Source organism: Cervus elaphus, chromosome 5, assembly GCF_910594005.1.
Source record: "Cervus elaphus chromosome 5, mCerEla1.1, whole genome shotgun sequence".
NCBI lineage: Eukaryota > Metazoa > Chordata > Mammalia > Artiodactyla > Cervidae > Cervus > Cervus elaphus.
This window is the reverse complement of record NC_057819.1, coordinates 68489051-68732843: the sequence shown is the minus strand read 5'-3', so window position 1 is coordinate 68732843 and position 243793 is coordinate 68489051. Positions and strand designations below refer to the sequence as shown.

The window sequence follows — 243793 nt, the reverse complement described above, 5'->3', positions numbered from 1 at the left end:
TGCAAATCGATAAAACGCATTTTCGGTTTCTTAAACCTCTAAATCGAAGTGCCCAGTGTTCTGTTTTTCAGACAGACCGTGCAATCAATGAACATCCAACCAGTGGGTTTGTGTTTGAACTATCAGTACAATTATTAAAGACACATCACGGGCAGAAGGCAAGTGGCTGCCTTTGTGTTTCTTTCTTTCTTTTTTTTTTCTGGAATATTCTCTAGTCTTGGGAGCATCAAGATGGAAACCTGGTCGGCTTGGAACTGATGACACGTTAAAAGACTCACTAACAGTCTCAGAGTGGCTCCCCCCACACACCGCCCACAGGCACTGTCACGGTCTCTCAATGCTGACAGCAACGTGCCCACCTCCGACCTTAGCTGTCATCTCACCTGGGTCCTAGCGGCGCCATTTGACTCTGACGTGGCTCCAAACCCGCAAATCGCATAGCGGCCCCCGGTTAGCCGCGAATCCGGCCGGCGGCGCCGCCCTCCCCGCCCCGCCCCGCCCCGCCCGTGCGCCTCCCCGGGCTCCGCGCCGCCTCCCTTGCGTCCCGCACTCGGCGGCGGTGCGTCCTGCGCTCCTCTCCTGCTTCGCGGTCCCTGCTCAGGTCTTCGCTGCCCTCCCCGCTCCAGGCCGCCGGGAGGCGAGTCGAGGGGACCCGCAGGCAGTGCGCCCCGAGGTTCCGGGCCCAGAGGAGGCCGCACAGGAGACGCGGGACGGGATGGTCCGGCGAGGGGGCTGCGCGCTGCTGGCGCTGTGCGGCTCACTGGCCGCCTGTGCCTGGCTGCTGGGCGCCGAGGCCCGGGGGGCTGCGGGCCCTGCCGCGGGCTCGAGGCGGCGCCGGCGGCCGCAGGAGGACGGCATCTCCTTTGAGTACCACCGCTACCCAGAGCTTCGTGAGGCGCTCGTGTCCGTGTGGCTGCAGTGCGCCGCGGTCAGCAGGATCTACACGGTGGGGCGCAGCTTCGAGGGCCGCGAGCTGCTGGTTCTCGAGCTGTCCGACAGCCCCGGCGTCCACGAGCCGGGTAAGGGAGCCGCGCGGGGTGGCCCGGCGGTGGGAGAGGAGGGCGCGAGGCACCCGGGGTGGAAAGTGGACGCGTGGGGAGGGCTGGGGCTGGGGCTGGGGCTTGCCAAGCCCTGTCGGCTGGCTGTCCTCCCCAGCCTTGCACACCACTCCCCCTGGGTAAGCCCAGGCCGGAGGGGCTGCCCCTGATGCAGGTAGGAGCGCAGCAAGCAAATCTGCGCCCCCGCAAACCCGCTGTCAACCCCCCCCCCCCCCCCCCCCCACTTCGCTGTGCCTAAAACCGTAGGGAATAACTGTGAGGCCTCAGGAAGGAGGTCGTCCTTCCTTGCAAGCTGGAGTAGAACGGTAAGGTGCAGAAGGCAGGGATTGAGGAGATGAGGAAAAGTCATTTATCATTTGTTTCCTAATTACCAGAGGACCAGTTTATTGGCCTTGGAGGCTCTAGGTACCCATCTCTACCTGTATGTGCGTATTAGGTAACACACACTGCTGGGATGTTAAGTATCTTGGTAACACTGGTGGGTAGAGGGTGATAAAGCCGCCTCTGGCAGGCATTTCGATCTCAAAACTGCACACAGTCTTACTAAGGAAAAAGGAATATTCCCTTTTTTCCCCTATTCTAGCCCTTGGAGATGAGTAGTTTGCGATCAGGATTTTATTACAACGGATGTTTTCATATGACCATCTTATTCATCATCCTCTTGAGTGTGTTAGGGCACGTTTTAATTTATGTTAAATGTTACGCATCTGGTATTAATAAAGAAATATTTTGAAAAATGTTCTTGGTCCTTCTTTTTCTTTGCTCTTTGAAAATAATATAACTTTTAAGACCTGGTCTTATGACCATAAAGGTTAAAGTAATCTGGGCTAATTACATCAGCATGGTATCCTTTTTTTTTTTCTTTTTTAATGACAAAGCAAGAAAACAGGTAAAAACTCTCAAATGTAGGGCCAGAATAGTTTTATAATGATATTTAAGAACCAAACTGAGATGAGATTAAAATATGTGATCCATGGAGACACTTTGATCTTCAAATGGAAGGAGTATGGTCTGATCAATAGTAAATTTTTAGTAAAATGGGAAACATTTCTTACCTTCAAATAATGTAAATGGAAAGGTTTGCATAATTTTGCTATCAAAACCCTAAAACTAGATCCTGGAAAACATTTTCAGTAATGCTGTCTGATGCTGGGAAAGTTTGAAGGCAGGAGAAGAAGGGGAGGACAGAGGATGAGATGGTTGGATGACATCACAGATGTGATGGACATGAGTTTGAGTAGGTTTTAGGAGTTGGTGACCGACAGGGAAGCCTGGCGTGCTGGACCCCCTGGCGTCCATGGGGTCGCAAAGAGTCGGACAGGACTGAGCAACTGAACTGAACTGAATGCTCTCTGGCAGGATCCAGCATGTAGAATCGGAAATTTGGAAAGTTAGTTTCATATTTGTATCTGAAGATAAAGAAAAATTTTATATGTGAAAACTCATTTTCAGTTATTTTAGATAAGTGAAGTCAAGACATCTTAGATATAAAGAGAATCTAAAGATATCTAAAGAGATCTAAAGAGAATCTAAAGACATCTAAAGATAAAGAGAATCTAAATATTTGTGATTCTCCTGCCTACTTAATTGGAACCTTTGGTTATTTTATCATAGATTGCTCCTCAGATTTTGTTGTTTCTTCCAAGAGATCATATGAAAGCAAATGTTAACTTTTTGTTGTCTTCAAGTTTAGAAACAAAATTGTAAAGTGATATTACTGTTAAAATGTGATATGCTTTTGAAAATGAAAACCATAATTCTTTTGCTTAAATATCTGACATGTATAGTCTGTCAAGATCTGCAGGTCCCTTTCTCCAGCTCTAGGCTCCTTGGGGTAGAGCTGTGTCTCCAGCACCCAGGCCAGGTTTGGCACACAGCAGGCACTCAGGTCACATTAGGGAAAAGGATGAGTCAGTCACTTGCTGAATAACACAATGCCTTCCATGTTTTGTTCCTTTTAAACACAAAATACAGCAACTTAACTCATTTTAAGAAGGTGAAGAAAGAAATATTTATATTACCTGCTTTACTGCTTGTTAAATGAAGGAAACTAAGTTGATGGTATTACTTAATGAATAGAATACAAAATGACTACCAATTGTATTTTTAAAGGTTGCAATAAACTGTTATGAGCCAGCATGAGAAACACAGGGTGATTTCCCCCTCCACCATCTTTTAAGAAGAGATGAACAGGTTGGAAATCTTCAGGGAACTAATTAAAAAAAAAAAAAATCAACTGAGTAAATTTTAAAAATCTTATTGACTATTTGGTGATTCATGAGTTGAACATCATTCAATCTAGCAGATAGAAAGATGTTCCTAAGATGTGTACAAAATGAAAGACTTATAGGTAGATGGGAGCTGGAACAAGGAAGTTACACTAGGCAAAAAAATGGGTTGCTTATTACAAAGTTACTCCCTTTTACAGGATGTTGTACTGACCAGAGGATTCCTAATTGATTGGGTTAAGATTTCATTTCTGAAAGAGCCAAAACTGTAATTTAGTCTTGGTTTGGTCTTGTGAGGCTTTAGCATGAGCAACTCCTATTGTCTTTTCTTAAAAAATTATTTATATATTTGGCTGCATGTGGTCTTAGTCGGTCAGGTGTGAGTTTTTGCTTTGGCGCATGGACTCCCCAGTTGTCGTGTGTGGGCTCTGGGAGTTGCAGCATGCAAGTTCTTTAGTTGAGGCAGTGAGCTCAGTTGCCCCATGGCATGGGGGATTTTAGTTTCCCAACAAGGGTTTCACCCAGTCCCCTGCATAGAAAGGCAAATTCTTAACCACTGGGCCACCAGGAAAGCCCCTGTCTTTGTTAGTTTTCAATTATTTAACTGGAGGATAATTACTTTACAATATTGTGATGAATTGGCCACAGGTATACATGTGTCCCCCCATCCTGAATCCCCCACTCATTTCCGTCTCCACCCTCCCCTCTACAATACTCTGGGTTGTCCGAGAGCACTGGCTTTGGTTGCAGAGATCTGATCAGTATATGAACTTAATAGCACTTGTGGGAATTAACTTTTAGGAAGTTTTGAATGAAGGGATGTAGTCACCATTCTTAAATGGCCTTCATATTCCTTTTTAGATTAAAATATTTTAAGGAATGAAAAGGAATTTTCATACTTATTTTGAGATAGAAATGGATTAATTCAGTGTGTTTTGAACGCCCACACACTAGGTGAGCAAACTTACGTAGGTTGTATAGTGATACACAGGATGGTTCTCGCCCTGTGGGAGATTGAGAGTTGGGAGCTTAGAGGACAGTATGAAGTTCGTCAGGGCTGCACGAAGGGAGTGGGAGGCCCAGAGAAAGGAGACTATGGACATTAGGTCAGGGGCATTTGGTTATTGAAGAATGGATGATGAGAAGGCAGGGATATACTGATTACTGAAATTTACCAATTCCAATGTACCGCAACTGTTTTCATATTATAAGTGTTTTGGGGAGGGTTGAAATAATGTTTCTGATGAAGTTACTCAGAAATAATGTTTAGCTTAACAAATTTGTTTACTTGACTTAAACATTGATGAAGTTGCCCATATTCATTTTATCTCCCAACATGAGTGAGGTGTCACATGTCTTCATCTAAATTGTTTTTCTGAACTTTAAAAAATTGTAGATCATGCCCAAATATTTAGTATCATCATAGAAAAACTCTCCCCAACACAAGACAATATCAAGGCTTTCTCTGTGGTAGAAGTTGACTTGGTTAGATTTGTAGTTATGGACAGAGGGTGTTCCTTGATCCCACCAACTGCCTGCCTAAGTGGAAAAAAAAAAAAATGATCATCAGACTTGTTTAGCACCAGACCATGGGCTGAATCTGAACTCATCTCCTGAAAATGATTTATTCTCTCAGGTATTCTGCATTTGAATTCATCAAAAGAGAAAGAAAATTCTCTTTGGAATTGGTGAGGGAGGAATATCAACATCTATTCTGACCAGTTGGATCTCAGTTATTGTTTTCGTTACTTTGGAGGACCGGACAAATCTGCTGGACGGGGGTGACGCGTCTAGCCATTCTCAGAAGACCTGTGCGTGGTCTTGGCCCCAGTCTCATCTCCGCACATGTCGTGAATCTGGACTCCAGACCTGAGGCTGGGATAGAGGCGCAGCTAAGATTTAGGCTCTGCACTCAGACGTGTTCCCATGAGACATACCTGCCGAGCCTGTTCTTGTTTCCCAGTTTTCTTTCTCTTTGCTTATATTTTATACATTTAAAATATTTCTACACATAGGGACTCATATGCTTGAACCCAAACATATGCTTTCCTAGGCATGCATATTTATCATTGCAATACTCATAAAAGAAACCTTTATCAATTTATGTCTAAGCAATGGAATCTGTTTTCCCAGACTACCCCTCTCAGGGCTAAACATGAGTTAAGATTAGTTTGTTTAAAGCTCTTAATTCTTTTACATGCAGTTTAAAATTGCTGTTGGGGAGTAAATCTGATTTATAGCTAAAATGTTATCTTAGAAATGTTCTTTAGGGCATAGACTTTCCTCTCTCAAAGTCTGGAATGATTATTTTGGACTTGTTCCTCCCCAAATCTGTTCAGATTTAAAGTGTATGGATGCCAGTGTGCATTTGCCAAATATTGTGATGGAACATTAAATGCTGGCAAAATTTATGTACAACTCAAAAAAGAAAAAAGAAGTGGGGATTTTGGTTATTTTGTATGGCCTCTTTTATTACTAGATTAGTGTGATTTAGTGGGAAATGCTTATAGTTGAGTAACACCTTACAACTGGTGAATATTGATGTTAGATTCTGGAGAAGGATCTAGATGTACTACATGTGGTCAAGAGTTATTTTTAGACCCAAGTGAGTCAGTGTAGCTCTTGCCAGAAATAATGTATTTGATTGACTTGTGATTGGCTAAAGGAAGAGAGGAAATTGAGCTGGCCCCTAACCTTGTATCCTGTGCTTAGATAAAGTAAGTGTCTTTCTGTGAAAACTGATTTGAGAGGCAGCAAAGGAATCCTCTGCCAGCATCTGCCTCATTGTGTAGCACAGAGGGTATTCCAATACTCACCTTTATGGTTCTTTGGGAAAGCTATTTTTGACAAATACAAAAACAGCTCCAAAAGTGACACATGACCGGCTTTTCCCAAAGTGTATTCTATGGAATATTAGTTAAGCTTGGTTTGAAAAGGATTAGGTAAACAAAAGATAAAAAGGTTTGGGTGTGGCAAGACTTGAAATATGATAATGTGTGTTTCAAACCTCCAACTGTATATCCTACAGTATTTTCACCATGGAACTTCTTTTTGTCCCCAAGGAGCTTATCTTGTACCTGGTATTACATTAGTTTGAAAAGCATAGGACTCAATCAGTCAGGCAGTTCAGTTGCTCAGTCGTGTCCGACTCTTTGCCACCCCATGAACCGCAGCATGCCAGGCCTCCCTGTCCATCACCAACTCCCGGAGTTCACCCAAACTCATGTCTATTGAGTTGGTGATGCCATCCAACCATCTCATCCTCTGTCGTTCCCGTCTTCAATCTTTCCCAGCATCAGGGTCTTTTCAGTTGAGTCAGCTCTTCGCATCAGGTGGCCAAAGTATTGGAGTTTCATCTTCAACATCAGTCCTTCCAATGAACACTCAGGACTCATTTCCTTTAGGATGGACTGGTTGGATCTCCTTGCAGTCCTTATTATTATTCATTTTCATATTTTGAGGGATTTATTTGGTAATTCTTTAGCAGAGACACTCAAATAAGGAGTTCCTCAGGGATGTGGAGCATATGTTTTCCATTTTTTTTTTTTTTTTGCCCAGAAATAGCTAATGACTTGTATAATCTCTTAAGATATGCTTATTGAATTAAGAATGTGATTTTGAGGACAGATACTTTTGATTGGAAAGATTAAAATGACAAATGCATTCCGATTCTTTTATTGTTAAGTAGCTTCATGCTTTTAACTTCTGTTTGCCTCCTTTTCTTGTCAGTAAAATCGTTGTTGTTTATCTGCTAAGTCGTGTCTGACTCTTTTGCGACTCTGTGGACTGTAACCTGCCAGGTTCCCTCTGTCCGTGGGATTTCCCAGGCAAGGATACTGAAGTGGGCTGACATAGGAATACTTTAAGAACTCAAACCTCGTAGGGCTTCTGTGAGACCAAAGTAATATAGAACATAATTTAATAAAGTTGCTTTTATGTAGTTATTAAGAACATGGGCTAATTTGTTAAAATGTTTCTTCATGATTGCAAATTGGTCTAGCCTGTGCTCATCGGCTTTCCCCGTTGGAAGGGGGCCTCCTTGGCTGGTCATCACAGGAGCCTTTGGAGGCTTACCTGTTACAGTGGAAGCCCATCTGCATAAGCCAAGTGGGAGGCTCTGAGGGACTCCTTCCCATTACCTGGGTATCCTTGTTAACAAGTGTTTGTCTTCTCTCAGTTTTTAAAATGTAGGCCATTCCTTCTTTGCTTCAGTTTGACATCTTATTTTGCTTCATTAAGTGGAAACAGTGAAAGTGTTCATCATTATTTGAGAATGTCTTTATGACTGTATCTTCAGGTAGCTAAATAAACCTAGGGCAACTCCAGGATTTACTTTGGCAAACTAACTTACTTTTCTGAAGAATTTATAATGAAAGTGCTCAGGTCCTGATTGCTTTATTCTTTTACTGACTCAGTATAGGGGAAGGATCTTCGAATCCTTTCTTACCCCTGCCTAATTTTCTTACCCGCACCGGGATCTTTTCTTTGTGTTTCCATAGTTCTTTGAAGAGCGGTAGCATAAGGAAATGGCAGCCCACTCCAGTGTTCTTGCCTGGAGAATCCCAGGGATGGGGGAGCCCGTGGGCTGCTGTTTGTGGGGTCACACGGAGTCGGACACGACTGAAGTGACTTAGCAGCAGCAGCATAAAGATTTGGGGCTTCCCTGGTGGCTCAGTGGTAAAGAATCTGCCTACAATGCAGGAGAACTGGGTTCGATCCGTGGCTCAGGAAGATCCCCTGAAGGAGGGCCTGGCAACCCACTCCAGTATTCCTGCCTGGAGAATCCCATGGACAGAGGAGCCTGGCGGGCTGCAGTCCATATGGCTATAGGTCGCACAGTTAGACGCAACTGAAGCGACTAAGCATGTTAATTACAAGAATTGCTGCCAGTCCTTTGCTCTGTGAATGTTTTGTTTCTTTTGAAATTCAGGATGAAGTTTTCCTAGGCCTTCTAGCAGCCAGCTCTTTCTAATACAATATGGCCTCGAAGAAGGGACTGTTTGGTTGTCAGTGTCTCTGAATATGTTTGAATGATTTATCTTCGACTTTGTTCACAATTAGTAACTTTGAGGGTAGCTTTTGTACAGAGTTACAGAGTTGATTCTTAAACAAAACAAAAATAAGTAAGTTAATTATGATAGTAAACCCTGAAACAACTTTCTACTACCAGTAAATATTTTGTTATTTAAATAGAGATCTGTTTACTGTGAAATCACTCTGACACCATAGTTCAATAATAATAATGCTGCTGATATTAAAGGTACTTGATTTCAAATAGAAATTTTAATATTTAAAAAATGGACACAGATTACTTATTTTTTAAATGGGACTTCTACGGATTCTAAAAATATTCCCTTGCTGTGGTGATTCATGTCAAGGTAATTAGGAAAGGCAACAATTATCTCATGTATTTGCACATGCAGGCAGCTACTCAAATGTGTAGGTCTACGTGATGCTGCCAGAGTGGACCTGCCTGACTTCCCTTCCTCTATAGCCTAAAGTATTCAAAACCAGAAAATTTCCCTTCATTGCCGTACTGTAATGTTTTTCCCCCAAGAAATCTCTTGTTTCTAGTGCTCAGTTCAGCAAATTGGGCAAATCACAAGCTTTGACCAGGAGTTCAGGGTAGGATAACTTGAATATACAGGTTGGACCATCACCTCCCTGATCAACGTCCTAAATACTTCGTATGTTTCTCTTCCTGGCCAAGGGGTAATTTTTAAAACAACCTTTTCTCATAACCATTATAAAAATTGCTATGTAGCATTCTAAGCTGGAATAAACTTTGCAAGATGAAAAGAAACTATAGGCTTTTGTTAATATAGCTTGTACTGTCAATTTAATTTAGGGACTAGTTAATGAATATTCATGATGTACATGCTATTTTCCTTTATCTGCCAGTCACTCTTTCAGGCAGTTCCTTAGTGTACTGAAATGTGTATTTGGGTATTGGTCTTGGATTCACTCTTTCATGAATGTTGAACTTAACTGACATGTTGTATAGCCAGTGGATGGACTTCCGAAGTGACACTAGTGGTAAAGAACCCTTTCTTTCTCCTGCCAGTGCAGGAGACATAAGAGACATGGGTTCAATCCCTGGGTAGGGAAAATCTCCCCTGGAGGAAGGCACGGCAACTCACTCCAGCATTCTTGCCTGGATAATCCCATGGATCGAGGAGCCTGGTGGGCTATAGTCCATAGGGTCGCAAATAGTTGGACATGATTGAAGCGACTTAGCATGCACACATGCACATAACTAGTGGACACATCCCTTGATTCTGCAAAATGTATGCTGCACATAAGATGCAAGGGTCAAATAGTTCCTTATACTATTCTTGATGTAGTGGATATAAAGACAGTATCTGCAAGTGAAACTACTAGAAATCTTAGATATTTGCAAAATAAAATGGTTTTTGCCCTTTTGTGTTTTAGGTATGGCACTGGACATCTGCTTTTAAAGTATGATAGTTCTGTTGAAATAGCTCCATTTGTCTCAAGTTGTGATGTTGTTCAGCACAATTTAAAAAATTTTATTAGAGAAAACCAGTCTTATTCACTGTGGAACTCAGTATTTATGTTAGGCCAGATTCTACACATAATCAGCATCATGAAAATTAAGTTAACATACTTTGGGAAACAGCACTAACTCTACAAAATCAGCAGGACCTATATAATGAAACATATAGAGACAAATCTGTTTGTTAAATATATTCTCTCAAGAGTCAAATTCAGTTTTTGGAAGATGCTGCTGCTGCTGCTGCTAAGTCGCTTCAGTCGTGTCCCACTCTGTGCGACCCCATAGACGGCAGCCCATTAGGCTTCTCTGTCCTTGGGATTCTCCAGGCAAGAACACTGGAGTGGGTTGCCATTTCCTTATCCAATGCATCAAAGTGAAAAGTGAAAGCAAAGTCGATCAGTCGTGCCCGCCTCTTAGTGACCCCATGGACTGCAGCCTACCAGGCTCCTCCATCCATGGGATTTTCCAGGCAAGAGTACTGGAGTGGGGTGTCATTGCCTTCTCCGTTGGAAGATGCTAATGCAATGCAAAATATGGATATTTCTCATGTAAGTATTTTATAGATGTATAGTGACTAATGCTATATTAACACTTAGACTAAAATATCATATAGACATGTAGGTTTTATCTAAGTCTTGATGACGGTGGGAGCAGTCATTTTACATTATTTTAAATTTCACTTGCACCTATAGAATCCCTTCATTTTAATTGTTTTTACTTTTATCTGTAGCTTTTATCAGAAATTAAAGGATTTTCTCTTTTATCTAAGTGGCTTATATGAAAAATCATTTTGCAAATTTTTTTTTTTCAGAAAATTTTCCTGGGCTATTATTTTCCTCTTTAAATATAGTCATATATTCCACCAGGATTTTAAATATTTGGCCACATTTGCCTTTCTTTTCATGAAGATTCTGCCTAGGTACCCTCTGAGATGAGTTTGGAGACCACAGTAGATGGATGTAGCCTTTCCTATTCTTCTACTCCTCCCCTTCTGCTTCCTCCTCTTCTGTGGGTATTAGAATAAGACAGGGTCGTCATCTGGATATCAGCTGAGAGGCTTCCTCTGATAAATGTGGGGCTTCCTTGGTGGCACAGATGGTAAAGAACCTGCCTGCAAACAAGGGAGGCCTGGGTTTGATCCCTGGCCCAGGAGGATCCCCTGGAGGAGGACCTGAAAACCCACTCCAGTATCTTGCCTGGAGGATTCCGTAGACAGAGGAGCCTTATGGGCTACAGTCCAAATGGTTGCACAGAGTTGGACATGACTGAAGTGACTTAGCATACACAAACCCACGTTGTCCTGGCTCATTTACTTCATGGCTCCCCATAAATAATCTCCAGTTTAGTCCTAAATAAACAGCTTTTTCATACCTATCACAGGTGAGGAATTAGATAACACTTATCTTTATGGGGACTTAAAGATCCAAGGAGAGTTTGCCTGTTGTTGAAAAGAGGTATTTAAAAGAAAAATTAGAAATGTGGATTGTCTTCTTTTTTAGAGACCTTGTCACAATGATCTTAATTCCCTATTAAAAAGCACATAATTGCTGTTACTTATGTTTTGAAAAATTTTAGTGAATATATTAAGAACAGTTAGATTGTAAAAAAGACAGGTAACAGGTGTTATTGTAAAATAAACAGGTGTTTATTTTTAAAGGAAGTTATTTTTAATAGCTGTAGAAGGAGCAATTTGAGTCTTAAAATAATGCACATTTTGGTTAAGACTGTGCAGTCATCTTTCAGTATTCATGGAGAATTGGTTCATATGTGTGTTTTACACAATCTCATGTACTTTTCAAACCCACCTGAGTGCCCAGTTTGTCATTCTTCACTGTTACCTGTGGACGACCTGGAGGAATCTCATTGACAGAATTAATTTCACTCTGGTGTCTACATGAGGTGCTGTATGTTGAGGACAACTCTAGGTCTTGCATTAATGGTAAAAGCTATGAAATATGTGATACATGTCTTTAATATATTTCTGAGACATCTTTTACATTATTTCTAGACCTTTTGATGTGCTTTTTCATAGTTGATTCAAATCGCTGGATGGCACCTTGTATTATTCTGACAAACATTTCCCCTTCTCTTTGGACTCTATTTGAGTTTGCACAAAGTATATTTTTAAAAATGACGCATAACTTTCAGGAGCATCAAGCATTTTTCCTGGATAGTTTTAAAGCTTGTATTGTTGCTGTTTTTTTAACATTGAGGCTGAATCGTTGGCTGCAGTAATTCTATTCCATCTGTGCACAAGGAGAGGGAGTGAATGAAAACATGTTTCTGAAATGAATCTACAGAGGGTGAGGCTGGCTGGTAATTTCCCCAAAATTTATAGAATAAAGGTAATGCCTTTATAGCCTCTGTAAAGACAGTAGCATAAGCAAAACATTCATACCCTTACCAGCATTTTCAAGAGGCCAAGAAGGCTCTCCTTTGTAGCTGGTTCATACCAGACTTTCCATGATGTCCTGTTTCCTGACCAAGGTAGTAACACTTTAGTATTTTTATATCATATTAACCTTGCAGGTATAAATCACCCTAATTGTACAAATTACCAAGAAAACTGAAAGCATTCATTCACTGCTGCTGCTGCTGCCAAGTCGCGTCTTGCGTGACTCTGTGCGACCCCACAGATGGCAGCCCACCAGGCTCCCATCCCAGGAGCAAGATTCTCCAGGCAAGAACACTTGGAAATACCAGATAGAATTGCTTTTAACCAGTTCACACTTAAAACTCAAACTCTTGAATAGTGCAGGGCAGAATGAAGTGCATCTTTCATTACTGTATATGCTACTATATTTGTATCTGTAATGTACTTCACTTTGGGTGGACTCTGGGAGTTGGTGATGGACAGGGAGGCCTGGCGTGCTGTGGTTCATGGGGTCACAAAGAGTCAGACATGACTGAGCAACAGAACTGAACTGAATGTACTTCACAAGAATAGCCAAGTGCCTGCTGTTTTAGTGACATTCTGAGCATTGAAGAGATACTTACAAAAGGAGCAGCACACAGCAGTTTTTAACAGGGTACTTAATATGGAGGTATAATTCAGTTTCTACAGTAAATTGACAGAGATCATCAAAGGAAGGCATTCAGAAGGATGTGGGGATTTGAGCAGGTCTTAAAGGATGAACCACATCTGGAAAGTAGATGAGAGGACTTCATTCTGTGCCAGTATTAGATCATTGATGCATCTTATGTCTTTTTCTCCACTATCCCAATGGTGGTGGTATAGCTATATTCAGTTAGCATTGTGACATATAATTATATTCCATTAATGTGAAATAATGACACATTCCATTAACTTGAAATTTCCACCTTGTTAGAGATAATATAGTTTTTAGGGTGTTGTCCTTTAGGGTTGATTTCCCTCATCATGAGGGTAAAACTATTTGAGATGGAGGTTATGATATGCTTTTGAACTATGGTGCTGGAGAAGACTCTTGAGAGTCTCTTGGACAGATATATATATATATCTTTTTGCCTTTTTATATAGTTCATGGGGTTCTCATGGCAAGTATACTGGAGTGGTTTGCCATTCTCTTCTCCAGTGGATCACATTTTGTCTGAACTATGTCTTATCTGTCTTGGGTGGCCCTGCATGGCATGGCTCATAGCTTCATTGAGTTATGCAACCCTTCACCATGACAAGGCAGTGATTCATGAAAGGGATGAGGGTGAAAGAGGAGAGTGAAACAGCTGGCTTGAAACTCAGTATTAAAAAAAACTAAAATCATGGCATCTGGCCCCATTACTTCATGGCAAATAGAAGGGGATAGGTGGAAACAGTGACAGATTTCCTCTTCTTGAACTCTAAAATCACTACAGATGTTGACTGCAGCCATGAAATTAGAAGACGATTGCTTCTTGGCAGGAAAGCTATGACAAACCTAGACAGTGTATTAAAAAGCAACGACATCACTTTGCCAACAAAGGTCATATAGTCACGTATGCATGTGAGAGCTGGACCATAAAGAAGGCAGAGCACTGAAGAACTGATGCTTTTGAACTGTGGTGCTGGAGAAGATTCTTGAGAGTCCCTTGGACAGCAAGGAGATCAAGCCAGTCAATTTTAGAGGAAATCAACCCTGAATACTCATTGGAACGACTAATGACTGAAGCTTTGGCCACCTGATGTGAAGAGCTGACTCTTTGAAAAAGACTCTGATGCTGGGAGAGATTGAAGGCAGAAGGAGAAGAGGGCAACAGAGGATGAGATGGTTGGATGACATCACTGATTCAATAGACATGATCTTGGGCAAACTCCAGGAGATGGTGAGGGACAGGGATCCCTTGTAGTCCAAGGGGTCACAAAGAGTCAGATATGACTTGGTGACTGAACAACAACAACAACAACAACAACAACCATAATGATATGGTTATCATATAAATGTAATGGTATTAAGCATATAATATGTGTTACTTGTAATAGGTAATAATTCCTTTTCGCCTCAAGGTAGAGGGACAGTTCCTTTCCCCTCAGGGTTAGTTGCTCAGTTATGTCTGCCCCTTTGTAACCCCACAGACTGTAGCCCACTAGGCCCCCCTGTTCATGGGATTCTCCAGGCAAGAATACTAGAGTGGGTTGCCATTTCCAGGGGATCTTCCCAACCCAGGGATCAAACCTGGGTCTCACACATTGCAGGCAGATTCCTTACCATCTGAGACAACAGGGAAGCCCCTCAAGGTAGCTATTATTTTCCCTCAAGTTAGCTATTACTGAACACTCTCTTAAAGGCACAGAGTAAAAAAATGTCAAGTAATTTTGATTTTATTAGGCCAGTTTCCAGCAGTTATATATAACCCATTTAAGCATTTCAAAGATTGTATTTAACAACAAAATAAGAACCACAACAAGAAGAGTGCTATAGTCTGGGTTTTTGAAGGAAGATGCAACCCATAGTTTTTCTTCATGTACTGCAGCCCCTCTAGAACATTCATCTAGCTACTCTTATCTAACACTTAAATATGATTGTGTAGTTTGTTGAATGCTTTTGGGAGAAAATTTCACTATGAAGATTTATTATTTACAATTTACAATTATGCATTTTTGATTAGGTTAAATTGATTTTAAATTACTCCTTATGTTAAACCCAATCTTCATTAATGTTATGTAGCATTGTGAAACACTGAATTATAGGTTTTTCCCCTAGCTGAAAGGAGTACTCTTATTTTAAATATGAATAAATAGCTTCAGAGAGATTTTTGAACAGTGTGCTCAAGTTTATTTAGCCTTGAAGTCTAGAACCCATTTCCTGATATAGGAGGTTGGGCATTATTCTCAAAATATTCCCCACAGCAATGTATACAGATGGGGGATAAATATAACTATTTATTCTGTGATCAATAAGGGTCATGAATTATTTATGTGGACTGAAGTCTGTGCTGGTGTGTACAGGAATGTAACTTAGTGTATTTTCAATTCTTTTTTTTTTTTTTTTTGTATTTTCAATTCTTTAGCACAGTTTACTGATCTATAATTTGTAAATGGGTCTATGTTTCCAGGTAGGATAATAGGACTTGGGTGGTGGGAAAGTATGTTGAGAGGCAAGAAATCCAGAAAGGATTGAGGTTAAATCACTTTGGCATACTGTAAGTATATACAGAAAATCTTATTTTTCTTGGCAGTAGAACCCTTTCTCAAGGAAGAAACAAGCTTTTGTTGAAAGGCTGTTCTGATGAACTCTTTTGAGATCTGGGTCTTTGGGGCTCAGGAACGGGCTAAGTTGAATAAAAAGAAGAGACATATTTTCAGAGGCTTGGTGGAGAGTCAGAGAGGACAGAAAGACAATGTCTCAGGAGAACTTTGGGGATAACAGACCTTGTTAATGGAGACATCACACAATCTTCTATGCTCTGTGATGCTTTGTGTGGTAGGTTGCTTTGGGAGATTGGATGAAGTACTTAATCTTGTTTCAATATCGCCAAAACCAGAGGTTGTCCAAGCAAAGACAGTAACACAGGAGTTATGAAACAAGAAATTATTAACCTTATTTACAAAGATCAGATATACCCTATACCCCAGTGCTTCCTAGAAGCCATAAAGGCATGTTTTTGGAATGTCAGCCAGATGTCCCCCATTTTACTGATCATTTACAGTATACTTCCAGATTCCTGAGTTGTGTATTCTAAATTGGAATCCTGATCCCAAGAGAATGTTAACACTGGATGAGAGCCTTTGGGTTATGGTTTGTAAGCCAATTTGAGATTTGTGCAGCAAGCAGAATGAATCATATGTTGTATTGGTGGAGATTAAGGGCATGGAATATAAATAACTGAAATTGGGTGAGGTTTCCTTTCAGAAAAACAGCACTTGTGTTGACCTGTTCAAGTGTCTACATTATATTTTGATGTGAAAAAAGTTGTTTGCACAAAATAGGATCACATATTTATCAAGAATTTTTCTAAACCATCAGCATACAATTTCTTAAAGAACTTTATTTCCAGTATTTCAATTTGCCCTGCCTTCTCCTTCCCCCACTGTGCCTGTAAGTCTGTTCTCTATGTCTGCATCTCCAGTACCATTTTTCTAGATTTCATATATATGCATTAATATATGATATTTATTTTTCTCTTTCGGACTTACTTCACCCTGTATGACAGACTCTAGGTTCATCCATATCACTACAAATAACCCAATTTTGTTCCTTTTATGGCTGAGTAATAGTCTATTGTATATTTGTACCACGTCTTCTTTATTCATTCGTCTGTTGGTGGACGATTAGGTTGCTTCCATGTCCTTGCTTTTGTAAGTAGTGCTGCAGTGAACATTCAGGTACATGTGTCTTTTTGCGTTATACTTTTCTCAGAGTATATGCCCAGTAGTGGGATTTCTGGGTAACATGGTAGTTTTATTTATAGTTTTTTAAGGAACACCCATTCTGTCCTTCATACTGGTTGCATCAATTTACATTCCCACCAACAGTGCAAGAGGGTTTTCTTTTCTTTTTGGCATTAGATGGCTATTGGGAAGCTGCCATATAGCACAGGGTAAGCTCGGTTCTCTCTGATGACCTAGATGGGTTGGGTGGGGAAGGGTGGAAGGGAGGCCTAACAGGAAGGGGATTTATGTATACGCATGGCTGATTCACACTGTTGTATGGTAGAAACTAACACAACACTGTAAAACAATTATATTCCAATTAAAAATGAAAAAAGAACTTTATTTGTGAATCTTTTATAACACATTACAATGGTCTGAGAATTATTGATATTATGTTGCATACCTAACAAATAGCCTATAGTAAAAGAATAAATATGTATAAGAACTGTGCTTGGAGTAAAGTGTGTCCTTAAATTATTGTTTAGGGAATAGTGGAATTCATTATTGCAGGAATTTAAGAATATTTATAAAATATAGTTGAAAGTTTTTGTTTTGTTTCTTGCCATTTGAGAAAGTCCACCAAGATGAGTAGATGATAAATTCTGTTGGCAATTTGTAATCAGGATATGCACAAACGAAAAACATGCCCATGTCTTCATGCTGAAGTTTGTATGAGAGGTTGTATTCTCATGATCAGGAAGGGGGCTAATAACACAGTGAAATGACAAGATAGTTTCAGTTAATATGGGGTAAATTACTTACCTTTTGATGACCATTATTTCAGGTGAAAGTGTTTGGTCTGAATGATTCACATAATAACTTTAATCTCCTTTTGGTCTGTGTACAGTCATAACTGTTGGGCATTAGGAGAGTGGGAGCCCAGAGCCTAATCAGGTGCAAGGGCAGGAAGAAGGTTGGGGAACGAGATTTCTGTGTGTAGTAGGGGTCAGCAAGTAATGCTGGGATCCTTTGGGCAGTTTTATTAGCAGCCATTTCTTTTTGCCAGACTAATAAACAGTGACTTATTACCATCATTTCCAAGTCCTTTTGTATAAATGGATTATAATAAAGAGAAAAGACTGTGAATCAGCTTTCATTTCTTTCTTGCTTTCTATTAAGTATGTATTCAGTTTAGAAGCTAAATAGACACTTAGTATAAACCTTGAAATCATAAATGCTGTGCATTTTATGTAGTTCAAGGGTATTAGCTGTTCTTTCCCATGTAGGGAATTGTACAGGACCCTTGGGAAGTGTTAATTCTAGAAGGTGCTAATCCATTATGTGCAGGGCCCACAGGTGCCTGGAGTACTTCAGAAGCAGGATGTGACGACCCAGTCACACATGCATGGGCCAGAGGACTTGGCTAATTTTGAGATGTGGAATTCTACCCTTCTCTTAAGTATGATAAAGAAAAAATTACATTGACCTCTATCCAGTCAGTTGTTCTAAGACCATTGCAACATTTTTCTCCCCACAAAAAGGAGGCACCTCAAAGATGTTCCATTTATTTTGCTCTTTTCTCCTCCCTTTAAAGGGAAAGTGCGTGTATGTGCGCACGTGTGTGTACATACATATATGCACTCTTAATTGGAAATTTCAAATACAACCGTTTTCATGAAAAAAACTTTTCAGAACATCAGCTGCATTTTTTTGCACAGTGAGGTTTTGTTTCCTGGGATGAGTTCCTGAAGTCATCTTTAATTAGGGGGAGGTGACAGAGTGATGTAGGAGCTGTCAGTGTCACAACCGTGGTTTGTGGCCTGGTGTCAGTCTGTCTGTTGTAACTCCTACAACTTGGCTTTGAGGTATCTCCTAGGAAGTGAGCCATCAAATATAGGAAATCTCAGATATGAAGTTAAGATAATAAAAGATGGCAAAAAGGTTAAGACAGACTGAAATATAACAAAATAAAAGAAGGAAGTAAAGCAAATGTAAAAAAAAAAAAACATTAGGAAACAGTAGAAGTAAGAAAAAAAATCAAATTTAAAGATGAAATAGAAAGATTAAACAAAAAGTTTAAACGTTGCAAAATGTACAATGAATATACTTTTCCCCCCTCATAGTTAGGAAATGCTCAGTATATGTCAAGTACTATTTAAAAGCTTAACTCATCTAATCCTCAACCCCTATGGAGTTGGTACTATTATTATTTCTATTCTATAAATTAGGAAGTTAAAGCACAGATAGATGAGTGATTTATTCCCTTACCTGAGAGATCATAGGCTTATAAGTGGCAAAACCAAGATATGAAAAATATATTTATATATAGCTACATTGTTAGTTAAATATAAAAATAAGTACATTAGACACCATTTGCTTCATCCCCTTTCCTTTTTCTGAATTATCTCCCTTCTCGCCTTTCTTTTGTTTTGGAGAATTCTCCTTACCATGTGATTTGAGTGGGAGTTGCTGCCATGATCTAAGATAGCCTGTGTTCTTGCTTCCAAAATAAGGCTCCTCTCCACCTCGCCATCATATCTTGATTATACAATGTATTTCTAAACATTATTTCAGATTCTCTGCATTTTCATCAGGTAAAATAATCATTTTCCTTGGGCAAATTATCATTTCAACTTAAATATGAAGCTGTTTTAAAAATAAGATTTAATTGTTACTTTGAAAGTTCATATTGGGTATCTCAATAATAAGAATGTCATTCTGATCTTACCACATTATTTATTTCTTTGATTATTCTCTCTAATCAGATATAATAACAGACTGATAAGAATACATACCAGTGAAAATTTTCTAAGGCAGTAACATTTGTCATTATATTTATAGCTTTTAGCCTGCAAGTTTGTGCACATAAATACATACACACAAAAACACCTTTAAATGGAATGTGTTTATCTAGGAAGTCAATAAAGTTAGAAACTGAGTGTAAATAAATATTTTTAAGTGAAAGGGCAAATGACTTTTCATGGGTAAGTCTGATTTGAGATGAGTGAGAAAATCTAGGCAGTTCTTTTAGCTGAAGTATGACCATCATAAGCTTGGAGGATACTGAAATTTTAAGATAGATGGCCCTTTTAATTTGAAAAGCCAATATTTTTTCTGAACTAGATGTTGCCATGGTGACAGGATGGCTTAGCAACTGAAGACTAATTTCATTGGTTGAGTGTCTGTAGACTTGCTTGCTGAGTAGCATTAATATGTTGCCTCCTGCTGTTTTTTATTGAGGAGACCATCTGTCATTAGCTGTTTCAAAAGGTACAGACAGTTCTGTTGGACAAAGAATACGGGGTGACACCCTGAGGTGTTAGAAACAGGCTTTGCTGACATTAGTTGTTTTTAGAAATAAGTGACTGAGAAATTCTACTTCAAATCACTGCCTATTATAGCCAATTAGTAATTCATAATTCTTGTCTATGACACTAGAAATTAAAAAGCTTTATTTTTGAGCTTTACATATATTACATAAATAACATATGTTATATAAATTTAATTCCCTAAATACACACCTTTACATGGTCACATTAATTTTTATGTACCTAAAAATGTACCTATTCAATAAAACATCCTCTCACACTGTGTTTTTTAAAATAATGATTACTGAGGATGCTTAACAGGTTAGAGCATGAATAGTTGGTTTTTCTTCTGCATTTGAGAGTGATAACAATGGATTTTCAAGTAAGAAGTGAAAAGATGTCAAGTGCATCTATTACACAAATGATGACTATCCATTCTAAATAATAAATTAATGTTGTTTATTTGTTAAGAGACACCCCAATTTTAAGGAGCTTCTAATATAGTAGGGATGATACTGTATTAATACATATTATGATGGAAATCATTGGTGCCATATGGGGAAGCAGTTTCAGTAGAGTTGAGAGGAGCGAGTCAGACAGAGGAAGGGGAGGAAGTGTTCCACTACAACACTAACCTTTTTGTTACCCATCAGTCAAACTAAAGTTCTTGAAAAACTAGTCTTCATCTCACTTTTCTTCTGAATGCACAACAGTGTGGCTTGCACTACTTCTGTCTATTGAAACTGTTTGCATGAAGGGGACTGGTGACCTCTTAACAGGGTGTGCTTATGTCCTGGTTTGCACAGGACAATATTCCATGATCCTGAGGTAGTTGCTAATAGAGCTCTCTTTCACTCTAAAAACTGTCCAGGTTTGGATGACAAGTTCTGAGTCACCGTAGCTCTTAACTAACAATTTCAGTGAGCAGTTTTCATTTTTTGTCTTACTTGACCTTATTTAATTTTTTTGCTTTATGAGTTGATCATGATCTTTTACTGTGATTGGAAATGCCTTCTCTTTGACTTGTGCTGAGTAACTCTCCTGGTTCTCCTCATATTTCTCAGTCACTTCTGAGGTCCCTTTCTTCTCTTCAGCCTTCAAGTGGTAGCATTGATGAGAATTCTGTTCATTCTGTAATACCAAGAAACCTCTCAAGAATGATTTATGTGGGGAGAGAATGAGATAGCACATGTAATATGCTAATAATGGCTCATGGCATACAATAATCTTAATAAGTAATGGGAATTATTATTATTCCTCAAACCTTATTCTCCTCCCATATTTCCCATCTTGATGAGATGCAGAACACCTGCCTATCTGAGTGGAGGTGGGTTCATGTTCAGGGGAACCCAGAGCTGAGCAGAGAACCTTAGAGATGATGGTGGGTAACAGGGGAATCTGTAAGCTTTGAAGTATGAGGGTGACTCTATGAAAAGTGGTGTTTTAGTAAAATTAGTTATTTTATTATCAAGCCAGATGTACTGAAAGTGAAGGCAGGGAAAATGGCCAAGAAGCCATTGAAATAATAGTGGCATAACTTGATGAGAACTTAGAAGAGGGTGGTGACAGTGGGATAAAGAGGAAAAGATAGGTAGCACAAGGTGATAAATCTGTAGATTATTTTTCATATCTGTTCTTCAGAAGACTATAACTTCATTTTCATTGATAAGATATATTTATTAAAGATTTAGTAAAACTTTATCATGACTGTTTTGAGCCATTCTATGTGTGAGAAAGGAGAATGTGCAATAATGAAGGAAAACATCTTCAGCTTGATTCACCCACTGTTTACTTAGATATTAATTTGCCTCTTCAGATTTTGCATGATTTTTGTAAATGACTGGCCCCAGTTGTGATGCCTTTATTATTCTCATAGTTATGGAGACTTCTGGAGAAGGAAATGGCAACCCACTCCAGTATTCTTGCCTGAAGAATCCCATAAAGAGAGGAGCCTGGCGGGCTACAGTCCATGGGGTCGCCAAGAGTCGGACACGACCGAGTGACTGAGCACAGCACGTGGGAACTTCTCCTGATACATAATTCACTGTGAAGGGTGTTTGTGCCTCAGGGGATTCTAGCTTGTTATATGATACCATGTGAAGTAAGATAAGACTTTCAAAAGTATATCACAAAAAGATTTATTTCCACTAAAGAGAAAAGATTTGATATGGAAATATAATAAATTTGGCGAGTTGAAAAATGGAAAGGGGAAAACTATCTATGTTTTTAAAATACTTGTAAAATTTTTTCTTTTCCTTTGGAATAATTTTTACTTTGAACTATGGAATGTTAATTTCCAGACTTCCTTCTTTTTTTCAAGATTTGGAACAAATATTGGGAAATAGTCGGTCTTGAAGTGTAGACACACCAAATTTGACCTCAGATTTTAAATGTGAGATGTTAAAGCTCAGATATTAAACTTTTTAAAAGTCTAGCACTGGGAAAGAAAAATTCACTAAAAATGAATGGGAATTATGAAGAGCTCTTAGATGGCTACTTGATTCTTTTCTAGCTCTGTATAGCTACCTAGAAAATGTATTAAAAGAAAAAAAGCTGAAATGTTTATGCTGTATGTATATCACCAAAGGAAATCATCACCACCTACCATTATAGCAAATACTCAAGTGAGCTAAGCTTGAAAAGAAGGTAATATGAAAAATTTAAGACAAAAGAAACTTCAAACTTGAGACCACTGAAACATGTTCCAGAAGACAACTTATTAGAGCTGCATTAAGTAAAAGCTGATGTTTGCATACTGGTAAGGAGGCAGTGTGGAGTGGTATGAAAAATGTTAGAGAAGTTAATTTTTGTAAAAACCACAAGTTGAAATAGACAATCACTAGGGCCCCAGCTCTGAAGTGTTGTCATTACTATTAATGTGACAATGATTTAATTTTTGAAAATTTAAATTACATATATGCCACAGGGATGTATTTTCTGACTTGCTAATGACATAAAAAGTTAAAGTCAATGGCCCCTTGAATTTACATTTTTAATCTTAATTTTCATCTTTTTAAAAAATTTCCTTTGATACACTGTAATTAAGAAGAATATAATTGAACTGACATCACAGATTTTGTCCCTGAAATTTCAGTCATACTGTTCTCAAGCTCTATCCTAAAACTCGCTGCTTTTATTTTAATGGCTGAAGCCTTACTGTTATTATTATTTTTACTATAGTATATTTATTACAGTAAGTTTTATTTATTGAAAAAGATATCACACACCAAACAATTTACACAGTGTATTCACAGTTCTGTGCAGCCATCACCACAGGCAATTTTAGAGCATTTTTATTTCCCTAACGAGGAACCCTGTACCCATTAGCAGTCATTCTTTATTTCCTCATTTCCTGCAGCCCTTGGCAATCACTAATCTACTTTTTGTCTCTATGGATTTGCCTTTTCTAAGTATTTGATATATATAGAATCATACAATGTGTGGTCTTTTGTTAATTGGCTTCTTTTATTTAGCATAATATTTTCAAGATTCATCCATGTTGTAGCACATAACAGTACTTAATTCATTTTTATTGCCAAATAATATTTATTTATATGAATATTCCACAGTTTAGCCATTCACCAGCTGATAGACATTTGGATTGCTTTCTACTTTTTGATTATATGAACAATGCTGCTATGAACATTCATGTACAAGTTTTTGTGTAGACATATGTTGTCATTTTTTTAGATACAGTCCTAGCAATGAAATTGCTGGGTTGTATTGTAACTCTTAGTTTTACATGTTTAGAAAGTGCCTGTTTTCTAAAGTGGCTGCACCATTTTACATTCCTCCCATCAATATATGAAGGTTCTGATTTTCCTATATCAATACCTGGTTATTTTATGTCATTTTGATATAGTCATTCTACTAGGTGTGAAGTGGTATCTCATTGTTACTTGATTTGCATTTCTCTAACAAATAATGATGCTAAGCATCTTTTCATGTGCCTTTTGTATGTCTCTTTTTTTCCCTTCATGGATCACAGTCTTGTTGTGGCAAAGGGGCTTGCGCAACTCGATGAAGCTTTGAGCCATGCTAAGCAGGGGCACCCAAATAGGTCATAGTGAAGAGTTATGACAAAATGTGATCCACTGGACATAGAAATGGCAACCCACTCCAGTATTCTTGCCTAGAGAACCCCATGTACGGTATGAAAAGGCATAAAGATTCGACACCAGATGATGAGCCCTGCCCAGGTTGGAAGATGTACAATATGCTCCTGGGGAAGTGCATGTGCATGCTGTTGCTCAGTCGTGTCTGACTCTTTGTGACCCTATGGACTGTAGCCCACCAGGCTCCTCTGTCCAGGGGATTTCCCAGGCAAGAATACTGGAGTGGGCTGCTGTTTCCTGCTCCAGGGTTTATTTACTATAAGGTTGGCCCCAAAGTTCAGGTTTTTCATAATATTTTATGGAAACTCAAATGAACTTTCGGGCCAACCAGTATATTTCCAGGAAGTGACACATGCTATTCACAAAATGACCTGAACTAGCTGAGAATTTCATCCCTCACTGCCATGGCATCACTTTTCCCAGGAGCTAACTGCATCACATACCTCTTTCATACTGTACAGCAGTTTGTAAAAAGTCAGAAGGCCTTGCTCTTTTTTCCTCAGGAACCTGTCAGGATGCATTAATGACTGTCTCCCTCACTGTGATCCTTACCTGAGCACATCTGATTGGCAGGAGAGGATAGCTCTTGACTGAGTCTTCCTAGAGACTGCCACCCAAACCAGCTTCCATTCCACCATTGAAAACAACTCTTAACTCATATTTCCATCTTTGCTTCATTCAAATACTGGGAATATTAAAGATGGGAGTAGACTTACTGGAGAGTATATTTCAGGGCAAGCCTTCTGCTGAGTTAATGCTACCTGCTAAAATGATTCTTGTGCTCAAATGAGGGAGCTTCTTATTGCAAAATTCAACCTTAAAATGAAGAGAGTAGGGAAAGCAACTAGGCCTTTCAGGTATGACCTAAATCAAATCCCTTATGATTATACAGTGGAGGTGATGACTAGATTCATGAGATTAGATCTAGTAGAGAGAGTGCCTGAAGAACTATGGATGGAGGTCCATAACATTGTACAGGAGGCAGTGACCAAAACCATCCCAAAGAAAAAGAAATGCAAGAAGGCAAAGTGGTTGTCTGAGAAGGCTTTACAAAGAGCTGAGGAAAGAAAAGTGAAAGGCAAGAGAGAAAGGGAAAGATATCTCAACTGAATCAGGGTTCTGGAGAACAGCAAGGAGAGATAAGAAAGCCTTAAATGAACAATGTAAAGAAACACAGGAAAACAATAGAATGGGAAAGATAAGAGATCTCTTCAAGAAAATTGGAGATATCAAGGGAACATTCATGCAAGGATGGGCACAATAAAGGGCAGAAATGGTAAGGACCTAATAGATATAGAAGAGATTAAGAAGAAGTGGCAAGAATACACAGAAAAACTACACAGAAATGTCTTAATGACCTGGATCACTACGATGGTGTGGTCACAAACCTAGAGCTGGACATCCTGGAGTATGAAGTCAAGGGAGTCTTAGGAAGCATTACTACAAACAAAGCTAGTGAAGGTGGTGGAATTCTAGCTAAGCTATTTAAAATCCTAAAAGATGATGCTGTTAGCAAGCTGCAGTCAGTATGTCAGCAAATTTGGAAAACTCAGCAGTGGCCACAGGACTAGAAACAGTCAGTTTGCATTCCAATCCCAAAGCAAGGCAATACCAAGGAAGGTTCAAATTACCATACAATTGTGGTCATTTCACACACTAGCAAGATAAGGTTCAAAATCCTTCAAGCTAGGCTTCAACAGTATGTTAAACGAGAACTTCCAGATATACAAGCTGGATTTAGAAAAGGCTGAGGAACCAGAGGTCAAATTGTCAACATTCATTGGATTATGTAGAAATTTAGGGAGTTCCAGGAAAACATCTACTTCTGCTTCACTATCTATGCTAAAGCCTTTGACTGTGTGGATCACAACAAATTGTGGAAAATTCTTAGGAGTACCAGATGGCCTTACCTGTCTCCTGAGAAATGTATGAGGGTCAAGAAACAACAGTTAGAATGGGACAGGAACTGGTTCAAAGTTGGAAAGCAGTATGACAAGGGTATATATTGTCACCCTGCTTATTTAACATACGCAGAGTACACCATGTGAAATCCTGGGCTGGATGAGTCACAATCTGGAACCAAGATTGCCAGGAGAAATATGGACAATCTCAGATATGCAAATGATACCACTCTAATGGCAGGAAGTGAAGAGGAATTGGGTTTACCTGATGGGTCATCAGTAAAGAATCTGCTTGCAGTGCAGGAGATGCAGGAGACTTGAGTTCGATTCCTGGATCGGGAAGATCCCCTGGAGCAGTGCATGGCAATTCACTCCAGTATTCTTGCCTAGAGAATCCCATGAACAGAAGAACATGGCGAGCTACAGTCCATGGGGTTGCAGAGAGTCAGACATGACTGAATCTACTGAGCATGCACATGTGCAAAAAGGAACTAACGAGTCTCTTGATGAGAGTGAAAGAGCTGGCTTGAAATTCAACATTATGAAAACTAAGATCGTGATATCTGGTCCCATCACTTCATGGCATATAGAAGGGGAAGTAGTAGAAGCAATGACAGATTTATTTTCATGGGCTCCAGATATTATTTTGTAAACCACTATGGTGAGTGCAGCCATGAAATTAAAAGACACTTGCTCCTTGGAAGGAAAGCTATGACAAACCTAGATAATTTGTCTAGGTTTTCTAATTAATGTATTAATAATTATTAATAAAAAGCAGAGACAAAAAAAAAAAAAAAGCAGAGACATCATTTTGTTGACAAAGATCTGTATAGTCAAAGCTTTAGTTTTTCCAGTAGTCATGAACTGATGTGAGAGTTGGACCATAAAGAAGACTGAGTGCCGAAGAATTGATACTTTTGAATTGTGGTGCTGGAGAAGACTCCTGAGTGTTCCTTGGATTGCAAGGAGATCAAACCCATCAATCCTAAGGGAAACCAAGCCTGAATATTCATTGGAAAGACTGATGCTGAAGCTGAAGCTCCAGTACTTTGGCCACCTGATGGGAAGAGCTGACTCATTGGAAAAGACTCTGATGCTGGGAGAGATTGAGGACAGGAGGAGAAGGGGGCAACAGAGGATTAGATGTTTGGATGGCATCACTGACTCAATGGACATGAGTTTGAGCAAACTCAGGGAGATAGTGAAGGACAAGAAAGCCTGGCGTGCTGCAGACCATGGGGTCAGAAAGAGTCGGACATGATTTAGCAACTAAACAACAACAACATGGTGTTAGAAAGTGTTCTCATTTCATTCTTTCACACATAGCTGTCCAGTTTTCTCTGCCACTTATATTCAGGCAGGCATACTGCAGTGGGTGGCCGTTTCCTTCTCCAGATGATCTTCCCAACCCTGGGATTGAACTTGGGTCTCCTGCATTGCAGGCTGATTCTTTACCGTCTGAGCCGCCAGGGAAGCTCATTTATTGAAGAGCCTGTCTTTCTCCGTTGTATTTTCTTGCCTCCTTGACTCTGCAATTCCACTCTTGGGCACATAATCAGAGATAACAGTAATTAAAAAATATACATGCACCCCAGTGTTAGTTGCAGCACTGAATGGATAAAAGGATGTGGTATACAAATACAAGGAAGTATTACTCAGCCATAAAAAGAATGAAAGAATGCCATTTGCAGCAACATTGATAGACCTAGAGATTATAATAATAAGTGAAGTAAGTTAGACATATCATATGATATGGCCTATATGTGGACTGTAAAAAGTATACCAATGAAATTATTTACAAAATAGAAGTAGACTCAAGTACATAGAAAAGAAACTTATGGTTACCTAGGAGTAGGATAAATTAGTACTTTGAGATTAAAATATACATATGGCAACCCACTTCAGTACTCTTGCCTGGAAAATTCTGTGGATGGAGGAGCCTGGTGGGCTACAGTCCATGGGGTTGCAAAGAGTTGGACACTGCTGACAGACTTCACTTCACTGCTATATATAAAATAGATAACTAAGGAAGTCTACTAAATATCTTATAATAACCTACAATGGCAGAGTATTAAAAAAGAAAAAATATATATGTATGTATAACTGAATCACTTTATTGTACACCTGAAATTGATGCAACATTGTAAATCAACTATATAGCAATACATTTTTTTTTTTAAAGTAAAAAAGAAACCCACCTCAAGTCTTTGCCTCCAACTGCTGAAATCACAGAGTAGAAATGTATTTTCTTTTTTTTTTTTTTTTTTAGAAATGTATTTTCTTACATTTTTTTGGTCACAGCTTTTCCTATAGCAGCTGAGCTACTGAGTGCAGTGGCAATCTTGTTGTGGAGTGGGTGGTGTTCAGGAGCAGTTGATGGAAGAAGTGTAGAGAGAGCAGCTAGACTGTGAATCTGATGCAGGAAAGTAATATGAGCGAGGCTGGTTAGAATCTTCTATCCCACAGTCAGTTGCAGTGAATTGATGCCATTTGTATGAGAGACTAAAATTAAATAATGGACTTAATTTGATGATTCTCTTTGGCTTTAAGTCTTTCAAAGTACAAATGAAATCTTGATAAAGAAAATATAAAAAATAGAAGCTTTTCTAAGAAGTTTTTTATTGAGGGGGTTATTCTTTTTTTAAATTTATTTTTTTATTGAAGGATAATTGCTTTATAGAATTTTGTTTTCTGTCAAACCTCAACATGAATCAGCCATAGGTATACATGTATCCTCTTCCTTTTGAACCTCCTTCCCATCTCCCACCCCATCTCACCCCTCTAGATTAATACAGAGCTTCTGTTTGAGTTTCTTGAGCCACACAGCGAAGTCCCATTGGCTATCTATTTTACATATGGTGATGTAAGTTTCCATGTTACTCTTTCCATACATCTCACCCTCTCCTTCACCCTCCCCATGTCCATAAGTCTATTCTCTATGTCTGTTTCTCCATTGCTGCCCTGGAAATAAATTCTTCAGTACCATTTTTCTAGATTCTGTATATATGTGTTAGAATACGATATTTATCTTTCTCTTTCTGACTCATTTCACTCTGTATAATAGGTTCTAGGTTCATCCACCTCATCAGAACTGACTCAAATGTGTTCCTTTTCTAAGAAGCTTTGAAATACTGTGATAACCTCATCCTGCAGTAAACATGAATGGACTAGTCTTTATTGTTTTACACTATAGCTTGTTTAGATTTTATGCTCACCTAGTAATCTTTGTATTGCTGAGTTCTGTAAATTCATTGCAGAAGCAATATTAATGGAATTTATAGAATCTCAGGATTGTGTACTGGTTGCCTCTGTATCTATCAGCCATACAAGGCTTCTAAATTAATTAATTTAGAAAATCAGGGATCTTAGTGGATCAGTCTTGAACTGTATGAATGATCTACTGAGAAGGACAATTCAATTTGTAAAGAATCGAAAAAATGATCATTGAAGCCAAGAGCTTTGAACTGATTCCTTTTTGATGCAGGCTGATTATTAATGGTCTTATTCACAGTTGTGCCCAAAGAACTCACAACTTCTCTGGGTGAGTAAATTAAAGAGACCAGTAACTCTGTCAGCTGCCAAAGACCCAGCTATTAATGGAATTTATTTTTTAGTATACATTTGGATGTATTTTTTCATCCCCAAAAGTGCTGAAATAAAATCTCAGTACCGTTTGATTTAAGAGGCAGAAGTTTTATAAGTCTATAGCTATTGAAAAAAAAAGAAAAAATAACGAAAGGAAGTGGATCAAATTTGTTTTCACATTTATTCCTTCCCCAGATGAAGGGTGGAATAATTTATTAGCAGATATTTGAAAGGCTTGACTAAAACCCTGGGCTTCCCTAGTAGCTCAGATGATAAACCATCCACTTGTAATGCAGGAGACCTGGGTTTGATACCTGGGTTGGGAAGATCCCCTGGAGAAGGAAATGGCAGCCAGCTCCAGTATTCTTGCCTGGAGAATTCCATGGACAGAGGAGCCTGGTGGGCTACAGTCCATGGGATTGCAAAGAGTTGGACAAGACTGAGTGACTAACACACAAAACTAAAAACCTGGGATTAATTTAGAGAATGAGAAAATCTTGCTCTAAATATTTTTTCATTCATGGTGTTATCTTGCCTCTTAGGTACATTGTGTGTGTGTGTGTGCGTGTGTGTGTGTGTGTGTGTGTGTGTGTGTGTTGGCATTCTCTTTCTGTGCGTGCTACAGGATTTGAAGCTAAAGAGCAACAGTTCAGCAGGAAGTCTGGTTTGGGGGATGTCAAAGGTAATTTCCTGACTGCACAGGGAGATGAATCCAGGACCAGAGAGTGTGTGAATGGAAGCCATTATAGTCTTTCAGACATGAAATATATAAGGAAGTGATTATTTCAGTATTGTTGTACATGATCTTAACCACACTATCACTTAAGATAAAAATCTAACTCATTGTTTCTGAGAGTTGGTCTTTTTCTTCTATGGAGGAAATATTAACCACCCCCCCTTTTGTCTTCTGTGAAAAGAAATTAAAACAAGTGTTATTAGAAACAGAGAAGGCAATGGCACCCCACTCCAGTACTCTTGCCTGGAGAATCCCATGGATGGAGGAGCCTGGTGGGCTGCAGTCCATGGGGTTGCGAAGAGTTGCACAGGACAGAGCGACTTCACTTTCACTTTTCACTTTCATGCACTGGAGAAGGAAATGGCAACCCACTCCACTGTTCTTGCCTGGAGAATCCCAGGGACGGGGGAGCCTGGTGGGCTGCAGTCCATGGGGTCGCACAGAGTTGGCCATGACTGAAGCGACTTAGCAGCAGCAGCAGCTGCAGGAGTTATTAGAAAGGAAGCTTTTTCAGCCACATAGGAGAGGCACTGTCAGTGCTTGTTTATTTAAAAAATTACTCTCTCAACTCTGCTTCTTTTCCTCCATCTTTCCCATCTTCCTCTCCTTTCCCACTTTCTCTCTCCCTTCCCTCCTTTCCCTCTCTCCCTTCCTCCTAACTCCTTGCTGCTTTTTCCCCTCAACTTCCCGTGGCCCCTTGTCTCATTGTTTTTCTCATTCTGGAGTTCACAGTCAGCCATCTGGTAGAATCCACTTAACATTCCATACAGTTGGCCAGTCAGTACCACAGAAATCGCTAAATGATTGGCCAACTGTGGCCTCCTTAGTCTCTTTTGAATGAAGATGGAAACCAGTGTTCTCTTTTTTAGGTATGGCCACTTGAATTCTAATTCTTTATGGTACACAGCGGAAACCTTGTAATGTGCTTGAAGCCACTTTCTCATAGGTAGGGCCTGTCAGGGGATAGGGTGGCAAACACATTTTGTTTATATGATCAAATGATATTTTTCAATAATTGTATTCAAAGTGAAGAGTTTGCCCTTATTAGAGTCTTATGAGTTGTTCAGTGGATTCTGGCCCTGCTGGATGAAGCACTACACCTGTTGCTGATGATTGGAGGAGAAAACCTTACTTTACCGGAAGGAGTGGAGAAAGCAAGTGTGCAGAACAGTAGGGTCTGTGTGTCTAAATTCCTCCATGAGAATGAGTCTCTCTCTTCAAATATGAAAGTACCCTCTGTCTATGATGGAACCATCTTTTATGTACTCATTCATAACTTTTGGCATAGCAAGCTGCTGCCTTCATCTGAGCTGGTATGTCTCACCCAAGGGACAGCTCTTTGGTGAAACAGTATCTGTTCATGAGCACAGCAGGTGTAGGTGATGCTGGAGGGCATTTGGGTCCGAGCCAGCCTGAAACTGAGGGTTTACAAATACATTCAATACATGGGCTTTTGTTTGAAAGAACAGAGCACATAATGGAAAAGTTAAGAAAGAAACAGAAGGATGTAAACTTCCTTTTTATGTTTAACAGAATAGATGTGCTATTAACAAAGATTGTGGATTTTTTTAGTATAGTGTTGGTGGGGGAAATTGGAGACATTAAATACATTTTATAGTTACAGTGACTCCTCACAATTACATATGAGTGCTCAGTGATTCAGTTGTGTCTGACTCTTTGTGACCCTATGGACTGCAGCCCACCAGGCTCCTCTGTCCATGGGATTCTCCAGGTAAGAATACTGGACTGGGTTTCCATTTCCTCCTCCAGGGGCTATTCCTGACCCAGGGATCGAACCTGTGTCTCCTGAATTGACAGGCAGATTCTTTACCACTGAGCCATCTGGGAAGCTCTCAGATAGCCAAAACCATCTTGTAAAAGAAGAGGAACTCATTACAATTACATAGTCCTTTATAATTTTCAAATTAATTTTAACATTAATACCGCTACTGCTGCTGCTGCTAAGTCACTTCAGTCGTGTCCGACCCTGTGCGACCCCGTAGATGGCAGCCCACCAGGCTCCCCCGTCCCTGGGATTCTCCAGACAAGAACACTGGAGTGGGTTGCCATTTCCTTCTCCAGTGCATGAAAGTGAAAAGTGAAAGTGAAGTCGCTCAGTCGTGTCCGACTTTTAGCGACCCCATGCACTGCAGCCTACCAGGTTCCTCTGTCCATGGGATTTTCCAGGCAAGAGTACTGGAGTGGTGTGCCATTGCCTTCTCCGTAACATTAATAAGCACTTACTAAATACCAGACACAATTCTAGATGCTGGAAATAAGGCCATAAATAAAACAGACATTCTTTCATTAAATCCTCTCAAGAAACTCTCTGAATTAGGCACCAGTATTACCTCTATTTCACGTGTTAGGGAACCGAGGCACAGAGAGGTGACGTAACTTGCCCAAAGTTTCAGGGAGGAAGCAGAGAAGACAGTGTTGGAACCCAGACTTTCTCACCCCCAAGTCTGTGCTCCCATGTGCCGCACACCCAGTTCATGCAGTCAGCCTTGCTACTGTGTGCTGTCTTAGCGGTAACAGTAGCCCGTGAGGCAAGCAGGGCAAGTATTTTTCTTCACATTGAAAACATATGAAAAGATAAAAAAATTAGAAAGTGCTGTATTTGTATCACTACATCGAGGGGAAGTTCTGGGGCCAGCTCCTCCATATCTAACTTTGTTAATGCCCCAGGCTCCTGGTTGGCTTACCAGCCTCCAATCAGCATGTCCTCCTTCCCCATTCTCCTCACTGTTGAAGAGTGTTTTCTGCCAAACATCAATCTAGACAGTCCTCTGCTCAAAACCCTCCAGTGATCTGCCTGTACTCTGGTCAGACTCAAACTTCTTAGCAGGCTGTCTCTCTCTCAATCTCTCTCTCTTTTAATTGAAATTTAATTGGCATATAACATATAATGGAGACTCTGAGGGACTTTGTAATCAGATGTCTCTTAATTGAATCCTGGCTTTATCACTTACTACTTTTGAGACTTTAAGCCAGTTATTTAACCTTTCTGAGCTTGTTTTCTCAAATGAAAAAGCAGGGGTGACTAAAATGGCTTGGAAACTTTTCTGTGGGAAACTGACTTGTTAACATAATTATGGCACATAGTGCATATTATGGGATACTGCCGTGGGAACACAGAGGAGGGGCAACCAGTGCAGCCCAGAGTCCAGGAAGCTGCCTTTAAAGTCTTCATCTTCCTTAGAGCATCTGGCATAGACATGCCCGGAGATACTAAATATTTATTTTTCTGGAAAAGTGTAGTCCAAGGTCTTTCTGAGCATTGGGATAGGGCAAGTGATCTTCCATTCATGCATATTTATGATTCTAAGTTAAATTATTAATAGCACTTGGAGAATACTGTTTCTAATATGGATAAGAAGAATGCTCAGTTTGAAACATTTTCTGAGCTTGCTTATAGCTTACTGAGAAAAAAAAAGTCTTAGCTTTATTATTTCTTGAAAGATTTGTTTACTTTTCCTAGAATACAATAGCAAAATAAAATCAATGAAGGATTTAGAACTTTTTAAAGTGTGTAATTTGCATTTTAAGCTTTTACTTTTTCATTGGTTCTCCTAAAATAACTTGAGGAATTATTCCTTGAAGGGCTTTATGTATCAAATTGGTCAGATGAACATATTTTGAAAATAGTTCTGCCTTTTTGGGTAAGATGTATTTTATTCCAAAGAAAGTTTTTTTTATTATAAATAAAAGCAAAGTTATAAATTTTAAAGAGTCTTGTAATGAATAGGATGACCTGCCTTAAAGAAGGATGAATTTAAATAATAAGTGTAGTTGTATACAACCTAAAGCCAGATGTTCTTATTTGAAAAATAAAATTTGTTAGGCTTCTAAGAATAGCTTTTATGTAAGAAAAATAGCAACAGTAATGCAGTCAGGAAGGTAAGAAAATTTTTTCTGAATAAATTGTGTGTGTGTTAACAAGCTGAAAAGTGTTCCTTTGAAGGCTGCCTGGCTCCATCGTTACAGTAGTTTGATAAAAATCCAAATTGGTTTGTACTGTTTATCCAAAGAAATGTTGGCTAAAATAACCTCGGTGGCCATATATACATACACACACACACACACACACACACACACACATATATGTAAAGTGAATCAGAAAAATGTATCCAGAAATAAAATTGAGCTAAAAAAGTACCATGTCACATGACTGAAGCAATAGTTGGTCATTTGCTGATGATAATATTTGTATTTTGAAATGAACCTTAGTGACTTTTTGAGACTCTTTGGACTATAGCCCACTAGGCTCTTCTGTTCATGGGACTTTTCAGGCAGGAATACTGGAGTAGGTTGCCATTTCCTCCTCTAGGGGATCTTCCTGACCCAGGGATGGAACTTGCTTCTCCTGAGTCAGTCTAGTTCAGTTCAGTCGCTTAGTCGTGTCCAACCGCTTGCAACCCCATTGGACTGTAGCATGCCAGGCCTCCCTGTCCATCACTAACTACCAGAGTTTATTCAAACTCATGTCCATTGAGTTGGTGATGCCATCCAACCATCTCATCTTCTGTCGTCCCCTTCTCCTCTCGCCTTCAACCTTTCCCAGCATGAGGGTCTTTTCAAATGAGTCAGTGTTTTGAATCAGGTGGCCAAAGTATTGGTGTTTCAGCTTCAACATCAGTCCTTCCAATGAATATTCAGGACTGATTTCCTTTAGGATGGACTGATTGGATCTCTTTGCTGTCCAGGGGACTCTCAAGAGTCTTCTTCAACACCTCAGTTCAGAAGCATCAATTTTTCAACTCTCAGCTTTCTTTATAGTCCAACTCTCACATCCATACATGAATACTGGAAAAACCATAGCTTTGACTAGATGGACATTTGTTGGCAAAGTAATGTCTCTGTTTTTTAATATGCTGTCTAAGTTGGTCATAACGTTTCTTCCAAGTAGCAAGCGTCTTTTAATTTCGGGGCTGCAATCACCATCTGCAGTGATTTTGGAGCCCAAGAAAATAAAGTCTGACACTGTTTCCACTGTTTCCCTGTCTATTTCCCATGAGGTGATGGGACCAGATGTCACGATCTTAGTTTTCTGAATGTTGAGTTTTAAGCCAACTTTTTCACTCTCTTTTTTTCACTTTCATCAAGAGGCTTTTTAGTTCTTCTTCACTTTATGCCATAAGGATGGTGTCATCTGCATATCTGAGGTTATTGATATTTCTTCCAGAAATCTTGATTCCAGCTTGTGCTTCCTCCAGCCCAGCATTTCTCATGCTGTACTCTGCATATCAGTTAAATAAGCAGAGTGACAATATACAGCTTTGAGGTACTCCTTTTCCTATTTGGAACCAGTCTATTGTTCCATGTCCCGTTCTAATGTTGCTTCTTGACCTGCATACAGTTTTCTCAAGAGGCAGGTCAGGTGGTCTGGTATTCCCATCTCTTTCAGAATTTTCCACAGTTTGTGGTGATACACAGTCAAAGGCTTTGGCATAGTCAATAAAGCAGAAATAGATGTTTTTATGGAACTCTCTTGCTTTTTTGATGATCCAACAGATGTTGGCAATTTGATCTCTGGTTCCTCTTCTTTTTCTAAAAGCAGTTTGAATATCTGGAAGTTCACGGCTCATGTATTGTTGAAGCCTGGCTTGGAGTATTTTGAGCATTACTTTACTAGCGTGTGAGATGAGTGCAATTGTGTGGTAGTTTGAGCATTCTTTGGCATTGCCTTTCTTTCTTAGGGATTAGAATGAAAAATGACCTTTTCCAGTCCTGTGGCCACTGCTGAATTTTCCAAATTTGCTGGCATATTGAGTGCAGCACTTTCACAGCATCATCTTTTAGGATTTGAAATAGCTCAGCTGGAATTCCATCACCTCCACTAGCTTTGTTTGTAGTGATGCTTTCTAAGGCCCACTTGACTTCACATTCCAGGGTGTCTGGCTCTAGGTGAGTGATCACACCATCCTGATTATCTGGGTCATGAAGATCTTTTTTGTATAGTTCTGTGTATTCTCTCTGGGACCCTCACATTTAGAGGTCAGAAAAGTCAAGAAGAGACAATATAAGAGACTGTGAAGGAATGGAGCATGAATCAGGCAGGAGGAAAACCAAAAGAGCATCGTTGCCCTTGTGCAAGATCACCACGTAATACTGTGTCTTGTCAAACAGTCAAGTAACTCCTCTGTGGTCTTTTTCTCCTCTAGCTTACAAAAGCGTTCAGTACTTAGAGTTGCTAGAGCATAATCAATACAGAATACAAATCTTTCTGTTTAACTCTCCAATCTTCAGTCCATGGGGTTGCAAAGAATAAGTGCCAGATTGGAAGGACAGGAAGCCAATTTTTGTAGCAATGTTAACACTAAGATGAGTTTTCCAGTTATTACCTCCGTGTTATAAGTTAACTCCAAATTAATATGTTTGAAGGAAACATTGGTCTAGAATCTTTGTTACATCCTTAGCCTTGCTGATCACAAATCTTTAACAGCTAAAATCAGTGAAAAAGTTAATAGTGCCAAATCTGAAAGTTTCTCTGCATCATTGACTTCCTGACTGGGAAAACCTTCACAGAAAGTTTTTTTACAGGTTTCTGTGGTGTTGAGCTAATCTGCTTCTTCTGATGTGGGGGTAACAGATAGGATTGTATTTCTTCCCATGTAAAATAAGTTGTTCTCTAGGGAATGAGCTGTAAGAACTGACTTGAGTTGTCTTTTAAAACTACCCTGCTACCCGGAAGGTAATTTTAATAAATTATTTTACCACTAGAATTAAATATAGCAAAATGAAAGCGTCATTATTTAGGGTAGCTGTCACCACAGTCTTTAATATTTTCTCAGTGTTATTTTCCTTGAAGATATGTTTTGAGGTAATTAACAATAATAATGCTTAAATTTTCAGAAGTACAAACTTTTGTGTAAACATTTATATTCCGTGTCTGTCTCTGGTCCCCTGCGCTGTGCTGTGTTTAGTTGCTCAGTCATGTCCAACTCTTTGTGACCCCATGGACTGTAGCCCATCAGGCTCCTCTGTCCGTGGGGATTCTCCAGGTAAGAATACTGGAGTGGGTTGCCATGCCCTACTCCAGGGTATCTTCCCAACCCAGGGATTGAACCCAGGTCTCCTGCATTGCAGATTCTTTACCATCTGAGCCTCCAGGGAAGCCTTCTGGTCCCCAAGCATCACCTAATTATTTCACAACTTGAAAGTGCATAATTTCAATTATGTAGATAATAATTACGTATAGATCAAAATTGTCACGAATAAGTCCTTTGTCTGCCTTGTAAGTAAAATGGGAGAAATGAACTAAATTTTATTAAAAAGTGACAATGAAAGTGAAAGTTGCTCAGTGGTGTCCAACTCTTCGCAACCCCATAGACTATATAGTCCATGGAATTCTCCAGGCCAGAATACTGGAATGAGTAACCGTTCCCTTCGCCAGGGGATCTTCCCAACCCGGGGATTGAATCCAGGTCTCCTGCATTGCAGTTGGATTCTTTACCAGCTGAGCTACAAGGGAAGCCCAAGAATAGTGGAGTGGGTAGGAATGGGTATCCTATCCCTTCTCCAGCAGATCTTCCCTACCCAGGAATCGAACCGGGGTCTCCTGCATTGCAGGCAGATCCTTTACCAACTGAGCTATCAGGGAAGACTATGTAAAACTTCACCATGCTATTATATATAGCCCTCAAAGAAGACAGGCTCTTTGCTTGAGTGTGTAGTTTAGTTTTTTTTTTTTAGGATCTATATCCACTAGATTTAAACAGTAGATATAAAACAGAGAGAATATGAACTTGGCTGGAGTTCTCTAGTTGTATGCATGGTGTTCATGCTTTTTTGGAGACTTAGGTGCTGGTCCAGGGGAGCACATTCTCATCTGTATTCCCTGCCAGCTTGGCCACCAGCTATACTCCTCTGCTAGCTCAGTGATAACTTTAACTGAGACCAAGTCAGTGCTTGCTGGTTCAGTGCAGGGAGGCTCTGGGCTTTTTAGTACAACTCAGCCTGATCTTCCATGCTGGGTGATGGAGGGAGAAGGTGTATCCACAGAAGGTGTACCCAAGTCTGATCCTGACTCTGCCTGCCTCCCTCCACTTTCTTCCCCTGGGGGCTGTCAGCAGTCCAGCTGCCATCACAGGCCTGGTTCTGGGGGCCTGCTCTCCTCACGCTCGCCCCCACGTGAGGACACAAAATACTGCTTCCAGTTTTCATTAGCACAGCTCATGGCAGGGTGAAGCACTTACACGTGGGAAGTTAGAGGCTTTGGGGTAGCAGATTGGAAACCAGCAAGGGAAGGAAACACAATAGGCAGTTTAAGCCCTTCCATGTAACTTTATCTCGACAGCCCCAAACACTCCAGTTCCAGGTTTTGCACATGCTGTTTCCCTCTTCACAGTCTACTCTTCCTATCTTTGACTAGCTTCTTCTTACTCTTTAGATTTCAGAGTAGGTAAGATTCCTCCAGTTCCCAAGGCCTGGCTTAGATTGGCCATATACACTGTAGTAAACCCACAGCTGCCTGTTCATCACCCTGTTTTGCAGTCACACATCATGTTAGGCCTTCTGCTTGGAGAGGTAGGCATTTTGTCTGTCTTTTCCAGCACTGTATCCTCAGCACCCAGAACCGTGCTTGATGCACAGTGGGCACTTAATAAATGATTTACGGTAGACAAGAAAACTCAGAACTGTAAATCATTTTCTGTCCAGTATTAACAAAGTCTGACTTTTTTAAAAGTCTGAGTGAGTCAAAGTGAATGCGAGTTCAGAAAAAAAGAGTTGAAACTGCCAACCAATTCTTTTCACCGTATTGGATAATGCTTTCTTCAATGTAATGTTTCAGGATAGGGATTGGATTTTATTTGGAAAGCTGGTAGGTTTCTTATAAAAGGTGTAAATTGACCACTGAATTCAAGAGGTAGAGAGATAAGGCATTTTCTCAGACTTGAAGATAATATGGAATGGGGTAGCTGGTACAGGGTGAGTGGCAGTTGCAGTGTTGATGATTATGGAAATTGGAAAACTGTCCATTCTGTTTAATTTGAACTTTTTTTTTAAATGAGTGAATTTCCTAAAAGGCATATGTAGCCATATGAAAATGTTTGGACTCAGTGAAATATGGTTCTCTTGATATTATTGGATGACATTTGATTTATAGATGGCTATATTATTTTTCTTTTTTTTAAATTTATTTTTAATTGCAGGATAATTGCTTTGCAATATTGTGTTGGTTTCTGCCATATAGTAACATGAATCAGCCATAGGTATATGTGAAAGAAAAGAAAGTGAAGTTGCTCAATTGTGTCCGACTCTTTGCAATCCCATGGACAGTAGCCTACAAGGTTCCTCCATTCATGGGATTTTCTAGGCAAGAATACTGGAGTGGGTTGCATTTCCTTCTCCAGGAGAACTTCCTGACCCAGGGACTGAACCAGCGTCTCTCACGTTGTAGGTAGATGCTTTACGATCTGAGCTACCAGGGGTAGGTATATATAGAACTACATTATTGAGCAACATTTATGGTCTGGGACTTGATATGGATTATTTCCTTCTTTAATACAATAATCTATTGAGGTGGGAATTTTACTTTAGAGATAAGAAAACAAGCTCAGAGGGACTAATTAGCTTTAGAATTGCAAAACTAATGAACAGTAGAGCTAGGAGCTATTCACTTATTCAGTCATAAATATTTGTTGGCAATTAGAGTTTTTCATCACTGGCTTTGTCTTTTTCAATGGCAATAAGTACATTAAACTTAGAACCTCCTAGATTTTATTCCAGAAAAAGCTATGTAGAAAAGAGCACTAAAATAAGTAGATGATGTCAGGATAAGGGAGAAACCTCACCATTTAACTCTCCAAAAGTGTCTAGGGCTATAAGTTCTGTAACTTCTATAACTTCTGTTATAACATTAATATGTTATCTCTTTAATAATAACTTTAATATGTTGACTCTTCAGCTACTGGAATAATGCCTGGAACGTGGTGGACCCTTACAAAGTAATTTATGGTGGATGAGAAAAGTCAAGTCAGGCCCATAAATCATTTTCTACTCAGTATTAACAAAGTCTGATGTTTTCCCCCATGGTTCTGTGTAAGGTATTTCACTGAATGTAAGTTATGAAGGACTTTAAGGATCAAATTCATATGATATTGTTACACTTGGGCTTCCCAGGTGGTGCTAGTGGTAAAGAACCCACCTATTCTTATACAGGAGACATAGACTTGGGTTTGATCCCTGGGTTGGGATGATCCCGTAGAGGAGGGCATGGCAAAACCACTCCATTATTCTTGCTGGGAGAATCCCATGGACAAAGGAGACTGACAGGCTACAGTCCATAGGTTTGCAATGAGTCGGACACAACTGAAGTGACTTAGCATACACATGCACTGTTGCACTCACTGTTGGAGTAAAATTCTGAGGGGAACTAAGTTTCTTGTCCTCTACACCTTTAAGACAGAAGATACAGATGCAACAGTTGTTTGGAATAATAGATACAGGAAGTAATAAATGTGTTGGCTTAAAACGCAAGTATCTTTAGCTGACAGCAAGGCAAACACATTTTATGTGAATGAGAACTTAGCCCATTGATTGACATTCAAGATCCATTGGAAAAACCAGGAACACATGAGTGGGAAGAGCTGAGACTCGATCAGATTGGAGCTGCTCTCCAAAAATACAGAAGGCCAGGAGGTGGTGAGAAAAATTCCAGACAACAGATTGCAGAAAAGGAAGCAAGCCAAGAAATGTTCTATTTGGCCTTAACAGAGGCATATGGTGACAGGAAGTATTCAGTGAGGGGTAATTGTGCTAAAAATCACAGACTGTAAAATTATTCATCTATATTTTAAGGTTTGGTGAAAAAATTAAAACTTTGGCTAGTGTTTATTAAAAGAAACAGTAATAGTACCAAAACAGTGTGTATTTGTGTCAGGATAACAGAAATGTGATATGGGTTATTCCATTAGAGGTTTTGTTTATTTAGAGACTGTGACCAAAATTATTTTAAAAGTTTTGTTTTTCACATTTTTGATGTAATAAGCAATTCCCCTAAGAATGGCAATAGGATGGCAATTTTAATTTTTTAACCGAAAGAAAATACAAAACATTTTTGGATTTTTTTTTTTTTTTCATTAGAAAGGCCTTTGGTATGGGATGTAGAAAAGGAGAAATAAAAATGTTCAGGCTTAAGGTACAGAATTTTAATTAGAAAGTTGAGGGGAAAATATAGCAGGGAGAATGGATCATTTGGCATGGGATTGGGAGAATTTGAAAAAACTTCATTGTCAATGTTTTACGGTAGACACAGTCAAACACTTAGAATTGGGAATAGGGAATAAAGGACTTAATTGTCTATGCTTAAATTTTTAAAATTGAAATGTAGTTGATGTACAATATTATTTCAGGTATACTACATAATGGTTTGACATCTAAGTATATTGTGAAATGATCACTATGATAAGTTCATTAACCATCTGTCCTCATACAAATTTATTAAAATGTTATTGACTATATTACTTATACTCTATATTCCATTTTAGGATTTATTTATTATGTAACTGGAGGTTGATACTCTTAATCCCCTTTACCAATTTCCCCTTTACCAATCCCCTTTACCAATTTGCCTTCCCATTTGGCAACCACATTTGTTCTCTGGATCTATGAGTCTGTTTTCATGTTGTTTTGTTTCCTAGATTTCACGTATAAGTGAGATCATACAGTATCTATATCTTTCTCTGACTTATTTCACTCAACATAATACTCTCTAAATTCATCCATGTTGTCACAAATGGCAAATTTCATTTTTTATGACTGATTAATATTTAATTGTATGTATATGCCACATCTATTGATGGACACTTAGGTTGCTTCTGTATCTTGGCTATTATAAATAATGCTGCATTCTACATAGGGGCACATATATCTCTTTGAATTAATTAATGTTTTTGCTTTCTTCAGAAAAAATGCAATTACTAAATCATGTCATAGTTCTTAATTTTAATTTTTAATTTGAATTTTAATTAAATTTTAATTAAAATAGTTTTTAATTTTTTGAGGAAACTCCATGCTATTTTCCATAGTAAACTGCTGCACCAGTTTACATTCCCACCAAGAGTTATTAGGGTTCCCCCCCTTTTTTTTTCATTCTCACCAGCACTTGTTATTTGTTTTCCTTGAAGACAGATATCAGGTGACATTCTGACAAGTGTGAGCTGGTATTTTGTGGTTTTGATTTGTATTTCCTTGTTGGTTAATGATGTTGAGATTTTTTTTTTTTAATGTGCCTGTTGATGATCTGAATGTCTTCTTTGAAAAGTGTCTGTTCAGATCCTCTGCCCATTTTAAAATCAAATTGGTTGTTTTTTGACATTGAGTTGTAAGTTCTTTATATATTTTGGATATTAGTCCTTTATCAGGCATATAATTGGCAAATATCCCCTCCCATACACTAGGCTGAGTTTTCATTTTGTTGATAGTTTCCTTCACTGTGTAGATGTTTTTTAGTTTGTTGTGTTTCCATTTGTTTATTTTTGCTTTTGTTTCCCTTGCTTCAGTAGAAAAATCCAAAAAAATATTGGTAAGACCAGTGTCAAAGAGTGTACTACCTATGTTTTCTTCTAGGATTTTTATGGTTTTAGGTCTTACATTTAAATCTTTAATCCATATTTGAATTTATTTTTGTACTTGGTGTGAGGAAGTAATCCAGTTTGATTCTTTTACACTTAGCTGTCCAGTTTTCCCAGTACTGTTTATTGAAGAAGCTGTCTTTTCCCCTTTGTACATTCTTGCTTGCTTTTTTACAGATTAATTGACCATATACATGTGGATTTGTTTCTGGGCTATTCTATTCCATTGATCTATGTGTCTGTTTTTGTGCCAGTACCATAATGGCTTGATTACAATACTGCTGTAGTATAGTTTGAAATCAGAAGTTTAATACTTTCAGCCTGTTTGCATTTCATAAGGTTACTTGGCTATTTGGGATCTTTTGTATTTCCATACAAATTTTAGAATTATTTGTTCTAGTGATGTGAAAACTGACTTAGGTATTTAGATAGGGCTTGCATTGAATCTGTAGACTGTGTTAGTATGACCATTTTAATAGTTTTAATTCTCCCAATCCATGAACACAGTATATCTTTCAATTTGTTTGTGATGTCTTAAGTTTCTGTCATTAGTCTTTTAGTTTTCTGAGTATGAGTCGTTTACCTCATTAGCTAGATTTATTCCTAGGTATTTTATTATTTTTGATGTAATTGTAAACGACAATGTTTTCTTAATTTCTCTTTCTGATAGCTCATTCTTAATGTATAAAAATGCAATAGACTTCTATATACAGTATATATATTTTTATCTTATATATAATACAATGCTGTTATATTATTTATAATAATAATACAATATTATTATATATAACACTTAATATTATGTATAAATATACTGTAATATATATATATACAGTACCTATATACTATATAGTATATATATTATTATATTATATGTATTATTATTATATATATTATATTTATAGTGTATATATATATTACTATTAGTATTAGTATTAGAAGTATATATACTTCTAATTGTGTATCCTGCAACTTTATTGAATTCATTGATGAGTTCTAAGTTTTTTGGCAATGTCTTTAGGATTTTCTATATATAGTATCAGTCATGTGCAAACAGTGATGGTTTTATTTCTTTCCAATTTGTATTGCTTTTAATTCTCTTTCTTCTCTGATTGCTCTATGACTTCTAATACTATACTAAATAGAAATGGCAAGAGTGGGCATCCGTATCTTGCTCCTTATCTTTGAAAAGAAGTGCTTTCAGCTTTTTGCCATTGACTGTGATGTTGGCTGTAGAATCATTTTATCATGTAACAAAAATATCCTCTTTTATACTGACTGAAAATGCATCAAAGAATGAATCTGGGAAAAATGAAAATATTCTATATCTTTTGTTTCTCAGAAAATTCTAACAGTTTATTAATATTGGTAATATACTTCTCATTATAGTCATTCCTGTATAAACAATGCTTTTATTGCTACTGTGGATGAATTGTCTTTCAATAGTATTTTATTTTATTTATTTATTTATTTATTTATTTTTTTAATAGTATTTTAAAGTTGTTATTGCTGGAGCATAAGAACTATTCATTTTTTGTATATGTATCTTATTTTTGGCCATTTTGCTTACCTCTCAAATGATAGTTCAGTTGATCCTTTCAGTTTTTCTGAATATATGATATAATTTGTATATGATGTTTGCATTTTCTTTTTCAGAGTTTACATATCTTAATTTATTTACATGTGTATAGTAAAAGTTAAGAATTTCTAGTACATTGTTGCATAACAATACCATTAGATGTCTCTTTCCTCTGACCTTTAAGGGAATGACTCTGTATCACTGCATGATGGTCTGTGTGCCTACCTGAGCATGTAAATGACTGTACTTCTACACTCGCCAATTCAATATGTTAAGCCTTAATTAGCCTTTAATTAGTTTTATCAAATGTTGTTTTGACTTGAAATAATTTTTTATTTAAAAGATATTGCAAAAAACTCTGACTGGGGCGAATTGTTCTAATATATTCTGTTTTCTGATGTTTCACTTACATTTTTATGTCTATTTTCATAAAGGAGATTGGCTTTGTCAATGAAAAATGTTCCCTGACATATCAGTCACAAACAGTGTTGCAGCCTTCAAGCCATCACATTTCAGCTGCCCCAACAGCGAGCCAAGAGAACTCAGGATAGAAAGAGGATGCCCACCATCTAGCAGTCAGACACTGCAGTCACCTTCCTTCTCGCTGTGCACCTGTGGGGATTCAGGATGGAAAAAAGCAGGATACTGACCCTAGAGAGCTAAGATGCATATCAAAGGAATAATTTAATAAACCCTGACTCTTGCATCCGCCTATACATAGAAGAAGGTCTTCCCTGGTGGTTCAGTGGTAAAGAATCCACCTGCCAAGGCAGGAGACACAGGAGACATGAGTTCAGTCCTCGTGTAGGGAAGATAACCTGGACAAGGAAATGGCAAACTACTCCAGTATTTTTATCTGGAAAACCCCACGGACAGAGGAGCCAGGCGGCCCACAGTCCATGGGGTTGCAAAGAGAAGGACACGACTTAAGTGACTGAGCATAAGCATGATAACATAGAAAAGTGTTAAATTCATTAACTTTAGATGTCTGGTTGTCTTTAATTAACAGTAATCTTTTGATGTTCTGATTACCTGGTTGCAAAAACTCCTATATATCCTGGCTCCTCCCTTCCCTCTTCAGAGTTGTCTCTCAGAGCTACTGAGAGCCTGTATCCCTGGCTTAAGTCCTCATATTGCCCCCAATAATTCCCAGCTTTTAGGTTGTGCATTTTTTTCAGTTGACTACTCTATTTTATATAATTTTTGTCAGATTTGGAATTAGAGTTGTACTTTATTTTCATAAAATCATTTAAAGAAATCAACATATTTATTAATGTAATAGTAAATATATTTAGGTCTGTATCATATAAGAAAATTACATTTCTTAACACTGTGTGATCATCTGCTCTTTTCCTTTAATTGCCTAAGACTGGGCCAAATTAAGCATAATCTTAAGGCAAACACTTAAGTGTGATAGTAAAGTAAAAAGTATTTTACCATCTAACTCTGTTTTTTCCTGCTCCCCTCATAATTGGATCTGGAGACTTTTCATTGCTGTGCTCTATAGGCTGATGGTTTCTTTGGGGAAGAAAATAATAGATATTGAAGGGTTTACTTTCAGGATGTGCATGCCTGACTCCTTGTCCTCCAGTGTGCAGAGAAGGGACTGAATCTTAATGTTTATGTCCCTTGTGTGACTGATCAGCAAATAACCTCTGCCCCATTCCATTTCCTGGACTTGGCAATTTAAAGTTCCTGTCCCTGTGTCTCACTGAAGTAGGGATCATTCCCAATGGGTGCATTCCCTTTCCTTCTCCAAGTTTGCCCAAAGAACCCCTAACATTTGCCTAACAAATCCCCTATCCTTCTCACTTTTAAAAGAGAAACACTTGAAATTTCTTTGTCTCCCTTCAATCAGCCTATCTTTTCAGCAGGAGAAAGGACAATTTGAATTATAGTTACAGATCCTCACTTAAAATTTGATTTAGGCTAAATATTTTGTGCTTACATTTTCATCCATCTTATATTCCTAATTAATATCACATCCTGATTTAAAACAAAAGTTAAAATGAGAAGGTAGTGTTTTCTTATTGTGTTCTCCCATTTTAATTAATGTGTGACTGTGCATAGCATTCCATTTTAGCACATTTTTCTCTATATATTATTTCTATTTTTCTAATTTATTATTTCTGCTTTTTTCATGAGTAGTTTTGCTAGGAGTTTGTCTAGTACAGGATTTTGCAAACTGTTCTCCTTAGAATACTAAAAAAGAGAGCAAATAAGCTTGGTAAATTATAGTAAATACCCTCCTTGAGGATTCAAAGTACATATTAACATAAGAAAAGATCTGAGAAGTTTTAACTTAAAAGAGAAAACTCCTGGCCTATTTAATGTTTTAAAGAACTTAAAAATAAAGAACTTATTTGTGTAGAGGAAGAGTTTCTTGGCACAGTTACTGGCTTTTTCTTAACACCAGTTTGGAAACTGTTAGTCTATTTCATCCCTTGAGAAGGGAATGGCAACCTACTCCAGTATTCTTGCCTGGAAAATCCCATGGATGGAGGAGCCTGGTGGGCCCCAATCCATGGGGTCGCAAAGAGTCAGACATGACTGAGTGACTAACACACACAGTCTATTTCATCAACATTATCATTGCTTCAAAACAGGAGCTTTGGAATTTGTTTATTCAATTCACAGTTTTTCCATCTTATTTGTTTACTTTTACTTATTTTTAGAGGAATTTTCCATCTTTTTAAATTTTTAAATAGTTTTTTCCATTTATTTTAATATGCAAATATGAAAAAATCATGATAATATCTCTGAATACATATACCTTTGACCAATCCCAACTCACTAAATCCTGAGTGAAAGTCATTCTGTCCTGTTGGACTCTTTGCAACCTCATAGATTTTAGCCTGTCAGGCTTCTCTGTCCATTGAATTCTCCAGGCCAGTATACTGGAGTTGGGTAGCTGTTCCCTTCTCCAGGGAATCTTTGCAACCATGGAATTGAACCCAGATCTCCCACATTGCAGGAGGATTCTTTACCACCTGAGCCACCGGAGAAGCCCAAGAATACTGGAGTGGGTAGCCTATCTCTTCTCCAGGGAACTTCTTGGCCTAGGAATCAAACTGGGGTCTCTTGGATTGTGGGTGGACTCTTTACCAGCTGAGCTACCAGGGAAACCCTAAAGGGACCAATCCTAAAGGTTTTGGTAAAGCAAACTCATTATTGCTATTTTGTTTTTAATTTTTTCTCTAAAAAAATTGTGCAATTTTGTAGGAAAAAAGTTTTAAACTTTCTAATTTTATTTGTTGTTGTTCAGTTGTTCAGTCTTGTCTGACTTTGTGGACTGCATCATGCCAGGCTTCCCTGTCCTTCACTATCTCCTGGAATTTACACAAACTTATCTCCATTGAGTTTGTGATGCCATCCAACCATTTCATCCTCTGCGTCCTCTTCTCTTCCTGCCCTCAGTCTTTCCCAGCAGGGTCTTTTCCAGTGAATCCGCTCTTTGCATCAGGTGGCCAAAGTATTGGAGTTTCAGCTTCAGCCTCGGTCCTTTCAATGAATATTCAGAGTTGATTTCCTTTAGGATTTACTGGTTTGATATCCTTGCTGTCCAAAGGACTCTCAAGAGTCTTCTCCAGCACCGTAATTTGAAAGCATCAGTTCTTTAGCACTCAACCTTCTTTATGGTCCAACTCTCACATCCGTGAGTGACTACTGAAAAAAACCATAGCTTTGACTATACAGACCTTTGTCAGCAAAGTGATGTCTCTGCTTTTCTTTTTTTAAAAAATTGTTATTTATTTTAATTCAAGGCTAATGACTTTACAATATTGTGGTGGTTTTTGCCATACATCGACATGAATCAGCCACAGGTGATGTCTCTACTTCTCAATACGCTGTCTAGGTTTGTCATAGCTTTACTTCCAAGGAGCAGTGTCTTAATTTCGTGGCTGCAGTCACCATCTGCAGTGATTTTGGAGCTCAAGAAAATAAAGTCTGTCACTGTTTCCATTTTTTTCCTATTTGCCATGAAGTGGCAAGGGGACTGGATGCCATGATCTTGGATTTTTGAATGTTGAAGTTTAAACCAGCTTTTTCACTCTCCTCCTTCACTTTCATCAAGAGGCTCTTTAGTTCATCTTCACTCTCTGCCATAAGGATGATATCATCTGCATATCTGAGGTTATTGATATTTCTCCCCGCAATCTTGATTCCAGCTTGAGCTTCATCCAGCCTGTCATTTCATGTGATGTACTCTATATATAAGTTAAAGATAAGCAGAGTGACAAGCTTCTTTTCAAACTTTTTATTAATTACCAGTTTTGTTGTACGGTTATTAGAGAATGTGATCTATAGTTTTATTTATACAACTTTGCCTTTTAAAATTACTCAGAAATTTCTCTATGACCAGTTATGTAACTAGTCATTATGTTTCATTTGTATGCTTAGAAGGTAAAGTCCTCATTTCTAGATTATCAAGTTAAATATGTTTTGATTAATATTTATCTTTCTTTTTAAAAACCTCTGCTATTCTTCTTTTTGTCTGCTTGACCTACTGAAAACTTATTAAAGTTGGTTGATCTCTTATATAATTGTACTTTGACAGTTTTCTAATTATATCTCCAAAGGTGTTTTTGTATGTACTTTTCTTGATGCATTATTCAGACTTATATGTACTCAGTAATATTGTAACTTCAAAATATGACTTCCTTTTAGAAAAAGTTAAAGTCAACTCTGCAAATTAGCTTACCTTTTTATTTTTTGATTTGCTTTATATGCATTATACATATTCTTTTAAAAACTATTTCCATGTCATTTTATTTTAGGTATATTTATCAGAAGTTGTAGAGTTAGTTATTTCTCATCATATCTTAGGCTTTTTATCATTTTGATATTAAAATATAAAAGACTGACATTGATTTCCATAATTATGATGTTTAATCTTGTCATTCTTTTATTTTCTATTACTATTTGCTTCTATTCTGCATTTTGCACCAAGGGTCATCATCTTTTAGTTTCTATAATGATTTAAAAAGCAGAAATCTATTTTTAACTCCATTGTTGCTGATCATAAAGATAATATAGATTTATAATCTTTTTATTAATGTAAAAATATAAATTCTCTTTTAATATTTATTGGTTCTTTGTATTTAACTTATGAGTTTTTACTTTGATTTTTCAGCTTCTATAGTTTTATCTTATTAAGAAACTGCTACAGTTCCTTTTTTCTTACTGTATTTTCTGGTTCTTGAATTAATTTCAAGTCTAAGGTATTTATAAAACTCTGTTCAAGCAATATTTCAGATTAATATTCCCTTTATGTGCCTACAAACAGAGACAGGGTGAAAACTTTGCCTGATTCTTGTTTAGGAAAATATTTAATAGAAAATTCAACCTGCCTGTTTCTTGAATAAAGATGAGCTGCAAATGAAAGATAATCTGTCAGAGTTGTTAAGATATTGACAATGTACTTAAAATTGTGCAAAGATTTCTCAAGGTCAGATACATTTAAAAGTAAGATATTTCTCTAAAAAGTTCCTTAATACCAAGAAGTCCAAGCAGATGTTTTAAATTAGTGGTTTTCAAGGGGAGATTGCTTCCCAGGGAGTGTTTATCAATGTCGGGAGACATTTTTGGTTGTCACAATTCATGGGGAAGTTTTACTAGCATCTGTTGTGTAGAGGCCATAGATGATGCTAAACATCCTGTGGGGCACAGGACAGCCCTGCGACGATAAATAATCTGATCCCAAAGGGCAATAGTGCCATAGTTATACCTTCTTTAGTTTAGAGGTATCTTAAGTGTTTATGTACAGTAGTAAATGTTTTTTATAATGTTGATGTACATTATATAATTTTTGTAAGACAGAAGGAGAAATCTAAATACTGATAAGTGCCTGAATGAATTGCTTGAAGACTTCAGCAATAAACTTTCTATATTGCTCTCTTTTTTTTGGATTTCAGGGCTCTTACTAGCTATGATCTAGAGTCTTCAGCCAAGTCAAAATAACTGGTAATTTTCCCATACTGAAAAAACTTCTCCTGGGGAATGCCTTTCAACACTAGAAATTTAAGGCTCTATTTTAGTGGCTCAACCAAAGTCTTTGTAAATCTATAAATACTGTTTTTTCAAGAAGCGTGTGCCGCAAACTTCTGTACTTTTTAAAAATAAAATTTAAGTCCGGGTTTTGGAGAAATTCTTTTTACTAAACTACAGTTTCCAAAGTTAGCCTTTGGTATGTATGGTGATTCATTCTGTTTAAACAAGTAGGAAAAATGCTAAATCCAGTGTCCAGCTATATTGAGTATGTCATCTCAGGCACTCTATGCCACCTGCTCCCTGTTTCTCTCCTTGCTCTCTGAAGTGTGGCACCCATCCCGCCCTTCTGCCAGTAGCATTGGCGACACCTGCTTTAGAAGTGCAGTCTCTCAGGTTCCAGACAGACTCACTGGAGCAAAGTCTCTGAGTTAACACAGTCCCAGGTGATTTCTGTGCACAGTAAAGTTTGAGACACCTCTTTTGTTGGTCTTGATTCTGTTTTCACTTTCAGTTGTCTAGTTTATGTAAGAGGCTTTCCTGGTGGCTCGGTGGTAAAGAATCTTCCTGCAAATGCAGAGGATGAGGGTTCAATCCCTGGGTCAGGATGATCCCCTGGAGAAGGAAATGGCAACCACTCTACCTGGGAAATCCCATAGACACAGTAGCCAGGTGGCCTGAAGTCCATGGGGTAGCAGAAGAGTCAGGCATGACCTAGTAACTAAACAAAAACAACAGCAGTTTATGTAATGTTAAATTGTGTGAAGTGAAAATGTTAGTCACTTAGTCATGTCTGACTCTGTGACCCCATGGACTGTAGCCCACCAGGCTCCTCTGTCCATGGAATTCTTCAGACAAGAATACTGGAGTGGAGAAGATTCCCTTCTCCAGGGGATCTTCCCAACCCAGGGATTGAATCCGGTCTCCTGCATTGCAGGCAGATCCTTTACTGTCTGAGCCACCAAGGAAGCCTCATAATTTCTGTATGCTGCCTCAAATTCTTTCAGATATAGGAAGAAGTAAAAATCTGTGTCCATCTGAGGTGGACCATTTCTGGTTTATAAAAGAAAGGCATGCACACAGTTGGGAAAATGAAAAACATAAATAACCACAGCAGTGCTTCAGCATTACTTTTTTGCCCTCTTTCCATGCATATGTGTATGTAGATATTATAGTTTTGTCTTGCTTTTTTAAAGCATTTTATCAGAAACATCTCCTCAACCACTCCAAACCACAGGGATTTGGAGGACATATTAATGGTTGAATAATATTCCATTTTGTGGATGTAGAATAATTTATTTGTTTTGTGGAGAATGCTTTCTGAATTAAAAAAAAATTACATGAACATTGGGTAAGAACTTACAAAATTTTTTGATTCTTTGTTTCTGAATATTAGACCTCTGAAGTAGACCCTGTCTTCTACAATGTGGACAGAACTCCCTACTGATGACGCTTCATTTCTCTAAGCCTCTGTCAGAAGTATCCACTGTCCCTGTTGTGTGAATACATGTGAATATAACTCATCTCTGTATTTTTCATGAAATTTCCCCTAGCAGTAGGGGATAGTGATTTAGAATCTCCAACAATCTCAGGGTGCACTCTTAAGCACCCCTACCTTGTACAATTGATATTTATTTTAGGTGTAATTTTCTTCTTCAAGAAAATCATATGAATTTATATTGCATTCTATAAATAAAAATAATGTTTTTATTACTTATTAGTGAAATGAACTCTTTCCTTAAGATTTAATGCTTTATGCTGTATTTTCTTACTCCTTGGCAAGTGTGAAGTATTCCAGTGTGAAAACACTCAAAGAATGACCTGCTGCTCAAAGAAAAAAGATCTATCTGTAATGGGAGATAATATTTTCTTTGACATCACACATAAAGACAGCTTGTTTCCCATATACATGCGTTACCAATTGTATTAGTTTCCTGTGGGTTATGCAACAAATTTGGTGGTTTGAAACAACAGAAATTTATTCTCTACAGTTTTGGAGGCCAGAATTTTTTTTTTCATTTATTTATATTAGTTGGAGGCTAATTACTTTACAATAGTGTAGTGGTTTTTGCCATACATTGATATGAATCAGCCATGGATTTACATGTGTTCCCTATCCTGAACCCCGCTCCCACCTCCCTCCCCTTTTTTTTAAATTAAAAAATTTTTTTTCATTTATTTATACGGAGGCCAGAATTTTGAGATTAGCATTACTGAGCTGTAATAAAGGTGTTGGCAGGGCCAGTGCTCCCTCCAGAAGCCCTAGGGGTGAGCCCCTTCCTTTCCTCTTCCAGCATGTGGTTGCTGCCAGCATTCCTTGGCTTGTGGCCACCTCACTGTAGTGTCTGCCTTTGTAGTCACAATGCTTTCTTCTCTTTTGTATGTGGCATCTCCTCTTATAGCATATGGAATCATTCATGCTGACCCCCACATCACCAAACCAGACTTAATTATAGTTTCTGGTCCCTTGGAAATGGAATCTCTTTTCTATTCTCTTTTTTAAAAATAATTTTTAATTGAAGGATAATTGCTCTACAGTATTGTGTTGGTTTCTGCCAAACATCAACATGAATCAACCATAGGTATACATACGTGCCCACCCTCTTGAACCTCCTCACCCCTCTAGGTTGTTTCAGAGCCCTAGTTTGAGTACCTTGAGTGATACAGCAAATTTGGAAATGAAATCTTAACCAGTCAGTTAGGAAGCACTTGTCAGCACTAGTAGGTAATCTGCCCGATAGATGTCTGCCCTTCACTGAAGGAAAGTCATTTTGCAGTAAGCGACCTGCTTGTGTTTCGGCCTTGTATAGCTTCCTTTGGTGCTCCCTTCTGCCTGTAGAAGTTCTCCATTTTGCACAGCTTCATGGAGTTCCTTTCTATTTGCTAGATTGGATACTGCCTGATTTGAATCACATTTTGCTGAAATAAATTCTAAAAAATTTTAGTATACTTCAGTTTATTGTTTAACAACATCAGTCTTTACTGTTTCTCTTAACCAGTCCTGTCACTCTTCTCTCCTGTATTAGTTTGTTATCTATTGCTACATAATAAACCACCCTCAAACTTAGTGGCTTTAAAACAGTCATCTGATTTTTTTCATAAATCTGTGAGTCAGCAGTTTCGTCTAGGTTCAGCGGGACAGTTCTCAGTTTGCCTGAGTTCGCATAGAAGCTGGTGGATTCATAACTGCACTTACTTCTGCCTGTGCAGACTGTGGGTTAACAGCAGGCCAGAGGGGATGACAGAGGATGTGGACTCAGAGTTGTGATTCTTTAAGGTCACCTGTTTAAGAGTTTCTAGTAATACCCTGTACCTCCCCTATTTGAAATGTTTAGAAATCCAAACCTGTACGAAAGCATTCCCAAAGTAAGCATACTGAGAAGATTCTTAGTTCTTTTACACACACTGTCACATTACCAACACTTAAAATTTATGAGAATGGCTAAATATACATACATATAATATTAGAAAAATAAACCACCAAGACAAACTGTAAGGGATTATAAATTCTTGTTTATGCTGGACTTGTGGTTTTAGATTATTTTTCATGCTGTATATATGACTAATGACTGATAAGAAGGATAATGCTTAACTTTTAATCCCTGGGGAAGTCATAACCTCAGCTAGCATGAGTTCAGCCAGGATTCTCTCGGGAGTCATTCTTCTATTTGCAAGCTGAGTGCAAATATCAAAGAAAAATAGAAATAATGTCATTTATTGATACCATGCTTTTTAAAAGGATTGATTTTAGTCTTTTTATTTATTTTCATATCAGGTCACAAAAGAGTTGGATACGACTTAGCAACTAAACAGGGACAACAACAATTTATGTAATGTTAAATTGTGTAAGCTGCCTCAAATTCTTTTAGAAGTAAGAGGAAGTAAAAATCTCTTGTGTCTATCTGAAATGGACCATTTCTGGTTTATAAAAGAAAGACATGCACAATAGCTGGGAAAATTAAAATATAAATAATCACAGTAGTGCTTTTGGCATTAGTCTTTTTTTGCCCTCTTTCCATGTATATGTGTATGTAAATATATATAAGGGATAGTTTTGATTAAAAAAATTATCTGCTTAATAAGTTAATTTTTAACTAGTTTTTGGGAATTTTTTAACTTATTTTGGAAAATTTAACTTCAATTTTGGGAAGAAATAACCTTAGTTATATTTGCTACAAGACTTCTCTGGAGAAAATGTCGCACTGGTATGTTTGCACAAAATTTTTTAAAGCAGTGCAAAACAATGTGTGACAAAATAACATGAAAACTATTATGGGGGCCTGATTTTAAACCTAAGTGCTTGTGTGGGATTTCAGAATGATGTTTATAGATATATTCCACAGGATCCCATTTCAATGACATTTTGAAGGTAACAGACTAAAATTGTTGTCAATTAATATTAAGTATTATCATTTTTAGCACAAGTCCCAAAAGGACGGTAATAAGGGCTCTCTGAAATTCAAATTATGATTGATAATTGAAACTGCGTGCTAGTAAAATATATAGTTTTCATTTCATGTTGAAGTTTGGAAAAAAATATAGATCTATATGAAAATGATATATCTATATGCTTTATAAAAGAAATGTAAAAAGAAATTTAAGGATATACACTTTTCAGGCTTATTAATGGAGAGCGAAATTTAGGGTGAGCAAGTTGTTCTTCAGAAGTGAAAAGAGCGATCAGAAAATGATTTAAGTTGAATATTTGGATTTATGTTGAAGGATGCTGGCACAGTCTGGAGGAGACTAAGGATTGAAAGGGACACTGGGCATGTCCGAGCCATCGTCTCCTGTTACTGATGCAGCGCCTGCCCTATCAGAGGAAACTCTGGCTTTGCTGGTTGCTCATGAGCAGCCCTGTGCTCTGGCCTTTTCCAGTAAACTTACCTCCAAAGATAGCCAGCCCTTCAGCCCTTGGCCTCAGCCCCCTGCTGCAGCTGCTCACTCTGGAAAGATGGAGCTCCAGCCCCATTTCCTAGTGAGTTTTCAACATGTCCCTGCCTTTCCCCAGCCTCCTAGTTTTTTGTTTTTTTTTGCCTTAGATCTTCTTGTATTGATCTATGAGCCATATTTCCTGTGAGCTCAGGAGCGTTGGTGTTGAGTGGGCTCCATATCCATCAGACACAGAATCCGGGCAGTGTCCAGGCAGGTCAGAGGCCTGCTCTCCTGCTTCTGAAGCCTGAAAAAGGCTTCCCCCACAGGCTTCCCCTATTTTAATTTCCCAACCTCTGGGGGAATTGAAATGCTAATGCTTTTTGGACTGTAGAAGAGAATACAACTTGGAAAATAATTCAGAGAAACAAAGGAAGAAAGGATGAAAGCTTGAGCTTGGGTTGTTACAAAGAGATGTATAGTTAATTTAGTGGAACAGGTCATAGGTTGTTTAGTCATAGAAAATGATTATAACTATGATGCAAAATATTAAAAATTACCTAAAGTTTTGGAAATATGAGTACTATTACCTCTTGTGTGCCCTCTTAGCTCTATGATTCATAAAAGGTATAGAAGGGGAGAAAAACAATATGTATAATAGTACCTTTGAGCACAGTTTATGTGCCATAATTGATAACATGTGTACTGACATTTTTCACTTCATTGGTGCCATGCCCCTCACACATTTGGTGTATCAATCTGTGCCATTTTACTGGAAGACCTTTGTGTTGGAGTCTTCACTTTCCTTCCTGTTGAATAAATTCCAGTTAAGCTTTTTTTCCTTCAATTCCACTGAAGGTTACTGTCTCCGTGACTGAGACTGTAAGGACCCACGTTGCTGATACAGTAGTAATTGGATCAGTAGTCGCTCTTGCTGGTCATTTCTTCCTTCTTAAAACACTTTTTGACTTGGTTTCTTAGTTCTCTTTTCTCACTGGCTGACTCTTCCCTATTTGCTTTATAGTTCCTTCTACTACCCAAACTCAAATATTTAGAGTATCTGGGACTTTGTCCTTGATCCTTTTTCTCTGTCTGTATACATTTCTTTGCTCAATGACTTTGAAACACATTTTGATTCATGTGTAGTAAAAAAAAAAATTACATTTGATGAGATTCCTGAGCGCACGCGTGTGCGTGCACACACACACACACCGCGTCAAAGTCCTCCCAACACAATGCACTTTGATGTATTCTTTTCTCTTTTCTAATTCATTAAACATTCTCTTTACATCCACTAAATTCATTGTAGTACACACTTATGAGTCACCACCAGCAGTTGATAAAACATTTTCCTAAGTAGGTCTCACACAGTGTCACAGCTTTAGATGCCACTTTTGTGGTGATGATACCTAAATACATAGGCAGTTTCCTCTTCACATAGCAATGTAGGATCATAAAAATGACTGACCATACAGAGCAGTCTTAATGAATAATGGGAAAAGTTACAATCTTTAAAACTTTTTGTTAAAACATTAAAAACTCTTACTCCTGAAATATATAAGGAAATGAAAAAATAGTAAGCTCACTATTATTTTAGTGCAAAGACTGGGCAGAGGCAGAGGTGCTTGGACACACTTCCAGTGTGAAGACTTGTCCCTTTCACAATGGGTGATTTGGCACAAGGCAGTTCTGGCTAATGTGTCCTGGTGTTCTAAAAGAGTAAGTGTATTTTTCAAAGGTGTCTGATTTGCAGCCGGGAAGAGACTTAAACCTTCAGAGAATCTGGCTCTTTAATTCTGACATAGAAAAAAAGAATATTGAGAAAGCATTTCATTTGCCTGTTTCACAAAAGATATTTTTGGGTAAATAGTCTAGTTTCACCTTTCTAAAAAAACAACGAAGAAACCAACCCAATTAATAACCACTACCAAAAAACCCCCACCTCCAAATAACAAAACGTAAAAACTGGCTGTCTGGTAATTGCCACTGGATCATCAAAAAAGCAAGAGATTTCCAGAAAAAACATCTACTTCTGTTTATTGACTATGCCAAAGACTTTGACTGTGTGGATCACAACAAACTGTGGAAAATTCTGAAAGAGATGGCAATATCAGACCACCTGACCTACCTCTTGAGAACTCTGTATGCAAGTCAGGAAGCAACAGTTAGAACTGGACATGGAACAACAGACTGGTTCCAAATCGGGAAAGGAGTACATCAAGGCTGTATATTGTCACCCTGCTTATTTAACTTATCCGCAGAGTACATCATGAAAAATGCTGGACTGGATGAAACACAAGCTGGAGTCAAGATTTCTGGGAGAAACATCAATAACCTTAGATATGCAGATGACACCAGTCTTATGGCAGAAAGTGAAGAAGAACTAAAGAGCTTCTTGATGAAAGTGAAAGAGGAGAGTGAAAAAGTTGGCTTAAAGCTGAACATTCAGAAAATTAAGATCATGGTATCTGATCCCATCACTTTATGGCAAATAGATGGGGAAACAGTGACTGACTTTATTTTTTTGGGCTCCAAAATCACTGCAGATGGTGACTGTATCCATGAAATTAAAAGACACTAGCTGCTTGGAAGAAATGTTATGACCAACCTAGACAGCATATTAAAAAGCAGACACGTTACTTTGCCAACAAAAGTCTGTCTAGTCAAAGCTATGGTTTTTCCAGTAGTCATGTAAGGATGGACATGAAAGTTGGACTATAAAGAAAGCTGTGTCACAGAGTTGATGCTTTTGAAGTGTGGTGTTGGAGAAGACTCTTGAGAGTCCCTTGGACTGCAAGGAGATCCAACCAGTCCATCTTAGAGGAAATCAGTCCTGAATATTCATTGGAAGGACTGATGTTGAAGCTGAAACTCCAATACTTTGGCCACCTGATGCAAAGTACTGACTCATTTGAAAAGACCCTGATGCTGGGAAAGATCGAAGGCAGGAGGTGAAGGGAACGACAGAGGATGAGCTGGTTGGATGGCATCACTGACTCAATGGACATGAGTTTGAGTAAACTCCGGGAGTTGGTGATGGACAGGGAGGCCTGGTGTGCTGCAATCCTTGGGGTCGCAAAGAGTCAGACACAACTGAGCAACTGAACTGAACTGAGTAATTGCCAAGAGTGGCCTTGGGTTAAGTCAACTTTAAAATTTATCAAGGCAACAAAAAGATCATCTGAAAAGGGAAATAGATAAGGTAGAAGAGAGGAAAAACCATAGACTTAACTGGGGAAGGAAGTAGGCCATGTCCTTGTTTTTCATTTTGATGTATAAGTTAAGAGGACTTCATTCCCTACTTAAATTGTTAAAAGTAAATTATTCAAGTAAGAGCCATCTGTGTTCTCTATTGCTGATTTATCCACATGGGTAAAACAATATGTTGTGGCAGAAGCTGGCTACAGCAATTTTTTATGTCTCTGAAGATTTTATCTCAATTTTAAACATATCTTATGTGACAAAAAGTTAATGCTGCATTTCCTACTCATAAAAAATTCAGAGACTAACAATAAAAGGATGCTGTTACTAATGAGGAGAATATAAATTTGCAGTTGCTGCTAGAATTCTCTGTATACCAGAAGCTTGGGGCAGCCATCTGATTAGAAAAGGAGAGCAGATTTCTTAAACTGAGAAAATGTCAGTGTTCTAGAGAAAAGAATGTTTAGGTGATGGGGAGCTGATGGACTTACGAGACAGCTAAACTTTCCCAGATCAACTCATTAACCTGATGAATGAACAAAATACAATTTTCCTGTTTGAAGATTTACTTCTACACTTTCTAGAGTTTTTTAGATTTGAATACCTTAGCTGAAAGTCTATTGTTTTCATTCTATAATTATGCTGTTATGTTGCTTTACATAAGACTTCCACACCAGCCTTTCTTTCTTGTTCAGTTTTTCCTGCAAAAAGCACAGTGTGTTTATGTGTGTTTTCTGTTTTTATTTTCCATGTATCTTTCCCAAGTTTTCAAAATACTTCTCATGCAGTGATGTCTTTAACCACAAAGGCCCCTAATGGTTTTGTCAGTGCTGAATCAGTGGGAGGCAGGAAGATTGGTGGCTTTAGAGTTAATCTTCACCATCATAGAAAATAACTTTGTTTACTTATTCAGAATTCAGATCATCTAAGACTCCCTTGCAAAGAGTCGGACATGACTGAGTGACTGAACTGAACTGAACTGAACTGAAGACCCCCTTATAACATGTATATTAGCAAATGAAAGTATTACCAAAGTATTCAATTTGAAGCAGAAATGAACCAAGCATAAGTTTCATAATTCCCACAGCTACTGCCACCAGTTCAGTTCAGTTCAGTCACTCAGTCGTGTCTGACTCTTTGTGATCCCATGAATCGCAGCATGCCAGGCCTCCCTGTCCATCACAAACTCCCAGAGTTTACTCAAACTCATGTCCATAGAGTCGGTGATGCCATCCAGCCATCTGATTCTCTGTTGTCCCCTTCTCCTCCTGCCCCCAATCCCTCCCAGCATCAGAGTCTTTTCCAATGAGTCAACTCTTTGAATGAGGTGGCCAAAGTGCTGGAGTTTCAGCTTCAGCATCAGTCCTTCCAATAAACACCCAGGACAGATCTCCTTTAGGATGGACTGGTTGGATCTCCTTGTAGTCCAAGGGACTCTCAAGAGGCTTCTTCAACACCACAGTTCAAAAGCATCGATTTTTTGGCGCTCAGCTTTCTTCACAGTCCAACTCTCACATCCATAAATGACCACTGGAAAAACCATAGCCTTGACTAGATGGACCTTTGTTGGCAAAGTAATATCTCTGCTTTGAACCTGGAATGCTAGGAATGAATCAAGGCAAATTGGAAGTGGTCATACAGGAGATGGCAAGAGTGAATGTCAACATTCTAGGAATCAGCGAACTAAAATGGACTGGAATGGGTGAATTTAACTCAGATGACCATTATATCTACTACTGTGGGCAGGAATCCCTTAGAAGAAATGGAGTAGCCATCATGGTCAACAAAAGAGTCCAAAATGCAGTACTTGGATGCAATCTCAAAAATGACAGAATGATCTCTGTTCGTTTCCAAGGCAAACCATTCAATATCATGGTAATCCAAGCCTATGCCCCAACCAGTAATGCTGAAGAGGCTGAATTTGAATCGTTCTATGAAGACCTACAAGACCTTTTAGAACTAACACCCAAAAAAGATGCCTTTTTCATTATAGGGGACTGGAATGCAAAAGTAGGAAGTCAAGAAACACCTGGAGTAGCAGGGAAATTTGGCCTTGAAGTATGGAATGAAGCAGGGCAAAGGCTAATAGAGTTTTACCAAGAGAATGCACTGGTCATAGCAAACACCCTCTTCCAAAAACACAAGAGAAGATGCTACACATGGACATCACCAGATGGTCAACACTGAAATCAGATTGATTATATTCTTTGCAGCCAAAGATGGAGAAGCTCTATACAGTCAGCAAAAACAAGACCAGGAGCTGACTGTGGCTCAGATCATGAACTCCTTATTGCCAAATTCAGACTTAAACTGAAGAAAGTAGGGAAAACCACTAGACCATTCAGGTATGACCTAAATCAAATCCCTTATGACTATACAGTGGAAGTGGGAAATAGATTTAAGGGACTAGATCTGATAGACAGAGTGCCTGATGAACTATGGATGGAGGTTCGTGACATTGTACAGGAGACAAGGATCAAGATCATCCCCATGGAAAAGAAATGCAAAAAGGCAAAATGGTTGTCTGAGGAGGTCTTACAAATAGCTGTGAGAAGAAGAGAAGCAAAAAGCAAAGGAGAAAAGGAAAGATATTCCCATTTGAATGCAGAGTTCCAAAGAAGAGCCAGGAGAGATAAGAAAGCCTTCCTCAGTGATCAATGAAATAGAGGGAAACAACAGAATGGGAAAGACTAGAGATCTCTTCAAGAAAATTAGAGATATCAAGGGAACATTTCAGGCAAAGATGGGTTTGATAAAGGACAGAAATGGTATGGACCTAACAGAAGCAGAAGATATTAAGAAGAGGTGGCAAGAATACACAGAAGAACTATCCAAAAAAGCTCTTCACGACCCAGATAACCACGATGGTGCGATCACTCACCTAGAGACAGATATCCTGGAATGTGAAGTCAAGTGGGCCTTAGAAAGCATCACTACAGACAAAGTTAGTGGATGTGATGGAATTCCAGTTGAGCTATTTCAAGTCCTAAAAGATGATGCTGTGAAAGTGCTGCATGCAGTATGCCAGCAAATTTGGAAAACTCAGCTATTGCCATACCCCCTTCCAAACTGGTTTCTGGAACATTGGTATTACTTCCAAGGTTTTGGGAAATGTCACTGATTTTATGATTCATAGAAACACCATGGTAATGAACAAGAGTAAATTTTTATAATAATTTCTGTGTAATAAAGCCTTATCCACTTTACAGGATATGCTCTTCATACCCTCCCAATTGAGCTATGTTATAGTGTCACTATGACCTATTCAGTTTAGTTCAGTAGCTCAGTAGTGTCCGACTCTTTGTGACCCCATGAACCGCAGCACGCCAGGCCTTCCTGTCCATCACCAACACCAGAGTTTATCCAGATTCATGTCCATTGAGTCAGTGATGCCATCTAACCATCCCATCCTCTGTCGTCCCCTTCTCCTGCTACCTTCAATCTTTCCCAACCTCAGGGTCTTTTCAGATGAGTCAGCTTTTCCCATCAGGTAGCCAAACTATTGGAGTTTCAGCTTCAACATCAATTCTTCCAATGAAAACTCAGGACTGATCTCCTTTAGGATGGACTGGTTGGATCTCCTTGCATATCAATGGACTCTCAAAAAGTCTTCTCTAACACCACAGTTCAAAAGCATCAATTTTTCGGTGCTCAGCTTTCTTTATGGTCCAACTCTCATGTCCATACATGACTACTGGAAAAACCATAGCCTTGACTAGACAGACCTTTGTTGACAAAGTAATGTGCTTGCTTTTTAATATGCTGTCTAGGTTGATCATAACTTTCCTTCCAAGGAGTAAGCATCTTTTAATTTCATGGCTGCAGTCACCATCTGCAGTGACTTTGGAGCCCCGCCAAAATAAAGTCAGCCACTCTTTCCACTGTTTCCCCATCTAAAGTGATAGGACCTGTGCCATGATCTTAGTTTTCTGAATGTTGAGCTTTAAGCCAACTTTTTCACTCTCCTCTTTCACTTTCATCAAGAGGCTCTTTAGTTCTTTTTCATTTTCTACCATAAGGGTGGTGTCATCTGCAAATCTGTTATTCATATTTCTCCTGGCAATCTTGATTCCAGCTTGTGCTTCATCCAGCCCAGCGTTTCTCATGATGTACTCTGCATATAAGTTAAATAAGCAGGGTGACAATATACAGCCTTGACGTACTCCTTTTCCTATTTGGAACCAGTCTGTTGGTCCATGTCCAGTTCTAACTGCTGCTTCTTGACCTGCATACAGGTTTCCCAAGAGGCAGGTCAGGTGGTCTGGTATTCCCTTCTCTTTCAGAATTTTCCACAGTTTATTGTGATGCACATAGTCAAAGGCTTTGGCATAGTCAAGAAAGCAGAACTAGATGTTTTTCTGGGACTCTCGTGCTTTTTTGATGATCCAGTGGATGTTGGCAATTTGATCTCTGGTTCCTCTTCCTTTTCTAAAACCAGCTTGAACATCTGGAAGTTCACGGTTGACGTATTGTTGAAGCCTGGCTTGGAGAATTTTAAGCATTACCTTACTAGCGTGTGAGATGAGTGCAATTGTGTGGTAGTTTGAGCTTCTAACCTTTAGTAAATGTTAACATCAGTGTTGGGCTAATTCCAAGGACTGAGCAAGAAAGTATGGCCACATCTGTCTCTGTATCTCCAACTGGGAGATACTTGCCTTGAGGGACTTTCCCTGAGACCTGTGAATTCTTGATCAACACTGGCTACTGAATGTCTGATAACCCGCTCTGACTTAGGGACTTGGTTTCCAGTGTGGCTTCTATACTCCTTATTGTAGGGACAGCATCAAAAAATATCAGTATGACAGAAATCTTAAAAATCCACTCCCTTTAATCTAATCTCATAAGTAAAAGAAGAATAGAAAATACTGTACCTTAAAGGAACTGCAGGATGTCACTGAATGGAAATTTTCATCAGTACAAAGACCATCAAAAGGGAGACAAAGCAAGGGAGATTCAGGCGCTGCAACATCCCCTCCATTCTCTCACTGCTGTCCCAGGCTGTGAATGCAGATGTGTTCAAACTGACATTTGTAAATTGTTCTAATCATTGATCATCTCTCCTGCTAAGAGAAGGGAGTAAATTCTTTTTTGGGGGGGTGAGTGAGGTGAGTAAATTCTTATTATTCAAGTAGCATTTCTTGTTTGGCAGAACCTTTTAAAATTTCCCTACTAAAGAACGTTTCTTTCTATGCAAAAGAATGAAGTTTTATTCCAAAGTATAACTGCAGCTTGTGCTTGTTTGTCCACAGTACTATTTCTGAACTTCCTTCCAATATTCCTCAGACCTTTTTTTTTTTTTTTGCAATGTAAATAAACTCAGCCTACAGGGAATTAATAATAATAATAAGGCCAAATTCAGTTTCCAGATTGTTACAAACAAAAATTTTCTTCAATATGTGTTCAATATTGTGTTCTTCAATATGGTAGCCACATACAGATATTAAAATTACATATAATTAAAAATTCAGTTCTCAGTTGCACTAGCCACATTTTGGGTGCCCTCATGTTACTATAGTGGACAGCACAGATATAGGAAATTGTCAACAGTACAGAAAGTTCTACTGGACTGAGATAACAGAGGAATAGGCAGATTTTGTATCAACACTCCTTTTATTCTGCAGTGAAAATAAAGTTGAGTCAACCTACAGTTGTGTCTTCGGATCCGATTCTGTGCTATTGAGTCAGAGCTCTAGGAGAAGCCGTTATGTTACTTTGAGGAAGAGCAATGAAACCTAAGAGTAATCCCAGAATTCAGAACCCAAGGTCTAAGAGACTTGAAGTTTCGTGAAGGCAAGGTCTACATCTGCTTTGTTTTCCACTGTGACCCCAAGGCCTGGCTCATAGCAGACACTCAATTAATACTTATGTGAATGAATAAATGAAAGAGCTTAGCAAAGACCAGTTAAAGGGGTCCTAAGTACAAAGATTTGGGCCTCTCTTGAGGTTCGGATCATTTTGAAGTTTCTCTAGGAATTCTGAGAAGGAGCATGTTAAGAGTCATTGGAAGTGCCTTCCACACAGAAGTCAGGATAAAGAATTTAGCAAGCAGCAGAGTGCTTTCTCCTCTTCCTCTCTTTTCTCCTACTCCCCTCTCTCTTCCCTCCTCTCCACCATCATCACCATTATCAAATAGTTAACATTTTGAGGCATTTATTACATGCAAGCCACTATCCTAAGTGCTTTTAATAGATTTTTAAATTTAATCCTCCCAATAACACTATGAAGTAGGTTTTATTGTTATTCCAGTGTCCGAGTTGAGGAAACTGAGGTACAGACGATAAATACCTTGCCCAAAGTTTCCCAGCTGGTAAATGATAAAACACAGAAATCTAGCCTGTCTATCTCCAGAACTTGCATTTTTGACATTATCTTCTTAAGTCGACAGCCGATTTGGGTTTGAAACATATTAGACAAAGAAATAGCTTTTAATTGAGGTGGAGGTTTGGGAATGATGATGGCCAAGTGGGGAAAACAGTTCACAGGTTTGATGTAGTCCCACTTGTTTCCTTTCTCTTTTGTTGCCTTTTTTTTTTTTTTTTTTTTTACTAATAAGAATAAAAGTGATTTTAACTTTGTCTACATTTATGTTAGTTTTCCCCTTTCTTCTAATAGTATGTAAATTTATTTTACCTTTTTTTTTCCCCTCTTTTCAAGCTCAAGAAAACTTATTTAATTAATATTTCCTATTGTATTGGTTAATTTTTGCTTATAGCTTTGAAAATTTCCCACCTTCTTTTGCTGATTTTAGTATTTTCTTTTTTTTTTTTTTTTTTTTTTCACACTTAAAAATGCTTTATCACAGAGCGATCACTGACAAGCAACCAAATGACCAGTTCTATGTGAATGACTTATGATATAAAAAGAAATCAAATATACAACCCTGCAATTTATAATACCTAAGTAAAAAACAAAATTGTATGTACATCAACTGAAATATCTTAAAATACATAAGCACAGGAAAAGGAACGTGCAACAAAGAAAACAGAAGTGTTAAAACATAATAAGAATTTTAAATTTCTTCATGAAAATACAGTATCTTTTAACTAAAAAGAGACAATCCTTTTGTAACCTGAGATTTAAGTCACATGCCTGAATTATCTATTTAAAAGCCTTATTTTAAACCAAAGTGTATAAATAGGGACAAGTTATACCAACTGGATGCCCAAGGGAAGGCCATTCTTAGTTCTTAGTATTTTCTTTGCCTTTGAAAAAATAAAGGGAATGACAAAAAGTTAACAGTTTTTTAAAAATAGTAGCAATAATAAGTTAGATATAGTAGTGGAAAATATATTCCCTTCATCATTATATATCTAGGAATATATTTAACAAGAAGGGTGCAGTTTTTGTGTGAGGAAGGATGTACAACATTATTGATGAGTTGAATAAATGAAAACTGAATTCACAGGAAGACTTAAAATCATGAAAATACTAATTCTTCCAAAATGAATGTGCATTTTTAATGAAATTCCAACCGGAGTCTTATGTTTTTGAAATGAAAGAAATTATTTTCACTTTTGTGTGAAAAAATGAATGTATCAGAATTCTAGAGAATATCTTGGAAAAGGAAAATTATATTGTATTACCAGCTGTTCAAATATACTTTTAAGATTATCTAATCAAAACAGCATGATATGAAATCCAGGAACTAGTAGAAAAGAAAAACATCCAGAAATAGATTTAAGTTATATATGGAAATCTAATTTGTGATAAATGTCTAGTTTAAATTCAGAGGGAAAATGTTATAGGCCTCCAATTATGGTCTCCATCTGGAACAAGATAAAGTTAAAAGCTATTTCACATCATATATATATATATATGTATATATATATATATATATATGAGGTAGAATAAAGATGTAAATACAAAGATTAAAATGATAAATAGAAGAAACTTTAGAATTACATTTGTTTAATTTTCCTTAAAAGAGAGGAAAAATCTTAAAAAGAGTTGAAAAATTTTTGACTAACAAAATTAGGAATTTTTGTGTGGGAAGTATACAACAAAAAGTAAGAAAATAAGTCTAAACTGAGAAAATATTTGCAAGACTACATGATAAATAAGAAACTTGTACTTAATGTTCAATGAGCTTCTATAAAACAATAAGAAAAGTAGAAATATGGTTAAAAAAATAGACAAAGCCTGCAATTAAACAAGGTATTTAAGATGGAAGGCAGATGGCCAGTACAAATGTATGAAATATATAAAAGAAGTTCAACTTCTGTAATAAAAGAAATTAAAATTAAATTGAAATTATTATTAAAATTGAAAATAGGCAATAAGCTCCATTGCTGGCAATGGTATGGATAAACAAATACTGTCATACATTGCTGATGGGTATGTGAATTACTGTAACTTTTTGGAAGAAGCTGTTGAAGTATACATATTTATCTGTGTAAATAGAGCTGTGTAAGTTTTTGGTTGTTTTAATTTTGTGCAGTTTCATGTGCATTTTTTCTGTTTGTTTTTAGTTATTTAATTCTGTTCCCAGAAAAGACATTCTTTTCTCTTGTTGGGCTTGAGATATAATTATGTTTCTTTTTCTGAGATGTTAAGCAGTTAGCAAATCTTTTTAGATAGAAACTTTTGATGCACATGATGATTCTTATCATTAAACAGACAACTGTTTATTTTGTTCAGTAAGAAATGTACCCATAAGAATGTTTTGACAAGATATCTCAAACCATCCAAATATACAGTCTTAAATAGCTTTAAAAGAATCATGAACGAAACCAATGATAGCAAAAGTAACAAGATTCAATATAAAAAATTATGTTGATATTTTGGGATTCTAGATATGGTTTATTTGTGATCACATGAAATTAAAAGTAATTAGTTAATACTTAGGACATTATTTCTTCATCATCTTTTAACTGAAGCCAGGTAACTCATAAAAACATTTCAGGTTTTTTGTTTTGTTTTTTTTTTTAACTTTTGAATGCTTGTAGAACATTTATTTAAAATAACATTAAAGAATCCCTAAGGGAAGAAAAAGGTAAAATACCAATACAAGCTAATATGAAGTATTATATAAGATCAGAAATCTCTAGTCTTTTGGGGGGCCATGTGGATTTGTTTAGTTGTCTACTTGACCTTGTATGATGTTGTCCCTTATTTTACTAACCTTTTCTCTTCATTGCAAAAATTTTTTTTCTATAGGTCTTAGTCTCTGAGGAAATACAAAGAGTAACAGAAAATGGGTGAGATGGAGTGGGAGGTAAAATTAGAATAGTTTCAATCAGTGAAAATCATGAAAGTACTTAATGAGAAAACTATAAACAAAATAAAAATATGATAGTACATGTCCTAAAGACTCTACTCATAATTTATTCATACCTATATTAAAAATGTAGCTCTATACATAATTATTTCATGTATATTTAAAAGTTAAACATTGAATTTAGAATTGAGAAGAGCCATGTGCTTTCCTGTGATCTGAATAGTTTCAGAGCGTTTAGGGTTATTTCAGGAAACCCTGTAATAGTCTACCATCTTGCTGCATCTAGCTTGGAATACACCAGCAGCTAGTTTTTCAGTCACACAGTTTAGCATTTATAGTGAATCTTAGACCTAAGGCCGTGTCATGGCCTCCAGAATTATGCTGTATGCCTTAGGGGTGGTAGGCACTTAGGTTGATTAGAGTAAGCCAACAATAAGAAAAAGCACTCAAGTTTCTAAAAAGTTATTATTATTTAAAAGTCAGTCTCTCTTATGATCTCCTTCTCTCCCCTATTCTTGATTTTTAGAGGTTTCAGATAGTCTTTCCATATTGAAAAAGTGGTCCACAGACTAACAGCATGGTATCAACAGGGAGATTATTAGAGCTTCAGGCTCTCTTGCCCCACTGCAGAGCTACTGAATTGGAATCTACATTTTGACAGGATCTCCAGGCCATTCATGTGCATGTCCAGTCTCAGAGAGCCTGCTATATGGGATAGGTTGACACTATGCTGAAATTATCATCTACATTCCTGGAAGGACTGGTTAGTTTTCCAAACCCACTTTGGTTCCATAGTTCTTTGAAAGATCCAAGCATAACCTCATATTCCTGTTGGGAACTTCTAGCCTCTATGTGTCTTGGGTAGGGACGATTGTTCATATCATCATAGCAATGTTTGTCATTGGTGATGTTACTTCCATTTGTTGGTTACCTATTATTTGTTTGGGATGGTGCAAAATATCTATATATTTTCTTATTTAATCCTCTCAACAAGTCAACTAAAGAGGTTTTAATAAGCCAATTTACAGAAAAGAACACTAGGGCTCAGAGAAGGTGCAGAAGTTTAGATATGTTAGAGCTGAAATTCAAACCCAAGTTTGTCTTACCCAAGTGCATGCTCCCCACTTCCCCAACTTTTTAAACAATGCCAAATTGCTTTCGTGTTCCATCTGCAGGAAGGAAGTGCACATAATAGTCTCCTGTTTGTTTAGAAGAGAAAACAAGCCTGTGTAAGAGATTAATATTTATGGTGGCTCTGCTTTTCCCTCTTTCCTGACATGTAAATCCCCTCTTTCCATACATTGTTTAGTATACAATTCCTTACATTTGTAAGATCTTTACATAATTTTGTGGATTTTTTTCTTGCAAATGTGAGGAAAAAGAATTCATAGTGTTGTTTTAAATCAACTTCTCAAAAAAAGTTCATGACCCACAAATTGTTAAGAACTATCACTCTACTCAGGTTATATTCTGGTGGAATTAGGTGTTGAAATTCCCACCTGTCTGGTGTCATTATTGACCTCCTCCCACCACTAGACTTTCCCTGTACCTGCCTCCTTAACCACTCCTTCTCAATCCTGGAAGGGCATCAGAATCGCCTCTAGATCCTTTAAAAAATACATGTGTTCAGCCTCTTCCTCAGCCCTTTTGAAGTATGATCTATGGTAATGGAGCTCAGAAATCTGTATGTATAGGAAGCCCACAAGTGATTCTGACCTACAGAGCTGTTATGTCAACATGCTTTTCTTTAAAGACTTTGAAAAAAAGAGCAGATACTTCATTCATGCCCTGATATGGAGTGATCTGGAGGGAGACCTGGAGTAGACCCAGCCCTCCCACAGGTGAGCCATAACTGGCTAGGTGCTGGCTTCAGTGCTGAGGCAGCAGAGAGACCCAGGCTCTATTTGATCCTTTGCTCATCTTCAAAGATTCTACTGCATTGCCCATTTCTTCTGAGACTGGTATATGTTTAGCATTGCAAGTCTTTAGTTATGATGTTGAAAAAAACAACATCTTGAAGATATTTTGACAAATAAATTTGACTTTGGAGTTGTTTTTTTCCTGAGGAAATTGAAAAAAAATTACCAAGGAGTTTCTGGGGAGGGACTGATCAACTAAGCTTTTACATTGCTGATTTTGTTTTAGGTAGTGCACATACTTGTGCTACCACTTTATCTGCTTATTAGCAAATTGAGGGTTTTCTTCATCATTCATCCATGTCTGCTAGAAATGCTTGGCATTTTCCACCCACACAAATTTTATTCACCCTCTCAAATATTCATTTTTGAAATAAGATGAACTCTTTATTCATCGGCATTGGTGGAAATAGACTTATGTTTTTTCATTATGTTTTGTGATCATGTCATAGTTCACTATGATGATTCACCATTTTCTCTTCCAGAGAACTATCAAAATTGTCAACTATCATGTATTGAGGGTTGTGATTTGTATAGTACAAGTTTAGATGCTTGAATACCAATAGTTTGTCAAAGGTCCTATTTCAATGGAATCATAGGATGATGTTTAAGAGACCATCCAGTCCAACCTCTATACCATGTCTCTGAGATAGGTTTATGCCTTTCAGAGGAATTAATGACTTCATCCCAGCCATTCTATCTTTCAACAGCTCCAGCTGAAAGATTTGTTTTTCACCTGTATTAAATGCTCCCTGTTGGAACCTTCTAGTTTCAATTCTAGTTTTGTCCTCTGGACTTTTGCAGAATCAGTTAAATCCTTCCCTACATAACAACTTTAGGAAACTTAAAGTTCAATCTTCAGAAACTTGATGCTACACCTAATCTTCTCAAGATACAAAGTGAATTCTTCATGAGCATTAATTTTTCAAATAGACATACCAATCACAGCCAAATATGTTAGTGAGAGAATAGGCAAGGACTGGATCATAATCAGTTGTCTGAAACTAGGTCCTTTCCTGTTTCCTTTCTTCTCTTCTACTGCCAGTTCTTTTAATTCTAGTCTGTTCCTGGCCTCTTAGATAAAATTTTCCTTATAGTTTATTTTATTTGATAAGAATACTGGTGAAAGACAGCAAAATCTTCTGAGTTATCTAAAATAACTAGAAATTAATACTTTCAAAGGATGCTTTAAGGTCCAAAAGCCATTTTTAGTAAATGAATGCACAAACACATCCTACCAAGCTTTTGAGGAGATCTATAACTGTTGTGGTGCTTTAAAGCAATTCTATGATTATAGAAAGATTATCTATCATGAGACTATATAATTAAAACAATAACTGCCTTATCTCATTTCTGTATTAAAAGTTTTCTGTGTTCACTTCAAGATGTTTTTTAGTCAAAGATTTTTCTGAATCTAAAGGTTTTTGTGGGCAGTCTCTCCTCAGTAATTATGAAATGTTTCACATTACTAATTTTAAATACTGATTTCTGTGAGTGGGCACAGAAATTATATTGCCTTTTCCATCATAAAGATAGCCTTGTAGTTCAAGACTGTAAGAAGAACAGAGGAACTTTGAAGACATGAAATTGCTGATAAATATCTTAGAAAAACTATTGAATAGGTTAAAGTTAAATTTTTTTTCATTGATTTATTGTGACCAAGTTTAGAGCAAAGGGTCCAGTGAATTAGTAACTGCTAGGATAATTAACTCAGCCCCAAAATATTCCCCACTTCTCTCTACCTTTCCTTCCTCCTAGAATGAATGAACAATGGTGCAGTGTTTTGGATAACAGGTCTATCTCAATATAAGAAAAAAAAAAAATCTGAACCTCTTTCAATTCTTCCTGTATAAAACTAAACATAAAGACAGTAGAGTAGAAGCTAATCTGATTGTATTTCTTATCATGTGTTTGAAAAGCCTTCAGATTTTCTAGGCCTCAGATTCCCCTTCTGGAAAACTTATAAAGAAACTGAAAGTCATACATCCCAAATAATTGCTCTCCATATGCAGTGGTATGCTGGTATATGATTGTACTAGTTTATGAGACCTATTTTTTACTGTTCAGTAAAGTTGTGGGCAAATTGACCTCAATATATAGCTTCAAATTGGCTATGGTGGGAGTATTTACAGCATGGAAATTAGCAAATGCTACAGATCAGAGCTGGCTATTAAATATTTACCAGCTTTGCATTGTAATCTAGCATTCACATGTGAAAACAAGTATTGTAAATACTTCTTTACAAATATTTCTTTAAAATATTTCTTTTTCCCTTCCTTCTTTCTTTGCTTCTCATCACTTCTGTAGAAGAGGAATATAATTTTATAACCATAGTCACTCTCTTCCATTGATTATTTGCATTTCTTTTAGGAATTTGCTCAGCATTTTAGGTTGCTAAGATGTGCTAACACAGGAGCCAATTAATGACTATTATTTGTCCACAAGTTCTAGGAGACTTGCAGGGTTCACTCTGTAAGAATGATTTACAGGCTATAATATATTAGGATGTCAAACAATTGGAAATCATTACTAACACTAATGTCTTAATCTCAGGTTTAGCACTGAGCGAGGAAGGTCATTGATTAAAAGGCCATCTGTTCCAAAGGCGTATCTGACTTGCTTGCACAGTGAATCAAGTCAGTTCAGTGACTGTGCTGCTTGTGTAACTGTTTATCTGTTTCTCAAAATCATTGATTATGTTCTCATTTTAACATAATGTCTTTGGGAAATGGGGTTTTAGTTTTGGATGCTATAGATATTAGGCAGTGTGTTTAGTATATTACATGTACCAGGGGACATGTATTTGGAATTGTCCCTAGCTCTAAGAACTGTGTAATCAGTGAGTTAAGTATATGGAGGTATTTGAGCATTTCCCTGGTGGGGGCTTCCTTGGTAACTCAGATGGTAAAGAATCTTCATGCTGTGTAGGAGACCTGAGATTGATCCCTGGGTCAGGAAGATCCCCTGGAGAAGGGAATGGCTACCTATGCCAATGTTCTTGCCTGGAGAATTTATATGGAGTAGAACATGGCAGCCCATTCCAGTATTCTTGTCTGAAAAATCCCATGGACAGAGGTGCCTTGTGAGCTATAGTCCATGGGGTCCCAAAGAGTCAGACACAACTGAGCACATATATTTACTTCAAATGAGTTGCTGAAATTATATTTTGGTAATAACTTGATGTTGGTGGATTAATCTTGGTATGAGTTCCATTTCTATTTTCAGGATTCAGGATGAAAGATGAAGTGTTTGTTACTATCATCAAGTTCTTTCTTAAAGTACCCTTAGTCTGCCTATTTTTTCTGTATAGTGATGCTACACCTCTTAAATAGAACTTCACAATTTACCACCCACTTTCACATTTATCTCATTTTCCACTAGATATTTTCCCTCTGCAGGTTTCTTCCCATAAAGTCATTAAATAACTGACTCTAAGATTTAAAAGGGCATTAAAATATTTGATCACTTATTCTACCCAATAGTCAGCCTGTCTGTCAATTATTTCCAGGAGGAAAACATATTAGAGGGACTAATTGGGTCAAATAAGGAGGTGAAAGTTTTTTTGTGGGAAAGGCAGGCAGTATTGTTTTTTACTTTCCCCCATTTATTTGGTCATTTTATTTCAGGCTCAGCTGATTGAATATGGATTCTGTTTCATGGTCTCTCTGGTCATTAATTACTCCTATTTGGGGATTTGCCATTCTGCTGTCAGCTGCAGACTTCACTCAAATGCTGAAAGGTGGGGTTCTGGGCTGGAAAATACTTATGTTTTATTTTTAAAGCAATAGAAATTCCTTCCTCCCTTTCCCCTCTCCTTTCTTCCTGATTTAGTTATTCAAATCATATCAATTCACGTGGGAAAAATTGAGTTTAAAATCATTTGTTTGCTCCAGTTTAGTATTTATTATTTCTGACTTCAATACAAGTTTGGATCTTAGGTTTAAAAATTCTTGTAAGTTATTCTTATCTTGTTCTGATGAGACTACAGATCCACTCAGGTGCATTCTGAGACACAGATGAGAAAGACAGAAACTCAGCCCAACCAGACTGAATGTGGTTTGTGAGTTGACTGTCTTTTAATGCTGGCCTAATTGAGGATTGTGTGCTTGGAAAACTGGAAAACTGATAGTTCACAAAATTGAGGAAAAATTGATGCCACAGGAAAACTGTACTTCCTGAGCCAATGGTATACAGCCTGTGCAAGTGTGATTCCTCACCTGCAGAATCACTTAACAGGGTAACTACTTCATAAAAAGATACTGAGTAAAGTAAGACAAAAGTAAAAACAACCATTCCCAAGTGTACTGGGAAGTGTGGCTGCTGCATTTTCTTCTTGTTGCCAGGAGAGAGATAAGCCCACGCCCAGGTACACATGCATCACCAGTTATATCCACGAGGAATGACGTCCACGTTAAACCTTGGATCTGCTAAACAGGAATGCATATGTCATCCTGTTGTAAACTCCATCTGTATAGCCACAGAAAACAAAAGTAACTGCTGAGGAAAAGCTGCCACTCTTTTGTTAAACAAATTGAAATTAAATTGACACAGAGAAGCTTATACCAAGTCTAAATCCTTCCATTTTATCTCTATTTCTGGATTAAAGATTATGAAGGCAAAGTCTCTTCAGAATCCTTTGTTTGGACCTTTCAGCAAAAACAACCTTAGGGAGCTGCTTGCCTGGAGAGTTTTTGTGGTTCTCTGTGATCATGGAGATTAATCTTCTTCCTAGGAGATCAGCTGTTCACAACACTGTTGCCTTCATTCCCAAAGAAGAATTTCCATTCCTGCCTGAGAATGTGAGACAGGGCAACAAGTGCTGAGGCCTCAGGCTTGACTTCCCTGACCCTGCCTCAGGCCCCCTTCAGTTATTCAATTATTCCTCTCACTATTCCAGAAAGGAACATCTCAAGGGCAAGTTTTACTCTTAGCTATGCTGCTGGGATCATGGGATTTAGAAGACTCTTCCTTTATTTACTTAATAATGTGTTTAACTATTCTCTCACTGTGTCTCAGACTCAGTGCCAGGCACAGGTGATAAATATGTAAGCTGACATGGACACCATCCCACTACATACAGTGTGGGGTGGGGATTAAACATATAATCACTCTGATTAATGTACATTTTCCAACTGAGATATTAAAGATAACAAAGGAACTGAACTGTGACAAAAGTGCTCTAAGGAAATCATAGTTAACATGATCATAGAGATGAGAGATCAAAATGTGTGTGAGGAGTAAAGAGCATCACAGGAAGAGCCCTGCACTGAAGGAAGTATGGCTGGAAGATGGGAGAGGAGATGGTGCTCAGGAGACACCAGAGTCCTCAGGCCAGACCCTTCATTCAGAAATGAGACAGGGAAATCAAGAGAGTAAAGTGAGGATTTATTTAAGTAAGAATATGCTCTCAGAGGGAGAGCTGGCAGACAAGTGAGTAGCTGGGTTTCTTTGGCAAGCTCATTATGAGGGGCATACAAATGAATGGGTGGAATATTCATTGGGGAAGAAGGAGTTTGGAGGGTCTTCTTCCTTGATTTTTATCCCACCTCCACCTTCCCGAGGGGAGGAGGGATTTTTGTCCTTATTTAGCTTAGATTAGAATTGTTAGGGCATCAGTGCATGATGGGTACTTCTTAGCTTCTAGGCTAATTTTATTGTAATGATAACATAATGAGCAACAGGTTACATTTGGACATTGGAGATTCTCGGCTTTTCCCACCTTTCTTTGTCTGCCTCCAGGACGCTTATCACCCCAAAATGTGTGGTTTCCTGTCAGTCTGAAGGTTCCTCCTTTTCTTTATCTGTCCACGGATGTGCACTGTTTACAAGATGCATGGTGTCCAGCCAACTGGCTCATGCTCTCCTTTTTCTGCTCAATCCAGCTACCTGCCTGCTGAAACACTATGAAGAACTTTGCTGTTTATAGAATAGGCCAGTGGGAAGTTAGCTGATATATTTTCACATAGAGGGAACCAGATGAAGACTGTATTTTGAGAAGTGTCAACTTAAAAATGCTCACAACCTTAAAGTTGAGAGTTATATTTTATTCAGTGGGAATTTTTAGAACTCCAAGCCCAGAAGACAGCATCTTAAGTAACCCTGAGAGAACTGCTCCGAGGAGGCATGAAGCGGAACCAGGTTATTTAGAAGTTTTGCAACAAAGGGAAGGTAGTTTGAACATCAAAAGATTATTGTTAATAGAAGAAAACCATGGACAGATGTTCGTGACATTGTACAGGAGTCAGGGAGCAAGACTATCCCCAAGAAAAAGAAATACAAAAGGGCAAAATGGTTGTCTGAGGAGGCCTTACAAGTAGCTGAGAAGAGAAGTCAAAAGCAAAGGAGAAAAGGAAAGGTATATCCATCTGAATGCAGAGTTCCAAAGAATAGCAAGAAGAGATAAGAAAGCCTTCCTCAAGTATCAGTGCAAAGAAGTAGAGGAAAACAATAGAATGGGAAAGACTAGAGATCTCTTCAAGAAAGTTAGAGATACCAAGGGAACATTTTAGGCAAAGATGGGCAAAATAAAGGACAGAAATGGTATGGACCTAACAGAAACAGAAGGTATTAAGAAGGTGGCAAGAATACACAGAAGAACTATACAAAAAAAGATCTTCATCACCCAGATAACCACGATGGTGTGATCACTCACCTAGAGCCAGACATCCTGGAATGTGAAGTCAAGTGGGTCTTAGGAAGCATCACTATGAACAAAGCTAATGGAAGTGATGGAATTCCAGTTGAGCTATTTTAAATCCTAAAAGATGATGCTGTGAAAGTGTTGCACTCTATGCCAGCAAATTTGGAAAACCCAGCAGTGGCCACAGGACTGGAAAAGTTCAGTTTTCAGCCCAATCCCTAAGAAAGGCAATGCCAAAGAATGTTCAAACTACCACACAATTGCACTCATCTCACATGCTAGCAAAGTAATGCTCAAAATTTTCCAAGCCAGGCTTCAACAATACGTGAACCGTGAACTTCCAGATGTTGAAACTGGTTTTAGAAAAGACAGAGGAACCAGAGATCAAATTGCCAACATCCATTGGATCATCAAAAAAGCAAGAGAGTTCCAGAAAAACATCTATTTCTACTTTATTGACTATGCCAAAGTCTGTGACTGTGTGGATTACAGTAAAGTGTGGAAAATTCTTAAAGAGATGGGAATACCAGACCACCTGACCTGCCTCCTGAGAAATCTGTATGCAGGTCAGGAAGCAACAGTTAGAACTGGGTATGGAACAACAGACTGGTTCCAAATCAGGAAAGGAGTATGTCAAGGCTATATATTGTCACCCTGCTTATTTAACTTATACGCAGAGTACATCATGAGAAACCCTGGCCTGGAGGAAGCACAAGCTGGAATCAAGATTGCTGGGAGAAATATCAATAACCTCAGATATGCAGATGACACCCCCCTTATGGGAAAAAGTGAAGAACTAAAGAGCCTCTTGATGAAAGTGAAAAAGGAGAGTGAAAAAGTTGGCTTAAAGCTCAACATTCAGAAAACAAAGATCATGGCATGCGGTCCCATCACTTCATGTCAAATAGATGGGGAAACAGTGGAAACAGTGGTACACTTTATTTTATTGGGCTCCAAAATCACTGCAGATGGTGACTGCAGCCATGAAATTAAAAGACACTCCTTGGAAGAAAAGTTATGATCAATCTAGACAACATATTTAAAAAGCAGAGATATGACTTTGCCAACAAATATCTGTCTTGTCAGGCTATGGTTTTTCTGTTTTTTTTTTTTGTTTTTTTGTTTTTTGTTTTTTCCAGTGGTCACATATGGATGTGAGAGTTGGACTATAGAGAAAGCTAAGCGCTGAAGGACTGATGCTTTTGAACTGTGGTGTTGGAGAAGACTCCTGAGAGTCCCTTGGACTGCAAAGAGATCCAACCAGTCCATCCTAAAGGAAATCAGTCCTGAATATTCATTGGAAGGACTTGATGTTGAAGCTGAAACTCCAATACTTTGGCCACCTGATGGGAAGAGCTGACTCATTTGAAAAGACCCTGATGCTGGCCAAGATTGAAGGCGAGAGGAGAAGGGGACGACAGAGGATGAGATGGCTGGATGGCATCACCGACTCGATGAACATGAGTTTGAGTAAACTCCAGGATTTGGTGATGGACAGGGAGGCCTGGCCTGCTGCAATCCATGGGGTCGCAAAGAGTTGGACCCGACTGAGCGACTGAACTGAACTGAAAGAAAACCAGGCATCCCCAATTAAAGAACTTAGCACTTTTCTATGTATGGTAAGATGCAAGAGTCTGGGCTCACTGAAATCATTTCTTTCACATGTACCTCACTTATCTGGGGCCAGTATATTGTTTTTCACTTCCTGAGCTCCCTTGGGGCTCTGCGTAGGGAGTGGCTGCAGTCTGGTGAGTGGTAATTCACACATATTTTTCTCCTTCCTCAGTGCCCTTAGGGTTCACCAGCTGACATTGGAGGGCTGTAATCACTGCTGACTGTGACATCCTTGTTTACTGATATGACAGAAAATATTTTATTTCTCAAAAACTAGCTCTGGCTTTGGGAGGGAAAAGGGCTAGAAAGAGGCCAGAGCAGTGGTGGCATTTCATCTTGGGGACTTGAAGCTGGTTGATTATGGACACAACATTTCTTACTTCTTCCTGTTTGCCTCCTTCCTGACTGCTGTCTGCATGTCTGCACCCTCCTCTAGACCCTGCATTCCTTGAGTTTAAGAGTGCTGCTTTACATGCTTTGGAGCCCCTATACTCTCTGACACAGGGATTTGCATATTTGCATACATTCAACAAATGCTGTATTTGAACTGTGAATCTTCCTTATCTCATAAGACAGTAAACTTAAAAGATCATGTGCTGTGCTGTGGTGTTCTTACTTGCTCAGCTGTGTCCAACTCTTTGTGACCCCATGGACTGTAGCTCACCAGGCTCTTCTGTCTATGGGGATTCTCCAGGCAAGAATATTGGAGTGGATTGCCATGCCCTCCTCCAAGGGATGTTCCTAACCCAGGGATTGAACCCAGGTCTCCCACATTGTAGGCAAATTCTTTACCATCTAAGTCACAAGGGAAGCCCTAAAAGATTATAACCCTTCTATTTTCTGGTGGTAGCATTATCTAGCAATAAAATTTATTCCTGAAGACCAAAGAAGTGTATGAAAATACACTTTATTTTCTTTTGCTAATGCATATATGCCTTGTACTTTATTTCCATATATGAATATCTTCCCTAAAATGACCTTTACAATCCTACCTTTATGTCAGCCTAAAGCATTGCTATTGTCATTACTACCTTCTTACAAATATAATAAGCGTATTGGGAGAGATTTGTTTCTGAGATTTTCTACATAGTTAAAGAAGTAAAACCACACTGGAAATTTTGTGACTCTGGAAACAAATAAAGCAGTGATATGGCATGGCGCCACCTGTGGCAGACTGGAAACTGTATGCTCTATGCCAGAGCATTCAGATTCAAACACAAGTTTAGGCTCTGGCAGCCAAATTTGGCTAAGTGACTGAGTTTACTATTTCTCTTTTAAGTCATTAAAATTTTTTTTGTTTTTTAATCCAGAAGAGAAATAGAAAATTTCAATGTGCTCATTATGGGTTGTGGGCCAAGCTCTTTTGAGTGACTGAAGCTTCAAAGTTGTATTGGGGTAAAGCAACATGACCAGAAAGCCTCCGACATTGCAATCTTCTCAAATACTTTGGGGAGGCAGGCTTCTGAGACCTCCTGGCATCCTGGTCTCTGTTTTCTTTTGGTCCAGTCTCAGTGGACTATGGCGGCTTCCCCTGCACCTCAGTCCCACCAACACACACACCGAGAGGGTGAGTTTGACAGAAAGGTACAAGATTATTATGACTTCCAATCAGAAGGAAAGAACTTACTTCCCACATACATACCTTCTGCGCGAGTCCCTGAGTGTAGTTTTATGGGGACCTTCCTTCCAAGTGAAAAATGAAGGTCATATAAATATAGCTTTGACTGCTCCCACCTGATCCTTAGGTTAGGATTAGCTTCAGCTCAGGCTGAGAAGTCATAAGGGACATGGTTTCTAAAGCTGGCAGTCACTCAAATCACACAGAAAATATTTAGATAATGTATTTCTCAGAGAAGGATAATTCCAACTTCTTTCTTTTTTTTTTTTTAATGGGAATATCTTTTCCACTGCAGAAATTGGGCCTGTTGGATGGGTGAAGCAGAAAGGATCAGAACAACAGATTAATTCAGATTATTTTGCAGCCATGCTCTGCAGTTTTATTACTCCTTATAAAATGCAATGAAATGGGCAGCATGGTTTATGTTTGAATTCTGGGCCCTTAAACGAAACTTACCTTCTTTTGCTGCATTTCTACAATAATGATAATAAGTGTCTTCAGTATTTTAGTGAGATTTTACAAAGAGAAAACTAGATTATGTGAGGTAAAGCTTCTCACAATGACAAGATAATGTGATATGATAATGATATTTAAAAAAAATATAGCAAACACATGGCACTTTTTTTTTTTTTTGGCCAGACACTCATTATTTCACTTAGTTCTTATAGTAACATTGTGAGGTAGAATCTAGTATTTCATTTATAAATGGGGAAATAGAGCCACAGAGAGCTAAAATAAGTACTTGAGGCCAGCCAGCAAGAATTGCTGCCAGGATTTGAGCACACACAGTCTGACTCTAGAAGTTAATGCTTTTTGTCATGATGGTTTTAACAAAAAAATGTAGATTCTTAACTAAATAAGGAGACCAACGTTTGAATCCTGGGTCCATTGGCTGTGTAACTGAGGTGAGGCCTCTTAAGCAGTCTTAATTTTAGTTTGCTTACCTTAAAGTAGAGGTGGATAATAATACCTATTTTAAGATGTTTGATAGGGACTAAATAAGAAAATATGAAAGTTCAGTGTTTAAGGAAAGGAGGCACAGAATGTACTATTATTAGTTATTGGGGGTAGAGTGGTATATTTGTGGTATAACAGAATGCCACAACGGACAGTTGTTTTCTCACAGTTCTGTAAGCTGGGATTTCAAGGTCAAGGTATCTGCAGTGTTGGTTTCTAACGAAGCCCCTCTTCCTGGCTTTTAGGTAGCTGCCTTTCCACAGTGTCCTCACATTGGCTCTTCTTCATGCATCTGAAGAGAGAGAGAGGGTAGGGAGGAATCTTTGGGGTCTCTTCCTCTTCTTCTTCTTTTTTTTTTTTCAACTTTTTATTTTATATTGGAGTATAGCCAATTAGCAAAGTTGTGGTAGTTTCATACAGCAAAGGGAACTCAATCATACATATATGTGTATCCAATCTCCCCAAACTCCCTTCCCATCCAGGCTGCCACATAATTTTGAGTAGAGTTCCCTGTGCCATACTTAGGTCCTTATTTTGTTATCCACGATATATATAGCAGTGTGTACATGTTGATCCCAAGCTACCTAACAATCCCTTCTCCATCTTTCCTCCCCAACCCCTGTAACCATAATTTTGTTCTCTAAGTATGTGAGTCTGTTTCTATTTTGTAGATAGTTTCATTTGTTTCATTTATTTTTAGATTCTGCATATAAGGGATATCATGATGTTTCTCTTTATCTGTCTGACTTACTTCACTCAGTATGACAATCTCTGTGTCCATCATGTTGCTGCAAATAGCATTATTCATTCTTTTTCTTGGCTATTGTAAATAGTGCTGTGATGACACTTAGGGAGCTTGTATCCTTTAGAACCATGTTTTTCTCTGGATATATTCCAGGAGTAGAGTTGCAGGGTCATAGTGTAGCTCTATTTTTAGTTTCTTAAGAAACCTCCATACTGTTCTCCATAGTGGCTGTACCAACTTCCATGCCCACCAAGAGTATAGGAATGTTCCCTTCTCTCCACACCTCTCCAGCATTTATTGTTTATGGATTTTTTGATGATAGCCATTCTGACTTGTGTGATATTTCATTGTAGTTTTGCATTTCTCTAATAATAAGTGATGTTGAACATCTTTGCATGTGGCTCTTGGTCATTAGTATGTCTTTGAAGAAATGTCTATTTAGGTCTTCTGTCCAGTTTTTGATTGGGTTGTTTGTTTTGATGATATAAAGCCTTATGAGCTATTTGTGGGTCACATCATTTGCCAATATTTCCTCCCAATCCATTGGTGGTCTTTTTATTTTGCTTATTGTTTTCTTATTGTTCAAAAGCTTTTGAGTTTAAGTAGGTCCCATTTGTTTATTTTTGTTTTTATTCCCATTTATTCTGGGAGATAGATTGAAAAAGATATTGCTGTGATTTATGTTAGAGAGTGTTCTGCCTATGTTTTCCTCTAGGAGTTTAATAGTGTCTAGTCTCACATTTAGGTCTTTTATCCATTTTGAACTTGTTTTTTTGTGTGGTTTAAAAGAATGACCTAGTTTCATTTTCTTACATGTAGCTGTCCAGTTTTCTCAGCACCATTTGTTAAAGAGACTGTCTTTCTATGATTCTTTAGTTTTGCCTCCTTTGTCATAGATTAATTGACCACAGGTGCATGGGTTTATTTCCAGGCTTTCTATCCTATTCCATGATACCTTATTGCTTTGATGGCTATAGCTTTTATAGTCTGAAGTCAGGGAGCTTGATTCTTCCTGCTCCATTTTTCTTTCTCAAAATTGCTTTGGCTATTAGATGTCTTTTATGTCTCCATACAAATTTTAAGATTTTTTGTTTTAGTTCTGTGAGAAATGTGATTGGTAATTTGATAAGAATTGCATTGAATCTTGTAGATTGCCTTGGGTAGGACAGTCATTTTGATGATATTGATTCTTCCAATCCACAAACATGGTATATCTTTCATTTGCTTGTGTCTTCTTCAATTTCTTTCATCAGCATCTTATAGTTTTCAGAGTACAGTCTTTTTTCTCATTAAATAGGTGTATTCCTTGGTATCTTATTCTTTTTGATGTAGTGGTTAATGAGATTGTTTCTTGAATTTTTCTTTCTGAACTTTCATTGTTAGTGTATAGAAATGCAAAAGATTTCTGTGTATGAATTTTGTAGTCTACAATTTTACCAGATTCCTGGATGAGCTTTAGTAGTTTCCTGGTAACATTTTTAGGATTTTCTATGTATAGTATTATGTCATCTGCAGACAGTGACAGTTTATCTTCTTTTCCAACTTGTATTCCTTTATTTCTTCTTCTTCTCTGATTGTTGTAGCCAGGACTTCCAAAACCGTGTTGAATAAAGGTGGTGAGTGTGGACATCCTTATCTTGCCCCTGATCTTAGAGGAAACGCTTTCAGCCTTTCACAATTGAGCATGATGTTAGCTGCAGGTTTGCTGTATATGGGCTTTATTATGTTGAGGTATGTTCCTTGTATAACACTTTCTGGAGAGCTTTCATCATAAATAGCTGTTGAATTTTATCAAAAACTTTTCCCACATCTATTGAGATGATCATATGGTTTTTATTCTTCAATTTGTTGATGTGGTATATCATACTGATTGATTTGCTGATATTGAAAAATCCTTGTATCTCTAGGATAAATTCTACTTGATCATGGTGCATGATCCTTTTAATGGACTGTGGATTCAGATTGCTAATATTTGTTAAGGATTTTTGCATCTATGTTCATCAGTGATGTGTGTGTGTGCTTAGTTGCTCAGTTGTGTCTGACCCTTTGCAACCCCATGGACTGTTGCCCGCCAGGCTTCTCTGTCCATGGGGATTCTCTGGGCAAGAATACTGGAGTGGGTTGCCATGCCCTCCTTCAGGAGATATCCCCAACCTAGGGATCAAACCCAGGTCTGCTACATTCTAGGCATATTCTTTACAGTGATATTGGCCTGTAATTTTCTTTTTTGTGATATCTTTATCTGGTTTTGGTATAAGGGTGATGGTGGCCTCACAGAATGAGTTTGGGAATTGTTCTGCCTTTGCAGTTGTTCTGGAACATTTTCAGAAGTGAAAGGCTCTGGCTGTGAGCTGTGAATGACACCAGGATTCGTGGCCTCCAGAGGAGAGGGTTTGAATCCACAGGCAGTGATGAGATTTGATCACTCAAAACTTTTCTGTAGCAAAGTTTTATTAAGGTATAAAAGAGATAGAGAAAGCTTCTGATATAGACATCAGAAGGGGCAGAAAGAGTGCCCCCTAGTGAGCTCTTAGCAAAGCATTATATACCTGTTGCTGCTGCTGCTGCTGCTAAGTCACTTCAGTCGTGTCCGACTCTGTGTGACCCCATAGACGGCAGCCCACCAGGCTCCCCCGTCCCTGGGATTCTCCAGGCAAGAACACTGGAGTGGGTTGCCATTTCCTTCTCCAATGCATGAGAGTGAAAAGTGAAAGTGAAGTCGCTCAGTCGTGTCTGACTCTTCACGACCCTGTGGACTGCAGCCTACCAGGCTCCTCCGTCCATGGTATTTTCCAGGCAAGAGTACTGGAGTGGGTTGCTATTGCCTTCTCCGATATATTTGTTAGCAAGCTGCTAACCAGATAACAGAAATGTCTCAAGACTGAGAGAGTTGTACAAGGCCCCCTCCCCTGCAACATGCATTTTGAGATAGCACTGGCACAAGGGGAGTCATCCCTGGCCGTAAAACAATTGACATGAATCTTGAAGAAAGGCAGATTTCCAAGCAAATACATAGTTCATTAACATCGCTTAAGAAAAACATTTCAATGAGAAAAACGCATTGGTCAGCTCAAGGTTTGAGAAAAGTTAAGTTCAGGCAGAACCAGGTGTCATCATGACAGCACAGAATTAGAAGAGAAAAAAATGTCTGCCACTTGCAGTTTATTTCCTCCTGTTGCTTGGGGACCCCTGGCCTTCTTACATGATTGTTAATCCTCTTAGAAGGATACATAGTAAGTTTTCTCTAAATGTTTGATAGAATTCGACTGTGAAGCCAGCTGATCCTGGACTTTTGTTTATTGGAAAATTTTAAACCACAGTTTCAATTTCAGTGTTGTGATTAGTCTGTTCATGTTTTCTATTTCTTCCTGATTCAGTCTTGGGAGACTTTATCTTTCTAACAATTTGTCCATTTCTTTCAGGGTGTCCATTTAATGGGCATACAGTTGCTGGTAGTAGCCTCTTATGATCCTTTGTATTTCTATGGTGTCAACTGTAACTTCTTTTTCTTTTCTAACTTTATTGATATGAGCCCTCTCCTTTTTTTCTTGAAGAGTCTGGCTAAAGGTTTATCAATCTTTTTTTATCTTTTCAAAGAACCAGCTTTAAGTTTCATAAATTTTTATTATTATTATTATTTTTTGTCTCTGTTTCATTTATTTCTGCTCAGATCTTTATGATTTCTTTGCTTCTGCTAACTTAAGGTTTTATTTGTTCTTCTTTCTCTAGTTATTTTAGATGTAGGTTAAGTTGTTTCTTTGAGACTTTTCTTGTTTCCTGAGGTAAGATTGTACTGCAGTAAACTCCCCTCTTAGGACTGCTTTTGCTGCATTTCATAGGCTTTGAATCAGTGTGCTTTCACCTTCATTTGTCTCTAGGTATTTTTTTTTTTTATTTATTCAGTGATCCATTGGTTGTTTAGTAGAATATTCTTGAGCCCCAATTGTTTGTGTTTTTTACTTTTTTTCCTATAGTTTATTTCTAATCTCATAGTGTTGTGATCAGAAAAGATGCTTGGTATGATTGCAGTTTTCTTAAATTTTAAGGCTTGCTTTGTGGTCTAGCATGTGGTCAATCCTGGAGAATGTTCCATGTGCACTTGGAAAGAATCTGCTGCTTTTGGATGGAATGCTCTATAAATAAAAATTAGGTCCATCTGGTATAATTTGTCATTTAAAGCCTGTGTTTTCTTATTGATTTTCTGTTTGGATGATCTGTCCATTGATGAAAATCGGGAGCTGACTTCTGTTACTATTATTGTGTTACTGTTAATTTCTCCCTTTATGGCTGTTATTATTTGCCTTATATATTGTGCTCCTATGTTGTGTGCATGTATACTTAACAATTGTTAAATCTTCTTAGATTGATCCCTTGATCATAATGTAGTGTCCTTCTTTGTCTCTTGTAACAGTTTTTGTTTTAAAGTCTATTTTCTCTATTATGAATATTGATTTTCCAGCTTTCATTTGATGTCCATTTACATGGAATACCTTCTTCCATCCCCTCATGTTCAGTCTGTATGTGTCCCTAGGTCTGAGGTAGGTCTTTTATAGGAAGCATATATAAAGATACTGTTCTTTAAATCCACCCAACCAGTCTATGTCTTCTGGTTGGTGCATTTACTACATTTATATTTAAGGTAATTATTGAGATGTGTATTCTTATTGCCATTTGCTTAATGTTTTGGATTTGTTTTTGTTGGTCTTTTTTCTTCTCTTCCTCTTTTGTTCTCATCTCTTGTGGTTTGATTGCATCTTTATTTTTGTGTTTGCATTGCTTTTTCTTTTGTGTGTGTATATCTATTGTAGCTTTGGGGTTTCCTATTCCCATGAGGTTTTGATATAATAATTTGAATGTGTAGAACCTCTGTCCATAGTTCTTCAGGCACTCTGTATATCAAATCTAATCCCTTCAATCTATTTGTTACTTCCACTGTATAATCATAAGGGATTTGATTTAGGTCATACCTTAATGGTCTAGTGGTTTTCCCTACTTTCTTCAATTTAAGTCTGAATTTTGCAATAAGGAGTTCATGATCTGAGCCACAGTCAACTCCCAGTCTTGGTTTTGCTGACTGTATAGAGCTTCTCCATCTTCATCTCCAAAGAATATAATCAATCTGATCTCAGTATTGACCATCTGGTGAAGTCCAAGTATAAAGTCATCTCTTGCTATGACCATTGTGTTCTCTTGGCAAAATTCTGTTAGCCTTTCCCCTGCTTCATTTGTACTCCAAGGCTAAACTTGCCTGTTACTCCAGGTATTTCTTGATTTCTTCCTTTTGCATTCCAATCCTCTATGATGAAAAGGACATCTTTTTTTTTTTTTTTTTTTTTTGGTGTTAGTTCTAAAAGGTCTTGTCGGTCATCATAGAACTGTTCAACATGGAAACAGAGTTCCAAAGAATAGCAAGGAGAGATAAGAAAGTCTCCCTCAGTGACCAAGAAAATAAATAGAGGAAAACCATAGAATGGGAAAGACTAGAGATCTCTTCAAGCAAATTAGAGATACCAAGGGAATATTTCATGCACAGATGGGCACAATAAAGGGCAGAAATGGTATGGACCTAACAGAAGCAGAAGATATTAAGAAAAGGTGACAAGAATACACCAAAGAGCTATACAAAAAAGATCTTCATGACCCAGATAACCATGATGGTGTGATTACTCACCTAGAGCCAGACATCCTGGAATGTGAAGTCAAGTGGGCCTTAGGAAGCATCACTACAAACAAAGCTACTGGAGGTGATGGAATTCCAGTTGAGCTATTTCAAACCCTCAAAGATGATGCTGTGAAAGTGCTGCACTCAATATGCCAACAAAATTGGAAAACTCAGCAGTGGCCACAGGACTGGAAAAGGTCAATTTTCCTTCCAATCCCAAAGAAAGGCAGTGCCAAAGAATGTTTAAACTACCATGCAATTGTTCTCTTTTCACACACTAGCAAAGTAATGCTCAAAATTCTCCAAGCTAGGTTTCAACAGTACGTGAACTGAGAACTTCCAGATGTTGAAGCTGGATTTAGAAAAGGCAGAGGAACCAGAGATCAAATTGCCAACATTCTTTGGACCATTCTGCTTTATTGATTACACCAAAGCCTTTGACTGTGTGGATCACAACAAACTGTGGAAAATTCGGAAAGAGATGGGAATGCCAGGCCACTTTACCAGCCTCCTGAGGAATTTGTGTGCCAGTCACGAAGCAACAGTTAAAACGGGACATGGAACAACAGACTGGATCCAAATTGGGAAAGGAATATTTCAAGGCTGTATATTATCATCCTGCTTACTTAACTTGTATGCAGAGTGCATCATGTGAAATGCTGGGCTGGATGAAGCACACCCTGGAATCAAAGATGCTGGGAGAAATATCAGTAGCCTCAGATATTCAAGTGACACCAATCTTATGGTAGAAAACAAGAGGAACTAAAGAGCCTCTTGATGAAAATGAAAGAGGAGCATGAAAAAAGCTGGCTTGAAACTCAACATTCAAAAACAAACATCATGGCATCTGGTCCCATCACTTCATGGCAGATAGGGAAACAATGGTAACAGTGAGAGACTTTATGTTCTTGGGCTCCAAAATCACTGCAGATGGTGACTGCAGCCATGAAATTGAAAGATGCTTGCTCCTTTGAAGAAAAACTATGACAAACCTAGACAGCGTATTAAAAAACAAAGACATTAGTTCCAACAAAGGTCCGTCTAGTCAAAGCTATGGTTTTCCGAATAGTCATGTATGGATGTGAGAATTGAACCATAAAGAAAGCTGAGTGCCAAAAAATTGATGCTTTTGAACTGTGGCACTGTAGAAGACTCTTGAGAGTCCCTTGGACTGCAAGAAGATCAAACCAGTCAAACGTTAAGGAAATCAGTCCTGAATATTCTTTGGAAAGACTGATGCTGAAGCTAAAGCTCCAATACTTTGGCCAATTGATGAGAAGAGCCGACACATTGGAAAAGACCCTGATCCTGGGAAAGATTGAAGACAGGTGGAGAAGAGGATGACAGAGGATGAGATGGTTGGATGGCATCATCAACTCAATGGACATGAGCTTGAGCATGTTCTGAAGGACAAGGAAGCCTGGTGTGCTGCAGACCATGAAGTCACAAAGAGTCAGACACGACAGAGTGGACTGAGCTGAACTGAATGTGTAGAATTATTTTTTCTTATAACTCCTATTCTCTTTTCTGCCTAGAGGAGTCCTTTAGCATTTGTTGTAAAACTGGTCTGGTGATGCTGGATTCTCTTAGCTTTTAGTTGTGTAAAGCTTTTTATGTCTCCATCAAATCTGAATGAGATTCTCACTGGGTAGAGTTTTCTTGGTTATATATTCTGCCCTTTCACACCTTTACATATATCATGACACTCCCTTCAGCTTGCATCGTTTCTGCTGAGAAATTAGCTGATGGCCTTATGAGAGTTTCCTTGTGAATTATTTTTCATTTTTTCCTTGTTACTTTCAATATTTTTTCTTTGTCTTTAGTTTTTGTCAATTTGATTAGTATGTGTCTAGGTATGTTTCTCCTTGTGTTTATCCTGCGTGGGATTCTCTGTGCTTACTGGACTTGGTTGACTGTTTCCTTTTCCATATTAGGGAAGTTTTCAGCTATCATGACTTCAAATATTTTCTCATGTCCCCTCTCTCTCTTCTTCTTCTGGGACCCCTATAATGTGAATATTGGTGCATTTAATGTTGTCCCAGAGGTCTCTTAAGCTATCTTCATTTCTTTTAATTCTTTTTTCTTTATTCTGTTCTTCAGTGTGATTTCCACCATTCTTTCTTCCAGGTCACTTATCTGCTCATTTGTCTCAGTTATTCTGCTATTGATTCCTTCTAGTAAATTTTTCATTTCAGTTATAGTATTATTCATCTCTGTTTGTTCTTTAGTTCTTCTAGGTCTTTGTTAACCTTTTCTTGCATCTTCTCAGTCTTTGCCTCCATTCTTTTTCTGAGATCCTGGATCATGTTCACTATAATTATTCTGAATTTTCTTTTTTTTTTTTTTTTGGACTTTTGCCTATCTCCACTTCATTTAGTTGTTTTTCTGGGGATTTTATCTTGTTCCTTCATCTAGGACATAATCCTCTGCATTTTCATTTTGTCTAACTTTCTGCAATTGTTGCTTTAATTTTGCAGGCTCTAGGATTGTAGCTCTTCTTGCTTCTGCTATCTCTCTCTTCATTTTCTTATAAGGGCAGTAGTCCTTCTGGGTTATGACCTCATTTAACCTTAATTACCTCCTTAAGGGTCATATCTCCAGATACAGTTACATTCAAACTTAGGATTTAGACTTATGATTTTGGAGGTCAAAATTCAGTGTACAGTAAGTGGGAAACTGGGAAGAGAGAACTCAAAAGATGGAAGGGAAATGTTAAGTATTTTATGTTTAGATTAGATTTCTTAGATATCAATTGTGGAGGGCAAAGAAATTATAATCTTTGTGTAATAACTTAGTAACTGTATAACTTTTTTTTTACACAGTATGTTATTTGCCTTCTCTTTGGTATGATAGAAAAAGTATCTATATTATTTATTTTTGGGCTTTTAGGTGAGCCTGAATTTAAATACATTGGGAATATGCATGGCAATGAAGCTGTTGGACGGGAGCTGCTCATTTTTCTGGCCCAGTACCTGTGCAATGAGTACCAAAAAGGGAATGAGACAATTGTCCAGCTGATCCACAACACCCGAATCCACATCATGCCCTCCCTGAACCCTGATGGCTTTGAAAAGGCAGCATCTCAGGTGGGTGTGGGTCAGATCACAGCAGAGCATGAATTTTTTTTTTTTATGATTTTTTTTTAAGGTTTGTACGTATATAATTATAGACAAGGAATATATGCTCACATGAAGCTTACAGAGAGTGAAGGGCTGGGTATAAGTGATATGGTATTCAATTTCTGGGTAAGAAAAATGTTTAGAAGGTAAGGAATGGTGGGTGAGGGTTTCTTCCACAGAAATTTCAAATGAGAAATTTTATAAGTCAATATTTAATTGTTTTGTTATTGTTGTTAAATGAATCATATTTATTCATTCATGTTTGTCACTAGGTAACTTTCTTTCTAGAAAGCCAGAAGGTTGACAGTTATCTATTCCCATGTATTGAAGAGCGAGGCCATTGCTGTTTCTAAATGAGATGATATCATATTGCCATCTACTGAAATCAAGAAATAAGGATTTTTGGCTAGATAATGTTTTATGGATGCTTAATCCTTTTCTTATCTATTGATATACATGATCCATAAAGTAGAAAACAAACAAATAAACAGAACAAAACCTTCCTACCATAAATAAAAAACTAGTTTAGTAAATTTTAACTGTTAGAGACACTGGGTAGTAATTATGTTCTCATAATTAAGTTTGCTCCCTTTTTGTTTGGACAGGGATGGAGGACATTTTATTTGTTGTTTTCTGCAGTTTGAAATAATTTTCATGTTTAATGGGAACATATTAAAGTATATATTCAGTATGTTAATCTATAGCTAAGAATTTGTTTTGTACAATAAAAATAAAAGATCCAATTACCATTTGACCTTGTAAGAAACCCAAACAGTGAATTTCTATAAGTATAGTGTTGTTATAATTTCTAAAGTTATGAAGAGAAAAATTCTAGTATATTCTAGTACCTAGAGAATTAAATTATTGACTATTTTAAAGTGATATTAAGGACTGTCAGGATGGACAAAAAACTGTCATTGCTATCTTTTGTCTTATAGATTTTGATTCCTCACTTTCTAAGCTATCTGAACTTGCATGACTTTAAGAATATGGACATTATCTCTGTATTAGAGATTTAGTATTAATAGTAAAACAAAAAATGGAATGTAACTGAGTATGCTAGAAATTTATTAAGTTCCTGGATTATATCATTAGTGAAATGAAGTGTTTAGAATTAAGCAGAAAATTTTCAATTTACAAAGTTGAAACAAAAGTTACAGAGCTCACATTTTTTCATTAAGACTATTAGAGAGAGGTAATATGTAAATAATTCACGTTAAACTCATTTTAAATGCCTAACCTTCTTTAGGAATTTATTCTTTCCAATATTTGTGAGTAGATTGCTGTGGTTTTCAGAGACAGTGAGTATTTTGCTTAAACCAAGTAAACAGTATTGTGCTGTGAGACATGCCATCTACATTAATAGCTAACATATATGCAGTTTGGTGTTGAATATCTTGTATGTATAATTAACATTTAAAATATTGTTCATTGAGAATGTTTTCAAAATATCCATAACAAATGCTTTAAACCTGATACTTTCATGCGTGTATCACTTAGATAGTGAAATGCCACTGTAGGAGGATATTGTTGAAATGAATAGTCTTATAAATTATTTTAAAAGCCATTAATGAAGACTTTAAATAGATGATAACATTAACAAAAAATAACTGATGATTTTCCTCTGATTTTTTTCTAGCTTGGTGAGCTGAAGGACTGGTTTGTGGGTCGAAGCAATGCCCAGGGAATAGATCTGAATCGGAACTTTCCTGACCTAGACAGAATAGTTTATGTTAATGAGAAAGAAGGTGGTCCAAATAATCATCTGTTGAAAAATCTGAAGAAAATTGTGGATCAAAACACAAAGGTAGAGAACATGTATGGTTTTCTTGGGTTCTGTCCTCCAGCCTAAGGAAATACATCTATTATCTTCATAACAATGAGGGATGCAGAAGTGTCATGAATGCTTGTATGGGATACTGCCCTGAGGCTGTGAAAGTCAAGGCTGGGAGCCTGGGGCCTGGAAACTAGTCCTGCCACTAGAATTGGTCATGAATTTATGGCATAGAATGTAATGGTAGGGGCAGGAGGGAGTAACCCAGTTGTCTAGAAAGTATTTTTGGCCTATTTAAGGGCCCTTTATCAGCACATTTGATTCACTTCTTCTACAGCACTTTACACTGTTGACTTTTTCTTCTTTTCCAGAACTTTCTCCTGCTTTGTAGAACTCTACTTTCTTCTACCTCTTCTAGTACCTTTTAAATCACTTCTGAGTTTCTTTCCCTGCTTCTTCTGCCTTGGCTTAAACACTGGCCTTTAGGGTCCCATCTGCTACCGTTATTTCTCTCCCTGGGTTTTCATCCTCTTCTGTACCTTTTGTGTGTTGTTGATTATACCTGAGATTATATCTGAGATTCTCCCAGATCTCTTCACTTACTCACTCAGTCCCTTCATCTGGTGACATCTAGGGCCTCAAACTTAGCATGGTCAGAAATAAATCTTTTCCTAAGAAAACACTATTCTCTCATTTACTCGATCATCAAAACCTTGAATTTTCTGTCTGTCACCACTCCCCACACAATGTTACCAGATCTCGGTGACACTCTCAGCCTCTCTCTTCTCTGAAAACTCAGGCCCTATGGTCTTCTGTTCTGATGAGGAAAGTAGCCCCCATCCTTGTTTTGGGTTCAGCCTTTCTCAACTCCTTTCAGTCTTCTCAAATTCCTCCGGAGTGATCTTCATACAGAAAAAAATGCTTAAAATAAATTGCTTAAAACCTCTAAATTTGTCAGGTCTCCATTGCTCCAAAGAACAAAGTAAAAGCTCAAAATGTGAGACCACTGTGATGGTTTAGTGTGAAGATTCTGGAGGCAGCCACCTTGGTTCAAATGTTGGTTCTGTCCTTGCCGTATGAGTTTTGCAAAGTTATTTAACCGCTGTGTGCTTCCTTGTCTTCATCTGAAATATGGAGATGATTATAGTGTCTATTGCATAGAGTGGTTATGAGGATTGAGTGAGTTAGTATATTTGAAGTGCTTGAGGTCAGGATCTAGAATTCTCACTCCTGTGTCAGCGTTGTTTCTCAGTGCTTTATTATGGCCCATAGGGTCAAATGGACACACACACACCCACTAAACATTGAGTCTTAAGCTTATACTGTTTGAACACTGTGTTTAGTTCCATGGAGAGGAAGTGAGCCCATTATGGAGGAATGGTGAGGACTGCTCATGGCAGCCCCTACTGCCTCTTGTGTCTTTCCTGGCAATTCCACTCTTACTTATCAACTCCTAGTACCTTTCCAAGTGAGAGATTGGAAGGAACAGTGTCTCCATTTTATTATAGCTCCAGGACCATTCAAATTTCCCTTGGCCCTAGTAGCTGCCAGTTCAGCCACTCCTTAATCTGGCTTTGATATGCCATGTGCTCCTTAAGTGTACCATCTTCTAATAACTTTATGTCTTCATACATGTGCTTATTCCAGCTCTTCACAGTACTTTTCACTTTCCTTCCATATCACCTCCTCTGTGAAGCCTTTCTCTGCTCTTCCAGACATTCTGTTAAGCCTGCTTTTATGTTCTTTATATATACTTCCAGCCTGGTGCTTATAGTTACATAGAACTTTATATATGTCATATTATTATGTGTTTATATAGCTGTTTTTCTTTTTGATTTTAGATTTCAGTCCCTTGAATACAGGAATTAGAATTCTTATTTGAATCTAACACATAGTAGGCTTGATGCCTATTATGAATGAATTCAATCAAGCATGGCAAGCATATTACAACATCTGAAAACCAGCTGCTGGAGTTCCAGACATGCATTCAGCACATGGCTGGGACACTGTTAGATCCAGGAGAGAGGGAGTCTCAGATTATTGGTCTAAAAATCTTAAAAATTTTCCTGTCTATATTTAGAATTCATCCCAGAAACCTGGGCTGAGTCTATAAATGGGGATCAGTCTGTGAAAGGGCTGCCTGGGGCCAAGGATTTTGGCAGAACTTGATAAATGGGTGACTTAAACATTGTTGCTTTTGAGTCACAGATCTTCATTTTTTCTGCCCCTAAACCACCTTTTCTGGGAGAAGGGAGGACTGGAAAAGAAAAGGGCAGTGGTGATCAGAAGGGAAAAGAGGATAGTCCTGTGTGCTGTGGCATAAGACAGAAATGAAAAATTGTTCTGAAAGCTTAGTGTGGCTATCTTCCCAGATTTTCCTCATTGCCCATGCTGTCTATTACAACTAAGAAATGAGAGCATCTCCTTCTGTGAGAGCACCAAAATCACAACTAGCTGTTGAACGACCATCAATAGGAGGACACTGGAACCCACCACAAAAAAGATACTCCACATCTAAAGACAAAGAAGAAATCACAGAGAAATATAATAGGAGGGGTGCAATCATGATAAAATCAAATTCCATACCTGCTGGTAGGTGACCTGCAAACTGGAGAACAATAATACCAAAGAAGTTCTCTCACTGTTGTGAAGATTCTGAACCCTACATCAGACTTCCCTGCCTGGGGATCCCAGGGGGAATTCCCAGGGAACTTGACCTTGCAGGCCAGTAGGATTTGACTATAGGACTTCCACAAGACTGGGGGAAACAGAGACTCCATTCTTGGAGGGCACAAATAAAAATCTTATGCACACCAAGACCTAGAGGAAAGGAACAGTGACCCCAAAGAAGACTGAGCCAAAATGAAGGGTTTCCTGTTAAGGTGTGGGTCAGCAGGGCTCACCACAGGGACTGGGACACTGGCAGCAGTAGTCTGGGAAGGTGCTCTTTGATGAAAGCCCTCTTGGAGGTTACCATTAACTCTACCGTAGAGCCCATAGACAGGGCTGGGTTGCTCAGGCCAAACAACTACCAGGGAGGGAGTGCAACCCCACCCATCAGCAGATAATTGGATTAAAGCTTTACTGAGCAAGGCCCTGCCCACCAGAGCAAGACCCAGTTTTTCCCACTGCCAGTCCCTCCCATCAGGAAGCTTACACAAGCCTCTTAGCCTCTTGCATCAGAGGGCAGGCAGAAGAAGCAAGAAGAACTGCAGTCCCATAGCAGCTAAAACAAAAACCACATTACAAAAAGCTAGTCATGATGAAAAAGCAGAAAGTTATGTCCCAGGTGAAGGGACAAGATAAAACCCCAGAAAAACAACTAAATGAAGTGGGGACAGGTAACCTTCCAGAAAAAACAATTCAGAGTTATGATAGTGAAGATGATCTAGGATCTTGGGGAAAGAATGGAGAAGATGTGAAGGAATCAATAGCAGAATAACTGAGGCAGAAGGATAAATGACTTGGAGGACAGAATGGTGGAAATCACTGCCACAGAACAGAATATAGAAAAAAGAATGAAAATAAATAAAGACAGCCTGAGAGACCTCTGGGATAATATTAAATGCATCAACATTTGCATTATAGAAGTCCCAGAAGGAAAAGAGAGAGAGAAAGGTCCTGAGAAAATATTTGAAGACATAATAACTGAAAACTTCCCTACCATAGGAAAGGAACTAGTTAACTAATTCCAGGAAACATAGAGAGCCCCAGGCAGGATAAACCCATGGAGACACACATCAAGGCACATAGTGATCAAATTGACAAAAATTAAAGACAAAGATAAAATATTGAAAGCAAAAAGGGAAAAACAACAAATAACATAAAGGAACTCCCATCAGGCTGATTTCTCAACGGAACTCTACAAGCCAGAGGGAATGGCATGATACATTTAAAGTGATGAAAGGGAAGAACCTACAACCAAGAATACTCTAAGCAAAACTCTACTTCAGAGTTGATGGAGAAATCAAAAGCTTTCCGGACAAGCAAAGGTTAAGAGAACTCAGCACCACCAGACCAGCTTGAAAACAAATGCCAAAGGAACTTCTCCAGGCAGGAAACACAAGAGAAGGAAGAGACCTACAGAAAATAAACCCCCCAAAATTAAGCAAATGGTATCATGCATATCAATAATTACTTCAAATGTAAATGGATTAAACACACCAACTAAAAAACATAGATTGATTGGGTGGATGAAAACATGTGCATGTATGCACTTCCACTTACTACATCACTCTATTTGACCCCCCAAATTGTATGTAATTATTTTACATTGTTAAGTGAATCATGTAACTATCATGGCTTGCAATTGTAATTATCTTTTACTTTTTGTCTATTGCTTATGAAAACTGATAAACATCTTTTACTATTGTATAGAAAAAAAGAAACTAAGCAATGAGAAAAAGAATTCATGTTACCAACCATTGAACAATCATGAAATAAACTCATGTTGACAGGATATTAGATCAACAGTTTTAGTGAAAATGCTGTCATTTTCAGCCAGCACTGCATCCTCTTCCCCAATGGAACCTATATAATATTTCTATAAGATTTATATTATTTTCATATATCTAGTTTAAGCAATACTTTAAAAAAGATGGCTGTTCATGACAATTTAAAAAAAAAAAATTAGAGCTTTTATTTTAAAAAGTCTCAATGCCAATACCTTTCCTGGGTATTATAAAGGTAATAAAAAGAGAAATATATAAAAATTAAGTTTTGAACTCTTTTCTGGAACAGAAGCAAGATTTGTTTATATTTTACTAAATCTTCACTAAATCTGCTTAAATCATGGGATGATATTGCCCATGTCTGCCTCATCTCCTTTTTCCATCTTTGTCAATTAGGCTTAGACAGTGTTTTGACATGGCCGAGTACAAGATACATAATAGGCATTTCATTCATGTAATTACACATCACCCCTTTCTCACTTCCCTCTTCTTAGCCTTTTAGTGCTATGTAGGTATGTTAAGTTCAGTTCAGTCGCTCAGTCGTGTCCAACTCTTTGCAACCTCATGGCATGAAGCACGCCAGGCCTCCCTGTCCATCACCAACTACCAGAGTTTACTCAAACTCATGTCCACTGAGTCAGTGATGCCATCCAACCATCTCATCCACTGTCGTGCCCTTCTACTGCCTTCAATCTTTCCCAGCATCAGGGTCTTTTCAAATGAGTCAGCTCTTCCCATCAGGTGGCCAAAGTATTGGAGTTTCAGCTTCAATATCAGTCCTTCCAATGAACATTCAGGACTGATTTCCTTTAGGATGGACTGGTTGGATCTCCTTGCAGTCCAAGGGACTCTCAGGAGTCTTCTCCAACACCAGAGTTCAAAAGCATCAGTTCTTCAGTGCTCAGCTTTCTTACTCTCACATCCCTACATGACTACTGGAAAAACCATAGCCTTGACCAGACAGATCTTTGGTGGCAAAGTAATGTCTCTGCTTTTTAATATGCTGTCTGGGTTGGTCATAACTTTCCTTCCAAGGAGTAAGCATCTTTTAATTTCATGGCTGTGGTCAACATCTGCAGTGATTTTGGAGTCCCCCAAAATAAAGTCTGTCACTGTTTCCACTGTTTCCCCAACTTTTTGCCATGAAGTTATGGGACCACATGCCATGATCTTTGTTTTCTGGATGTTGAGCTTTAAGCCAACTTTTTCACTTTCCTCTTTCACTTTCATCAAGAGGCTCTTTAGTTCTTCTTCACTTTCTGCCATAAGGGTGGTGTCATCTGCATATCTGAGGTTAATGATATTTTTCCCGGCAATCTTGATTCCAGTCTGTGCTTCATCCAGCCCAGCGTTTCTCATGATGTACTCTGCATATAAGTTAAATAAGCAGGGTGACAATATATAGCCTTGACGTACTCCTCTTCCTATTTGGAACAACTCTGTTGTTCCATATCCAGTTCTAACTGTTGATTCCTGACTTGCATACAGATTTTTCAGGAGGCAGGTCAGGTGGTCTGGTATTCCCATCTCTTTCAGAATTTTCCACAGTTTATTGTGATCCACACAGTCGAAGGCTTTGGCGTAGTCAATAAAGCAGAAATAGATGTTTTCTGGAACTCTCTTGCTTTTTCGATGATCCAGCAGATATTGGCAATTTGATCTCTGGTTCCTCTGCCTTTTCTAAAACCAGCTTGAACATCTGGAAGTTCACAGTTCATGTACTGTTGAAGCCTGGCTTGGAGAATTTTGAGCATTACTTCACTAAGAAGTGAGATGTGTTCAATTGTGTGATAGTTTGAGCATTCTTTCAGATTGCCTTTCTTAGGGATTGGACTGAAAACTGACCTTTTCCAGTCCTGTGGCCACTGCTGAGTTTTCCAAACTTGCTGTCATATTGAGTGCAGCACTTTCACAGCGTCATCTTTCAGGATTTGAAATAGCTCAAATGTAGGTATGTAGGTACTGTGTTTATATATATCTATAGATAAAAAGCCTCTTGATGAAAGTGAAAGAGGAGAGTGAAGAAGTTGACTTAAAGCTTAACACTCAGAAAACTAAGATCACGGCATCTGGTCCCATCACCTCATGGGAAATAGATGGGGAGACAGTAGAAACAGTGTCAGACTTTGTTTTTTTGGGCTCCCAAATCACTGCACATGGTGACTGCAGGCATGAAATTAAAAGACGCTTACTCCTTGGAAGGAAAGTTATGACCAACCTAGATAGCATATTAAAAAGCAGAGACATTACTTTGCCAACAGTGGACTGTCTGGTCAAGGCTATGGTTTTTCCAGCAGTCACATATGGATGTGAGAGTTGGACTGTGAAGAAAGCTGAGCACCAAAAAATTGATGCTTTTGAATTGTGGTGTTGGAGAAGACTCTTGAGAGTCCCTTGGATTGCAAGGAGATCCAACCAGTCCATCCTGAAGGAGATAAGTCCTGGGTGTTCATTGGAAGGACTGATGCTGAAGCTGAAACTCCAATACTTTGGCCACCTGATGCGAAGAGTTGACTCATTGGAAAAGACCCTGATTCTGGGAGGGATTGGGGGCAGGAGGAGAAGGGGACGACCGAGGATGAGATGGCTGGATGGCTTCACAGACTCGATGGGCATGAATTTGGGTAAACTCCGGGAGTTTGTGATGGACAGGGAGGCTTGGTGTGCTGCGATTCATGGGGTCACAAAGAGTCGGACATGACTGAGCGACTGAACTGAACTGAACTGAGAGATATGTATAGGTATAGATATAGACACATACCTATAGATAAAATTAATGTATAACATTATTTAATTTGAAGCATACAACATATTGATTTGATATTTGTATATATTGTGAGATGATTGGATAATAAGTCTAGTTAACACTTATCACCATACATAGTTACACTTTTTTTTTTCTTGTTTGTGATGAGAACTTTTAAGATATTTTCTCTTAGCAACTTTCAAGTATACAATACGGTATTATTAACTATAGTCTCTATGCTATTCATTACATGCCCAGGATTTATTTTATAATCCAGAGTTTGTAATTTGCCTCTGGCAACCATCAATCTGTTCTCTGAATCATTAGAAAGTGAAAGTTGCTTAGTCGTTTCTGACTCTTTGTGACCCCATGGACTATCCAGTCCATGGAATTCTCCAGGCCAGAATACTGGAGTGGGTAGACTTTCCCTTCACCAGGGATCGAATCCAGATCTACATTGCAGGCAGATTCTTTACCAGCTGAGCCACAAAGGAAACCCAAGAATACTGCAGTGGGTAGCCTATCCCTTCTCCAGCAGATCTTCCCTATCCAGGAACTGAACCAGGGTCTCCTGCATTGCAAGCGGATTCTTTGCCAACTGAGCTATGAGGGAAGATGTTGTATCATTAGAGTGGTTTTGAAATCTATAGAGTTGTAGGAATGAAGATTAAAAAGGCAGATTCCTTATTTACAATAGGCAAGATATGGAAGCAACAGATGACTAGATAAAGAAGCACACACACATACACACACAATGGAAAACTACTCAGCCATGAAAAAAGAGTAAAATGTTGCCATTTGCAACAACATGGATGGATATGGAGGGTATTAAGTGGACTAAGTCAGACAGAGATAGATAAATACTGTATGGGATCACCTATATGTGAAATCTTAAGAGTTCCAGAAAAACATCTATTTCTACTTTATTGACTATGCCAAAGCATTTGACTGTGTGGATCACAATAAACTGTGGAAAATTCTTCAAGAGATGGGAATACCAGACCACCTGACCTGCCTCTTGAGAAACCTGTATGTAGGTCAGGAAGCAACAGTTAGAACTGGACACGGAACAACAGACTGGTTCCAAATAGGGAAAGGAGTACGTTAAGGCTGTATATTGTCACCCTGCTTATTTAACTTATATGCAGAGTACATCATGAGAGACGCTGGGCTGGATGAAGCACAAGCTGGAATCAAGTTTTCCGGGAGAAATATCAATAATCTCAGATATACAGATGACACCACCCTTATGGCAGAAAGTGAAGAAGAACTAAAGAGCCTCTTGATGAAAGTGAAAGAGGAGAGTGAAAAAGTTGGCTTAAAGCTCAACATTCAGAAAACTAAAATCATGGCATCTGGTCCCTTCACTTCATGGCAAATAGATGGGGAAACAGTGGAAACAGTGACAGACTTTATTTTTTTGGGCTCCAAAATCACTGCAGATGGTGATTGCAGCCACGAAATTAAAAGATGTTTACTCCTTGGAAGGAAAGTTATGTCCAACCCAGACAGCATATTAGAAAGCAGAGACTTTACTTTGCCAAGAAAGGTCCATCTTGTCAAGGCTATGGTTTTTCCAATAGTCATGTTTGGATGTGAGAGTGGAGTATAAGGAAAGCTGAGCACCAAAGAATTGATGCTTTTGAACTGTGGTGTTGGAGAAGACTCTTGAGAGTCCCTTGGACTGCAAGGAGATCCAACCAGTCCATCCTAAAGGCGATCAATCCTGGGTGTTCATTGGAAAGACTGATTTTGAAGCTGAAACTCCAACAGTTTGGCCACCTGATGCGAAGAACTGACTCATTGGAAAAGACCCTGAAGCTGGGAAAGATTCAAGGTGGGAGGAGAAGGGGAGGATAGAGGATGAGATGGTTGGATGGCATCACCGATGCAATGGACATGAATTTGGGTGGACTCTGGGAGTTGGTGATGGACAGGGAGGCCTGGTGTGCTGCAGTCCATGGGGTTACAAAGAGTCAGACACGACTGAGGGACTGAACCTAAATTAACTAATGGAATCATAGTGGTGCCAGGCTTTGTCCAAAACACAATTCCGTGTGACCAAATCTCATAAAATGGTGTGATCAGCATTTTTGTAGCCCAAAAGGTTCAAGTAAAGCAAGCTTAAAATTTAAAAAAAAAATAATAAAATAAAATATAAAACAGACTACTGAATATAACAAAAAAGAAGCAGACTCACAGATATAGAGATCTAGTGGTTACCAGCGGGGAGGGGGAAGGGAAAGAGCTAGATAGGGGTAGGGGATTAAGAGGTTCAAACTACCATGAATAAAATAAATAGGCTGCAGGGATATATTGTACAGCACAGGGAACATAGCCAGTATTTTATAATAAAATTATATTATAAATGGAATATAACCTCTAAAAATTGAAAATCACTATGCTGTATACGTGAAACTCATGTAATATTGTACATCAACTATATGTCAATTAAAAAATTCAGATTCCTGTGAATACTGAATCAGGAAGTCTGGGGTGTATATGCTAAGGGGTTGAGTGATGGAAAGGAATATACATTTTTACCAAGTCCTCCAGATGGTCTCTTTGCTCTTCTGAACCTCTCTGAGCACAGGGTCTCTTCTGTTCCCTGGAGTTCTTCCTGCTGAATCATTTCTCATCTGTTCTTGAGGCCTTCAGTCTGGTTATGTCCACCATTATCTGGGCTCAGTATATGGGCCTTGGCTTGGATTCCATCCAAACAATGGTTGTATCAAATAATTATATTAAATACTTGTCTTTAGTGGCTAGAGTTGTGAAGAATATAGAATAAACATGGCTTTGATATATTTTAAGAGCCAGGTTATGTAATTATAGAGCATAATACTTGAACATTTATAGTCTCTCAATGAAAGTTTAAAAAGTAGGTTATATTTGGCTCTGGATTCTGTTAAGGACTGGCCTAACCAGCCCTATTTAGGGGTGCTCCAAAGCCGCCTCTATGGATTAGTTAAATATGTGATTACAGTACTGAGGATATTTCATCATTTAGTCAGTCTAAAAGACTCTATTAATAGTCAAAGAGAAATTAAGTTTAATTGATAAAATTGTAGAGTTTGTTTGTTTTTGATCATTTAGTAACATGAACAGTATATGCAATATATGTAAGTAAGTCTCTGTATAGGAACTAACAGTAGGCAAAAATCTAATAGTTACATACTACTTTGTGTACTCAGGACTGTATTATTTTTTCTTTTTCTCTTTTTAAAAAGCAGGTTTATTAACATATGATTCACATAACATAGAACTCACCCATGTGAAATATACTATCCAGCGTTTTTTAGATATTCTGTCCCTAAGAACAATATGAACCACATCTCCAGTGGGAGGCGGGGGAATTCAAATCAAAAAGGTACTTGGGAGTTTGAGAATCTTCCTAGTTGCTATTAAAAACACATCACATAAAAGTATCAAGCTTTTGGCTCAGATTAATTCTTTGGTATAGATTTCTTTCCTCCTTTGTTTTGCTTCCAAGGTAAGAGGGGCTGTGAATATTTCAAAAGGCCACATGAATTCCTAAAACTTTTGCTGTTTTAAAATTTTTAATGATCATCCCAAAGTGCATTATTTGGTGGTGAAATCTGATAAAGACTCAATTTAATTTTTTTATAGGAAAAATGTTGATGTGGTTGAAGGTAATTGGAGAAATAGTAAGCAAAACTTGGACAGAAAATCTACCACCTTTCTTGAGTTGAACCACCATAAAGAAGAACCTTGTTCAGTTCAGATATTTTCTTTTCTCCTTATATTATCATTAGTTATTATTAACAAGTTCAGATGGAGATGTATCCAAATTTGTAAATGATTTGTATGCTGTTTTTCAAGTTACAAAGAAAGAAAACTGGCAGCTTTTAAATAGAACTTTTAAGGAAATAGAAATATTTTTTATTATAAGTCTGAGAAAGATAGAGATGAGGAATGCTCCTGTTTTCTTTCTTCTATGAAAACAATCACAGACTGCTTGGAATATGACCAGATTTGAGTTGTTATTGTTCTTACCTTTTATATGTCTTTTCTGTCAAGTGACCCCACCAAAGCATTTAGAATCCTTTCAATCTCTAATCTTTAATACAGCTTGCTCCTGAGACGAAGGCTGTCATTCATTGGATTATGGATATTCCTTTTGTGCTCTCAGCCAATCTTCATGGAGGAGACCTTGTGGCCAATTATCCATATGATGAGACGCGGAGTGGTAGGTGTTCTTCCTGTTTCTTTAATTAATTCAAGGTTTACAATTACTTTACAAGGGTTTATTGAATGATTTCTGTAATATTCTTTTAAGGAACTGGTTGTTCAGTGATTTTGCCTATAGAAATACATCTGTTTCACTGGAATATCCCCTGTTTCATGTGGCATTGGCATATACCTGGCAAAAAAAGACTGTAATTAAAAAAAAAAATAAGTGAAGAGAAGCATAATCACTTAGGTAAGAGAAAGGGGAAAAAAAACAGAAGTCGTGAACTTGGGTAACTCTTGGATTCCAGTAAATGGAGGAATAATAGATCTATGTAGTTTTATGTACAAGACAGCTTAAAACTGAAGGCAAACTTTTAGAACTCCATCAGAGGCCCATGAATATCTCTGCATGTGTCTTATTATGCATTCACACTTCTACATTTGGAACTGTTTCTTGGCAATGTCAGGGAGAAGAAGTGAAAACTAGTTTTAGCTAATCTTCAGCCACAGCAAACTTTAGCCAGATAGATATTCTCAGCTTAATTTTTGTTGTTCCAAGAAATTACCTGCTTTGAATCAATTTTCAGGAGACTTTGAAGAGTTAGGTCTTTGTAATACAGAATATTGTTGTTGTTCAGCCTCTAAGCCATGTCTGATGCTTTGTGACCCTGTGGACTGTAGCATGCCAGTCTTCCCTGTCCTTCACTGTCTCCCAGAGTTTGCTCAAATTCGCATCCACTGAGTTGGTGATGCCATTCAACCATCTCATCCTCTGTTATTCCCTACTCCTCCTGCCCTCAGTCTTTCTCAGCATCAGAGTCTTTTCTAGTAAGTCAGCTCTTCACATCAGGTGGCCAAAGTATTGAAGCTTCAGCTTCAGCATCAGTCCTTCCAATGAATATTTAGTGTTCATTTCCTTTAAGATTGACTGGGTTGACCTCCTTGCCATCCAAGGAACTCTCAAGAGTCTTCTCCAGCACCACAATTTGAAAGCACCAACACAGGATAGTTGTATATATTGGAAACTTTGAATTTTGAAGATTCTTTGGTGAAACATCCTTGAAATTTAGAGACTTTATGGTTTGTCAATAGCTGGGAGATTTAAAGGACTCATATATCTGGTAATAGAGAATAAAAATACTGTGTGCCAAAATATATATTATTTATTTCAGTGGTAGGAGATTTTTAAAAACTGTAAATTCAGATACTATGTGTGACACTATGTGTGTGTGATACTATGTGTGACAGTGGTTCACGGTGCCTATTGGATTTGTACAGGCGCAATTTATAAATTAAAAATTTTAACAATGGAAATCTCCTTACTGTCTTCCCAAGTCCAATTTACTATGTGCTTGTCATCTTTTCTTGTGAAGCTTTCAATTCATTAGAAGAATGTACATTCTACTCAATTTCTACTTTGCGGTATCAGGAGTGGACCTTATAAAACCTGAAAGAAAACTAAGTGTAATTGTTGAGAACTTAAGCCTTCACTCCTTTCCCATAGTGATGAGCTAAAAATGCATCAGCAGGAGATCAACACTAAATCCATATTCAGGAAACATGCAGTGCTGGTTTGTGTCGGTTTCTTTAGTGTTGTGGCTTTATTTTCCAGGCAGTGCTCACGAATACAGCTCCTGCCCAGATGACGACATCTTCCAAAGCTTAGCTCGGGCGTACTCATCCTTCAACCCCCCGATGTCGGACCCAGATCGGCCCCCATGTCGCAAGAATGATGACGACAGCAGCTTTGTAGAAGGAACGACCAATGGTGCTGCATGGTACAGCGTGCCTGGAGGTGAGTTTCCCTTTCACTCTCCATGTGAGTAGTGGCTTTTAAAAAATAATTACCGTTTATATTTAGCTTTTGAACTGTGGTATGAGAGAAGACTTGAGAGTCTCTTGGATTGCAAGGAGATCCAATTGGTCAACCCTAATGGAAATCAGTCCTGAATACTTATTAGAAAGACTGATGCTGAAGCTGAAACTCCAATACTCTGGCAACGTGATGAGAAAAACCGGCTCATTGGAAAAGACCCTGATGCTGGGAAAGATTGAAGGCAGGAGGAGAAGGGGAGGACAGAGGATGAGATGGTTGGATGGCATCACTGACTCAATGGACATGAGTTTGAGATGTAGAAGAGACATAGGAGAGGAACTGAAGATATCCACTGGGAAAATACAAATTGAACACTGTTAATTACCCTAGTTTTCAAATTCTGGCTTTAGGGAACAAGGTACCATCATGATTATATGTTAGTCATGCTTTGACATATGTAAATGTATATTTTAGAGGGCTGGCTTTGGCCTTTAGCATATCTTGGTTCACATACCTTTTGTTTTTACTTAATAAGTTCCACTTCATATGGGATGTTTATTCATTACTGCAGTAAGTACTATTATCAGTTCAGGAAGCTCTACACATTTTATTGAGTCTGGAAATGGAAAAACCCACCTCAGCGCAGCTGGAGGAAGCATTTCTAGATATCAAGGCAGCTCTTACAGCTCTCTGTTCGAGTATGAACTTTGAAGAACTCTTATTTTTCTGGCTACCTGGATCACTCACATTTATGTAGTATCACCTCTACCAAGGATAAAGAGTGAAATGTAAAGATACTGTTTTTTCCTCTGCCTAAGAACAATTTTTTGTGGCCCACCTGAAAAGGAAAGTGAAAAGAGAATTAGGACAGTAGCAGTAGTGGCTAATTATAGGCCTTGGTTTGTTTAATAAGATTTTGTTGTTGTTCTTGTTGAATTATGCCTTGATAAGTATATTCTTTCAGATATTTTTCTTTCTGATATATGTTTAACTTGTTTTATTTAAAACTGAGATAGTTGATGTACAATATTATGTAAGTTACAGGTGTACAACATAGTGATTCAGAATTTTTAAAGGTTGTACTCAATTTCTTTGTGCTCAGTTGCTCAGTCATGTCTGACTTTGTGTGACACCATGGACTGTAGCCCACCAGGCTCCTCTATCCATATGATTTTTTCAGGCAGGGATATTGGAGTGGGTTGCCATATAAAATATTGGCTATCTTCCCTATGCTATATAATATATCCTTGTAGCTTATTTATTTTATATGTAATAATTTGTACCTCTTAAACTTCTACTCCTATCTTTCCCCTCCCCTCCTTGCTCTCCCCACTGGTAACCACTAGTTAGTTCTCTATATCTGTGAATCTGTTTTTTTTTTTCCTTGTTGTTGTTATATTCACTGCTTTATTTTTTAGATCATGTGTGTAAGGGATTTACAGTATTTCTTTCTCTGTATGACTTATTTCATTAGGCATAATACCCTCCAAGTCCATTCATATTGCAAATGTCAAAATTTCATTCTTTTTTATGGCTGAGTAGCTAGTGGATGTGATGGAATTCCAGTTGAGCTATTTCAAATCCTGAAAGATGATGCTGTGAAAGTGCTACACTCAATATGCCAGCAAATTTGGAAAACTCAGCAGTGGCCACAGGACTGGAAAAGGTCAGTTTTCACTCCAATCCCTAAGAAAGGCAATCCCAAAGAATGCTCAAACTACCGCACAATTTCACTCATCTCACATGCTAGTAAAGTAATGCTCAAAATTCTCCAAGCCAGGCTTCAGCAATACATGAACCGAGAACTTCCAGATGTTCAAGCTGGTTTTAGAAAAGGCAGAGGAACCAGAGATCAAATTGCCAATATCTGCTGGATCATCGAAAAAGCAAGAGAGTTCCAGAAAACATTTATTTCTGCTTTATTGACTACGCCAAAGCCTTCGACTGTGTGGATCACAATAAACTGTGGAAAATTCTGAAAGAGATGGGAATAACAGACCACCTGACCTGCTTCTTGAGAAACCTATATGCAGGTCAGGAAGCAACAGTTAGAACTGGGCATGGAACAACAGACTGGTTCCAAATAGGAAGAGGAGTACGTCAAGGCTATATATTGTCACCCTGCTTATTTAACTTATATGCAGAGTATATAATGAGAAATGCTGGGGTAGAAGAAGCACAAGCTGGAATCAAGATTGCTGGGAGAAATATCAATAACCTCAGATATGCAGATGACACCACCCTTAGGGCAGAGAGTGAAGCGGAACTGAAAAGCCTCTTGATGAAAGTGAAAGAGGAGAGTGAAAAAGTTGGCTTAAAGCTCAACATTCAGAAAACTAAGATCATGGCATCTGGTCCCATCACCTCATGGGAAATAGATGGGGAGACAGTGGAAACAGTGTCAGACTTTATTTTTTTGGGGCTCCAAAATCACTGCAGATGGTGACTGCAGGCATGAAATTAAAAGATGCTTACTCCTTGGAAGGAAAGTTATGACCAACCTAGATAGCATATTAAAAAGCAGAGACATTACTTTGCCAACAAAAGTCCATCTGGTCAAGGCTATGGTTTTTCCAGCAGTCACATATGGATGTGAGAGTTGGACTGTGAAGAAAGCTGAGTGCCGAAAAATTGATGCTTTTGAACTGTGGTGTTGGAGAAGACTCTTGAGAGTCCCTTGGACTGCAAGGAGATCCAACCAGTCCATCCTGAAGGAGATAAGTCCTGGGTGTTCATTGGAAGGACTGATGCTGAAGCTGAAACTCCAGTACTTTGGCCACCTCATGCGAAGAGTTGACTCATTGGAAAAGACCCTGATTCTGGGAGGGATTGGGGGCAGGAGGAGAAGGGGACGACCGAGGATGAGGTGGCTGATGGCATCAACGACTCGATGGGCATGAGTTTGAGTAAACTCCGGGAGTTTGTGATGGACAGGGAGACCTGGCGTGCTGCGATTCATGGGGTCGCAAAGAGTCGGACATGACTGAGTGACTGAACTGAACGGAACTGAACTGAGTGTCCCATTGTGTGTATATACCACATCTTCATCCACTCATCTGTTGATGGATACTTAGGTTGCTTTTATATTCTGTCAAGTGTAAATAATGCTGCTTGAATGTTGGGGTGTATGTATATTTTTGAATTAGTGTTTTTGTCTCTTTTTGGATGTATGTCGGGCTATATGGTATTTCTATTCTTAGTTTGTTCAGAAAGCTTCATACTGTTTTCTGTAGTATCTGCACCAATTTGCATTTCCTACAACAGTGTTTGGGGTTCTTCTCTGCATTCTTGTCAACTGATGTTATTTGTGTCCTTTTTGAATATAGCCATTCTGACAGGTGTGAGGTGATATCTCATTGTGGTTTTCATTTGCATTTCTCTGATGACTAACAATGTTTAACATCTTTTCATGTGCCTGTAGGCCATCTGTGTGTCTTCTTTGGAAAAATGTCTATTCAGGTCTTTTGCTCATTAAATAATAATCAAGTTTTTTTTGAAATTTACTTTGAGTTGTATGAGTGCCTTACTTTTTTTGGATATTAGCTCCTTATCCAATATATGATTTGGAAATACTTTCTCTCATTCCTTAAATTGCCTTTCCATTTTGTTGGCTGTATCTTTTGCTGTGCAGAAGCTTTCAGTTTGATGCAGTCCCACTTATTAAGTTTTGCTTTTGTTACTTCTATTAAGTTGGTGTAAACAAAATTGTGGTTTCAGACTATGAATTTTACATTATTATAATTAGGCTCAAATTACGTGTTTATTAATCAAAATAGGAACCATTACAGTGAACACCTTTTTGCCAACAAGAAATGTTTGTTTATTCCTATAACATAAAAATCCATGCTTTGGGATTCAGTGAAATCTAGGAAAGCTTTTTCTGCCTCTTGCTGGTTGTGGAAGCATTTTCTTTGTAAAACGTTTTTGAGATTGATAGCTTATGGTGTTTGGTGCCAAGTTTGTGGTCTCTGAACGAGAAGATTTAACTCTGGGACCAACACAGTCTCAGTCACTCCGAGCTTTGTGCAGCAGCAAAATATTATATATAGTGATAGGGCAGAGAAAGCTTCTGACATAGAAGCTTCTGACATCAGAAAGGGGTAGAAAGAGTACCCAACTCACTAGTTTAAGCAGAGCATTATATACTTTTCAACTGGCTGCTAAGAATAGATAAAAAGAATACCTCAAGGTTATAAAAGTTCTACCAGGCCCTCTCCCAAGGCATGCATCCTGAGATAACTTCAGTACAAGATTAGCCAGAAGGAATAAGTTCCTGGCAACATATTTCTGGGTGAGATATATTGTTGCTGAGAAACAGCAGACAAGCTTTGTTACAATTATAATGATTAACATAGAGCCTAAGTAAAGCCTAATGGGGTCTAAGAAAAGCATTTTCCCAAGTAGAATATATGGCTGCTGTATATTCATTAGCTCCATATCTAAAGAAAAGCCAGTTCTCTTGGGCAAGATACACTGTTGCACAAGGCTTAAGGAAAGCATGAGTGAGAATGTTCACTTTCTCCTTAAAGGGCCCTGGACTGCCTATCAACCTGCCTAAGTTAACTCTTTCAAGATGCTTGAAGAAGTGGTAGATGGTTGGCAAGAAGTCAGATGAATATGGTGGTTGAGGCCAAACTTCATAGCCCAATTCATTCAACTTTTGAAGCGTTAGTTGTGTGATGTGTAGTTGGGTGTTGTCATACAGAAGAATTGGGCCCTTTCCATTGACCAATGCCAGCTGCAGGCATTGCAGTTTTGGGTGCATCTCATTGATTTGCTGAGCATACTTCTCAGATGTAATGGTTTTGCCAGGAATCAGAAAGCTGTGGTGGATCAGATAGCAGCAGACCACTAAACAGTGACGATGATCTTTTTTTGATGCAAGTTTGACTTTAGGAAGTGCTTTGGAGCTTCTTCTTGGTCCAACCACTAAGCTGGTTATTGCATTATTGTCATGTAAAATCCACTTTTTTTTTGCACATCACAGTCTGATTGAGAAATGGTTCATTGTTGTTATGTAGAATAAGAGAAGATGACGCTTATAAAATGATTTTTTAAATTTTCAATCAGCGCACTTATTGAGCTTTTTCACCTTTTCAGTTTGCTTCAAATGCCTCATGATTATAGAATGACTGATGTTGAGTCTTCATCAACTTCTCGTGTAGTTGTAAGAGGGCCAGTGTTGATGATCTTCTTAGCTGGTCATTGTCAGCTTCCACAGGCCAGCCACTGTGCTCCTCATCTTCAAGGCTCTTGTCTCCATTGCCAAACTTCTTGAACCACTGCTGCACTGTATGTTCATTAGCAGTTCCTGGGCCAAATGCAGTGTTGTTGCAAGTTGTCTCCACTGCTTTATGACTCATTTTGAACTCAAATCAGATGATCACTCAAATTTGCTTTTTGTATAGCATCATTTCTATAGTCTAAAATAAATATAAAATAAACAGCAAGTAATAAGTCATTAGCAAAAAACATAAAGCTAGATGTTGTGCAGTAAAATGATGTATAAAATAACCACATTTATTTAAGAATATATTCCAGTATCAAATGACAAATTTCAACAATGCAAAAACCACAAACACTTTTGCACTAATCTATACTTTTGGAGTCATACCCCCAAAATTTAGTTAAGACTGATGTTGGGAGCTTTTTTCTCTGTTTCCTTCTAGGAGCTTTACAGTTCAAAGTCTTGAATTTAATCCTTTAATCCATTTTAAATTAATTTTTGTGTTAGTGTAAGATAAAAGTCCCATTTGATGCTTTTACAGGTATGTATCCAGTTTTCCCAAAACTTTTTATTAAAGAGACTATCTTATTTCCATTGAGCATTCTTGGCTCTGTTGTAAAATATTAGTTGACTGTATATATCAGGGTTTATTTCTGGGCTCACTCTTGATTTTGTTCAGTGATATGTATCTGTTTTTATGCTGATACCAAACTGTTTTGATTATTGTAGTTTGGTAATATGGTTTGCAATGTAGGTGACCTGGGTTTGATCACTGGGTTGGGAAGATCCCTTGGAGAAGGAAATGGCTACCCACTCCAGTATTCTTGCTTGGAGAATTCCATGGACAGAGGAACCTGGTTGGCTACAGTCTATGGGGTTGCAGAGTTGGACATGACTGAGTACTAACACTTTCACTTTTCACTTGAAATAAGGAAGTGCTTATTTTTTCTTTGTTCTTTTTTTCAAGATTGTTTTGGCTATCATTGTCTTTTGTGTTTCTATATGCATCTTAAGATTTTTCCCCTAGCTTTCCGAAAAATGTTATTGGTACTTTGACAGGGATTGTATTCAGTCTATAGATAGCTTTGAGTGCTATGGATATTTTAACAGTATTACATTTATGAACATGGGCTATCTTTCCATTATCATTGTACCTTCTTTCATTTCTTTTATTACTGTCTTATAATTTTCTTTCTTCAGCTCTTTCATCTCCTTGGTTAAATTTGTTCCTGAGTATTTTATTGTTTTTGTTGCTATTGTAGGTGAGATTGGTTTCTTTATATGTTTGTTGGGTAGTTTTTTGTTAGCAGATAGAAAGGTAACTGGTTTTCGTGTGTTGATTTGGTATCCTGCAACTTTAATGGATTATTTTATTCATCCCAATAGTTTTGTGTGTGTGTGTGTGTGTGTGTGTGTGTGTGTGTGTGTGTGTGCTCGGTAGTCTCTAGGGTTTTCTATAGATAAGGTTATATCATTACAGACAGAGGTAAATTTACTTCTTCCTTTCTAACATGTGTGTCTTTTATTTATTATTCTTGCCTCTTTTCTCTGGCTAGGACTTCTAACACTATATTGAATAGGAATAGTGAGAGTAGGCTTCCTTGTCTTGTTCTTGATCTTAGAGGAGGAGCTTTAAATCTTTCAACATTGAGTATAATGATAGTTATGGAATTGTTGTATATGGACTTTATTATGTTAAGGTATGTTCCTTTCCTACCCAACCTGTGGAGAGTTTTTATCATGAAAACATGCTGAATTTTTTCAGGTGATTTTCCTTCATATTTTGAGATGATCATTTAATTTTTATCTTTCATTCTATTAATGCAGTATATTATATTTGTTGATTTGTCTTTTTTGAACCATCCTTGCATCCTAGGGATAAACTTCACTCGATCATGGTGTATGATGTTTTTTATGTGCTGTTGAATTCAGTTTGCTAATTTTTTGTTGATAATTTTTGCATCTTTATTCATCATGATAATTAGCCTGTAATTTCTTTTTCTGTAGTACCCTTATCTGGCTTTGGAATCAGCATTATGCTGGACTTGTAAAAAAAAGTTTGAGAGTGTTCCCTTCTCTTCAGTTTTTTGGAAGATTTTGATGAGGATTTGTGCTAATTCTTCTTTAAATGTTTGGTAGAATTCACCAGTGAAACCTTCTGATTCTTGGCTTTTCTTTTTGGAAAGTTTTTGATTACTGATTCAATTTCCCTACTAGTAATTGATTTTTTTTTTTTTTTTTCTGTTTCTTCCTGGTTCAGTCTTGGTAAGTTGTATGTTTCTTTGAATGTATCCACTCCTTCTAGGTTGTCCGGTTTTGGGCTATAATTGTTCACAGTCTTTTATGATCCTTTGCATTTCTATGGTATTAGTTGAAATTTCTCCCCTTTCTTTTATTCTTGGTAAGTCTAACTAAAGCTTTGTCTATTTTATCTTTTCAGAAACCAGCCATGTGTACCCATGGCTGATTCATGTTGATGTGTGGCAAAAAATATCACAATATTATAAAGTAATTCTTCTCCAATTAAAATAAATTAATTAAAAAATAAATAAAACAATAAGAAAAAATAAAAAAAAACAGCCCTTAGATTTATCTTTTCTATTGTTTTCCCTGCCTCTATTTCATTTATTTCTGCTTTGATCCTTATTATTCTCATCTTTCTGCAGCTTTGTGCTTTATTTGTTCATTTTCTAGTTTTTTGAAGTGTAAGATTAAAGAGTATATTTTACACATTTCTTTTTTCTTTTAAATGTATGCATTTATCATAATGAGCTTCTTTCTTAGGATTGCTTTTGCTACATCTCATAAGTTTTGGTAGGTTGTGTTATTTTTTTCATTTGTTCAAGATATTTTGGTTTCCCTTTGACTTGTTCAAAAGCGTGTTGTTTACTTTTCTACATGTTTGTCAATTTTCTAGTTTTTGTCTTGTTATGATTTCTAGTTCTGTACCATTATAGTTGGAAAACATAATTAGCATGATTTCAGCCTACTCTAGTCTGCTGAGATTTGTTTTGTAACCTATGATATGATCTATCCTAGAGAATGTTCCATGTGTGCTTGAGAAGAATGTTTATTCTGCAGTTGTTGGATGGCTTGTTCTGTATGGCTGTTAGGTTCATTTAATATAAAGTATAGTTCAAGGCCAGTGTTTCCTTGCTGAGACTGTATGGATGATCTAGTTATCCATTATTGGAAGTAGGATATTGAAGTCCCCTACTGTTATAGTACTGTAGTCATTCCTCTCTTCAGGCCTATTAGTATATATTTAGATATATTTAATATATGCTTAATATATTTAGATACTCCAATGTTGAGTGTTTATGTATTTTTGATAGTGTATCATCCTTTGATGAATTGACCCCTTTATCAAAATATGATATTTGTCTCTTATTACAGGTTTTGACTTAAACTGTATTTTTTTTGAGAAAAGTACTGCTACCTCTTCTCTCTTTTGGCTTTCATAAGCACTGAATATCTTTTGTCATCCCTTCACTTTGAGCTTATGTGTGCTTTTAAACCCGAAATGAGTTTCTTGTAGGCATCACATAGTTGGGCCTTATTTTTTTAAATCTATTGAACTACTCTATGCCTTTTGATTAAAGAATTTAATCTGTTTACATTTAAAATAATTATTGGCAGGTAAGGCCTTGCCATATTGTTGTTTTCTGTTTTGAAATTACTGTTCGTTTCTTCCTCTCTTGCTCTCTTTCTTTGTGAATTGATGATTTTCTACCATGGTATGCTTTGATTCTTTTCTGTTTACTGTTTTTGAATAGGTTTTTGGTTTATGGTTACCATGTGACTTACATAAAACATCTTATAGTGTAATAGTCCATTTTAGGCCGTCAACAACTTAACTTTGATTGCAAGCAAAAACTTTACCCTACATTTTATGTTTTGATGTCACAATTTACATCTTTCCATTTTGTGTATCTATGAACAGATTATTGTAGCTATACTTATTTTTAATATTTTAAAAACTTTATAGTAGAGTTAAGTGAATAAAACACTTTCATATTACAGTACTAGAATATTCTGAATCTAACTATATACTTACCTTTATCAGTGTGTTGTATGTTTTTATATGTTTTCATATTACTAATTAGGTCTCTTTGGCACTAAGCTATGCCACCTTAGGGAAGGAGGTGATACAGGTGAAGTGAAACTGTTCCTCTTCCTCCCTTCAACATGTCCAATCTTGAATTTTTTCTCCAGTGGTGTGCTTTAACTTTTCCATTAGATTCCTGAACTTCTACAAACACACTCTATTCATGGGTAATTATTAAAATTTGTGTTTTTTGGGGGAGGGAAGACAGTAGAAAATTCCTGCCTCACCATTTTGATGATGTCACTCTCCTGTTGTCTTTGAAGTTGATTCCAGCACTGTAGGATGTGGCTGATCTTGCTTTAGCACTATACAACAGCAGTGCATTACACTAAATGACTGCTTAAGAACCTGAGAGAATCTGTGCTTGTGAAGTGGTAACTATCCCCCAAGAATGTTTTTCCTTCCCATATAGTAGGTGATTTCATTTGCAATTTCCCACAGTCTCCTCAAGATGCATGGATTGGTACAGTTTTTACCTGGCTGTTAGCAGAACAGTCGGTGTGGGTTCTAGTCGCCACATGCATATTTTAACTTTTCATTTGGTGTTTTGGCAGGAATGCAAGATTTCAATTACCTCAGCAGCAACTGCTTTGAGATCACTGTGGAGCTTAGCTGTGAAAAGTTTCCACCTGAAGAGACTTTGAAGAACTACTGGGAGGATAACAAAAACTCCCTCATTAGCTACATTCAGCAGGTAAACCCAGTCTCCAGCATAAAATGGGAGATCTAAGTGCACAATAGTAACCTGGTGCACAGTAGTCCCCTAAGAGGATCCCAGACTATATGAATCCACCTGACCCAGAGTAAGAATGATGCATTTGGAAAATGCATCAGTCATTATTCAAATAGTCTTTCATTTGTAATTGGTTTTTTAGTTCATGAATATTTGCTGCAAACTGATTACACTGGAGTTATAGAAAGGTAGGGTGACACCCTATTTTCTTTCATATTGCATTAATCAAGGGCAATCCTAGGATCCTGCTCTACCCTGATCACCTTGGGTTTGTCAGACATTCCAGGCAGGGACAAAACTAGAATGAAGTAAATGAGGCACCCAGGATGCAAAATTTAATGAGCCATTCACTCCCAGGGTTATGCAGGTGTAGGATCAGCACCTAGGAGTGAAAGTCTCCTTATGTCTCACTCATCTCAGCCCAGACTCAACTGGAGATGAGGTAATGGTAATGATGGGTAAGTTACAGTTACTGGGCATTAACTCTTTCCCAGGCATTATTCTAAATGCCTTACATGTAGTAATCTATTAATTTAATTCTCACAACCCCATGAGGAAAGTTATATCATCATCAACATCATCTTCTTTAATTCCACCACCATTATCATTCATGAATTAAAAATAAGAAATCAGAGGCACAGAGAAGTTAAACAACTTGCCTGAAGTTATTCTGCCAGAATCCAGGCTCTCTTGTTCCAGAATCACCATGCTGTGTTGCCTCTCATGACATAAATTTAGATCTTTAGCAGAGAGTCACTGTACAGAATTTTGGAGAACCTCACCATGTGTCAGAGTAAAATACCTGTTCAGACTTGATCCAGGCCAGTTCCCAGTTAGCCCCACCCCTCTGTACTAGGTAGAGACTGACACCAGGGACAGTACTGTTGGGAAAGACCTAAGGACTCTGTTCTTGGTTTGCAGTGCCTGGACAGTTTCACTTTCCATCCTGTACGTGGCCATTTACGTCCGAAGTCAGGGAGAGTGATATTAGTTTCATATACTGGCAGGTAGTATAGACTGATTTTTAAACGAATTTGTTATAAACAAATGCTATTATATAGATAAGTAGCTATTTGCACATACATGTACATATAAACAGGCTTCCCAGGTGGCATCAGTGGTAAAGAACCTGCTTGCCAATAGAGGAGACATAAGAGATGCGAGTTTGATCCCTGGGTCAGGAAGATCCTCTGGAGAAGGGAATGGAAACCCCTGGGAAAGTCCAAGGACAGAGGAGCCTGGTGGGCTACAGTCCATAGGGTTGTAAAGAATAGGACACCACTGAAGTGACTTAGCTCACACCCACAAGTACATAGAAACATATACACGTGAACCCAATGCATTAAAAATGTGAAATCAGCTTAAGAATTCTTTTACACTTGTCAAGTATCCATGCTGCTGCTGCTAAGTCGCTTCAGTCATGTCCGACTCTGTGCGACCCCATAGATGGCAGCCCACCAGGCTCCCCCGCCCCTGGGATTCTCCAGGCAAGAATACTGGAGTGGGCTGTCATTTCCTTCTCCAATGCATGAAAGTGAAAAGTCAAAGAGAACTCGCTCAGTCGTGCCTGACTTTTAGCGACCCCATGGACTGCAGCCTACCAGGCTTCTCTGTCCATGGGATTTTCCAGGCAAGAGAACTGGAGTGGGTTGCCATTGCCTTCTCCACAAGTATCCATATACCTTACTAAACGGTATTATCATGGAATAGATACAGTGATGACAGTGATTAAAAAACATCCATTATACAGGATTTTTATCAGTCAGTGGAATTAACATAAAAGTACATGTTAACACAAAAAGATATTTTCCAACAACAAAGCTAATTAGCTATGTTGATTCTGAAAAAACCTTAGTGGGTACCCTTGTAGAATGTCATTTGAGGAGAGCTATATTTGGATGGATATTTGAAGAGCAAAATTGAAAAGTAAAGTTGTAGGCTGAGTAAGTAAGATGGGGTTATTTGGTGTGTTCTTTCCTTAGATATCAAAGAATGCATCCTTAATTCAATGCTTTTCATTTTATTTATTTATTTTTACAGCAAAAATTTATTAAGCTACTTTTGTGTCCTAGGCACCCTGTAAGGCTCTGGGGAGAGTGCATTTAGTCTTAAGTTCAGATATCAATACCTAACTACAAGAGAGGATGATAAATGCTAAAATAAAGAGCAATAGCAGTACACAGAAGGGTCCTTAACCCAGTGCTGCCAGTTCAGAAAAGGCTTCTAGGAGCTATGCTCTAGGATTCCCCACAGTTGATGTCAGTAAAATTTTTACCCCATCAACAATGAAAAGAAAAAGTTCAGCTGCTATTTAAGTTCTTAGTTCTAATTTATTTATTTTTGACTGTGCTGAAACTTCATTGCTGCACATGAACTTATTCTAGTTGCAGTGAGTGGGGGCTACTCACTAGTTGTGGTGTGCAGACTTCTTATTGTGGTGTCTTCTCTGGTCTCAGAGCATGGGTTCTAGAGTGTGCAAGCTCAGTAGTTGTGGCTCACAGGCTCTAGAGCACAGGCTTAGTAGTTGTGGTGCCCAGGCTCAGTCGTTGGGTGCATGGTTATGGCATGTGGAATCTTCCTGGACCAGGGATTGAATCCATGTTCCCTGCATTGGCAGATGGATTCTTAACCATTAGACTACCAAGGAAGTCCTATCTTAGTTCTTGAGAAAAAATGCACTATAAAACAAAACCCAAATGTGTGCCATCAGAAAGAGTAGAATGACTGTCATATTTATGGTGGCAGGTGCATTAATTAATCTAAAAGCTGTATCAGTTTATGTAAGAATCAGCAGAAAAGAAGAGGGATCAGATGTTTTATACAGTCCTGTTTTATGCCACCTGAAATGAAAATTTGATCTGTCTACAGATCACTGTGACCCATCCTGGTGTAACATCACTATTATTGTACAGAATGTATGGAAGCAGTAAGATTGGTATTTGCAGTGAACCCACACCAGCTTGCCTCAAAGGACACTCCAGATTAGGGAATCAAAGGCTGGTGGAATATCAGTGAAGGCTGCCAGAACTTTTGTGTTGAAATTGTTTCTTGACAGTAGAACATTATGCTGGTGATTAATAATTGAACACCTGCGCCTAAAATCTAATCATTGACTAGTTTTATAACAGATGAAAATATGAGATTCAGTTCATTTCAGTTCAGTCACTCAGTCGTGTCCGACTCTGTGACTCCTTGGACCACAGCACGCCAGGCCTCCCTGTCCATCACCAACTCCTGAGGTCTACCCAAACTCATGTCCATTTAGTCGGTGATGCCATCCAACTATCTCATCCTCTGTCATCCCCTTCTCCTGCCATCAATCTTACCCAGCATCAGGGTCTTTTCAAATGAGTCAGCTCTTCGCAGGAGGTGGCCAAAGTATTGGAGTTTCAGCTTCAGCATCAGTCCTTCCAATGAATATTCAGGACTGATTTTCTTTAAGATGCACCGGTTGGATCTCCTTGCAGTCCAAGAGACTCTCAAGAGTCTTCTCCAACACCATAGTTCAAAAGTATCAATTCTTCAGCACTCAGCTTTCTTTGTAGTCCAACTATCACATCCATACATGACTACTGGAAAAACCATAGCCTTGACTAGACAGACATTTGTTGGCAAAGTAATATCTCTGCTTTTTATTTTTTTTAATTTATTTTTTTAAATTATTTTTTTTATCTCTGCTTTTTAATATGCTGTCTAGGTTGGTCATAACTTTCTTCCAAGGAGGAAGCGTTTTTTTTTTTATTTTTTTTTATTCCAACCCCTTATTACAGAAGATTTCAAACATATAGCAAAAATGGAAATTAATGTATAATGAACATTCCTCTCTCCATTGGATTTGTAATTAATATCTAACTGTATATCCCTGGTCACATACTTATCTAACTCCTCTCTCTTTCTTATCTCTCTCTTCATCAATCCATCTTATTTCTTTTTTTTTTTTTTTTCCATTTATTTTCATTAGTTGGAGGCTAATTACTTTAAAATATTGTAGTGGTTTTTGCCATACATTGACATGAATCAGCCATGGATTTGCATGTGTTCCCCATCCTGAACGCACCTACCACCTCCCTCCCCATCCCATTCCTCTGGGTCATCCCAGTGTACCAGCCCTGAGGACCTGTCCCATGCATCCAACCTGGACTGACGATCTGTTTCACACTTGATAATATATATGTTTCAATGTTATTCTCACCTTCTCCCATAGAGTCCAAAAGTCTGTTCTATACATCTGTGTCTCTTTTTCTGTTTTGCATATAGAGTTATAGTTACCATCTTTCTAAATTCCATATATATGCATTAATATACTGTATTGGTCTTTATCTTTCTGACTTACTTCACTCTGTATAATGGGCTCCAGTTTCATCTGTCTCATTAGAACTGATTCAAATGAATTCTTTTTAATGGCTGAGTAATATTCCATTGTGTATATGTACCACAGCTTTCTTATCCATTTGTCTGCTGATGGGCATCTAGGTTGCTTCCATGTCCTGGCAATTATAAACAGTGCTGCGATGAACATTGGGGTGCACTTGTCTCTTTCAGATCTAGTTTCCTCAGTGTGTATGCCCAGGAGTGGAATTGCTGGGTCATATGGCAGTTCTATTTCCAGTTTTTTAAGGAATCTCCACACTGTTCTCCATAGTGGTTATACTAGTTTGCATTCCCACCAGCAGTGTAAGAGGGTTCCCTTTTCTCCACACCCTCTCCAGCATTTATTGCTTGTAGACTTTTGGATAGCAGCCATTCTGACTGACGTGTAATGGTACCTCATTGTGGTTTTAATTTGCATTTCTCTGATAATGAGTGATGTTAAGCATCTTTTCATGTGTTTGTTAGCCATCTGTATGTCTTCTTTGGAGAAATGTCTGTTTAGTTCTTTGGCCCACTTTTTGATTGGGTCATTTATTTTTCTGGTATTGAGCTGCAGGAGTTGCTTGTATATTTTGGAGATTAATTCTCTGTCAATTGCTTTGTTTGCTATTATTTTCTCCCATTCTGAAGGCTGTCTTTTCACCTTGCTTATAGTTTCCTTTGTTGTGCAAAAGCTTTTAAGTTTAATTAGGTCCAACTTTTTGTTTTTATTTCCATTACTCTGGGAGGTGAGTCATAGAGGATCTTGCTGTGATTTAAGTCAGAGTGTTCTGTCTATGCTTTCCTCTAGAAGTTTTATAGGTCCTGGTCTTACATTTAAATCTTTAATCCATTTTGAGTTTATTTTTGTGTATGGTGTTAGAGAGTGTTCTAGGTTCATTCTTTTACAAGTGGTTGACCAGTTTTCCCAGCACCACTTGTTAAAGAGGTTGTCTTTTTTCCATTGTATAGTCTTGCCTCCTTTGTCAGAGATAAGGTGTCCATAGGTATGTGGATTTACCTCTGGGCTTTCTATTTTGTTCCATTGATCTACATTTCTGTCTCTGTGCCAGTACCACACTGTCTTGATGACTGTGGCTTTGTAGTAGAGCCTGAAGTCAGGCAGGTTGATTCCTCCAGTTCCATTCTTCTTTCTCAAGATTACTTTGGCTATTCGAGGTTTTTTGTATTTCCATACAAATTGTGAGATTATTTGTTCTAGTTCTGTGAAAAACACCGTTAGTAGCTTGATAGGGATTGCATTGAATCTATAGATTGCTTTGGGTACCATAGTCATTTTCAAAATATTGATTCTTCCAATCCATGAACACGGTATATTTCTCTATCTATTTGTGTCCTCTTTGATTTCTTTCATTAGTGTTTTATAGTTTTCTACATATAGGTCTTTTGTTTCTTTAGGTAGATATACTCCTAAGTATTTTATTCTTTTTGTTGCAATGATGAATGGTATTGTTTCCTTAATTTCTCTTTCTGTTTTCTCATTGTTAGTGTATAGGAATGCAAAGGATTTCTGTGTGTTAATTTTATATCCTATGACATTACTGTATTCATTGATTAGCTGTAGTAATTTTTTGGTAGAGTCTTTAGGGTTTCCTATGTAGAGGATCATGTTGTCTGCAAACAATGAGAGTTTTACTTCTCTTCCTATCTGGATTCGTTTTATTTCTTTTTCTGCTCTGATTGCTGTGGCCAACACTTCCAAAACTATGTTGAATAGTAGTGGTGAGAGTGGGCACCCTTGTCTTGTTCCTGACTTTAAGGGAAATGCTTTCAATTTTTCACCATTGAGGATAATGTTTGCTGTGGGTTTGTCGTATATAGCGTTTATTATGTTGAGGTATGTTCCTTCTATGCCTGCTTTCTGGAGAGTTTTTATCATAAATGGATGTTGAATTTTTTCAAAGGCTTTTTCTGCATCTATTGAGATAATCATACGGTTGTTATCTTTAAATTTGTTAATGTGGCATATGACATTGATTGTTTTGCAGATATTAAAGAATCCTTGCATTCCTGGGATAAAGCCCACTTGGTCATGATGTATGATCTTTTTAATGTTGTTGGATTCTGTTTGCTACAAGTTTGTCAAGGATTTTTGCATCTATGTTCATCAGTGATATTGGCCTATAGTTTTCTTTTTTTGTGTGGCATCCTTGTGTGGTTTTGGTATTAGGGTGATGGTGGCCTCATAGAATGAGTTTGGAAGTTTGCCTTCTTCTGCAATTTTCTGGAAGAGTTTGAGTAAGGTAGGTGTTAGGTCTTCTCTAAATTTTTGGTAGAATTAAGCTGTGAAGCCGTCTGGTCCTGGGCTTTTGTTTGCTGGAAGATTTCTGATTACAGTTTCAATTTCTGTGCTTGTGATGGGTCTTTTAAGATCTTCTATTTCTTCCTGGTTCAGTTTTGGAAAGTTGTACTTTTCTAAGAATTTGTCCATTTCTTCCAAGTTGTCCATTTTATTTGCATAGAGCTGCTGGTAGTAGTCTCTTATGATCCTTTGTATTTCAGAGTTGTCTGTTGTGATCTCTCCATTTTCATCTAATTTTGTTGATTTGGTTCTTCTCCCTTTGTTTCTTAATGAGTCTGGCTAACGGTTTGTCGATTTTATTTATGTTTTCAAAAAACCCAGCTTTTGGCTTTGTTGATTTTTGCTATGGTCTCTTCTGTTTCTTTTGCATTTATTCCTGCCCTAATTTTTAAGATTTCTTTCCTTCTACTAACCCTAGAGTTCTTCATTTCTTCCTTCTCTAGTTTCTTTAGTTGTAGAGTTAGGTTATTTATTTGACTTTTTTCTTGTTTCTTGAGGTAAGCCTGTATTGCTATGAACCTTCCCCTTAGCACTGCTTTTACAGTGTCCCATAGGTTTTGGGTTGTTTTCTTTTCATTTTCATTCTTTTCTATGCATATTTTGATTTCTTTTTAGATTTCTTCTGTGATTTGTTTGTTATTCAGAAGCATGTTATTTAGTCTCCATATGTTGGAATATTTAACTTTTTTTTTTTTCTGTAATTGAGATCTAATCTTACTGTGTTTGGTCAGAAAATATGACTGGAATGATTTCAGTTTTTTTCAATTTACCAAGGCTAGATTTATGGCCCAGGATGTATTTAGTCTGGAGAAGGTTCCGTGTGCACTTGAGAAAAAGGTGAAATTGATTGTTTTGGGGTGAAATGTCCTATAGATATCAATTAGGTCTAGCTGGTCCATTGTGTCATTTAAAGTTTGTGTTTCCTTGTTAATTTTCTGTTTAATTGATCCATGCATATGTGTGAGTGGGGTATTAAAGTCTCCCACTATTATTGTGTTATTGTTAATTTCCCCTTTCACACTTGTTAGCATTTGCCTTACATATTGCGGTTCTCCTATGTTGGGTGCATATATATTTATAATTGTTATATCTTCTTCTTGGATTGTTCCTTTGATCATTATGTAGTGTCCTTCTTTGTCTCTTTTCACAGCCTTCATTTTAAAGTCTATTTTATCTGATATGAGTATTGCGACTCCTGCTTTCTTTTGGTCTCTATTTGCATGAAACATTTTTTTCCATCCCTTCACTCTCAGTCTGTCTGTGTCCCTTGTTTTGAGGTGGGTCACCTGTAGACAGCATATATAGGGGTCTTGCTTTTGTATCCAGTTAACCAGTCTTTGTCTTTTGGTTGGGACATTCAACCCATTTACATTTAAGGTAATTATTGATAGGTATGGTCCCATTGCCATTTACTTTGTTGTTTTGGGTTCACGTTTATACAACCTTTCTGTGTTTCCTGTCTAGAGAAGATCCTTTAGCATTTGTTGAAGAGCTGGTTTGGTGGTGCTGAATTCTCTCAGCTTTTGCTTGTCTGTAAAGCTTTTGAATTCTCCTTCATATCTGAATGAGATCCTTGCTGGGTACAGTAATCTGGGTTGTAGGTTATTCTCTTTCATTACTTTAAGTATGTCCTGCCATTCCCTTCTGGCCTAAAGAGTTTCTATTGATATATCAGCTGTTATCCTTATGGGAATCCCCTTGTGTGTTATTTGTTGTTTCTCCCTTGCTGCTTTTAATATGTGTTCTTTGTATTTGATCTTTGTTAATTTGATTAATATGTGTCTTGGGGTGTTTCGCCTTGGGTTTATCCTGTTTGGGACTCTCTGGGTTTCTTGGACTTGGGTGACTATTTCCTTCCCCATTTGGGGGAAGTTTTCAGCTATTATCTCCTCGAGTATCTTCTCATGGCCTTTCTTTTTGTCTTCTTCTTCTGGGACTCCTATGATTTGAATGTTGGGGCGTTTCACATTTCCCAGAGGTCCCTGAGGTTTTCCTCATTTCTTTTGATTCTTTTTTTCTTTTTTCCTCTCTGCTTCATGTATTTCCACCATTTTATCTTCTACCTCACTTATCCTATCTTCTGCCTCCGTTATTCTACTTTTGGTTCCCTCCAGAGTGTTTTTAATCTCATTTATTGCATTATTCATTTTTAATTGACTCTTTTTTATTTCTTCTAGGTCCTTGTTAAACATTTCTTGCATCTTCTCAATCCTTTTCTCCAGAATATTTATCTGTAACTCTACTTTGTTTTCAAGATTTTGGATCATTTTTATTATCATTATTCTAAATTATTTTCCAGGTAGATTCCCTATCTCCTTTTCTTTTGTTTGGCTTGGTGGGCATTTCTCATGTTCCTTTACCTGCTGGATATTTCTCTGCCTTTTCATCTTATTTAGATTGCTGTGTTTGCGGTGGCCTTTCTGTATTCTGGTAGTCTGTGGTTCCTTTTTATTGTGGAGGTTTCGCCCAGTGGGTGGGGTTGGACGATTGGCTTAACAAGCTTCCTGGTTAGGGAAGCTTGTGTCAGTGTTCTGGTGGGTGGAGCTGGATTTCTTCTCTCTGGAGTGCAATGGAGTGTCCAGTAGTGAGTTTTGAGATGGGTCTATGGGTTTGGTGTGACTTTGGGCAGCCTGTATATTCATGCTCAGAGCTATGTTCCTACGTTGCTGGAGAATTTGCATGCTATGTCTTGCTCTGGAACGTATTGGCTCTTGGTTGGTGGTTGGTTTCAGTGTATGTATGGAGGCTTTTGGATGATCTCTTTTTAATTAACGTTCCCTGTATTCAGGAGTTCTCTGGTGTTCTCAGGTTTTGGGCTTAAGCCTCTTGCCTCTGGGTTTCAGTCTTATTCTTCCAGTAGCCTCAAGACTTCTCCATCCATACAGCTGATAATAAAACTTCTAGGTTAGTGGTGAAAAGATTCTCTACAGTGAGGGACACCCAAAGAGGTTCACAGAGTTACATGAAGAAGAGGAGAGGGAGGAAGGGGATAGAGGTGAGCAGAAGGAGAAAATGGGGGACTCAAGAGGAGAGAGACAGATCTATGCAGTTGTCTGTTCCCTAAGTGTTCTCTGCAGCCCAGAACACCCACAGAGATTCATAGAATTGATTGAGAAGAGAAGGGGGAAGGAGGAAATAGAGGTGACCTGGGGGAGAAAAAGGAGAGTCAAAAGGGGGAGAGAGTAATCAAGCCAGTAATCATACTCCTGAGTATAAATGGGTACTGAAGATTGGATTCTTAAATGTCCAAAATTAATATCAAATACTGAAAAACAAATATTAGAAATATAGAGTAGAGGTTAGACTGTTAAAAATACAATATTAAAAAAAAACAAAAAATTTAAGAAATATATATGAGGTTCACCTTAAAAATAGGGTCTTTTTTTTTTTTTTTGCAAGGTTACAGTGGGTTATAAAAATGAAAATAAAGGAGTAATAGAGGACTTTAAAAAAAAGAAAAAAAATTTAATTAAATAATAGTAAAAATATATCTAGGAATTTCTCTGGAGCTGTTGCGGGCAGTGTGGGTTCAGTTCAGTTTCAGATAGGTCCTTTTTCCAGCTTATACTTCTCGATATCTATAGGCCCCTTCCCGTGTAGTCGGTGTTAACTACAGGGATTTTAATCTGTTGCACCGGTCCCTTCTGAAGCGGTTCCCTTTGTTTATTTGGCTTCTGTTTGCAGGTCTCTTCAGTGTCTAATTTCCGCCCTGACACAAGTGGGCGGAGGTGGTCTCTTGTTTAGGTTTGCTTGTTCAGTGGTGCTGTGGGGAGGGAGGGGCACTGCAGACAAATGTCACTGGCGTGTGTGGGAAGCACGCGCAGTGTTCCAGCCACACTGGGTTTGCCCCTGCTCATAGCGCACGTGCTTTCCTGGTCTACACTGCTCAGGCTCCAGGCTGCTCTACAGGGAGTGGGCCCTGAGTTGTGTGCACTTCCCAGGCCTAAGCTGCTCAGGTTCAGGTTCTCGGGTACTCCACAAAGGCACAGACTCAGTTGGGTCTGCGTTTTGTGCCTTCCCTGTCCGAGCAGCTCAGGGAACCAGCAGCTTGATGAGCGCACTCTCTTCAGGTGCAGTGCAACTTCTCCCCTCCCCGTCCCAGACTCGATTTCCAGGCATGCCCATGCGGTGCGCCTTGTGTCTCTTCTGGGGAGCTGATCTCTGGCTGCAACCCTCCCGGCGGATGTCAACCATCCAGAATCTCAGGAAGTCTTTGGTTAGAAACTGGAAGCCTGTTTGCAGTTTGGTAGGGGATGCCGTCTCTGGGGCCGAGTTTGCCCCTTTCTGGCCTGGCAGCCGCCTCCCGGCTGCCTCCTGCCTCCAGTGGGGGATGGGCTGGTCCGCAGCTGGCTAGCTCTTCTCTGTCCTTTGTTCTGCGAACGGCCGGCTGTGCCTTAGGTTGGGGCTTTTCACAGGTTAATTCTCTCTCTCTCTCTCTCTTGCTATCCCACAGTTTAAGTTGCTATCTCACGTTAGGTCCCTCAGATTGCCCTCAGGGCATTCAGGCCTGGTCCTTACCCTAAGCAATGCCTCCCGCTCCTCTCCGTTCAGCCACCCCTTGCTGGTGGCGGATGTGGGTGTCTGGGGTACTTTTCTGCTGGGAGTTGCTTTTAGGCTTGTAATCTGTGTGTTTTATTTATTTTTCCTCCTGGTTAGGTTGCCCTCCGAGATTCGAAAACTTCCCCCAGGCACGCCAGTGAGAGGGTTTCCTGGTGTTTGGAAACTTCCTCTTTTAAGACTCCCTTCCCTGGACGGATCTCCATCCCTAATTCTTTTGTCTCTCTTTTTATCTTTTATATATTTTTTTAAAAAATATATTCTAAAATTATAGAATTTTGAGGATTACTTTACTAGCATGTGAGATGAGTGCAATTGTGTGGTAGTTTGAGCATTCTTTGGGATTGGACTGAAAACTGGCCTTTTCCAGTCCTGTGGCCACTGCTGAGTTTTCCAAAAATGCTAGCATATTGAGTGTAGCACTTTAACAGCATTATCTTTTAGGCTTTGAAATAGCTCAACTGGAATTCCATCACCTCCACTAGCTTTGTTCGTAGTGATGCTTCCTAAGGCCAACTTGACTTCGCATTCCAGGATATCTGGCTCTAGGTGAGTGATCACACCATTGTGATTATCTGGTCATGAAGATCTTTTTTGTACAGTTCTGTGTTATCTTGCACTCATCTCACACGTTAGTAAGGTAATGCTAAAAATTCTCCAAGCTAGGCTTCAGCAATACATGAACCGAGAACTTCCAGATGTTCAAGCTGGTTTTCGAAAAGGCAGAGGAACCAGAGATCAAATAGCCAATATCCACTGGATCATTGAAAAAGCAAGAGAGTTTCAGAAAAATGTCTATTTCTGCTTTATTGACTATGCCAAAGCCTTCGACTGTGTGGATCACAATAAACTGTGGAAAATTCTGAAGGAGATGGGAATACCAGACCACTTGACCTGCCTCTTGAGAAACGTGTATGCAGGTCAGGAAGCAACAGTTAGAACTGGGCATGGAACAACAGACTGGTTCCAAATAGGAAAAGGAGTATGTCAAGGCTGTATATTGTCACCCTGCTTATTTAACTTATATGCAGAGTATATAATGAGAAATGCTCGGCTGGAAGAAACATAAGCTGGAATCAAGATTGCTGGGAGAAATATCAATAACCTCAGATATGCAGATGACACCACCCTTAGGGCAGAAAGTGAAGAGAAACTAAAAAGCCACTTGATAAAAGTGAAAGAGAAGAGTGAAAACGTTGGCTGAAAGCTTAACATTCAGAAAACAAAATCATGGCATCTGGTCCCATCACCTCATGGGAAATAGATGGGGAGACAGTGGAAACAGTGTCAGACTTTATTTTTTGGGGGCTCCAAATCACTGCAGATGGTGACTGCAGGCATGAAATTAAAAGACGCTTACTCCATGGAAGGAAATGATGACCAGCTTAGATAGCATATTAAAAAGCAGAGACATCACTTTGCCAACAAAGGTCCATCTGGTCAAGGCTATGGTTTTTTCAGTGGTCATGTGTGGATGTCAGAGTTGGACTGTGAAGAAAGGTGAGCACCAAAAAATTGATGCTTTTGAACTGTGGTGTTGGAGAAGACTGTTGAGAGTCCCTTGGACTGCAAGGAGGTCCAACCAGTCCATCCTGAAGGAGATAAGTCCTGGGTGTTCATTGGAAGCACTGATGCTGAAGCTGAAACTCCAATACTTTGGCCACCTCATGTAAAGAGTTGACTCATTGGAAAAGACCCTGATTCTGGGAGGGATTGGGGGCAGGAGGAGAAGGGGATGACAGAGTATGAGATGGCTGGATGGCATCACCGACTCGATGGGCATAAGTTTGAGTAAACTCCGGGAGTTTGTGATGGACAGGGAGGCCTGGCGTGCTGCGATTCATCAGGTCGCGAAGAGTCAGACACGACTGAGTGACTGAACTGACTGAACTGACTGTGTATTCTTGCCACCTCTTCTTAATATCTTTTTTTTTTTTTTTTTAGGTCCATACCATTTCTGTCCTTTATTGAGCCCATCTTTGCCTGAAATATTCCCTTGGTATCTCTAATTTTCTTGAAGAAATCTCTAGTCTTTCCCATTCTATTGTTTTCCTCTATTTCTTTGCCCTGATCATTGAGGAAGGCTTTCTTATCTCTCCTTGCTATTCTTTGGAACTCTGCATTCAAATGGAAATATCTTTCCTTTTCTCCTTTGCTTTTCACTTCTCCTTGTTTCACAGCTATTTTTGAGGCCTCCTCAGACAGCCATTTTGCTTTTTTGCATTTCTTTTTCTTGGGGATGGTCTTGATCCTTGTCTCCTGTACAATGTCATGAATCTCCATTCATAGTTCATCAGGCACTCTGTCTATCACATCTAGTCCCTCAAATCTATTTCTCACTTCTACTGTATTATTGTGAGGGATTTGATTTAGGTCATAACTGAATGATCTAGTGGTTTCCCTACTTTCTCCTATTTAAGTCTGAATATGGCATAAGGAGTTCATGATCTGAGCCACAGTCAGCTCCTGGTCTTATTTTTGCTGACTGTATAGATCTTCTCCTTCTTTTGCTGCAAAGAATATAATCAATCTGATTTTGGTATTGGCCATCTGGTGATGTCCATGTGTAGAGTCTTTTTTTGGAAGAGGGTGTTTGCTATGACCAGTGCATTTCTTGGCAAAATTCGATTGGTGATTAGGAGATCTAATTCAATAATTGGTTGAGAAGAAATCTCTTGCAGAGCCTTAAGAGGATGTTTTTAGGACCTGGAGTTGTAAAGTTAATCAGCGTAAATAGTTTCTAAGAACAGCTCCTATAGAATAGCCATGGAACTGTCTAGTTCTCAAAATTTCCAAAGAATTTTTCAAAGAATCGTTCACGATCACTTGCCTCTGACTCATCTAGATTATTGTTAAAAATGAGTTTTCATTCTCAACACTGAATCACACTCCTTGAAGGGCAGGACCCCAGAGTCTCAATTTCAGCAATCCCTCTGGGGGCCACTTAAGTATTTGAAGATTTAAGGGTTATTGGCATTAAGCAATTCTAGCAACAATGAAGAATTTGATTTTTTAATTTTTTTTTTTTTTTTTGGCCTTGCTTGATTTAAATGTCTGGAATCTGGGCAGGGAGAATTATAGGAAGAACAGGTGTAGTAAAATAACTTCCCCAGATATGAGTGAAATTTATTAATAAACTTCTGGGATTTCTTTTGCAAACACCATAAAGTGACTGTGTTTTCCAGTCTGCATTCCTGTGGAGTCCTGTTATCCCATAACATTTCCATTGAGATTTATTCCTATAGTGGAAAATTTGAAACAGAAAAATAATGCTCCATAATTGGCATATGAGACATTTATTTATTTAACCGTCAAGTTGGTTTATCTCTCACCCTTGGTTCTTGTCTCATAGTAACAAAGATTTAGAATGATAGACTAAAGGGCTTGAAACAACAGACAAGTTACAGCTCAGTTATAGCTCAAGCAGGCAGAACTTTTATTAAAGAAACGTGGAAGTAGGCCAACCCCAAAGGAGTCATAACAATCCCTCTTGGCTTCTCCTTTTATACTTCCTGCCTCTTCCTCTTGGTTCTGTCCTGTGCAAAATAGGGCCTCTACTCACCACCTATCAGGAAAGGGCACACACTCAAGGCCAGTTGGCAGTTGCAAGATACACAGCAACAGTCTCTGTTGTGCATGTCTTTCACGTAATTCAGTTTGTACAATCAGATATATGTGTATATGAACACATACGTATTTATGACTATGTAAGAATCCATAAAGCCATACATATTATGAGTATTTATGAGCCCTTAATGGGCCCCTAGCTGCCTAAGGTTACTTGGAGAAGCCCCTGTGGTTAGTTTGTATTCACTGCATGCCTAGGGTGCATGTGCAGGAGTTGGAAAAGTCTCTGTGGTTATTTTTGTAGCACGTCTGTGAGCTCTCCTGGGTGTGTCTAGGATGGAGTCTAGAGATCAGCTTGCATCCTTTTTGGCTAGGCCACTGCTTGTTGCTCATGCCTAATTTCCTACCTAACATAACTATTTGTTAATCACATACTGTAATTTAAGTCTTGGATTGCAGAGGCAGAAAAAAGTACAGTTATGAATATCAATGGATATATTTATACCCAATGTAGGTGAATTATATGTTTTTGAAGTGATTGGTTTATTTTTTCAATGGTGAGGAAATTTCAAACTTACATATCAGGATTATAGTGCCCGGAGATGAATAAATTGATCTCCACAATTTTTCTAATACTTTTACCATGTGAATTTCATTCAGAAAGCTAACTTCTCTTGTTTCCAGTAGCTAAATTTCAGTCTTATTCAATTTTGGTGGCTAGTCCACAGGTGAGTCTTTGGGAAAAGGTTAAAAATGCCTTTTGTTCTAAAAACATGTTTACTCTCTTCTTACTTTCCTGGTTGCCATTAAAATTATTATTATTACTGCAAACATATCACTTTTTACAAAAATGTTTATTTATTTGGCTGCATTGGATCTTAGTTTCAGCACATAGGATCTTCAATCTTCAGCATGCAGGATTTTTTAGTTGTGGCATGTGGGATCTAGTTCTCTGACCAAGGATCAAACCCAGCTCCCCTGCATTGAGAGCGCACAGTCTTAGCCACTGAACCACCCGGAAAGTCCCTGTATCACTTTTTTGCCATGAGTAAATTGCCTTTAGAGATAAGAATTATGTGTTACTTTTAAAGAGTTTTGCTTTTTTTTTTTAAATAACAAATTCAAAAAAATTTTTACTAATATACAAAGGGTATCTCTTTGATAAAACATTGTACCACTGTCATATTTACTCTCTAGTGACAAAGGGACACATGAGATTTATCCTACTTTCTGTAGGAAAATATGTGAATATCATCAGTAGCAAAATAAAATTCATTTTCTGGGGTCATATGAGTGGGGAGCAACTGGAGCTGGGTGGATGGTGTTTTGCTAAATTATCAAGATTGATAGATTATCATTTGACATTTCAGAAGCAGTACTTTCTCAGACCCTCCTTTACTTCAAATACATGTTGACATAGTTGAATTATCATTTAGAAATAAAGTTGTTTTTGTAGTTTTCATTGTAGTAGTTACTTGCTGACAGCAACTTAATTCAATAGCTTTTTCTCAATATAAAATTTTCTATTTTATTAATAAACCCAGTTTTCAGTTAGTAAGTTCACTGACTTTTCATGCACTGATTTTCAACCAAAATAATATTATTAGTGGGTTTAATGCAAAAATATTCACAGTATGTATATCCTTTTATCTAAAAGGAACAAGTATTGAAGGGCTATAATGTGATATCTTGTTAACTGACAGCTGGCATATAAAGTATACATAGTTAACCAAATTTAAAATAGAAAGCCGGAGAAGGCAATGGCACCCCACTCCAGTACTCTTGCCTGGAAAATCCCACGGATGGAGGAGCCTGGTGGGCTGCAGTCCATGGGTCACTAAGAGTCGGACACAACTGAGCGACTTCATTTCCACTTTTCATTTTCATGCATTGGAGAAGGACATGGCAACCCACTCCAGTGTTCTTGCCTGGAGAATCCCAGGGACGGGGGGGCCTGGTGGGCTGCCATCTATGGGGTCACACAGAGTTGGACACGAATGAAGTAACTTAGCAGCAGCAGCAGCAGCAAAGTAGAAAGAAATGACATACGTTCAGACCAGAGGTGTTTTACATATTGACAGGTTTTTGTTTGTTTGTTTGTTTTGGTGATTTGGAAGGTATTTCAAAGTCTTATTTGACTCAGAATAAGAAATCAATTTTCCAGGGGTTACTTCTCATTTGTCTACTTGAGAAAAAGCAGAGTAAAGAATGTACACAAAATTTAGTGACTTTTTGGGCTTGTTTTGATTCCTAAAAAATAGGAATCTGCAGTATTTTGCTAGAAAATAAGGAGATGTTTGATATTAAGCATGTTTTTAGGTTGTTTCTAATACAAATATTTTTGGTTATTCTTGACCATCACAGATACACCGAGGAGCTAAAGGATTTGTCCGAGATCTTCAGGGTAACCCAATTGCCAATGCCACCATCTCTGTGGAAGGAATAGACCATGATGTCACATCTGGTGGGTATTCTTTGCTGTGATCAGAGGCTCTAGTATTGCATAGGAAACCGTGGCTACTTCTTAGCATCGTTATATTCTTATACTGTTCTTTGCAAAGCAATTAAATGCCTCATGTCTCTTTACACTGTCTCTCTCCAGCTTTGATCTGGTTAAATTTTTATCTGGGGAACAGGTCAGGCAGTTACTTAGGATGGCTGCTCTATTTAGAAATTGGGGTGCAGCAGGTGGCATAGTTTCCTCAGCTGTCTCACCCCAGAGCTGTGAGGTTGGGCCATCTGTGAGGCTCTGCAGTTGTCAAGGCAAAGGAAGATGAACCAGTTGGAATTAAAATGCTGTATCTTAATGATCTCTCCTAAGAAGAGGTTTTAAAGTGCTGTTAATTGGTGGACCTCAGGAGGGAGCAGAAGAGTAGGAAGAAGGGTAACTGCCTGTGTTTTATTGTCTAGGATTTCCCATCCATTTCTTCATTTGATCTGTGTCATAAAGCCAGATGTATCCAAGGTTGAAAAGGACCTTACAGGGTTGAAGTTGATGTTTGTTATTTCTAGGTTTAAAGCCCTCTTTCCATTTTCCTAGTTTGGGGGAAATGGTGTGTTTTTCTGGCAAACTTGTCTATTCCAGTTAATAAACATCTTTCCAACTCATTTTAGTGTAATTCTCATTTGTTGGTATCTTATCAAAAACAACAATATCTTTTTAGCTATTAACTCTACAAGTTTCAAGACCTTTGCATTAGTTAACCTTTAAATTAGTTCCCAAACATCCTATACCATTAACTCTTATTTAACCTCCACATTTATAATTTGTATTTTTTAATCTTGATTTTTTTTCTAAAATTCCATTTATTTATTCAAACGACAGTGCTTATCAACACCTGATGAAGTGCCAGCCCACCTTCTGAACCAATATACCAGAATCTGTGCCAAATTATTGCTCCCTTCACCCCCGGGGACGGACTTCTTGAAGGACCTAGGCCGTACACCTTATGGCCACAATCAACTGCTTTTGTTAACCTTAGTAACATGTAAACATTATTTTCTCTGCATTCCAGATGTGAAAATTTTAGGAAAATCTCACATTGGCAGTATAAATAGGTAGAAAGGAATGAAATCTGAAGAGCAGGTTCTGGGACTGCAGCTTTTTTAAAAATTAATTTATTTTTTATTGAAGGATAATTGCTTTACAGAATTTTGCTGTTTTCTGTCAAACCTCAACATGAGTCAGCCATAGCTATATATATGTCCCCTCCCTTTTGAACCTCCCTCCCATCTCCCCCCATCCCATCCCTCTAGGTTGATACAGAGCCCCTGTTTGAGTTTCCTGAGCCACACAGCAAAGTCCCGTTGGCTATCTATGTTACATATGGTAATGTAAGTTTCCATGTTACTCTCTCCACACATCTCACCCTCTCCTCCCCTCTCCCCATGTCTGTAAGTCTGTTCTCTATGTCTGTTTCTCTATTATTGCCCTGTAAATAAATTGTTCAGTACCATTTTTCTAGATTCCATATATATGCGTTAGAATACAGTATTTATCTTTCTCTTTCTGACTCACTTCACTCTGTATATGTTCTAGGTTCATCCACCTCATTAGAACTGACTCAAATGCATTCCTTTTTATGACTGAGTAATATTCCATTGTGTATATGTACCAGAACTTCTTTATCCATTCATCTGTCGATGGGCATCTAGGTTGCTTCCTTGTTCTAGCTTTTGTAAATAGTGCTGTAGTGAACAACGGGCTACATGTTTCTCTTTCAATTTTGGTTTCCTCAGGGTATATGCCTAGAAGTGGGATTGCTGGGTCATATGGTGGTTTTATTCCTAGTTTTTTTTTTTTTTTTTTAAGGAATCTCCATACCATCTTCCATAATGGCTGTATCAATTTACATTTCCAGCAGAAGTGCAAGAGCATTCCTTTTTCTCCACACCCTCTCCAGCATTTATTGTTTGTAGGCTTTTTGATAAGGGCCATTTTGACTAGGGTGAGGTGATATCTCATTGTAGTTTTGATCTGCACTTCTCTAATAATGAGCAATATTGAGCATCTTTTCATGTGTTTGTTATCCATCTGTATGTCTTCTTTGGAGACATGTCTGTTTAGGTCTTTTTCCCGCTTTTTGATTGGGCTGTTTGCTTTTCTGGCAATGAGTTGTATGAGCTACTTGTATATTTTGGAAATTAACCCTTTGTCAGTTTTTTTCATTTGCTATTGTTTTCTCCCATTCTGAGGGTTGTCTTTTCACCTTGCTTATAGTTTTCTTTGCTGTGCAAAAGCTTTTAAGTTTAATCAGGTCCCACTTGTTTACTTTTGTTTTTATTTCCATTACTTTAGGAGGTGGGTCATAGAGGATCTTGCTTTGATATATGTCATCAAGTATCCTACCTATGTTTTCCTCTAAGAGTTTTATAGTTTCTGGTCTTACATTTAGGTCTTTAATCCATTTTGAGTTTATCTTTGTGTGTGGTGTTAGGAAGTGTTCTAATTTCCTTCTTTTACGTGTAGCCGTTGAGTTTTCCCAGCACCATTGATTGAAGAGGCTCTCTTTGCCCCATTGTATTTTGCCTCTTTTGTCAAAAATAAGGTACCCATAGGTGCATGGTTTTTTGTGTTTTTTTTTTTCTGGGCTCTCTATTTTGTTCCATTGGTCTGTATTTCTGTTTTTGTGCCAGTACCATACTGTCTTGATGACTGTAGCTTTGTAGTATAACCTGAAGTCAGGAAGACTGATTCCTCCAGCTCCATTGTTTCTCAATACTGCTTTGGCTAATCAGGGTCTTTTGTGTTTCCTATGAATTGTGAAATTTTTTTGTTCCAGTTCTATGAAAAATACCATTGGTAATTTGATAGGGATTGCATTAAATCTGTAGATTGCATTTGGTAGTATAGTCATTTTCACAATATTGATTCTTCCTACCCAGGAACATGGTATATTTCTCCCTCTGTTTATGTCTTCTTTGATTTCTTTCATTAGTGCCTTATAATTTTCTGTGTACAATTCTTTTGTCTCCTTAGGTAAGTTGCTTCCTAGATATTTAATTCTTTTTGTTGCAATGGTGAATGGGATTGATTCTTAATTTCTCTTTCTGATTTTTCATTGTTGGTATATAGAAATGTAAGTAATTTCTGTGTATGGATTTTGTATCCTGCAACTTTGCTAAATTCACTGATTAGCTCTAGTAATTTTCTGATACTATCTTCAGGGTTTTCTATGTACAGTATCATGTCATCTGCAAACAGTGAGAACTTTACTTCTTCTTTTCCAATCTGCATTCCTTTTCTTTCTTTTTCTTCTCTGATTGCTGTAGCTAAAACTTCCAGAACTATGTTTAATAATAGTGGTGAAAGTGGGCACCCTTGTCTTGTTTCTGATCTTAGAGGCAATGTTTTTGGTTTTTCACCGTTGAGAATAATGTTTATGGCCTTTACTATGTTGAGGTAGGTTCCTTCTATGCCCATTGTTTGAAGAGTTTTAATCATAAATGGGTGCTGAATTTTGTCAAAGGTTTTTTTCTGCATCTATTGAGATTATCATATGGTTTTTATCTTTCAATTTGTTAATGTGGTGTATCACATTGATGGATGTCCATATATTGAAGAATCCTTGCATCCCTGGAACAAACTCAACTTGATCATGATATATGAGTGTTTTGATGTATTGCTGAATTCTGCTTGCTAAAATTTTGTTGAGGATTTTCGCGTCTATGTTCATCAGTGATATTGGCCTGTAGTTTTCTTCTTTTTTGTATTGTCCTTGTCTGGTTTTGGTATCAGGGTGATGGTGGCCTTATAAAATGAATTTGGAAGTGTTTCTTCCTCTGAAATTTTTTAAAAGCATTTTAGAAGGATCGGCATTAGTTCTCTAAATGTGTGATAGAATTCTCCTGTGAAGCCATCTGGTCCTGGGCTTTTGGTTTTTTAGGGGGGATGTTTGATCACAGTTTCAGTTTCAGTGCTTGTAATTGGGTTGTTCATAATTTTAGGTTATCTATTTTATTGCCATATAATTTTTCATAATAGTCTCTTATAATCCTTTGTATATCTGCATTGTCTATTGTAACCTCTCCTTTTTCATTTCTAATTTTGTTTATTTGATTCTTCATTTTTTTCTTTATGAGTCTGGCTAAGGGTTTGTAAATTTTGTTTATCTTCTCAAAGAACCAACTTTTAGTTTTATTAATCTTTACTATTTTTTTTTTATTTCTTTTTCATTTATTTCTGCTCAGATCTTTATGATTTCTTTCCTTCTACTAATTTTTTTTTTTTTGTTCTTCTTTTTCCAGTTGCTTTAGGTGTAAAGTTAGGTTGTCTATTTGATGTTTTCCTTGTTTCTTGAGGTAGGATTGTATTTCTATAAACTTCCCTCTTAGAACTGCTTTTGCTGCATCCCATAGGTTTTGAGTTGTTGTGTTTTCACTGTCATTTGTTTCTAGAAATTTTTTTGATTTCCCCTTCGATTTCTTCAGTGACCTGTTGGTTGTTTAGAAATGTGTTGTTTAATCTCCATGTGTTTGCATTTATTACAGTTTTTCTTTCTTTCTTTCTTTCTTTTTGTGATTGATATCTAGTCTCATAGCATGTCGTGGTCAGAGAAGATGCTTGATACGATTTCAATTTTCTTAAATTAACTGAAGTTTGATTTGTGACCCATGATGTGGTCTATCCTGGAGAAGGTTCCAGGTGCACTTTAGAAGGTATATTCTTCTGCATTTGAATGGAATATCCTGAAGACATCAATAAGATCCGTCTCATCTAATGTATCATTTAAGACTTGTGTTTCCTTATTAATTTTCTGTTTTGATGATATGTCCATTGGTGTCAGTGGGGTGTTAAAGTCTCCTACTATTGTTGTGTTACTGTCAGTTTCTCCTTTTATGTCTGTTAGTGTTTGTCTAATATATTGAGGTGCTCCTATGTTGGGTGCATAGATATTTACAATAGTTATATCTTCCTCTTGAATTGATCCCTTGATCATTATGTAGTGTCCTTCCTTATCTCTTGTAATCTTTATTTTAAGGTCTATTTTGTGTGATATGAGGATTTCTACTCCAGCTTTCTTTTGCTTCCCATTTGCATGGAATATATTTTTCTGTCCTCTCACTTTCAGTCTGTATGTGTCTTGAGGTCTGAAGTGGATTTCTTGTAGACAGCATATATATGGATTTATTTATTTATTTATTTGGTATCCATTCAGCCACTCTGAATGGTTGGAGCATTTAATCCATTTACATTTAAAGTAATTATTGATATATATGTTCCCATGCCATTTTCTAATTATTTGGGGTTGATTTTGTAGATCTCTTTTCTTCTGTTGTTTTTTTTTTTTGACTATGTAAGTCCATATAACATTTGTCATAAAGCTGGATGGTGGTACTGAATTCTCTTAACTTTTGCTTGTCTGAAAATCTTTTTATTTCTCCAACAATTTTGAATGAGATCCTTGCTGGGACAGTAATCTTGGTTGTAGATTTTTCCCTTTCAATATTTTAAATATATCCTGCCATTCCCTTCTGGCCTTTAGAATTTCTGCTGAAAGATCAGCTGGTAAGGGCATGGGGTTTCCCTTGTATGTTACTTGTTGCTTCTCCCTTGCTGCTTTTAATTGTAGGGAATATGCTTCCCTGGTGGCTCAGATCGTAAAGTGTCTGCCTGCAATGTGGGAGACCTGGGTTTGGTCACTGGGCCAGGAAGATCCCCTGGAGAAGGAAATGGCAACCCACTCCAGTACTCTTGCCTGGAAAATTCCATGGACAGAGGAGTCTTGTAGGCTACAGTCCATGGGGTCACAAAGAGTCAGACACGACTGAGCAACTTCACTTCACTTCACTTTGCTATGCACAAACCTGTATTATAATTAACAGGGCCTCTTTGCAAAATAAGAATAACTTTCTCATCTCCCCCAGGTGAAGGGCTGGGAGCAGTAAAAGGTACATCGTGGAAAGACATCTTGAAAACAAGATGTTGAAGTACTGATGTGACTGATGGAAAACCGTTAGTGACTGTTCCCATAGCCAGAGCCTTGAGGGAGTTGCTGAGAAAGGGTATCACTAGTCAAAGGGCTAAAGAAAGTCATGAAAGGCCTGGAGGTTTGACATTGAGGACTGTGCATTGTATATCTTTATCCCCGATCTGAGATTGTAAAGAATAGATATCTCCAGTGCACGAGTAAGGAAGTATAAATTAACAATAAAAGGCATGCAAGGATTAGTATCTGGGCTTTTGCCTGTAATTGGCATCAGTCCCCTGATCCCCACTTTATTTCTGAGTCTTCTTTTTCCTTATTGTTCTGTGGCACCACTCCCTCAGGTCGGTTTGTTGTTGGGCTGGTCCCAACATTAATATTTTTTGTGTGTGTTTAGTTTTTGTTAGTATGATTAGTATGTGTCTTGGCCTGTTTCTCCTTGGGTTTATCCTGTATGGGGCTCTTTGTGCCTCTTGGACTTGGTTGACTGTTTCCTTTTCCATGTTGGGGATAATTTTCAACTATAATCTCTTCAAAAATTTTCTTATACCCTTTCTTTTCTCTTCTTCTGGGACCCCTATAATTCGAATGTTGGTGAATTTGACATGGTTCCATAGGTCTCTGAGACCGTCCTCAGCTCTTTTAATTCTTTTTACTTTATTCTGCTTCTGAGAAGTTATTTCCATCATTGTATCTTCCAGCCCACTGATTCATTCTTCTGATTCAGATATCCCGCTATTGGTTCCTTCTAGAGTGTTTTTAGTTTCAGTAATCGTGTTGTTTGTCTCTGTGTTTATTCTTTAATTCTTCTAGGTCTTTGTTAATTGATTCTTGAATTTTCTCCATTTTATTTTCAAAGTTTTGATTATCTTTACTATCGTTATTCTGAATTCTTTTCCAGGTAATTTTCCTATTTCCTCTTCATTTATGTGGACTTCTGTGTTTCTAGTTTGTTCCTTCATTTGTGCAGCATTTCTCTGCCTTTTCTTTTCTTTTTTTTAAGTTATTGTGTTTAAGGTTTCCTTTTCCCAGGCTTGAAGGAAAGTTGAATTCTTTCCTTGAAGAAGGTTGACTTCTTTCTTCCTTTTGGTTTCTGCCCTCCTAAGATTCACCTGGTATTTGTGTGAGCTTCATATAGGGTGAGATTTGTGCTGAGTTTTTGGTTGCTTGTTTTTCCTCTGATGGGCAAGGCTGAGTGAGGTGGTAATCTGATGTCTGCTGATGATTGCGTTTGTGTTTTTGTTTTGTTTCTTGTTTAGATGAAGCATTCTGCACAGGGTGCTACTGGTGATTGGGTGATGCTGGGTCTTTTATTTCAGTGGTTTCCTTTGTATGAGTTCTCACTATTTGATACTCCTTAGGGTTAGTTCTCTGGTAGTCTAGAGTCTTGGAGTCAGTGCTCCCACTCCAAAGGCTCAGGGTTTGATCTCTGGTCAGGAATGAAGACCACAAGTGATTTGTTATGGCATTAAGTGAGATTAAAACAAATATCCAAATGAGAAACCAAAGATGAACCCCAGACAAATGCAGTTACAAAATCAGGCAAATAATAGTTAAAATAATGGAATATACACATATACATATACACCCATGAGCAAAGTGAAAACAATCCAACAAAAATAAAGTACAGTACATTGATCCAGCGAACAGAGGAAATAAAAAATTATATTTACTAGTTAAGAATAAAACTAACTTAAGAACAAACTGGAAAACAAAGCTTAAAGCAAGGTGCCAAGTGGGGAATGAAGCAGTGAAAACAAAACTAACAAATATGTTAAGAGGAAAGGAAAGAAAGAAAGAATAGATATGCAAGGTTAAATAGGGGTAGGTGAAGAAGATTTATATACGTTAAAGATTAACTGCAAGGGGAAAAGAACAGTAGGAAACGCAAAGGAATAAATGTAGAAAAAATATAATAGGTTTAAAAAATTAAAAATTAAAATTATTAAAAATAGAAAAGAGGAAAAAAAGGAAGAAGAAAGAAAAAGGGGGGTGGGGGGAGGAAAACTCCACAGAACTGCAAAAGTGCAGTGTAGAGGCAAAGGTTTATAACAACAATAGAAAATGTGACTGGATATGCACATATACATATACACCCATAAGCAAAGTCAAAACAGTCCTACAAAGATAAAGTACAATATATTGACCCAGCAAACAAAGGAAACCAAAAATTATACCTACCAGAACAAAACTAATTAAAGCACAAACTGGAAAACAAAACTAAAGAAAGCTGCCAATTGGGGAATAAAGCAATGAAGATAAAACTAACAAATATGTTGAGAGGAATGGAGAGAAAGAAAAGAAAGAAAGAATAGATATGCAAAGTTAAATAGAGATAGATAAAGAAGATTTATATATGTTAAAGATTAACTGCAAGGGGAAAAGAACAGTAGGAACAGCAAGCAAAGGAATAAGTGTGGAAAAAATAATAATACGTTTAAAAAATTAAAAATTAAAAACAAACAAACAAACAAAAAAAACCAGAAAACAAAAAGAGGAAAACTCCACAGAACTGTAAAAGCCAGTGTAAAGGCAGAAGTTTATGACAACAATACAAAATGTGACTGAGGGAAAAAAAGAAAAAACTCAAAAGCTTAATTGGATTTCTTAATGCCAATAAAATCAACAACTATAACAGAGGGGGAAAAAAGAAAAAGCAAAAAGAAGAATAATAAATGTTTTTCTTGAGTCAGTGCTGTAAGGGTCCTTTCCCACGCTGGGAGTCACAGTCCACCTCACCTCCCTAGGATGCCCTCCAATACTGTGCTGATATCTGAACCTGCTGTGGGGGCTGCTCAGATTCTAATCTGATCTTACTCCTGTGTGTTCTTGCCTCCAGTGTCCACAGCTATCAGAGCTAGTGCATTTTCTTTTGTGGGCGCTCTCAATGGCCTTTTATACATTCCATAGACACAAAATCTGCTTAGTTGGTTGTGTGGATTTAATCTGCAGCTTGTACATCTGGTGGGAAGGTTTTGAATCTTCTTTCTTAGCCTCACTGCCCCTGGGTTTCAGTTGCAGTTTTATTCCCACCTCTGCATGTGGGTCGTCCAGTGGGGTTTGCTCCTGAGGCTGCCCTGGAGGACTTGGGTCTGCCCCAGTGAGGGCCAGGTGTGGAGGTGGTGTGGCTGCTTGGGTCGCAGGGGTTCTGGCAGCACCAGGTACTCAGGGGGGTTGGCGGCTAGGGCAGCAGGAAACAGTGCTCTAGAAGGGATGGCAAGTAGTCTTAGCCAATACACTCCAGTATTCTTGTTTGGAGAACCCTCTCTCTGACAGAGAAGCCTGGCAGGCCACAGTCTACAGAGTAGCAAAGAGTCGGACACGACCAAAGTGACCCCACGTGCATAAATGCAAGGCTATTTTTTTTGACTATGGCATCTCTGCCCCAGTGAGAGTTGAGCATGAACATGGCGCAGCTGCTTGGGTTTTGGGGACCCTGGCGGCGCCAAATGTGCAGGGACACAGACCGCTTCCCCTGCAGGAGTTATGGCCCTACCAGAGTCTTTTTTGAGCCTCTTGTGGCTGGTGCTCAGAAGGCCTCTGTGGCCCGTCTTTCTTCACAGCTCCACCCATTCAGGCACTTAGAGGCTCCTTTGCCTGGGGTCCTTCTCTGTTGTTCGCTGTGTCAGGCACATAGAGGGGCCCCCTGGCTGGGGTCGTACTCTGTAGATCAGCACATGGGACACTTAAAGGGGCACCTGGGTGGGCTCCTACTCTGTAGTTTGGTGCATCAGTCACTGAAAGGAGCACCCTGGATGGGGTCCTACTCTGTAGTTCAGTGCAGTCGGGCATTTGATGGGCCAGCCTCTGTTGTTCAGATGCCAATGCTGGCGTGTGGGGAGAGAGAGGCTATGGTGATGGCTCCACCCCATATGTGTGACTCAGCAGTATTGCCTTGCTTCCATGGTTGCCTGGCTTTCTTCTACCAGCATTTCCCACCACTGTCTCCTCCCTCACATCCCCTCAATCCATCTTTCTGCAGTCAACAGCAGCCCTCACCCTGAGATTGCTCCACAATCCCTAAACTCCAGCTCCCAGCAGCTGCCCCTTCCAGGAGACCAGCATTCCTGCCCGGGGTATGTATGGCTGTGGCAAGGACTGTCTGATTCTCATTCCATTTAGGCTGCCACAGATCAGCTGTTTTACTCTCAGCCTTAAATGTTTCTCCTCTGACTCAGACCTGATGTGGGGTCTGACCCCTGCTTCAGTTCCCCCACCCACCAGAGGCAGATCCAGTCCTACTATCACTCCTGTTCCCCCCCCCCCCCCCACTTCCTTCATCCTACCGAGTTTTGCGTGGGTCTTTATGTTCTTTTCCGCTGGTCAGGTCCTCCTGTCCGCTCTCAGCTGGTGTTCTACATGCACTTCTGTGTCTGAAGGTGTGTTCCTGATGTATCCATGGAGAGAGATGTACTCCACGTCCACCTACCCCTCCGCCGTCTTGTTCTCCCTTGACACTGCAGCTTTTCAAGGGCAGCATAGGGTAGTCAGGAGAAACAAGCAATGCGGCAGTGGAGTCAAAGGTGGGGAGAAAACCTAGTGCCTTGTCTGGGAAGCCTGAAAGTGTTTCAGGAGAGATGAAATGTGAACTGTCAGGAAAGATGCACCTTTGAATGAGGCACTGTGGAGGCTTGATGAGCCTATTTCAGTGGACTGTGGAGGAGGAGAAAAGGGCCTGAAATGGGGAGTATTGACAAGTCTTTCTAGAACTTTTGCTGTAAAGTGAAGAGAAATGAGACACTAGCTTAAAGATGTAGAGTCCAGAGAGGAGAAGAGATGGTGATGGGAGCTTATTTTTTCAGATGGTTTCCATATTCACAGTGAAATATTAATACAATGTGAAGCATCAACTAAGAGTGAGGATGAAGAGAATGCTGTACAGGTGTTAGGAAAAGGGAGAATTCCACTTGGACCTTGCTATTCAGAGTGTGGCCCCTACCAAGATTGAATTCAGCATCACCTGGAACTAGCTAGAAATGCAGAATCTCAGGCCTCACCCCAGATCTAGGGAATTAGAATTTGTTCCTTACTATTTCCCAGGTGATTGATGTGCACTAATCTAGGAAACAGGAAAGTGAAAGGACTTGAGAGGAAGACAGCGCAGGACAGGGCCTTGTGTTTGTAGACAGGGGACAGCTCATCATCGGTGTGTGTTTTCCCGAGCCCCTTGCAGCCACAGAGGCAGGCAGAGAGTAGAGGGGTGGGTGTTTCCCAGTGCTGGTGGCTTGCCAGGCATATAAGCAGGTGGGGAACAGTACATCAGTTGAAGGAGACATGTGAGTGGATGACTGGGGAGCCTGGGAACCTAAGCTGCTCAAGGAGAGGATGTAGGTGCAGGAACACAACTCTGCTTAGAAATCCTCTGGAAAACTGGTTGAAAATGCAATCTTAGAAAGCAGGCCAGACCAGCTATTCTGAGTCTTTAAAAATCTAAATTCTAACACATCCCTCGGGATTTCCAAAGAGATGCCATTGGGTCACACTTTGTGAGATGCCTACCCAGACTCTCAGATCTTCACAGCCAGATGGCAGTAAGAATCAAATCATGGTGCCAGCAGCTTGGGGACTTGAGAATATCCATTAATCTGTGTTATTTCTGATGTGAATATGATGGTTCATCATATTAGAAGATTCATTAGATATCATTAATATCTGTAAAACTGCTATAAGAAATGGTGCTTTCTAGAGAGTGTCATACTCTTTTCAATGGAATTTCATGAAATTCTATAAATATCTAAAGACAGGGAATAAAAATTGAATTTAGGTGGCATAACTATGCATTTCTCATCTGTGCCTGTGACTTGATATTCTGTTCCCCACAGCAAAGGATGGTGATTACTGGAGATTGCTCGTTCCTGGAAACTATAAACTTACAGCCTCAGCGCCAGGCTATCTGGCAATAGCAAAGAAAGTAGCAGTTCCTTATAGCCCTGCTGTCAGGGTAAGTGATTGTGATAATAGCTAAAATTTATTAAGCACTTACCGTGGGTCAGGCATATTTAAATCATTATATTTAGCTTTCATAATAACTCCATGATGTAGAATTATTATTACCCTGTTGTCCATGTGTTAAGAGATGAGAAAACTGAGGCCTCGAAAAGTTAAGTGACTTGTGCAGAGGCTCAGTGTTTAATTTAATAACACTCAGTGTGAAACTCTGTTACCATTTCTCATTTTCTGAGGATATCCACGAAAAAAATTAAATAAAACTTTAAATTAAGCTTCTATTTGCTGATCTTGATTTACATCTAAATAATGCTCTGTTTATCTTTTTATCCCTAACAGCTAGTATCATACCTTACTCAATAAGTATTTTGAAAAATAAATTAGGCCTGCAACATAATTTTAGGCGCTAAACATCTATTAAGCACATACTATGAGCAAAGTCAGGTCTCTATGATAAGAACTATAAAAAATGATACCTATTTAAGTAGATGCCATTTATTGGTATTTTACTAGTAAGGGTGATGGTGATGAGACCAAAATTTTCATAGAGCATGATTATACTATTATCCTTGTAATATATTACTATGGAATGGCCTACAGGATTTCCAATTGAAAGCCTTACTTGAAAAGAATTTATTGTATTTTTGGTTATATACCCAAAGTTTGGAGTATAAATGCTTGGATTTGCAAGCTAAATATCTTGGGTTTTTAAATGGTCCTTTGGTTTTGATTGTATGTGTTTATTAGGATGGATATGTATTAAAATCAGGAGGTAAATTTGAACAAATAAATCCTGGAAAAATGTGCCTTCAGAGTCAGGTTATAAAAGATTTCAACTATTTTGACCCTTGGCCTTTCTGCTATGTGTTAATTCAAGGAGGTATTGAGTAGTCACACTGTTAAATAACCATAAGCTTGAATGGCCAAATAAAAGAGCTCTTAGCTCCATGTGGAATGGAGCAGGGCTATTTCATGGGTCAAAAAGAGGTTGCATATTTTAAATAGTCCTTTGTGGGGAAATGTATGAATTCTCCATAGACCTAATGAGGATGACCAGTCTATAGGAGAGTTGAGCTCCTGGGTTACTGATCTTCATGGTGGTTTGGAGGTGTGTGTATTTCCATCAGTTCTTTCACAGATTCAAGATTCTGGAAAACAGAACCCTGTAAAAGCTATGTATGGGGTTTTTTTTTTTTTAATTTTTATTTTTAATTAGAAGATAATTCCTTTACAATATTGTGATGGTTTCTGCCATACATCAGTATTAATCAGCCCTAGACAGAGTGAAGTAAGTTAAAAAGAGAAAGACAATATTAATGCACATATATGGAATCTAGAAAGACAGGACTGATGATCCTGCTAGCAGGGCAGCAAAGGAGACACAGGCGTAAAGAACAGACGTTTGGACGCAGTGAGGGAGGAGACAGTGGGGTGATGTGAGAGAAGTTACATCTTTTTATGGGAGAAAAGACTGTCTTTAAATAATCTGCCTATAAATAATCTGCTTTCCAATAATCCTGTGCATGTGCTAAATTGATTTAGTCATGTCCGATTCTTTGAGACCCTATTAGATCAAAGCACATTTCAAACATAATGACTTTTCCCCTAGCTATTCTTTTTCCCCAAAAGTATCTTTTTGGTTATCATGAGAGATTTTTTAGGATTTACTTTAATTCAGATGGCTAGATTGAGATTATTCTAATAAACTCTAAACCTGCTCTTCATTTTTAATTTTAGTTTTTATAAGTGCATAATCAATTTGATAATAATATATTATTATTTTCTCCTTTAGGTTGATTTTGAACTGGAGTCATTTTCTGAAAGGAAAGAAGAAGAGAAGGAAGAATTAATGGAATGGTGGAAGATGATGTCAGAAACTTTAAATTTTTAAGAAGGCTTCTAATTAATTGCTTTTAATCTATATAATGTATGTAGTATGATGTAATGTGGCCATTTTCTTTTAGATTTTGTGCAGTTAATATTTAACATTTATTTTTGATCATTTAAATATTAATAAACATTACTTAAAATAGACTCTTAGGTTAAAATATAAGAACATGGTCTATAACATTCTTTTTCCTATATATGTGATACAGAGGACTGTAGAGGAGATTTAAGTGATTATACCATTTTAGGCTTAGATATAATATTCCATGTGTTATTTATAGTACAGAACTTTTTGAGTAATTCTAGCTTTTAAAAATTAGTGAGTCCACTGATGGTTGCCATAGGGGAAGAAGAGATAGGGAGTCTGGGATCAGCATGTACACACTGCTGTATTTAAAATGGATAACCAACAAGGTCCTACTGTATAGTACAGAGAACTCTGCTTAGTGTTATCTGGCAGCCTGGAGGGGAGGGATATTTGGGAGAGAATGGATACATGTATATACATGATTGAGTCCCTTTGCCATACACCCAAAACTATCACAACATTGGTAATCGACTATACTCTAATATAAAGTAAAAAACTTTAAAAATCCTAAAAAAAAAAAAAAATAAGGAAAATGTATTTGAAAAAGCATCTGTGCTATGGATACAGGGGGAGAGTAAACAAGGGGTACTTTGACATGATAAAAGTTAAAAGCAAAAAAAAAGAAAAAATAGTGAGTCCTTTTAATTAATGTATTTGGTGACAGTGTCACATAATGAATACCATTGGAAAGGTCAACAGCTACAGCTTGAGTTGTGAACACCATACTGAAAGACTTAAACAGTCCTGTATTAATCATCATTGTGTATTGTACTGTCTAGCTATAGGAGTATGATCTTGTTAACGCATTCTTGACGGCAATAAAATGTACATGTTTAGTGAGAAGTTTTACGAAAGAAGTGGAAATTGATTTCTTGCTGTATACATTGGCACAATAGTGTTATATTATTCAGTGTGCTAACACTACTTCAAAGGGTAGGGTTTCTCTTGGTTGTAGATTGTCTCAGAATTGCATTCTGAATGAATAAAGATTTTAAAAAATCCCTATGGTATGTATTTTAATTCTCTATTATTTTTGGTCTACAGTTTTGATCTTGTGATAAAAAACATATTCCCTTGAGAGCATCCTTTCATTGATTCATCTTCTATAATTTTAAATTTATTAAGTTACTGCTGTATGCCAAGCACAGTGCAAGCACTGCACTGCGTGCACTGTGTATATTGTTTTGGTGGACAAAATGTGATTCCATTGATCAGGTGTGGACATAAACTTTAAATACATATACACAAAAATGAATATGTAATTAAGCATTGTGATGAGTAAAGTGATAGGAAGGACTAGAGTGTGGATAAAAAGAAATGTCAGAGCAACTTGCTTTAGACTAGATTCAGGGATGGCCTCTCAGTGCAAGTTAAGCCCATACTTAGACTATGAGCTCAGTTCGGTCAGTTCAGTTGCTCAGTCGTGTCCGACTCTTTGCAACCCCATGGACTGCAGCATGCCAGGCCTCCCTGTCCATCACAAACTCCCGGAGTTTACTCAAACTCATGTCCATTGAGTCGGTGATGCCATCCAACCATCTTATCCTCTGTCATCCCGTTCACCTCCTGCATTCAATCTTTCCCAGCATCAGGGTCTTTTCAAATGAGTCAGTTCTTCACATCACGTGACCGAAGTACTGGAGTTTCAGCTTCAGCATCAGTCCTTCCAATGAATATTCAGGACTGATTTCCTTTAGGATAGACTGGTTGGATCTCCCTGCAGTCCAAGGGACGCTCAAGAGTCTTCTCCAACACCACAATTCAAAGGCATCAGTTCTTCCGCACTCAGCTTTCTTTATAGTCCAACTCTCACATCCATACATAACTACTAGAAAAACCATAGTTTTGACTAGACAGACCTTTGTAGGAAAACTAACGTCTCTGCTTTTTAATAAGCTGTCTAGGTTGATCATAACTTTTCCTCCAAAGAGCAAGTGTCTTTTAATCTTATGACTGCAGTCACCATCTGCAGTGATTTTGGAGCCCCCCAAAATAGAGTCTGTCATTGTTTCCACTGTTTCCCCATCTATTTGCCATGAAGTGATGGGACCAGATGTCATGATCTTAGTTTTCTGAATGTTGAGCTTTAAGCCAACTTTTTCACTCTCCTCTTTCACTTTCATCAAGAGGCTCTTTAGTTCTTTGCTTTCTGCCATAAGACTGGTGTCATCTGCATATCTGAGGTTATTGATAATTCTCCCAGCAATCTTGATTCCAGCTTGTGTTTCATCCAGTCCAGCATTTGTCATGACGTACTTTGCACATAAGTTAAATAAGCAGGGTGACAATATACAGCCTTGATGTACTTCTTTTCCTATTTGGAGTCAGTCTGTTGTTCCATGTCCAGTTCTAACTATTGCTTCCTGACCTGCATACAGATTTCTTAAGAGGCAGGTCAGGTGGTCTGGTATTCCCATCTCTTAAAGAATTCTCCACATTTTGTTGTTATCCACACAGTCAAAGGCTTTGGTGTAGTCAGTAAAGCAGGAGTAGATGTTTTTATGGAACTCTATTGCTTTTTCAATGATCCAACGGATGTTGGCAATTTGATCTCTGGTTCCTCTGCCTTTTCTAAATCCAGTTTGAGCATGTGGAAGTTCACGGTTCATGTACTGTTGAAGCCTGGCTTGGAGAATTTTGAGCATTACTTTGGTAGCGTGGGAGATAAATAGAATTATGCGGTAGTTTGAGCATTCTTTGGCATTGTCTATCTTTGGGATTGGAATGAAACTGACCTTTTCCAGTCCTGTGGCCACTGCTGAGTTTTCCAAATTTTCTAGCATATTGAGTGCAGCACTTTAACAGCATCATGTTTGAGGATTTGTAATAGCTCAACTGGAATTCCATTACCTCCACTAGCTTTGTTTGTTGTGATGTTTCTTAAGACCCTCTTGACTTCGCATTCCAGGACATCTGGCTCTAGGTGAGTGATCACACCATTGTGATCATCTGGGTCATGAAGATCTTTTTTTGTATAGTTCTGTGTATTCTTGCCACCTCTTCTTAATATCTTCTACTTCTGTTAGGTCCATTCCATTTCTGTCCTTTATTGTGCCCATCTCTGCATGAAAATTTCCCTTGGTATCTCTAATTTTTATGAAGAGGTCTCTGGTCTTTCCCATTCTGTTGTTTTCCTCTCTTTCTTTGCATTGATCACTGATGAAGGCTTTCTTATCTCTCCTTGCTAGTCGTTGGAACTCTGAATTCACATGGGTAAATCTTTCCTTTTTTCCTTTGCCTTTCACTTCTCTTCTTTTCATAGTGGCTTGTAAGGCCTCTTCAGACAACCATTTTGCCTTTTTACGTTTCTTTTTCTTGGGGATGATCTTGATCCCTGCCTCCTATACAATGTCACGAACCTCTGTCCAGAGTTCTTCAGGCACTATATCAGCTCTAACACCTTGAATCATTTGTCACTTCCACTGTATAGTCATAAGGGATTTGATTTAGGTCATACCTGAATGGTCTAGTGGTTTTCCCTACTTTCTTCAATTTCAGCCTGAATTTGGCAATAAGGAGTTCATGATCTGAGCCACAGTCAGGTCGAAGTCTTGGTTTTGCTGACTGTATAGAACTTCTCCATCTTTGGCTGCAAAGAATATAATCAATCTGATATCGGTGTTGGCCATCTGGTGATGTCCATGTGTAGAGTCTTCTCTTGTGTTGTTGGAAGAGGGTGTTTGCTATGACCAGTGTGTTCTCTTGGCCAAACTCTGTGAGCCTTTGCCTTGTTTCATTCTGTACTCCAAGGCCAAATTTGCTCCTTACTCCAGGTATTTCTTGACTTTCTTCTTTTGCATTCCAGTCCCCTATAATGAAAGACATCTTTTTTTGGTGTTAGTTCTAGAAGGTCTTGCAGGTCTTCATAGAACCATTCTATTTCAGCTTCTTCAGCATTATTGGTTGGGGCATAGACTTGAACTACTGTGATGTTTAATGGTTTGCCTTTGAAATGAACAGAGATCATTCTGTCGTTTTTGAGAGTACATCCAAATACTGCATTTCAGACTATTGTTGAGTATGATAGACAGTGCATTTCTTCTAAGGGATTCTTGCCCAAAGTAGTAGATATAATGGTCATCTGAGTTAAATTCACCCATTCCCGTCCATTTTAGTTTTCTGATTCCTAAAATGTCGATGTTCACTTTTACCATCTCCTGTTTGACCACTTCCAATTTGCCTTGATTCATGGACCTAACATTCCAGGTTCCTATGCAAAATTGCTCTTTACAGCATCGAACTTTACTTCCATCACCAGTCACATCCATAACTGGGTGCTGTTTTTGCTTTGACTCTGTCTCTTCATTCTTTTTGGAGTTAGTTCTCCATTGATCTCCAGGAGCATATTGGGCTCCTACCGACTGAGTATGTGTGAGCAATGCAGAGTTACTGAGCATGCATTTGTATGTATGGTGGTGGTGATATGGTTGAGCAATGCTTCAGGTTGATGTTGTTGTTCAGTCACTAATTGACGTCTGACTCTTTGTGATCCCATGGACTGCAATCCACCAGGGTTCCCTGACCTTCACCATCTCCCAGAACTTGCTCAAACTCATGTCCATTGAGACGGTAATGCCATCCAACCATCTGATCCTCTGTTGCCCTCTTCTCCTCCTGCATTCAATCTTTCACAGCATCAGGATCTTTTACAATGAGTTGTCTCTTCATAGCAGGTGGAAATTTCAACTGCATCATCAGTCCTTCCAACAAATATTCAGGGTTGATTTCCTTTAGGATTCACTGGTTTGATCTCCTTGAAGTTCAAGGGACTCTCAAGAGTCTTCTTCAACACCACAGTTCAAAAGCATCAATTCTTCAGCAGTCAACTTTCTTTATAGTCTGACTCTCACGTCCATACCTGACTACTGGAAAAACCATAGCTTTGACTATATGGATTTTTGTCAGCAAAGTGATTTCTCTGCTTTTTAATATACTGTGTAGGTTTGTCACAGCATTTCTTCCAAGGAGCAAGCGTCTTTTGATTTCATGGGTGCAGTCACTGGCCACAGTAATTTTGAAGCCCAAGAAAATAAACTCTGTCACTGTTTCCAATTTTTCCCCATCTATTTGCCTTGAAGTTATGGGACTGGATGCCATGATCTTAGTTTTCTGAATGCTAAGTTTTAAGCCAGCCTTTTCTCTATCCTATTTCACCCTCATCAAGAGTCTCTTTAGTTCTGCCCTTTCTGCCATTAGAGCAGTGTCATCTGCATATCTGAGGTTATTGATATTTTTCCCAGAAAACTTGATGCCAGCTTGTGATTCATCCAGTCCAGAATTTTGCATGAATGTACTCTGTATGTAAGTTAAATAAGCAGGGTGACAATATACAGCCTTGTTGTACACCTTTCCCAGTTTTGAACCAATCCATTGTTCCATGTCCAGTTCTATCTATTGCTTCTTGACTTGCATACAGATTTCTCAGGAGACAAGAAAGGTGGTCTGGTATTCCCAACTCTTTAAGAATTTTCCACATTTTGTTGTGATCCACATAGTCAAAGGTTTTAGGGTAGTCAATGAGGCAGAAGTAGAGGTCTCTCTAGAATTGTCATGCTTTTTCTATGATCCAACAAATATTGACAATTTGATTTCTGATTCCTCTGCCTTTTCTAAATCCAGCTTGTACATCTAGAAGTTTTCACTTCACATACTGTTGAAGCTTAACTTGAAGGATTTTGAGCTTTACCCTGCTAGCATGTGAAATGAGCACAATTGTACAAGAGTTTGAACATTCTTTGTCATTGTCCTCCTTGGGATTGGAATGAAAACTGACCTTTTCCAGTCCTGTGGCAACTGCTGAGGTTTCCAAATTTGCTGTCATATTCAGTGCAGCACTAAACATGTGGCTCTAGGTGAGTGATTACACCGTCATGGTTATCCGGGGCATTAAGGCCTTTCTTGTATAGTTTTGTGCTTTCTTACTACCACCTCTTCTTAATCTCTTGTTCTTCTGTTAGCTTACCATTTCTGTCCTTTATCATGCCCATCTTTGCATGAAATGTTCCCTTGGTAGCTCTAATTTTCTTGAAGAGAACTGTAGTCTTCCCCATCCTATTGTTTTCCTCCATTTCTTTGTATTATTCACTTAATGCCTTCCTATCTCTCCTTGCTATTCTCTGTAACAGAGCATTCAGTTGGATATATCTTTACCTTTCTCCTTTGCCTTTTACTTCTCTTCTTTCCTCAGCTATTTATGAGGCTTCCTCAGACAACCACTTTGCCTTCTTGCATTTCTTTTTCTTAAGGCTGTTTTTTGTCACTGCCTCCTATACAAAGTTATGATCCTCTGTTCATAGTTCTTTGGGCACTCTATCTACAGGATCTAATCCCTTGAATCTGAATAGATTCACCTCCACTGTATAATCATAACGGATTTCATTTAGGTCATACCTGAATGGCCTAGTGGTTTTTTATACTGTTTTCAATTTAAGGTGGGTATAGGTTTTTTATTACATAGTTTTAACCATTGTAATAGCTGCAAAAATATATACTGGCTTAAACATGATAGAATTATATTTCTTGCTCAGATACCTGTACTGAGCAGAAGACAGAAAAATTAGATGACTTTTCTCTACCTTGCCATTCTGAGTCTCATTCTGACAGATGATCTGCCATCTTCTACATGTGGCCACCAAAGTTGCTGGTGTTCGTCTTCATTGTAGCCAGTGGGAAAGAGGAAAGACCATGGAGTAGCAGGTTAGGGTTGCCTGTATGAATCAGGCCTGGAAGTAGTATATGCTACTTCTACTCACATAATATTGCCTAGAATTGTATCCTCTGGCCATAATAATTGCAAGAGAATCTAGGAAACGTAGTCCATCAGCACACCTCGGCTGGTGAAGGAGAACTTGATCTTTGGTGAACACCTGCAGTCTCTGCTAGGTAGAAGGAACAGCAGATGTAGAGGCATTGGGAGGTAGGAAAGAACATGGATTGCTGAAGGAATAGAAAGGGAGGTGGGAAGTCAAGGCTGGGCAAGTCAGCAGGCCTAAAGTCATGCAGGACCTTATGGACCAGAATTGAGATTATGGGGTTTTGATTTTAGAATCACTGAATGGTTTTAAGCTAGAAGTAGTTGTTGCTCGTCACTCAGTCATGTCTGACTCTTTGCAAACCCATGGACTGCAGCATGCCAGGCTTCCCTATACTTAACAATCTCCCAGAACTTGCTCAAACTCATGTCCATTCAGTCAGTGATTCCATACAACCATTTTGTCCTCTGTCGTCCCCTTCTCCTCCTGTCCTCAGTCTTTCCCAGCATCAGGGTCTTTTCTAGTGAGCTGGCTCTTCCCATTGGGTGGCCAAAGTATTGGAGTTTCAGCATCAGCATCAGTTCTTCTGATTAATATTCAGGGTTTATTTCCTTTAGGATTGACTGGATTGATCTCCTTGGTGTCCAAGGGACTCTCAAGAGTCTTCTCCAACACCAGTTCATGAGCATTCATTCTTCAGTGCTCAGCCTTCTTTATGGTCCAACTCTCACACCCATGAATGACTACTGGAAAAACCATAGCTTTGACTATATGGACCTTTGTTGACAAAGTAATATCTCTGCTTTTCAATACATTGTCTACGTTTCTCATTGCTTTTCTTCTGAGAAACAAACATCTCTTAACTTCATGGCTGCAGTCACCAGCCGCAGTAATTTTGTAGCTTAAGAAAATAAAGTCTGTCAATATTTCCTTTGTTTTCCCATCTATTTGCCATGAAGTGATGCAACTGTATACCATGATCTTAGTTTTTGAATGTTGAGTTTTAAGCCAGTTTTTTCACTATCCTCTTTCACTTTCATCAAGAGACTCTAATTCCTCTTTGATTTTTTGCCATAAGGGTGGTGTCATATGCATATCTGAAGTTGCTTATATTTTTCCCAGCAATCTTGACTCAAGCATGTGCTTCATCCAGCCTGGCATTTCACATGAAGTACTCTGCATATAAATTAAATAAACAGGGTGAGAATATACAGCCTTGATGTACTCCTTTCCCAATTTGGAACCAGTCCATTATTCCATGTCTGCTTCTTAACTGCATATAGGTTTCTCAGGAGGCAGGTCAGGTGGTTTGGCATTCATATCTCTTGAAGAATTTTCCACAGTTTGTTGTGATTGACACAGTCAAAGGCTTTAGGGTGGTCAATTAAACAGATGTAGATGTTTTTCAGGAATTCTCTTGCTTTTTCTATGATCTAAAGGATGTTGGGGATTTGATCTCTGCTTCCTCTGTCTTTTTAAATTCAGCTTGTGCATCTGGACATTCTCAGTACACATACTGTTTGAAGCCTAACTTGGAGGATTTTGAGTATTACCTTGCTATCATGTGAAACTAGCACAATGGGACTGTAGTTTGAACATTCTTTGGCACTGTCCTTCTTTGGTATTGTAATGAAAACTGACCTTTCCCAGTGCTGTGGCTACTCTGGGTTTTCCAAATTTGCTGGCATATTGAGTGAAGTACTTTAACAGCATCATCTTTTAGGATTTGGAATAGCTCAGCTGGAATTCCATCACTTCCTTTAAGCTTTGTTCATAGTGATGCTTCCTAATGAGGTAGAAATTGCTAGGCAGGCAGTCAGTGTAGGGCTCTTTGATCTCCATCTTTTTTTCAGTAAACATCTCACTCCACAACCTAAAGCTATACCCTTTGTTTCAGTTTCCTGACTTTCAGAGCAATTCATCTTCAGTCTGGTAGATCAAACACTCAGATCCTGGACAGGACAACCATTAACTCCTGGCCCTCTTATCTAAAAGAAAAACAAAAGGTAGAAAATCAACTTTTGGCCTATATCTGGTCCTTTGTGGAATGGCGAAGGTCATAAGGTAGGGTCACAGGATGGTAACTCAATGTATTAGGAGACTTAGAAACTGGGAATCAAAAGAAGTCGTAAAAGTATCAAGTTAAACATTTTAAAATGATTGGCTAGAAATGACATATGTTATGGACAGGAACCAACCAGATCAATACCAAATGTACAGATCAATACTAATGAGGATATAAGTTGCTGTTATCCCACCTTTGGGGGACTCTTTGCCCGCTCTCAGTGTCTATGCTGAGAGATTTGTACTTTCTTCTTAAAATAAATCCTATTTGCTTGCTACTGTGAGATCTGTGTGCTTGAAGTTCATTCTTTTGCCCTGCAAACAAGTACTTGGTTTCCCATTTCACTAAGACCAACTTGAGTTTACATTGCAGGATGTCTCACTCTAGGTGAGTGATCACACCATCATGGTTATCTGGGTTATTAAGATCTTTTTACGTATAGTTCTTCTGTGTATTCTTGTCACCTCTTCTTAATATCTTCTTCTTCTTTTAGGTCCATAACATTTCTGTCCTTTATTGTGCTGATCTATGCATGAAATGTTCCCTTAGTTCAGTTCAGTTCAGTCGCTCAGTCGTGTCCGACTCTTTGGGACCCCATGAATCTCAGCATGCCAGGCCTCCCTGTCCATCACAAACTCCCGGAGTTTACTCAAACTCATGCCCATCGAGTCGGTGATGCCATCCAGCCATCATATCTTCTGTCGTCACCTTCTGCTCCTGCCCCCAATCCCTCCCAGCATCAGGGTCTTTTCCAATGAGTCAACTCTTCGCATCAGGTGGCCAAAGTATTGGAGTTTCAGCTTCAGTATCAGTCCTTCCAATGAACACCCAGGACTGATCTCCTTCAGGATGGACTGGTTGGATCTCCTTGCAGTCCAAGGGACTCTCAACAGTCTTCTCCAACACCACAGTTCAAAATCATCAATTTTTCGGTGCTCAGCTTTCTTCACAGTCCAACTCTCACATCCGTACATGCCACTGGAAAAACCATAGCCTTGACCAGACAGTCCACTGTTGGCAAAGTAATGTCTCTGCTTTTTAATATGCTATCTAGGTTTGTCATAACTTTCCTTCCAAGGAGTAAGCATCTTTTATTTTCATGGCTGCAGTCACCGTTCGCAGTGATTTTGGAGCCCCCCAAAATGAAGTCTGACACTGTTTCTACTGTCTCCCCATCTATTTCCATGAGGTGATGGGACCAGATGCCATGATCTAAGATCCTGAATGTTAAGCTTTAAGCCAAAATTTTCACTCTCCTCTTTCACTTTCATCAAGAGGCTTTTCAGTTCCTCTTTACTCTCTGCCATAAGGGTGGTGTCACCTGCGTATCTGAGGTTATTGATATTTCTCCCAGCAATCTTGAATCCAGCTTGTGCTTCTTCTACCCCAGCATTTCTCATGATGTACTCTACATAGAAGTTAAATAAGCAGGGTGACAATATACAGTCTTGACATACTGCTTTTCCTATTTGGAACCAGTCTGTTGTTCCATGCCCAGTTCTAACTGTTGCTTCCTGACCTGCATACACGTTTCTCAAGAGGCAGGTCAGGTGGTCTGATATTCCCATCTCCTTCAGAATTTTCCACAGTTTGTTGTGATCCACACAGACGAAGGCTTTGGCATAGTCAATAAAGCAGAAATAGATGATTTTCTGGAACTCTCTTGCTTTTTTGATGACCCAGCAGATATTGGCAATTTAATCTCTGGTTCCTCTGCTTTTTCTAAAACCAGCTTGAACATCTGGAAGTTCTCGGTTCATGTATTGCTGAAGCCTGGCTTGGAGAATTTTGAGCATTACTTTACTAGCGTGTAAGATGAGTGTAATTGTGCGGTAGTTTGAGCATTCTTTGGCATTGCCTTTCTTAGGGATTGGAATGAAAACTGACCGTTTCCAGTCCTGTGGCCACTGCTGAGTTTTCCAAATTTGCTGGCATATTGAGTGTAGCACTTTCACAGCATCATCTTTCAGGATTTGAAATAGCTCAACTGGAATTCCATCACATCCACTAGCTTTGTCCATTGTGATGCTTTCTTGATACCACATTCCAGGATGTCTGGCTTAGGTGAGTGATCACACCTTTGTGATTTTCTGGGTCATGAAGATCATTTTTGTACAGTTCTTCTGTGTATTCTTGCCACCTCTTCTTAATACCTTCTGCTTCTGTTAGGTCCATACCATTTCTGTCCTTTATCGAACCCATCTTTGTGTGAAATGTTCCCTTGATATCTCTAATTTTCTTGAAGAGATCTCTAGTCTTTCCCATTCTGTTGTTTTCCTCTATTTCTTTGCATTGATCGCTGAGGAAGGCTTTCTTATCTCTCCTTGCTATTCTTTGGAACTCTGCATTCAAATGGGAATATCTTTCCTTTTCTCCTTTGCTTTTTGCTTCTTTTCTTTTCACAGCTATTGTAAGCCCTCCTCAGACAACCATTTTGCCTTTTTGCATTTCCTTTCCATGGGGATGGTCTTGATCCCTGTCTCCTGTACAATGTCATGAACCTCCATCCATAGTTCATCAGGCTCTCTATCAGATCTAGTCCCTTAAATCTATTTCTCACGTCCACTGTATAGTCATAAGGGATTTGATTTAGGTCATACCTGAATGGTCTAGTGGTTTTCCCTACTTTCTTCAGTTTAAGCCTGAATTTGGCAATAAGGAGTTCATGATCTGAGCCACAGTCAGCTCCTGGTCTTGTTTTTGCTGACTGTATAGAGCTTCTCCATCTTTGGCTGCAAAGAATATAATCAATCTGATTTTGGTGTTGACCATCTGGTGATGTTCATGTGTAGCGTCTTCTCTTATGTTGTTGGAAGAGGGTGTTTGCTATGACCAGTGCGTTCTCTTGGCAAAACTCTATTAGCCTTTGCCCTGCTTCATTCCGTACTCCAAGGCCAAATTTCCCTGTTACTCCAGGTGTTTCTTGACTTCCTACTTTTGAATTCCAGTCCCCTATAATGAAAAGGGCATCTTTTTTGGGTGTTAGTTCTAAAAGGTCTTGTAGGTCTTCATAGAACCATTCAACTTCAGCTTCTTCAACATTACTGGTTGGGGCATAGGCTTGGATTACCATGATATTGAATGGTTTGCCTTGGAAATGAACAGGGATCATTCTGTCATTTTTGAGATTGCATCCAAGTACTGCATTTTGGACTCTTTTGTTGACCATGATGGCTACTCCATTTCTTCTAAGGGATTCCTGCCCACAGTAGTAGGTATAATGGTCATCTGAGCTACATTCACCCATTCCAGTCCATTTTAGTTCACTGATTCCTAGAATGTTGACATTCACTCTTGCCATCTCCTGTTTGACCACTTCCAATTTGCCTTGATTCATAGACTTAACATTCCAGGTTCCTATGCAATATTGCTGTTTATAGCATCAGACCTTGCTTCTATCACCAGTCCTATCCACAACTGGGTATTGTTTTTGCTTTGGCTCCATCCCTTCATTCTTTCTGGAGTTATTTTTCCACTGATCTACATTAGCATATTGGGCACCTACCGACCTGGGGAGTTCCTCATTCAGTATCCTATCATTTTGCCTTCTCATATTGTTCATGGGATTCTCAAGGCAAGAATACTGAAGTGGTTTGCCATTCCCTTCTCCCGTGGACCACATTCTGTCGGACCTCTCCACCATGACCCGACCGTCTTGGGTGGCCCCACATGGCATGGCTTAGTTTCATTGAGTTAGACAAGGCTGTGGTCCTGTGATCAGATTGTCTAGTTTTCTATGATTATGGTTTTAGTGTGTCTGCCCTTTGATGCCCTCTTGCAACACCTACCGTCTTACTTGGCTTTCTCTTACCGCGATGTGGGGTATCTCTTCACGGCTTCTCCTTACCTTAGATGGGGGGTATCTTCTCACAGCCGCCCATCCTGACCTTGAACGTGGAGTAGCTCCTCTCAGCCCTCCTTAAAGGAAATGCTGGACTGGGTGAATACAATGGGAATACATCATGGGAAATGCTGAGCTGAATCAAAACTGCTGGGAGAAATATCAACAATCTCAGATATGCATGTGATACCACTTTAATGGCAGAAAGTGAAGAGAAACTAAAGAGCCTCTTGATGAGGGCAAAAGAGGAGCATGAGAAAGCTGGCTTAGAATTGGCATTCAAAAATCTAAGATCATGGTATCCGGTCCTATCACTTCATGGCAAATAAATGTGGAAATAATGGAAGCAGTGTCAGATTTTATTTTCTTGGGCTAAAAATATGACTGCAGATGGTGACTGCAGGCATGAAATTAAAATATGTTTGCTCCTTGGAAGAATCGCTATGACAAATGTAGACAGCGTTTTAAAAAACAGAGATGTCATTTTGTCGACAAAAGTCTGTATAGTCAAAGCTATGGTTTTTCCAGTAGTCATGTATGCATATGAGAGTTGGAACATAAAGAAGACTGAGCACTAAAGAACTGATGCTTTTGAACTGTGGTGCTGGACTCCAAGGGTAAGAGTCCCTTGGACTGCAAGATGATCAAACCAGTCAGTCCTAAAGCAAATCAACCCTTAATCGTCATGGGATGGACTGATGCTGAAACTGAAGCTCAAATACTTGGGTCACCTGGTGCAAGGAGCTGACAAGATGCTGGGAAAGACTGAGGGCAGGAGAAAAAGTGGGCAACACAGGATGAGACAGTTGGGTGGCATCTCTGACTCAATGGACATGAGTCTGAGCAAACTCTGGGAAATAGTGAAGTACAGGAAAGTCTGTACTTGTTGCAAATAGTCAGACACAAATTAGCAACTGAACAACAACAAGGAAATTCCTTTCATTTGGTCAATATTTCTACATTGAAGGACCCCTGCTAGAACAAGTCTCTTGGCCTCCAGTTCATCCTTCACTCACTCTTTCATACAGAGAAGCCCGGAACAAATAGGTGATGACAAGTAAGCTAATTGAGTGTAACAAATCTATGAAAGAACTATAACCTCCCCCTTTTCCTTCCTCTTCTGCCCCAGGCAGAGACAACTTCAGACTCCCCCAAAGCACTGAAGGAGGTGTGGGTGTGTCTGCTGAGATGCAGGAAGGACTTGTAGGAGTGGAGAATTAACAGGCTCTTTTGTCCACAGATTAAATGTCACCTTCTCCAATTAGTTTACCAATAATAAAGTTGACAGTTTAACATGTTAGTCTTCTGTGTCTTATTTTTCAGTTGGTTCTAAACTCAGCAATGGAAGAAATGGATATTATGTATTGAATCCCTAAAACCTTTAAGAGACATAAATAATATGTTCAGTGTGACTTTTCTTTTCTTTTTTTTCCAAAAGTGAAATCTTTTTCCAAAGGTGAAATTGGACCAGCACCTCTTGCATTTTGAATAGTGTACTTCTCTTATTTCCAAGATGACACTTACCTTTTTTGGAGGGTTATGTCACATTTGTGCCTCACATAACTTAGCATAAATGTAAACTCTGATTTGATTTGAAAGTACAAGTTAGAGCAGAGAAGAACATGAGGGTTATGAAAGCTGAGGGGTAAACAAATCAAACCATAGACAACAAGACCAGATTATTTTAGGTAACCAAAATCAGGAAGGGAGAGGACTAGGCAGTTGATTTTAGTGAAATAATGAGCATACTTGAACTTTGTTTTTTCCTCATTGACAATGAAAATTAGACATTACTACAGAAGGAATAGCTAACCTCCACTCACATTTTGATTTTCAGTTCATCCCAAGATAAACTTGCAGGAAGGGAACTTTAAACTTTGGTATTCATATAGTCATATTTTACTTATACTTCTGAAATCTTTCCACAATTTGATGTTGTGGGAGACTAAAAACATCATTTTTTTCCAAAATATGACTCAGCTTCTCTTTCAAAACTCTCATGAGGGTCATCTTCTGTTGTTGTGATTGGATAACATTTGGGGAGTCTACCTCAGAAAAATCTGGTAGAATAGCACAGAATTTCAGGGCTCACTTTATGTATATACTATTTCCTGCTTTTGCTATTCTTAGGTAAACATTCATTCTAGGTACTTATGAATGTTCTGATTCTTTATCCTTGATTTCTTTCTACAAGACAGCCAAAGAATCAACCCAATTTCTAACTTCTGTTTGTAGCATAGTGTCATATTGAATGCATACCTTTAGTTTCATGTGATTAATTTAAATCATCTCAAATTCCTGGAGAATCAATGTTTTTAAAGACAGTGCAAAACTCAGTTGGGTTAAGGATCCTCATTGCAACCTAAGCAGATTTTCAAATATCTGTAATGGCTGAGAAAAGAAAAATCACCTTGATGAAGCTTGTAGGAAATGTTTATGATGCCAGGGGCTACAAGGCTGGTTTCAAATTGCTTTAGATTGTTTAGGTTGCTTTACTTTCTTGGGACTCTTCTGGTTTTTAATATATCTTAGCTCTTTTCCCCCTTTCCCTTCTTTTCCTTTCTCAATTATTTTCTTTGACATTTCCTTCATCAATTACCAAATGTTCATCCTATCCTGTGATTTCTCCCAGGGAGCCAAGTAGCACATCTCCAGGGTCCTGTCCATGGCCATCATCATTGTACTCATCAGCATTACATCAGTAGCATCCTCACCACTCCTGAGCATGTATCTGTGTCACTCTCCGTGACAGGCATTTCAAAATATGAAATGCCATATTTTGAAGCCACGTCACAGCCCGATAAGACAGAAATGTCTCAGCATTTTTATTTAACAGATGAAGAAACAGATGCAGAACTTAAATTCCTCACTTCACACAGCTAGTAAGTGACAGACCAAGATTAACACTCCCGATTGCTTGACCCTGAGCCTTCCCTGTTTCCTTATTTTTCTAGGATGACCTGGGAAGATTTGTATTCTTCCTGATTAAGCAAACTCTTGTTATATATTTTTGAGTATTTCACGTACGCTGATTGCTATATTTTGGGTTTCTGGGGAGTATTTATTACTTATTCTGAAAAAAAGCCCTTTAAAGACAATTTTAGAACATTTTGCAAATAAATATGATAAGCTTATGTTTGATAGCTTCTCGCTACATGGAACTAGTGTGAATCAATTAGTTCCATCAAGTTCCTTGTGTATATGGTGATATTTAGCCCTCAAATGAATTCTGTAGAGAGATGCATTTTAGGATTTTCCAGGACATGTCAGTAACTGATAACAAAGCAGGGCACTTGAGGAAAGGAGAGCTTGGCACCACAAATGCCTCTTATTCCCCACTTCCTGGGAAGCTGACAAACTGCTGGCTCTAATTTCAGAAACTGTCTTTCTTGACATTGCATTCAGGATAAGCTACAGCAACAGTGGATGGGAAGATACAAAATGAAATAGTAGAGCCTCTAAAGTCAGGTAGAAGTTGATGTATTAACACTTCACTAAAGGGATGAAGGGACCCTTAGTGTTAAGTCTGCTCTCCTTGAAGAGAGAGGCTTCTGTTCCTGGATGAAGATTCTCAGTCAGTTTACAATTCTAGGAGGCAGGCTGGCAGGAAGCACCTGTGATGCACATATTAAATGAATTAATGTGTAATGCATTTTGAAAACTGCCTGGTATGTAGTAAGTGCTCAAAATGTAATTATTATTTCTCAACAATGTGTTATTATTACCCAAAGATATGTTATACTATTGCTTTTATTGCAAGATAAGTTACTAGATTCGGTACTGAGAAACTGGAATCATGAAAAAAATCCCAGGTAAAAGACCCACAGGTGGGATCAGAACTTGGAAACGAGATGAAAACCTAGTTATCAGAAGTGCAATGGTATAATACTGAGATGGAGATAAGACTCTTAGAGCTGAAAAAAAAAAAAAAAAAAGACTCTTAGAGCTGTTTAAATATCCCTCTGTTAGATCAGGATCAGTCCAGGTAGCCAAAGTTGATTTGAGCCTGACCATGATATCAGTGGGCAGAAAAGGAAAAGTGATGTGAGCCTTATGTAAAAGGATCTTCTTTAGGTATAATTTTAGTGTCATCTATAGTGGTATTTGAATAACTGAAAATGATATAAAATAATTATTGATATTTTGCTACTCATTGTTGTATTTAATTAGCAATCATAAAGCCAGAATGATAAAATGAAAAAGAGCAATAAAACCATAATGAATCAGTACTTTAAGATTTGTGAGGTTAGTGTTCAGCCTGCATTTTGAAATCTTGGTGCTTCTGAAATATCTTCAGCTAAACATCCATGTTGAGAGGCCAGTGATGGAAAATGGTGGGACATAGAGTTACTGGGCATGAATGTCTATCCTCAGGTATCTTTCAGAAGGATGATGATATGGGAAAGGAAGGCACGTGGTGTCAGGAAAACAGGCAGACCTTGAACAAAGTTGTCCAACATTGATGCACAAATATGATCAGAGTCTGATCAACAGCAAGCAATCCATTTGACAAGTTTAGAAAACTTACAAGGAAGAAAACACTGATGAAATAGACACAAATAACCCTGCCCTTTTTACTTAACACAAAATGTACCTACTATAATTGTTGTAAAACTGGACAAAGTACAGTCTTTTTCTGATATTTCTTTTCTATATGATTTTTCAGAATTAAATGGTAACTAACTCTGTGTTTATTGGCAGAAAACCTATTCATGGACTTAAAAAACCTGGTTAATGAATATTTACTGAATTTCTAAGAAATCACTAACTTATTACCACAAAAGGAAGCATAACAAATACAAAATATGTAAACCAGAGGTTGAGTTAGTCAAATTTCATGTATCATAATAATGCATTCTTCTTATTGTTATGATTAGATGACTTACAGCTTTCCACTGAACCTTTTGGCTAAAATTGCTGTTTCTTCTCACCCACATTTATACTAACATTTACTCTGGAAATTCCTGAAAAAATCAGCTCTGACACCACCAGGCATACGTCCATCCCTGTGAAAGGTTGTCACTATGAGCTGTGAATGACCCTGGGATTCTTGGCCTCTGGAGAAAAGGAATTTGATCTGGGTCCATTGACGAGGCTTGATCACTTGGAGCGTTTGTGTAACAAACTTTTATTAAAGTATAAAAGAGATAGAGAAAGCTTCTGACATAGACATCAGCAGGGGGCAGAAAGAGTGCCTCCCTTACTAGTTTTTAGCAAGAAGCTATATACCTATTGAAAAGTGAAAGTGAAGTTGCTCAGTCATGTCCGACTCTTGGTGACCCCATGGACTGTAGCCTACCAGGCTTCTCCATCCATAGGATTTTCCTATTAGTAAGCTGCTAATTAGAGAAAGAAAATGTCTCAAAGTCAGAGTGATCCCAGGCCCCTCACCCACAACTTGCATTTTGAGATAGCATTGGCACAAGTGGAGTCATCCCAGGCCATAAAACAGTTGACATGAATTTTGAAGACAGGCAGATTTCCAAGCAAATACATAGTTTCATTAACATGGCTTACAAGAACATTTCCATGAGTAAAACCTATTGGTTTGTTGAGCCATTATCAGTTCTGAGTCTTAGGCAGAACCAGCTTGAAGAAAGACAGAATCCAAAGTAACTACATTTTCATTTGTTTCTATGCATATTTTGGTTTCCTTTTTGATTTTTTCCATGATTTATTGGTTATTCAGAAGCCTGTTATTTAGCCTCCATATGTTTGTATTTTTAATAGTGCCCCCCCCCCCCCCCGTAGTTGACATCTAATCTTACTGCATTGTGATCAGAAAAGATGCTTGAAATGATTTCAGTTTATTTGAATTTGTTAAGACTATATTTATGGCCCAGGATAACAATGACAACACAAGACCTATGGGATTCAGTAAAAGCAGTGTTAAGGGGAAGGTTCATAGCATTACAAGCTTACCTCAAGAAACAAGAGAAAAATCAAATAAATAACCTAACTTTACACTAAAGCAACTAGAAAAAGAAGAAGTGAAGAACCCCAGGGTTAGTATAAGGAAAGAAATCATGAAAATTAGGGCAGAAATAAATGACAAAGAAACAAAGGAGAATATAGCAAAAATCACCAAAACTAAAAGCTGGTTCTTTGAGAAGATAAATAAAATAGACAAACCATTAGCAAGACTCATCAAGAATAAAAGGGAGAAGAATCAAATCAACAAAATTAGAAATGAAAATGGAGAAATCACAACAGACAACACAGAAATACAAAAGATCATAAGAGACTACTATCGGCAACTATATGCCAATAAAATGGACAACTTGGAAGAAATGGATGAATTCTTAGAAAAGTATAACTTCCCAAAACTGAACCAGGAAGAAATAGAAAATCTGTATAGACCCATCACAAGCACAGAATAGAAACTATAATAAAAAATCTTCTAACAAACAAAAGCCCAGGACCAGATGGCTTCACAGGTGAATTCCACCAAAAATTTAGAGAAGAGCTAACACCTATCCTTCTCAAACTCTTTCAGAAAATTACAAAGGAAGGTCAACTCCCAAACTCATGCTGTGAGGCCACCATCACCCAAATACCAAAACCAGACAGACACCACAAAAAAAGAAAACTACAGGCCAATATCACAGATGAACATAGATGCAAAAATCCTCAACAAAATTCTAGCAAACAGAATTCAACAATACATTGAAAAGATTATACATCATGACCAAGTCAGCTTTATCTCAGGGATGCAAGGATTCTTCAATTTTGCAAATCAATAAATGTGATACACCGCATTAACAAATTGAAGGATAAAAATCATACTATTACCTCAATGGATGCAGAGAAAGCCTTTGGCAAAATTCAACATCCATTTACGACAAAAACTCTCCAGAAAGCAGGCATAGGAGGAACATACCTCAACATAATAAAAGCCATATATAATTAACCCACAGCAAACATTGGCAAAAAATTGAAAGCACTTCCCCCAAAGTCAGGAACAAGACAAGGGTGCCCACTCTCACCACTACTATTCAACATAGGTTTGGAAGTTTTAGCCACGGCAGTCAGAGAAGAAAAAGAAATAAAAAGAATCCAGATTGGAAAAGAAGAAGTAACACTCTCACTGTTTGCAGATGACATGACCCTCTATGTAGAGAACCCTAAAGACACCACCAGAAAATTACTAGAGCTAATCAATGAACATAGTAAAGTTTCAGGATATAAAATTAATACACAGAAATCCCTTGCATTCCTATACACTAACAATGAGAAAACAAAAAAGTTAAGGAAACAATCCGTTCACCATTGCTACAAAAAGAATAAAATACTTAGAAATAAATAAATCTAAAGAAACAAAAGACCTATATATAGAAAATTATAAAACATTGATGAAAGAAATCAAAGATGACACAAATAGATGGAGGAATATACCATGTTCATGGATCAGAAGAATCAATATAGTGAAAATGAGTATACTACCCAGGGCAATCTATAGATTCAATGCAATCCCTATCAAGCTACCAATGGTATTTTTCACAGAACTAGAACAAATAATTTCACAATTTCTATGGAAATACAAAAAATCTTGAATAACCAAAGAAATCTTGAGAAAGAAGAATGGAACTGGAGAAATCAATCTTCCTGACTTCAGACTATACTACAAAGCTACAGTCATCAAGACATTATGGTACTGGCACAAAGACAGGAATATAGATCAATGGAACAAAATAGAAAGCCCAGAGATAAATCCACACATCTATGGACACTTCATCTTTGACAGAGGAGGCAAAAATATACAATGGAGAAAAGACAATCCCTTTAACAAATAGTCCTGGGAAAACTGGTCAACCACCTGTAAAAGAATGAAACTAGACCACTTTCTAACACCATGCACAAAGGTAAACTCAAAATGGATTAAAGATTTAAATGTAAGACCAGGACCTATAAAACTTCTAGAGGAAAGCATAGGCAGAACACTCTGACTTAAATCACAGCAAGATCCTCTATGACTCACCTCCCAGAGTAATGGAAATAAAAGCAAAAATAAACAGTTGGGACCTAATTAAACTTAAAAGCTTTTGCACAACAAAGGAAACTATAAGTAAGGTGAAAAGACAGCCTTCAGAATGGGAGAAAATAAAAGCAAACAAGGCAATTGACAGAGAATTAATCTCCAAAATATACAAGCAACTCCTGCAGCTCAACTCCAGAAAAATAAATGACCCAATCAAAAAGTGGGCCAAAGAACTAAACAGACATTTCTCCAAAGAAGACATACAGATGGCTAACAAACACATGAAAAGATGCTCAACATCACTCATTATCAGAGAAATGCAAATCAAAACCACAATGAGGTACCACTTCATGCCATTCAGAATGGCTGCTATCAAAAAGTCTACAAACAATAAATACTGGAGAGGGTATGGTGAAAAGGGAACCCTCTTCCACTGTTGGTGGGAATGCAAACTAGTACAGCCACTATGGAGAACAGTGTGGAGATTCCTTAAAAAACTGAAAATAGAACTGCCATATGACCCAGCAATACCACTGCTGGGCATACACACTGAGGAAATCAGAATGAAAAGAGACACGTGTACCGACATGTTCATTGCAGCACTGTTTACAATAGCTAGGACATGCAAGCAACCTAACCTTGCATCCCAGGGATATAGCCCACTTGATCATGGATTCTGTTTGTTAGAATTTTGTTGAGGATTTTTCCATCTATGTTCATCAGTGACATTGGCTTGTAATTTTGTGTGTGTGTGTGTGTGTGTGTGTGTGTGTGTGTGTGTGTGTGTGTTTGTGATATCTTTGTCTGATTTCTGTGTCAGGGTGATGTTGGCCTCATATAATGAGTTTGGAAGTGTTCCTTCCTCTGCAATTTTCTGGAAGAGTTTGAGAAAGATAAGTATTAGCTCTTTTGCCAGAATTCACCTGTGAAGCCATCTGGCCATGGGCTTTTGTTTGTGGAAGGTTTTTGATCACAGGTTTGATGTCCCTGCTTGTGATTGGTCTGTTCAAATTTTCAACTTCTTTCTCATTCAGTTTTAAAAGATTATACTTTCCTAAGAATTTTTCCAATTCTTCCAGGTCATCTATTTTATTGGCATAGTTGCTCTTAGTAGTCTCTTATGATCCTTTGCATTTCTGAATTGTCTGTTGTCACTTCTTTTTCTTTTCTAATTTTATTGATTTGAGTCTTCTCAGTTTTTTTCTGGACGAGTCTGGCTAATGGTTTGTCAAATTTGTTTATTTTCTCAAAGAACAAGTTTTAGTTTTATTGATCTTTGCTATTGTCTTCATTTCATTTACTTCTGCTCTGATCTTTAGGATTTCTTTCCTTCTACTAATTTTGGAGTTTTTGGTTCTTCTTTTTCTAGTTGCTTTATGTGTAAGTTTAGGTTATTTGATATTTCTCTTGTTTCTTAAGGTAGGCTTGTATTGCTATAAACTTCCCTCTTACCACCGCTTTTATTGCATCCCATAGGTTTTTAGTTGTGTTTTCATTGTCATTTGTTTCTAGGTATTTTTTTTTTTTTAATTTCCTCTTTGATTTCTTCAGTGACCCTTTGGATATTCAGAGCATATTGTTTAGCCTCCATGTGTTTGTGTTTTTTATAGGCATTTTCCTGTATTTGACATCTAATTTTATAGCACTGTGGTCAGAAATGATGCTTGAAATAATTTCAATTTGTCTGGATGATCTGTCCATTGATGTGATTGGAGTGTTAAATCCCTCACCATTATTGTGCTACTTCTGAGTCACTTTTAGGAACTGTTGGCATTTGCCTTAGGTATTGAGATGCTCCTATGTTGGGTGCATGTATATTTATAATTGTTATATCTTCTTCTTGGATTGATCACTTAATTGTTATGTAGTCCTTCACTGTTTCTTGTAATGGTCTTTATTTTAGAGTCTATTTTATCTGATATGAGTATTGCTACCTCTGCTTTATTTTGATTTCAATTTGCATGGAATATCTTTTTCCATCCCCTCACTTTCAATCTGTATATATCTCTAGTTATGAAGTAGGTCTCTTGTAGACAGCAGATATAGGGGTCTTGTTTTTATGGCCTTTCACCCAATCTACTTCTTTTGGTTGGATCTTTAAATCCATTTACATTTAAGGTAATTATTGATATATATGATGCTATTATCATTTACTTCATTGTTTTAGGTTTGTTTCTGTAGGCCTTTTCTTTCTCTTATGTTTCGTTTTCTAGAGAAGTTCCTTTAGCATTTGTTGTAAGACTGGTTTGATTGTGCTGAATTCTCCTGACTTTTGCTTATCTGTAAAGTTTTTGATTTCTCCTTTGAATCTGAATGAGATCCTTGCTGGATAGAGTAATCTTGGTTGTAGGTTTTTTCCCTTTCATCACTTTAAGTATATCCTGTTACTCCCTTCTGGCCTGCCAAATTTCTGTTGAAAGATCAGCTGTTAGTCTTATGGGGACCCCCCTGTATATTATTTGTTGCTTTTTCTTTGCTCCTTTTAATATTTTTCTTTGTGTTTGTTAGTTTGATTAATATGTTTCTGAATAATATGTTTCAATTAATATGTTTGATTGGCATATTTCTCTTTGGGTTTATTTTTTTATGGATCTCTTTGTCTGTCTGGACTTGGGAGGCTATTTCCTTCCCCATGTTAGAGGATTTTTTTGACTATAATCTCAACAAGTATTTTCTCATACCCTTTCTTTTTTCCTTCTTCTTCTGTAACCCTTATAATTTGGATGTTGGTGCACTTAATGTAGTCCCAAGAGCCTCTGAGGCTGTCTTCATTTCTTTTCATCCTTTTTTTTTTTTTTTTTAAATTCTACTCTGCTTCAACTATTTCCACCCCAGTTCACATATCTGTTTTTCTGCTTCAGTTATTATGTTACTGGTTTCCTGTAGTACATCCTTTGTCTCATTCTGTTGTTTGTTGCTGATTGTCTGTTCTTTGTTTATTCTAGGTCCTTGTTAAATATTTCATGTATCTTCTTGATCCATGCCTCCATTCCCTTTGTGTCTCTCTTTTATTTCTTAGATTTTGGATCATCTTTACTATTCTTACCCTGAGTTATTTTTCAGGTAGGCTGCCTGCTTCTCCTTCATTTGTTTGGTCTTGTGGGTGTTACCATGTTCCTTCATCTGCTGCATGTTTCTTTGTCTTTTTGTTTTGTTTAATTTACTATGTTTGTCATCTCCTTTCTGCCGGCTCAAAGACTGTAGTTCCCCTTATTTGTGGTGTCTTCCCTCCATGGGTGGGGTTGGACCCTGTTAGGCTTTTCTGGTTGGGGGGACTTGTGCCTGTGTTCTTGCGGATGGAGCTATATCTTGTCTTTCTGAAGGGCAGTGCCATGTCTAGTAGTGAGTTTGGGGGTTTCTGGGGGCTTGGTATTCTTATGGGCAGACTGTCTGCTAACAGGATTGCATTCTTGTTTTACTGAAAGTTTGGCATGAGACATCTGGCACTGGAGCTTGCTGTTCTTTGGATTGAACCTAGCCTTAGAATTGTGATGGAGGCCTTTGCGAAAGCTCTCACTGATTAATGCTCCATGGGGCAGGAGGTCTCTGGTGGTACAAAGTCCTGGACTTAGGTCTCCCTCTTTGGAAGTTCAGGCCCACCTCCTTACTGTAGCACCAAGATTTCATAGTCCACACAGCACAGAAGACAAGGCTCCAAGACTAATGGTAAAAGCAACACTTAACAGCCAAGATCAGCCAAGGAAACTTACACATTTACAAAGAGTAAAAAGAGAAAAAGAAAGAATTAAAAATAAGAATCAAAAAAGAGAGCAATCAAGTCAATAAACAAACCCATAAGTGAACATGAATACTTAAAACTAGATTAGCAAAAGTACAAAATCAAAAACATGGGAAAAATGCAATATAACAAAGATTACTTTTTGAAAATCTGGGTTTCATTCAGCATTCAAAAGGTGTTCTGTTGGAGTTGTTCCACATGCAGATGTATTTCTGATGTATTTGTGGGGAGGAAGTTTATCTCCCAATCTTGCTCATCTGCCATCTTTCCATCAACTCTACTTTTAGCTTTTTGAGGAACATCCATATTATTTTCCATAGCAGCCTCATCAATTTACATTTCCACTAATAGTGTATGAGTGTTCCTTTTTCTCCACCTCCTCATTAACATTTGCTATTTTTCATCTTTTTGATGACAGCTATTCTGACAAGTGTAAGGTGATATCTCATTGTGGTTTTAATTTGCATTTTCCTAATAATTCGTGGTGTGAGAACACTTTTTCATGTGTCAGTTGGCTATCTTCATGTCTTCTTTGGAAAGTTGTCTATCAGATTTTCTGATGACTTTTGTTCTTCTGTTGTATGAATTCTTTATGTATTTTATATATAAAATTTTATAGTGATATATGTATTATGTATGTGTAAATATATATTTTATATACTAACACATCAGATATATCACTTGCAAATATCTTCTCCCATTTGGTAGGCTGTCTTTTTTTATTGATGGTTTCCTTTGCTGTGCAGAAGCTTTCTAGTTTGGTGGAGTCCCATTAGTTTATTTTGGCTTTATTTCCCTTGCCGATTTCTCCTATAGGAGAAATATCTAGAAACATACTAAAAGCAAATATTTGAATGAGTTATTTGACTGTGTCATCAAGTAAAGAGCATCTTAAACTTATCAAAATGCCTGAGTATGGAGTCATGGGAATTAAGGAAATGATGGAGAAAAATATATTGCTGGGTGTCCACTATTCACTGGCCGCTTTCCCTACTTTTCCAGAGTTTGTTATGATCCACAGAGTCAAAGGCTTTGGCGTAGTTAATAAAAAAGAAGTAGGCGTTTCTCTGGAACTCTCTTGCTTTTTAGATGATCCAGTGGATGTCGGCGATTTGATCTCTTGTTTCTCTGCCTTTTCTAAATCCAGCTTGAACATCTGGAAGTTTTTAAGTTAGATTTGTAGGCTAGGATAAAGTTGAAAAGAAGGTTTTTTTTTTTTTTTCTAAGTACAGTGCTCACTTATTATAAGGTGAAAATTTTCTGTGTATCTTAGAAGGGCAATGGCAGCTTTTTATGGCTAGGATGCCATAAGAAAACTGCTTTTACCACATGATCAACCGCATTTGATGCTGACAAACTCACACCTGCATATTTCTGGGGCATTCAAGATTAAAATTTTAAAATTGCTTAAGATTTTTTGGCTGATCTCTTAAAAGACTGACTTCTGGTCTGTACTTTGTCTCTTGTGGGTTATGGTTTTTTTTCATGAATGATGCAAAGGTGTGTTCTGTCTTTCCTTCTAGAGAGGAAGTTTCACCAAGGGTCTACAACTTGGTGAAAGAATGAAATAACTTTGTGTATCTTTTCAAGTACATCTCAGTATGTGTGGTTTTTGTAATAAGATCTATAACACTATTTTTCTGTAAGAAATAAGGATACATCAGTCTGAGGAAATAATAAATAGAGAATCCCTTGTATCTGTTTATAAAGTAAAAATATCTTCATAACTCATCATCCTTGCTTCTCTGTCATGCCTACTTTGTTCAAGGGAGCCTATTGTCCTGCCCATGGTGTAAGTTCATATGCAAAATTTCAAAGTCAGTATTTTTATCATATTTTAAGCTATATTCATTACCTTTTTGTTAGTTCACTTAATAAAATATGCCATATAAATGATAAGAAAAAGCATACTTTTTAGAAAGTAAAATGAATTTGTTCTAAAAACTTTTGAGTTTCATTTCTCACTGATTTGGGATTCACTGTTGACAGGGTAACAGGCAGGAAGGCCAGGGGTCTCCAAACAGAGGAAATAGGCTGCAAGTGCCAGACGTTTTTATCTCTCTTAAGTGGCAGGAGGAAACAAACCAGCGGTATATTTTTTCTTCTCTATACATATTTAAAAGGAGGTTTCTCTTAAAATGCTGTGTTGCCATGACACCTGGTTTCACCTGAAGCTAACTACTTTCAAACCTTGAGTTAACCAATACATTTCTTTTTTCTTATGGAAATGTTGTCTTAAGCTATGTTAATGTACCCCAGACTCTATCTTTCAAGTTGGTTTGCCAAAGGGCCTAACCTACTTACTCAGATATTGTTCCCTAACCTATGTAAACAAAACTATTCGTTTGGTAATCTGCCCTTCTACAAGATTCAAGTCAATCGTTTTATGGCCAGGGATGAATTATCTGGTGCCATTCTAAATTCTAAGACATTCCTTTCTTTTCATTAACAGACTGTGAGTGACTATATAACATACAGCTAAAGACTAGGAGGGGGTGCTCTTTTGCCCACTTCTGATGCCTATGTCAGAAGCTTTCTCTATCTCCTTTATACTTTAATAAAACTTTATTACACAAAAGCTCTGAGCGATCCAGCCTCGTCTCTGGCCCCGGATTGAATTCGTCTCCTCCAGAGGCCAAGAATCCCGGCGTCTTATCATTCAGCAACAACCTTTCATCTTGGGGGCTCATCCGGGATCCTTCAGGACAAGGTAAGGATGCTTGGAGCTCTAGTTCTTTGTTCTCCGAGTGAACACATTTTCCGCTGTACTTTACTAACTCTACGGTGTGCTTGTGTGAATGAATGACACGCCCTGCGTGAAGCAAGTGAGGAGCCCTGCTCTGCGGTTCTGCGGCAACCTCATAAGGCTTATGGCAGAAACCTGTCAGGGGTTTATACCGACCTGCCAATGCCAAGATGCAACCAATGTCTCCCTCAGGAACCGACCAGAAATGGGCAAAGCGTGTGGACTGAACTCTCCCTTCTCGGTCAAACTTTTCGGTCTCTTTGACCATTTCATAACTCCTTGGGAATTAGAAGTACTAACCTTATCTATTGGATCATAGACTTTCAAGGGGCTTGTGATCTATGTTTCTACTCTACTGTGGCCTAGGTCTCAAACTGGGATTGGTAGTCAGGAAGCGCCTAGCCTCTTTAGGCATGGAAAGTTGGAAGCTAGATGGAGCTCTAACTCCAAGAGCATCTCTGAGGTTAAAGGTTACTCGGATTGGAACTGCAATGGTTTTTTTCCTTTGCTAACACTGGCTCTTAGTGGACCAGAGGAGGCTCTTATACCAGTGTGGTGATGCTTGCAAAGAACATGTCAGTTTTAAGTTCGTACAGGTCTTATTGTGGTCAGGAATACACTCAGGGTCGTGTACAGGCACTCAGGTGATGAATGTTTCCCCCAGAGGTCTTAGTTTGGGAGGCATTCTGGAAGGTTACTCTGATTGCACCCCGAGTGGCATCAGAGGCAAGCAAGGTGAAGAGCTGGACGTCAGTCAGGGAAGCCATCAGGTCTACCCCTGGTGCCTCCCCACCCCGTCTCGGTGATAGAACCGGGAGGGACGAGTCTGACGCCTGGGTCGGTAAGGAACAGACTAAATCCGACCAGGAAGGAAAAGCTTTTGGTGTAACGTCCGTCTACACCCCCATCTAGAGCAGGGAGGGACACCTCTGGTAGAAAAATGGTGCTGGTCACTTTTTTTCTCTCTTACAGATGGGAGCTAACAGTTCCAGCCTCACTCCTTTGAACTGTATCCTGAAAAACTGGGATAGATTTGATCCCCAGAGCTTAAAGAACACACCTGGTCTTCCTATGTGATACTGCATGGCTGTGGTACCCACTGGAGGACAGCAAACGGTGGCCAGTTGGAGGGTCTCTTAAGTATAATACTGTTTTACAATTAGACCGGTTCTGTAAAAAACAAGGGAAATGGGTAGAAGTAGTGTATGTGTTGCCCTTTTTCTCTCTGTGAAATATGCCAAACTTATGTCCTAAGGGTGTAGATTTGGGTGTGAAACCTTCAGCTCCCCCCTGTCCTCCTACTTTGCCCCCATATCCGGGGCTTCAAGCTGAGGTTCAAACTGCTTTGGTCTCAGTGGAAACACCAACTGAGATTAAAACTGCCTCGGTCTCAGTGGGAACCCAAATTGAGACTCGAACCGCTCACGTAGAGGTCCAAACAATTCCTGTCTCAGTACGACTTCAAACTACTCTGGTTTCAGTAGAAACTCAGACCACTGAAGTAAGAGATAAAGAAAAGCAGGTTTCTCCAATCTATCCCTGGGACATGCGCAGAGCAGCCAGAGAGACTGAGGGACAGCCACTCATGCTGTTGCCTCTTCATGAAGTACCCACTGGGAGAAATTATCAGTCTATGAGAGTTAATAAGCCTTTTTCTTATCAAGAGATACAAAGAATTAAGGAGGATCTGGGAGACTATTTAGAGGACCCAGAAGAGTATATTAGAGCTTTTAAAGGTATTACTCCGCATTATGACCTTACTTGGAAGGATGTGATATATATCTTGGGACAAACGTTGACTCCTGACTCAAAAGCTCGAGTTTTGGGAAAAGCGGTTGCTTATGGAGATGAATGGCTTGGTAATGAATCAGTAGGAAAGAGAGAGGACGAGATAAATGCCCTCCCCACTGGGAGTCAGGCAGTCCCAGCTACAGAACCAGACTGGGACTATAACACTGCTAAAGGAAGATGGGATCAGAGTCATTTTGTCAGATGTATTCTTGAAGGACTCAGGCAGGCGCGTTCTAAGTCTTTAAACTATGGCAAACTGGCAGACATAGAACAGGAGGAGAAGGAAGCTCCTGGTAAATTCCTAGACAGACTGAGAGAAGCCCTTCGCAGATTCACTGAGATTGATCCTGAAAGTGAAGAGGGAAAAGTGATCTTAAAGGATAGATTTCTCACTCCAAATATTCGCCGTAAGTTATCAAAACGGGCGTATGGACCAAATCAGTCTTTAGATAATCTGTTACAACTGGCTCAGACAGTCTATTATGGTAGGGAATATGAGGAAAAGAAAGAAAGGCAGAGAAAGATGAAGGAAAAGGCGGAAGCCCTCGCAATGGCTATGAAAACCATTCTTAAACAGCCTGAGAAAAATGCCCAGAGGGACCCAGGTGAAAAGGGATGGGCTTGCTATTGCTGTGGAAAGGAGGGGCATCTCAAGCGGGATTGCCCTCAGGCATCTAAGCCGCCCCGGCTCCATGTCCGGTCTGCAAGGGACCACATTGGAGGAGAGACTGTCCCCAGAGGCATAGGTCTCAAGGGTCTGACTCTCAAGACAATCAGGATGAAGGTGCCCGGGGGTCCCCACACAAGCTCCCATCCTAATTACACCTGAGGAACCCCGGTATTGATAACAGTGGGAGGCCAATCCGTCAATATCCTTTTAGATACTGGGGCAACTTACTCCGTGCTTACTGAAGCCCCTGGCCCACTTTCTTTCCAACCCGCTTCCATAATGGGACTGTCTGGACGAGCCAAAAGGTATTATTTCAGTTATTCTCTATCTTGCAACTGGGATTCTGTGCTATTTTCACACGAATTTCTTATAGTGCCAGAATCACCCTCACCCCTTTTGGGGAGGGATATACTGAGCAAGGTCCATGCCTCTGTTTTCATGAATATGGAGCCCTCCCTTTCTCTCCCTTTAATTGAACAAAATGTGAATCCTAGAGTATGGGCTGATGAAAAATCTGTGGGTCGAGCACAAAATGCTATTCCTGTAGTTGTCAAGCTCAAAGACCCACACTTATTCCCACATAAGAAGCAATATCCACTGAAACCTGAGGTTAAGGAAGGGTTAAAACCCATCATTGAGAATTTAAAGGAGCATGGACTATTAATTCCCTGTAACAGTCCATGCAACACTCCTATTTTGGGTATAAAGAAATCAAATGATAAATGGAGACTAGCTCAAGATTTACAAATAATAAATGAGGCTGTGTTTCCTTTACACCCCGTAGTGCCTAATCCTTATATTCTATTGTCTGAAATTCCTTAATGAGCCAAATATTTCTCAGTAATTGATTTGAAAGATGCCTTCTACTCAGTGCCTTTGGCGGAGAAAAGTCAATTTCTATTTGCCTTTGAAGACCCCGCGCAGCCAGCTTCTCAGTTAACCTGGACAGTTTTGCCCCAGGGATTTCGTGACAGTCCTCACTTATTTGGACAAAGTTTGTCACGGGATCTACAAAACTTTAATAGCTCTATAGCGGTGGTGTTACAATATATAGATGATATTTTGCTCTGTCCTGAGACAGAGGAAGCTTGTTCACGAGCCTCAGAAGATTTCTTAAACTTTCTGGCAGGCTGCGGTTACAAGGCATCAGAGAGAAGGCTCAGCTTTGTCAACAATCTGTTAGATATCTGGGCCTAATCATATTAGAAGGGACTAGGGCCATAGGCCCTGAGAGAATTAAACCTATCCTAAACCATCCCCTACCTATGACTTTAAGACAACTGAGAGGATTTTTGGGAATCACAGGCTACTGTCATATTTGGATTCCGGGCTATGGGGAACTTGCCCGGCCTTTATATAAACTTAAAGCTGAAACTCAGCAGGCCCTAACCGACAAACTGGTTTGGTCTCCAGATACTCAAAAGGCTTTTAAGGTTCTTCAGACTGCTCTCCTGCAAGCTCCCGCTTTGAGTTTGCCCACAGGGTCAGAATTTAACTTGTTTGTCACTGAAAGAAAAGGTGTGGTCTTGGGAGTTATGACACAACCCCGAGGGCCTCACGAGTAACCTATTGCTTATCTAAGCAAAGAATTAGATGTAATTGCACGTGGGTGGCCCCACTGCCTAAGAGTAATTGGGGCCACTGCTTTATTAGCACCTGAAGCTTTAAAAATAATTAATGGACGAAACCTTACTGTACTGACTTCTCATGATGTGAGTGGAATCTTAAATTCTAAGGTTAATATTTGGATGACAGACAGTAGGCTTCTTAAATATCAGTCATTGTTAGAAGGACCAGTAACTAAGCTTAAAGTTTGTGAAAATTTAAATCCTGCTACTTTCCTTCCCGAGAGGGAAAATGAAACACCTGATCACGATTGTTCTCAATTCCTAACTTTAAACTATGCAGCTCAGGAGGAGCTAATGGATACCCCATTAGACAATCCTGACATGGAAATATTTACAGATGGCAGTTCTTTTGTTCGGGATGGAAAGCGTAAAGCAGGTTATGCTGTGGTGACTGCTGAACAGGTTTTAGAAGCAAAATCTCTCCCCCAGGAAACCAGTGCCCAGTTAGTGGAGCTTGTGGCTATGACCCGAGCTCTAGAGTTAAGAAAAGGGCAACGGGTAAATATCTACACGGATTCTAAGTATGCTTATTTAACTATACACGCTCATGCTGCAATATGGAAAGAAAGACAGTTTAAAACAGCAACAGGAGAACCTATTAAGCATTTCAGAGAGATTGAGAGACTTTTAACTGCTATCTATTATCCTAAAGAAGTAGTGGTTATGCATTGCAAAGGGCACAGCAGGGATGGGAGTAAAGTAGCCTCCGGTAACCTGCTAGCTGACTCTCAAACCAAAAAAAGCGGCACTTTATGAAACCCCCTCCCTACAGACGCCTTTGATCTGGACTGGTCCTGTGGAACAGGAAAAACCACAATATACTGAGGAAGAATTAAAAAGATATGAGAAAAGAGGAGCAAAGATTACTGATAAAGGATGGTTACAGTCCGAGGATGGACGATTAATAATTCCTGAAAGTGCTCAGTGGAAAATTCTTAAGGGATTGCATAAGAGTTTTCATTTGGGTGTAGAAAGTACTTACCAGATGGCTTCTCATCTGTTTGAAGGTAAAAATGTAATGAAAACTTTAAAGAACATTATCAAACGGTGTGAGGTTTGTCAGAAAAATAACCCAAAGACTGAAAAGCTAGCAAAATCTGGATTACAATGAAAGGGAAAGTATCCTGGAGAGGACTGGGAAATTGATTTTACTCATATGCCAAAAGCTAATGGATATTCTTGCTTACAAGTTTGGGTGGATACTTTTACTGGATGGATTGAGGCTTTCCCCTGTCGTGGTGAATGAGCTAAGGAGGTTATAAAGATTTTAATCCATGAAATTATCCCCAGGTTTGGGCTGCCACGGAGCCTTCAGAGTGACAATGGCTCCGCCTTTAAAACTGCTATAACTCAGGGTGTGTCTAAAGCTCTAGGAATAGAGAATCACTTACACTGTTCCTGGAGACCCCAATCCTCAGGAAAGGTTGAAAAAGCTAATGACATTATCAAAAGACATCTGTGCAAATTAACTCAAGAAACGCAGGACAACTGGATTAAAGTCCTATCCATAGCTTTAATGAGGGCTCCAACTGCCCCAAAAAAGGAAGGACTGTCCCCCTTTGAATGTATTTATGGAAGGCCTTTCTTACGCACAGACATTGTTATAGATCCTGAAGCCTTGGAGTTAACTAATTATGTAACTCAGCTCTCAGCTTTTCAACAGGCATTAACAGAACTCTGGCAGACAACTCCAGCCCCTGAATCCAGAAAGACTCTATTTGAGCCAGGAACTGAGGTCCTCATAAAAACATTGGGATCTGGGGGCCCATCCCTTGAGCCCCTCTGGGAAGGCCCTTACCAGGTCATTCTTTCTTCTCCCACAGCTGTCAAAGTGCCAGGAATTGATTCATGGGTACATCACACTCGAGTCAAGAGATGGTGTTGCAGGAAGGGGGACCCCTTCCAGGGCCCGAAACTGGGCTCTTGTCTAACACTCGGAAATGAATTGTCCGAGGAGACACATGCTGACAAAGCAAGAGATTTTATTGGGAAAGGGCACCCGGGTGGAGAGCAGTAGGTAAGGGAACCCAGGAGAACTGCTCTGCCGCGTGGCTCGCAGTCTTGGGTTTTATGGTGATGGGATTAGTTTCCGGGTGGTCTTTGGCCAATCATTCTAATTCAGAGTCTTTCCTGGTGGCGCACGCATCGCTCAGCCAAGATGGATGCTAGCAAGAGGGATTCTGGGAAGTGGACGGACAGGTAGTGTCTCCTCTCAATCTTCCGGCTGGTGGTGGCCTATTAGTTCCGTATTCCTTATCAGGATCTCCTGCCATAAAACAACTCATGCAAATGGTTACTATGGTGCCTGGCCAGGGTGGGCGGTTTCAATCAGTGTGCTTCCCCTAACAATGGCTCCCTGACCAGAACTAAGTGATGTCATTTTATGTTTTTACTTTCTATGCTCTGACTTTATATGTTTCAGATGGGCCTGATAATCTATGTGAGCCTACTTCTGCTGACTCCAGAAATCCTGAGTCTGCCGCTTGATCCTCAAGACAATGCTTTCCTGTCCTGGGCTCACTCCTATGCTGCATTCCACAATCAGTCTAACTGCTGGGTCTGCGGAGCACTCCCCTCTTCATCAGTGGAAGGATTCCCGTGGTGGACATCTCCACTTCAAGGAAAAGACTTTCTCCAGGTCTGCGAATACCTTTGACAACAATCACAGGTGATGCCTCTTCTTCATCTGATGACATCTAACAACCTTAGAATGGACTGGTGCAATACTTTGTACCTTAACTATGGACATAACGTGACTTTTAATTCTGATTATACACTGTCTCAGTTTAATGACTATTTTGCTACACATAAGACAAATAGGTCTAGATCTGATGGTTTTTTACCTGATGTTTATCAAATATGGGATGAGGTTATATGGCTAACTCCTGAAAAAGGACATCTAATATCTACTGCCCCTATATGCTGGGAACAAACAGAGCCATCTCCCAAAGTTAGCCAACAACTTAATTACAATGATTGGAAACAATTGGGATTTTTGCCTCAGGAAATATGTAACATAATCATTCCCGTGTTTTCCAACCCCAGTTCAGGATCTCCCTTTGTCTGGCCAGGCACTAATTGGGACTGGATATCTCAGTCACGCTGGCTTGCTCCAAATGGGACTTATTGGATATGTGGCTTTTACCTATGGGCTTGGCTTCCCCCTGGCTGGATAGGGAGATGCACCCTGGGTCTAGCCTTTACTCATGGCTTTATATTTTCAGAGCTTCCAGAAAAACCTGCTAATTTACCCCACCTTAAAACTCGGTGGGCAAGGTCTGTATTTCACTGGTATGATTATTTGGCTGCAGTGTTTGTCCCCTCTTTGGGAACTGCAGATGTTATGCTTCGAGTGGATGCTTTGACTAATTTTACTCAACAGGCATTACAAGATTCTCAAAAAGCGATTTCAGTTCTTAATGCTGAACAAGCACAAATTAGAAAGGTGGGTTTACAAAACAGATTGGCTTTAGATATTCTGACAGCTGCACAAGGAGGAACTTGTGCCATCATTCATACCCAATGCTGTACATATATACCTGATATGAGCACTGTTAGAAAACGCCGTGGGAGAAAAAAAAAGCCGCCTCTAAGGACCGGTGGTAAAGGCCTTTTATTAAGCGTCGCTCTCGCGCAGAACTCCCGGGGGCTGGTGAGTGAGGAGACAAAGGGAGTCTGCAAGGTATGAGGGGTGGGGAGGGGTTTTATAGTCCGGGCCGGGTGTCCAGGCCAGGTCTTTTCATATAAGGAAGAAAGCGCGGGCTACAGCGGTGGTCAGTGTCCGAGGGCTCTAAGTTGGTACCTGATTGGACCAGGCTGCAGGGGACCAGCCCCTGGAAGTTTAGCCAGCCTCCGGAATTTGCCTTGCAGCACTTTCCCGGGGGCATGCCCCGACCTTTCAAGCACTAATGTTACTCACTTCACTAAACACATGAACAAGATGCTTGGGGCCATGGATACTCCTGAAGCCTCAATCGCCTCACTTTGGAAGATGTTAACTAGTTCCCCATGGTGGAAAACTATCTTAATTACAATAATTCTGATTGTTTTGTTTTTGCTGTTTGCTCCCTGCATCTGTAACTGTGTAACTGGATTTGTTTCTAGTCACATGAAAGCTTTTAAGTTACAAATGGTTGCTCAAACTCCTGCTATCACTGCAGCTTCTTCGGACCACTATTTGGGGCCCCTTGATCAGACATCCTCACTATGAGGATTAGGAGAATATGTTGCCTCACCAATTTAGGGACAATGCCCCTTGTCAGCTCAGAAGCAGTTATGGAATGAGAACTATGCCCGCTTTCCCTAGGCAACATAATTCTTCTAAAAGAAGAGGGGGGAATGAGAGGGTAACAGGCAGGAAGGCCAGGGGGTCTCCAAACGGAGGAAACAGGCTGCAAGTGCCAGACATTTTTATCTCTCTTAAGCGGCAGGAGGAGACAAACTATAAATACTTTTTTTCCTTCTCTATACAAATTTAAAAGATGGTTTCTCTTAAAATGCTGTGTTGCCATGACACCTGGTTTCACCTGAAGCTAACTACTCTCAAACCTTGAGTTAACCAATACATTTCTTTTTTCTTATGGAAATGTTGTCTTAAGCTATGTTAATGTACCCCAGACTCTATCTTTCAAGTTGGTTCGCCAAAGGGCCTAACCTACTTACTATTACTAACCCTAATCTATGTAAATGAAACTATTTGTTTGGTAATCTGCCCTTCTACAAGATTCAAGTCAATCGTTTTATGGCCAGGGATGAATTATCTGGTGCCATTCTAAATTCTAAGACATTCCTTTCTTTTCATTAACAGACTGTGAGTGACTATATAACTTACAGCTAAAGACTAGGAGGGGGGTGCTCTTTTGCCCCCTTCTGATGCCTATGTCAGAAGCTTTCTCTATCTCCTTTATACTTTAATAAAACTTTATTACACAAAAGCTCTGAGCGATCCAGCCTCGTCTCTGGCCCCGGATTGAATTCGTCTCCTCCGGAGGCCCAGAATCCTGGCGTCTTATCGTTCAGCAACAACCTTTCACTGTGACACCCTCTTGGCTTCCAAAAGAACTGCAGGCCAAACAGACCTTGCAAGTTGGCATCAAGAGGTCTCTGAAAGGCTAATAACACATTTGCATTTAGCTGTTCTTTCTCTTAAATACATGTATTTTTCATGTGTGCAAACACATATTAGTGTCCACAGCTTTGAAATTCTGTGAGGCCAGCCCTACTCTCCTCCTCTTTACTTCCTGAATTGCTCAACATTTTTGTGCTCTCACAACCTTATAACTCTTTCATTGGATGTATCACGCTTCGTTAAATTTTTGTTTATATTCTTATTCCCAGTGTAAGCTTAATACAGACACTGTGCCCTATTTTTAAAATGAAAAAATGTAGCATAATAGTTTCTCAAGAAATATTTGATTAACTGATGTGCATGGTATATTATTTACTGGAGGCAGTAGTGCAGTAGTTAGAAGTCACAAATCTTTGGGACTTCAGTGTCGGTTCTGGCTCTTTATTCATTAGCTGCTCTTACATTTTTTTTTAAACCTGATATATAAAACATGAATTTGCCAGTTGCTGAGACAGAGTTTGCTATGATCAGTGTATTCTCTTGGTAAAACGCTGTTAGTCTTTGTCTGCCTCATTTTGTATTGCAAGGCCAAATTTGCCTGTTACTCCACGTATCTCTTGACTTCCTACTTTTGCATTCCAGTCCCCTACTATGAAAACGACTTCTTCGCTTTCTCTTCCTCTTCACTTTCTGCCCTAAAGAAAAAGAAAGTGAAGTCGCTCAGTCGTGTCCCACTCTTTGGAACCCATGGACTGTAGCCTACCATGCTCCTCTGTCCATGGGATTTTCCAAACAAGAGTACTGGAGTGGGTTGCCATTTCCTTCTCCAGAGGATCTTCCTGACCAAGGGATCGTATCTGGGTCTCCCTCACTGTAGACAGACCCTTTACCGTCTGAGCCACTTTTGCCTCTAACAGCTCAAATATATAGCACAACTTCGATTAGTGAGTCACTATTATTTATTAAATGTTTATGGTATCAGTTCAGTTCAGTTGCTCAGTCATGTCCGACTTTTTGCAACCCTGTGGACTGCAGCATACCAGGCTTCACTGTCAATCACCAACTCACGGAGCTTGCTCAAACTCATATCCATCGAGTTAGTGATGTCATCCATCCATCTCATCCTCTGTCTTCCCCTTCTGCTCCTGCCTTCAATCTTGCCCAGCATCAGTGTCTTTTCCAATGAGTCAGTTCTTTAATCAGGTGGCCAAAATATTGCACCTTCAGCTTCAGCATCAATCCTTCCAATGAATATTCAAGACTGACTTCCTTTACTATGGACTGGTTTGATTTTCTTACAGTCCAAGGAACTCTCAAGAGTCTTCTCCAACACCACAGTTCAAAAGCATCAATTCTTTGTCACTCAGCTTTCTTTATGGTCCAACTCTCACATTTATACATGATTACTAGAAAAACCATAGCTTTGACTAGAAGGACCTTTGTTGGCAAAATAATGTCTCTGCTTTTTAATATGCTGTCTAGGTTGGGCATAGCTTTTCTTCCAAGGAGCAAGTGTCTTTTAATTTCATGGCTGCAGTCACGATCTGCAGTGATTTTGGAGCCCAAGAAAAGAAAGTCTCTCACTGCTTCCATTGTTTCCCCATCTATTTGCCATGAAGTGATGGGATCAGATGCCATGATCTTAAGTTTTTGAAAGTTGAGTTTTAAGGCAACTTTTTCACTCTCCTCTTTCACTTTCATCAAGAGGTTCTTTAGTTCTTTGCTTTCTGCCATAAGGGTGGTGTCATCTGAGGTTATTGATATTTCTCCTGGCAATCTTGATTCCAGCTTGTGCTTCATCCAGCCCAGTGTTTCTCATGATGTACTCTGTATATAAGCTAAATAAGAAGGGTGACAATATACAACCTTGTTGAACTCCTTTCACAACTTGGAACCAGTCTGTTCCATGTCTGGTTCTGACTGTTGCTTCTTGACCTGCATACAGATTTCTCAGGAGGCAAGTAAGTTGGTCTGGTATTCCCATCTCTTGAAGAATTTTCTACAGTTTGATGTGATGCACACAGTCAAAGGCTTTGGAGTAATGAATAAAGCAGAAGTAGATATTTTTCTGGAACTCTCTTGCTTTTCTATGATGCAACAGATGTTAGCAATTTGACCTCTGGTTATTTTGCCTTTTCTACATCTAGTTTGAACATCTGGAAGCACTCGATTCACATACTGCTGAAGCCTGGCTTGGAGAATTTTGAGCATTACTTTGCTAGCATATGAGGTGAGTGTAATTGTGTTTGAACATTATTTGGCATTGCCTTTTTTGGGGATTGGAATGAAAACTGACCTTTTCCAGTCCTGTGACCACTGCTGAGTTTTCCAACTTTGCTGGCGTATTGAGTGCAGTACTTTCACAGCATCATTTTTAAGGATTTGTAATTGCTTAATTCAAATTCCATCATGTCCACTAGCTTTGTTCATAGTGATGCTTTCTAAGGTCCACTTGACTTCACATTCCAGGATGTCTGGCTCTAGGTGAGTGATCACACCATTGTGATTATCTGGGTCTTGAAGATCTTTTTTTTGTACAGTTCTTCTGTGTATTCTTGCCACCTCTTCTTAAAATCTTCTACTTCTGTTAGGTCCATACCATTTCTTTCCTTTATCGTGACCATCCTTGCATGGAATGTTCCCTTGGTATCTCTAATTTTCTTGAAGAGATCTCTAAGCTTTCCCATTCTACTGCTTTTCTCTATTTCTTTGCATTGATCACTGAGGAAGGCTTTCTTATCTCTCCTTGCTATTCTTTGGAACTCTGCATTCAAATGTGTATATATTTCCTTTTCTCCTTTGCCTTTAGCATCTCTTCTTTTCTCAGCTATTTGTAAGCCTTCCTTAGACAATCATTTTGCCTTTTAGCATTTCTTTTCCATGGGGATGGTCTTGATCCTTGCCTTCTGTACAGTGTCACAAACCTCTGTCTATAGTTCTTCAAACACTCTATCAGATCTAATCCCTTGAATCCATTTGTCACTTCCACTGTATAATCATAAGGGATTTGATTTAGGTCATACCTGTATAGTCTAGTGGTTTCCCTACTTTCTTCAATTTATGTCTGAATTTTGCAATAAAGAATTCATGTTCTGAGCCACAGTCAGCTCACAGTCTTGTTTTAATTGACTGCATATACCTTCTCCATCTTTGGCTGGAAAAATAATAATCAATCTGATTCAGTATTGGTCATCTGGTGATGTTCATGGGTAGAGTTTTCTGTTGTGTTGTTGGAAGAGGGTGTTTGCTATGACCAGTGTGTTCTCTTGGCAAAATTCTGGTAGCCTTTGCCCTGCTTCATTCTGTACTCCAAGACCAAATTTGTCTGTTTCTCCATGTAACTCTTGACTTCCTCCTTTTGCATTCCAGTCCCCTATGATGAAAAGGACATCTTTTTTTGGTGTTAGTTCTAGAAAGTCTTGCAAGTCTTCATAGAACCTTTCAACTTCAGCTTCTTTAGCATTACTTGTTGGGGCATGGACTTGGATTACTGTGTTATTGAACGGTTTGCCTGGAAATGAACAGAGATCATTCTGTCATTTTTGAGATTGCATCCAAGTACTGCATTTTGGACTCCTTTGTTGACTATGATGGCCATTCCATTTCCTATAAGAAATTCTTGCCCACAGTAGTAGATGTAATTGTCATCTGAATTAAATTCACCCCTTCCAGCCCAGTTTAGGGCTGATTCCTAAAATGTTGATGTTCTCTCTTGCCATCTCATGTTTGACCACTTCTGATTTACCTTGATTCCTGGACGTAACATACCAGGTTCCTGTGCAATATTGTTCTTTACAGCATTGGACTTTAATTCAATCACCAGTCATATAACAACCTGGGTGTTGTTTTTGCTTTGGCTGCATCTCTTCATTCTTTCTGGAATTATTTCTCTACTCTTCTCCATTAACATATTGGGCACCTACCAACCTAGGGCGTTCTTCTTTCAGTGTCATGTATTTTTGCCTTTTCGTATTGTTCATGGGGTTCTCAAGGCAAGAAGACTGAAGTGGTTTGCTATTTCCTTCTCCAGTGGACTGCATTTTGTCAGAACTCTCCACCATAGCCCGTCTGTCTTTGTTGGCCCTACACAGCATGGCTCGCAGTTTCATTGAGTTAGACAAGGCCATGGTCCATGTGAGAGACTGACTGTGGGGGAAACTGGATCCTGCTGTGTTGAGCAGGGCCATGCTCAGTAAATCTTTAATTCAATTTTCTGTTTATGGGCAGGGCTGTGTTCCCTCCCTGTTGTTTGACCTGATACCAAACCTTGGTGGAGTTAATGAAGATGATGTTGGCCTCCTTCCAAAAGAGGCACTGCTGCATTCAGTGCCCCCAACCCTGCAGCAGGCCATCGCAGACCCATGCCTCTGCCAGAGACTCCTGGACACTCACAGGCAAGTCTGGGGCAGTTTCTTGTAGGGTCACTGCTCCTTTCTCCTGGATCCTGGTACACACAAGGTTTTGTTTGTGCCCTCCAAGAGCCTATTTCCCCAGTCCTATGGAAATTCTGTAATCAAATCCCACTTGCCTCCGAAGTCAGTTTCCCTGGGGGTTCTCAGTCCCTTTTCCAGATCCCCTGATTGGAAAATCTGTTATTGGCCCTGGAACTTTCTTAACAGTGTAAGAATTTATTTGGTATAATTGTTCTGCAGTTGGTTGTCTGCTTGGTGGTTCTAAGGTGGGGTTAATGGCAACCTCTTCCAAAAGGGGCTTATGCCATATGCTGTGTGACCCAGGTTTGTTGCACCCAGAGCCCCTGCCCCTCTGGCAGGCCACTGCTGACCTGTACCTTCTCAGGAGACAATCAAACTCTCACAGGCAGGCCTGGATCAGTCTCTGTGGGGTGTCTGGATCCTGCTGTGCAGTAGGTTTTGTTTGAACTCTCTGAGGCTGTCTCCAAATATGGGGTTTGATTCTAAATGTGATTTCACCCCTTCTACTATCTTGCTGGGGCTTCTCCTTTGCCTTTGGATGTGGGGTATCTTTTTTTGGGGGGATCCAACATTCTCCTGTCAATGGTTGTTCAGCAGTGAGTTGTGATTTTGGAGTTCTTGCAGCAGATAAGCACATGTCCTTCTACTCAGTCATCTTGTGTGCAACTTGTGTGTAGTTTATGGTATATCAGACACTTTTCTAAGCTTTATTTTAAAATTTTGCTACCAAGACAAGGCAAAATAAAATCAGTTAATTACTCATTATCTACTAATGAGCTATTTAAATAGATAAGATTTAGTCTCTGCTTTTGGAGTTTCAATAAACACCTTACCTTACTGTCCCTTCTTATAAGAATATGTTGTTTACATAAGCTGTAGACCTAATGCTTGTGTCTCTCCCCCCGGAATTCATATGTTAAATCCCAATGCCCATTGTAATGGTATTTGGAGGTGGGGCCTTTGTGGGGTGATGAGGTCACAAGGATGTAGCAGTTATGAATGGATTGGTGCCCCTATAAAGAGACCCCAGACAGCTCCCTTATCCTTTCTGCCTTGTGAGGACACAGCAAGAAAATAGCCATGTATGAACCAGAAAGTGGGCAAGAGCCCAGACACTGAACCTGCTTGTGTCTTGAACTCCAGCTTCCAGAACTTTGGGAAATAAATGTCTGTTGTTTATAAATACCAGTCTATGATACTTTGTTATAGTAACTGAATGGATTGAGGTAGCACACAGTATCCATAACTGTAACAATCTTTCCCACGAGAAACACATTTAACTCCCTTGAATAAAAATGAAGGATATCCTTGCTTTTCACAGTGGCAATAAATTGCTAGATTACAAGGCTTGTACCACCATCTCTGTTTCATTTTGTAAATATGCTTCCATCTCTCTGGAGACCTCCTTATTCTCTAAATATATCCACACCAGATGTTAACCAAACAAGATGATCTTATATGTATATACCAATCCCTTTTTGTTCATATAAAAGCAACTAAGTGAATGTATTCTAATTTCTGTATCAGATTTTTCTTTATATGTTATCTTTAGAATAAGCCAATTAAAATATTTATTATAAAATTATCACATGTATTTATTATATAAAATAAGTGTGGTGAGAGATGAAAGGCAAATAAACTAGCAGTTTGGGCTTATTAGACAGAAAAAAATATTCATAAAAGCTGGTAATTTCCAGGGGCTTAAGTGTCAGTTGAGTGCAATAGTGTAAATTTATCAGAAGATGAATAACTTTATGTAATATGAGTGTTTTGTGATTATCATTGATCCCAAAAATATGCATAAATATTTGTGTTCACATGTATATAAATGGAACTACACTGGTCTCAACAGTTTCTCTGCTTTGAAGTGGATAGAAAAGTGTTTCAAGTCCCTGACCAAAGCATCCCCTGATCGCCCTGAAGCCAGAAGAGATGTTAGTGAATTACATCTCCCAAATAGGGTGTTTTCTTCATGAGTACCATTAAAGTGATTTATGAATCATGCAAAAGCTGTCAACTTGGCACAGGAAAAAGTGAAAGGGAAAGTCACATCTGAGTGGGTAGCTGTTCCCTTCTCCAGGGATCGAACCCAGGTCTTCTGCATTGCAGGCAGATTCTTTACCAGCTTAGCCACCATGGAAGCCCAAGAATACTGGAGTGGGTAGCCTATCCCTGCTCCAGAGGATCTTCCCAATCCAGGAATTGAAGCAGGGTCTTCTGCATTGCAGGCGGATTCTTTATCAATTGAGCTACTAGGAAAGCCCTTTTTATTTGGTACAGGGAAGTTATCAAATACAGAAATCATTTTCCATTGGACATGTCAGGGGCAAGCTTTGGTCAGGAGGAAGTTCTAACTCAGCAGATTATCTGGAAGGGATGTCCAAGGCAAAGCTTGATAAGCTGGATGTGTAGTTTTTTTATAATTAATTTTTATTGAAATATAGTTGATTTACAATGTTGTGTTAGCTTATGCTGTACAGTTAAGTTACTCAGTTATACGTATATTCACTCTTTTTTAGATTCTTTTCCCATACAGATCATTATGGAGATTTGAGTAGAATTCCCTATGCTATACTATCTATTTTATATATCTATTTTATACTATTTTATAGTAGTGAGAGAGTTAATTCTTAGGTAGTCTGGGGTCTCTGAGGAGGAGAAAGGGGTCTGGGACTCTGGAGGAGAAAATGACAAACATTTTTTGTTTAATCCCAGAGTTAATGATTATACAACAAAATAACTCATCTTGCTCAAGGATATGTTTTTCCTTAAGCTCTGAGAAGGAAATGGCAAACCCACTCCAGTATTCTTGCCTGGAGAATCCCATGGACAAAGGAGCCTGGAGGGCTACAGTCCATGGGGTCACAAAGACATAACTGAGCAACTAGCACACACACACTGTACCAATGCTTATATAACAACAATGTATTCTGCTTGAGGACATGTTTCTCCTTAAGAACCTTTTGACTAATCCTGTCATTTTGAAGTGTATGTTGTGGGAGTGGGTCTGGTAAGATCTTTCTATTGTTAGCTCTAATCCTGTTATCTTAAAATGTAAATTGTGGGAGTGGGTCTGGTAAGAAGTGCATAACCTAGAGGCATTCTTTTGATTTACAGTAATAACCAATTGAAAAAGTATATAACTCCCTTGCTAAGATTAGCGAGTGAGCACTCTCTGTCCTTCTGAAGTCTGTGTCAGAATCTTTCTCTGTCCTTTTTCACTGTAATAAAACTTCTGCCACCCAAAAGTTCTGAGTGATCAAGCCTGGTTCTGAGTGATCCTGAAGCTAAATCTGCTTTGGAGATCAGGTTTCTGACATTGTTCACTATCAGTAGTGTGTATATATCAATCCCAGTCTCCTAATTTATCCCTCCCTGCTTTGTCCCCCAGTAACTGTAGATTAGTTTTCTACATCTCTGACTCCACTTCTGTCTTGTAAGTAAGTGCATTTGTATCCTTTTCTACATTCCACATAGCTTTTTGTACCTATTTACATTCCCACAACCAGTGTAGGAGGGTTCCCTTTTCTCCACAACCTCCCAAGCATTTATTGTTTGTAGATTTTTTGATGATGGCCATTCTGACCAGTGTGAGTATAGTTTCTATTTGCATTTCTCTAATAATTAGTGATGTCGAGAGTCTTTTCATGTGCTTTTTTGGTTGTTTGTATATCTTCTTTAGAGAAATAGCTATTTAGAACTTTTGTCCATTTTTTTTCTTTTTCTTTTTTTGATAGTGAGCTGCACATGCTGATTATTTTGGAGATTAACCCCTTGTCAGTCACTTCATTTGCAAACATTTTCTCCAATTCTGTGATTGTCTTTTTGTTTTGTTTATGGTTTCCTTTGTTGTGCAAATCTTTTAAGTTTAATTAGGTACCATTTGTTTATATTTGCTTTAGAACTACCATATGATCCAGCAATCCCACTCTTGACCATATATCTGGAAAAAATAATAATTTTAAAAGACGCATGCACCCCGATGTTCATTGCAACACTATTTACAATAGCCAGGACATGGAAGGAGTCTAAGTGTCCATCAACAGAGGAATGGATAAAGTACAATGGGATATTACTCAGCCATAAAAAAGAATGAGGTAATGCCATTTGCAGTGACATGGATGAACCTAGAGACTGAAGTAAAGTCAGTGAAGTAAGTCAGACAAAGAAAAATATATAATATCACTTATGTGCAGTGCAGTGGTTTCAGTCATGTCCAACTCTATGACCCTATGGACTTAGTCCACTGGGGTCCTCTGTCCATGGAATTCTCCAGGCAAGAAAACTGAAGTGAGTTGCCATGCTCTCCTCCAGGGATATTCCCAACCCAGGGATCAAACCTGTGTCTCTTAAGTCTCCTGCACTGGCAGGCAGGAGCTAGTTACCAGCACCACTTGGGAAGCCCTATATGTGCACTTATGTGTGGAATCTAAAAAACGGGTACAAATGAACTTATTTATAAAACACAATCACAGATGTAGAAAACAAACTTAAGGATACCAGGAGATATGGGCGAGGGATTGATATATACACAATACTATATATAAAATAGGTAACTATTAAGAACCTACTGCATAACACAGTAACCCTATTTAATACTCTATAATGACCTATATGGGACACATAACACAGTAACCCTACTTAACACTCTATAATAACCTATAAGGGAAAAGAATCTTTTAAAAAAAATGGATATATGCATATAAATAGCTAATTCATTTTTTCTATACACATAAAACTAACATAACATTGTAAACCAACCGCACTCCAATAAAATTTTAAAAAGGAAAGGAAAGGAAAAGTCATGTGGAGATTTTACTGTTATTTTGCCTTTTAGCTGTGTACTAGTCATATAGTTTTTCATCACTAGATGGCAATATAACACCAACAAAAAGCTAAGAAAATTTATTTTCCCCATTTTCAAAGCAAGTTTAACGTATGCTATCGCAGTTTAAAGACAGCTGTCTTGTAGACTTTTGGATAGCAGCCATCCTGACTGGCATGTAATGGTACATCATTGTGGTTTTGATTTGCATTTCTCTGATAATGAGTGATGTTGAGCATCTTTTCATGTGTTTGTCAGCTATCTGTATGTCTTCTTTGGAGAAATGTCTGTTTAGTTCTTTGGCCCATTTTTTGATTGGGTCATTTATTTTTCTGGAATTGAACTGCAGGAAAATGTTCATCGCAGCACTGTTTATAATAGCCAGGACATGGAAGCAACCTAGATGCCCATCAGCAGATGAACGGATAAGGAAGCTGTGGTACATATACACCATGAAATATTACTCAGCTGTTAAAAAGAATTCATTTGAATCAGTTCTAATGAGATGGATGAAACTGGAGCCCATTATACAGAGTGAAGTAAGCCAGAAAGATAAAGAACATTACAGCATCCTAACACATATATATGGAATTTAGAAAGATGTAATGATAACCCTATATGCAAAACAGAAAAAGAGACACAGATGTACAGAACAGACTTTTGGACTCTGTGGGAGAAGGCAAGGGTGGGATGTTTCAAGAGAACAGCATTGAAACATGTATATTATCTATGGTGAAACAGATCACCAGCCCAGGTTGGATGCATGAGACAAGTGCTCGGGGCTGGTGCACTGGGAAGACCCAGAGGGATCAGGTAGAGATGGAGGCAGGAGGCGGGATCGGGATGGGGAATACATGTAAATCCATGGCTAATTCATGTCAATGTATGACAAAACCCACTACAATATTGTAAAGTAATTAGCCTCCCACTAATAAAAATAAATGAAAAAAATTAAATAAAGATAGCTGTCTTGAGGGGGGTAATTGTGTACTAGGAGTAAAAACAAAACAAAAAGAGAACACAAAATATATCAAAAGCACACCAAATTTTTAAAAAATAAAAGTGCAAAGTCAGCTTGCTCTTAGGAGTAAAAAGTTTTCTAACCTCTTTTCTTTTAGGCTTCAGATAATTCAGACTTGTAACTTGATTTTTCTGTTTGGAATATGCTGAAATAATCCTATAACATTCTTCTTTCTTATTCTTGGAAGAGATTTTGATACCTCCCAGATTCGAGCAAGCTTTTGAAGAAAGATTTCCATATTGAATTCTTTTGACTTGTTTCTTTAGTGACACAGACAAACAAAAGAAGCTAATTTTGTAGTAGATTGCTTCCAATATAAGTGCTATGGAGAAGAATAAAGCTGTGAAAGGAGAAAAACTGCACAGAGTAAGAATCTGCAATTTTTAATGGTGTGGTGAGAAAGGGCCTTTTTGAGAGGGCGAAGTATGCCTGAAAACTTGAAAGAAATGAGAGAAATAGCTGTGGTCAGAGATGAGAAAGTGCAAGCTCCTGGAGCAAGCAGGAACACAGCTGGTGAGTTCAAGGAGCTGCATGGAAGCCAATGTGGCCAGAAGGAATAGAGAGATTTAGGGGACTTGTCAGAGAGGTAGTGAGTGGCAGACCACGTAGGGCCTTGTAGGCCATTGAAACACTATCTTGGTCAGAACCAGGAGCCATAATGTTATGAACAGAGACATCATCTTACTTATAAGAGGATCACTCTTGCTGTTGTGACAAAAGTTTTAAAGGATCAAAGAGGGATGCCAAGATACCCAAAAATCAGAGAAATATTATAGTAGTATGGATGTGGATGGTATTGAGAAGTGGTAAAATTCAGGTTAGACTTTGAAGGTACAGCTAATAGAATTTTCTGGTGGATTGGATGGAAATTTAAAAAAAAATATTTTTTAATTGGTGGAAAATTGTTTTACAATTTTGTGTTGGTTTCTGCCAAACAGCAATGTGACCCACTCATAATTATATATATATCCCTTCCTTCCTGAGCCTCCATTCCTTCCCCCATCCCATCCTTCTAAGTCATCACAGAGCACCAGACTGAGCTCCCTGTGCTATTTAGCAACTTCCCACTAACTGTTTCACAAGTGATAGAGCATATAGGTAAATGCTATTTTCTCAGTTCATCCCATCCTCACCATACCCTACTATGTCCACAAATCCATTTCTACTAGGTTCATCAGTACCATTTTTTCTAGTTTTGGATGGAACATTTTTAAAGAGAGCAGGAGATAAAGAGAGGAGGCATGATCATTTGTCTGTTGGACAGACATTTGGTCTGACCAACTTAAAAGTAGAGGAGCCACTAATTGAGATGAGAGAGACTGAGGATGGGGCAGGTTTTGAGGTTAAGGACCTGGAATTCAGTTTAAGACATGTCAAGATTGAAATGTGTGTTGATCATTGCAGGGGTCAATATCTTGTCTCAGTTGGAGGTATAAATTTAGGAACTGACATCATTACCATTTCATGGTATTGAAAGTTACAGGCTGGGTGAGTGAGTAGCTTAAGAGTCTGTGAAAGGGAATCAAGAGGGGGTCTGAAGGATGAAGAAATTAGCTGGTGGACAGTGATAGGAATAACTCTCCCCTCAATGGCATCACTAATCTACTAATCCACCAATGAAGTGAAAAATGGAGGAACAGACTAATGATAGGTTTTCTTTGTTAGATACCAGACAAGATCCTGGTGGAGAAGGAAATGGCAACAGACTCCAGTATTCTTGCTTGGAGAATTTCATGGACAGAGGAGCCTGGTGGCCTAAAGTCCATGGGCTTACAAAAAGTTGGATATGCTGGCACAACACACAGACAAGTTTCTTGGAGTCAGAAGGTAGCTTTCCTTTAATAGGTATATAAGCTTTCAATGCAGTACTGAAGTAGGTGAAATCCTAGCACTTTTCCTGGTAGTTCCTAAAGAATCTCATATGAAATGAGGCGTGAGCTTTATCATTGAAAATGACTTTGTACTTGTGTGTGTGAGAGCAGGAGAGGTCTGAGGGCAGTTGTTATCAAGTGATGGCAGCACACATTGTCTCTCTCACTGGGAACAAAAGTATTCTAGGAACTGAGTGTGTATTCATCATTGTAAGTAATAGTTTCTGAGAGTATGGGCCCTTGAGTCAGACTGCTTGGGGTTGAGTTTCAGGGCTGCCACTTATAAGCTGTGTAACTATAAGCAGATTGTTTAAGTTTTTGTGCTCTATTGCCTGCTTTAGCAAAAAAAAAAGGCATAAAGCTAGTTTTACCATGAGAATCAGATGAGAATATAAAAAGTTACTCAAAGTACTTGAATGATAAATAGTAAGGCTTCAATGGTAGGGCTTTCCAGGTAGCTCAGTGGTAAAGAACAAGCCTGCCGATTTAGGAGACATGACATGTGGGTTTGATCCCTAGGTTGGGAAGATTATGTGGAGGGGGGCATGGCAACCCACTCCAGTATTGCCTGGAGAAGAGCTTGATGGGCTACACTCCATGGGTTCACAAAGAACAACTGAAGTGACTTAGCACACACAAGACTTTGATGGTCGTAATCACACAGTGATTTTACTGCTTTGCATCACCAAGGAATTAAATTTTATGATGAAGAATATGGAAGCAGTCAGACACTTTTCTGGTTGAGAAAAATAGACTATATTAGATAATAAAATATGTATTTACTATCTGTCATGGCTGGCATGCTGCAGTCCATTGGACTGCAAAGAGTTGGGCATGACTGAGTGACTGAACAACAACATAGTTTTACCTAGATTCTCAAATAGAAAGACTGAAAAATAAAGGCAGACTTACTACAGGTAAAGCACTGTACATTAATTGTCTTATTTTATCTTTACAATACTGTATAGTAGGTATAATTTATCCCATTTTTTAGATCATGAAACTGAAGCTTGGAGTCTTAACTAAAGATACAACCTAGTGAGTGGCCAATCCATGATTTGAAAGAAGTCATCTTTCAAGCTCTTCAGACCATTATTCCAGCTTTCTCCTTCTACAAAAACTATTTGCTTCAGGAGATCACATATGAAGTATATTACTTATAACTGAAGGCTTTAAGATTACAATTCACATTTCAGGAGTAGGAAGAAGAAAACCACATGAGAACATACTTGTTATTTCAAATGATAATATAGACAAATGCATTCCCCCCCCCCCTTTTTTTTTGCAGGACCCAAGGTAATTATGTTTTTAAATTTGCTTCCATGAAGATTTTGAAGCCTGGCAATTTTTTCATATCCACTTAAATTTTCCAAACAGAGTCAAACGTCTAAGTCATGGTTAGACCAATGATGCCTGGAAAAGCTAGAGAGTCAGATTCTTCCTTCTCTGCTTCACTTATGATTAGTTCAGTCATTTGAGTACCATAATACCTTTGAACAATAACAAGATGACCCCTTTCACTGTCTTTATGTTTCCAGAAAGACTGATTTGTGATTTAATCTATATAAGTCCATAGAATTTTCATGTTATTATTTTCTACAAATGCCTTTAGCCCCCTTCTGAAAGCAGCCAAAATCTATACCTCTCAGCCCTCCTTGGCCTGGTTTAAAATAAGCTCTGCTAATGTCACTACTGCATGGGAATGAAATGTTGTCTGTACACCATTTAGTTGTTTCCTTTTGCTTTGGAATCACTCACAGTGCTTAAAGCTTACAGAATTTGCAGCACCAATTTTTGGTAGGGCATTTTGTTTCTAGTGTAAAGGGTCTCATATAAAATATCAAATTGCTTATTGCCTGAGAGATTAGAAATTCTAGGTGGATATCTCCAGACATTACTCTCCTTATGTTGTCTTCTAGAATTACATGATTTGAGGTCCAAGAAGGCCACTTTTTGTACTATATTCATAACACCATGCACATGTTCCTTTTTTAATCAAAATTTCTCCAACACAAATCAAACTTAGAAGCTTCCTATAGGGAAGTTCTAAAACAATTCATTAGATGTGTATCATTCATTCTTTTCCTAAAGGCAATCAACCCTGAATATTTATTGGAAGGACTGGTGCTGGAGCTGAAGCTCCAATACTTTGGCCACCTGATGTGAAGAACTGACTCATTGGAAAAGACCATGATGCTGGGAAAGACTGAGGGCAGGAGGAAAAGAGGAAGACAGAGGATGACATGGTTGGATGGCATCACCAGCTCAATGGACATGAGTTTGTGCAGACTCCAAGAGACAGTGAAGGACAAGAAAGATTGCAGGCATGTTTCAGTCCATAGGGTTGCGGAGTCAAACACTACTGAGCAGCTGAACAAAAGCTATAGTTCCAGATGATCAGAATCTGAACATATCAAATCACCATTTCCTACCGGATTTCATGTCAGTGAGTTCTGCTGCCCAAATAACATTTGCTTTCTCCATAGTAAGTTTTGATTTCTGCACCTTGACTGTTGCCATTACTAAAGTGAAATTAAAATGTTCAGTTGGTTTACAGAGTTCATTTCTTCAGGTAGTTTGTAGCATTCAAATGGAGAAGCAGAAAAAGTTCTTTATTTTTAAAAATTAGCACAGAAAGTACAGTACAGAAAGTTGACTTACAACATTGTGTTAGTTTCAAGTGTACAAAAAAGTGATACACACACACACACACACACACACACACATATATATATATATAATTTATATACATTCATTGTAGGTTCTCACAAAATATTGACTATAATTCCCTGCATTATATAGTAAATCCTGTTGCTTATCTATTTTATGTATAGTTTAGTATTTGTTTTAAGCCAAATTTTCCACTCTCCTCTTTCACTTTCATTAAGAGGCTCTTTAGTTCTTCTTTGTTTCTGCCATAAAGGTGGTGTCATCTTCAAATCTGAGGTTATTGATATTTCTCCCAGCAAGCTTGATTCCAGCTTTTGTTTGATTCCAACTCATCCAGCCCAGCATTTTGCATGATTTACTCTCCAAATAAGTTAAATTTATAGCCCTGAAGTACTCCTTTCCCAATTTTGAACCAGTCCACTGTTCCACATCTGGTTCTAACTTTTGTTTCTTGACCTTCATACAGATTTCTCAGGAGGCAGATAAAGTGGTCTGGTATTCCCATCTCTTGAAGAATTTTCCACAGTTTGATGTGATGCACACAGTGAATAAAGAAGAAGCAAATGTTTTTCTGGAATTCTCTTGCTTTGTCTATGATGCAATGGGTGTTGGCAATTTAATCTCTGTTTCCTCTACCTTTTCTAAATCCAGGTTGAACATCTGGAAGTTCTTGGTTCATGCACTGTTGAAGCCTGGCTTGGAGAATTTTGAGCATTATTTTGCTAGCATGTGAGGTGAGTGCAATTGTGTGGTAGTTTGAACATTATTTGGCATTGCCTTTCTTTGGGATTGGAAGGAAAATTGACCTTTTCCAGTCCTGTGGCCACTGCTGAGTATTCCAAATTTGCTGGCATATTGAGAGCAGCAGTTTCACAGCATTGTCTTTTAGGATTTGAAATAGCTCAACTGGAATTCCATCACCTCCAGTAGCTTTGTTTGTAGTGATGCTTCCTAAGGCCCGCTTGACTTCACATTCCAGGATGTCTGGCTCTAGGTGAGTGATCACACCATCGTGGTTATCTGGGTCATGAAGATCTTTTATGTATAGTTCTTTTGCATATTCTTGTCACCTCTTCTTAACATCTTCTGCCTCATAGAATGGAAAAACTGGAAATAGAACTGCCACATGACCCAGCAATCCCACTTTTGGGCATACACACTGAGGAAACCAGATCTGAAAGAGACACGTGCACCCCAATGTTCATTGCAGCACTGTTTATAATAGCCAGGACATGGAAGCAACCTAGATGCCCATCAGCAGATGAATGGATAAGGAAGCTGTGGTACATATACACCATGGAATATTACTCAGCTGTCAAAAAGAATTCATTTGAATCAGTCCTAATGAGATGGATGAAACTGGAGCCCATTATACAGAGTGAAGTAAGCCAGAAAGATAAAGAACATTACAGCATCCTAACACATATATATGGAATTTAGAAAGATGGTAATGATAACCCTATATGCAAAACAGAAAAAGAGACACAGAAATACAGAACAGACTTTTGAACTCTGTGGGAGAATGTGAGGGTGGGATGTTTCAAAAGAACAGCATGTATACTATCTATGGTGAAACAGATCACCAGCCCAGGTGGGATGCATGAGACAAGTGCTCGGGCCTGGTGCACTGGGAAGACCCAGAGGAGTCGGGTGAAGAGGGAGGTGGGAGGGGGGATCGGGATGGGGAATAAGTGTAAATCTATGGCTGATTCATATCAATGTATGACAAAACCCACTGAAATGTTGTGAAGTAATTAGCCTCCAACTAATAAAAAAATTAAAAAAAATAAAAAATTAAAAAAAAAAAAAAACAAAAAAAAAAAAACATCTTCTGCTTCTGTTAGGTCCATACCATTTCAGTCCTGTATTGTGCCCATCTTTGCATGAAATATTCCCTTGGTATCTCTAATTTTCTTAAAGAAATCTTTAGTCTTTCTCATTCTATCGTTTTCCTCTTTTTTTTTTTTTTTAAGTTGATCACTGAGTAAAGTTTTCCTATCTCTCTTTGCTATTCTTTGGAACTCTGCATTCAGATGGGTATATCTTTCCTTTTCTCCTTTGCCTTTCACTTTCTCATTTTCTCACCTATTTGTAAGGTCTCCTCAGACAACCATTTTGCCTTTTAGCATTTGTTTTTCTTGGGGATGGTCTTGATCACTGCCTCCTGTACAACATCACAAACCTCTGTCCATAGTTCTTCAGGCACTCTATCAGATCTAATCCCTAATCTGTCACTTCCACTTTATAATCATAAGGGATTTGATTTCAGTCATACCTGAATGATCTAGTGGTTTTCCCTGCTTTCTTCAATTTAAATCTGAATTTTGCAACAAGGAGCTCATGATCTGACCCATTACAAAAAACTAAGATCATGGCATCTGATCTCATTTCTTCATGGCAAATAGATGGGGAAACAATGAAAACATTGACAGAGTTTATTTTCTTGGGCTCCAAAATCACTGCAGATGGTGACAGCAGTGATGAAATTAAAAGATGCTTGCTCCTTGGAGGAAAAGCTATGACCAATCTAGACAGCATATTAAAAAGTGGAGACATTACTTTGCCAACAAAGGTCCGTCTAGTTAAAGCTTGATTTTTCCAGTAGTCATGTATAAATGTGAGAGTTGGACCATAAAGAAAGCCGAGCATCAAAGAATCGATGTTTTTGAACTGTGGTGTTGGAGAAGACTCTTGCGAGTCCCTTGGACTGCAAGGTGATCAAACCAGTCCATCTTAAAGGAAATCAGTCCTGAATATTCATTGGAAAGACTGATGCTTAAACTCTAATACTTTGGCCACCTAATGCAAAGAACTGACGCATTGGAAAAGACCCTGATGCTGGAAAAGATTTAAGGCAGGAGGAGAAGGGGACAACAGAGGATGAAATGGTTGAATGGCATCACTGACTAGATGGACATGAGTGTGAGCCAGCTCCAGGAGTTGGTGATGGACAGGGAAGCTTGGCATGCTGCAATCCATGGGGTTGCAAAGAGTTGGACAGGCCTGAGAAACTGGACTGAACTAGTATCTATTAACCCCATATGCTTAATTTATCATCCTCCCACCCTTTTCCTCTTTGGTAGTCATAAGTTTGTTTTCTGCCTGTGATTCTGTTTCTGTTTTATTTGTAGATTCATTTTTATTAAAAAAAATAAAAAAAAAATAAAAAAAATAAGATTCCACATATAAATGATATAATACTTGAGTTTCTCTGTCTGACTTACTTCACTTAGTATGATTTTCTCTAGGTCCATAGATTTGCTGCAAAAGCCAATCTCCAACATATATAGCTTCTTATATTAATTGTCCAGTGACAGGCAATTAAGTAGTTTCTGTGTCTTGGCTATTGTAAATAGTTCTTTTATGAACACTGGGGTGCATATATCTTTCTCAAATTAAAATTTCACCTTTTCTGGATATATGTCCAAGAACAGAATTGCTGGACTATATGGTATCTCTATTTTAGTTTTTAAGGAGTCTCTATACTATTTCCCATAATGTCTGTACCACTTTACATGCCTATCAAGAGTGTCAGAGTCTGCACCCTCTCTAGCATTTATTATTTGAAGACTTTTTGAGGATAGCCTTTATGACTGGTGTGAATCTTCTTTTTAAAAATTACACATGAAACTATTAGAACTCATAAATTAAGCAAGGTATCAGGATACAAGATTAACACACATAAACCTGTTGCATTTTTTTTTTTTTACACTACCATGAAATATGGGAAAGAGAGAGTAAAATAAAATCCCATTTCAAATTGCATCAAAAAATATCTGGGAATAAACTTGACCAAGGAAGTGAAAAACCTATGTGCTAAAACCCATAAAACACTGGTAAAGGAAACTGAAGATGATTCAAAAAAATGGAAAGGTATCTCATGCTCTTGGGTTAGGAAGAATTAATATTGTTAAAATGGCCATATTACCTAAAACAATCTACAGATTGTAATCCCTGTCAAAATACCCATGTTAGTTCAGTTGCTTAGTCATGTCTGACTCTTTGTGGACATTACCCATGACATTTTCATAAAATATGCATGGAAAATATCTATGATGTTTTCATAAAACTAGAACAAATAATCCTAAATTTTATACAGAACCACAAAATATCCAGAATTGCCAAAGCAATTTTGAGTAAACTTTCTAGTTTAATTTGTTTATTTTTGCTTTTGTTGCACTTGTGTGAGGAGATAGATTGAAAAAAAAAATACTGCTAGGACTAATGTCAAAATCCTTTCCTACTTATGTTTTCATTCAGGAGTTTTATGGCTTTAGATATGACATTTACATCTTTAATCAATTTTGAGTTTATATATTTATTTTTGTATAGTGTGTGAAAATAATCCACTGCACATAATCTACTGCACATAGCTGTCCAGTTTTCCCACCATTATTTATTGAAGAAGCTGCCTTTCCCCCATTGTATAGTCTTCATTGACTATATAGGTATGTATTTCTTTCTGGGTTGTTTATTCTATTTTATTGATCTACATATATCTATCTTTGTTCCAGAACCATACTGGTTTTTTTTTTTTTTTGGTAAATATAATTAAATTTATTTATTTTTAATTGAAGGATAATTCCTCTACAATATTGCGTTGGTTTCTGCCGAACATAACATGAATCTACCATAGATATACATATGTCCCCTCCCATACTATTTTGATTACTGTAGATTTGCACATTTCAAACTGTAGTTCAGAAAGCATAATACCTCTTCCTTTGTTCTTCTTTCTCAATATTATTTTAACTATTCTTGGTTTTTTTTTTTTTTTTTTTACATTTTACATTTTTTTACATTTTAGCATTTTTTGTTCTAGTTCTGTGATAAATGCCAGTGGAATTATGACAGAGGTTGCATTGAATACACAGATTATCTTATCACCTAATCTACTTTTGATTCTTTCCAGTGTATTTTAAAATTTCAGTTATTGTAATCCTCAACTCTGTTTGGTTCTTTGTTTTCTAACACTTTGTTCTCTCTGTGTTCATCTACTGTTCTCCTGAGTTCATTGAACATCTTGATGACCATTACCTTGAATTCTTTATTAAGTAGATTGCTTATCTCCACTTTGTTTAGTTCTTCCTGTAAACTGTTGCTTTGTTTCTTTATTTAGAACATACTTCTTTGTCTCCCCATTTTGCCTAATCATCTGTATTTATTTCTATGTGTTAAATAGGTCAGGCAAATTCTCAGATCTTGGAGAAATGGTCTTATGTACATGATGTCTTATGTGGCCCAGCAGCACTCTGTCTTATCTGTTGTGGTGGGGCTATTAGGAGAATGGTAATTGTGGGGGTGTGGGGGGGTGGGGGGGGCTGGCCTTTGGCTTGGTTGGCTACTAGCCCACTAGTGGGCAGGGCTTGGATTCAGGGCAGCTGGCTGTGGGGGCAAGAGCCTAGCTCTTCAGTGTGTGGGACTGGGTCCCTGTATGGCTGGCAGTTTGGCCCAAGGTGTCCCAGGACTGGTGTTAACTTACTTGTGTGTGAGTAAGCCTCAGACTCTAATAAGTTAGAAGGACACAAAGATGGTGCTTGCCAGCACTAGTGGCCTCATGGTATAATGAGATTCCCAAAATACCTGCCACAACTGTCTCTACCAGAGAGAGTCTCAGTTGTCTCTCCAGGAAGCTCTCAAAGATCAGCAAGCAAGTGGGTCTGACAGACTCCTTTCTAATGACTGACTCTGCACTGGGAGACTTGAAATGTGTGAGATTTTGAGTGTGCCGTTTAAGGGCAAAGTCTCTGCTTACTATAGCCCTCCATCTTTCCCCCATGCAAGCCCCACTGGCCTTCAAAACCAGACATCCTGGGACCTTGTCGTTCTGGTGCAAAACCTCTGGGTTGCAGTCCTGATGTGGGGCTTGGATCCATCACTCCTTGATGAGAACCTCTGCAATTGTGATTCATTATCTTCCTCTTCGTGAGTCATGGACCAGGGATATGGGTCTAGACTAGACTGGGACTCTGCCCCTCCAACTTATTTCAGTGTAGTTCCTTCTTCATATATTTTGTTGCAGAAAATCTTTTCTATGATTAGTTTTCAGACCATTCTGATTGGTAGTTGCTCTGCAAATAGTTGTAATTATTTTTTTAGTGTGACAGAAGGAAGATGTGAGGTCAGGGTCTTCCTACTTTGCCATTTTGCCCACCTCTCCAAAAAAGCTATTACTTTAAAAGTTATTCTTTCTCTTCTTGTTTCTATTCTGAATCAAAGTGTGTGAGTACAGATTTTGTATAGTCAATAATGTTCCACATGTTTATGTAGCATACATGGCATTTATTGGAAAGACCTTGATGCTGGGAAATATTGAAGGCAGGAGGAGAAGGGGACAACAGAGAATGAAATGGTTGGATGGCATCACCGACTCAATGGACATGAGTTTGAGCAAGCTCTGGGAGTTGATGATGAACAGGGAGACCTGGCCGGCTATAGCCCATGGGGTCACAAGGAGTCAGACACAACTGAGCGACTGAACTGAGCTGAACTGATTGAACTCTATTAGGTATTATGAGAGATGTAGAAAATGACCAGATTCAATGTGACCCTCTAGCAATGTGTAGCTTTGTATGGACACAGACATGTTCAGTTCAGAATATACTACTACCAGTGTGTGTCACAAAGGATTAAAAAATTCTTTGAGGGAAGAGATTAAAATCGGTGGTGAACAAGTGTTTTCCTCTATATCTTGAATGTGCTTCTCGTCTTACACAATTACAGATAATTCCAATACAATTTTTCATAAAAATAAAAGTAAAAACCCATAATATATGATAAAATGTCATTTATTTTCATAGAATTTTACACTATTTTGAACAAAATACTCAGTTTTCTCTGGTGGCTCAGTGGTAGATTATTCACCTGCCAATGCAAGAAATGTGGGTGTTATCCCTGGGTCAGGAAGATCCCCTGGAGAAGGAAATGGCAACCCACTCTAGTATTCTTGTCTGGGAAATCCCATGAACAGAGGAGCCTGGCAGGCTACAGTCCCTGGGGTTGCAAAAGGGTTGAAAATAGCTTCACAACTAAACAACAACAAACAAAATATGCAGTGGGAGTAAGGATAGAAAATTAATTTTACCTGGGAGCTTCTGGGTGGTCTTTGTAAAGGCAACTCCACATGAGCTGGCTTTGATGGGTGGAGATGGGAAAAAAATTTCTGCAGGCAGACAGGAAAGCACTCTTGGGGAAATGAATGGCACACTGGGATGTAGCAGGGATTGAAGTTTGGCTGAAGAGCAAAGTAAGTGAAAGTGGAAGACTGAGAGGCTGACAGGTGGGTAGAGCTTTGTCCTGGAAGCCCTTCAAAAACAAGTGAAGGAACTGAGATTTTGTTTCCTACTTTGGCAGTTCCCTAAGTCACATTGCAATGTACTTGTCCAAGGAGATGCACTGAATGTGAGATTTACATATCTGAAGATTCATTAGAGACATTAAAATATTTAATTGTAATTAGAATCCATACAGTCAAGATTCTTGTTTACTTAATTTAATCTGGCATTTTTCTAAAGGCTTGTAACCAAAGGACCCTTTAAAAATAATATTATGAAAGGAAGTAACTTAAACCTACATAAAAGTACCAGTGATATGTAACTATGTGCTAGACACACAGTCTTTTATGAGCTACATGTATTTGCCCATTTAATCCTTATGACACTTTGTGGGGGTAGGTGCTGATATTATTTATCTTCTTTTCATATATTGGAGAAGGAAATGGCAACCCACTCCAGTACTCTTGCTTGGAAAATTCCATGGATGGAAGAGCCTGGTAGGCTACAGTCCATGGGGTTGCAAAGAGTCAGACACGACTGAGTGACTTCACTTTTCTTTTCACATATGTGGAATTTGAGGCACAGAGAGGTTAAGAAATGTGTCCATTTCACAAGATAACAAGGACTCTAGGACTTGAGCCTAAGTGGTCCGACCACAGGGCCCATATTTATCATCAGTGTTATTAATAAACAGTGTCTTCAATGCTACGAGGTGATTTTGGAGTTCCTGAAGTCTTCTAAACAAGAGAGTGACATTATCATTAGGTTTAAAGAAGACAATTATAGTTGCTTTGCAAAGACTTAGAGGATGAGTAGGTTGAATCCATTAAGGAGTTATTTTTCCTTATTTTGCTGTAAAATTTTCAAGCACAGAAAAGCTTAAAGATAAGCACAATGAAAACCTGTATATGCAGCCTCTATGTTCAATTCTTAACATTTTTCCATACTTGCTTTCTGTAGTTTTCCCTCCTGACTATTTGAAGGTATGTTTCATGCATCTTGCCTCTTCACTGTCAAGTACTTCAACATGTGAATTCTAAAAATAAGGACATCCTATCATGTTATGTTGAAGTCCAAGTGAGAGGAACTAAACACCTAAGCTAGGGCAGTAACAAGACAAAGAAAGGCTGACGTAAGTGTGACTTACACATACTTTGTAAGTATAAAAAGTAAGTGTGACTTACACTTACTTTACATTTGAAAATTACATTCAGAAGATAGTTCACTTAAGGGCTGATGCACTTTACCTCATATATGTCATTGTAAACTCCAAGAAGACAAATTAATTTCTTAAAGAGCTTAAGCAAAATAGAATTTGGACAATAAAGTTAGTGTCAAAATACAATTCACATAACCTGTGTCAATATTTGATACAATTTACCATGATTAATGGACCTAACATTCCAGGTTCCAATGCAATATTGGACTTAAAGCATCAGACTTTACTTTCATCACCAGTCACATCCACAACTGGGCATTCTAGATACTCAGATACACAGATGACACTACCCTTATGGGAGACAGTGAAGAAAAACTAAAGATCTTCTTGATGAAAGTGAAAGAGGAGAGTGAAAAAGTTGGCTTAAAACACAACATTCAGGAAACTACGATCATGGCATCCTGTCCCATAACTTCATGGCAAATAGATGGGGAAACAATGGAAACATTGACAGACTTTATTTTGGGGGGCTCCAAAATCACTGCAGATGGTGACTGCAGCCATGAAATTAAAAGATGCTTGGTCCTCGGAAGAAAATCTATGACCAACCTAGACAGTATATTAAAAAGCAGTGACATTATTTTGCTAAAAAGTGTCCATCTAGTCAAAGCTATGGTTTTTCCAGTAGTCATGTATGGATGTGAAAGTTGGACTATAAAGAAAGCTGAGCGCTGAAGAATTGATGCTTTTGAACTGTGTTCTTGGAGAAGACTCTTGAGAGTCGCTTGGACTGCAAGGAGATCAAACTAGTCAATCTTAGCAAATCAGTCCTGAATATTAATTTGAAAGACTGATGCTAAAGCTGAAGTTCCAATACTTTGGCTACCCAATGTGAAGAACTGATTCATTGGAAAAGACCCTCATGCTGGGAAAGATTGAAGGCAGGAGGATAAGGGGATGACAGAGGGTGAGATGGCTCGAAGGCATCACTGAATTGATGGACATGAGTTTGAGCAAGCTCTGGGAGTTTGTGATGGACAGGGAAGCCTGGTGTCCTGCAGTCCATGGGGTTGCAAGGAGTCGGACATGACTGAGTGACTGAACTGAACTGATCTGAACTGATCTGATACAAATTCACTGATTCACATTATTATTAAGGCATAAGTAACTTCTAGCATTATATTAGCTTTGCGTAGATGACACAGTGACTCCACCCTTGTATGTATTGTAAAATGATCACCAAGTTCTTTGGCCAACTTCTTGATTGGGTCATTTATTTTTCTGGTGTTGAGCTGCATGTGTTGCTTGTATATTTTGGAGATTCTTTGTCAGTTGCTTCATTCACTCTTATTTTCTCCCATTCCTAAGGCTACCTTTTCACCTTGCTTATAGTTTGCTTCATTGTGCAAAAGCTTTAATTAGGTCCCATTTGTTTATTTTTCTTTTTATTTCCATTGCTCTGGGAGGTGGATCATAGAGGATCTTGCTGTAATTTATGCCAGAGAGTGTTCTGCCTATGTTTTCCTATAAAAGTTTTACAGTTTCTAGTCTTACATCTAGATCTTTAATCCATTCTGAGTTTATTTTTGTGTATGGTGTTAGAAAGTGTTCTAGTTCCATTCTTTTAGCATGTGGTTGACCAGTTTACCCAGCACCACTTGTTAAAGAGATAGTCTATTCTCCATTGTATATTTTTGCCTCCTTTTTCAAAGATGAGGTGTCCATAGAAGCATGGATTTATCTTTGGGCTTTCTATTTTGTTCCATTGATCTATGTATCTGTCTTTGTGCGAGTACCATACTGTCTTGATGACTGTAGCTTTGTAGTATAGTCTGAAGTCAGGCAGGTTGATTCTTCCATTTCCATTCTTCTTTCTCAAGATTACTTTGGCTAATCGAGGGGTTTTTTTTTTTTTTTTTGTATTTCCATACAAATTTTGAAATTATTTGTTCTAGTTCTGTGAAAAATACCATTGGTAGCTTGATAGGGATTACATTGAATCTATAGATTGCTTTGTCTAGTATACTCATGTTCATTATATTGATTCTTCCAATCCACAAACATGGTATATTTCTCCATCTATTTGTGTCAGTTTGATTTCATCAGTGTTTTATAGTTTTCTATATAAGGGTCTTTTGTTTCATTGGGTATATTTATTCCTAGGTGTTTGATTCTTTTCATTTTAATGCTGAATGGGATAGTTTGCTCTTTCTGTTTTCTCACTGTTAGTGTATAGAATTGCAAGTTATATCTGTGTATTAATTTTATATCCTGAAAATTTACTATATTCATTGATAAGCTCTAGTAATTTTCTGGTGGAGTCTTTAGGGTTTTCTATGTAGAGGATGACAGAATCAATTCCTAGGCAGGTTGATAAGAAGTCTGGGGTCCCAGAGGAAGAGAAGGGGGTCTGGGGTTCTTGAAGAGGAGATAGAAGTCTGGAATTCTCAAGGTGGAGGAAAGGACAAATATCTTTTTTCCCCCATTTACATTCCTTAGTCTTAGTTACATAAATTTTGGTAAACTGATGATTACACAACAAACAACTTAGTTTAAACTCTGTTCTAAGGATTATATAAAGCATTGTATCCTGTTTGAGGACAATTTCTCCTTCCTGAAAACCTTCTGACTAATCCTGATATCTTAGAATGTATATTCTGGGAGTGGGTCTGGTAAGATCTTTCCATTGTTAAGTTCTAATCCTGTTATCTTAAAATGTAAATTGTGGGAGTGGGTCTGGTAAAACTTTTACAACCTTGAGACATTCTTTTGATTTATTGTAATAAATAATAAACAAAGTGTATAATTCCCTTTCTTAGACTAGAGAATGGGGAACTCTCTGTCCCCCTTTGGATGTCTATGTCAGAAGATTTTCTCTGTTCTTTTTTATACTTTAATAAAACTCTGCTACACAAAAGCTCTTGAATGATCAAGCCTGGTCCCTGGTCCTGAAGCTAAATCTTCTCTGGAGATCATGAATCCAACACTGATCACTGTAAACTCTCAAGGATCATGTCATCCACAAACAGTGAGAGTTTTACTTCTTTTCCAATCTGGATTCCTTTTATTTCTTTTTATTCTCTGATTGCTGTGGCTAGGACTTTCAAAACTATGTGGAATAGCAGTGGTGAGAGTGGGCATCCTTGCCTTGCTTCTGATTTTATAGGTAATTCTTCAATTTTTCACTGTTGAGGATAATGTTTGCTGTGGGTTTGTCGTATATGGCTTTTATTATGTTGAGGTATGGTCCTTCTATGCCTGCTTTCTGGAGAGTTTTATCATAAATGGGTGTTGAATTTTGCCAAACACTTTCTCTGCATTTATTGGGATAATAATATGGTTTTACCTTTCAGTTTGTTAATATGGTGCATCACATTGATTGATTTGCAAATATTAAAGAATCCTTGCATCCCTGGAATAAAGCCCAATTGGTCATGATGTATGATCTTTTCAATATGTTGTTGGATTCTGCTTTTTAGAATTCTGTTAAGGATATTTGCTGGGAAATTTTGATGAGAATTTTGTTGAGGATATTCCTCAGTAATATTGGCTGGTAGTTTGCTTTTCTTGTGACATCTTTGTAAGTTTTTTGTATTAGGGTGGTGGTGGCCTCACAGAGTGAGTTTTTGGGTTGGCTTCTTCTGAAATTTTCTAGAAGAGTTTGACTAGAATAGGTGTTAGCTCTTCTCTAAATTTTTGGTAGAATTCACCTGTGATGCCTTCTGGTCCTGGGCTTTTGTTTGTTGGAATATTTTTGGTTATTTTTTATTACAACTTCAATTTCTGTACTTGTGATGGGTCTGTTAAGATTTTCTGTTTCTTACTGGTTCAGTTTTGGAAGGTTATACTTTTCTAAGAATTTGTCAATTTTTTTCAGTTTGTCCATTTTATTGGCATATAGTTGCTGATAGTAGTCTCTTAAGATCTTCTGTATTTCTGTGTTGTCTGTTGTGATTTCTCCATCTCCATTTCTAATTTTATTGCTTTGATTCTTCTCCCTTTTTTTCTTGATGAGTCTGGCTAATGGTTTGTCTATTTTTTCTTCTCAAAGAACCAGTTTTTATTTTTTTATTTTGCTATAGTTCCTTTCATTTCTTTTTCGTTTATTTCTTCTCTGATTTTTATAAGTTCTTTCCTTCTGCTTACTTTGGGGTTCTTCTATTCTTCTTTTTCTAGTTGCTTTAGATATAAAGTTAGGTTGTTTATTTGATATTTCTCTTGTTTCTTGAGGTAGGCTTGCATTGCTATGAATCTTCCTCTTAGCACTGCTTCTACTAAATCCCATAGAATTTTGGTTATTGGGTTTTCATTTTCATTTTTTTCTATGCATATTTTGATTTTCTTTTTGATTTCTTCCATGATCAAGCATGTTTTTTAGCCTCCATATGTTTGTGTTTTTAATAGCTTTTTTCCCCCTGTAGTTGACATCTAATCTTACTGCATTGTGATTGGAAAAGATGTTTGAAATGATTTCAATTTTTCTGAATTTACCAAGGCTAGATTTATCATCCAGGATGTGATCTATAATGGATAATGTTCCTGTGCACTTGAGAAAAATGTGAATTCCATTGTTTTGGGGTGAAATGTCCTATAGATATCAATTAACTTTAACTGGTCCATATCTTTTAGAGCTGTGTTTCCTTGCTAATTTTCTGTTTGGTTGATTTATCCATAGGTGTGAGTGGGGGTATTAAGGTCCCCCACTATTATTGTATTACTATTCATGCTTGTTAGCGTTTGCCTTACATATTGAGGTGCTCCTATGTTGGGTATATAAATGTTTATAATTTTTATATCTTCTTTGGATTGATCCTTTGATCTTTATGTAGTGTCCTTCTTCATCTCTTATCATAATTTTTATTTCATAGTCTATTTTATCTCATATGAGTATTGTTACTCCTGCTTTCTTTTGGTTCCCATTTGAATGAAATATATTTTTGCAGCCCTTCAGTTTCAATCTGTATGTGTCCCTAGGTTTGAGGTGGGTATCTTGTAGACAGCATGTATAGGGGTAGTGTTTTTGTATCCATTTGGCCAGTCTTTGTCTTTTTGCTGGAGCATTTAGCCCATTTACTTTTAAGGTAATTATTGATAAGTATGGATCTAGTTACCATTTACTTTGTTGTTTTGGGTTTGTTTTTATAAGCCGTTACTGTGTTGCCTGTCTAGAGAAGATCCTTTAGCATTTGTTGAAGAGCTGGTTTAGTGGTGCTGAATTCTCTCAGGTTTGCTTGTCTGTAAAGTTTTTGATTTCTCCTTCATATCTAAACAAGATCTTTGTTGGATAGAGTAATCTTGGTTATAGGTTTTTTTCTTTTATCACTATAAGTATGCCCTGTCATTCCCTTCTGGCCTGAAGAGTTTCTATTGAAAGGTCAGCTGTTATCCTTATGGTGATCCTCTTGTGTGTTATTTGTTGTTTTTCCCTTGCTGCTTTTAATATTTGCTCTTTGTGTTTGATCTTTGTTAGTTTGATTAATATGTGTCTAGGGGTGTATTACCTTGAGTTTTTCCTGTTTGGGACTCTCTGGGTTTTTGGACTTGAGTGGCTATTTCCTCCCTCATATTAGGGAAGTTTTCAACTATTATCTCTTCAACTATTTTCTCATGCCCTTTCTTTTTATCTTCTTCTTCTGGGACACTTATGATTCGAATGTTGGGGCATTTAACATTGTCCCAGAGGATTCTGAGGTTGTCTTCATTTCTTTTAATTATTTCTTTTTTCATCTCTACTTCATTTATCTCCACCATTCTATCTTCCATCTCACTTATCCTCTCTTCTGCTTCAGTTTATCTACTGTTGGTTCCCTCCAGCTTTTCATCTCAGTTATTACATTATTCATTATTGATTGATTCTTCTTTATTTCTTCTAGGTCTTTGTTAAACATTTCTTGCATCTTTTCAATTCTTGTCTCTAGTCTATTTATCTCCAGCTCCATTTTGTTTTTTAAGATTTTAGATCATTTCGTTATCATCATTCTGAATTCTTTTTCAGGTAGGCTCCCTATCTCCTTCTCTTCTGTTTGGTTTGGTGGGTTTTTATCATGCCCCTTCACCTGTTGAATATTTCTTTGCCTTTTCATTTGTTTGATTACTGTGTTTGGAGTGCCCTTTCTGCAGTCTAGAAGTTTGTGGTTCCTCTTAATTGTAGAGTCTTCTTCCTCTATGTGGGATTGGACTGCTGGCTTGTCAAGGTTTCCTGGTTGGGGGACCTTGTGTCTGTGTTCTGGTGTGTGGAACTGGATCTCTTCTGTCTGGAGTGCAATGAAGTGTCCAGTAGTGAGTTTTGGGGTTTCTATGGGTCTAGCATGACTTTCGACAGCCCATTTTTTAATGATCAGGGTTGTGTTCCTGCTTTGCTGGAGAATTATTGTGGTGTGTCTTTCACTGGATCTTGTTGACTCTTGGATGAAGCTTGGTTTCAGTGTAGGTGTGGAGACTTTGGGTGCGCTCTTGTCTATTAATGTTCCCTGGAGTCTGGAGTTCTCTGATATTCTAAAGTTCTGGAGTTAAGTCTCCTGCCTCTGGCTTTTGGTCCTTCAATTACAGTTGCCTTTTTAGTCCATTCTTGCAGTTCCATAAGTAAAACCTGAAAGTAGAGAATTGTTACCAAGTTCAAGCTTGCTCTTCTCACTGCATGATAGGCCAATGAATCTGAGAAACGATGTGCTGAAGCAACAAAGAGATTTTAATTGGGGAGCCAGCAGACTGAGAAAATGGCAGACTAGTGCCTCAAAGTAAGCATCTTCACATTTCTTCTTCTTGGGGCTGGCTTTGACCACCACATCCTGTCTAATGTTATGAACCTCCATCCATAGTTCTTCAAACATTCTATCTATGAGATCTAATCCCTTGAATCTATTTGTCACTTCTACTGTATAATCATAAGAGTGTTGATTTAGGTCATACCTGAATGGTCTAGCAGTTTTCCCTATTTTCTTCAATTTAAGTCTGAATTTTGAAACAGGGAGTTCATGATGTGAGCCACAGTAAGCTCCAGGTCTTGTTTTCGCTGACTGTATAGAGCTTCTCCATCTTTGGCTACAAAGAGTATAATCAATCTGATTTTGGTATTGACCATTTGGTGATGTCCATCTGTAGAGTTGTCTCATATGTTATTGGAAGAGGGTGTTTGCTATGACCAGTGCCTTCTCTTGGCAAAACTCTGTTAGCATGTGCCTTGTTTCATTCTGTACTCCAAGGCCAAAGTTGCCTATTATTCCAGGTATCTCTTGACTTCCTACTTTTGCATTTCAGTTCCCTGTGATGAAATGGACTTTTTTTTTTGTGTGTGTGTTATTTCAATAAAGTCTTGTAGGTCTTCATAGAACTGTTCAACTTCAGCTTCTTCAGCATTAGTGGTTGGGGCATAGACTTGTATTATTGTGATATTGAATAGTTTGCCTTGGAAATGAACAGAGATCATTCTGTTGTTTTTGAGATTGCACCCAAGTACTGCATTTCAAACTCTTTTGTTGACTCTGAGCATTATTCCATTTCTTCTAAGTGATTCTTGACCATAGTTGTAGAAATAGTGGTCATCTGAATTAAATTTGTCCCTGTCCATTTTAGTCCACTGATTTCTGAAATGTCAATATCCACTCTTGCCATCTGCTGTTTGACCATTTTCAATTTACCTTTGATTTGTGGACCTAACATTCCAGGTTCCTATGCAATATTGTTCTTTACAGCATTGGACTTTACTTCTATCAGAAGTCACATCCACAACTGGGTGTTGTTTTCACTTTTGCTCAGCCTCTTCATTCTTTCTGGAGCTATTTCTCTGCTCTTCTCCAGTAGCTTATTGGGCACCAACTACTTGTGAGCTCATCTTTCAGTGTCATATCTTTTTGCCTTTTAATACAGTTCATGGGGTTCCCCCAAGCAAGAATACGAAGTGGTTTGCCATTTCTTTCTCCAGTGGACCACATTGTGTCATAATTCTCCACCATGACCTGTCTGTCTTGGGTGACCCTACAGGGCATGGCTAATAATTTCATTGACTTAGATAAGACTGTGATCCAAGAGATCAGCTTGATTAGTTTTCTATAATTGTGGTTTCCATTCTGTTTGCCCTCTGATGGATAATAAAGGATAGCAAATATGAAAACTCCTTGATTCCATAATGATATTAGAAAGAAAGGGAGAAAAAGAGGGAGAAAGAGAGAAGAAAATAAAAGCTCTTCTATAAATCTGTATTTTTGATGTTGATGTTCAGTCACTAAGTTGTCTTACTCTTTGCAGCCTCATGGACTGCAACATACCATGCTCCTCTGTCCTCCACTGTCTCCCAGAGTTTGCTTAAATTCATGTCCATTGAGTCAGTCATGCTATCTAACCATCTCATCCCCTGGAACCCCCTTCTCCTTTTGCCCTCAACCTTTCCCAGCATTAGGGTCTTTTCTAATGAGTTGGCTCTTAGAGCGCTCTTGGAGTTTCAGCTTCAGCACCAGTCCTTCCAATGAATATTCAAGGTTGATTTCCTTTAGGGTTGACTTCATTGATCTCTGCAGTCCAAGGGACACTCAAGAGTCTTCTCCAGCACCACAATATGAAAGCATCATTTCTTTGGTGATCAGCCTTCTTTATGATCCAACACACACATTCATACAAGACTACTGGAAGAACCATAGCTTTGGCTACACTTTGTCAGCAAAGTGATGTCTTTGCTATTTAATACACTGTCTAGGTTTGTCATAACTTTTCTTCCAAAGAGCAAGCATCTTTTAATTTCATGGCTGTAGTCACCATTGGCAGTGATTTTGGAGCCCAAGAAATAAAATCTGTCACTGCTTCCATTGTTTCTCCATCTATTTGCCATGAAGTGATTGAGACTGGCCCCAATGAACTTACTCTTTTTTACGTTGAGTTTTAAGCCAACATTTTCACTCTTCTCTTTCACCCTCATAAAGAGGCTCTTCAGTTCCTCTTCACTTTTTGCCATTAGAGTGGTATCATCTGCATATCTGAAGTTGTTGATACTTCTCCTGGCAATCTTGATTCCAGCTTGTGATTCATCCAGCCCAGAATTTCTCATGATGTACTCTGCATATAATTTAAATAAGTCAGGTGACAATATACAGCCTTGACGTACTCCTTACCTAATTTTGAACCAATTCCTTGTTTCTTGTCCAGTTCTAACTGTTCTTCTTGACCTGCATACAGGTTTCTCAGGAGACAGATAAGGTGGTCAGGTACTCCCATCTCTCTAAGAATTTTCCATATTTTGTTGTGATCCACACAGTCAAAGGCTTTAGCATAGTCAATGAAGCAGAAGTAGATGTTTTTCTGGAACTCCTACTTTCTCCATGATTCAATGAATGCTGGTAATTTGATCTCTGTTTCCTCTGCCTTTTCGAAACCAAGCTTGTACATGTGAAAATTCCTGGTTCAGGTACTGATGAAGCCTAGCTTGAAGGATTTTGAGCATAACTTTGATAACTTATGAAATGACCACAAATGTATGGTAGTTGGGACATTCTTTGGGATTGTCCTTCTTTGGGATTGGAATGAAAATTCACCTTTTCCAGTCCTGTGACCACTGATGAGTTTTCAAAATTTTCTGACATATTGACTACAGCATTTAATGGTATCTTTTTAAAAAAATTATTCAGCTAGAATTCTGTCACTGCCACAATATTTCTTCATAGGAATGCTTCCTCCACTTAACTTCACACTCCAGGGTGTCTGGCTCTAGGTGAGTGACTACACCATCATGGTTATTTAGGTTAAGACTTTCTTGTGTAGTTCTTCTGTGTATTCTTGACACCTCTTCTTAATCTTTTTTAATTCTATTAGATTCTTAACATTTCCGTCCTTTATTTTGTCCATGCTTGTGTGAAATTTTCCCTGATATCTCCAATTTTCTTCTTTCTTGTCTCATCTCTCCCATTCTATTGTTTTCCTCAATTTTTTTTCACTGTTCTTTTAAGAAGTCTTCTGATCTCACCTTGCTATTCTCTGGAACTCTGCATTCAGTTGGTTATATATGTCCCTTTCCCTCTTGCCTTGTGCTTTTCTTCTTTCCTCAGCTATTTGAAGCCTCCTCAGACAACCACTTAGCTTCTTGCATTTCTTTTTCTTTGGGTTGGTTTTGGTCACTGCCTCCTGTACATTATTATAAACCTCTGCTCATAGTTCTTCAGGGATCCTGTCTATCAGATCTAATCCCTTGAATTTATTCATCACCTCTACTGTATAATCACAAGGGATATGATTTAGGTCATACCTGTATGACCTAGTGGTTTTCCCTAGTGTCTTCAATTTAAGCCTATATTTAGCAATAAGGAGGTCATGATCTGAGCCATAATCAACTCTAAGTCTTGGTTTTGCTGACTGTATAGAGCTTCTCCCCCTTAGGCTGCAAAAAACATAGTGAGTCTGATTTTAGTATTGACCACCTGGTAGTTTTCATGTGTCAAGTCATCTCTTGGGTTGTTGGAAAAGAATGTTTGCTATGACTAGTATGTTCTCTGACAAAACTCAGCAACCTTTACCCTGCTTCGTTTTGTACTCCAAGGCCAAATTTGCCTGTTACTCCAGGTATCTCTTGACTTCTTACTTTTTCATTCCAATCCCCAATGATGAAAAGAATGTCATATATATATATATATATATATATATATATACATATATATATATATAGGTCCATGAGGTCTTGTAGTCTTCATAGATCTGTTCAACTTTAGCTTCTTTGGCATTAGTGGCTCAGGCATAGACTTGAATTATTGTGATATTGAATGGTTTGCCTTGGAAAGGAACAGAGATCATATTATCATTTTTGAGATTGCACTCAATATTGCATTCAGAATTGCATTTCTGAATCTTCTGTTGACGATGAGGGCTACCCCATTTCTTCTAAGGGATTCTTGCCCATAGTAGTAGATTTAATGATCATCTGAATTAAATTCACTTATTCCTGTCCATTTCAGTTCACTGATTCTGAAGATGTTGATGTTCAATTTTGCCTTCTCTTTCTTGACCACTTCCGATTTACCTTGGTTCATGAAACTAACATTCCCACTTCATATGCAATATTGTTCTTTATAGCACTGGACTTTCACTAGACTCATCCAGAACTGAGTGTCATTTCTGCTTTGACCCAGCCACTTCCATTCATCCCAGTAGCATATTGGATACCTTCTAACTTGGAACGTTCATCATATGGTATCATATCGCTCTGTCTTTTCATACTGTCCCTGAGGTCTCTTGGCAAGAATACTGGAGTGGGTTGCCATTTCTACCTCCAGTGGACCACATTTTGTCATAACTCTTCACTATGATTCTTCCATCTTGGGTGGCCCTGCATGGCAAAGCTTATAGCTTCACTGAATTATGCAAACCCCTTCAACATGATAAGGCTGTGATCCATGAAAGGATCACAGTATGTCAGGTAATAAGTGCAGAAGGAATGACAGAATTAGAAATTTTTCTGTTTCGTAAATTTCCTAGTAAAATAATTTAATCAAGGAACATCTCTAAATGCCAATTAGATTTTAGGTTATTGAGTGACAGAGTATTAACATGGTTTCAAAGTGTCACACCACATATCACTTGTTAATTCCAATGTGACAACACGTGCCTTTAACAGTGGAAAGATCTGGCAGCAACTGCTGTATAAAACGGTGGAGCTCAGCCCTGCATCAATGGCCAAGCCTAAAATTGGTGCCTTCAGGTGTGATGCAGTAGGTGATTACTCAGCATCACCTAAGTGGAATTCTTGACAGAAATGTTTTATTCATATCCATTGAGGAAACAAACAAATTCAGAAAGTGGAATATTCTGTAGAACAATTGGCCTGGATTCACCAAAAGATTTAGTGTCATAAAGGTCTGTGGGAGACAATGGAAGATGAAATGTACATATGGCATTCAAATATGTAGATCTGACCATATCCTGAATGTTTAAAAAAGCTACTAAGAACATATTAGGGACAAGTGGGGCCATTTGACTATGGCTTAGATATTGAACTGTGAACTTCCAGGTGTTCAAGCTGGTTTTAGAAAAGGCAGAGGAACCATAGATCAACTTGCCAACATCCACTGGATCATTGAAAAAGCAAGAGAGTTCCAGAAAAAAACATCTATTTCTGCTTTATTGACTATGCCAAAGCCTTTGACTGTATGGATCACAATAAACTGTGGAAAATTCTGAAAGAAATAGGAATACCAGACCACCTGACCTGCCTCTTGAGAAACCTATATGCAGGTCAGGAAGCAACAGTTAGAACTGGACATGGAACAACAGACTGGTTCCAAAGAGGAAAAGGAGTATGTCAAGGCTCTATATTGTCACCCTGCTTTATTTAACTTCTATGCAGAGTACATCATGAGAAACTCTGGGCTGGAAGAAGCACAAGCTGGAATCAGGATTGCCAGGAGAAATATCAATAACCTCAGATATGCAGATGACACCACCCTTATGGCAGAAAGTGAACAGGAACTAAAAAGCTTCTTGATGAAAGTGAAAGAGGAGAGTGAAAAAGTTGGCTTAAAGCTCAACATTCAGAAAACAAAGATCATGGCATCTGGTCCCATCACTTCATGGCAAATAGATAGGGAAACAGTGGAAACAGTGTCAGACTTTATTTTTGGGCACTCCAAAATCACTGCAGATGGTGATTGCAGCCACGAAATTAGAAGACACTTACTTCTTGGAAGGAAAGTGATGGCCAACCTAGATAGCATATTAAAAATCAGAGACATTACTTTGCCAACAACGGTCCGTCTAGTCAAAGCTATGATTTTTCCAGTGGTCATGTGTGGGTGTGAGAGTTGGACGGTGAAGAAAGCTGAGCGCCAAAGAGTTAATGCTTTTGAACTGTGGTGCTGGAGAAGACTCTTGAGAGTCCCTTGGCCTGCAAGGACATCTAACCAGTCCATCCTAAAGGAGATCAGTCCTGGGTGTTCATTGGAAGAACTGATGCTGAAACTGAAACTTCAATACTTTGGCCACCTCATGTGAAGAGTGGACTCACTGGAAAAGACCGTGATGCTGGGAGGGATTGGGGGCAGGAGAAGAAGGGGACGACAGAGGATGAGATGGCTGATGACATCACCGACTCTATGGGCATGAGTTTGAGTAAACTCTGGGAGTTGGTGATGGACAGGAAGGCCTGGTGTGCTGTGATTCACGGGGTCACAAAGAGTCGGACACGACTGAGCGACTGAACTGAACTGATGTAGAGAAGCGGTGTTGGACAAGACTTCTGAGAGTCCCTTGGACATCAAGGAGGTCAAACCAGTTCATCGTAAAGGAAATCAACCCTGAATATTCATTGGAAGGACTGATACTGAGGCTGAAACTCAAATACTTTGGCCACCTGATGCAAAGAGCTGGCTCACTGGAAGACTCTGATGCTGGGAAAAATTGAATGTGAAAGGAGAAGGTGGCAACAGAGGATGAGATGGTTGGATGGCATCACCGACTCAATGAACATGAGTTTGAGCCAACTCTGGAAGATAGCGAAGGACAGGGAAGTCTGGCATGTTGTAGTCCATGGGGTCACAAAGAGTCAGACATGACAGAGTTACTGAACAGCAACATAGAGAGAGATGAAGCAGATGAAACAAGCTTACCATCAGTGGGTTTATATAGGTAAATGATATACCAGTGTGTGTTGTACTATTCTTTCAATTTTGTATGGATGTGAACTTTTTCAAAATAAAAAGATACTGTCTATGAGAATCATTGAGAGAAAATATTTTTCCATCCTTTAAATTTTTAAAAAATTTTTGTTAATTTTAATTGGAGGATAATTAATTTGCAACATTGTGATGGTCTTTCGCATACCTCAACATGAATCAGCCATAGGTATACATGTGTCCCCTCCCTCCTGATCTCCCCTCTCACCTCCCTCTCCCTACCCCACCCCTCTAGGTTGTCACAGGGCATGTGCTTTCGTTTCCTGACTAAACATCAAACAGAGAGCTTATGTTGAACGATGTTGGATTCGTGATCTCCGAAGAAGAAGATTTAGCCTTGGGACCAGGGACCAGGCTTGATCACTCGAGAGCTTTTGTATAGCAGGATTTTTATTAAGGTACAAAAAGGGACAGAGAAAGCTTCTGACATACACATCAGGAGGGGACAGAGACTGCCTACACTCACTAGTCTTATCAAGGTCTTATATTCTTTCACCAGACCTGTTCCCACAACATACATCTTAAATGAACAAGATTAGAACTAACAATAGAAAGGTCTTACCAGACCCACTCCCGCAATACAGGTTTTAAGATAACAAGATTAGTCAGAAGGTTCTTGTTAAGGATAAACAAAGTAAGATACATGTTATATTGACCAAGACAAAGCAATGCAGAAAAAAGAAAGTTTGTTCTTTTCTCCTCCTTGAGAATTCCAGACCCCTATCGCCTCTTCAAGAGCCCCAGATCCCTCTTTCCTCCTTGGGGACCTTGGACTTCTTATCAACCTGCCTATAAATTGACTCTCTCCAAACTCCCACTGACTATTTTATCTTGTCTTCCTCTACTTTATCTTCATTCTAGGAAGTAAAATTTATGCTTTGACTTATTAGTTTTGTCTCCTGTGTGGTGTTTAGCTCTAATGACTTCAACTCCCTCTATATCCCAGCAGTGATTAGGATGATGCAGAAACAGCAAGTTTGGGCTTCTAAGACACACTTTTTTTTTTTTTCTGTAGAAACATCAACTTTATTTTTATTTTTTTTTCTTTTCCATTTATTTTTATTAGTTGGAGGCAAATTATTTTACAATATTGTAGTGGTTTTTGCCATACATTGACATGAATCAGCCATGGATTTACATGTGTTCCCCATCCCGATCCCCCCTCCCACATCCCTCTCTACCTGATCCCTCTGGGTCTTCCCAGTGCACCAGCCCCGAGCACTTGTCTCATGCATCCAACCTGGGCTGGTGATCTGTTTCACCTGTGATAATATACATGTTTCGATGCTGTTCTCTTGAAACATCCCACCCTCGCCTTCTCCCACAGAGTCCAAAAGTCTGTTATGTACGTCTGTGTCTCTTTTTCTGTTTTGCGTATAGGGTTATCGTTACCATCATTCTAAATTCCATATATATGCGTTAGTATACTGTATTGGTCGTTATCTTTCTGGCTTACTTCACTCTGTATAATGGGCTCCAGTTTCATCCATCTCATTAGAACTGATTCAAATGAATTCTTTTTAATGGCTGAGTAATATTCCATGGTGTATATGTACCACAGCTTGCTTATCTATTCGTCTGCTGATGGACATCGAGGTTGCTTCCATGTCCTGGCTATTACAAACAGTGCTGTGATGAACATTGGGGTGCACGTGTCTCTTTCATATCTGATTTCCTCGGTGTGTATGCCCAGAAGTGGGATTGCTGGGTCATATGGCAGTTCTATTTCCAGTTTTTTAAGGAATCTCCAGACTGTTCTCCATAGCGGCTGTACTAGTTTGCATTCCCACCAACAGTGTAGGATGGTTCCCTTTTCTCCATACACTCTCCAGCACTTATTGCTTGTAGACTTTTGGATAGCAGATATCCTGACTGGCGTGTAATGGTACCTCATTGTGGTTTTGATTTGCATTTCTCTGATAATGAGTGATGTTGAGCATCTTTTCATGTGTTTGTTAGCCATCTGTATGTCTTCTTTGGAGAAATGTCTGTTTAGTTGTTTGGCCCATTTTTTGATTGGGTCATTTGTTTTTCTGGAATTGAGCTGTAGGAGTTGCTTGTATATTTTTGAGATTAATCCTTTGTCTGTTGCTTTGTTTGCTATTATTTTCCCCAATCTGAGGGCTGTCTTTTCACCTTGTTTATAGTTTCCTTTGTTGTGCAAAAGCTTTTAAGTTTCATTAGGTCCCATTTGTTTATTTTTGCTTTTATTTCCAAGATTCTGGGAGGTGGGTCATAGAGGATCCTGCTGTGATTCATGTCAGAGAGTGTTTTGCCTATGTTCTCCTCTAGGAGTTTTATAGTTTCTGGTCTTACATTTAGATCTTTAATCCATTTTGAGTTTATTTTTGTGTATGGTGTTAGAAAGTGTTCTAGTTTCATTCTTTTACAAGTGGTTGACCAGTTTTCCCAGCACCACTTGTTAAAGGGGTTGTCTTTTTTCCACTGTATATCCTTGCCTCCTTGTCGAAGATAAGGTGTCCATAGGTTCGTGGATTTATCTCTGAGCTTTCCATTCTGTTCCATTGATCTATATTTCTGTCTTTGTGCCAGTACCATACTGTCTTGATGACTGTGGCTTTGTAGTATAGTCTGAAGTCAGGCAAGTTGATTCCTCCAGTTCCATTCTTCTTTCTCAAGATTACTTTGGCTATTTGAGGTTTTTTGTATTTCCATACAAATTGTGAAATTATTTGTTCTAGTTCTGTGAAAAATACCGTTGGTACCTTGTTAGGGATTGAATTAAATCTATAGATTGCTTTGGGTAGTATAGTCATTTTGACAATATTGATTCTTCCAATCCATGAACATGGTATATTTCTCCATCGGTTTGTGTCCTCTTTGATTTCTTTCATCAGTGTTTTATAGTTTTCTACATATAGGTCTTTTATTTCTTTAGGTAGATATACTCCTAAGCATTTTATTCTTTTTGTTGCAATGGTGGATGGTATTGTTTCCTTAATTTCTCTTTCTGTTTTCTCATTGTTAGTGTATAGGAATGCAAAGGATTTCTGTGTGTTAATTTTATATCCTGCAACTTTACTATATTCGTTGATTAGCTCTAGCAATTTTATGGTAGAGTCTTGAGGGTTTTCTATGTAGAGGATCATGTCATCTGCAAACAACGAGAGTTTCACTTCTTCTTTTCCTACTGGATTCCTTTTATTTCTTCTTATGCTCTGATTGCTGTGGCTAAAACTTCCAAAACTATGTTGAATAGTAGTGGTGAGAGTGGGCACTCTTGTCTTGTTCCTGATTTTAAGGGAAATGCTTTCAATTTTTCACCATTGAGGGTAATGCTTGCTGTGGGTTTGTCATATATAGCCTTTACTATGTTGAGGTATGCTCCTTCTATTCCTGCTTTCTGGAGAGTTTTAATCATAAATGAATGCTGAATCTTGTCAAAGGCTTTTTCTGCATCTATTGAGATAATCATATGGTTTTTATCTTTCAATTTGTTAATGTGGTGTATTACATTGATTATTTTGTGGATATTAAAGAATTTTTGCATTCCTGGGATAAAGCCCACTTGGTCATGATGTATGATTTTTTTTTTAATATGTTGTTGGATTCTGTTTGCTAGAATTTTGTTAAGGATTTTTGCATCTATGTTCATCAGTGATATTGGCCTGTAGTTTTCTTTTTTTATGGCATCTTTGTCTGGTTTTGGAATTAGGGTTATGGTGACCTCATAGAATGAGTTTGGAAGTTTACCTCCTTCTGCAATTTTCTGGAAGTTTGAGTAAGATAAGTGTTAGCTCTTCTCTAAGCTTTTGGTAGAATTGAGCTGTGAAGCCATCTGGTCCTGGGCTTTTGTTTGCTGGAAGATTTCTGATTACAGTTTCGATTTCCTTGCTTGTGATGGGTCTGTTAAGATCTTCTATTTCTTTCTGGTTCAGTTTTGGAAAGTTATACTTTTCTAAGAATTTGTCCATTTCATCCAAGTCGTCCATTTTATTGGCATAGAGCTGCTGGTAGTAGTCTCTTATGATCCTTTGTATTTCAGAGTTGTCTGTTGTTATCTCTCCATTTTCATTTCTAATTTTGTTAATTTGGTTCTTCTCCCTTTGTTTCTTAATGAGTCTTGCTAACGGTTTGTCATTTTTGTTTATTTTTTCAAAAAAACAGCTTTTAGCTTTGCTGATTTTTGCTATGGTCTCTTTAGTTTCTTTTGCATTTATTTCTGCCCTGATTTTTAAGATTTCTTTCCTCCTACTAACCCTCGCATTCTTCATTTCTTCCTTCTCTAGTTGCTTTAGGTGTAGAGTTAGGCTATTTATTTGGCTTTTTTCTTGTTTCTTGATGTAAGCCTGTAATGCTATGAACCTTCCCCTTAGCACTGCTTTTACAGTGTCCCATAGGTTTTGGGTTGTTGTGTTTTCATTTTCATTTGTTTCTATGCATATTTTGATTTCTTTTTTTTTCCAGGTTTTTTTTTTTTCCCATTTATTTTTATTAGTTGTAGTCTAATTACTTTGCAATATTGTAGTGGTTTTTGTCATACATTGACATGAATCAGCCATGGATTTACGTGTATTCCCCATCCAGATCCCCCCTCCCACCTCCCTCTCCACCCAATCCCTCTGGGTCTTCCTAGTGCACCAGGCCTGAGCACTTGTCTCCTGATTTCTTTTTTGATTTCTTCTATCATTTGTTGGTTATTCAGAAGCGTGTTATTTAGCCTCCATATGTTTGAATTTTTAATAATTTTTTCCCTGTAATTGAGATCTAAACTTACTGCACTGTGGTCAGAAAAGATGACTAGAATGATTTCAATTTTTTGAATTTCCCAAGGCTAGATTTATGGCCCAGGATGTGATCTATTCTGGAGAAGGTTCCATGTGTACTTGAGAAAAAGGTGAAATTGATTGTTTTGGGGTGAAATGTCCTATAGATATCAATTAGGTCTAGCTGGTCCATTGTGTTATTTAAGGTTTGTGTTTCCTTGTTAATTTTCTGTTTAGTTGATCTATCCATAGTTATGAGTGGGGTATTAAAGTCTCCCACTATTATTGTGTTACTATTAATTTCCTCTTTCATACTCGTTAGCATTTGCCGTACATATTGTGGTGCTCCTATGTTGGGTGCATATATATTTATAATTGTTACATCTTCTTCTTGGATTGATCCTTTGATGATTATGTAGTGATCTTCTTTGTCTCTTTTCACAGCCTTCATTTTAAAGCCTATTTTATCTGATATGAGTATTGCTACTCCTGCTTTCTTTTGGTCTCTGTTTGCATGAAATATTTTTTTCCAGCCCTTCACTTTTAGTCCGTATGTGTCCCTTGTTTTGAGGTGGGTCTCTTGTAGACAGCATATATAGGGGTCTTGTTTTTGTGTCCATTCAGCCAGTCTTTGTCTTTTGGTTGGGACATTCAACCCATTTACATTTAAGGTAATTATTGATAGGTATGGTCCCATTGCCATTTACTTTGTTGTTTTGGGTTCACGTTTATACACCCTTTCTGTGTTTCCTGTCTAGAGAAGATCCTTTAGCATTTGTTGGAGAGCTGGTTTGGTGGTGCTGAATTCTCTCAGCTTTCACTTGTCTGTAAAGCGTTTGAATTCTCCTTCTTATCTGAATGAGGTCTTTGCTGGGTACAGTAATCTAAGTTGTAGGATATTCTCTTTCATTGCTTTAAGTATGTCCTGCCATTCCTTTCTGGCCTGAAGGGTTTCTATTGATAGATCAGCCGTTATCCTTATGGGAATCCCTTTGTGGATACACTTTCTCTTGAGACTCATTTTTGATTGATATGTGAAGTGATAGCTTGGAAATTTGAGAAGATCTTGACTCATTATTCTCTGCAGCTACAATAGCAAGTTCCAGACGGTTAGTAAAGAAATCTGATTAAAATACATGGCACATTCCTTATGATTCAGGGGAAGGTTGGAACAGGTAGGAGGGAAATATCTTGTAAATTATTACATACACATCTGTCAGAGCCATCACATACAGTGCATTTTATAGCATTTTGCCTATTTCCTTTTATTGACAGAGTTTGGCAACCCTGAAAGGTAGCCATGCATTTTGAACTACTACTTGCAAGGGATGTTTTTGGGTGCCTCTGCATAAGAAAATTTGGTAGAGAGGAAAGAAAGCAGGGTTTATTTTTCCACAAATTTTATTCTCCAAAGACAAGAAGACAAGATAGAATTCAAGTCACAACTCTGTAGTTGTCGTGAAAGTGAAAGTTGCTCAGTCATGTCTGACTCTTTGCAATCCCATGATCTATACAGTCCATGGAATTCTCCATGCCAGAATACTGGAGGGGGTAGCTTTTCCTTTCTCCAGTGGATGTTCCCAACCCAGGAATTGAACCGGGGTCTCCTGCATTGAGTCAGATTCCCTGATATCTCAGTTGGTAAAGAATCCCATCTGCAATGCAGGAGACCCTGGTTCAATTCCTCGATTAGGAAGATCCCTTGGAGAAGGGATAGGTTATGCACTCCAGTATTCTTGGGCTTCCCTTGTGGCTCAGCTCATAAGGGATCCACCCACAATGCAGAAGACCTGGGTTCAATCCCTGGTTTGGGGAGATCCCTTGGAGAAGGGAAAGACTACCCACTCCAGTATTCTGGCCTGGAGAATTTCGTGGACTGTAGTCCATGGGATCACAAAGTGTTGAACATGACTGAGCAACTTTCACTGTCCCTTGAAGGATGATCTTATCCAGGGAGTGGCCACCCCTGTAGTTCTCATAGATCTTTTGAAAAAGTAACAAAATTTCATCAAACAATTGTTGGATGAAGGAGATGTGGCATGATGAGATTCTTTGCTAAGTAGTGTTTTTTGTGTTAAAATGACAGATATAAATAACGGCAACTTTAAGTAAATTGGAAGAACTGATGCTGAAGCTGAGGCTCCAATACTTCAGCCACCTGATGTGAAGAACTGACTCACAACTGAGTGAACTGAACTGAACTGAAGAGCAATGACATAGCAGTTTGAAGATAAAAGATGGTTTGAAGGATACTGGGATATATAGATTTTATTTGGTGTCACTGAGTGAATATATATTAAGTACTTGCTCTATACCAGGCACTGTGCTAATGCAAGTAAAATGCAATAAATGACGTTGTACAGAATCCATTTGGGAACTGTCAGTGACATGAGAACACATGTTTGGAAGAGCTTGGCTATTTCCTGCTCTGATGGTCTTCATAGACTGTCGTTACTACCTTCTTTTCATAATATATGGAATCCATAAACAAAAGAACTCTAGCCAATTGCTTCTAGGATTATTCCAATTTTGCCTCACACAATTTATTGAGGGAAATGAATTCCATATGTTTAGTAAAGTTGTTCCAGAACTATCTCTTTTTTTGCTCATATTTAGTATTTTGAGATTTAGTGGTTTGTGTTTATGGTCAACAAATGCATGCTCTTCATGACTTTAACATCCTTTTTAACACATACACTTTTCAATCACTTTGTCTTACAGATGTAAAATGTTTTGCCTTTTTAGTTCATAATAATTTCTTTTTCCATACATATGTGAGATGTGTTGAAAATCCTGGATACAATTATTCCAATCCTGATTCCTATGGGAAAGAATGTATAAATTTCCTTTAGGAAGTAGATGAGAGAAAGTTTTTGTTCTCTTGGATAAAAATACATAAACAATTAGAATTACCTTTGCAAAGTTCCAGATCAATGATCCAGGACTAATATACCACTTTTGGAGATGGGCTATTGACATTCTCAAGAATGATTGTCTGTGATTACAGAGCTTTGACCATCTCAACATTTTGTTTTCTTCATTGGGGTTTAACATGATTGATTTTAATTTCTTTACATCAGCCATGATCAGAAAGTCTTAATGGGCGTGTATGCAAACTGAATACTCATTAAATTTTTCTCTTTCCCTTATCAATAAGCTGCTGTTGCTGCTGCTAAGTTGCTTCAGTCATGTCCGACTCTGTGCGACCCCATAGACGGCAGCCCACCAGGCTCCCAGGTCCCTGGGATTCTCCAGGCAAGAACACTGGAGTGGATTGCCATTTCCTTCTCCAATGTATGAAAGTGAAAAGTGAAAGTGAAGTCTCTCAGCCGTGTCTGATTTTTCAAGACCCCATGGATTGCAGCCTACCAGGCTCCTCCGTCTATGGGATTTTCCAGGCAAGAGTGCTGGAGTGGGTTGCCATTGCCTTCTCCATCAATAAAGTAAGGTAATTTAAATATTCTTAATCATTTCTTCTTTGATAGTATGTATTTATAGAACATAGCTTATCATTTATTTTAGAAAAAGAAACAAGTCTTTATTTTGAGCCTTACAACCAGTGTTGGACTTAGGCAACTGGTGAGACTCACTTTCTTTGCCAGCCATGTTTCATATCTATGTGTGCATATCCTAAGTTGCTTCAGCCATAATCTACTCTTTGTGACCCTATCAACAGTGATCCATCAGGCTCTTCTGTCCATGGGATTCTCCAGGAAGGAATACGAGTGTGTTGCCATGCCCTCCTTCAAGGAAGTTTTCCTATCCAGGGTCAAACTCATGTCTCTTATGTCTCCTCCACTGGCAGGGTGAATTCTATACCACTAGCATCACCTGGGAAGCTCTTGTTCCTTCCCATTTCCTTCCTTCAAATATTAAAGTTAACTACCTGGCAGAAGAGTTGTATGTATAGGTTCTAAGAAGAATTTTTCCACTTAACATATTTTAATTTTTGATGTTGATTTCCATTCTCTGATATCATTTAAATTATTATTATTCCATTCAGTAAATATGCCACTATTTAATTTTAAGTAGTTGGGCATTTCCCTTGTTGTTCACTACTATAATAGCATTGAAACAGACATTTATGTAGTTAAAACTTTGAGCATATTCATGATAATTTCCTTAGGTCAAGGTCCTGGATATGGAATTATCATAATAAAATAGGCACATCTTAAGGCTTCTTATTCATGTTGCCAATCATTATTCTGTGAGGATGCACATTTCCTCTTATCCTCTACAACAGTGGATGTTATAAGAAGTCTCTGCTTGCACAAGATTTATTGATTGAAATCTCGAGGGTGTTTAATTTCTTTTATTATTAGAGGTTTGAAAATTTTCATAAGCTTTGATTCTTACTGTTTTATCTTGGAAAAACACCCAATAAATCAGGTAATAAATAAATAAATTTATCACCCAGTGATAAATCAGGGCCTGAAATACAATTTGTAAGCTTTCCGGGTGGTACTCAAGGAATATCTCTTCTCAGTGCATAGAGTTTTAAAGAAATGATATTCAAATGCTTTCTAGGAGCTTTCTAGGAGCACACAATTTCTATCTTCCTCCCAGAGTGAGCCTGATTGATTTGCTAAAATTTATATCAATGTAAACATCTATTTAAACCATTCTTTAATTTCTTTTTGCATTCAATGTCAAATAAATATATTCTTTAAGTATCTAGGAATGGTGACTAGGATAGCTAATAAGAGTTAAAGTAAACTTTGATCATTGGGTGTTTATTGTAGATCTCTAGATCATTGGGTGTACATGAGACCACTCCTGGCAGGCAATGATAGTTGGCCTTTTACAAGTGTCTAGTGGCGTAGATTCTTTTCAGCATCTCACAGATAAACTATGCAATCCACTCAGAGAAACACTTGTTGACCTTCCTTTTCTCCTTCTTCCTTTCCTTTTCCTGTCTTCAATATCACTTTATCTTTACCTCTGTCTCTTCTTCTTTTCCCTTCCTACCTTATCAAGTATTTCCTCTTCTCTCACATTTCCTTCTTCTGTGATAGTATAATGTTTTTTTAAATAGTAGCTAATTATTCCTTTATACTCTTTTTTTCCTTTTGTTTTTCTCCATCCCCATTTATGAACAAGGTCCTTCTGTGTCACTGTGGTAAAGAAGGTCTGTAGTAAGACAGAAGTTTCCTCCTGGCTTGAGTTTCAGAGATTACAGTAAAGGAGTAAGAGGAAAGCATATCCAACCATAGCATGGAGTGTGTACATATGTGCACAAACATGCCACATATATAAAATCACATTTACAGATATGTGTACTTACATGTGTAAGTGTATATATTTACATTATATATATATATTATATATAAACAGAGGCTCAAGAATTATAATAGAGTGAACAACCATATACATATCACTCAGCTTAAGAAATAAATAATTCTACTAATATTGAAATATCAAAATTCCCCTCCTTTAATTGTATCTAGAGGAATAACATTATGTGAATCATCCCAACATATTTTCTCATATCATAATAAACATACTTATGTGTATTCTCAAATCATTTTTTACATACCCAACTTTACCCAATAGACTTCTCTTGTATTCTTAGGGCTTGAAATCCACTTTATAACCTCTTCACTAGGTAGCTGGGTCAATTTGGGCAAATTATTTCATCCCTCTTGTAATTTCCTCATCTATAAGATAAGAACAATAATTGTATATATTATTACTATTGTTATTATATTCTTCAGTGACTCAGTGCCCCATATACTATTGGTGCATGCAGCTATATTTATTGTCACTGTCATATAGAGTTCCATTATACATACAGGATTAATGCCTCAATTTAAAAAAAAAAATATTTATTTATTTACTTTTGGCTGTGCTGGGTCTTTGTTGCTGCATGGGCTTTTCTCTAGTGACAGTGAGCAGGGGTTACTTCCTAGCGGTGGTGCCCACAAGACTTCTCATTGAGGTGGCTTCTCTTGTTGTGGAGTGCCAGGTCTAGAGCATGCAGGCTTCAATAGTTGTGGTGCATGGGCTCAGTAGTTGCAACTCACAGGTTCTAGAGCACAGATTGAATAGTTGTGGCACATGGGCTTAGTTGCTCCATGGCAATTCCCAGATCAGGGATTGAACCTGTGGCAACTGCACTGGCAGGCAGATTCTTTACCACTGAGTCACCAGGGAAGCCCTGATGCTTCAATTTATTTTTAAAAAGTTTATTTCATATTGATGTCTCAATTTTAATGCTGATAGGTATTTGGGCTTTATTCAGATTTTCGCTATTATTACTGAGCTTTACTGGTAAGAATATTTCTGTGAAGGACTTGTTGGGCAAGGGCAAGATTTGCTGTGTGATTTTAGGATGTATTCCTAAGAAAATTCCTGGGTCATAGGATTTGTGCATGCTGAATTTTATTAGGCAATGTAAAATGATTTTCTAAGATGATTATTATGACTAATTTCCTTCTTAATAAAGTGTGTAAGAGTTGTTTCATAGCCTTATCAGTACTTGATATTGTTTTATCAATCCTGTGGGTATAAAATCCTGCCTTTTAAATTTTAATTTTATTTCTTTGATTATAAGTGAGATTGATTCACAAGAGTTATTTAAATAGTCTAGATATTAATTTTATGTGACCACTTATTTTGCAATTGTCCTTTCCAAATTTGTGACTTGTTTTTCAAATTATTTATAGTATCTTTTGATGAAAAGAAGTTCTTACAGTTAATGTGGCTACATTTATCAAATGTTTCTTTTGGTTAGTGTGATAGTTAATTTTATGTGTCAACTTGACTAGGCCAATGGTTACCTTGACTAATACCGATTTTGGTACCAAGAGTGGTTTTAGAGGAACAGAACTTTAAGTATCTGTTTTTAAATCTGTTCTGATAAAAATTCAAGATATCTTGAATTGGTTTCTGAAATTGGCTCTCTAACCTAATTACATTTGAAGATGCTAATGGCTCTATTTCCAGAAGTAGAGAACACTGATAATCCATGGCATGATCTGATGATGAAGAGAGATACTCAGAATCTCACCACTGGGCACTCCAAATCCATCAAAAAGCAAGGAGATAGGTGACTGTGAATATAGTGTTTCAAACTTTTTTGTCAGACCAATGGATGTAACTTGCAGGCTGGTTGTTCTTAGGCTGGTTTTCCAGATGTCTGTTCCACTGGACAAAGTGATACAAGAAAAGGATGACCTTAAGAGTTTGAATTTGCCTGCCATGAATGAAACCCTTGTTTCCTGTTGCTACAAGGCTGAGACTACTGAATATCAAGCCTAGAATCTCATCCTGCAACTGGTTGCATTGTAATAGAAGATGAAATCCCAGTTCATAAAGTGGTTGCCACTAAAGTGGGGGTACTCTTGAAGGCTATATATGCTCTGAATCAGTGTCTAATATATGACATTGTTTCTCTCATAGCCAGGGTTCACTGGTCCAGGTATGACAAAAATAAGAAAGACACCTTTAGGAAACTCTTTGCTTCCTATTGCTACAAACTTATGCTCTATTGGCCTGCTTACATGTGTGCTAAGCTGTGCCCAACTCTTTGTGATCACATGGACTGTAGTCCACCAGGCTCCCACGGCCGTGGGATTTCCCAGGCTTGAATACTGGAGTGGCTTGCCCCTTCCTTCTCCAGAGGATCTTGACCCAGGGATCGAACCCCCGTCTCTTACCTCTCCTGCTTTGGCAGGCAGATTCTTTACCATGGCACCACCTGGGAAGCCCATGTTGGCCTAGAGGAAGAGTATTAGATCTAGAATACAAGACATTTTATAGGGCATCTCTTAGTGTTACCTTGCCCTGTGATTAAGGTCAATGGAAATCTACAAACAACCACCCCAGGAAAAACTGCTAACAGAATGAAGGTTTGATGAAAAACAATAACTAGCTGAGCTGCTTGTTGAGGGTGAAGGGACTATGAGATGGGTAGTGAAAAACATGGTTATAAATATGACTGCTATGTCCTGCATGTCAGTTACAGAAACAAGACCTATAACTGCCATTAACATTTCTTCCTTGTTTTCTAATGAAAGTGTATGTGTATGTATATAATATGCAACAAATTTTAATATGTATAGAACATTATATATATAGATATATTTTGTTTTCTTTTTTCTCTTATCCCCTTATAATGTAATGTAAGGTGTATGGACCCTGTATCGTAGTATTTAAGCATTGTTAATTTTATTTTATTTTTTACTCATTTTGCCATTTTATTTATTTTTTTTTAACTGGAGGGTAATTGCTTTACAGAATTCTGTGATTTTCTGTCAAACATCAACAAAAATCATCCATAGGTACACCTGTGTCCACTCCTTCCCTAACCTCCCTCCCATCTCCCTCTCCATCCCATGCTTCTAGATTGCCACAGAGCCCCTGTTTGAGTTCCCCGAGTTATACAGAAAATTCCCATTGGCTGTTTATTTTACACATTACATATTTATTGTAAGTTTCCATGTTACTCTTTCTATACATCTCACCCTTTCCCTCCACCCCTCCCCGCCATGTCCATAGGTCTGTTCTCTATTGTTGTCCTGAAATTAAATTCATCAGTATCATCTTTCTAGATTACATATATATGCGTCAGTATATGATATTTATGTTTCTCTGACTTACTTCACTCTGTATAATAGGCTCTAGGCTCATCCACCTCATTGGAACTGACTCAAGTGCATTCCTTTTTTATGGCTGAATAGTGTTCCATTCTATATATGTACCATAGCTTCTTTATCCATTCATCTGTCAATGGACATTTAGGTTGCTCCCATGTTCTAGCTATTGTAAATAGTGCTGCAATGAACAATGGGATACATGTTTCTCTTTCAATTTTGGTTTCCTCAGGGTATATGCCTAGTAGTGGGATTGCTGGGTCATATGGTGATTTTATTCCTAGTCTTTTAAGGAATCTCCTTGCCAACTCCCACACTGGATGTATCAATTTACACTCCCACCAGCAATGCAAGAGAGTTCCCTTTCTCTACACCCTCTCCAGCATTTATCGTTTGTAGACTTTTTGATGATGGTCATTCTGACTGGTGTGAGGTGGTATCTCATTGTAGTTTTGATTTGCATTTCTCTAATAATGAGTGGTGTTGAGCATCTTTTTATGTGTTTGTTAGCCATTTGTATGTCGTCTTTGGAAAAATGTCTGTTTGGATCTTTTTCCCACTTTTTGACTGGATTGTTTGTTTTTCTGGCATTAAATTGTATGAACTGCTCATATATTTTGGAAATTAATCCTTTGTCAGTTGTTTCCTTTGCTATTATTTTCTCCAATTCTGAGGGTTGTCTTTTCACCTTGTTTGTAGTTTCCTTTTCTGTGCAAAAGCTTTTAAGTTTAATTGGATCCTGCTTGTTTACTTTTGTTTTTATTGCCATTATTCTAGGAGGTGGGTCATAGAAAATCTAGCTTTGATTTATGTCATCGAGTGTTCTGCCTATGTTTTCTTCTAAAAATTTTATAGTTTCTGGTCTTACATTTAGATCTTTAATCCATTTTGACTTTATCTTTGTGTCTGGTGTTAAGAACTGTTCTAATTTCATTATTTTGCACATAGCTGTCCAGTTTTCCCATCACTGCTTATGGAAGAGACTCTCCTTGGCCCATTGAATATTCTTGCCTCCTTTGTCAAAAGAAAGTACCCCTAGGTCAGTGAGTTTATCTCTGGGCTCTCTATCTTGTTCCGTTGGTCTATATTTCTGTTTTTGTGCCTCTGCCATACTATCTTGATGATTGTAGCTTTGTAGTATATTCTAAAGTCAGGAAGGTTGATTCCTCCAGCTCCATTCTTTTTTCTCAAGACTGTTTTGTCTATTCGGGTTCTCCTGTCTTTCCATATGAATTGTGAAATTTTTTCTTCCAGTTCTGTGAAAAATGCCATTGATAGTTTGATGGGGATTGCAATGAACCTGCAGATTGAATTTGGAAATATAGTCATTTTCACAATATTGATTCTTCCTAAGCAGGAATATCTCTCCATTTGTTTAGGTTATCTTTGATTTAATTCATCATTGTCTTATAATTTTCCATTTACAATTCTTTTGTCTTCTTTGGTAGGTTTGTTCCTAGATAATTTTTGTTTGTTTGTTTGTTTTGATGGTGAATAAAATTGATTCCTTAATTTTTCTTTCTGATTTTTCATTGTTAATGTATAGGAATGCAAGTGATTTCTGTTTATTGACCTTATATCCTGGACATTTGCTCAATTCACTGATTAACTCCAGTAATTTTCTGATAGCTTATTTTGGATTTTCTATGTATAGTATGTTATCTGCAAACAGTGAGAGTTTTTCTTCCTCTTTTCTGATCTGGATTCATTTTATTTCTTTTTTGTCTCTAATTGCTGTAGCTAGCACTTCCAAAACTATAATCACTATTGAATAATAGTGATGAGAGTGGACACCTTTGTCTTGTTCCTAATCTTAGAGGGAATGCTTTTGGTTTTTCACCATTGAGAATGATGATTGCTGCGGGATTATCATATAACCTTACCATGTTGAGGTAGTTTCCTTCCATGCCCATTTTTTGAAGCATTTTTTTACCATAAATGAGTGCTGAATTTTGTCAAAGGATTTTTCTACATATATTGAGGATATCAGTGGAAGTGAGAAATAGATTTAAGGGACTAGATCTGATAGACAGAGTGACTGATGAACTAAGGATGGAGGTTCTTGATGGATGGAGACAGCGATCAAGACCACCCCAATGGAAAAGAAATGTAAAAAACCAAAATGGCTGTCTGAGGAGGCCTTACAAATAGCTGTGAAAAGAAAAGAAGCAAAAAGCAAAGGAGAAAAGGAAAGATATCCCCATTTGAATGCAGAGTTCCAAAGAATAGCAAGGAGAGATAAGAAAGCCTTCCTCAGCAATCAATGCAAAGAAATAGAGGAAAACAACAGAATGGGAAAGACTAGAGATCTCTTCAAGAAAATTAGAGATACCAAGGGAATATTTCATGCAAAGATGGGCTCAATAAAGCACAGAAATGGTATGGACCTAACAGAAGCAGAAGATATTAAGAAGAGGTGACAAGAATACACAGAAGAACTGTACAAAAAATATCTTCACTACCCAGATAATCATGATGGTGTGATCACTCACCTAGAGACAGACATCCTGGAATGTGGTATCAAGTGGGCCTTAGAAAGCATCACGATGAACAAAGCTAGTGGAGGTGATGGAATTCCAGTTGAGCTATTCCAAATCCTGAAAGATGATGCTGTGAAAGTGCTGCACTCAATATGACAGCAAATTTGGAAAACTCAGCAGTGCCACAGGACTGGAAAAGGTCAGTTTTCATTCCAATCCCAAAGAAGGGCAATGCCAAAGAATGCTCGAACTACCGCACAATTGCACTCATCTCACACGCTAGTAAAGTAATGCTCAAAATTCTCCAAGCCGGGCTTCAGCAATACATAAACCGTGAACTTCCAGATGTTCAAGTTGGTTTTAGAAAAGGCAGAGGAACCAGTGATCAGATTGCCAATATCTGCTAGATCATCGAAAAAGCAAGAGAGTTCCAGAAAAACATTTATTTCTGCTTTATTGACTATGCCAAAGCCTTCGACTGTGTGGATCACAACAAACTGTGGAAAATTCTGAAAGAGATGGGAATATCAGACCACCTGACCCACCTCTTGAGAAATCTATATGCAGGTCAGGAAGCAACAGTTAGAACTGGGCATGGAACAACAGACTGGTTCCAAAGAGGAAAAGGAGTACGTCAAGGCTATATATTGTCACCCTGCTTATTTAACTTCTATGCAGAGTACATCATGAGAAACTCTGGGCTAGAAGAAGCACAAGCTGGAATCAAGATTGCCAGGAGAAATACCAATAACCTCAGATATGCAGATGACACCACCCTTATGGCAGAAAGTGAAGCGGAACTAAAAAGCCACTTGATGAAAGTGAAAGAGGAGAGTGAAAAAGTTGGCTTAAAGCTCAACATTCAGAAAACAAAGATCATGGCATCTGGTCCCATAACTTCATGGCAAATAGATGGGGAAACAGTGTCAGACTTTATTTTTTTGGGCTCCAAAATCACTGTAGATGGTGATTGCAGCCATGAAATTAAAAGATGCTTACTCCTTGGAAGGAAAGTGATGGCCAACCTAGATAGCATATTAAAAATCAGAGACATTACTTTGCCAACAACGGTCCATCTAGTCAAAGCTATGGTTTTTCCAGTGGTCATGTATGTATGTGAGAGTTGGGCGGTGAAGAAAGCTGAGCGCCGAAGAGTTAATGCTGTGAACTGTGGTGCTGGAGAAGACTCTTGAGAGTCCCTTGGCCTGCAAGGACATCTAACCAGTCCATCCTAAAGGAGATCAGTCCTGGGTGTTCATTGGAAGAACTGATGCTGAAACTGAAACTCCAATACTTTGGCCACCTCATGCGAAGAATTGACTCATTGGAAAAGACTGTGATGCTGGGAGGGATTGGGGGCAGGAAGAGAAGGATGAGATGGCTGGATGGCATCACCAACTCAATGGACATGAATTTGAGTAAACTCTGGGAGTTGGTGATGGACAGGGAGGCCTGGTGTGCTGCGCTTCATGGGGTAGCAAAGAATTGGACACAACTGAGTGACTATACTGACCGACTGAACGGATCCAATGTTTCATTTAAGGTTTGTGTTTTCTTATCGATTCTCTGTTTTGATGATCTTTCCATTGGTGTAAGTGGGATGTTAAAGTCCCCTACTATTATTGTGTTACTGTTGATTTCCTCTCTTATATCTGTTAGTGTTTGCCTTATGTATTGAGGTACTCCTATGTTGGGTGCATAAATATTTACAATTGTTATGTCCTCTTCTTGGATTGGGCTTCCCTTGTGGCTCAGCTAGTAAATAATCAGCCTGCAGTGCAAGAGACCTGGGTTCTATTCCTGGGTGGAAAGATCCCCTGAAGAAGGAAAATGCTACCCACTCCAGTATTCTGGCCTAGAGAATTTCATGGACTGCATAGTCCAAGGGGTCACAAAGAGTTGGACATGACTGAACGACTTTCACTTTCTTTTATTCACTTTCTTCTTGGATTGATCCCTTGATTGTTACATAGTGTTCCCCTTTATCTCTTAGAATATTCTTTATTTTAAAATCTATTTTGTCTGAAATTAGGATTTCCACTCTAGCTTTCTTTTGGTTTCCATTCACAAGGAATATACTTTTCCATCCTTTTACTTTCAGCCTGAATGTGTCTTTATGTCTGAAGTGATCTCTTCTAGGCAGTTTATGTATGGTTCTTATTTTTTCTTCCATTCAGTCTCTTTCTTTTGATTGATGCATTTAATCTGTTAACATTTAAGGTAATTATTGATACATGTTTCTATTGGCATTTTCTTGATTGTTTTGCATTTGTTTTTGTAGGTCTTTAATTTCTCTTGTGTTTATTGGCTATGTAAGTCCCTTTAGTATTTGTTGTAAGGCTGACTTGGGGGTGCTAAATTCTCTTAACTTTTGCTTGTCTATAAAGCTTTTGATTTCTCCATCAATTTTGAATGAAATCTTTGCCAGTTATAGTAATCTTGACTGTAGATTTGTTTCTTTCAGTACTTTAATTATGTCCTGCATTCCTTTATGACTTGCAGGGATTCTGCTGAAAGAGGCATTGTTAATCATATGGGTTTTCCCTTGTATGTTACTTGCTGTCTTTCCCTTGCTGCTTTTTTTTTTTTTTTTTTTGAGTTAGACAAATTTTGTTTCTTTTTTATTTATTTATTTTAGGCTTTTAAAAAATTAATTAATTTATTTATTTTACTTTACAACATTATATTGATTTTGCCATACATTGACTTGAATCTGCCATGGGTATACATGTGTTCCCCATCCTGAACCCCCCTCCCACCTCCCTCCCCATCCCATCCCTCTGGGTCATCCCAGTGCACCAGCCCCAAGCATCCTGTATCATGCATCGAACCTAGACTGGTGATTCATTTCACATATGATAATTTACATGTTTCAATGCCATTCTCCCATATCATCCTGCCCTCACCCTCTCCCACAGAGTCCAAAAGACTGTTTAATACGTCTGTGTGTCTCTTGCTGGCTTGCATATAGAGTTATCGTTACCATCTTTCTAAATTCCATATATATGCATTAGTATACTGTATTGGTGTTTTTCTTTCTGGCTTACTTCACTCTGTATAATAGGCGCCAGGTTCATCCACCTCATTAGAGCTGATTCAAATGTCTTCTTTTTAATGGCTTAGTAATATTCCATTGTGCATATGTACCACAGCTTTATTATCCATTCATCTGCTGATGGACATCTAGGTTGCTTCCATGTCCTGGCTATTATAAACAGTGCTGTGATGAACACTGTGGTACACATGTCTCTTTCAATTCTGGTTTCCTCAGTGTGTATGCTCAGCAGTGGGATTGCTGGGTCATATGGCAGTTCTATTTCCAGTTTTTTAAGGAATCTCCACACTGTTCTCCATAGTGGCTGTACTAGTTTGCATTCCCACCAGCAGTGTAAGAGGGTTCCCTTTTCTCCACACCCTCTCCAGCACTTATTGCTTGTAGAAATTTGGATAGCAGCCATTCTGAATGGCATGAGGTGGTACCTCATTGTGGTTTTGATTTGCATTTCTCTGATAATGAGTGATGTTGAGCATCTTTTCATGTGTTTGTTAGCCATCTGTATGTCTTCTTTGGAGAAATGTCTGTTTAGTTCTTTGGCCCACTTTTTGATTGGGTCATTTATTTTTCTGGAGTTGAGCTGCAGGAGTTGCTTGTATATTTTGGAGATTAATTCTTTATCCATTGCTTCATTTGCTACTATTTTCTCCCATTCTGAAGGCTGTCTTTTCACCTTGCTTATAGTTTCCTTTGTTGTGCAGAAGCTTTTAAGTTTCATTAGGTCCCATTTGTTTATTTTTGCTTTTATTTCCAATATTCTGGGAGGTGGGTCATAGAGGATCCTGCTGTGGTTTGTGTCAGAGAGTGTTTTGCCTATGTTTTCCTCTAGGAGTTTTGTAGTTTCTGGTCTTACATTTAGATCTTTAACCCATTTTGATTTATTTTTGTGTATGGTGTTAGAAAGTGTTCTAGTTTCATTCTTTTACAAGTGGTTGACCAGTTTTCCCAGCACCGCTTGTTAAAGAGATTGTCTTTTCTCCATTGTATATTCTTGCCTCCTTTGTCAAAGATAAGGTGTCCATAGGTGTGTGGATTTTTCTCTGGGCTTTCTATTCTGTTCCATTGATCTATATTTCTGTCTTTGTGCCAGTACAATACTGTGTTGATGACTGTGGCTTTGTAGTACAGCCTGAAGTCAGGCAGGTTGATTCCTCCAGTTCCATTCTTCTTTCTCAAGATTGCTTTGGCTATTCGAGGTTTTTTGTATTTCCATACAAATTGTGAAATTATTTGTTCTAATTCTGTGAAAAATACCGTTGGTACCTTGATAGGGATTGAATTGAATCTATAGATTGCTTTGTGTCATATACTCATTTTCACTATATTGATTCTTCCAATCCATGAACACGGTATATTTCTCCATCTGTTTGTGTCCTCTTTGATTTCTTTCATAAGTGTTTTTATAGTTTTCTATATATACATCTTTTGTTTCTTTAGGTAGATTTATTCCTAAGTATTTTATCCTTTTCGTTGCAATGGTGAATGGAATTGTTTCCTTAGTTTCTCTTTTCTCATTGTTAGTGTATAGGGATGCAAAGGATTTCTGTGTGTTAATTTTATATCCTGCAACTTTACTATGTTCATTGATTAGCTCTAGTAATTTTCTGGTGGAGTCTTTAGGGTCTTCTATGTAGAGGATCATGTCATCTGCAAACAGTGGGAGTTTTACTTGTTCTTTTCCTATCTGGATTCCTTTTATATCTTTTTCTGCTCTTATTGCTGTGGCCAAAGCTTCCAAAACTATATTGAATAGTAATGGTGAGAGTGGGCACCCTTGTTTTGTTTTCACTTGACTTTAGGGGAAATGCTTTCAATTTTTCACCATTGAGGATGTTTGCTGAGGGTTTGTCATATATAGCTTTTATTATGTTCAGGTATGTTCTTTCTATTCCTGCTTTCTGGAGGGTTTTTTTATTATAATGGATGTTGAATTTTGTCAAAGGCTTTCTCTGCATCTATTGAGATAATCATATGGTTTTTATTTTTCAATTTGTTAATGTGGTGTATTACATTGATTGATTTGCAGATATTGAAGAATCCTTGCATCCCTGGGATAAAGCCCACTTGGTCATGATGTATGATCTTTTCAAGATGGTGTTGGATTCTATTTGCTAGAATTTTGTTAAGGATTTTGCATCTATGTTCATCAGTGATATTGGCCTATAGTTTTCTTTTTTTGTGTGGAATCTTTGTCAGGTTTTGGTATTAAGGTGATGGTGGCCTCATAAAAAAGTTTGGAAATTTACTTTCCTCTGCACTTTTCTGGAAGAGTTTGAGTAGGATAGGTGTTAGTTCTTCTCTAAATTTTTGGTAGAATTCAGCTGTGAAGCCATCTGGTCCTGGGCTTCTGTTTGTTGGAAGATTTCTGATTACAGTTTGAATTTCTGTGCTTGTGATGGGTCTATTGAGATTCTATTTCTTCCTGGTTCAATTTTCGAACACTGTACTTTTCTAAGAATTTGTCCATTTCTTCCACGTTGTCCATTTTATTTGCATATAGTTACTCATAATAGTCTCTTATGATCTTTTGTATTTCTGTGTTGTCTGCTGTGATCTCTCCATTTTCATTTCTAATTTTGTTGATCTGATTTTTCTCCCTTTGTTTCTTGATGAGTCTGGTTAATGGTTTGTCAATTTTATTTACCTTCTCAAAGAACCAGCTTTTGGTTTTGTTGATTTTTGCTATGGTCTCTTTTGCTTCTTTTGCATTTATTTCTGTCCTAATTTTTAAGGTTTTTTCCTTCTACTAACCCTGGGGTTCATAATTTCTTCCTTTTCAAGTTGCTTTGTGTGTAGAGTTAAGTTAGTTATTTGACTTTTTTCTTGTTTCTTGAGGTAAGCCTGTTTTGCTCTGAACCTTCCCCTTAGCATTGCTTTTACAGTGTTCCATAGGTTTTGGGTTGTTGTGTTTTCATTTTCATTTGTTTCTATGCATATTTTAATTTCTTTTTTGATTTCTTCTGTGATTTGTTGGATGTTCAGCAGAGTGTTATTCAGCCTCCATATGTTGGAATTTTTAATAGTTTTTCTCCTGCAATTGATATCTAATCTTACTGCATTGTGGTCAGATAAGATGCTTGGAATGATTTCAATTTTTTGAATTTACCAAGGCTAGATTTATGGCTCAGGATGTGATCTATCCTGGATAAGGTTCCGTGTGCGATTGAGAAAAATGTGAAATTCATCGTTTTGGAGTGAAATGTCCTATAGATATCAATTAAGTCTAACTGGTCTATTGTATCATTTTAAGTTTGTGTTTCCTTGTTAATTTTCTGTTTAGTTGATCTATCCATAGGTGTGAGTGGAGTATTAAAATCTCCCACTATTATTGTGTTACTGTTGATTTCCCCTTTCATGTTTGTTAGTATTTGTCTTACATATTGTGCTGCTCCTATGTTGGGTACATATATATTTATGAGTGCTATATCTTCCTCTTGGATTGATCCTTTGATTATTACATAGTGTCCATCTTTGTCTCTTTTCACAGCCTTTGTTTTAAACTCTATTTTATCTGATATGAGCATTGCTACTCCTGCTTTCTTTTGGTCTCTATTTGCATGGAATATCTTTTCCCAGCCCTTCACTTTCAGTCTGTATGTGTCCCTTGTTTTGAGGTGGGTCTCTTGTAGACTGCATATATAGGGGTCTTGTTTTTGTGTCCATTCAGCCAGACTTTGTCTTTTGGTTGGGACATTCAACCCATTTACATTTAAGGTAATTATTGATAGGTATGGTCCCATTGCCATTTACTTTATTGTTTTGGGTTCGAGTTTATACACCCTTTCTGTATTTCCTATGTAGAGATGATCCTTTAGCATTTGTTGGAGAGCTGGTTTGGTGGTGCTGAATTCTCTCAGCTTTTGCTAGTCTGTAAAGTTTTGATTTCTCCTTCATATATGAATGAGATCCTTGCTGGGTACAGTAATCTGGGCTATAGGTTATTTTCTTTCATCACTTTAAGTATGTCCTGCCATTCCCTTCTGGCCTGAAGCGTTTCTATTGAAAGATCAGCTGTTATCCTTATGGGGATCCTCTTACGTGTTATTTGTTGTTTTTCCCTTGTTGCTTTTAATATTTGTTGTTTGTGTTTGATCTTTGTTAATTTGATTAATATGTCTCTTGGGGTGTTTTGCCTTGGGTTTATCCTGTTTGGGGCTCTCTGAGTTTCTTGGACTTGGGTAATTATTTCCTTCCCCATTTTAGGGAAGTTTTCAACTATTATCTCCTCAAGTATTTTCTCATGGTCTTTCTTTTTGTCCTCTTCTTCTGGGACTCGTATGATTCAAATGTTGGGGTATTTCACATTGTCCCAGAGGTCTCTGAGTTTGTCCTCATTTCTTTTAATTCTTTCCACCCCGCTCTGTTTCATTTATTTCTACCATTCTATCTTCTACCTCACTTATCCTATCTTTGGCCTCCATTATTCTACTGTTGGTTCCCTCCAGAGTGCTTTTGATCTCATTTATTGCATTATTCATTATATACTGACTCTTTTTTATTTCTTGTAGGTCTTTGTTAAACCTTTCTTGCATCTTCTTGATCCTTGTCTCCAGGCTATTCATCTGTAACTCCAATTTGCTTTCAAGATTTTGGATCATTTTCATTATCATTATTTGGAATTCTTTATCAGGTAGATTCCCTATCTCTTCCTCTTTTGTTTGTTTGTTTGTGTGTTTTTTTGGCATTTATCCTGTTCCTTTACCTGTTGGGTATTTCTCTGCCTTTTCATTCTGTTTATATTGCCGTGTTTGGGGTGGCCTTTCTGTGGTCTGGCAGTCTGTGGTTCCTCTTTATTGTGGAGGTTCCTCACTGTGGGTGGGGTTGGACGGGTGGCTTGTCAAAGTTTTCTGGTTAGGGAAGCTTGTGTCGGTGTTCTGGTGGGTGGAGCTGGATTTCTTCTCTCTGGAGTGCAATGAAGTGTCCAGTAATAAGTTTTGAGAAGTCAGTGGGTTTGGTGTGACTTTGGTCAGTCTGTATATTGAGGCTCAGGGTTATGTTCCTGTGTTGCTGGAGAATTTGCATGGTATGTCTTGCTCTGGAGCTTGTTGGCCCTTGGGTGGTTCTAGGTTTCAGTGTAGGTATGGAGGCGTTTGATGATCTCCTATCATTTAATAATCCCTGGATTCAGGAGTTCTCTGGTGTTCTCAGGATTTGGACTTAAGCCTCCTGCCTCTGGTTTTCAGTCTTATTCTTACAGTAACCTCAAGACTTCTCCATCTATACAGCACCGATGATACAACATCTAGGTTAAAGATGAAAAGTTTCTCCGCAGTGAGGGACACCCGGAGAGGTACACAGAGTTACATAGAAGAGAGGAAGGAAGAAGGAGTTAGAGGTTACCAGGAGGAGCAGAGGGGGTATCAAAAGAGAGAGAACAAGCTAGCCAGTAATCGCTTCCCTATGTGCTCGCCACAGTCTGGACCCCTCAGAGATGTTCATGGGGTTACACAGAGAGGAGAAGATGGAGGAAGGAGACAGAGGTGGCCGGGAGGATAAAAGGGGGAATCAGAAGGGGAGAGACAGGTCCAGCCAGTAATCAGTTCCCTAAGTGTTCTCCACAGCCTGGAACACGCAAAGAGATTCACCGAGTTGGGTAGAGAGGAAAAGGGGGTAGGGGGAGATAGAAGCGACCTGGTGAAGGAAAAGGAGA

General features: G+C 38.4%; 1 protein-coding gene across 1 annotated transcript; it reads left to right on the top strand.

Moving 5' to 3' along the window:
• Positions 1 to 534: 534 nt before the first annotated feature.
• Positions 535 to 147114, top strand: CPE (carboxypeptidase E). Its single transcript, XM_043902686.1, has 9 exons — positions 535 to 1019; positions 89691 to 89887; positions 91560 to 91727; positions 102984 to 103101; positions 104698 to 104880; positions 114791 to 114930; positions 132131 to 132230; positions 144015 to 144133; positions 145931 to 147114. The coding sequence occupies exons 1-9, from the start codon at positions 716 to 718 to the stop codon at positions 146027 to 146029; spliced, it is 1428 nt and encodes a 475-aa protein (XP_043758621.1). The 5' UTR covers positions 535 to 715; the 3' UTR covers positions 146030 to 147114.
• Positions 147115 to 243793: the final 96679 nt, after the last annotated feature.

Excerpts from the sequence above, each read along its gene's own strand:
- CPE (XM_043902686.1), top strand. The coding sequence starts at position 716 with ATGGTCCGGCGAGGGGGCTGCGCGCTGCTGGCGCTGTGCGGCTCACTG. Across the intron at positions 1,020-89,690 it reads CCCCGGCGTCCACGAGCCGG|GTGAGCCTGAATTTAAATAC; the intron begins GTAAGGGAGCCG and ends TTGGGCTTTTAG. Across the intron at positions 104,881-114,790 it reads ATGGTACAGCGTGCCTGGAG|GAATGCAAGATTTCAATTAC; the intron begins GTGAGTTTCCCT and ends GTGTTTTGGCAG.